Genomic DNA, 203656 nt, shown 5'->3' on the forward strand with positions numbered 1-203656 from the left:
ACAAAAGGAAACACAGCAGAGAAGTAAGTAACGATGAGTCCTTTAGGGTACCCCACCACAGCATAAAGAAGTCTCAGACTGACGTTGTATGGACTTAATTTTCTGCATCCTTCCACTGTGGCCAGGTTGCTGTAAAAAGCACACAAATGTGACTAATTTATTTTTCCCTCTACAAATTAAGCATAAAGGAAATTACTTACAGTTCTGTGATACTACACACCAGTAAATTCCTGTTCCTTACTGGCAGGCAGGACTCTGCAGGTGAAGCATTTTCAGGCACTCAAATCTCTAGGGAAAGATTCGTAATCCTCCACTCAAGCCACTTTAAGCACCCCTAAGGACCACCTTTCCCAGCTCTAAAATAAATCCATTCCAAACTCAAATAAACAATCACTCCAGGTGCATTACCCTGCAGTCCTAAACCTTTCATAGTCTTAGGAGAAAGAAAAATGCAGCCTGTGAAGCGTAGCAGCAATACCACCCAGCTGCTCTCCATCACTGCTTGTCAGTGATTTGGCTTTCCACAGGGGTCAGCCCTGTTATCAGCACGTAGGAATGGGATTGCTGTAGCACACAGCAAGGTTCTCTGCAGTCTCCCTGCTGAGCCACAGCAAAACTAGAAACAGATCACAGGCCTCCTGCTTGCTAGTCAAAAGCTCCATCCGTTTCTCCATATTACCAGTTATACGTGAGGAAAAGGCGATAGTTTTCATTATAAAATGGAACGTTATGCACACTTGAGGTCCAGCTCTGCTTGTGCTTCTCTCTCCCTCTCAGGAATACTACAGCACAACAGCATCCTGCCAAAGTGCATTCCACTAGCCCAGCGAGTGACAGCAGGCCAATCCTGGCTTAAAGGGACATCTGCTTTGAGCACAAGTAAAAGCTACCATCGGTCCTCCACAGCACAACCAGCCCACGTTAATTACAAGTCTGCAAGAGAGGGGAGCTGGATAGGAAGATGGCAGATGCCATCCAAGACAATGAGCAAACTCCAACCAGGCATGGCACACTGGAAAACAAGCTTGTTTATGACATCTTTGCAGCCTCAGGCTCTAACGCTAGAGGTGTCAAGCTGCAGACCTGAGCCATTCCCACTCCCTGCTGTGACAAACGAAAGACAAATGAAAACAGCACAAGAACCCACTCTGAACAGAGTGCATCAAATTGGCAACGTTTTTTCAAGCCATCATCCAAGACAATAGAGCAATTGCGGGAGGTGAGGGCATATACAGTGCAACTTAAATACCATAATCTTTCTTAATAAATATACTTATGTCTTAAAAACACATGAAAAGCCTAGCATATGTTGCAGGAGTATTCTTGACAGAATCACAGAACATCCTGAGTTGGAAGGGACCCACAAGGATCACCAAAGTCAAATCTAGGCTCTGGCAGGACCTCGCAAAACCAGCCTGCCTCTTGTGCTGCTTTCAGTATCAATGTGTAAATAATCTGTCCTGGTTAAAAGAGTTACAAAAAGCATGGAAATTCACCACTAACTTTACAGTATCTTTTCCTACTGCATATTGGATTGTATTGAAACACATCTTCTGAGATCACCCAGATAAAATTAACTGCAACAGCAAGAGCTTACCTGCTGGCCATGAGCAGACAGCCTCACCTCACTCAAGTGGGCTGCAAAACTCTCACTTCCTTTCAAACTAAGGACAGTTTTCCTCCTGCTTCTTCAGGCAGGAAAAGTATTCACCTCCTCAAGCAGTACTAAGTGACTTACCACGTACCTACAGCATTTCGAGGGGTTTCAAAGCACAAAGCTCCCATTCTATGACAGACCAGGCAGCCCCTGCCTACCACAGTGGTTCACCAGCATGACCTGTGGGGACAGAACTGCAGCCACCACCTGGGCTCAGAGCAGCCTGCACCCAAGCAGGCAGTGCTACCCTGGCACCTGCAGGGCAGGAATGGGCAAATTATGGCAGCACGTGGCACTAGCAGGGATAGAGCAGCACTTGGCTGCTCTTGCACGAACAGCTTGAGCAGCATGAGGCTGGAAACTAAAGGGAAAGGACAAAGTAAAAGGAAAAGGAATAGGCCTGAGAGGAGCAAAACCAGCAGCTGACACCCAAACTACTTCTGCTCTGCAAACCCTGGAGCAGGTGGTTCTGGAAGAGGCCAGGTCTGGGCTAGAAGACTAACAGACCTAGGGGCTGCCAAGCAGCCTGCGTTAGGTACATCTACATCAGGCAAACCCAAAGGTGAGACATTTCTCCCACAAAAAGGGAAATACTGGTGAGGAAAACATGAACCAAGAAGAAGGTAACAGCACAGCTAGGCTAGGCTATCAGGATCACAAACAGCACTTCCCTATCATTCCTTGGCCCATCAGGGAAGTGCCATAAAGTTCATTTTCACAGGTTGTCCTGGCCCTTTGTTTTAATTAATGCCACTACTTTTTTTTTTTCTTTCAGTTACAGTGTCACTTACCTTTTTCTTTTTAAATGCAATGGCTTCTAATCACATTATTTACTGACAATACAAAATAACTTTATGGAATGATTTTTACCCCAGAAGTCCCATGGTTTAAACAAAGAATGTGACACTCAAAAACTGGGCACTGTTTAAATGTTATTTTATTAAATATCTTCAGTTCAAGGTTTCATTGTAACAAAGCTATGAAGGTTCTACCAACATTCAGACCAAACAAACAAACACTAGCTAACTTTAGTTATTTCTATATCATGCAAAAATTCTGCATCAAATGCCTTCCATTTCCTGTTTAAAATGTGATATTTATAATATATATTATATAGATGCTTATATTAGCCCCATAAGAGAACATTAAGAATGCTAAAGGTGTACAGCTGTGTTTGATAATGGCCATACCAAGCCAGGGTTCTCATTAACTTAAAAGGAAACAAAACAAACAAAAAGAAAACAAAAGAGAGTTTGTCTCCAAGACTGTGCAAAACCAAAAAACCCAAGAGTTCTTTTCTTCTTAAATTTTCTCTGAAAGATGCAGATACTTAATACAGAGGGTTTTCTTTTTCTTATTAATAATCATCAGGTAAAGAGACAAGGAAGATCAGACCTAAAGAAGGCATGCATAATGTTTTGTATTTATCCTTTTAAATGGCATAATTGTAATCTCCTGTTTGCTTTCTCATGACTTAAAAAAAAATCTGAATAAAATATCAAGGTTTTTCCATTTTCCACTTCACTCACTGACTTAGTGCTGTCTTTAAAATGCTTTGAAATAGTAACACCTAGTGTTTGCTCCCTATGTGTTCAAGCCCCACAGTCCTCCCTGGGGTGGTAGAGGGAGGAAGAGAAGAGTATTTACTCAGACAAACCTGAGAGACGTGCATGGTCTTTTCCTTCCTATCAGGTTTGCTGATCCAATCCTGGTGTGGGATAGCACCTCTCTGAAACATGGAGCAGACAGCTATCCAGGGAAGACAGCCCCACTTTGTGCAACAGCTTTTATTTTCCACATTCTATTAAATAAGGATTAAAGTTCCAAATGAGCTTTCTTCTGTCCCGTAGCCTGTGCAGAGGTTGCCTCACATTTCATAATCTGTCAATGCAATCATGTTAGTTACCTTCAGGGATCCGGAAAATGATTAGCAGTAGACAGAAATTCAGGTAAAGGCCCATCTCAGATTCTGTAAATAATGAGTAAGCCTGTCCTTCACCTTGGTCAAGACAAACTCTGTTACTGAAAGGGTCCACCAGAAAGGTAGTTTTCTTCTTGGGGCTAGGATCAGTTCTTGGTAAGATCAACAAAACTATTCCACATTCCCTATGCAATGAATAAAGGAACGGACTCCCTTTCCAGCTAAGAAAAGAAAGGAAGATGACTTGGCCCAAAGGACAAACATCAGATCACATGTGCTAAATTCCCTTTCCCCTCTGCTTCATGAGGTATCCTCTAACACCCAGAGGCAGCATCAAGAGGTGGCCCAGAGTCCTACAGCTACGGTTTGAGGTTCTGATCTGATAGTTTTCTGTGTTACAACATCACTGTAAAAAATAGAAAAATTATCCAAATAAACACTAGGAAACATGACACTTACAAACATCAGATGGGTTATAGAGGTGGGGAGAAGCACCTGGCTGGGGCTGCTGGCTCCCACTGCTATTTTCATCGGAGATCAAACAAATCAAACAGGAGGCCAGGTAACCCCTTTAATTCTATGGGTGCATATATTTCAGTATAAAAAACACACGCTATTTATGCCTCATATAGGAGTGTATGTGCAAGTCTTCATGAAGAACGTAACACTAAGTTTCTTGTCTGCTTCCTAAGGAACACGTGTTCTGCAGCACTGTGGATCCCAACTATGCTACTAGAAAGGAAAAAATAAAATAAAATAGAAAATGCCAGACATATACCCTCTTTACTGTGAAATCTCTGCTCTTAATGCAATGCATTTTTTTTCCTTTTTTTTATTGTTGTTAAATTAAATAAGCTGGCTTCAAACCTTCATGTCTAGCCAGGTAGTGGCTGTTCCTAAAACTTGCATCTCTGAAGAGCAAGCTTCTATCTAAGTTATATTCCTTTAAATCCTTTTTCTTTAATCCCTACTTCCACCGTTAGTCTTAAATCAACATCCCATTTTGTTTATTTCTTTAAAATAAAAGTCTGTTTTGGGATCCAGCAGCCGAGCCACCAGCTTTCCACGGCGTTCTTGCTGTGCAGAAATGTAAGAAGAAGCTCAGGCTGAAGTCAGTCTGCTGGGCAATACGAAGAGAAGCACCTCCTCGCCCACGAGCCCCAGTCTTCACACTGGCTCCTCTGGGGTCTCCACACCACACCGCTCACTGACTGAAGTCACAGTTCAGCCTGAATGCGATGTTGACTTCCACCGGGCTTCGCAGAGCACAGTTCAGCCATCCGCTGCTCAAGCCGCCTTCTTTTTTTCTCTCCCCCTCTCTCTCTCTCCTTCACTTTTGCTTTCCCCCTCACTTCATTTCAGAAAGATGTTCCAGCTGCTGCCATTTTCTCGGCCCTGGGGGAGGGGGCACGTTGGATAATCTGTCATTTAATTAGCATTACTCCTGTCTTTTGATTATTTTATACAAACAACATGTCTTTTTTTTTTCTTTTTTTAAGATTTAAAAACACCTTCGTACAGCAGAAACAGACACGATGGATCCATGGAAAACAACAGAAAGGCAGCGCCTGGAGCATCAGATGCATGCAGGGTTTCGTGCATTTGGCTGCTGCCTGATTGTAATTTTTATTTATTTATTTATTAATGTCAAAACAGACATGACCATTGCTGTCACTCAGGCACTCCAGAGCTGCTTGCTAAGAAGATATTGCCCTCCAGCTGAGTATCTCCACAAGTTGCTGCAGTCATGAAGAGGTAGCATCCACCCAGAAAGGAAAGGGGAGAACAGGACAGAAGATGAAAGGAAAGAAAGCCAAACGTTAGCTGCACACAATTAATAAAACAAGTTTTTCTACAGGCTAACTACTTGGTGCAAAGAGAAACCCTTCCTAAAACAGACTGGGGCTCATCAGGAGAGCTAAGAAGACAAGAGGGAACACATTTTCCTTTCCAGGTGACTGAGTATGCTAACAAAAAAGAGATGCTTGCTACAATGAACTGCTTGACTGGAGCAGACCTGGGTCTACTATCTCACAGTGACGTGTGACAGAGTTGAAGAAGTTTCCCCAAAGGAGAGATCAGAGTAATGTCCTAAGGAACAGTTTCTGCCTCATTTCCAACTGGCTTTTGCCTTGAACAGATCTGTAGTAATTATTATTTTCAAATCTTCAATATTTACATCCTTGGATGTTCTTAATGTCTACAGTGTAATGTCTTTTATTTCCTAATTTGTTCTGCATCTTTTTTGATACTTCACAGTAGACTAAGTCTATAATAGAAAACTTCCTCAACAGCTCTCTGATGAAAAGTGATGCAAATAAGTTATTTTTTGCTCCCTCCAAAGATTTTAGTCTTCTAGTGGTCTCACTCCATGAAAATTCAGCTGATCGTCCAGCTCTCTTGAAAGCTTCCCTGCTTATAATGCATCCAAACTGGATGTTACTTTCTAAATTCCATCTGTGATCTCTGTAACTTGCCTGTGATAGTTCATATTCTTTCCATTGCCATCAGTACGGTTCAATCCTTCACAACACATAAGAATAAAAACCGCTCTCAGCTTAGTTCTAAGCAGTACACAAGAAGCACTAACTATACAAGAGTGGCTCATTCTCAAAGGATCACACTTAAAAAAGCTTCCTTACCAACTACGGGAGTTGTTAGGGTTTTTTTTTTTTCCTTTTTTTTTTTTTTTTTTTTGTTTCTGTTTTTCTTTTAAATAGAAAATCATTAGTAAGAAGTTGCTAAGATTAGGATACTTAGGTCTTTAAAAATGAATGCGATATATACTTCAGCATACAATGAAAGGAGGCAGAAAGATTACATACATCTAAATAAGAGAGAAACCACTACAGCAACGAACACCATAATGCCTAAAAAGCCTTCTTCAAAAGTAAATGGAACCATACTGCTGTCCTCTAAGAGCAAAGAACAAATTGCTGCTTCAATTCAAATTTTATAACCAAAGTTTCTGCCCGTGCTAAACTGTGGCAGGCAAACTGGGGGCTGTTTTAAATCCTGTGATATTTTAACTTGTTTATATTTCTTTTCCTCTGTGAGTTTTTTTTTCCAGCATCAAAACCTTCTGTTAATCAGAAAATCAGTAGTAGTATTTACGTAAATAGATATTTATTATTTATATAAATAGATCTCCGTTCTTATGGCATTGTCTAACAGATATAACAGTATGCTCTCTAGAGTACAACATTCTCATGAAAAAAAGCTGTCTGAAATTACCAGCATGCAATTCATATTCTTCAAACTGCCAACTTGCTCTGTCCATCCCCTGTCACAGACAAGGTATTAAAACACTCTGTGAAACCTGGTATTCCACTACTGTTTAGTAGTACATCATATGAACGTGATCTTTTGCTTCCATTTCCTTCCACCCCCCCCCAATCTTGCCTTCTTCTCGTTGTATACCAACACTTACAGCTTGTGCTCAATGCTGGAGCTCATCCCTCAGTCTGATAGCCTATCCCTTCCATTGCTCATAACTTTAGTCATCTGTGCTGTTGGCATTACCAAAGGAGGTGTGTTAGAACTAGGCATTATTCAGCACCTGCTAACTGACCTCTCTGCTTTTGTCAAAGCTCAAGATTTTATTAGCTTTGTTCAGCTATGATACAGCAACCAAACAAGAGCCCTCTCTGCAGTATGGAAAGCAAATCCCTGAGATCTCACAAACAGCAAACCTGTGTACACCATGAGATACTCTTCCTCTCTGTTCTGCAGGGCAGACTGTGTCAACTGTGGTCTATGCACAGAACTGAGGAAGCACTACAGATACAATGGTAGCTATGCTCAGAAGTGACCATCTGGCACATGACTCCAGTTTGTTAGGAGTGGCAGATAATCCTCCTCAGTACAGAGGATCCCACAGAGCAGTGTAAGTTTTTAGCCTACAGACTGAAAATGGTTCCCTCTCAGTCAGCTAAATGCCACTGAATAGCGTAGGTGTACGATACTGAATTTCCCCACACAGCATCCTTTCAAGAATGGATGATAGCTCTCTCCCTGATAGTTCATACCTGTGTGTGATCCTCACTGGAGAGGTGCTGCAGGGGCTCCAGAGCAGTGGTAGTGGACATTCAGCCACTTGCCATCTCGGCGGTGCCACACGCGGGTCTCCTCGGACTGCGTGGTGCGGGGCCGGCCTTGGCCGTCAATGTACTGTGTCAGGCGGATATATGCAATGCAAGCAGCATCTTCACCGATGACGTGGACGTGGGGGTTCAGGATGGTGGTGTGTATTGGCTTGCTGTTCTTCGACAGTACTGGCAGAACACGCAAAACCATCAGCTTGATGTTACCACTGAGAGAGAAACCACTTCCCTCCCATCCACCATTTTTTGTAGTCTACTCACCTCCAGCTTGGTTTGGGGATACAATAAAAAATTGCTCTTGTCATTTTCCAGGCAAAAATCCAAGCCTTTCCAATTCTTTTTCCTAGCATCAATCCTTCTGCTTTGGAACTGAGCCCTTACTATTGCCTAGAATCCCCTGCTCTCCTTGCTATCATTTCTGTAAAGGATACTTGTTACTCTCAATATCATTGCTGCTGTTCCTTCACTTACAGGAAATGACGTTTTAATTATGAGAACGTTGTTTCAAGAGAGTAAATAATCAGGAAATCTAAAAGCTAGGTCTGCAGTAACTATGAACAGGTCTCAGAGAAGTGTAAAACTCACTCCAGAACAGGCTTCTGAGAGAGACAAAGTCTTTGCATACTTGGAGCACTTGGAATTTCATATACTAAAGGCCTTGATTCATCACTCAAAACAAATTACAGTTCAGTTTTCATCTTGTGGAGACACACAGGAAGGGAGGTAAATCCACTCTTTCTGTCCCAGGCTGACAAGGTCACCCTTATATCCACTCAAGGGGTTCATTAGGTATTAGAGATCAGAAACTGCCCAGGGAAAACTCCAAGTTAACACATCAGTAATTTGTGCACAATTATTTTTCATGTTTGACTATTCAGTATACCTATCTCTATTTTTTTTCCATTGAAAATATATTCATTCTTTTCCATTGCAGATCAGTAGCAAATCTAGTGCCTCAAACTTTTAAAGCTCCAGTTGTCCACACTTATAAATAATTTGCACCAGGAAAATCATATGCCTACAGTGAAAGGATTTGGGAGTTAGCATAGCAATTGCTGCTGAAGGGCTTTGAGGGAAAGCATGCTGTCTCATATAAATGCATCACAGTCCATGCACAACCAAGTGCTTGCCAGTTCTGATAGTCAGAATAAACAAGAGTAATTTTTCTCCCAGAAAGTGAAATGAAGGAAGATTAGAGAGAAGGCTGGTAGCGTTACCAAATCTACCCACTCACAATTCTCAAAGTAAAACTTATGGAAATCCATTCCTTCAACCAGGTTCCCCAGTGCTTCAGGTTCAAATGAGGTCAAACCAGGATCACAGATTTTTCTGCAAAGAAAAGTAGCACAGCCTTACAGCCTCCATTTGCGCCCGAAGGCTGCATACACAATGAAGTATTAGCATGGTATGTGACTTGAACCCTGTGTGCACATCACAATTTCACTACTCTGAGGAGTTAGTGCCTGGACCATGGGTACTACTGTAGCAATATAGGGCTGGTGCTAGTTAGCACTTCACATAGAACAAGCATCTATGTTTCTGGTATACAAACTTGTATGTTATTCTCAGATAACTCTATTATATCCTAACTACAAATGATGAGGAGCTATGATTTAGAACACTTTTTACTGTCCTTGACTGTGCGGGTCCGTACTCATACCCAGGAGCCAAAACATAACTCACACACAACCTGACAGAAAAGCATGAACGCACTAACCATTAAATACTTACGTATAAGCATCAAAGTCTCCATTGTTGATAGCTTCTATCAGCTGCTCTGTTATCTTAATAATTTCTTGTTTACGCACTGTGAACAAGAAGAAAGAGCAATTTAACTGCACATAAGACTTAAATGGGAATGTGAGGCTAGTGGGTGCTTCCTACAAGCTATTTGCAGAGCACCATTAGTCTACATCTCATAGGTCATAGCCTGCTCCCTGCATTCTGGAGTTATGCAGTAACAAGAGCTACCCATATGAGAGTAGGGGGGTGGTGGTATGATAGGGGAATGGTGATCCCATAATGCAGGGAGAAAAAAAAAATAAGGATGTAATGTTCAAATTCTTCTAGAAAGGCCTATCACGTGCACCAGAGGTGCCTCCTGAATGACAGCTCTATGCGCTTCCAGGGATTTTGACTAGTAAACCTGCCAGTGTGAACCATCTGTCTGGCAGCTTAAGAAGTAGAAACCCATCACCATAGCAGCCATACACAAACAGCCACCAAGCAAATCAGACCAATTGGAACAAGTCTCCCAGCAACTTGCCCATCACCATCACCAATAACTCAGCTACTATGAATGCTGCAAACAAGCAATTGGGACATGTAGGGATGATTTCCACAAGCTCAAAAGACAATCGCAGCAGGATGGATGGGTTGGACAAACAGATCCTAGGTAGATATATACTAATATGCACTCTGCTCCTCAGGCAATTCTTTTCAGTGCTAGGACAGCACTGTCATTAACCCACCTCAGCATACTGGGCAAGTGAAGAAGCCTTCTGCCGATTCAAGCTCTCTCTGGTCAGCACCTCTGCACTCTCTACTCTTGGTCTCCTAACAGCTGATTACCCAGGCCCCATGCCTCTGATGTTTTCCATCACCTCCCCGATACCACAAGTCCCTAACACTGACAAAGTTTGCCTTGGCTCTGTTAAATAACAGAACTTGAGTTCTATGACTGTATGCATACCCAATAGCTCTTCAGCCTTCCCCACAGTTTCCCACAAGGTAGTATATACTGCACACTGTACAAGCATTACAAAAAATGCTCTATCATCATGTATACTGTTACCAAATAATATATAATTCCTTCTATCGAAAGTGAAATGCCCTTAGGCATCTAAAATGCAGGTGTCTGACATGGAACTAGTCACTTGACTTCTATCCTTCCGGCCCTTAAAGAAGGTAGCACGTTTGGAAGTCTCACCTGAGGTACCTGAGGTGCCTACAAGTAGGAACATGGTGTTTGAGTCCAACCTGCCATCTTTGGATGTCCAAGTCAGGAAAGCTGAATTTCATTCTAGTTGTTTGATGCTAGGCTGAATTCCCCCCACCCTGAAACTTTACCCATGTGTGCTTTATCAGTCCAACACTGAGAGAGAAATGGAAGAGCAGCGGAAGAGCAACAAGTCTGTAATCATGTTGGCTATGAAAAGTGTCTGCATCCACTCTGGAAATCCACTAAGAGGACTATGCTATTGAGTTAGGTGCAGAAACACCCCAGTTAGAGACAGTTGGTTCATGATGCTAAGGAGACAGTTTTTCTACTCAGACTGAATACATTTCCAAACAACAAATGACACACAAGGAATGGATTAAAAGGATAGCAGGCTATGTCTATTGGGAAAAACATTTTTACAAAGCCTATCATCTGGAACTGTTTCCCTATGAAGCAGGCCTGTGCACCACTGCCCGTCCCATGCAGAGCACACCTAGATGTGCACAGGGCCCATGGGAAAGGTTCCACATGGGACAAGTGACAAAACCTACAGGCCACAGCCTTGGTGTGCTCCTCATCCCAAAGAGAACAGCGCCCGCTTCCCAAAAGTTGCCACGCAGCTGTATTGGCCCAACCAGTCCATGGCTGGTTCTGGTACTGGTTCAACCACTGGCTCTCCAACCAGTCCATGCCATCACACTGTGCTCGTCTGCTTGCTTTCACTACATGTCCCAAACCAGAGCTGACACACACAGGGCGAGCCACGCTTTCCGAGGAACACAACCCCAAGATTTCAGGCGGGAAGGTATTCACACCTGCCGCTTGCAATGAGTCCTGGGGCCTCCTAACTCGCACAACAGCAGAGCACAAAGGGAGGCAAGCACACACCAGTAGGAAAGAGTGCCAGGAGGCGGCCCCCTGCTCCCCTGGAGAGCCGCGCAGCGGGCGCCCGCCGCTGCCGGGGCAGCTCTCGTGGAGGCACAAGGGGCGGCGGAAGAGCCCCTTCCCGCCCGGCCCCGCGGCGCCCCCTTGCGGCCGCCGTCGCTCCCTACAACCTCGGCTGCGGCGGAACGGGAGCGCCGCCTGCGGGCGGCCGTGCGCGGAACGGGCCCCGCCGCCGCCCCGGCCCCGCCCGGCCCCGCCCGCAGCGAGAAGCCGTGCCTCCCGCCGGCCCCCAGCAGCCACGTGCCCCGAGGGGCCGCCCCGCGCACCGAGGCGGGAGAGAGAAGGGGGACTTCGCGACGGGGGTGACTAGCATTAGTTGCACTACTCCACTACTGCTACCCGGCTGCTAACTTACACGGTGCACTGTTAAGTACAAAGGGAACTACTGGAGTTAGCAAGGGCTCCGACCGAGCACGCTCTAACTCCAGTGTCTGCCCTGGGCTGTCCCAGGCATGAAGCTTCTCTTCACATGACTGTGTAGCTGCAAAACAAATGTAAGCATTACAATAATAAACAAACAAACGTAAACCAGAAAGCAAAACCAACAGAGAAGTACAAACGCACACACAGCCCCAGCCCGAGGGCACGCAGACACGCACAGCCCAGCGAGCTCCTCTATCTCAGCCGCGGGTACTGCTCGCAGAGACCTCGGGCCCCGGAGCACAGCGGGCACCACGGTGCTGTCGGCGGTGGCCTGAGGTGAGCGGGAACACCGGGTGGGACAGAGCAGCACGAGGGTGAGTAGGAGGTGCAAGCAAAGGGAAAGGCAGCAGAGTGCCCCATCACTGCAAATCTCACTCGGGGAGGGGGGAGAGCAGGGAGACGCGGTGCTCCCCAGGGCACTGAGCAGGGCCTGCAGATAGGAGGAGTGAAGAAACAGCAAGGGGCACTTCACAGCAGAAAAAAAAAAACTTGAGATCATTTCCCTTCCATTCCGGCTGGGCAAAACACCTTTCCTTCCCACCGTGCCTTGCAAACTAGCAGTGTGACATTCTTACAGCTACTTCAACAGAGGCTCTAACTGACTTCAACTAAATTCAACTGGCTCTAACTGTGCGCTGGAAACCATGGAAGGATGGCAGGAGGAAACAGATGATAGCACACCTGGTTCTCCCTCCCCAGGCTGACATGAGCAGCACCAAACACTCGCCGTGTTCCTGACTCACAGCAAGGCTCCTCCCACCACAGCGTTAAACAGGCAACCAGTGAGGTGTAGGAGGGAGGCTGGGAACACCACCTGCATCCTTCTCCAAACTACCAGCTTGTGCACACCCTGTGTGCAGAGCTTTTTCAGCCACAGGCTCCTCCCAAGGGCAGCCAGTTCAGGAGGGCACCACAGCTGACAGACCAACCGTGGTACCAGCAACTGAGCATCACAGTGCAACATATAGCACCGCAGAGAGATATCCCCCAGAGCCAACACTATCAACAGATCTTCATTCTGAGCACCTGATGGTGGATGCTGGGGGGTCTTCCAGCAGCTACATCCCTTCAAAAACACCACTGATCCAGGCATCAACAATTGCTATTAATTCACTCTGTGCTTCCGGAGCATCACTCCTGTCCAGGGGGCTCCCAAGCTCATGCCAAGGGAGACTGAACTTAGCCTTGTGCACCCCGCAGCAGAACTGCTCTGCTGGCCCGCCTACAGAACAGAAAACAGATGTGCAGGGACTCCCCCAAGGAGACCCCGAGAGGCAGCGTATCTCCCAAGAAGTCCACATCTCACCTAGATGGAAGCAAGGGAATGGAATTGGCCAAGATGAGGTTCTGTCTTTTCAAAGGGGGAGAGAAAGGTTTGGAATTTTTCAGAGTGTGAAGAGGGTATTTTGCAGGAAGGGAGATGATTTCTTTTTATTTTAGAGTACTGGAAATGAAAAAAAAAATCAACATTCTGGAAGGAAGTCAAGGAAGGGAAAATTCTTAGGGAAGGAGAAACGGGAAAGGTAGAGGAAGGGGTGGGAAAAAGATGCTGTGGAGCACTGCACCCCTGGACTTACTGGCTGAGAAACAGAGAGAAAGCTGGGACTGCATGGACTCAGTCTGTGTTTTGCTCTCACTGTGCCTCCGTCCTTCAAGCACTGAGCTGCCGTCCCCGGTGGAGAGAGGGGGAGCTAGCATGGCAGGGAATTAAAACACAAACACAAACAAAACACGCAAGTTCAGTAAACAAAAAAAAGAGAAAGGAAATAGGAGAACATTAAAAGAAACCACAATGCTGGCACAAAACATGCAGGAGTATCCTTCAGGGCAAAGCCAAGAAGACAGCTTTACAACATGGAACTGCTGTGCAATTTAAATAGACACGGGGGGCTGCTCCCCTCAGCCCCACCACAGTGGAAACAACACAGCCCTGAGGCAACTGTCACTGGTGTAGCACAGTGTCTCCTACAACACAGAACAGATCTGCATAACCTGTGTCTATTGAAAATAAGAGGTCAGAAGCAGAATTGCATGAACTCTTCCCTGTTCCTAGAGTCATGGCTACACAGAACGCTGAGTTCCACCACCTCAAAGATTTTGGTATATTTAATCTTGCTTGAGTGCTTGCTTTGCTTAAAACGAGGAAGGGCAGGAGTGGAAAAGGAATACCACTATAAAGTGAAGCACTAAAGTTACCAGATAGAGCTGGCCATAGCACAAAGCATTACTGTGCAAGTTCATTCCCACCCAACTGCCTTTCAAATATTCCCTTCTACTAAGATCATAATATAGTCTAACCTGTGCCAAATCTGTTTTGATTTGCAGCAATGCAGTCCTACATAATTCTTTGTAGATTGAGTCCTGGCCAGCTGCCCTTGCTCCCCCACCTAGACTCCCCTCTATTCACAGCATTCGTATTCCTGTCTAGCAGGACTCCATTGGCTCAGATGGCTCCAATATGGAACCACTCCTGAACACAGGCTGCCAAAGGAGAGGAGGTTCTGGACAAGTATCTATTCTGGGCAGATATGCAGCAGAGATTAGGTAAACCAGTTTCATTACCATGCTACGAAAAAACATCCAGTTCTCTTCCCTCAAAGCTAGGTTCGTAAATCACAGGCTACTCTTCGCAAAAAGGTGTGAGGCAGGACACTGCGCTATTACAAAGTTGGGTTTCATTTGAAACAACTGGTATTGTACAGCTCATTCAGCCACCAGCACACATTTCTGCTCCCTGTGACTCCCCAGAACAGAAGACAGCAGCTTGTGACAAGCTGCAGGAAAAGCAGCAGGAACTAGCCCAGCTGACTGAGGTGACATTGCTGCTACACCACAGGGCCAGCATTGATTTTTCCCTGGATATGCAACTCTGATTGACTACAGGGAGAACGAGGATGCCTCTGCCTCAAAATGCAAACTAATACCATATCTGCCAACTGCATCCACCCAAACGGAACCTGCTCATTCAGGAAAACCTTCCTCTCTTCCCTCTTCACAGAGGTCAGGAAAAGTACAGGCTGCTAGAACAACAGTAGCAGATAAGGGACCCAGAGCTCCTTCACCTAGAGAGCTTTACAAGCACAGAATATTTATGACGTGGTCACTGAAAGGCATGAAATCTCTTCTTAGTCTCTCCTTCTGCCAGGGACATGAGAAATCACTTCAGTTCAGACAACAGGCTATCATCTTTGTCTTTGAAGCAAAAATAGACAGACTCGAAGAGGAGGGAAAGGTGTGTGCACACCACTAAAAAGATTCCCAGAAGGAGGAAAGAAGGGAGGCTGCTTCTTTCACAAGTGAGCAACAGAGAGGTTTCAACTCCCTGTAACCTGCAGGGAATCATAAAAAGCACAGACTCCAAACCTTGAGAGACTAGCAGAGATTTAACATGCCTAGAAATGGACTGGAGATGAACAGATTATGAAATTTGCAAGCAAAGACCTCTAAATCTGAGACAAAAACAAATTAGCTCAGGACAAAAAGCGTTTGTATATCACAGAGGCCAAGTCAACCGGTTCCCCAGCATACTGTCCCTCTGTGACAGGAACGGCAATATCATTGCAAGTTTATGAACTGAGTCACAAAGAAATACAGAAAGATAGTTCAATGCAATGAACAAATCTCCAGGAACCCCTGCCTGCATTTAACTGTATTAGATGTTACAGGCAGAACACCTACCTTTCAGATCCTCATCTTCAGTTGTGGTGTTACAGCTCTCTGTAGAACCCTGCATGGCAGAACAGAGCATTACCAGGCATTAGCAGTCAGGAGGTAGTAAATAATTTGATTTTTACTTATTTTGTAAAGGAAGGTAGGGAAAGCATAAACACATAGGCAAAGGTGGCAGGGCCAGGATGACATAGCAAAGATTTGGATGAAAGCAGGCCAAATATTAAGCAAAACTTGATAGCATCGCTGCTAAATTTTTGCATGTAGAAGCAAGTTCAAGCCATCCACACAGAATTTTTATAAGAACAGAAGTAGCCAAACTCCGTCAAGTGAGATCAAACGGGAGTTGCTTCTTTTTGGAAGAAGAATAGCCACAAGAGCATAGGAGCCCTTCCTTAGCCTTTCTCAAAGGAACAGGTCTCCCTTTTCAGAAGAAATGAATGCATGAGCACCTGTACCTTCTCATCCACCCCACCTAAACGTGGTTGTTACGCACCACTGTGGAAAAGAGATGATGATATTTGAACTGCTGCCCCTACTCAGGCTCTTCTAAAGAGATCTACATCCACGTGACACAACCCTCCCAGTCTTCTGCCAGCTGTATTCAGGAACACGCTACAAACTGAACACCAGAAAGGCAGAAACTGAACTCAGACACACAAAGGTGGGAATGTCAGAGAGAAGTTTCTCTGGCAACACTCCCATCCCTTACCTTTATGCCATCTGTAGCATTATGGACAACAGTTGTTTGAGGCTCCTAGGAAAGGATGGAAGAATCATTAAACTCCGGCTCCCACACATTCTCTCATTTGCTTTCACTCCCCAGCAAGTGGAGAAAAGGTGACTGACATAAAAATCAAACCACAAACTCCAAACAGCACACATGTGCTTGCGTGCACGCGCAAACACTTCTGGAAACCTTCTGTGCAGGAAGAGAGACACTGTACTAAAAGCTACAGTCACAAGGAGACAAAGCCCCCAGCACTCCCTGCCATTACCCCTAAACCCCAATTTGCCTCCAGAGAAGAAGGCTGGGACAACTGCCAGAGCACAGCACAACAGCCAGCCTATGGCTGTTCATCAGGTAATGACTCCTCAGCAGTGTCCCCACTGGAAAATGATTCAGAGGGCAGATGAAGGTAGAAAAAGGTAATACTGGGCTGGGGCCTTTGTCTCCTAGGTTTTGGGAAAGCATGTCAGGTGTCCTATCCTTAAAAAGGGACATTCATAATTTCCTTATTAAAAAAGAATAAGCCAGACCACACCAATGCCTTTCCTCAGGAACTGCTAAGGGAACTGGGCTGCAAAAAAAGGCTTGTTTATGTACAAGTCTCTAAGGTGGGATCCAATTTCAATAATCATTATAATAAATAATTTAGAAAGGTTCCTTCAGTATCAAAACCATAACGAACAGAGCCAGTGAAGGGAGAGCAGAAAATTATGAAGTGTCCCAAGAACTCTTTGCCCTTTAACAAATAAGGAGAACATCAAATTTCACCATTTCACCCTCCAAAAAATTGCCAAATCCAACTTTCCAGTGACACACAACAAAGAGCAGCTACAGGCCTATAGTTGCTAACTAGCTCCGTTCATCCCTTCATTACCAGGACATGGCTTTAGGATCCTGCACCATTTCCTCCAGCTGCCATCACTCTGGCAGGGTGGCTCAGCAAAGGACTGTGTCAGTGCAGCGATGTACACTCACCACACATCTACCACTCATTTCACTGCTGTTTGATCTCCCAGTGTGCTGAGGAGAGCACACAGTGCTGTGCCATTAACTGCACAAAGGGCGCCCTGTGAAGTCTGCTGTACACAGCCTGTCAAACAGAAAATGCCAGCTCAGCAAGCCAGCTAGCTGCAGAGGATCAAGCACACAACTGAGTAGGCCAAACAGGCCACCTGAGGCCTCCTCTGAAGACCCTTTTTTTTTCCTGTGGTATCCTGAAGTCTGTCTTCAATCCTCTAGATGTTGATAAGTGAATAAAGCTGCCCACTCTTCTTCCAAACCAGCCTCCCCAAAGCTAGCAGGACCAGCTGAACGGGACACAGAACTACACAGGGATGGCACAAGAGGAAGTTCAGGCAAGCTGCAACCCCCACGTCTCTCACCATAGCTCTGCTCAGCCCCCCCACCCCAAAGCCTGTGAGGCTGTGACCAGTACCCACAGCAGCACAGGGATGCAGACAGAACAAAGCCAAAACACAAGCTGAAACAGCAGCACAAGCAGCACTCGGGGTGGGGGAAGGAGAGAAGGAGAGAGGACAGAGTCAAAAATAAACCAAACAGGAAAAAAAAGCGGTTGGGGAAGATACCATGGACGTCTGCACTGGGGGTGTTTCTTTTGCAGTGCTTACTATACTGGTTTTGTTGTTGCTCTGTGGCTGAGACAGAAAAACATGTTTTTAGTTCTCCTGCTGGGCAAGGACAGCAAGAAAAAAAACAGCATTGCTTCAACTCCAACCATGTCCTCAGACCCACCCCACCCCACCATCTCAGTCAAGAAGAGGAAGGAAGAAAGAGTGCTGCCCAGGCTGCTGGACATCATCCTTACCTCACAGGCAACTGATGCTGCAAGGGAAGTACCAAACCCCAAAAGTGCATGGCTGCTAGAGCTATAAGGAAGGAAAATGTAAGGGGAAAAGGCAGTGGCCTTAAAGGGATGGGGAGGATCTTGGATGAAGCACTGAAAAAATTACTTAGCCAAGAAGAATGGGAAATGACAGCAGTCCCAAGAGAAAAACTACAGAAGTGACAGAGGCACAACTGCCAAGGTGCCACCTCAAACAAGGGACATACGGGAGTTGTGACTGAGAAGTCCCAAAGTGCCCAGAACAGTCATATGTGATGATGCTGAAACTCCTGGAGAATCTACCGATGAAAGAGAACACATGGTCAGCCCTCCAGAGAAGGTAGAGAAAAGGTGAGGTAGGGTGTGTTGTGTCCCTGCTGTATCCTGAATTATAACAACTTATAGGGCCAAAATACAGAAAAGAGAAGGGGAATGTCCACAAGGAAAAGTCTTTGCAGTTCCCCAAGCAGTAAGTTCTCTGGATGCTGCCCAGGTTTTCCATCTTTTCCCTCTTCTGTTTCTCGTAGCTGTGGCTAAGAACAGGGTTTCTGTTCCCTGCATTCATACCACACAACAGTGAGGCAGTCACCAGCTTGCTGAAATGTCCCACTACCATGTATGTCAGTACAGCTGGGAATGAACAAAGTCTGCTTTAAGGAAGGCATGTGCCCACTACTACACATTTCCTAGCCCACATATCCAGCCATTTTAAGGGGATGTAAGTCCACGTTTATGCTGCTGCATAACCCGCACACCAGGTGTATAGCACTCTTGCGGTCAGAACCAGCAACAATGTCAAAATAAGTACTACAAGAGCCTCGCTAAAACTTGTTGGCCAACAAGTGAGGATGACTGGAGCTGAGCAAGGTGACATCACTGTAATTGCTCTTTATTCCACCATTCTTGAGGAGTGCAAACACACACTGTGAAACAGGCCACCATCACCCAGCATCCAGCAAAAAGAATGCACAAGTCAAATGCTGAGTTGAAAAACATCTGCCTAAAGTTCAATTAAGTCAACCAGAGAAAGAGCCTTTGAGGTTGAAACTTCACACAGACCCACTAATACTTCATTTTTCCTTTGGAAACAGCATGCTTTGGCTTAGCTATCCCTTCAGGAGAGGGAGAAAGGGCAAATAAGAGGATGATTGGGCAGGTGGAAAGAGGGGAAAGTGAGAGGGAGAGACAGTAATGAATGCTTCAAGAGTCAATGGGAAAAAAAAGAACATGTGACACACTCATTCCCCAAAACTAAGAAAGGGGAAACACTTCGCAAATTATTTATTGCCTCTTTGTTTACAACCTCATGTTATCCTAAGACTTTATCCTTCCAAGAGCTTTGCTTCCTGCATGTTATTTCCAGCCTGATGCAGAAGAGATGACAGGCTGATGTGGTATAAGAAAAGAGGAAACGGATCTGGAAAAATGAATTCCAAGCTATTTTATGGCAATGTTTGGGTCCACCCATTCACATAGCACTAAGGTTCCCATATGTCTTCAAAACCAGTGACACTAACACAGACATCTATCTTCCAAACCTCATGCAGTAAACAAAGTACAACTCATTTTTCTTAGTTCACTGGGATGAGAAGATTAAGTTAGTGTGAAAGAAGGTATGTAAAAATGCTTTCTATTTTTTTGAAGGCTTTATACATGAAACCATACAGATAAAACATCCAGAAAGCCACTGTTCTGGAAAAAAAAGTTAATAGCAGCTTTGTAAATGTGGGATGTCACCTTACAAAGCATAAACCCAAACGCACCCAGAACACGCAGCTTGCCCTCCAAGTTGCACTGAGCACTCAATTCATCCATCATACTCCTCCCTGTCCAGTGATGGATCATCATATTTGCCAGTCAAGGTTCACATAGTATTCTACTCCACAACAGAGTCCCAAGAGAATAAGAGGCAAAAGACTTAGGCTAAACACACTTCCTAGTTCTTTCTCTGATAGAGGTATGTGATGTAGTGTTTCCCACATATACTTGTGTCTTTTGGCTGTCTAGCCAACCACCCTTCAGTTGAAAAAACTGGTATGCCCAAGCCCAAGGTAAACAGCCAGCTCTTACCCCTCCTGCTCCCAGCCAACACCAGCGCCACTGGGCAGGCTGTGATCCTTGGTGATTCACAGCAGCACAGCTCAAGTTTAAAGAGGCCAATTCACCTAAAAAGGTGCCAGGTCCTTCTGAAGATCCATGTAACACTATTAGTTTTGGCACAGCATTTGGCAATGTTTCCTGAGCTAGACAAGAGACAGACAGGCACAAACAACATAGGGTGCAAGAGAAAGAAAACAGACCAGTGATCATATCGCTAGGGGGACACACTGCAGGCAACTAAAGAAATTAGGTACCAACACATGGGCTGCCTCTGGTTATTTAGCCACCTTCACTGCTTCTAAGTTTTCTAAGGCTGACACTTATAAGGTTTATATATCTCAACTGCTTTAAAACAACATGCAGAGGGAATTTAAGTCCTGTTGGCAGTGGGCAGGATAGGCAAGGCTAGAAAAGCACCAAGAACTCCTGCCCTGGTAATTCATAAAGGCAAGGCTGGTGAAAAGTGCAACTCAAGCATCAGATTTTCCAAGCAGTACTTAGGGATTACTTTTTATGTTTACACAGTCTTAAGCTATCGCTGAAGAAGGAAGAGGGGAAAAATCTTCCAGACAGGAAATCACTCTGCCTTCTCAGTACTACAATGTTCCTGTTGCCACCTTCAGTAGGGGGAAATATTTTCTGTTCTTTTTCTGTCTAAAGGAGACAATGCCATCACTAATTTTGTACTTGACTTACTGTTCATACCTCAGTGTCAGGGACATAGGCGTTATCTAGCAGGCTGTAAAGGAGCCCTTACAATATGGCACTGGCCAATTTTCTCTTTGCTCCCCTCAGTGTAGATTTGACTACTTTTGAAACAAATTCCATAGATGTCAAACATCTGGATGGATGAAAAACAAAATGAATAAGACAGGGGAGGTAGTTATTGGGTATTTGGTCATGCTGAGACACATAAACGAGATCAAAACAAAAGGAAGTTCTGAATTATAAAAGCTCTGGCAGACCTTTCCCATAAGAACATTAAAAAAAAAAAAGTGACCAGCAGTGCTGAGCCTACAAACTGCATCTGAACAGTGGAGCTCCATCAGTCTCTGCCACATTTGGAGCGACTCCCAGTTTGTTCTACACTGCAGGGCTCCCAACAAGGATGACTGTACCAACACCAGGCAAAGCACCTGCTCCTCCTTTTTGGCATCTATGCAACAGAATGACAAAGCCCCATGTCCAGGCCAGGCACACACCTGCCCAGATGAGCCCAGGAGAACAACTGCCTTTTTTATTTCACACTCCAATCAGACACTGACAGCAGGCAAGGTCAAACTGCATTTCCAGCAGCAGATTTTCCACACAAAATGGGAACTGTGTGACTGGCCAGGGGCCAGACGATCACAGGGCCCTTTTAGTGAGGACATGGACCTTTCAGTGCACAATGATTCCCCACCACCACCCCCCTGCACAGACATGCTATGTAGGGTGATGAGCACAAGCCGAGCGTGCATGGCATGAGAATGGCGGACGCACGAATCGCAGGCAGCTTACGGGAGGTGCTCACCATCAAATGCACACTGGAGCTCGACTTCCTTTTCTGGACACACCATTGAGAGAGGGAAAGAGAAGGGAAGAAAGGAGTTGAGAAGAAAAGCACAGAAACTATTCACACATTAGTGTGCCAGTGAGGGCCCCCCTGCCAATAATGCTCCCCTAGGGCAGGTATAAGCAGCAGCAGAAAGGCACAGACACACATGAAAGTGCAGTCAGAAGTTGAAGAGTGCTACACACCAGAGGAAAGGGCAGGGTCTAAGACTCCCATCCATTCATACACTGAAGTCAAAGCACAGGTGCCCCATACAGGGATAAAAGGAAAGAAGAGAGAAATATCTATGTACAGTACATGGGATGCAAGGGGTGTCTATATGTGCCTTCCCACTCCAGAAAACTGTGCAGCTTGCCAAGCAACACCTGAAGAAGTGAGCAGTAAACCTCCAGTCATTCACATCACTGAAGAAGCAAGGGTATGTCTGCAACTAGACACAGGGTGGGAAGGAGATCACAATGGGAGAGGTGCCCCCAAGAGCTTTGGGAAAAAGGGGAAACTTGTGCACAGCAGCAGAAATGATCCCTCGCAAAGAAATCAGGGCTGACTGGAGAGGCAAGACGCACCCAATGCTCAGACACAGAGGAAAAGCAAGAAAGGCAAAAAGGCACTCAACAGCCAGAACACCTTGCACTCTCAGATACTGGGAGAACAGTGTGCAACAGTCAAACACTACCCAGCTTTCCAATAATTTATTCTTGCTCCAACAACATCTTCAGTCATCTTCAAAGACTCCTCCTCTGCACCAAACATCACTTTCCAGTAAACCACGCTCAGCGTGCATTTCTCTGCTCTTTCATGACAGTGTCTCACTCTGTCCACACTGCATCTCTCAGCATCACAGTTCCCCCCCCCCCCCCCCCATGAACTCTGCACAAACTTTCCATCTGCTGCTCTCCTTTGGTGCTATGTAAACTCTGAAGCTCACTGATTTGTTGATTGATCTTCTGTTTCATGGAGGCAACACAGGGCTTGCCATTCATTACCTGCCCTACAGTCTTGTGATTGCTTCCATCTCCTTTTAAGACATTTTAACTTCTCCACAAGCGTTCCTTCAAGCTAGAGCTAAGATGGGATGTACCACAAGCACATGCGTACAAATCTCAGACTACCCCCAACTCAGAGGAGTCCTTGTTTCCAGACACAACAGGGAAGATGAATCATATCAGCTGAGAAATTGGTTCAAAACTTGAGTTATTTTTAATGTACCATGTAAGTTGTAGCAGACAAAGAGAGATACGGCAGAGAAACTTTTCTGTAAGGAAGACAGCATCATTTGACATTTTAATAGATTTCCAGTGAGTTACAGAAACAAGGAAAGGAGTTGAAAATGCCGAGAGAACCTAAAGTTCTTCATAAAGGGAAAATCAACCAATCCATACAGAAAAAAAATCGCCTTCCTATTTCTCTCCTTTGGAACTAAAGGGAAAAATAACACTGACACAGCTTGAAACAGAAACCTCTGCAGAGCAGAATTTAATTAAAGTATAACCTAAATTTAAAACAGTGTTGGACTATTAACATGATATGGTAGTTTGCAGAAAACGCATCCTTTCTGCCTAAGTTGTGAGTGAGGAGACCAGACCATGCAAGTGCTATTACAGCTCAGGACAGGCTGGACAATGCCAACACCCGGCACCGACATTAAGTGCTAAAGCATCAAAACATAGATAAAATAAACAAATGAAAGTTTCTAACAGTAAACCACTCACTCAATTCCCACTACAAGAGCTGTAAGCTGTTACAGCTCTGTAAGAGTTAGCTGTGTCATCTTTCCAAGATCAGATGAGTAACACTTAACTTTTCTTCTTGCAATGTGACTGTAACTTGTGAAGAATATAAGATAACAGAAGCTTGCTTACTAATAGGTCTCTCTCTCTCCATGATGGCTACATCTTTAAGTATTTTTAGGCAATACAGCTACATCATAAGGAGTAGAAAAAAATTGTTAAAGAAAGAGATCTATCTTACAGTAAAGTACCTGACTGATCACTTGAAGGATTCCCCTGAATCTAAGCGACAAAATGTTCTCCCAGATCAGTATGGGCAATATTTTCCTCTCAAAACCAGGTATCAATTTTTTATTTGTGTTAAATTCAGGTGGTCACCTCATAAAAGAGGAACAGATTCTCTACAGTTAAATTTAAAGAATCTCACTTCAGGTAACAATAAGCTCAAGTCAGCAGATGACAGAACACACCCTGAAAAATCACTGTCTCTTCAGCATAGCTGCAGTACTAGAAAGAAGTGTAAACTCTTCTGAGTACCTACAGAAAACACAATGCTTACTAGAATATGCTAAGGAAAGTAGAGTGATTCCAGTCAAGATTCCACTCAGTTCTAGGCACTTAACAAGGATATATTTCTACAATAGCTTTTTGCATTTCTGTTATTTTCATGCAGTTCTCCACTCTGAAACAGATTGTGTGTATGTTAAAATATCACACTTGTTCTAATATTCCCACAAAAAGTAATTTCAGAACTTAGGGTAGGAAAAAAGTAAGTTAAACTCAAAGTGGATCAGTGAGAGGCAGCCTGAACTAGCAGATTAGGTGACTATTGACTAGTCACTAGGGGACTATTTCCACCTTTGCTTTTGTCGTTCTGTGTGATGCTGAGTGAATCATTTTGTCTCTGTGAATCCACTTTTTCTCCTGTCATCTTGTCTATTTAATTTGTAAACTAAGGGGCAGGGATTTTCTGCTTAGGCATCACTACAGTGCTAAGCACACTGGACCCTTGATCTCAGCTGGAGTTTATAGGCATTACAACAATATAGTGCAAAGAGTGAATGCATCAAAGGTGCATAAAATGCCTTATTGGATTGTCAGCACTGAAACAAGACCTGAAGTGCTCACTCTGAGCATTTGTGTAATGCTATTCAGCATAAAACTGGTGTTCAGATGAACTTGGGTTCCCCTCATTTAGCTTCAGCATAACAATCTAATCTAAACAGTATGGCTTCAAGATCACAAACAGTACACAGACAGAAATAGGAGTGTTAACTTGTGTTGATCTCTGCATGGATGTTACTTGACTCTTACAGATTTCACGACAGATCATTTTTGAGGATTCCCTGCTGGTTCACCATACTGCTGTGCCTTTCGTCCAAGGCATGTTATCACTAACTGTTTTCTAGAAGCAAAGACAGCTTATGGAGCTGTTTTTATTGGGCACAGTGCAGGGAAGTACCCACTAGGCATACTTACTGCAATATTCCTTACAAACAGCAAAAGAAATGGTACATTATGCCTCTCTGCAGTTACACAAGACTAAGAGAAGGCTTTACAATACTAAAAAATTAACCTTGTTACACTACAATCTAGGTTTTCACTGTTCCAGTTGAGTTCTCCTTTCAGCTATGTTAGTCAGCATTTCCTGTGAAAGAAGACCATGCATGCAGTAGAAAGACAAGGTAAAAAGTAAGCAATTTTTGCAGAGCATTGCAAGTGAATGCTGTTGGAACCTTTTTACATCCCACAGAATTCTACATAAGTTTCTATTAATATAAAACAGGGCCTGAAAAACATTGTCAGTATCATTTTGTATTCTCAGACCTAACTGTTCAGTGAAAAAGAAAAAGCCATGAAAAGAAGATGAAACTGACAAAGAGCTTAGAGAAGATCTAATTTTAAAATAATCACGATTATACCCCGAACTAAAAATAGCAACTTATGCATTAGCATGTTCTGATTACAAAGATGGCTCTGACAGAGCCTCTAAGGACTGGAAACAAACACACTCTCTCACACTAGAAGGAAGGGAAATACCCCTTCAGGAGAAAAAAAAAAAAGAACATGGTTGTTTGAAGTGCTGCCCAGAGACAAAATCAAGAGCAGGACTATGACACTAATGACAGGAAGCCCAGACCCTGACCAGGTCAGAGAACAGACATTCAACAGAAAGTGCCCTTAATCTTCATCCAGGTCTGCCTCTGCTCATTCCTTAACCCCTTCCTCACCTTCACTGGATAGTAAATCCAGATTACAGGCAGAAAGAGGAACAAGATAGGAAGTAGATTTGATATGAAGCAATGTCAAATAAAGTTTAAAATGGCAGCTGCACAATGATGCTCATAAATGTAGAATCTTAAAAATAAAAATAAAAAATACCTGGAACCTACAGTGCTGGCCCACAAGTTATCTGGTATGTTACATGGCTCATCACTCAGTATCTTCTATAGCCTCACTTTCAGGGTTTGAAAGCAGAAAAGCGTGTTCCTTTAGTATCAAACCTGGGCCTTCCTTGTTGCTACTCCATCAGCTTGGATCCAAATTATGCCTGAAGAAAGTAAGGGCAGCACTACCAACAAAGGTTTGATGAGCAGGGACAATTTAAGATTCAGGGCAGTTTAAATCATTCATTATTTAAGATAACGGAAAAGTTCTCAAGTGCCAAGCTGATGAAATATCTGCCAATTAGCAGAATTAGTACTTTAAATAGAAGCAGCAGTGCAAAACGAAAACCAGGAAAGCTTGAAATAGACACACTAACTTGCTAGACAAGAGTCCATAAAGAGACTAATCAAAATAAAATTGTCCAATTTCATCAAGTGCAGACACACTTAGAATGGAAAAAAAATGTTTCCTTTCTGTCCTCTCCTACTGATTTAAGCTCTTTTTTCCCCCCATCCAAAAATGTCTGGTATGAGTAAAACATATGCATCCTCACTGATCCAGCACATTAGGCTTGCTTCAGCTAACTATTAATAAAGTCAGTTTTACAGAAACAAATAAAAGTTGTGTTTGTTTCTTACAGCTAGCATATAATATGAGCACCATGCCCTTGTCATGACATATGGCTGTAGTGCATCTCTCTTATCATTTACGCTAGATCAGCAGCAACCTTCTTCACTTTCCATCATGTATTCTCTAACAGACATATGCAAGGAACTCTTGGGAATAATGCACAAAAAAAGATAAGTAGGTTTCACTTTAACTTGCCTAATACCATGTAGTATGAATTTCAACTCTATTTGTGAACTAACGTAGGACTCTAGCATAAATACCTCTGAATATCAGATTAAGACAGGAAAAAACGCTACGAATGGAAAGCAAATTAAGACAAACCAATCATGCTTTCCTCTCAAAAGTTTTCAAGCCATTAATTTTAACAGTAGTATAATAGTCAGTTCATTTCATCTTCTGTGTGGACATCCAACAGTGCTTTTGTGGAGCACAGGAGCGCTGCCACAGGAGTTTTTCCCTTACCAAGAAAATTCAAGGGAGAAACTGAAACACTTTCTTACAAATCTCTACAATGAATGATTTTTTTAAGAAGATATTTAAAAAATAATTAAAGAAAAACAAGGAAAAAAGCAGAATTCTCCATATCCAGTGGGAACGTGGGAGACAGCCTAGCCACGTGATATAAAGCCAGCAGAAGACTACAGCTGAATATTCAGCATGCAATACTTGTTCTAAATCTAAATCTGATGTAAAATCTTGTATACAGGAAGTGGGAGTAATAAAGATACAACGTTGAAAGCGTATTCGGTGCCCAAGTCATTCTGTCTGAATTCTTCACTGCTGCAAACTGGGAAAAAAATAAAATAGTTCACTACAGGTGATGCAAGGGCAGATGCTCTCTAACTGAACCCATCACCAGGCACGAGTTTTTGGTTAGAACTGACTAGGATGAGAAAAATGTGGCTAAGATTACCTGTTACCTGCATGTGGAACAACGCACAAAAAACTGACTGGTCACAACAGTGAGACCACCAACCAAACTGACTGGCACAGAGATTACTTCATAGCAGTCAAGCATACGAGTGCCACTCAGAAAAGTAAATAAAAATGGGAAAAGGCTAAATTTCCATGAGATGACTGTTGGGAAATAAGAGCTTACACATGGAAAGCAAAGCAGAGGAAGAAGATATTCCTGTGATTACATGTGTCCTTCAGTCAAAGTATACAGTGTACTACATGCTCTCTGCCCTGTCCAACATCAGCATGGCAGAGAAGTGACCTGTACTTCATTTTTAAGCAAGAGGGTTCTAAAGCACACATTTTAGAAAGAAATATACAACTTTTGTCTGTGTTACAAAACTCACAGAAATGAGGACTCAAAAGCCCCACCTGAAATTAGATGCTATGAGGGGAAAAGTGGAAGCTTAACTCTTCTCTGCCAAGGCTGAAAACATGGCACCAGGTGATGTCTCTCTTGGGCGCCACTCAGATTCATATTGCAGAATAGGATTTCTCTAACACTTAAGAGTGAGGAAATCACTTGCAAACACATGACCGCAAGTCTCCCACCAACATGCAGAAGAAAACAACCCAATTCAGCGTGTATGGAAAATGCTATGCTCTTTAATCCACCTTCCACTTTATCACTACTGTAATATGACCACATGCCCTGTGAAGAGTTGGAGAACACTTGAAATCAACTGGAAAAGTAAAACCAGTTTTACTCCATTCAACAGAGGAAGATGTTGTGTTCTAAGCAAACAGTGCAACACACACTTTTTATGAACTGAAAGCATCTTCCAATTGTAAAGGTCTCCTTGTGACTACATGACCAGCAAGCTGTGTCTCAATGCCAACGTGAACATCATCTGTCTGCCTCCAGAAGTTCTTCACAAAAGTGAAACTCAGAGACCACTGTAAATAAAAAATTCTGAGAAGAAAGCCTTTTTTTTTTTCTAGATAGGTGACAAAACTAAGATGTGTTATTTGCTGGATTTCCAGTTGCTTCTCCCCTGTCATGTTGGGATTTTGAAACACATATCTGTTGGTTCACACTCCACAACATTTGGGATCATCCATTCTTATTCTGCTGAGATTTTATACTGTAATGTTTTCCATATCTACAGATGTGACAGCTTAAACATACTTGCTGTATTATTGTGCATGTGTTTGATGTACATCCGTACAAAGGAGAAAGGCATGTGCAAACACACAAGAACCCATCCTTGTGGACACATTTCAAAAGATGAGTATATGTTAAGGCAAAATCCACATTGGTTTTTGGGCAAAAAATCCCAATGGCTCGGGCAAAGTTGTTGGGACAGACCATAGCAGAACTGCAAGAATGAAGGTTTTGCTAGATCAGTCCTCAAAATAAACATCACTCCTCTGAAATCATTTTTCCTGCAATCTCCTTATAATTGCGAGTCCTCTGGAATGGAGCCTCATTAAAGTGGAAAATGGCTAAGAGAACAGAAGATAAGTGTGCTGGTCCTGCAGTGTGCATGTCAATCCCCAAAGTAGGGGCAGAATGAAGACTGTCCACAGCACAAAACCAGATGAGGTATTCTGCTTAACAGTTGTGATGAAAGCTTCCAGCTTCAAATGGAATCACAAGCAAGGGAAAAATACTTTCATGGGAAGAAGATTTTCATGGGATCTGGTGGGTATCATCAGCAACTGACAATTGCTCTGTGTAATTTCTATAACCAGAAGCATTCTGCACTGAGTCAGAGGCACGTGTCACACTTGAGCAGGTCTTCGGTCTTTTCAAACCGTAACAGTGACAAGTTCTCCACACTTCAGAGAGAGGGGAAAAGAAATCTTGTACCTAGCTTGTTGTGTGACATATACGGTGCATGGAAGGAACATCCCACCCGGGCTCCATAACTATACAATGATCTTAACAACCCAAGCCACAAGACAGGGCTGTGTGGTTTTACCCTGTATGGAAGTGGAGAAAGTGGCTGCCTTCTGCTCAGATGGCGGGAGAGACAATGAAATGGGAAAGCAAGAACTTACCTTCACTCCATCCGATTTCTTGTTCAGAAGGCTTTTGGCAGCTGTGGAGAGAAGCAGAAGTAGGTCAGTTTTTGATTTTATGACTCTTCTCTCTTCTCATTTCCCTCAAAACTGCATGAGACTTCAGAAGTATAGTCATTCCGTTAACCTTCCTATAACAGCAAGAGCACTGGAAGTCAGGCCCAGTCAGCCATGAAAATCATCCTGGTAGCAGAGGGACACCCATTCCATTCATTGTGCATCTTAATTGGGTAAAAATGCTTCTGCTATCAGAATTTCAGCAAGACCAACTCTCAAAAGAGACTCAAGAGCTCCTCTGTTTCAATCCTCTATTGTGACCCCATTTCCAGGAGTACCAGCAGCTACAGGGGGAAAAGCTAGAGAAATCTGCCAGATCTCTGTGAGAGGGATAAACCTTACCCTCTAATACACCTATTTACATGGCAGACTTTACTAAAAAACTGGGGCACTGATAATGCAGAGGCCTCCTAATCACCACCATAAACAATAACACTGTAGGAACATCTGGGATATCAGAATTGGTAAGATTGTAGAAGTGGAAAAGACAGAGTCTGACAGCCATTAATAAGAAAAGAGACGGGAACTATGCTGAAGTTCTTCACTGTAAGATAAATATGCTCTGCTGTGCTCAACCCAAACAACTGGCAATAGCCATGAAGCGAGAGAATGATAAGCATAGACAGGGAACTCGAAGCAATTGCTTGGCAGAGGGCATAGTTGGGACTGATGAAGGAACTACTCCATCTATTACATGAAAGTGAGATGCTGACAATGACTGCCAGCAGTGAGATCCCATCTATAACCTCAGCTATTAAAAAAAATAATTTGCCTACTTTTGAAGATCATGTAGTTGTTTTAACTCCTACTGTAAACACCATGCTAGAGACCTGCTGGACCAACATACTGACACATCTACTAAGCAACTGCTGGGAAGTAAATGCATTCAGGAACTTGACCTGTTTTTTTTGCCCATGTGATGCTAACAACATTGGGAAAAACTGCTTTTGCAGTATTCAAGCAACTGACAAATTTTTCTGTCAAAGTACTTCCCACCCTGCCTTTCCTGCCACATGACCCTACACATCTGGATCAGCTACACAATATCAACAGGGCCAATGCCAGTTATCCTCCTCTTAAGTTCTACTCCATAATGCAGATACAAACTCAGGAATCTGTCTTCAACCCTGCCCTCAAACCATCCCAGAGCACTGGAAAAAAAAAACCTCAGGTAGTGCCGAGAAATGCAGACCGTGGTGTATTTAGTTTGCGTCTCTCTGGGGTTTATAAGAACCACTGGCTATACATTTAAATGCACTCACACACAAAGATGATGACAGACACTTCACACAGAATGGATTTACCCATGGGTCAACCTGTACATGTTATAAGAGAGAGATTAAAGAGGATGCAAGTGGAATTTCTGCAGCATGCAACAGACAAGACTTGAAGTAAAAAGAAGCATTTCAGAATATAGGCAGCACTACCTAACAGTCAACTTTGCAAAAAGACAACAAGTAGGGAAAAATCCAAAGACACATGAAGGCAAATTCTTTACTGTTCAGGAAATATTATTTTATCGTGCTTTGCAGTTTTCCAAGAATAAGATACTAATATTTATTGCACCATTCTTCCCATATCCTCTACCCATAAAGGGATTAAATTCCCTTTCCAGAGTAGAGTAAAGAATTCCTCTATAAGGAAGGAATACAAAGGCAAGCACTTAATCCAGTAGATGTAAAGCACAGTTCTACTCCTGGTTTAACAAGATACTCTTCGGTTTATCTCTGGAGAAAAACACAAAAGATCTTACTCATACATACTCCACACACCTCATTTTGTGCTTCTGTATGAAACAATCTGGGCTCTGAACTGTGTTCCTGGCAGAAACACAAATCTCTAATGCTGAACTCACAGGCACCAAACTCTAGGCATTCCAGATGTACCACAGTCTAGGGGTGCGTTTGGGGCGGAAGAGGGAATTTCCAGGAAGGACTGAAATATCCACCCTGCACAAATGCATGGAAGGCATGCCCCAGTCAGCCCCAGAGGAAGAAGCAAAAAAAAATTCGTACTTACAAGCACAAGAGTTCTTACTTTTATACACAAGCATTTGCAACGTGAAAAGTTCTGGATTTTGCTAAGATCTGATTATTAAAATAAATTTGTGTCATACCAATACAGAGTTCTCAATGAAAAAGTGAAATCGACTAATTCTGAACTTTATGGCACTTCCAGAGCTCACCACATACTGATCAAGACTCAGGTCTGATAGCGTACTGAAGAAGCACCTCTAATTACAGCCACAAACAACACCTGAATCCAGTGCAACTTCAAGAACACCAGCTAAGGACAATGTAAAGCAAGGAGCAAAGCTCCCCCTCCCACAATTAGTGAAGGAGCTTCTGTTCCATCTTTCTGTCCACACAGGCACATCAGCTCCCACATGGAAACAGCACTTAGTTACATGCTGCTATAAAACTAAGAGAGGCAAAGTAGTCTTGGAAATTTTAAATTTGAAGACCACTTTTCAGCACCAAAATGATTAATCTACTCTAAGTTTTGACATTAAACAAGACCACTTACCATGAGACAAGGGTGCTGCACAACCTATCAAATCCAAACCTATTTTGATTCTAGGACAGGAGTTAAGGAAAGGATCTCAGCTGAAACAGGTACTGCACTATCCCTTTTACAAGCAAAGCACAACAACGATGAGAAAAGTAGAGAAAATGCTGCATAACTTTTGAATATATAACGCAGGAAAGGGAAAGAATATAGGAGGAAGTTTTCACACCAGTGCTGTATATTGTATATCTCAATCATCCATAAGATATTTAAGTAAATACACAGATTCAACTCTGCTTTCCTGGGCTTTTCTGGTACAGAAAGCGACAACAGAGAGCAAGTAAAAGAAATGAACTGCTCCAGACTAAGTAGCCATTATATCCTTCTATCAAGGAGTAGAGATTACCCATAAAGAAGCTGTTGATCATTTTTAAGAAAGTGTTACAATGAAAGGCATTATTTAGCAACCATTGTCTGTATCTAAATATCATCAGAAAGCCATTCAAACCACGTTTCTCTAAATTGATTATGCTTTTACAGGAAGAAACTCAACTCTGCCAGCTAGTATCATCACTAAAGGAGAGGTATGAAACTATCCAATAGAGGCTACAGCTTCCATCAGCAAAACAACCAGCTCAACCCTTTGCCACGATGGCTTTTCAGGTGCGAGTTACCAGTGTCCATTTAAACGCAGCAGGAGAGAGTTGTTGCCCTATGTCCTCTATCCCCATTTTGGTTTCTTGGCAATCCTATTCCTCTTAGATTCTCCACTGAGTTGTTAAAGGGATTTGCTGGAACAGCAGTGGTCCCTGGCAATTGCAGGGGAACATTATGCTCTGGCATTTATTCCTCAATTAGACTAGAGTCATTCTGTAATGACTCTACAATAAGATAAAGGAAGTTTTGTAAAGACCAGTCACTCCAAAACACTTTTTTAAAGAAGAAAAAAGTACAACCAGATAGAAAGGCAGATAAAACCTCCCAAACAATTAGGCAACAAGACTTTATGTGGTCTGGACCCACAGGATCTCTGGACATAGCACAAAGCTTCCTTCCTATCCAGTTCCAATCATCAAGCACTGTCAATATCTAGCACAGGGAATATACTTGCAATGCTTCGGGAATGTCTTGAAGGTCTGAAGGAGCACTTTGATCTCCCATAAAAACCTAAATGGTTCTCAAAGAAAGATTAAAAGAGGTAACAAGCATTCATTAACATTAAAGCCTGCAATACACAACCCAGTGGTATCCTCCTGGCAGGGGTTGTAGAGCTCCCAGTTCTCCAGCTAATGAATAACTGAGAAATTGTATGTGGCACACAATTGATTTCCTTCTGGTTTTCTCTTTCTACCAGCCTCAGAAAACAAAAGCGTACTCCAAAACCATGATCTACACACAGCCACAACCCAGCCTTACAGCTTGTGACATTTTCATTTATGTTTTCAAACACCTACCCACCTATTGCAGAAATTTCACATCCTGAATAATGGCCAGTATGCAGGCGTCTGCGTGTACAGAGAGTGAGTGCAGAGCCTGAAGAGGTCAAGACTGTCAGAACATTGATCTTGGACCTTGGAGACTGATGCTCTGGTCTGTCCAAAATTCAAAAGCCGATAAAAAGAACACCACCCTTGCAGTATTACAGAAACTCAATTTCCTCACAAGCCAATGAAGGGACAAAGGGCAAACAATGCAAGAAAAGGCATTCACAGAGTTCTCCTGAACTTCAGGAATAGAAGGATAAAAGCAGAGGGAATCCCTTACAATTATACAATACACTCTCAGGCCATAAACGATTAACACTGACATTCAGTCATAAAATCCACCCAATTCTAGGAAACTGCAAGATGGAAGTTTCATTACTGAAGTACATGACATCAGCAGGTCTACACTGTTGTAGCTGCGCATCACTTCCTGAAATTCCTGATCTTAAGCAAATTAACAGAGAGAAAGAAATCACTTAAAATAACTTTTCCTTAAATATCACCTCATTTTCTGCTTGGGAAATGTAGTTCCCACTGCTCTCATTTATTCAAAGTTCTGAAGGAACTTCTTGAAAATCTGCTCCTCCGTATTTTCACCCTTTGAATTCACATCAAGAGGTTAGGATCTGCATCAGCCCAGTGATATCAATTTCCATTCCTGAAAGCAGACCTACATAACTAACACAACGCAGCAGAAATTTCAAATATATTACTTGCTCAGTTTTAACTATACTTTGGCCCCCTGTACAAGAAAGATGGAACTGTTGGAGCTGATCCAGAGGAGGGTCACAAAGTTGATTCAAGGGCTGGAGAACTTCTAAGAAGAAGGCTAAGGGAGCCAGGCTTGTTTAGCCTGGAGAAGAGAAGGCTCCAGGAAGATCTCACTGCAGTCTTCCAGTACTTGAATGGAGCTCATAAACAGGAAGAAGATGGACTTTCCACGTGGGCAGACAGCACAAGAGGGAATGGCATTTAAATAAAAGAGGGGAAATTTAGTTTAGACTTTGGGAAGAAATTCTTTACACAAAGGGTACTGAGACACTGGAACAGGCTGCCCAGGAAAGTTGTGGATGCTCCACATGCCTGGAAACATTGAAGCACTGGTTGGATGGAACCCTGGGCAGTCTGATCTGGTGGATGGCAACCGTGCCCATGGCAGGGGGTTGGAACTAGGTGATCTTTAAGGTCCCTTCCAATCCAAGCCACTCTGTGATAAAGAGATCAAACTCTAATGTGAGTATAAATACTTATGCGTACACATATACACAAAAGAGTGAAAAACTTAGCCTTACAAGCAATTTTGGTGTAACAGTATAGTGAAATATTTCAGTGTCACTTCATTATTTGTATTATTTCCTTCAACTTTAATCAGTTCAAAAACATCAGTGTGCAGGCAACACTGAACAGGCACAAATATAACCAGCTTTTCTTGCCTTAGTTAGAAAGCACTCAGTTCCCTAAATTTATTTCTAGCCACTCTCAACCTCACCTAACTAGTTAAAAAAACAAAACTTTACATCAGAGGGTCAGTAAGGATCTGCAGGCACCAGTAATGAATCCCAGTTATTGTCACAAGCTGTTATAGCAACTCCCTCACAAAACTGTCTTGAGCAAGCAGTGACTACCCCCCCAAAAAAAAAAATCTCAGCATCATTTAGAGGTTTGAGGCATAAGGCCTCATTGCCTTTAATATCTGCCTTAGGATTTATTTTGAACACAACATGGCTCGTGCTGGTACACATGACAGAAGCACATTTCAGAGTGTGAAAGTTTACACAACTCTTCCCTCAATTAGTAGTTCCAGTACAGAGTTTGGGAAAGAGTGCTGAGAATTTCAAGCAGTCTGCCTGTAAGTCTCATGGAGAAAAGCCACTTTGTGAAGATATGTGTTTCTAAGATGAAAAGCAAATTTGTCCAACCCTGTCCAGTTTGTAGCAGGCTCTTAAAGAATTTTAGCTATGTGAATGAGTCCAGGCACCCCAAAGTCTGCAAGTATTAGGAACCTCTGACAACCTTGCCAGCTTTCTCTTAGTAATAAATTTACATTTAATTCTCAGGAAGTGATTTAGGAGTTTCTAGCATACAATCTAATCAACTGATCTATCTGATTGCCCTTTTGTATTCTGTAAGCAAATGCTTCAGGTTGTATCAGGTCACATCAGCACATGCTTCAATTGCCTGAACATCAAAGTCACAAGCGATCACCTACATCACCACGGGTGTACCCCGGTGTGACCCCAAAGATCCATAATCAATGTTTATACAACAATGTTCTCCCTCAGCGAAGCCAACACCTACCATGGAGCCCACAGAAATTACAATCCTTATTAGAACCAGATCTCAATTTCCTGACTTAGATTGAAAGCAATGAAACTCGACTGTATCTCATGTCAGCAGATACAATCATTTGAAAAGAACCACAAATAGCCAATATTAATTGCTGAATATGCCATAAGTGGGGAAAGGAAGCAGATCACTTTTTTTTTTTTTTTTTTTTTAATCTTTAGGACTTGACAACAGGAATCTAGCAAGCAACAGATTACTCACAAAGCCTTTTTTTTTTTTTGTTTGATATGTAAAAAAAAGATTTTGGCAGAAAAAAAAAAGTATAGCTACAGATCCTTTAATCATAACATTTATCACAAGTTAAAACCACACAGTCAAATAAACTCTATGGTATAAAATGTTTGACAGAGGCAACAGTAATGACAATAGCATTAAAGAGGGTTTCTCATATTTCCTGGAGATAGTACTCTCTCAACTAATTAATTGATACCAGGGTCATATGAGCCCTCGTTTTCCTTTTAGTTCACAATATCTGTGAAGAATGCTTTAGAAGATCTCATTCCCAGACAGGAAGAAGCTTCTCTCCTCATAAATCTAGATCCCTGAGTGCTGGGAATGTAGCTTTCAAAGGCCCACAAAACAGTGTCACCCAATTGTACAAGTCAAAAAACCCCAATGCCTTTAAGGGAAAGAATCAATTACTATTTCAGGACTTTTCTGTCATGATTGGAGAAGCCTGAGATCTACCCAAAGCTCCCACATGGACTTTCTACCTTTTCCCTTTGGGTTTGTGACATTATTTTTCAGATCAATCAGATTTATGAATTTCAACTGCACCAACTAAGAATTCTGAGCAAATTAAAAATAACTTAAAAACAATAATCAAGCTCATGTTAACACACAGTCATGCAGAGAAAACAAGAGTAGCTGATCTCTTCACTTTCAAAAGGCATCAAGATATTAAGAATAGCTACTACCCACAGGAGCTTTGAATGCCTTGCATCTCAATTCACAGCATTTCCTTCTGGACAGCTTTTCAGGGCATATCATTACCTGAGATCAGAGTTTATATTCAAAGCAGAACTCTGATACTGAGAACTCTGAACTCACTACAGGCCACCTAGGATTTTCTTCTCTTCAACTGTTAAATGAAATGGACCCAGCAGCTTCATACCTTGAGATAGAAGAATGAGCAGAGCAAGCATTTTCCTCCTTTATATTAGTTCAGGGAATAAGTGGATGCATAGGTCACACACCATTAAGGAGAACCCTTCTCTAAGGCATTCCACTTAATCAAAATCTGGGCCACTGGAGATTTTATTACCCAACTACTTCTGCAGCTTCATTAGAAGCAACAACTTTTATAGACCAAAAAAGAATCTAAAACTGCTGTTTAAAAAATGAACTAATACAGAATCATCAAGTGAAATAAAAACTAGGAGTCTGAATATATCAAAGACGGATCATACCAACAAGAAAACCCAAAAGAATGTTTTTTGCAATTCTGCTGAAGCCCTGTAGTATCACTTTTCCAGTGGTTATTTAAAAATGGCTCTCTGAAAACATCTTACAAGTATCAAGTCCTGCCATAACACAATCTGAGACAAGTGAGCGGAGTCATTCTGTCCCTGTAAGGCCAAATAAGCAGAAATTCAAGGGAAATTGCTGTAGTCACACTGTTAGCATGGTCCTAATATACTGGCACAGGTTCACTTTAAAGCGAGAACCAAGGAAAAACAATTCTGAAGTTGCTAAAGGCTGTTTCTTAATCAGGGCTTGATTTCACACTTTTTTACTTCATTTGAGAAGCACCACTGAAATTATCTGAATCCATACAGGATGTTAAAAATGCTGCCTTGATTTCAGTGTATAAATGTGCACTTTGAATGCTGGGATGATCATTTCTCAGAGGTTTTCATTCTACTTAGACGCTTAGTGCAACATCACACAGAGTGTACGTATTGGTTTCCACCATTAGTAAATGGCCAGATGAAATCAGCTCACTTCATTTTCATTCTTCATCACTTATAAAGCATATAGCAGACTTTTGCTTGAAAGTAACTGGAGTCAGTTAAAATAAAAATCTGACTCATGAATTCAATGACCACTCTTATTAAAAGAGAAGAAATGGCAATGAAGGCAAAGAAAGCAAATGATTCTACAAACCAAAAGCACTTGCAGATAGATGTTTTCCACTCAAATGGAAATGAACACATAAGACAAGAGTACGCCACATAAATGTGCTGAGCCAAGACAATCATCTTGCAAAAAGTACTGATTTGCATGCTGAGATTTGCGTCTCCACTAAGTGCACTACGTAATGCCGTTGAGTGGGAGCCAGACTACCAGTTATTAAGCTTGAAAGGATGAAAACCACTTCTGAGTCTCCAAAAAGGACAGCTCTAATAGTTAGATGCTTCAGACTCCTTTTTGTTGAGTCAAAGTAATACAATACTCAAATAGCTCCATTCTCACCAATAATATTATTTGCTTTGTGTCCTTGCCACAAATCTAAAAGAATCTCTGCTAATGAGTAAGTCTTCCTGACTCTTATTGGTTTCAGACAATAAAACTGATAAATGCCAGCTAAAATTTCCCCAGAATAACAGAATAGCATTAGGGGATTATCACAGCTGACTTCTGTCTTGTACCACACTACAGCTTCAAGAGCTCCTGCTCAAACAAATCATTCCTTTTCTCACACCGGTCACTACACCAGCCAAGGCAACATGGCCACTCTTACATCAGGATGAATTTTGAGCATGTTTCCTCCTCTCCTACTCAACCCCAGACAGGCTTAAACATCCCAATCACACAAATCAAAATGAGAGAAGGAACGGAAACGTTGAAAGTGTACCTGAAAAATTCCGAGACACAAGCATCGTTGTGAGGATTGCGCCCTGTGAAGGAGAAAAAGCAGGGATAACACACAGCGTCACTCACTTCAGTAAGGGGCTGACCCACAGAGAACAGAGTAAACTAGGTATCAAAGCAGAGGCATCCTAATGTTATTCTGGAAAGCCCTAGGATCTCCAGCACGCGGCTACTGAGCGTGGCATGAGGCTGCTTAGTCCTGCCTTTCTAGGGCAGCTGTTAGAGGTTGAGCAGGATATAGCCTAGGAGATCTAAAATGGTACCAAGTGTGGTGTTTAGACACATAGTCGCCTCCTACGTTGCAAATTCTGTTCTGTACAAGCTTCAGAGGCTTTCCTTCGCTACAGGCACCTGATACAGAATTACTAAGAGGTAGAGAGTGATCACAACTAAAAATCTCAGCATTTAAAAATTAGCTGTTCTACTCTCTTGCAGGGAAGTAGAAGACATGATTATACAGCACAAGAACAAGGGAAGCTTGCAGTTGTGGAGAAAGAAATTACCCAGCTCCCTGAATACAACTTTTTAGCTCTTTGTACTGAAGTCAAGGTACTTCACTAATATTACTGAGCTAATCATAAAAAAATATTTTCCCAGGAAAGCATTAACCTCAAGTTCAGGAGGTTAAAAACAACAAAAAGCACCCATCAATTATGAAATACTTACCTTCAGCTTCCTTCTAGCATTGAACTTTCTCAAGCATTCCACAGTCTCCTGCCTGTGCATCATTGAAGCAACAGTAGACCGTTGCTGAAAAACAGGAACAGAAAAACAGATCAGCAACTTAGCCAAACTAAATTATCTGTGGGAGTTCTCCCCACTAGCACATAATCATAATATGGAAATCAACGTGGCTGAATCTGTCATCACTGCATGGCTGTAAAACATCGTGGCTGATTCATAGCCTACAAACTTCCCAAACTAGCAGAAAATGTCTTGTCAGGATGACCATCACAGGACTGTGCCTAAGAAACAAGTACAGTCGAGTATCAGTACTCCATGTCTTCCACACACATTATGGGTCAAAATACTAATAAGGCAAAGTCAAACTAACAAGCATAGCCACGAAGGCCTGACTTGGAGACACTACAGAAAATACACAGATTGCATTAGGAACAGCTTCCAATGGAAAATTCCAAGAAGTAAATATTAGTGAGGGGCAGCCATCCAGGTAACTCCTGGAATCTAAGTGCCTGACTAACAGAGACCTCAGCATCTTTGCATCAGTTCTGCAAGAATAGGTTTTCAGTGTCTAAGAGGACACAGATAATACAGATATACTGCAAATACTAGAACATAATCTCAAGCCAGTGATGCACACCTGTCATCCACAGTGGACTGGGATCCCATCAGCTGCAAAAAGAGAACTTCCCAGAACTGTTGACAGTCATTTAGAGCACATGAGGAAACCAGAGACTGATGCTGCCAGGCATTTAGAGCACATGAGGAAACCAGAGACTAATGCCAAAGTAGCTGCTGCTCATGCACAGAACTGCAAGCCTGTATTCCCTTTACAAGGACAGTGGGAGAATGACTAACTTGGCAGATCAGACTGTACAAGCCAGCTATTACCTTTCTTCTGCTTGGAAGAAAATCTGCAGTGCCCAAGAGAACTATAAACCACAGTCAGATTCAGTTTGTTCCATAGGAAATCTCTGCTTTCACCCTGGCTTTGAAGCTAATCACCTGCTGCACTATACAACACGGTGTAGAGGAAGAAGGTAAATAAACTGTATTCCACAACAACTGAGATAGTCACTACTTATCCAGCCTGCTTTGAAGTGACATTGATGGCCACTTGTTCACCTCTGCCATAAGAGAATCAGGATGTTCTTCTGAAGTTCAGAGATGCTAAAACTTAGTAACTTGGATAAAACATTAAGACTTGTTCTCACATCTACTTCAGAGCAATAAATCTCCAGTATGAACACCTATGTTGTGTGTATGTAGACCACAAATGGAAAGATTGGGTAAGAGACTGAAATGGTTATAAAGTGAAATGAAACTCCCCATAACTCAGGAATGAAAGCCTTTCTTACACCATTTTATATTATGTTGTCATAGGGAGTGAGCTATAGCGCATACAGCTTCGGTTACAGGCACTGGAACAAACATTAAATATACAGGAACTACTATTGGTAACAAACATGCACAGAGTGGGAAAAAAACATCCTCAGAGATGCATGAAGTTTCATCTAGTGTAAAGTTTTGACTTACAAGCAACCCATTACTTGTCAGCTCAAATGACACTTCTGTTACACAGATGTTCACATAAATAAGGTTAAAAAGAATTTGTTGCTTGTAGAGGAAGGAAAAATTACAACAATTTCTGAAGAACAAATGAGTTAAGGAACTCATTAGACAACTAGAAAGTAGAAATACGTTATGGCATTACAACAGCATCTGGTTAGATTCATGGGGAAATATTTAATCTGCAAATATAGAAAAGTTTGCCACTGCTGTCCTCTCCCATGCCCACTCAAAGCTACATTCTGGGATTTCCTTGCCAACTTTGCAAAAGATGAAAAATATCCACATGTGGAGTCTGGCAGTGCAAAAAACCAACATAGGAAGAACAAAAGATCCTTCACTGTTTTCAAACTTAAAACCAGTTAAGCTGAAACACAGCAGAATTGTTCCAACATTGCAAAGATGCACTGCGATAAAGTGAAGTAGGAGATGAAGAATAAAATAATCCTAAAATATTTTGTCTGATGCTAAATTCCATCTGACATTTTAGGAGGATATGTATTGGAATTGGAGACGTGGAGAAAAACAGAAACTATGGACATTCACAAGTCTTCACAAGAAAGAGGCATTCATTTTTTCCTACAATAGCAATAAAAGCTCCACAGGATGACAAACTTGGTCTGTTGAAGGTCAGCCTCCTAAAATCACAATCTGACAGATTTATAATATTGTGGGCTCCTTTGCAGCGACGTCCTCTTGACGTGTCAGTTCAGGGTAAACCACAAATCAAACCGTAACAGAGAAAAACACTTACGCAGACCCATGGATGTTTGAGAGCCTGGTCAGCTGTGATGCGCTTGGCTGGGTTTATTGTCAGCATCTGGTTGATCAGATTCTTTGCTTCAGGAGTCACAGTGTCCCACTCAGGTGATGGGAACTGAAAGAGGAAGAAGGAAGAGATGATGAACTGAAAATATTCTCTCCTACTAGCAGAAGAGATTCTCTCTTCTACACATGTGAACTCCAGCTTTTGCACTTTAAGACCAGAGCTATATATTTGCAGAAAATCATACATTTAGGGAAAAACTCATGCTGAATGAATCCAGCAAATGAATTGCACCAGGCAGTAGGACATACCTGTACCATTCATCAGACACAGGCAGGTGTCTCATCACTCGTACCTCAGAACTTCTTTCAAACTCAACAGTCAAAGTAAAGTCATACAGAGTTCTGACATAAGGACAAGCACTATGTTCTTTTATCCTACCTTGCTCTTTCTCCAACATGCAAAGAAGCTGTAATAGCATATACAAAAGTCACAAACATGACTGTACCAAAGCTTTGTGAAAGCAATAACCTCTGACACAAAAATCCCATCACGTATATCTTCCCTACCATAAAGCACAGTATACTGGAACAATACCAGTCATTTAGGCATAGCAATGCATTGGCAAGTTGTTTGCAAGCATCTATCGTACCAAAAAACATTAGTTAGGGAGCAAGAGAAATTCTATAGGGGAGGGGAACACAGAAGCACAGAAACAAAGAAAATAATCCCAAATAGTTTTAGCTGCTGGTCATTGAGGAAGGGGTTACTCCTCTCTCCTATGATTCCAGGAACGAGATGTTTACACTATCCCCCAGATTCCTGCATGTGGTACAGTTGACAGCATGCTAATACAAAGCGTAGTAAGTCTCACTCTTATGAATCTACTGTCCAAACACAGGTGAACTTGAGACTTTAAAGATAACTGCTGTTGGGCAGTCCCTGCCTTTAAAGAGGAAGCAAGGAGGGGAAGACCGCTCTATCCTGAGACAACTTATTTACAGCACTACAACATAAAGAAAAAGTGTATCCCATTTCTTTTCTCCTGCATTTTGTACTTCGCTCAGTTGAATCATGAAAATGCGCTCATTATATTTGATTTGTTTATCAGCTTACTTCTGCACTCTCAGACATCAGCAAAATATTATACAATTTGCTCTGAAAACATTGAGGGAGGCTACTCAAAAACGATAACAGCTCTCAATCAGGACACTTCCCACACACTCTAACCCTGAAACATTCATAACAATGCCCTGCAAAACCCCTCTCCAACAGCACAAGACCCAATTTACAATTGTCACTGCCTTCATAGGTAAGAGATAAAATCCAGGGCTGGGGTAAGGACATCAGGGAGTACACGCTAGTAAAACTTGAGCTGTTTTCAGCCACACAGATAAGGGGAAGAATCTACTGCAATCTCTTCATTCTAGATAAGAATTCAAAAACAACAAGTAGATGAACTATTGGAGGCACAGGGATCAGGCAATTCGCTCCTCATGACTTACAGAAAGTGTTGGCTATTTAATCCCTGAAGTGCTTTGAAAATCCCCATCTACATAATTAGTGTAAAATCACTTCAAATGAGAACAATCAACACAGAAAGAACACAGCAACAAAAGGGGCAGGAAGGCAAGAGACAAACACACATCCATTTAAGGCTATCAAATATGAAGACATCACTTGCTTCTCTCTCAGGAAGCCACTGAGCCAGCACACAGGGTAAGACAGATCTTTGTTCTCACCAGTATAGCAGCTCTTGTGGTCTCAGGCCCGGAATGTGGGAGGTAGCTGAGGTCCAGCAGAACCTCAACTCCTTCCCCCCATCTAAGCCCCAAGACAGCCCAACATTATGAACTCCCCGACTGCCTCTTAATACTCACATCTGCAGGCTTCAAGCTAAGATTTCTAGGAATTCATTTTCTCCTCCCAAGCCTCTCTTCATGTTCATTGGTTCATAGGTTCATTAGGTTGGAAAGGACCTACAAGATCATCTAGTCCAACCATCCTCCTATCACTATCCCTACCCAACTACTAAATCAAATCCCTAATGTGGAAGAACTTTCATCAAACATTCAAACTGTTATGTCTAGACCATATCCTACATAATCTTTGCTCCCCAATGCTACTCTTTTTCCTGCTCCTCTCCTTAAGGCACCTCATACACCTCAGCTTTGCCGTTCTCTGAGAACTATTCCAGAAGTGCCAGATTTTCACTACAGCCTCCAACCCAACACACTGATCCCTCCACAAAAACACTCCCTTCAAAGACTCTTGCCATTCAAGTCTTCTCACTGGACTCCACATACTCCACTGGACTAAATTCCACTGCACCACAGAGAAGACGGGAGGCCCTAATGTAAGCTATTATTCTACAGAACAGTTCCCAACACTTTTAACGGGCCTTGATAAAGACAGTCTTCTTCATCCTAGCTTCCTTCTGTCCCCCTTAAAACATTAACATTGCCTACATTTTCAGCACTCTGTGGCAAACACAGTAGAAAACACCATTGCCCACCATCTCCACACTTTCAGCTCTGCATTTCCCTAATGACCAACAATGTCTCGATGCCCTCTGCGATGCTGTCCACATATCCTCTCAGAAGCCCCAAAAAGGACTGTATCCCAGGCAGAGAAGGTGAGATGTATGAACACGCCAAACATCATTTTGCAGAGTAGCTTGGGGCCTGCTGCTGGACGCCAAGATAATGCCATGTTTTGGATGGCTTCTACACCCATGCAGGTACTCAGCAAGAAAGTGCCCTTACGTCATAGGCTCCGGCTTTGATCTGCTGATAGAGTTTGTGCTGATCTTCATCCCAAAAGGGAGGGTACCCCACTAGTAATATGTACAGAATCACTCCTGGGAGGGAGAGACACAGATACACTCTGGTTAGGCTAATATGCCAATTACTCCTTCAGCCCATCTACCTTCCCTCTTGACAGTCCCCAGGGTAATGACTTCACTAGACCTTGTCATCACATTTAGTTCTCCAAGGTACTAAAAGACAGTACAAACTTCTCCTGTTCTGAATATCATCGTGGCACTCCATATTCAGTTCTTAACCCCAGGCATCAGGAGCTAGAACAGTTGCATGGTGTTCTTTACCCTCCTCCCCCATTATCATGGCTGGTGAGCCACGACTCTCAGCTGCTTTCATGATAAATGAAGTCACATCCCCCTGGGGTTGCTGTGCAGCAGGGGACTTCTTAGGAAGGAATCAGTTCTTAGGAAGGAAACAGATGCTTGCTGTTCACGGTCTCGGGACAAAAATGTCATTGATAAAACTATCACTCCTCGCCTGCAGAGAACCATACAGTCCATGTCAGGCAACACAGATATCACCTGTCTCTAAACTTATCAGTCTCACATACATTTACACCTCTATTCAGTATTTTCTACACAGTTAGAGTGTGATAGGAAATTTCTGCAGTGGCCTAAAAACAACTGACTCTGCAAAGCACAGAACAGTCTCATACATCTGATGGATGGCCCGAGGAAAGAATTAGGAGCCAGAATCAAAGGAGTTTAGGCTCAAGCAGTAACTTCATCTACACAAGGTGCTTATTCTCAAGTATCTTCATCTCTCCACCCAACAAGGAGCACTGCACACCCTCCCAGCAATAGGCTGTAAGGAATTGCTCCTATATATGAAAAGGTTGTGTAAGTATAAAATATTTGGACAGAATCTTACCACATGCCCATATATCGACTGGTTTTCCATAAGGATCTTTCCTTAAGACTTCAGGAGAGAGGTAGCCTGGAGTGCCAGCAAACCCTGCCAAGGAATGGATGACATAAAGTATAGTCCTCAAGCAGAATAGGTACCTTACCACATCATAAAACCCACTATCAGTAATTTTCAAAACCTATAATCCCCAACCCCATATTTGCCAAAGTTACCTCTAGGTAGACCAGCAGAAAGGGACAAGAAAGAAAAAAAATAAGAAAAAAAAAGAAAGAGAGAAAGAAAGAAAACCATATGAGGCTGAGCATCTATGTATTGCAGGAAGAACAGAAAAACAGAAAAGAGGGAGGGAGCATGGCAACCAGCTGGGCACAAACTCATACATCGTATATCTCATACGCTTCACATCATAGTTACATGTAATGGCTTTGAGTTTGAGAATGCTAGACACAGATGGGACATATCCCATTACCAAATGGTGTGGGTAGATCAGGAGAAGTAGCTGTCTCTCCAGAATCTCCACAGCACTGCAGAATCTCAGAGCTGATGTTAAGCCTGAGAAGGTCTCATTTCTAATTATGTTTTACCTAAACAAAGATACAGTAAAGATCCAAATGTGCCTGAGAAGGCCAGTTCAAGTGCATTTCTGTAAAATGACCAAACAAAATTCCAGATCTCTTCACTCCTAAGTCATAGGAAAGTTTGGATCAGGGTCTAAACTTAGCAGTTGTACTCATCTCTGACGCTAGCATCTACTAAACAATAACAAGAAAAATGGAGGAATACATAGACATTTTTTTCTGTCATTATGTCTTTCCTCTTTTGCACAGAGGCTCACGCCTGAGGACCTAGAGGCTGGGATGCTGGGAACAGCTATGCCAAACACATGCAAGCATACTAGAAGAGCTGAGAGAGAATACTCAGGGAGGGTGCAACTCAGTCAGTAAGGGGCTGAGCTAAAGTGGGAAACCTCAATCGTTCTTACCAAACCAGGCCTGCTGCTCTCCCTGCACCTCAATAGCCAGTCCGAAGTCAGCCAGTTTGACAGCAGCACCTTTACATTTGCTTGCCAGTAGCAAATTCTCAGGCTGGGGAGAAAAAAGGAAAAAAAAATGGTGGGGGTAAGAATGAAAGATTGATATCCTCATTAAAACCCTCCTATCTTTGTATTCACATCATTAAATTCAATCTGCTGACAGCAGGCACACATTTAAGCTGTTCAGATGAAGGCAGAGCAAGAGCAACAAATGGTCTTGACCGAGAGTGGCAGAAAATCTTCAAATCTAATATAAATTCTCTACAGGAGTTGGAGCCTCTCCCAGTCCAGCCCATACGTTACATGCTGACACCAGAGGGCACTGATAGCACAGTTCCTGAAGCACAGAACCCAAAATTTGTTTTTGTCACCCCTGCAGAAAGTAATGTGGAGCAAGGGAGGAGAATGGGATGCAGCAGATACAATCTACAGTGATGTTTCTCCCCATTAACATTATAGAGTCCTCAAGGCACTGGAAAAGTAAATACAATGCTAATAGGGTCTGCCAAATACAGAGCTATAATGTGGGGTGGCATCATCTAGATAGGCAGTAGATTTCATCCCTTACAGAAAAAGCCTCGACCTCAAACTGGCAACAGCTATGAGTGCTCTTGTATGCTGTTGTTTTCACACTATAAATCCTTATACACAGTAGTGTTGAATATGCTGCCTTGCTACTACCACTGCCACCTGCACTATGTGGAACCACGTCACTTGCCCCGGGTGGCAACAACGGGAAACAGACTTCTTCCCCTCCATCATGTGAATCTCACTTGAATCATAATTCTGTTGTGTTCCAGTAGAAGATTTCAGCAGAAGTCTCACTACAGCTCCAAGAATTATACTGAGATGAGACAGTCAGCAGCTTCCTCTGAAGCACCAGAGCAGCTAGTTACAGCAGACTACAACAAACCTCAAAGCCTTGAAGGTAGTGGCTATTACAAATCAGCAGGAAACCCAACTTAGAGACAAGGAATGACAAATGTCATTTAGTATCTTAATCCCTTCTGATCAATTGTGCAACTCACATCAATTTGAGTTTTTAACCTAGACAGATGGAAGCCTGGAAATACAGAAATGAGACTTTATCTTAGTTTCACAAATCTAGTGAAGCTGTTTTTTGCATCCTGTTCATCATTTTAATCCCTTTGTAACACTCCATCCTTGTTTTGCCTGACAGGAAAAAGATGCTATGCTCATTCACCTGCCTTAAAAGTACTGGGCATGTCCCTTGCTTTTGCTTTGAAAGAAAGGAGGAAAGCTTTGCCCATCACAGTCCTTGCCATAAATGACATGAAAAGGAGGGGAATTGGTTCTCAATAAACTTTGATGGCACCAGTTTTTCACTACGTGGAAAAGCCTGTGTTAATTAAGGTATGAAAATTTGCCAGTATAAACAAGTCCTTAAAGCAGTAGACCAGTGAAGTATTCTGAAAATCCCTCCAGCTACAAACACTGCAAGGCTAACAGTGTTTATTGCCCATGCATGTTTGCCAACATACGTATCGCCTCAGGCTCCATACGCTTCATAAGGAATTGAATGCATTCCTCAATTTCTTACTGTCTTGTCCCAATGGGCAGTTTGATATTTAAAGTTCTTTGAGAGAACAAGAGCCAGAAGACCAGTTTACAGAAGGTGCAAGAGACAACTTCACGTGAAGCAAGTTCTGCAGTTATTATACACTGATCCTGAAAGGCCAAGCTTTTGGCAAAGAGCTGTAACATTAAATAAGGAGCACAGGATCATTTATTGTTAAAAGGAATGGATAGTCCTCAGGCCTGGATAGCTTCAGTGAATTGGAGGAAGCAACAGAAGAAACATATTAAGTACTATGGGGAGTGTCTAGCTTTAAAGAAGTTAACAACTAACACAAACAAAACTTGGGAAGCAAAATAGGTGAGTACCAGAAGTGCCTCCTGGAAGTTGCCCTTCTCATGGGCAGATATCAGTTCTAAATTCAGAGCAGTCATTCCACAGAAGACTACTTTTCACAGTGCACTGAATCAGAAAGTCAAGAGTGTTCCATGGGAGAGTGCCAGAAATACTAAGAGCTAGTATCTAGATGAAAACACTGGTTTCTGTTGAAAGATCTACTTCCAACCTCACCAATTTAGGCAGGAACGCCTTCCACTTAGATCAGACTCTGGCAGAACACTGCCACTGAGTTTGCAACGTGTTTTTTACCTCTCTCTTTGCAGCGTGCTCTAGGTGACCCTGCTTGAAGCAGAGGAGTTGGACTAGATGATCCCAAGTAGTGCCTTCCAACCTCAACTATTCTGTGACTGTCGAATTATTTCTATACCTGTTATGTGCTGTATAACAATCCAAAACCAACATTAGTAGCAGGTGCCATCCAGAATTAATTTCACTGTATCACCAGTGGCCATCACCATCCCCGCTTTAGACAGAGAAAGTTGCAGGGCAGGTAGGCCTACCTGCACAAGCCTCTTTGTTCTGAAGCCTGCCCAGCTCTCAGGTACAGCTAGCACTGCGTGTGAAGGCAGTTTTAACTAACTCCACTGTGGGGGTTCTGGGTCTATAAACGTGCCAGAATGTGGCAGAAGGCCGATTTACTCGTTGTTCTACTAGCCAGCAGTTTTGTTTTTTGATTAAAAGCTTCTACCGATGAGAAAAGAAATAAATGACATGAAAAATTCTTCTTGTGCATCTCTGTCCTAGCCCAATGGCATGTGTTTGGCAACAGTGAAGAATAAAAATATACATGTTCTATGTAGACAAACTCATCCTGGCAGACTGAATTGAGAGTGCCCCAGGTCTCCATAGAGATCTCTTCAACAGCAGACTAGAAAGCGTCCTTCATTACAATGAATCCTTCCCAAAGTTCTCTGAAAGTCCACTTCTGTCTGACATCACAACTACCCCATCCTGGAGCTGCCTCAAAGATGCTGTGAGCTGACAATGTTCCTGAAGAAAGAAAACTTCCCTGGGAACTCAGTACACCCTCTAGAAAAATCTGAAGGAGTGAACTTGTGCTTCAGGAACATCTGCACCCAGCTATGGTGAAGGGAAACAAAATGAAAACAAACAAATAAAAAATATAAAAGACAAGGCCCTGCCAGCTGGCAACATAATTCCTGTCTTGCCTCTTCCAACGATGCCCTGGCTGCTCCTCAGCCTCTGTGGCACAGAGGAAATATTACCTTCAAATCCCTGTGCACGATATCATGCTGGTGAATGTGATTCACACTCTCCAGTATCTGATGAATACAGTGGCTGCAAGATAAAGAGAGAGACACACAGAGTTACGCACATGTACACATACACTTGGCACCTCACCCCAGAATATTTCTCTAGCTTTTATATTTGTACTATGGAAAGCTGAGGACTCGAGGCTGAATCCCTTCATTGTGCCCACGGGATGCCACAGCTCAGTGCTGCCACCATTCAACACTCCCACCCACTCAGCAATAGGATGCTAGACATCCTAGCTACAGCAGGACCACAGAGCCTCTTGCCTATCTCCCATTGCCTCCTTCCTTTCCTTTCCACTGCACTGAAGTATCTCACTTGTTCCCATAGCCAGTAATGCCCACCCTGCACAGGGAACTGAGACACCCAGTAGCTGTGAACAGCAGCTGAGACTGGACATGCGTGGTCCAGCACTCCAGGAAACACTGAACAGGGCTACTCCAAGCACAGAATAAACTTTAGAAAGCAGCAAACTCCTTCAGCAAGTTCAGGACGAAGACTCCTGGGTGTCTGCCAGTTTGCAAAGCTTTAAAAGCAGCATCTAAAGCACTTCACATACACAATGTGTGCACACACCCGCTCACTGGGTGCCTTTTAAGTACAGATCCCACTTAAGAGGTTAGCAATCTGAAAAGCAGGCTCGGTCTCTGTTGAGCACAGCGTGCCACACTGCCCCAGCTCACAGAAAACCGATGCCTCTGCCACTGTCTTTGCTGTAATCACAGAGAAAAACAACAACCCCACTTTACACCTGTCACATCAGAACGGTGCAACGCATCCATGGAAGAAATTTCTGGCTGCAATGATCTATTCTGCCACAAATTTACTCAGCTCCTAGAGCGACTGCAGAAAGAGGTGGGCATTCTGGCAGCCTGCATGGCTGGGCAGTAAGCACTCAGATGGGTTACGTTTGTGAGCTCACTGTCCCCTTGCCAAATTCCACTCATCTCAGGGGAACGAATTATAAATGCTAAAGTGAAGGGAAATTGTCTACTGGAAAAGATGGGAAGAGACTGAGGGAAGGAAGAGGAGAAGAGATGCAGCCCGGTGTATGTTACCCCTGCCTCCTCAGAGCTGGCAGCACAAGCCTCAGGGTTGGAGTCCATGAATATCTCCTTGCTCCCAAAACAAAAATGTATAATTAGAACAGAGCTGAGTCTGAGTGAGAGAGATTTTCTGGCCAAAAATGGCAAAAGTGTGAGGTGTCCCAGGCGAGCCAAGCGCGGCAGATTGGCACAGACCTCACTCCCTCGCTCTCCCAGCCTACTCTGGAATTCAGCTCAGCATGGGGGGAGAAAGGGAGGAGTTTCATTCTGTCATCTTATGGGCACTCTGAGTCTTGCCCAGCTTAAAGTCAGAGGGCTGAGCACCCCCAGAAAGGCTCACACAGCTTCTCCCTCTCCCACAGCACAGCCAATATTTTCCTGAGCAGTGTTGGTCACAGCCAGCTCTTCATCACTTCAGAGAACAGGCACTGGCAAGAAGGGCAGAGGGAAGGCTGATGATAAATGCCAAACATCCCAAGTTCAAGGTGGAACAAGTCAAGTAACTGTCCACCTGTTTGAGATGCCGTGCCTACAGTCCACATGTACACCCCAACAAAGACCTCTACAGAGCTTTCAGAGTCTCCAGGAGCTCCACTAGCGACGAGCCTGTTGGCCTTGCCAATCAGCAGACAGCTCACCAGTGGAGTGCATGCTGCAGCACCTCATTTGAAAGCACCATGCAATGCTCAGAAGAAAGTGGCTGTAAGTATACCACATGGAAAGCAAATAAGCACCCAGAGACTGTGCAAGCATACATATACAAACATGCCATGCTCCTTCCTTCCTTGCATTCTAGAAAGGTATGCTCCCTGTAGCACTGCTTCCATACAACCTGGTGTACCTATCACTTCAGAACGAGCTTCCTCAAAACACTGCCTGTTAAACTCACTCTGCAGCAACATTCGCTGCTCCCTTCTTACCCTTCTCCTCTCATGGCTCTCTTAATTCATGCTCCAGCAAGGGGTAGTATGGGATGTGGACAGCAATACAGAATAAGTAATGATGAAATACACAAATCATCAGGCCATTCTTAAGGCCTGCTACAGCAGAACAGGAGCTGCCTGAACCAGGCTGTGTTTCCAGATGCTCCCCGACCAACTGACAGACAGCTCAGAGGCATCCTCAGCTATTGCTGCACAAATTACTCTGCATTAACAGCAAAGGGACAAGCACAGTCCATTTCAGGAAGCTCACACATGGAAGAAAGAGGGAACACACAGAAGAAAGAAGGGCACAGCTACTAATCTTTTTAATATTAAAATAGAAAGGCACGTTATGCCTGTTTTTTTCCACTGCAACAATCAGCTTACCATCAGAGAGCTTTCACAGAATCATAGCCTTTAAAGCCCCTCTTTCCTTCCCACTCCATAAGACCAATTACCTAAACAAAGGCAACTTGAACAGGCCTGCCCAAAAGCAGCAGCATGTCACTGGAAGCCTTGCTATGGGAAGGCAGAGGCCAAGCAGGCAGAGCTCTCACACAGCCAGAGGACAGCTCTCCCCTGTGTTACTCACTAAGGACACCCTGTCACCAGTCACCAGGAAGGTCAGGCAGACAAAGCTGCTAGCAACAGAGCTCCCAGCAAAGAGCACATCACCACAGCAGCATCTGCAGGCAGCAAGAGCTAGAGCTGCGGTGAGTCAGGCTGGTCCGTGACAATAGTTTATGCTAACGGCAGAAAGAGGAATTGCTTTTTCCAGATAGGGAGCAAGAGTTGCAGAACAAAGCCATGCACAGAACATCAGTCAGGAAATTCATCCCGCTTGCCAACACGCATGGCACACACAGAAGGGTCTGGAAACAGTCTTACCTGGCATCTGCTTCACTGTAGTACTCTCTGGCAACAATATCTTCAAATAGCTCCCCACCAGTAACCCTGGAGTACAAACAAGAGGTGGTTACAGAGCCTGTCCAAGCCCAGCTGACCAAGCCTAGCCAGAAGGCTGTATGGGACCTGCACTGCCTCTATGCTCTCATCCTTTCCCCACAGCCCTGCTGTAGCCTGTGCTGAGCAGCCTCCAAAGTGATCTGTGGTATGGAAGGACAAGGGCAGCTCTGCAGTCACAGCACCAGCACTGGTGCAAAACAGCCCACGCATTTCCACAGGACTCAGTAAATACTATGTTTGGGCAGACAAGCCTTCGATCCCTGCAGACTGCCTCGGGGACAGAAGTCACAAGTAGCCACTGTTTGCCATCCCACACTTGCACCTGCTGCCAAAAGCTTTCCTGTTCTATCCCCTACCACACAGTCAATGAACTTTTTGTGAATTGAATTAGTTTTGTACAAGTCTTGGAAGAGAAAGAGAGAACTGTACTAATTCAGGTGTTTCTTATTCTGCTCTTACTCAACCATCCACGTGTCTGTATCACTGATGAAGCATCAAAGCCAAAGAAAGACACTTACAGATCAAAGACGAGGTAATGGAAGCCTTCTTCTGAAATACTGTCATGGAGCCGCACTGCAAAAACACAATCAAGAAATGGAGATTTACAGAGCATGTAGCAAATATGACACTTCACAAATCAAGTCTAGCCACATAGACAAGCACTCCCTCAACCGAATCCATTAATTCCCCATGCCCTTCACTTTGTGTGCTGTGAGTGACCTATTTTCTTTTCTTATCTCAAAGGAGCAGATGGGTGTCCTTCACATACACCCACCTCACCCCAGTGCCAAAACAAAGTCTGAATGTCTTTGACCATTCATTCTCCTCTTCTAAAACTTCAGTACTCTCCTTTCACATCTACCCACTCTTTCTTCCATGATCACGTTTTGCAGTCTTTCCCCACTCGTTCTTGTTTTCCCCAAGCCCCTTTGAGATTCTCCAACCAAAAATAATACGAATAAAAAATGCCAAAATCCACTTGCAAGCCCACCTGCATGTTGGTGCCATCCATCTCCCTTCTTTCATCTGTAAAGCTCAGTGAAGCCAATTCCTTCCATTAATTCCATTTCCTGACTTCATTCCAACTTACACCCTCAACCATTACCTAAAATTCAGACTCACTTTTGTTTCAGTTTTTCTAATCTATTTGTTCCTAAAGACATAAATGACTACAACTGTCCTCAAAATTTAATCCTCCCTCAACTACCTCACATATCCTCTCCCGTTGCCTAAATTAACTTCCATCTTTTCCCTTTTCTTGTCCTCTTCATTACCAGAGCTGAGGTTGCACCCACGATGGGCTGCCCTGGATACTCTGTGAGCTCTCTGGGGCCCTGTTGTCCTTACCCTCCATTACAAGCAGGAAATAGTGATAATGATTGCATCCATACAGACATGAGAAACGAATTTCTCTTCCAGTGCCATTTCCTCCTTTTCTGAAATGAAGCCTCACTTCTACATTTCTTAGATTAATTATAACCTAAGAGCAATATGAAATTAAGAGCTCAGTTTCTCATTTCTCCCCCTTCTCCTTGTAGCTTTTCTTTCCCGCTGAAAAACTTCACTCTTTTTCTTGCCAATCAGAGCCACTAACTAGCAATCCTACTTGACTCAGTCCTTAAACTGTTGCACCCAGACTAGGACAGGTTGTCTAATTTACACAATTCCATTGATGAGATTTCCCTATTGATTCACACAACTAGATGAGCCTACACTGAGTCTCAGCCACTGCAACACCTTGTAATTGAGTATTGACTGAAGTAATGTTACTGTTCTCATCCCTACAAAAACAAGATAGTTATCTTGCTCTGTCACTTCAGCAGTACCTTTGCATCCCTTCTCTGTCTTCCATTCTTTTCCATGTAAAACATAAGTGACCAGTTTTGGCTTTTCCCAACACAATGGCTATCTCTCTGCCAGCAACAAGAGGTCAGTTTGCACCTCTTATTGGCTCATGACGTCAGTTACCATCACTGTCCTGGAAAAGTTTCAAACCAGCATTTGGCACATGCTCCCATCTCATAGGAAACAACTGCAAATTTTCTCAATGCTCTCTTCTTATTGTTCTTGCAACACATGCATGCAAACACCCACAAACACAAAAGTAAGAGAACCATAGAAGTGCAGAGACCACTTTCTATACCTTCCCTAAAAAAATGCTATTCTTCCTTCCTGTATGCTCCAGCATTATTTCCCTGCCATAATTTGCAAGCTATCCGGGCTTGTCCTTTGACCAACTTCCTCTCCTCAGCATTTCTTTTTCATGGTAGGGGTTTGGGAGCAGCACTCCACAAAGCATAAGGCTGCAAACCAGCAAGTATGGTTAGGGGAACAATACTGCAGGTATTTGGCACAAAACTGTTTCCTCAGCTGAAAACAGAGATGTAGCACCTTTAAGAACTAAATATCTCAATTAATACTCGGTAGAATAAGTAACTAAAATAAAAATATCTTCCCAGTTTTAATCAGCTTTGTAGTAACTTCACTGCAATACAGCTTTGTGTTTATATAAGAACATGCCCCCTAAGCACTTGGCAGAATCCAACAGAGGTGGCATTAAAAAAATACAGAGTAGAAAGGTATCTCCTAGGAGAAAACATTTCCATTCAAGACTGGGAACAAGACATATAGTGACTGAAACAAACATTTGGATTCCCAGTGTAGGGTAGATTTTCACTCCGATGTCGTGAGATTTTCACTGCAATGCACAAGCCTGTTTGATATATATGCAAAAGGCAAATACGTAAATGAGAGCTAATGCCCAGGACACAGGCAAAAGCCTTTGCAGAAACCTTATAAAAAGGGAAGAAGGAACAGATGGTGAAACTTCAAGGAAAGCTGAATGTGCTAATAAGGTCATGTCAGGTAACACTCAGTGTGCCAGAAAGCATTCTCCATCCTCTGGCACCTGAAAGGTCAGCAAAGTGCTGCCAGAAGCAGCAAATCAGATGGAGGCAGCACAAATGAAATCCCCACAGTGGAGGGGGACAGTAAGCAGTGGGCCGACCTGCAGCCAGGAGCAGGAAACATGCCTGCAAGTAGAATGAAACCGTGAACTCTGAACTATGACACAAAGATGCAGACAGCAAACTGCAACTGAATATAAAACATAAAGTAGGTTTTTTTAGCAATACTTTGTTCTGAGGAAAGTGATTTTGTCAGATACATTTTGAAAGAGGAAGGAAGCACGAATTCAGCTGGCAAAGACTGGCAGAGGCAGCAGAAAGAGCCTTCAAGGACAGTAAAACACTGTTTGTGTACTTAGGTGTGGAACCACGACAGGAGAACAGAGAATTGTATTTATTGGCTCATAAATACCGATGCCATATATCACTCTAGGGCTGCACAGCAAAAGAATAGAGCAGACCATGGAGGCAGGATGCAAGCCATTAACTTAACAAGGGAGCTGCTTCCTTGCAACCACCCAGAACAATGCTGAATAAAACTTGCACAGGATTTAATCTGCCTAGGTAACAAAGATCACAGGTAACGCTGCAACAGCACAGAAGCAATGGGAAAGGAGAGCATTGGGCACTACCACCCTGCAGAGAAATAATGAGCAACAGCTCAAAACATCAGGCTTTAAGTGTGGAAGAGAGTGACAACGAGGTGAGCTGAGATTGAGACAAGTCTGAATACGCCAAAACTCTCACGGCTTTCAATTCTAGCCCCCAGCTGGCCTTCCTGCCCTGCAAGGACACAGAAGTCACACCTTGTGCCAGGAGCTGCACTGCTGGCATGCATGTTGAAGCACTCTGCTCTCAAAGGCTTTGTGAACTATCTGCTTACAACAACACAGCCTTTTCCAAAACCATTCAGGAAATAGCATATAGTCAGAAGCAACTCCACCACCTTTACCTCATGTCAAGGATGAATGCACTTAAAATGGTTCTTCGCCCACCCTCCAATTTGGCTCAGACAGAAGATCCACACTGTTTTGACATTCATCACGGAGATACAAAACCATCAGACACCATCTGACACCTCCAACTCACAGGCAGCACTGGGCCCACTGCTTCAGCCCTGGCTGTGAGGGCCCTCCACACCATGGCAGGAAGTGGGCTCTCACAGAGCAGCTTCCAAGGGGGGGTTCACAAGGGCCTGAGCACTGAGTGCTCTCCATTTCACATATATTTTTCCAGTCAAAGTAGATCCTACTTGCTCCACAGGCTGCTGCTCCTGAAGCACCATCTAATGTCTTCATTACTAGCCACAAGTTCAGCATACTGAGTAGAGTCCGCATGGACTGCTCATACCTATGTACTGACACAACAGGGTGAAAACATAATCGTATGAAGATGCTAGAAGAGGATAAAAAGGTAAAATTGATCATCTATAACAAGGAAAACAAAGAATAAACAAAATAACTAATCCAGGTATTCTTTTCCTCCAAAATGTCACAGACCCCTTTTTCTTGCTTCCACCATGGGAGCAGTGACGTCCATGCCTGGTACAGCAGGCTAGATGGATGTGGACACCACAGAAAGCTGCAAGTCACAGCTACAAGGAAATTGCACAATAGAAACACAAGGTCTCCCAAAAGATGAACAAACTATACAGGAGCCCAGTACTTGCCAAAGGAACCTGACCTTGCTCTATTCACCAGAATACAACGTAGAGAATTTCCATTAGCTGATTTTGTCACCCAGAAGCAGCAATTCAAACCATATTTTCTTCTTAGCCAAACACTCTTACCGCAGGAATTCTTGCAGATGCAAAAAATCAGTCCCTGCCAACACCATGTACACTCACGGTCACCTTATGACTATTCCCACGTCAAAGGTCTTTGATGGATGAAAGAACACTTACTGTGAAGGTTAGCAAGCACAGACAAGGCGAAGGGAGTAAGAAAGAAAACAGAAGCAAGTCAAAAAACAAGGCACTAAGTCAGTTACAGGATATGGTGAAAGACTTTGCCCAAGATTTCAGTCAGAGCACGGAAAAAAAGTCCCATTCACATCGAGCAAAAGGCTCATACAGTTCACAAGCACATCAGCTTTACAAGACATATAACACACATATAACTCAAAAGTAGTAGTATAACTTTAAATCGGGACACAAAAATAACATAGCTTTCTTCATATAAAGACCTTAAGCTGGTACCACAGTAGTACTTCACCCAGTGTAAGGAGATTGCTACCACAAACTGTCCCTTCAATTTTAAATGCACACCTGTAACACTGTACCGTTGAAGAACTGCCATTAGCCACTACCTACAAACAAACCTCGTTTACTGGTTGAAGCATCCTTCTCTTTCTTGTTTCCTCTCAAGTCTCAACCCAACAAACTACAGCTCTCATCCTATGTAAACTGGCATTATCAGTACAGGAAGCACCATCCACAAAGTTGGCCTCTTTGAAAAACAACAACACAAAAGCAGTGACAGCAAACTACTTCTCTTCCCCAAAAACTCATGTCTTCATCCCCCCTGCATTCTCTTCCTGAATTACGTGACCCTGTAGAGGCAGCTGCAGCTCCCTGAGACCTAAGCACAGCAGAAAGCAACTGATCATCGGAGGAAAATCTCAAACAAAACAGACTGTATCAGCCTAACAACCAATGGCACTTGCTGCTGAATCATGCAAAGCAAGAATAAGAACACAGAAGTTGAAGTGAATCACAAGAGAATCAGAAGAACCTTTCAGTTTTATAAAACTTCACCTATAACAACAGAAATATAAAAAGACAAGGAAGGGCAACAGACATTTTATTTTTAAAGGATCATACTTAGAAAGCAAACTGATACCTGAGTCACAAGCACAGATGATAGCTAGCTGACTTGACCCACATCTTCCCTTTGCTCTGCCCAGTGTGCCCAATTTTATCATTGTTTTACTCCACTTTCAATCCTCAGAGCACTCATGCCTGCCACACAAGCCCAGGATGAGCCTCCTTGACAAGGGTGGTCTCCAGCAAACTGCTCTGCAAACAGCACAGTTAACCAAGTCACAGCACAAGATAATTCATCTCTGCTTTGGAAAATTTAACATGGGCTGAAATATGCTTGCTCCTATACACCAATGGTCCCTGCCTGTCCTTAGTGACAGTGCTCAGCTAGAGGAAAGGGTACACTTGTATGATAAACCTAGGCTCACTGATGAACCTACGGTTTAAAACTTTTGGATTTAATGGGTAAATATAACACACTATTGGCCCCTCTGCACCAACATGTATCGTGTACTGTGATTATATAACACTTGGATTTCTCAAATTGAGTTGCCTTTGTTGCAGTACATGCAGCAGAGCCGACACAAGGCAACCAAGACTTCTGGTTGTCTCCTGGGTCACAGTAATAGCAACGCTCAACTCTTTCATGCAGTCTTAGCATTGCAAACTCAGAAGTACTCCAGGATCTTCTGGAGTGAATGATGCTATTAGAAGGTCAGCCACTCATTAGAAGCAACCAACCTTCACTTTTCAGTATTTCCCAGCCAAACATTTTCCTGTATCACACAGAAGGGGAGGAGGAAAGAGACACCACAAGGGGCATATTTCAGAAGAAGCAAAATAAAACCAGAGGCTAAAACCTGCCTGATGCCCTCTTCCAAAGATGCCTTGCCTGATGCCCTCTCCAATTTGCCAGTAGATGCCGGAACTACAGTTACAAATACACATGGCCCGGCAGACTGCAAACTGAGCACCATCGTCTGCGGCAGCACAAGCGACAAGTGAGCTGTTGCAGTTGCAGATGGCTCCCACCCACAGCCCACTTCCCCAGCTGCTCACCAGCCTGAAAGCCTGGTCGGTAAGCATCCCAGTGCCTCCCAGCCTGGCTGCATTCCAGGACGCTCCCTGCACAGTTCACAGCTCCCAGGACGCCTGTCCCATGAGGAGCCACCACAAGCCTGCAACTGCCTGGGAGCTGGGTGCTCAGCTCCCACCCCAGCTGTTTCTCTAATTACATTAAACACGCAGAATTCAGCTGCAGCTGCTCAGGCTGCTTCCAAAAGGACTCTCCTTTTAATTAAAAATTTGCTATTAAAGAGCATTAAATTGTGTAATGCAAATAATCCTCTAGAAATCATCTGTTCCAGCAGCTAATGACCAGCTTTGTTAGAGCGGTAACTAACAGCAGCAGGACAGTTAGCTAACAGGACATTGCGTGCTGGTGTTAACCAGTCCGTCACGATCAGGGATTCTTTCCTTCCTTCTGCCTCCAAATCTGTCACAGAGAGGTTACAGGATACTGGATATATACCAGCTTTCCAACTCCCCAGGCCCACAGAATTTCACACCAGTTGCAGTTTTAAAGCTTTGGAAAATAGAAGAGAAGAAGGGCTTGTTAACACAGCTCCGTTCAGGTAGCAGCAGGCTGCTACAAGCTCTGCAAGGAAAGACAAGGGACAGCCTTGATGAGCATAAGATACCACATGTCATTTACTTTTAATTCCCCATTGTTCTCAAAGAAACCTTCCAAACACTCAAACCCTAAGAAGTAAGGTCAGGACAGTGCTCTTCCTGTGAGTGCACAGCAATTCACAGGCTAGGAAGCTGTATGGAGAATAGCATCTTTACTGTTGAGAAACTGGTCCTTCTACAGAGGTAAAATATAAAAGGAATAATGGAAATCATTTGTATATACGAAGTATTTTTTTTAACATCTCAGTGCCAAGTAGATGTTATTTTTTTCTTTCATTTTGCAATGTCTGTAGTGAAAAGCTGAAGTTCACTGCACAATACATAACATTTACTACGTCTTACTCAACATTATGTGAGCCAAAAGAGTTCATTAGCAGGAATGTTTCCTACTCTCCTGATAACAGTGCAATCACAACCATCCAGAACTGTTATCCCACATGGAAACCACTGTGCTTCTATAGGGGAGCAGCCTGGATGTCTGCAGCCAAATGAAAACAGGAAAATCTGCTGTTTACACCAAAACACAGCCTACAGCTTTTTCTTGTTCACTAAGGAAGCAATTCAAATCTCCTGTTAAGAAAAAGTGCTAGGCACGCATTCCAAGTGGCAGGGGATGGCAGAATCAAGGGCCTGGTCAGCAAGAGTAGTGGAGGTTCACCTGGAGGTGAAGCACCAGTGAACCCTCGTGGGGGCTGAGACAACTCCAACACTGGGTCTGCAGTCATGACCACGCACCCCATTTCCTATTCCAGTTAGCTATGAGCTAACTATGATAGAACTATGATATCCTGCAATGGACTGCACAAAGAAGCACCTCACACCTTGTTCATCACCCTTACTTAAGCGCAGACAAGCTGTGTGCTGTTAAATAAACATCCTTGAAAATCACTCCCACAAGACAGAGGTACTAGAAGAGATCATTTTCAAAGGAAATAAAACTGAACTGGATCAAAACAAATACAGCTAATCCACAGGAGATTTCTGTGCCATTTTCTCTATATGTTAAATAAGGAATTGTTAAAAAACATGATTTATTCTTAAAAAAGCCAGAACATAGAAGTGAAAATTTAAAGAACTGAACTGCAAGTATATTTTGGAGGAAAAAATCCGAAGTAGGAAAAACCTGAAAAAGCAGTAATTCCAGCAGATGCTGAGGACAGCATTTCACCACTGCTATAAATTCCTTCAAAGAAATTAACTCTGAAGCAGTGCAGAAAAGGATACAGAGGCGAAAATCAGAAAAAGAATTTGGCTTTGTCATTTGGCTACTATCAGCCTCTCTTAAAATACGTATTTTTGTTATTCCAGACCTAAGTGCATGCAATTCTTCACAGCAAAGGCTGCCATGAGCTAGGACACAATAACTGACACGAAGAAGGTAAAAATAACAAAGTGCTCAGTTTGAGCTATAAACAAAAGATACTCAAGAACTACTTCTGTACGGTTGGTTTAAAAACATCTAAGAAAGAGTACAGCTCACCCAGTGACAGGTCCAAAGAGGAGAGATGTATTTAGGCTGGCATAACTAAGAAAATTTAAAAGGAGAAGGGGAACATTTAATAACAGAATGGACAAACACAGGAATGCTGTGTGACAACGGTTTTCAGACCTACGAATGAGACACGTCAAATTCTGCATCACTGCTTTGAGAGTTCTAGAGCAGGAACAGTCACGTACAGAACTGAGCACTTCCCATCTATGCAGACCAAGACAGCCAGAAGACACTGGGGTTCCCAACTCTGTCACTGCTCTGGTTGGTAGTTGCTGCATAGCAAGGCAAAAACCTGAATTATCCACAAGAAAATCCACAGATAGTGGCTGAATCAGAGGACTTAATCAAATACACAGGCTGAACAAAATTGCATTTAGAACTAAGAGAAGACCAAAAGAGCTGCTTCAAAAAGAAAAGTGGTGACATTCAAAACACCACAAGCTTATTCTAGAGCAAAAAGAAAGCAATGGTGAAGCCTATTTTATCTCAGTTGCATAAGTTTTGGAGGCACAATCAGGAAAACACCTGCAAAAGAAGGGGCAGAGCTGCGAGTGTGCCTGGAGATCCTCTTTCTTTCCTGTAAAGCAGGGACCAAGGGAAGAGAGCACCAGATCATTCACTTACTCTTCTACACGTTCCCAAATACATTTCTGTCAAATGCCCAAAGATTTATAGATATGTGAATCACTGAAACAGTATGTTGTTTAAGGAGAAGTGGAATTCCCCACGGAGCCATGACTCTTGCCAACTTCCACAAGGATTTTATCTGCTTACAGTGAGCAAGGTTTTAACAGTGCTGCCTTCTGCCTCTTTCTGACACTCTCATATCCTCAGTAATGGATACATGCATTTTTCTATTATAACAGAATGTTGATTGATGTCTGTCCAGTTTTGCTGTATTTGGTGAGCGTGGCTGGTACAGGGTTTCTCTGGACACTAAATACTCTAGAACGTTGTCAGGAGAATCAAAAACACAAAGTTGAAAGCTAAGGAGGTAAGTCCTTCCTCTTCTGAAATAGTCTGACATGACCATTTGTAATGGCGATTTCAAATGTACGGCACCCAGTGAGAACATGGTATGTACAACAAACATGGCTTTGGAAATCAGAAGATTGCCTCAGGACAGCTTTCTTCTGTCTATAGACAGAAACGCTTTCTGGATCAAGGAATAACTGCTCTGCAACACTAAGCTCTTTGAAGGATTACTCCTCTGTGATTACCGTGGCTGTAATACGCATCTAAAGACAAGAAAACAACCAGCTACAGAGCAAGAGCCTATAATTAGGGCTGAAGTTAGATGAAGGCATGTGAGGGTAACTCAGAAAGCGGTCACTTCACAAAGAGTAACAACAAACAGAAATACCAGCATTACTTCATGCCCAGATAAACATTTATTTTATCAGAGTAAGAGTGTTACAGTCAGTGTGTTACAGTCAGGAACCATCACAACACAATCAACTATCTGGCAGCACATAAATTTAACTGGCCTGCTTCATGCTCTGTATGCAGGCAGGAGAGAAAAGCACCCCACCTCACAGGGCTGTGACTCACAGTCCTCTGCTCTGGACTCACTAGAGGCTTGTGTCACAGCAAAACAGCAGAGCATGCTGCAAGTCAGCTTCCAACAGAAACGATAACACAACTTCATCTGCCCACCAAGGCAAGCACAAAATCCGTTAAGTTCTTCTGGATTGGTGCCGTATTGTTAAGCTTAGCTCACACTGAGGAGACACAGTAACTATTCATCCAGAAGAGGTTACAACAGGGAAGCTAGTAAACAGGTGACTACTAACTGCCAACATGTGTCAAGAAAAATCTACCACTAAGTCAGGACAACACAATTTCCTCCTATGACACCATAACAAGTCCAAGGAATATAGAAGCAACAATGCAAGTAGTATCTGGACTTCAGAAATGCTTCAGACAGCACCTTACATGCTATTTCCATAAACAATTAAAAAAAGTCTTTCCAGGACTAGTTTATAATGCATATACAAGTCACTGAGAAGACACACTCAGAATTGCTCCTGTCAAATCAGACAAACATGTGAACACCTTCAAGAGTTTGTTCAGAGCCCAACAGTATTCAATAGTTTTATTAATTATCTACATCATGCAATAGATGGCGTTTTTATTACATGCATTACTGTATGAATTATAAACATATATTAGTACCAGAAAGTAAATCAAAACGGTTGTGACAAACCTGAAGAGAACCCACACAGTAGATTTCTTAGTATTTATTTTAATTAGAATAAATGAAATGGCCACTTCGATAGGAATCCCTATTTATACAAGATGGAAAAAATTATTTGCTTGCCAGATCTGCAAGAAAGAAGTCTGATGCAGCAACGTGTCAGGAAACAAATGTCCATCAACACGCTTAAATTTCCATCAACCAGTGAAATTTGCCAAAAGAAGAATAATTTTGGAGTGACAGGTAAAGCAAATCTCCCCCCAGTAGTCAATACTGACATGGCCTCAGTTAGGTTCTGATGTCTAGTTTCAGGCAACACATTTCAAGATAGATATGAAGAGTCCATGGGAGAGAGGGAAAATAAAAGGAAAAAAAAGACTAGAGGTCTAGAAAACATGACGTATGAGAGAAGACTGAAAGAACTGGGTTTGTTTAGTCTGAAGAAAAAGAAGGCTAAAAAGAGACATGATAACAGTCTTCAAATATGTAAGATAGTTAGACGAAAGAAAAACTACTTTCTACATATACACTGGATAGAAATAGAAACAACAGTAGCAAAGTATGTTTTTTCTAAAGTCTGATAGAAGAATTAAATATATGAAAGATTACCAACTAGAGGCTGTGGAATTATTCGAGCTTTTCAAGAGCAAACAAGCCTAGCATTGGTTAATAATGCTAAATAAAAAGGTAAATAAAGAGGTAAATAAAGGTAAATAAAAAGGTAAATAATGCTAAATAAAAAGGTAAGGCTTTCAAATAACTGCTGAATGGACAGTAAAACTTTCTGAGGACTTTTTCAACACACTTCAACTCTTTACTGTAGGCATAAAATAATTCCTTCATACCTTATTTTTATTTCCTTAATTCCTTTATTTCTACTTGGAACCACCAACTAAGCTCAGAATGACTAGACTCTTTTACACTAAAAAAAATAAAAAAATAAAAAACTTCAAATGAAAACTGTCCTTTCTAGGAAGACAAAACAAAAAAACAAAAACAAAAACCAAACCACTGTGCAGAAAATGCAAGAACTAATGACATTCCCCCCAAACTCTTTTCCAAACCACAACAGAGCAGTCACATTGTTACTCATTACAAATGGAGAACCAGCTGCCGAACCAAAGTAGGAAAGTGACATGTTTCTGTTTTCAGTGGGGGTTTACTTATAAAAGTGGATATCCTCTTGGGTATGACATTTAATTCGTGAGAGGCCTGACAAGAAAATCTAAGAACAGATAAAAATAAAGCCAATGAAAGTGGAAATAAGGCCAAAATAAAAATTGACATCACCTACCAAACTAAGTGCAACAAACTTTACAGGGCAAATGAATCCCAGTAACTAGGTTAACAGCACAATTTTCAGTTATCCTGAATATTCTCAAGCAATACATTTACTGGCTAGTATATTTATCACTGGGAATTACTGCAGAACGTGGTTACTCCTCCTCCTCATGCCCTAACTCTACAATTACACTCAGATTCAACAAAGTTCTCTCTGCTGAAAAGCTGCTGCTACAGTACTACTTTGCATTTTGTGACATCCTGAGCTAGCGGAAATTGCTTCTTCATCACGCACAGAATAGCCCACAGATACTGGTGCATGGGGTTTATTTGGATGCTTACCAATATTTGGATGCTTTAAAAGTCGACAGATTCGAGCTTCACGTTCCAGTTTCTGGTGATCTGAAAGAGAGAAAGAAACAAGATATTCAGCTCCACAACTCTGAACTAGGCTCTTTCTCATATTCAACCAAGAAAGGAATACTGTGACCCAGCTGACTTCCAGAAGCCTGGATAAGACTGGGAATTGCTGGAACACAACCATCACCCAGAATCTCACAGCTGTAACACAGAGCCATGCAGGTGCCTGTAGAAGAGGCTGCAGAGGATCTCTGCTTCCAGTAAAGAATTAGGGCTGAAGAGATATTCCCTGCTTGGATTCCAAGTGAGGAGTATCAGCAAAGACAACACTCTTCCATCAGATGTGCAAACATGTGAAGCCACTTCCAGGGCTTCTGAGACTTATCCCCTTCTCCAAAACTGGAGAACAGCCTCTGAAGGAAGAGCCCACAGAAAAAGGAAAGCCCAGAGAAATACCACAGTAGAAAAGATGAACAAGAGGGAGAAATACACAGGTACTGCTGCACACAGCCAACACGTGATGTAGGGAAAGCTGCCGGCTCCAATGAACCATAAAGGTAACTGTACTTCAGTACCCATGGATGGAGTCGCTGAAAAAATGCTGATCAAGCACTTCCAGATCTCCAGGCAAGAAGTCCTGCCCAAATGCTAAGTATGCTTATTCCAGCCCAAGGGCAACATCAATTTCAGCAGGACCGTCATCTGGATTAAAGTATAACATATCAAAGAGAGCAGAAAATGGTTTCTCCTCCCCAGAAACGTAACATGCGTGACTGCAAGGAAAGGAGAGCGAGCTATGGCAACTCTGCTCATCTTAGCCAAGAAGCAGGGAATCTTCAGCTGCTGAGGCGTAGATAGATTTTTCATTATAGCCATGATTGAGTCCTGGCTTCCAGTACAAACTGCTATCCTTGCAAGCAAAACACATGTCAGATGAGCACAGTTCACTGAAAGGAGCTGAGGGAGGCAAATCTCCAGAGCAGCCCCAGAAGTTACTAAGCTCTAGATCTTTGGGGATGCAGATATGCAGAAAAAGAAAGAGGAGAGGACTGACTGCCCTTCCCCTTATCCAGACAGCAAAAGAGCAAGGGGAAGCAGCCATCCCTGCCCTCTCTTGACATTTCTCCTCCAGCAGGTCCTCAGCAGACAGAGTTGAAAGCACACCTTCTCTGCATTCCCTGTGGGGCACAAGTTTTTCCGCAGGAGTAAGCAAGACACTTGGCTGGTTAGGCTGCTCAGCAGATGACTGCTACAAATGCAGCATCCACTGATTTACAGGAATTGCACTACAGATCCACATAAACGAAGACCCATCGCACTGCTCTGAGAACAGCCCACACAGCTCCACAGTCTCTGCATGGTCCTCCCTTTCCTTTGTAAGAAAAGCTTTGGGCAACTGTTCTCCCCCCCATGAGCAGAAGAGGGAGACCAAGGCAGATAGCTCAGAACACCTCTCTCCCAGGCTGGGGATAGCAGCTCAGGGCACTGCAGGATTTCTATCTTCTTTCCCACTGCTGAACTGTAGAAAATGTCCCAATTAATATTTTATATGGGCTGAGATGTGCTTACATCCTCAGCTGCTACTGTTCTGGGAGGGGGGAAGGTAAATGACTCTTTTCATCTCTCCCTCCTTCTCAGTCCTGGAAATTATTGTTGTTGTTGCATATATTTCACAGCTCCATGCCAGAACCACTCCAATAAAGTAGCAGGCAGCAGGAAAGCCTGGAGAGAATCCACGCTCCCGAGGCCCTGGTGCAGTGCAAGCGCTTTCTCGCCTGCATTGCTGGGGGTGCCTTGGCTCCTCTTTTTTCAGTAACTCACAAATGAAGTTCTACAAAATAGTTGCAAGGTAACAGACTGTGTTGCACACTCCGCACCCAGGCCAGGTTCTCGCAGTAGGACTGCAGTTTAAGACAAACTATCCATAACCCCCTTGCATGCCTGGGTCTTGCAAATCCCCTGCTTACCTTCCCAGCTCTACTTGGAACCCCTACAGAAGGGGATCCTTCACTCACCCAGATCACGTTGCCCTCGTGTGCAATTACACTTGCTGGGAATCTGTTCCTGAGCACAAGGACACAGGGAAGCAGACAGCAAAAACAGCTGAGCAAAGGGGAAGGAGAGGTAAGACCTACCACGTGCTGCTCAGCCACTGGGCCGTGACAGCCAGGACAGACAGCTGACAGGAGCGAGGCTCAAACAGAATGACATAACCATCAAAATGCCATGGGAGATGTAAATCAAGAGCAATTGCTCCCCTGCAATCCTACACCCTCTCGCAGAGGGAGGGGAGCGGGCAGGGCAGCAGACACAGCAGAACTTGTGACAAGAGGTCATCACCCCAGAGCCCATCCCTCCAGCACCGCGCAGCCTGGCCAGAGACCAGAGGAGGAGTACAGCACTCCGGTCACAAGGTACAGCAAACTATTTCTGGTCAGGGTGAAGCATACTGCACTGTTCTGTCTCCAGGGCAACAAAACAGGCAAACTCACTGCACAGCTAGTGGATAGAAAGCGCTCTCCCTGTGCGGCTGCTCCAGGCGGCAACCCCAGCCCTGCAGCCCCAGTGTGGAGCAGCAAAAGGTCAGCCTGGGCTGGGCTGAGCTCCTCTGCGTGCTCTGCAGGAGCTCCCATCCCACCCTGGGCGGCATCGGATCACAGCCCAGCTTGTGGCCTGAAAAATGAGCTTCAACCCTGCAAAGATCCCCTTTTTGGTCTTCACTGCTTGGTAGTCTTTGGCACAGCACGGGAACTCCACTCCTGTTCCAGGCATCAGTGGCACAGTCAATTCAACCGGGGCAAACAACTCAGTATCTAAAAATTTCCACAGTAGACACAGAGTTGCAATTTTTGTTTCTATCTCTCTGATCTAACAGTTATTCCCAGTAGGAAACAGCAAAAACAAAACGCTGTATGCCCATTAGAGCAGGTGAAGTTTGGGCCTGAAGACATCACAGAACCGTAAAAATCCCAAGGACCTTAAGTGCATTAGGAGAACGATGAAAAGAAATCCAGGCTTCAATCTCTGCTTTACCAAGAGCTTGTAAAGAAAATCATTCCCCCTCCCTTCCCCCGGAAGATCACCCTGACTTCTGCAGGCCATGTGCAGAGGAGGGGTGGAAGCCCAGCCCACCGCCAGATTCATCCCATGGTGTTGGGCCCATCTCCCACCATTCCCAAATTGCACAACTTCCACCAGCAATTTCTGTACCTTGTCTAAAACACCATGTATTCTTTGGGAAACATCACAGCTCACGTTTAAGACTTCAAGAGATAAATAAAGCCATATACCCAGAGAAGTTGCTCCAAATGTTAGTTACCCTTCCTGTCAAAACTTTACGTGGCTGTTCCAAGTCTGAATTCATCTATCTTGTGTTTCCAAATATTGGATTTCATTAAGTTCCCTTCCTGCTAAATAACAGAGCTGTCTAGCCCTGAACAATAGCTGATGCTTAAAACTTAAGTACAGGATATTACACTCATCTAATATTCATTTCGTGTTTTCCAGCCAAAAAAAAAAAGAGACTTTTGCTATTTGGACAGTACTTCTATCTACACTCTGAAGCAGTGTCTATCTACATAGACACAAAAGTACAATTTATGTAGACTACCTGTAGCAAAATTTAAAAGTAAACACTTAGGGGTACGGTGCTTAAAAGCAGCAGGACAAAACCTTCTCACACCTGACATAAACTAAGGAGTCATTATTTATTTCTAGTTACCAGGCCTTTATATAGATAAGATTTCTGCATTTGAGTTCAACAACTGGGCCTACATTTTGCCAAAATATCTTTTGCATCATTGCTCTGCAAACACTGCTCTAGTAATGTTTAGTTCTTCTAGTATGTTCCAGTAATGCTAATATCACATTTCTTCAGAACACACCTGATAAGAAACAAGCTGTTTGGAGAACTGGGCTTGCTTTGGGTTTTCATTTGTCCGGGGATTTGCTTTAACAGAAAATGAGAATAACTGGGTCAGCATTCTTTGTGAAAGTTAAGGACCTGCAGAAGTGAAACCACAGCTCTTCACACAAACACGCAGCCCCTTCACTGAACACGTCTGCTTGTGCACAATGGATGGACAGAAGTGGCAGTGCACAATTCATAATGTCATAGCTGTTACAGCTGCTGAGCTGGCTAAACCAGAACAACTCAGCCTGAATATAGAAGACAACTGACCAAACCCACAACAGTTCACCTTGTACATTGTAAATTCACCTGACTTCATCAGGAAAACAGGACAATGTGATGTATGATAAGTGCACCAAATGGCAATAAAAAGTAAAATGCAGCTTTCCTTCGTGACAACATGAAAACCTCCTGCAGGTCAGGGAATATGACCAGTTTATAACAAAGCACGTTTCTCACTCTTATGTAAGAAAATCTTTTCCGTAAACGACCACCTCTGCCTCTTTCCTCAAATACACAGTGGCAGAGATAGATGGAGAAGGACAGACCCACCTTCTGGGCTTCGTTCTCCTTGACAGAACCAGTTCCCAGTGTCCTGTTCTGGCCACTACAAGCACTGCCACTTTGCAGGCTTAATCTTTGCTGGTTCTTTCTCCTCCCAGGGTACCAGAGCCCTGAAGAAGCACAATTTGAGACACACAAGGCACAGGACAGCTATGAATTGCAGCAGTCTAGAGATGCCAACTGAGAACATTTACATAACGCTACCAAAAAAAAGATGAAGAAAAAGGTTGCAGCACTCCATCAGCCCGTTCAGAAGCAGGGTGGAAGGACTGCCAGACAGAGACCTGTCTGTGTGGAGCTGCAAGGTGTTTGCAAATGGCAGAGTTGGAGAAAGATACCTGCAACAAAGCTGAGACGGAATCAGCCCCAAGCAGGTGGGGTGAGTGCTGAGCTCAAGCCAAGGAAGACAGTGATGTAACAGCATCCCAGCTCCAGTGCCTGCACTGCAGCTCCCAGGTGGTGTAGAACAGGGCTGTGTTTCAGCTACAGGCAGCTGCCCACAGGGCCTTGCCATAAGCTGCCACAGAAGCCATGAGGAGGAAAACTAAAGGAGCTGTGCCCTTGGCACCCTGGTCACCTCACCTGTCCCAGAAGCATCGAACTCACTGTTCCAGAAAGAAACATCACCAAAACCATGCCTGCCTGATAGCTCCTTCTGAAGAGCAGAAGACAGCATTGAAAAGAAAATTAAAGAGTGGACAAGACAGGTGTTTAAATAAAGCAAAAGAACATTTACCAGAGAAAGCGATTAGCCTCACACCTACCAGAAAACAAGGTGGAAAGAGTTCTGCCACACTACCTTCAGCCCGCAAAACAAAAGAAAAGCAGCACGGCTTTGAACCGATTCCACACACAGAGCAGCACACCCACTGCTGCATTTGTTTGCTCACTTTACCAAACTGCAGCTGTACCGAGGTTGCGTGGCTAAAGCTCACACTTTATTTCGTGCACTTGCCTCTAAAAAAGAGAAGAAAGAAAAAGGGGTTTTCTGTAGCTGCCTACAAGTTTAATCACCCCAACAGGAGGGGAGATTCTTTCCTAAGCACAATAAAAAGAAACACAACTCGCACTTAGTTGTGAATCATTTCTGTTTGATAAAAGCCTGTGCCATGAAGAAAAAACCTTCTCTCTCTACCACTATACAACCTTGCTGCTCTCAGCTGGTGTATATGTTACTTGGGCTGCTTGGTAACACAGTCCACCTATCTACTCCATCCTGCACTAGGACCACGCTTTATCACTGCTGCTAAAGGAGGCTTGAAGGCATCATTCCTGTGGGAACACAATCTAGATTACATTTCTGAGAATGGGAAGAGTCCGGAAGAGGAATCAAACCCAAAGCAATAAATTCAGTTTGATTGCTGTCATCATGCCAATTCCGGGAGACAGTCAATTGATGCCAGCTGCTAAGATATCTTTTGAGTCACTTCAAGACAGAAATTGAATTTGCATCAAATAGCACAAGGCTAGTCTTTGCCTTCAGGTTCCTTCATGCTTTTTGGTGCTTGTTGCAATTTAAACTTTCTCCCTGAGACATTCCCAGCAGAACGAGTGAGCTCCCTCTTCCTGGACCCCAAGCTGCAAACTTCCCCCCATATTCTCCTATTTTCCCAGTAAGCACAGATCGCTCAGCTTTTGAGGTAAGCTGGCAAAAGTCAGCATGCTACAAAGATCAGTAAGTCTCAAATCACCACCATTTGCCGTTCTGCAGAAGTTAAGAAAATTGAGATGATGGGCCTCTGGTCATTGTTAAGGGCTAGCATGTAGATTCAATATATTCTTTCTGACAATTGCTAACAGTAGATGCCTAAAGAAAAACATCAAGAAAGAGAGCATAGAAGAATCCTCCTCAAACACTCAGCCTCCCTCCAGCTCTTTGCAGCTCAGGACTTGCACTTTTCTTTCTTGGTACTGCTACGTTCCCATCTCAAAGATCAGCTATTGCTAATACCTCCATAATGGCAATGGCGCACTGTCCTGTATCCAGATGACATTCCTGAAAGCCAAATTCTGTTCTTAAGCCTCTCAGAACAGCACAACCCCAGCAGCCCCTGAGGGCATGGGGCACCCATCACATCCTCACTGCAACCAGAAACATCTCTGCTGCTGAAACCCCAACAAGTCACAAGTAGAAAGCACTGCTGGGGCCAACGGCAAAGATGGAAGGGGAAGTTGCATTTTCTCACCCAGGGAAAGCTGGAGCAACAAGACGGTGGTGAAATCCTCATCGCCCGCCTTCAGCAGCTGACAAAGCAGGAGGCTTGAGTGCCAATAGGACACAATAAACAAACAAAGGACTTCTTTCACAAAATGCTGGCAGACATGCTTTTGTGACAAAGAGTTTCCTCTAGCAAAACCACGAATATTACTACCTTGTAATAGCATTTTCCCACGCTCTCCCGACCTCCCAGAAATAAACAACTCCACACACAGAAGTGTAACACTAGCCCTAAAAGCACATATGCACATGGACCTTAGAAGGAGTCAGTCCTACATTTTGAAATAAGCTGCATTTCCACACATTAGCAACTGGAAACCCCCTGATCTTACTGCCCCTGGGAAAACAAAACTAAGAAAATGAAGGGAACAAACCGCACAAACCTAGAACTGCATCCTCTTTTTTGTCCAAGATTGTGCAGATTTACCAGTGCCACACAACAGAAGGCAAGAAGGTTCAAGCAATCACATGTGTATCCCAGACAGTGCCCTGAAGAGTGGGCCAGGTGAATGTATTCTCTTCCTTAGCATTTCTTCATGTTGTACTTACTTCACAGAAGGTAGATATGAACATACGTGCAACAGTGGCAAAAGGAAAGATAACAGAAATACCTAAAATAGATATCTATCTTACAAAAAAAACAATAATAATTAAAAAAAAAAAGTCTTTGCCATTGCAATTTCTGTTTGTTGTCAGTCAAAGCTGCCTTCCCTTTTCACACACACCATTAATCACCAAAACTTGTCCCATATGCCAGTGGGTTATCCAGCAGGTGATCTTGGTGGGCAGAGGAGAATCTCTCCCCTCTGGTTTTCAGGATTACTCACCCTGGATATGACCCACAGCACACGTTATAAAGCAAAGGAAAAGCAGCCTGATGGGTGCAGCAAGAGGAAGCGGGGAGCTCAGCTCTTACACACAGCAACTTTCCAGGAACTTCAAGAGGCACAGGAGGTCAGATTACTGAACCACAGATCACAATGCAAGCACACTGAGGTTGTATTCATGCCTACCAGGCTTCTCTCCTTGCTACCAATGCACAGATAAAGCCACTGCAGAAGTGAGCATTTTACCTTTCTGAGCATTTTACCTTTCACGTTACAGAATGATCTATGTAATTTGTCTCTTCCAATGATTTTGTTGGTTGATTCCTCATATGTGCTCTAGCCAAGGGTTTCTGAGCACTCATGGGCAACTCCTGCCCCAGGCCTGCAGAATGTGACCCCAGCTCCTCCAACACAGTATCATAGAGCAGCTTTTCCCAGAAGGACTACAGCTGTTCATACTCATAGGGCATCTGGATTTCATGGCTCAGCAGCACCCATTGTGCAATAGGTACCAGAAACAGCTGCTCCGACAGCCTTCAGGTTTCAGGTGGCAGAGAGGATCTTCACCTGAAACTACCTATGCTTCTCTGTAAATGAGACACACTGAGGAGTGGTAGAAGACAGCAACAGAGGGAAAATTCCTTGATGTGCTCTAATTCTCAAGATTCAGCTAAAGATCTTGTCTGCAGCAGATCCCATGGTGCGATCAAAGCCAGCAACGCAAAGGCATGCACCAGCACACAGAAATGGATGGGGCAAGCACTCACTTTAGGCTTGGCTTTAAGATCACCTCAAAACAAAGCAGCCCATGCAAGGAAGCTCCTCCAAAGCTTGCTATGACACTCTCAGAAGGATTCTGCTTTCAAACATTTCACAGCTGAGGTTACCTTGCTGCATTGTTAACAGTTACAGTCAGATGTCAGTACCTACAGCTTGCTGGTGTAATCAAAAATTCTACCCATTTTATCACTAAAACTCTTCACGTGTTTATCATCTCCACCTGCTCCACTGGCTGCTGCAAAGAGCTGGTTCTTGCTTCTGACAGCCTTCTTTCTTCTCAGGGCAAGAGGAACGCCTGTGCTGCAGAAGGAAGGAGGCTGTGGGAGCCATCCTGCAGCAGTGCTTGCACCACTTCTCTACAGCAAGCACGCAGCTACCTTCCTCTTGACCTGGGGGAGATAGAACAGCAGCCACAGGCATCGATAGGCAGGCAGAAGCACAGCAAAGGGCAGGAATTCTGTTCTCGCTTTATCTGTTGTGGCCAGAAGGCGTCAATGGCAGCAGCCATAGCCACAGCACGGAAGAAGCACAGTGCAACTGTATGATCACTGAGTGCAGCACAACTGCCCTGCTGTCCAGCCTGGCTGGGCCTCTGCTGCAAGAGACAGCAGGTTTTTGAGATAACAGCATTTTATCGAGTGTATTTGATTAGTGCAATTCCAAAAGACGAAGAGATCATGCATCTGAGAAAATCCAAGACCTATGGGCTATGCAACCAGAAAAAGGAAATAAGTTTCCAAACCAGAAGATGCAAAAATTAATGTATTCCTCTGTCATGGTCACCTTTGACCATGTATCCCATAGATGACTTCCCTGCAATTTTCAATTCAGAGAATGTGCCTGGCCCAATCCTCAGAATGTGTTCCCTCCATGCTGCCTGCACCAGAGCCCTCCCCTTCCTCCCCCTGCCCCTCACCCCACTTTACCCTGCTCCCCTCTATTTTGCTTCCTGCCACTCACACTTTCCTCTGCGGCCCCACATCCTGCAGCACACATTCCTCAAACCCACAAGAAGCCCCAGCTTCCCCTAACCAAGGGGGAGGTGTCTCCTCCTGCCCCCAGACTGGCTGCATGCAGGGCAGCCCCAGACAGCTCCTCCCATCCCTGATTCCCCATCTGCAAGGGTACCATTTTTAAGCCGCATTTTACAAGAACATCATGTGGTTCACCTGCTAGTTTGGGGGTAGAGCCAAGAAACACTCCAGTGCATGGGGGAAGGGAGCTGATGCATTTTTTGTTTCACGTGACCACCGTAACAGTGGCTTCACTGAGAGCAAGAGCAGAATCTGCTCCCATACACCTCCTCCAGATGCTCTTGCCTGGCAGTGGGAAAAATTTAAAAATACAGTACTAAAGGAGGAGCAGAGGGGAGGAACGTGTTCTGCTTCCCCACTGATCCAGGAAGCTGGAGATGCCAAGAAATGCAGCAGCTCAAACCACATCTGCCATCCTGCCACAGCCCCACGAGACAACATGGGGCAGCATATCACCATGCCACAGCATCACACTCAGAAGGAGGTAAAGACTGTGGGCCGAGGGATGAAGTGGCAGGAGCCACAGTGCTAACTTGCACACACACTGAACTATATCCTTTCTGATTTGAAAGCAGCGGGAACATGTTTGAAGTCAAACAGGCTGGCTGCAGAATATTCAAGTAAGTAGCAACTCAGACTTTTTTTTTTCTTGCAGAGTTTAAGAAGAGAAAAATGATTTTTTGAATAAGCACAGCATGTGCTTTTAAGGGATTCCATGCATTTTCTGCAATGAGATGGTCACAGATACAGCAGCATCTCAGCTTGCATAGAGCCGTGCAGTGTTTTTCTTGACTGCCCTTTGCAGATCTCTCTTTAATTGTCCCTAGTCCTACAAACCGCAAAGAGAGATTTTGGGAAAACTGAAATTTTTGAAGTTCTACGAGAAATACACTTACATGGGAAAAAATTATCTTAGGAAACTAACAAGCATTTTCCATAGAAGTACAGTTATTTTTTATCAGAGAAGCTCTGGGTACACAACAAACATTTAACGTACGGCCTGACAAGCCCTGAAGCACAAGGTTTTCTCCCCTGTATTTACATGGGATAGAGGAAACAAAGGCATAGAATCACAGAATATCCCAAGTTGGAAGGGACTCCCAGGGATCACACAGTCCAGCTGCTGACTCAACAAATCTGCTGTCCAAATGCTTCCAAACTCCAGCACTCGGATCTGTGCCCACCATCCTCTGGGACAGAACCGTTCCCTAACCCCCAGCTGCCCCTCCCCTGACACAGCTCCGTGCTGTTCCCCTGGGCCCTGTGGCTGTCACAGAGAGCAGAGCTCAACACTACACCTCTGCTCCCTGTGAGTGAGTGCTTTCTGTCCTTTTCACATAGTGACTCCCAGACTCACACTCAGTGCTGGAGGTGAGGCCGCACAGTGCAGAGCAGAGTGGGACACCCCCTCCCATCTCCCGGTGGCAGTGCTGGGCCTGGTGCAGCCCAGGGTGTGGGGTCCTATGGCTGCCAGGGCACGCTGCTGGCTCACATTCAACGTGCTGCCAACAACGGCAGAGGTACAGAAGCCAGAGAGCACGGCAGCAACAAATCTGTGAACAAACTCAGATCTGCGGAGTTCCCGTACCTTCACTACCAGATTTTTACCCTTCCACAGAAAAATGAAGGCAGAAACAACGCACTTCAAGTTTAATGGATTTGTAATGGTTTCTCAGAGGAAGAACATCGAGAAGGGAAAGGAGCAGCATTACCACTGCTGTGACACCTTGTCCTCTCTCCCACCAGGAAGCACAAAATCTTACAGTATTACCACACTAGCACCTAACCACATGTTCTTACAAGGTCCATGTTCAGTAGAGGTGCAAACTAAATAAACAAACCACAACATTTACCCTGTTGGGGTGGAGCTGCCACACAGAGCTGAGCAGCTGCCCTGCCAACGCTGCGCCTGCTTCCACGTTTCCTGGGAAAAAGGTCCTTGACTCATCTCTGTTCCAAAAAAGCAGCTGCTGTGCTCCAGTTTTGATTTATTCTCTGGGTAAGTTCATTTCTTGTTTTGATGAATGTTTAATGCTTCAGGCTAGATCAGTTTAGATCTTGTTTGTCTGGGGCCATTTAGTGCTGCTGCTTTGCTGCAATATTAATTTTAAGGCCACCCACAGTTTTCTGCCTCCCACTTCCCACCACCCCCCCAAAAAAAAAAAGAGAGTTTCTGGCAGTTGTTTCAATCTAAATTACACAGTGCACTTTGGCACTGAATTCCACAGCACCAGATCAACAAGTCTGACACTTGACAAACCTTGAGAGGTGACAGGACAGGTAATACAAGAGATGACATTTCTCTCTGTGACAGGACAAATCCTGTGACAGACAGACCAACCAACCCAGAACAGCAGTGCTTGCTGAGGAAGTCCCACACGCACACTGCCCAGCACACAAAAGCTGGCTGAGATCTGAAAGGCACAACCATAGCTCTTGTGTAATCTCAAAGCATGTGGATCTTAAGTTGCTGTGCATCCCAAGAAAAAAATGAGAGAGGAAAAGGAAGGTGTGTCAGGAAGAAAAAGAAAATACCATGAAGCTATTACTAAAGCACAGACACTGGTACTACAAAGAAACTTCCCCTGTTGAGTCTGTTTTAAAGAGGGGCAAGGGGCAGGAGAGGGAGGAGTTTGAAGTCAGAAGACCAAAACCTCCTCTTCTATAGAACACACATGAGGAAGAGCAGCAGAGAAAGCCGCTCCCACACTACCCACCAGACTGCCTCAACTCCAGTCTAAAGGAATACTTCTGCTGCACTCAGGATGTTATTCTGACACGCACAGGTTGAATTTCAATCCAAAAAAATAAAAGAGAGCATAATCTCCTACAAGTAGAGCCCCAACAGCCTTCCACGACCCCATATATGCTGCACAAAGCTAGGATCCAGACTATAGCACACCCTGTTAAAAAAGGCTCTCCAGCAGCCACCTCTCCCAGCAAGCAGCAACGTATGTGCTTCTGCTCATGCTCCTTTCTACCATCTCTATGTGGACAGCTGGTCCTGCCAGAGACAACTTAGGACCTGCTCATCTCGTCACCAAAGCTATCTCCCCCTTTCAGCTTCTCCTCTTTGGTTCTCTGGCAGCATACCACAACACTACAGCTTTTAGGTAAGGCTAGCAGACAGCTAAAGAAGTCTGACTGCTGCAACCCTAACACAGGGTGTCTCTCGAGCTGCTTACGTTCAGCACAGGGCAGAATCTGATGAGACAGCAGCTGAAGGGCAGGGAGGCCTAGAAAGCATGTCCTCCAGGCACTAGTAAATACCAGCGTGAAATGTGCTTCTCAAGACAAACATAAAGAGCACCCACAGCCAGGAACATGAGCTGGAGATGAGGGCAAATCAGGAAGTATCTAGAGGAAAGCCACAAGAAAAAGAACAGAGCATGAGAAGGAGAGAGCAGTGCAAGGAAAACAGGATTACACATGAGGAGAAAGCCCAGCTCATGCAGGCCTTGGCACAGGGGAGCAACGGATGGCACAGCAGTGCCCAGGGGAGGCTGTTCTCCTGCATGGGCCGTAAACCCCAGCAGCAGCCTGAAGCATTGCTGACCACGTCACCCAGCAGCTCTAAAGAAAGTCAGTCTGGTAGTCGCTGTTGTTGTCAGAAAGGGCAACTGGTTTTCCTTTTTACCTCTATTTAAAGGAATTCCTGTACTTTGTGCTTTCCCCATGCTATGAAACACACCTCTCTCGATTCATCTGGGGCAAAGACATCAGACCACCTGTCATCACGGCCAAGGGGGTGCCTGGAGAGGGCAATCAGGCTTGACACTGTCAGCCAGTACCTAAAGCAGGACTGTTGCATTGGCAAAGAGGAAGTTTCTGCCTCCAGCCCATCTGCTTGTTCTCACCTTCTCATGTGAATCCAGTACAGATCAGCTTCTTGGGTGGCAGCCCTGAGAGCAGAGAGAGGAAAAGGAGGCAGAAAAGGCCAAGTTTTCTCTGAAGTCTGTTGAGCTTCCAAGACAGTTGATAAGATTAACAGCCTTAACAGAAACTGCCCACTGCATACAGCAACCAAATAAAGCTGCTAGTTCCTAAATGGCTGATGACCAAGCCACAGCTGTGACAGGGGGAGGAGGGGGGAGTGCACATGAATCCTTGGGTGAGTCACTCACTCCGTGCATCCCTGCTGGCCTAGATAAACACTGCTGCAAGCCGACAATGGGTGCCGCAAACCAACTCTTAAGCCCACAGCATCCCTGCTGCTTATCTCCTGGTGGGCACACAGCCCACACAGAGCACTGCAATCTCTGCAACTGTGTGAGCATGAGAAGTGGTCATGGCAGCCATGAGGTTCCCTCAAGACTTGTATGTCCCTTCTTGTCCTTTTCCCCGCTTTTACAAGTCCCCCTCAAGGGCTGGGGTCCCTGGCAGCTAAGACAATATAAAGCTTCCTTTTAGAACAGGAGAAGGTTGGAAGAAAGGTAGAAGTGTAATAAAAATATACATAGTGATGAAAACACTGTGTAGGAAGTTGCTGCTCATCCCTGTACTGGCATTTGTTTGTTTTCAGTTCTGGCTATTCGCTTGCACCATCTTAGCAATGAGTTCTGGTGGATCACATCAAAACTGCTGGACAGAGCTTCAAGAAGACAGCAGCACGCCTGCTAACTACCCCAAAGCAGAAAATGCATTGCAATTCAGAGCTAATCATATCAAATCTAAATCAGCATCTCCCTTACAGACACTTCAAGAACAGCAAACTGGTTTGTAACAAACACTCCAGATAGTTAGATGTCTACAACTCAAAAGAAAGTCTCAAATGGCATAAATCCTGCAGTAAAGTTATTTGTCATTTTAAGAATTGAGGGTTTTAAGTGAGTACTTAGTGCAATCCCTATGAGAAAGCTACTAAAGTTTTAACTGTTCTTACCTGTTGAGTAGCTGATAGATTTCTTTCCCCCCATTTTACCAGAGCACCAATACACTACAAGGAGCAGGGGAGAGAAAAGGAAAGGAGCTTTGAAGGAACAGGAAGATTCTCCATTCTCTGCAGCTGGAGCACTGGCACACACACTGCATGCTGAGAGTTTCAGCACAGTCTGCCTGTACTGACACTCACACTAAGAAGGGGTCAAGACGAACCCTAAATTTCAGGCTGCTGATGCTACATGTTGCTGTTTGCAAAGTCTGTCTTCTGCACCACACTCTGAAAACTTCCCGCACTCCTCAGTTCTCTTGGTCCTGAAGCGACAACACGCAGGGTGAAGCATAGTTACACTCACAAATCAGTTACAACTACCTGAAATAGCTCTAACTTCTCCAGACTGTACCACGGGTATTTCAGGGAACGCAAAGAAATAAAACGAAAACAGCCTCTCATTTGCCTCATCTACCAATCCTTCTAGGGCTTTTCTAGCTTGAAGACAGGAAGTAGAAAACACTATAAGGTCTAACAAAAAACAACAAACAAACAAACACCAATACATCATCATCATTTAAGATGCAATCACAAAGCTTCCTGGTCTATGCTTTTTAAGACATAAGACAGGCAGATTGTAATGCTCTGTCATATGGAATATGAGAAGAGAACTGCACGAGGCAGACTAAGGTGCTGCCCAGAGCACCTTTCTCAGCCAAAAGAACAGTAACAGCAAATCCTACCAAGTACACAGACGTGCAACAGAGAGCCACTGGTATACTCAGCATCAAGAATGACCATCAACAGGCAATGCTTGAATGTTTTGATACCAGGTTTCCCTAAGGAAATCACAGCCAAACACAGGTATCTGAATCCATTTACCATCAGCAAACAAAAACATGAGCATTTCCACAGTCTTCAGATCAGCCCAGCTCACATTGTGGAGTAAAGCAAGACAACCTTTTCCCAAAGTCGTCTGTCTAGCAATGCCCACTGACAAAAATGAGGCCAGCCAGGGACATAAGATGCATACGTGAGACCAACACCAACAAGTTAAAACTTTACACAGCCCCGTCCCCTACTCAACACTGGCAAATGTATTGCAAAATGCAGTGAGCCCCTGCTGAGAAATGTGCTCTAGGGACCACAAGAACTATGAAGAACCAGAGGGAAAAAAAGCCCCCAGTTCTACTGTGTACAAAAATACCATGGGGAAATACAGTGACGGACAACTCAACCACTGGACTTAGAGACCTGGGAAAGCTTCTTTATTTCCATTGATCGGTCAATTTGTTCGATCCAGTACCACTCCAGTGTAATCTCTGCTTAAGTTCCCTGAGCATCTGGCTCCTGAGCACAGAACATACGTCATATGCCCCTGTGTTTATACATCTGTGTTAGAAGCAGATTTATATCAACCCGCTCTGGTCCTGCAGGGCAACCAATCACCATTTGTCATATTTCAAAGTGGCATTTCTTTAGCCAAACTCTGGGACCTAAGACAAGGAATTCCTTATTGAGCTATCTGGAAGCCTACAATATGACAACCAGAAAGGCTTCAGGAGGTGAAATCACTGGTTGCTGAGCCTGTAGGGTGCAAAGCACAGGTCTATGCTCTTTGAAGAAAGCAACCTTGATGGTTTGGGTATTTTTTTTGGAGGAACAACTTGATGCTGTTCTGCTAACAACAATTTATGTTAGGTTTTAAAGGGCAAGTATTTCCATTTTGAGATCAGAGTTTGATTTAATGTCCGATTCCAGCACAGATTTCTTGCTGGAACTTTGTTTCCCTTTCACAATCCTCCCGTCTCTACTGATGGAGTTGTTTCTTTCTTCACATTTTGGCTAACAGATACTGCGCTCCTAAATAAAAACAGTTTTTAAGCAGATACAACTAGCTGCAAAACCATACAGAAGAAAATACATATTTTGTCTGTTTATAATAAAAAGTCAGCACGTAACTCCACATACATCTGAATTCAGAAAAAGACAAAAGGCAGCTGAGGGTCACTGCAGATGAGCTGTGGAAGCCAGGCAGACATACAACACTGGGCTAACTCCACTTCTGTGCACCCAAGACTTGAGTGCGATTGCAGGCAGCCACGGGAGCAACAGCTAAGGGCAGCCCTAAGCTGGATATCAGGGGAGGGGGAGGGGAGGCCACAGGGAAGGGCTGATGTCACATCAGGACAGGCAGAGAGCATGACTGAAGGGACCAGGTCACCATGCAGCTGGGAAAAGGGCAGTGTGGAGGGATGCAAAGCAAGAGATACACAGAAGCATGCTTCTGCCGGACAAAGGACCTGGAAAATAAAGAATAATAATAGAACTTCTTGAAAAATGTCTTTTGTAACATCATGACATCATGTAAACTACTGCTACAGCAGCCATAGAAATGCCAGATGGATGAGACAAGGTCAGTTTATGCAGAGAGGGATGGAGGACGACACTCTGGAGAGGACACACAGGCCAAGCACTGCTCTCTCTGCTCCCTTCAGCGGTTCCACACGACAGAGCTGTGAGGACAGCGCCTGACGGCAGTACAATCCTATCTTGTCCTTGTTGTCCTGAGAACAGCGATACATATGTGGGGCAAAACGAACAGATCAAACTAACAAGCAGTATTCCAGATTTCTTTTCAGTAAAAGTCAATGTGACAAGCTCAGACAGGCTTTTAGGGATCTGCTTGCCAGATGCAAGGCAGTACTCAAGAGCAGCCATGCTCAAGCCTGCTATGTATCTGTCTCAAATGATGATTAATCTTTAGGACAAAGGAGGCAATTCACAAAGCAGGGTGCAGAGAACTTCTGTGTTACAATTCCTGTATTTGATACACAATTTTTATCAAGAACTACACTTTTATTTAATTGTGTCAACTCAACTCCTACCTGTTAATTACACCCTTAACAAAGCCAGCAGTATTTCTACACAGGTCTGAGTGAATTCTGTGTCAGGTTCTTTTGGGGAGCCTGCTAACACACTGTGCTTTGGGACGGTCAGCCAGCACAGCCCTAGAAATAAAAAGCTTTCCCCAAGAGCTTTTAAAAGGCCCACAAGCTTCCCCAGCTGCAGGCTGAAAGCCATCTGCTATTGCATGAAGATGAAAACAGGATGCAAAAAGGATGCCCCTTCTGCAATGGCCAGGCACAACCAGGTACGAGCATCCCGAGGACAATCCAAATGAATAAGACTATTAGCATAGTGTCAGAAGTTCTACCCATGTCAGTATCCAATTGAAAAAGTTAAAGTACAGTTTGGTTCTCCTACAGCACCTAGATTTGCAGGAGTAACTTCAGTTCCAGTCTGAGAAAAAAAGGACAACACGTGGAACAGAGACTGCTTCAGGAGTGCATCGAGACCCTAACAAAACAAACACACATTATCATCTAGAATTATGTTTCACATCAGGAAAATGAGCAGTACTATGAGTGAAATAAAACAAGAGGAAAGAGATTCCATCCACAGCCTTGCTCGGAGCACAGCTTATATTTTAGCAAGACAGGAGGGGGGAGGGAAAAAGAGCTTTCATTAGTCACTGATAGGATAAGTTGTATTTACAAAGAGTGCATTAGTCATCCACTGGTTTTGTTCCAGAGGGAGCAGAGCAAGGCCCTGCCTTTCCAGCTTCCACAGGAGACAAGGCCTGCGTGCCCAGAAGCGCAGCCGCCACTCTCGCACGCGCTGTTTCAGAATGTGCCAGGCCAGGACTCAGGCTCCTGCAGCCCTCCGTCCGTGCTGCCCCCCACTCCCCCATGTGCTGACCCAGGGGGGACAGGTGGAGCACAGGGCCCCGCGCTTTGTGTGAGCCTGCACAGCCTCCCAGAGCTGGCCTGCTGACTGCACCAACGCAGCTCTGCAGGAAGGAGGGTGCAGGGAAACACAGGCTGCAGCTTTGCTAGCGGCTGCTACTGCCAACAGGAAAACTCACCCACAGAGGATGGTAGGACTGCAAAGCAAGCAGTTCAGAGGTGCTGCAAAGAGTGCTGCTCCTTTGTCTTCCCTGATGTCATAGCATGCTGCAAGAAAGCCTTTAACACATGGAAACCCTTCCCTAAGCAGAGAGTTTGACGTGTCTGGCCTACACCTTACTTGTGCGCAGTGAAGCTTCTGTGTGTGCTCCAGCTGCACATACCTCACCTTTAGCACACCTTCCCCATGGGCTGGCTACAGCCATCCCCAGAACACAGAATTATTGGGGAGAGCATGGAGAAAACAGCAGCTTCATTTCAGCACCTACAGAGGCTCACATACCAGGGAGGCAAGGAGCAGGCAGGCTGGGGAACACTAGACTTGTCCCATCACAAACGTGCTGTCCCTTTCTATGCTGAGCCCTGTCCTTAAATCAAAGTTCTGTTCTGCCCACCTGGGAAACTCTTGGCAGTCCTTAAATCCCCAAGGGCTGCCAACGTAATGTAAGCTTTACTGCTACCGTCATACAAATCTATTCTGTTTATTCCTGTTAAAAAATAAAATCAAATGAGAGAAAACCTATAAGCACACACACGCTTGCCCTGCCCCCAGTGATACTGCTGCCTCTCCCCACCCCTGCAGCCACTCATTCATCTTCACGCAAAACAGCAAAAGGATTACGCAGATGTTGCCTTGCCATCCCGACCTTCTTAACCTATGCCCACGTGTCTGCCCGTGATGTTGTGCGTTTGCTGTCCCATCATCCATACGTCAGAGGCTAACTCCCTTCTGGCTCAGCTTCATTCAGAAGCCAGGTGGTAATTCTCATCTCCTGCCACACAGCTTCACAGGTGCACACTGAACTGCTACCAGCTTCCCTGCAGGAGACAGGACCAGAGCAGATATCTCAGTTATAAACCCTGACTGGAAAGGAGGACAGCACAGGCAGAAACACCATAAGACGAATGCTCAGAGAGAAGGCCAATAGTGGGAAAAGCAGAGCATCTGTGGATAAATAGCCACGCAGAAGGAGGATCAGGATCCAACAGAAGCAGCAGCTCCAATGGAGCTGACACTATAGCTGGGGTGACTGCAGTTTGCATATAGGCTGCTCTCTGTTGCTGCATGCAAGTCTCTCTAAGCCAGAGAGATAAGCTGCACAAGCCCTACAAAACAGATCAGTGAGGTTTTTCACTATCACCACTCGGCCACACTGGGCACAAGAAAATCACGTCCATAGAGAGGAAAAATGGCTTTTTCCTTGTCCAACCACCTAGCTTGAGTGAACCTAAGAACAGAGATGCTAGAAGCAGCCCAGATAAAGCCATGGGGATGGCCAGAGCAAGGGAACAAACAATCTTATGACTCAGGACAACTCGGCAGCCAACCAGAAGGCAAAGATTCACCAGATCACTGAGGTCAACTGCCAGAATACCTTGGATCTACAGCTGAGGATGCTCTGGGAGAACAGGAGGAAAGAGCCTTGAGAAAGCTGGAGGTGCCAAGGAGGTGGTGGTAGGTGAAAATTTCTGGCAGGGACTTCTGCATGGCCCGTCACTGAAGCCAGCACTGCTAGTGAGTCTGGTATCAAGACCCAAACACCAGCAAAATGCAGCTATCAACACCAGTTCCCTGTCAACCACAGTGTGCTGCAAAGCAGCAAGTCTGTTACTTTGATTTCAAGAAACAAAGATAGCTTGAGGCTCAGCCCTGCTGTCCCCACAGCCCCACAGCCCTTTTCTATCCTCTGCAGTGCCCAGAGCACCAGATCCAAGGAGCAGCAGGGCTGAGCATCTGCAGGGCAGAGCAGCCAACTTCTAAAGAACAGTTTTCTCTGGAGCTCTGTAAAGTCAGGACATCTTCAGGCCCAAATGCCCAGACAAACCACAAACCAGCTGCTGGGACTTGTAAACTAGTTTTGCTAATAGCTCCCAGGGTTTTCTGTGGTGTGAAGCTGTGGTTAGCAACACACCTGCCACATCTTCATTTCCATTCATTTGGCAGCAAATGTGCATGGAGGAGCAACGCATGCTGCAGCACATGTGAGTTGTGCACTTCTATTTTTTTGTCACTTGCACAGATTTTAAATACTTTTTTTCCACGTTGTGAAAGCTGTAAAGTCACAGCAATTCACCATGCTCTACACCACCACAGCTCTGACTTGCTTGACCCCCAGGGGTATTAGGAACACCAGTGTCCCTAATGCGCTGCAAGACAGCAAAGACACGTGCCGTTGAATTCACAGACTTTCCACTGCCCCCTCTTTGCTGCCCTGTGCCAAAGGAACAGATGTGTGGCTCTCACTACATCTTTGGCCCACTTGTCTCTTTGCCCTTACTAAGGGAGGGGACAGAAATCACCCATCCCTGTGGTCCGCTGATGATGCATCCAGCACTGCGGGCAAGCTGCTGCCTGTACCAACTAACTCAAGTGGTCACACAGGTTTCTCTCCATAGGGTTACTGGCTGGAAAAGTTCCAGGAGGTTGGGCTTCAGTGAATAAGACCCTGTGCAAGGGGACACCATAAGCAGCTGTTCCCTGGGAAGCCAAGACCTCCCCTTTGAACGTGCAGCAACAGAGCGAGAGCTGGAGTAAAACTGAAGTGATAAGCAAGCTGCCTAACCATTACCTCTGGAGCTGGCACTTGCAAGCAAGAAACAGACACCCAGCTTCTGGTACTGTTCCTGCTGGGCACCTTCTGTCCTTGCAAAAGAGCCTCAGAGCTTTATGGAGATGTCTGCTCTGCAATCAAAGGTTTAATCACAGCATGAACAGATATATCGATGTTAGCGCTGCGCTCGCTAGCAGGAGTGGTAATAGCAGGACTCCGGAACTTCAACACAAATGGTGGGGACCTGCAGGGGACCTGCATATGTGCCTGAGACACTAGCCCACCCTGGAACCACATCACTGTGACTTCAATGCTATTGTCTCCACAGTACTGAGAATTAAATTAGTGAGGTGAAATCCCTGGTGCTGCCATCACACCTTCTGCTGCACTGTCAGCAGAGACACCAAGCTCTGTGCATCAGCTGTAGGTACTGAGCACTTCCTTGCAGACTTGGAGAAGTGGGGTAAGGGGGTGTGTGAAGAGGGGGAAGAAAAAGACAGATACAACAGAACACTTCTAATGACACTTAGTTTGTCCAGTGCTGTGCATTTCTCCACACAAACAACACATATAAAAAATAGTTCTGCACTCAAAACATAAATAAATGAAAAGATCTACAAAAAGGGAAAACCATATGAAGAGCAGTTTCTGGCACCCACAGCACTGCAGACCTCAACTCCACTGCCTGCACTGCAGAAGCAAGCAGTATCAAGTCCCCACCCCAGCACTGTGAGTGCAGAGAACGTGCACCCAGCATCTCCCATTGCAGCTGGCTCTGGGCACAACAATGGATGCATCCAGGCGTCCTGCTTCCCATAGCTCCTTGCACCAGGAGAGGAAAACAGGAGGCAGCTCAGCATCACAGCTGTAAAGGCACCATGCTGAAGAGCAATTCGGGAAAGCTCAGTCGCAGGCAGAACAGATTGTTCCCAGGGTCCGGCCCCAACCTCCAAATGCTGACAGCCACACTGAGCTGCAGTCACTCTTTCCAGCTGCAGTTTCACCTCTTGCCACCTGGCAGATGGGACAAGGGCAGCAGTTACCTTCTTCAGCTTCTGCCTCAGCCCTCCCCTTCAGTACCCCTAGGCATAGTTGTTCTTTCAGCTCTATCTATCATAAGCCTTTCAAACTATACTAGCAGAGATGGCCAAGAAAAACAGGAGGCCTCACGCATTCAGGACTTTATCTTTTCCCCTCCAAACAGAAGGTATCAGAAAGAAAAGAGGTTTGCAAAAATCCACCTCTGAATTTTCTAAAGATTGAGCCACACTGAAAAACACATGGGAACAAAAATGAGGGCAGAGAATTGAAAAGGGCTTTGAATCAGTATGGTCAGGAGAATTGTCCCCAACTCAGCCATAATCAATGGGACCAAACACCATCCAAGCTAAGCCTGGCTTGCTGTACCTCCAGCATACTGCTAGGAGCATGAGCCCTACCCAGATAATGAGCTACATCTGGCTACCTGAGCCCACAGCCACAAATGGAGAAGCAGAACAGCCCCAGCCTCACGCTGTTACCAGCTTCAGATGCATGGTTTGAGACTTGAGAAACAACAAGTTCTGCAAGGGATTGGGTGTTGTGCTGCTGGAAGAAAAGCAAATCCTGTCACTCCTTTAGGTGATCAGTCTTTCTTTCATTTCTCTTTCACAAAGAAAGCCTTCAAAATAAATACATAATTTTTAAAATAACCTGCGCTGTAATCAAGAACAGCTGAAAACAATCCTTTCTTTGCTTCAAACTCAGATCATGTAAATCTAAGCAGAATTCCTTGTGGAAGTGTAGATACACATGCTAAGAGAAAAAGCACAGACAGCACAAAGAGCTGGATTCCTGGGATCTGCAAATTAGTTTACTCACGGGACATGAGGTAGCTCAAAAGAGGACATGAAGAGGAAGAGAGAGAAGAAAACCTCATGCTTCGTCTGCACCAACACCAGGCCACTGCCAGGCAAAGAAGAGCTTGGTCATACTTCCACGTTCACTCCTTTGCCGTGCCAAGAAAGCAAGTAATAAAGCAAAGGATAAGAACGAATACATAAACTGGTCAGCGATATCATTGAGGGAGGCCAATGACCCTGCCCACGAATGGAAGAGGATATCAGAAGCTCAAAGGGGACAGGCTTTCTTAATTGGTCCAGAAAACAATCCTGTTGTTTTTTTCAGGACCCTTGCTGAGGAAATAAGAGGGGAAAGTAGTGTGGTGCTAAGTCTTGGGAAAGGAATAAATGCTCTCTGAAAAGCCCTGAAGGCAAAGCTGCCAGGGTAGGAAGTAACAGCACGCCCAGCTCTCCCTTGTCACAGGGAAGCATGCTGCCTGTCTGCACATGCAAACCCACGTGCACACAGAGGCTTTCCTCTCAGCTCCAGCCCTCCATAGCAAATAAGTTTGAGTGACATCCTACCAGGGTGCACAGGGGACATCGTCCTGCACAATGGACCGGGGAAAGCTACATCTCGAGGTACACAAAGGCACAGAGGCAGCAGCAGCAGCTGAGGGGGAAGGCCTCAGAGAGATTAACAGGTTTATCTCCTCTCTTAAGTCCCTTACTGGCCAATGGTTTCAGTCCGATGGCAGCAACAGAACTAAAAATAAGAACTTGGGCATTACCAGTGACTCACCGTGTGGGCAATGACACCATGAGGGATCAGGGAGAATCCAGCTCCCACTCCTGGAGCTTAGCTTTGAATGATAAAAAATGACTTCCCAAAGAGACAAAACAAGGGAGACACACCACTGAGATCTCTTCATTCGAGTGGTATTAGGGCTGGGAGACACCTTCTTCAAGCATGCAATGGCATTAAACTGATAATCCAAGCAGACTTAGGTCAGGTTAGGTACCCATGACTCAGGGGCAAACTGAGGCTTGCACGAGGAGGGTTAGACAATGCCATCAGATCAAGTCCAAACTTCCAGAAAAAGAATATTCCCTGCTACAGGTGATGCTAACTGCTACTGGTCCTCATTTCTGTCCATATCATGCTTCTCAGCAAGTACACATCATAGCCACAGTAATTCCTGCATTTTTTTATTACAAGATCTCTCTGAGCAAAGAAACTCACACTAGGGAAGCCAGCACCACAGCAAGATACTATCTGAAGCGAACAACCTTTTGCTTCCTCCAAAAAGCCATTGCACCCTTCATGTGATATTTTAGCAACTTACCCAATACAGAAATGCAATGGAATCTCTTATTCCCTAGCCAGGCTACTGGAAATGAGGATCCCAGCAGTACAGTTGTATGAGCTCAAGATCCTCCTGCAACACTAATTCCTCTCACCCTCTTCCCTGAAGGCCACAGGTAAGATAAAGCCAGATTTTTTTGATATCCCTAGGAATAAAAGAACACTCCTTAGGCACTACAGTGGTGCAGAGTTGTCCAACAGCAGACTCAGGAGGCTTCTGTGCTATAACACTGCCTGTCACTGTGGTCCTATCCTTCCTCTGCCCTTTTTCCTAATGGCCCTGCATCCTCTTTGCTTCTGATGCTGGCGCAAGCATTTGTGCAGCAGTGTACTGAAGTGGAGAGCTGAACTGATCCATCATTAACCTGGTTCACTGTGTAACTATATAAAGAATTTGTGCTAGTGCAAGGATGGAAGAAATGGTCAGGAGAAAGGCGGCCTCCTTCAGCAGCAGAACATGGCTCACACTGGCTGCAAGTGCTCATGCAGTTATTCAGTGTGATTTCACTGTCCTCTGCTTCAATACTCAGAGAGTTAGTGCCCACAGGAGGTTTATGTCAGCCCAAATGATGTTCTTGTCTTCTGACTGAATTAGCCTACCCCTAATTTCTGATCCTGCACAAGAGAGAACTGCTCATCAGACCTCCTTCAGCTTTCTCTCATCACATCTCCTGACACTCATATAAGAAGTAATCATTTTTACAAGAACAGAATAAAGATCAATCTTTACCATCCCCTCATCACATATTGAATAAAAATATTCTGTTTTTCAGATTGAAAGAAGTATGAGAATAAAGTAATTTACTTGAAAATTTCAAGGAGTCAGCAGTACAGCCAGGGCTGCCCAGCCCTAGATTCTGTACCTAAAAGGAATCAAAACCCAATAATGTATTACCAAAAGATCACAGGAGATCTGGATTAGAGTAATGCAAATATGACACTGCTATTGAGACAGCCTTGCTTTAGAGACAGGCTGTTCAGCAGTTAGTGGTACACACCAATTTCCAACAAAGCAATTATGCAGTTAGCTACCGACAAGCGGAACCAAAGACCTCGCCAATGAGAAAAACAGACAGTGTCTGATACCTGTCAGGTCATCAACTCCTCTTTTAACAGACATAGCCAAAACCAGAGTACATAGACAAATTTGTGTGATCTGAAGTTAAAAGTGGAGACTGTGAAAGCCCCCAGATTGCCCTAGAAGGATTGAATGGAGACTATACATCAAGAATTTTTGTGATATAAAAACAACGGCACACTTGAATCCACGACTAGAGAAATGGAGGCTTTCAGGGTAAAACCATACAGCGAGTAGCAGATACAGAAAAACATCACTGCCTGCTTAAGGGGTAAACTTTTATCATTATTTATCTCCACACACAAAGTAAAATAAATTGCAGGGATTGCACCAGAGGAACAAAGAAGGTGAAGAGAGGTCAGGGGAAACCAATGATCAAACTGTCACAGCAGATATGGGACGTGAGAGTTTCAGAAAGGAGAACCAAGAGACAACAGCAAGAAACGAGGCTGACAGGAAGCACTGCATCAGCATCATGCCGAAGGCAATGTGCACTATCATGGACCAAGATAAACCAGTTTTGTCCTCTCTAATCTGTTGCACAGTGAAGACATTGCAAGCATTCAACCCAGAGAAGAACAACTAGATTATCAGGGAAAGTCTGTCAGACAGGGCTCTGAGAGGGCTGTTCTGTTTCATTAAACAACCAAGTTCCTCATGTAGGAGAAGCTGGGAGAGATCTCTCTAAGCAGCCTGAGAAAGCAGAGGGCAGCACATCTCAGAAAACAAAATACCTGCAGCTCTATGGTGCTCTTCCAGTGTTGTCTGCTTTGCTGTCAAGTTTAAATCTGTTTCACTCTGTCCAAGGCAGCTATTCTGAGAGAGAATCTCTTCAGTGACTTGCCTTTATCATACTAAGATGCATCCTTGAGCCTTAGCCACTGGGCAAACTCAGCTTGTAGCTCTGAAGTGACCAGATGTTCTCAGGAATATAATTTGGGCAAAAGAAATTAGTAAGTATAGTCCAGTAAAAATCTCAGTTATTTATTCTACATCTTCCCATGTTCAACAGCATAAGTTAAATCTAGCTTCTTCCCTTTGTTTCTCACACTACTAAAAGAGCAACAAAACCCCCAAAAGGCATCTTTATTATTTCTTCTGATTGCATGCTGAAACATCATATTCCTGACACATTAACTGCCTTCTTCATGTCCAAGTGAATAGGATCCTGCAGTTCAACTCCAATTTGAGAAACATCCTTGTTCTGTGATTCCCACCTTGGGAACACATTTCAGTGGTCCTGTTAGCTAAGTTAGGTAACGTACCTTAAGATATTTCAGCATAAGATCTTATTACATAGATAAAATATTTGCTCCTCTTGTAGTTCATAAGGTTCTGCTTAGAAAAGCTCTGAGGGCATCATTAAACCATTTCTAATCTACCTCAGTAGAGACCAGAATGACCCAAAACATGACAGCTTATTGGCAAATATTTCATGTGTATGTAATAGAAAAGAACCTTCTAGTCAGCAAATAAATTGTTAAAGTCACTATTTATCAAGTAGAAAATGCATGAGAGCATATAGACAAGTCATGACTAAGCATCAAAAAGAACTATTTGAAATGCCCTTCAAATAAAATACAGATCCAGATTCTTAGTACAAGCTCCAAAAGAACACCTCACATTTCCTATGACATCTTGTAGGCTAAATTTAAAGCACTTGAAAATCTAGTGCTAACAGAACCAGTAAGAAGACAAGGAGAGTAGCCTGCTTTGCAGAAATACCATTTTAAACTCAAGATGGTCTGCTCTTAAAGAGATTGAGGCCCAGTTTTACTCTTTGTCTTCTCATAGCTGTTTCCCACCTAACAATCTGATGTGCTTTCGTTAGACCTGAGTTACTTCTGAACAAGGAATGGAGGCAGACAAAATGGGAAAAAAGAGGAAATAAGAAGACAGGGTATTGGGGATTTCTGTCCAAATTTAACACCAAAGGTGAAAAGACACATGAACACATTTACTTGCTTCACATCAACACAGCCAATCAGTGGTGTGAGTAAAAGAACTTTGGGCTGCAGCACTGAATGACCAAGTCAGTGAAGAGGCAAAGGAAAGAAAACACTTCATTAGACCCCATAGGCATAACACACCTAAAATAAAATTTAATAAGCAATAGAACTTATGCCCTGCAAAAAAGTGCTTTACAAAAAACTTAGAAGTTCAAAAACCAGCAGAATTAATGTATACGCAAACTGGCAGTTTGCATCATAGACATGATCACAGAACACATATCTGACTCCAAAGGATACCCACAAACTTGACTTTTCAGCAATACTGTGTATACCGGACAAATTACACTCAGAAGGAGCATGGATGCTCAGTGCATCCACCTCTGAACAGAGGAACTGAAGAGAGCAAGTGGCAATTACCACGTTTGAATTCTAGCACACACATTACCACATTCGGTTCAGCAATTGCTTTTTCCCTCCATTTGTTAATATTATAGCCTAGGGGAGCCTTTGCAATTAGGATTTTTCAGTAAAGAAACCCCAACATTTTCAAATACAGCAGGTGAAGCAAATGGAACACTCCCTGCACTTCTGGATCCAACTCACTTACCTTGACCTTGTGTGGTGTACATTGGTACAGCAGGAAAGCAAGACCTGCAAATTAAAATCCAGCCAAACATGCACAAAAACTGGCATTGTTCAGTGTTTTTTCCCAGCCAGACTACAAAATGTGTCGGAACAACAGCTGATTTCTCCTCTCACCCCACAGCAGCACTGACAGCCCCAGAGGCAGCCCACTCTCTGCTCTACCAAGGATGTGGCTGCTGAGAGGCCCAACCCTAGGTGCACACTCAGCAACAACCAGAGCATTGGCTCAAGACAACTCCCAAGACACTCAGCATAGGCCAGGCAACCCAAAAAGTTTGACACTCACAGTACAGAGCCAAGAAATCGTTTCCTTCCAGCCTTCACCAGCAAACAATGCTTCCTTCAGAAGAGAAAAATCACTGTCTTGATATAAAATGATCTCCTGTCTGCCCTAAAACCGTGCTACACCATGAAAATCCTCCAAGGGCACAGAATCCCTGTAACTCCTGAAGCTCCTATTTCTTAAGAAGAACACAGCACAAACAGGAATACAAGAACAAGCACAGAAATCCTCTTCAGTGAGGATGGGCAAGTTGGTCCCATATCAGGTGAAGCTATTCCAAGCCAGCAGTGTGCCACGGCAGGCTGTCCTATCTCAAAAGAAAATTACTAGTGCAGACGTGTGGGTATAGCACAGAGTAGGAGGATGGCAAGGCTGGGAGATAAAGGGAGCTTCCACTTCTGCACTGCCTCTGTAATGTCTGGCTGTTTATTCACGTGAATAGGCATCATCCATGCAGTCATCTTGTGTCATTCTCCTAAGCAGGAATGTGGTGGGAACATTTCTTCGTATTTTTAATTCAATATAGTCACTGCCAATGATCCCCTTTCCTTAAGCAGAATTATTCATGCACTGAAAAGCAATGCGTATCCTTCCCAACTAAAACAGCACATGATGCGGAGGTGGCAACACACAACACAAACATAGCCAGATGAATAATTATGTGAAAGCGTCACTTTTCTATTCCACACAACTGCTCTGTGCTGCTGAGTCAGAGCTGCTCCTTCTAATAGATATGAAGCTGGGACCTGCCATTGCTCACCTTGCTGAGCCAAAGGCCATCCCCATTGCAGGCTCAGTGGGGGTCAGCCCAGGAAGCTGTGGCACAGGGAGCCCCAGCACCACCAGCTCCCAGCACGAGCTGGACCCTGTGGACACGTCTGTAGGAGAACAGTTCCCTTCATGGCCGAGACCACAGTCCCCTCCCCACTCCAAATTAATTAAGCCAAGAAAAAGTACACAGCCATCCTGTCATTCTGGGACAATCATTTTTCTGACTAGCTCTGCACTTTCAGGCTGCCATTTTTCATTATTGTTAATAGGCTTCATTAATAAAAAGCTCTTAAGCACAAGACCATTCTTAAATGCAGTTTATGTTGCACAAAAGCAATGCTCTCATTGTGGCAAGGGCAGGAGGGAAGGAAACAGAATTTGCCTTTCCATAAACACTGATAATTCACATCCAAGTGCTGTTTGCCCTTCATTTGGGTTCACAGTTATTCCAAATGAATTGACCATTTAAGAGAGGGATGACTTTAAGATCTCCAGTTTGCAATTAAGGTATACTTCATGCCTTGAAAATAAGCAATTCCTTTTAAAACACACCATTAGGAAACTCAAAACTTTCTTTTTCACTTGAGATGAACTATCAGAGCTTTTAGGGGGTCAGCAATCACACCACAGATTTTACAGTTATGTTCAATATGCAATCACATCCTTAAATTACAGGCACACAGGCGACTCCAAGGAGCAAGCAAACAAACATTCCCCCTCCCCCAGGCAGGCAGACTCCAGAGCACAAACTCCCTCCAGCCCACAGCCTGGCACGGTGCATGCTCCTGGAGGTGCCGAAGGCACGGCTGGACATGCCTCTCAATTCTACGAAGCTGCAGTGCCACTGAGAGCAGAAGCTGGCACGCTTCTCCCTGGCACAGTCAGCCTGGACAGCAGCTCAAACCCACTCTTGGAGAAGCCCTTGTCTGATTTGTTCCCGTGTTTCCACAAAAAAAACACAGAATTGCCAGGGCTTTCAGTTATGTACATAGTTCACATTCTTAAGATGTGCACTGAATCGGCTAATAACTTGTAATATCATTTGCCACTGAGAAGGTGTGAAATAACACTCTTCATGTATTCAATTCAAATACTTAAATCAACCTGAACTTCTAGCCCTGTGTAGAAGCCCTGTTCGATCAGAGACAGCCAGCATCTCCAGAGAGAAGTAGAACAATGTTTGGAGCTCCAGTTATTTTTACATCTAGGCAACCCACAGGACTGTGCTTCACAGCATTAATATTCTCTTCCCTACTAATTATGAAAATGAGAAAAACACCCAAACAACACAACCAGAACATACTTTCTAATGTTTTTTTTTTTACAACTGTGCTATGTAGTTTCTAAAATCAGCATCATAGGATGCTACGTTCCTGAAGCCTTCCCTTTACTATCTTCTCTCTACTCCCTTTACTAGAGGGGAAAAAAAAAAGAAAAAACAGCAAAAAAAAAATATTAGAAAACGAAAACAAAACAAAACAAACACCCAAATCCCTACAGTCCCACTGAAATTTTGTGTCTTGGAGGCCAAAAACCGATATGAAATAGAGCTAGCCTAGGTCTGCCTGAAAGCACGAGTTCTCACTAGCATTCTATTTTCATGAAATCCTAGAATGGAAGAGGCTGGAAGGAGCCTCTAGTGATCATCTAGTTCAATCGCCCACTCAACATGCTAAAGACGAAGGAAAAGCTAAAATTAAAGTGAAGACGGACACAGATTCCAAGAGCAAGGAAAGTCAAGCCACAGCGGTCAGTTCTCAGAGCTGTTAAATTAAATACTCCTCATTGCCAGACCACTAATTCATTTTGACTCACATTCCCTAACCAACAGTGGCTGAAACCTGCTAATTCAGGTAGAACAGAATCAATTCAACTCACAACATGCTGGAACATTAGGACAGCCAGATGGCAGAAAAGACCAACTGAAAAAGGCTCCTGACTGGATGTCCTTCCTGTGCTTTTATTTTTTCCCCTATCAAGCCATAGCGGAGATCACTGTCAGTGCTGGAGTCCAACCTCCATCCCTTTCCTCATTTTCCACTTTCCTGCTGTGGTGCTGGGAAAGGGTCTGTCTCCAGAGGGAAGCATGAGGCAGGGGAAATCTTGTATTCTTTCCTGAAATGGAGGACAGAGCAATTGCAAATAAAGGAGACAGCAATCTGTGTTTGTTTCAGGGCTGCCCCAGTCACCTCATATAAAGGAGAAAAGGGATTAATCTCCCAGTGCCAAACATAAATAACCTGAAGAAATAAGACTGTAAGCCTCCACTTTTTCTAAAAAGAATTCCTTTTCACATATGCTGACTTTAATTACACACAAGTTCCTCATCCCTTTTTTCTATCTATGATATGCGTCTCAAGGCAGCAAGTTTGAAATGAATTATTGAAAAGATAAATTTTCAATTTGTTGCATAACCAAATTCGTCTCTTATTACGGAAAGGGCACACAAGAACATCTAACAAGTTTCCGCAGCACACTTTAATTAACCTTTAGCACACTCCACCCCTCCTTAGGATTTTCCTTTTCCCTCAGCTCCCCCTCACACAGATACTCCTTCCCACAGCCCTGCAGCATGCTTTCTAACTGCCCGATAAAGACAGACTGAATCCTGCTGGTTCACACAAGAGCAGTATCCCTTGCACATACATTATTAAGTACAGAATAACTTTATGGTCATTCCCTCCCACTTTTTATTTGCTACTCAGAAACAGCTTTCAACTAATGACAGCTCTTCAGCTCTGTCCCGTAACTTCTAATTATTCCTTCTGACGAGCTAACAGTAATCTTCTTAAACCCATCCACTCCCTGGGTGGCAAAGGATGTTACATTCTTGAAGACTTCATACTAGCTTGACGCTATCACACGATCAGGAGGGCTTGCAGCAGTATACCTTGTGCATCTACAGCTGTTTCTTTCAGAAAGACTTCAAGTGCTTTAGCCATACATTAAGGCAAACGTTTCCAAGTTCTCCAGGAGGTAGGAAGCCATCGTACTAACATGCTGATTAGTTAGCTAGAGACACAGCGAGCAGGGAAAGGGAACTGTTTCCTGACAGCGTCCCATAATTTACTTTTTCACAACTGGCCCAATTACTTAGATCCTTAAATTAACCCATTTTTAGGATTTATCTGAATTTTCATCCTAAGATAGCTCTTATTTTCACTCTCAAGTGAAGTTGCTGATTTTAGTTACAAATTATATTTATTGGCAGTGCAACTCCTTTAGATCCTTGCGATCCAAGTTCTCATTTTTGCCATCTCATTTTCACCCCTTCCAGGGAGCAACCCACTGCAGCTGTTACCACCCCAGTTCCTGCAGCTGTGACCAACACTCACCGCTAACGTTTTCCATCCAGGTGATTTATTTCACTTGTTATGATTAGTCTTAACAAACGCATCCTGTTCACTGCCACCTGTAAAAAAGCCTTCTGTACAAACTGTGTTTACCTCTAGTTTTCAAACTCCCTCTTATTGCTTAGAAAAATAACAGAACAGTAGCAAGTCCAAACTCACAGATACAGCATGCTGAAGACTGTGTATTTCAGCATTGTACTTCATAAGCAATAAGCAAATCAAAGGGAAAAACAGTACAGGGAATATGACAAAATCTTATCCCAATACCCACAGAACTAGAGGACTCTAGTTAATACTGTATGCTTTAGCTCACATTATTTCCTCCAAAATGCCTGCAGTCCTTTCTCTACCAATGCTCTCCACATCACTGTTACAGCAAAGAATAAGACTTGGCAATAATTCTTAACAAGTTAGGAAAAGAGTCCAAGTGTGCTGGTAAGCACCTGAACATTTGCATCTCTCTTGGTTTCTCTAAGTGTAAAACAGTGCTAATGCTTACTTCCCCAATAGCAGGACTGGGAAGACAGAGGATGAATATTGATTCATTAGGTAGATGGTGAGGGGAACAGCATAGCAGGACTGAGAGTATGTGGCTAAGGAAGAAATACAAATAAAGGAATAAAACACTGCTTTCCTAGTGGCCTCAAGGTACACATAGTGGTCTTGTGGTGCAGAGGAGCAAAACATAGCAAAGAGCCTTCTTTTATATAGGGGACAAAAGAATACAGGGAGGACAATGGAGGCAGAAGTGGAAATCAGTCCCTTGGAGAACAGAGCTAAACATCCAATCATTTCCAAAAGCGAGCAAATCCCTAACAAAAACTTGGAAAAACCCAACCTGGAAGGGGACACACATTACAACTCCACCTTTAACAAGACAAGAACTGAATCCATATGGATTCCAGGCAGGAGTAGCTATGCAAGCTCCTTCTCATACAACCTTGACACATTTACATTTAGAAGTCACCATCAGTGCTGTCCAAGCCCACAAAGGTACAGCATCCAGCCCTCAGACTTCCATCACAATGCCTGTGCAGTGCAACTCTTAAATAAAATGCCATACTTATCACTGGTTATCAAACACGTGGACTTCTCTTGAATAAATCAAGGATATGAAGTATGAACCCAAATAATGAAGCTTGGGAAAGAAACAAAAGCACAGAATTTGCATGTACTCCTAACACTGGAATTAAGCAGAAAGCCTTTCTATACTGCATGAGGTGTGGTGGTAGGACCTGTGTCCACACAAGTCAGTATTCACCACTTCTTTTCCAGCTATTCCAACCAGTTAAGAGAAGGAGGAATGCTGGAAATGCTGCCTTGATTCTGGTATCATGTACTCCAGGAGCCAACTAAACGCAGTATCCTCTTGGAATCATAGATGAATGGCTTTGCACCCAAGTGCTGAATGACTCCTCTTTAAGAGATAATACCTGTGAAAATAGGCTCTTCTGACAACAAGATGAAAAACCAAGTTTCAGGGGATTAGAATAATTAAGAAGAAAGAAAAGAAAGTCCAAGCCAACCATTTTAAGAACAAGTTCCCTATGCAATACTAGGACAACTTTAAACTAAGCAGAGAAAGCTGTAAATACATAGCTACCAAGAACCCTCACAGAGAGAGGACTTGAAACACAAATGTGTCCCATCCAACATCACATACAGCAGAAGCACCGAAACGCCTCAATACGGAAGGGCAAAATGCACCACATGTCACTAAGTCCACCCAATGGTCAAGAACATGGAGAAAGGGGAAACAAAAAGACACTGCAGTAGCTTGTAGCCCCAGAGGAGTCTAAAAACTTGATCCTGCATGTGCCACGCACAGGTACTTCAAGCTACTGCCAGGAAACAAAATAGCAAGGTGACTTTAAGAAGTTAGAATTCAGTAAAGCAGCTCTGAAAAGAAGGATGACTTAAAAAAATACACACAGAGTGGTCTGTAAGCTCTGCTAGCCCTGAGGACACCACCAAGCTGAGGGCAGCATTCCCCAGCACTCTCACAGCCACTCCTCCCTTGCAGCAGCTGGCAGGGCCCTGCATGTCCCTGACATGGCATCACTGCTGAGGTGAGGCCACTGTCCTTTACCATGGCCCAGTGGCACTAGGCCTGAAAACCAAGCTACAGCTCCCTGCTGCCTCGATCCAAAGGCGCTCTAGGTTCTGCTCCACACAGGAGTGATGTAGGTCCCGTCCACACAGCGCAGCTCTGACACACTGCATGCATGCACTCTTCTCAGCAGCAACTCCAGCCTCAGGAGCCATACTCAAGCAATCTCTTCCTCTGAAACCCATCTGGAAACCCAGTGCCTTTCCATCCCCAAAACCTCAGTAACTCCATTTAGAAGGGCCCTCCTGAGTTTCATTTCCTGAAGAAAAGGAAAGAAAAGGAATGGACTGGCTGCGATACTGCGAAGTGAACTAGAAAAAGAGGCAGATGCTCCTGAAGTCAGTGCCGGCACCGGGGGACACACATTGCTAGCCCATGGCCTTGTTGAGCTCTGCAGTGCTCCTGTACTGCACTCATGCTGTGCGAGCTGGAGATAGCTGCCATAAAGATCAACTGTTTTCAGGTGCTCAGGCAGCAGATCTGGGGTGGGAGGCAGCAGAGGCATGTAAAAAGAAAAAGCACACACCTCCTGCTCTGGCCTGCTCTAGGCTTTTGGCAGCAACTCAGTGCAATCCAATACATCCAGTACAAGGAGCAAATGGCCTGTTAGGGACAGCTCTGTGTAGTGACAAACAGCTCTGCAGCACTGACACCCCTATGTAGAAAAAAGGATGAGGCAGAAAAACTCCAGTGCACTCAAGATAACCCTTTTTTTCCCTCTCTCCTTTTATTTTTTTTTTCCTTTTCTCTCTTTTCTTTCCCCTCCCAGGCCAATTCAGTTTCAGCACAACACTTAGGGTAGAAGCTCTTGTCCTTTTCACAGGAGTCGCACTGCAGAGTCATTGTGTCTGTCTCCCTAATCACAGGTGATACAGTGGGAAGGGACTCTCGCCTCCCATGAGCACCATTACAACAGAAAGATCAGGCACGCTAGCAATGAGTTGGGAGTCCTTTATACGTCTCAGTGACATTTTCATCACCATAACTGGCCACGGGTAGAATATCCCAGGAAGCAAACCCTAAAAATAACTTCTTACAACAAGTCAGCCAGTCCCCCAGCAAAAGGGGAGGGAACACTGCTTAAACATGGTTCGCACAATTCAGTTATTGCAGGAAGGACAATGAATGCCCAGACAAACAGGAGAGAAGGAAAATAGAGAAGAAAAAGCAGGTGGTAAATTACGCAACTGTTTCTCCTGTATCACCAATGACTTTCTGAAGTGGTAATCAAGAAATTGAGATTGAACTCCATAGAAAAGTCTGCCCAGATCACTTGAACATGCAGCAAGGGAGGCAATCTTGCCTGTTCAGCACCAGCAGAAGCAGCAGGGCTCTCCCACAGCTGCTGTCTTTGCAGAAGGGCACGGGCACTGTTTTCCCAGCTCCAGCCCTGAAGGTCCCCGTGAGGGTCCTGATTCCCAGCTCCCTCAATGCAGAAGCCAGAGGGCTCTTCTCCACCAGAACACCCTCAAAAACACGTGGCCAGGAGCCGCAAGAAATCCCACAAGAGCTCCCAGGCACAAGTGGTCCACACACACCCTTTCCCTGCTCTCCCTACTCCTCCAGTAAGCAAGGCTGTGATGCCAGGCAGCAAGGCACCAAACAGCCATACAGACATGGCTGACGAGGCCTCCGTGCCTCTCTGAGTCATGTGCAGAAGCTCAGTGACTGAACTGCAACAGGACATCCTGTGTAAGAAGTATGTGCTATGAAGGCGTCCTGACAGGAACGGCCCTAAGCAAACACCTGGTGAGACTGTGACAGTGAAGCAAGGAGGGGAAAAGCACGACAGGATTTTCCAGTTCCGAGGCTGCTGCCCATTGTACTTTTCCAGCTGCTGAGCACAGGGTGCAAGCACAGACACGCAAGGCTTGGGGGGGGGAGGTGACCATCTGCACCGTGCTGCTGCCCCTTCCTCCTCCTCCTGCAGAAGCCTTTGTGAGCAAGTCTGCCCAGGCTGTGCTGAAAACCCAGCCACGACTGCAGGCTGGCTCGCACTCACTCCCTCTTGATTTACAGAACTTCCCCACTAACAGCTGCATTGCAGATGAACCCTCTTAAAGTGGACATGAAGTGAGAGAGTCAGGAGGGCACAGAGCTGCTCCGAAGTGGTGTGGCCACACAGACAGCCCCTCCTGCACACAGATTGTGACTGATCCCAGTAAGAGCTCCGGCCTCCCCACCTCAATCCAGCTGCATACAGAGGGTCCTGAAGCACACATGGCTCAGCACATAAGAATCCCAACGAGGGAGCTCAGCCCTGGGCAGCAGCTCCTTCCTTCTCCCCATTGCTGCTCCCAGCAGGTGCTGGTGGGTTTGGATGGAGCAGCTGCTGAGCAGGCGAGGTGAGCGTGCGGCAGGGAGGTCCTAGCAGCGCCAATTCACTGCACTGCAGGATCCAGGAATCCAGAGATGCGGAAGGAAGAACATAAATTCCTCTGGCTTAATGGAGCTGGAGACTTCCTTGTTCCCATTTCATCCCCCACTGCCCCTCCAGATAAGCTAACTTCATAGGTGAGACCTGAGTTGCTTTTTCAACACAAGGAAGGAGTTTTCACTGTTTTTCACATACAAAAAACCTCCACAGTTAACAGTTCATACTTCCATCAGGGAGATGGGCAGGCTGAAAAGCCTGTGAGAGCCAAGGAACTTGCTGACCATTTGTGAGGTGGTGGCAGGGAAAGCTTTTACAGCTCAGCTTCAGAACTGTGAAGATGCAGTGTGTGCACAGCCACAAGGAGTTAACACGGCATAATGCGCTTCCTTAAAGCTGGGTAACCAGCGCTGCAGCAACTGCTAGCAGCGGCCAGAGCCACCTGCACTTGTCAGCAGTATTTGATAATGGTTATCAAGAAGGCAAACCACCTTGCTCCCCTTTTTTCACATCTCTGATGCTGAGCTTCACTGTCTGGAGAAGAGAGACACGCCGTGAGGCGAGGCATCCTGTCTGCTGCTGTCAAAGTGCTTCCACGCTGAGGACAAGCTAACCAGCACTTCGCTCCTCTGCACCATCCACGCTAAGTGCAGGGCTAATTCAGACACAGACAGAGATGACAGCGGATCATTGCACAGCACTGATCAGGCAACGCTGAAAATTTTCAGCTGGACGACTTCCTAACAAGCAGTAGGCACAACACAATATCCTAATCTGCAGAGTTGGCAGATTCTAGCCCAGATGACATTCAAATAAGACCAAAATGGGCAGAGCTGGGAGCCACTTCTCAAGCCTGCAGTCCAAAAATCAGGAATATTTAAAGTAACACGAGATCTATGAATCACTGCTTTGACTTGCACTAAAGAAGCACATCCATCATGCACCAGCTTTGTCCCTGCATTGGCACTGCTCATAAACAAAAGCTGCGCAACTTTAACACTTCTAATCTCTCCAACACAATCTCAACAGAGGACATTTGATATCCAAAGCTTACATGGAGAGGCCCTGAGGCAGGCAAAAGTGAACTTAACAGCATACCGCCTCTCTGGGCACTGCACAGAAGGGAGCCCTGCTTGGCATCAGTGGGCAGCAGACAGCACCAGCCCAGAGCAGCCCTCCTGATGAGCTATAGGAAGTGCTAAACACAACTTACTTCTTCCACATCTATTTTTTTCTTCACCCATCATGGGTGATTTCTTGGCCCATCACCCATGAAATGTTATATGCTCTGATACAAGGGGAGTGGAAAAAAATAAGATACACATTTTCAGAATGACAGCTGCTCTGCTGCAGTAGAAATGCTAAGTGTATTTGGCAAGCACTGGAAACCAAAACAAGAAAAGGTTTAACAAGCTGTTTTCCTTGCAAAAGCTTCCAGGGCACCCATGCTATTTGAAATGTGCATCTAATAAGTGTGGCCCAGAGAAAGCACTGGACTATCCCCCTCTCAAGTCACATCTCAAGGCAGGTGCCTGAAAGTAGGCTCTGGCAGCGAGCACACCTGCAGGCTCAACACACGCTTCCTGGAGCAGCAGGAGCTTCACACACCAGCTATATTCTGCTGCACAGGTAAGGAGGCCCTCACCCAGAAATGAGCCCAGCTGCAAGCCCTTCTGGGACTTAGGGCACATCTGGAGCAAAGCAACAGCTTCAGAAAATAACCTCCTTCAAGAGAAGTCATGATAAAAATCACCCACTGAGCTACCTGATGCTCAAGGAAAGGAAAGGTGCCTTTAAAGATCGCTAGCTCTTCTCCCCCTTTTTCACCTCAGATTTTGGGCTGCAGTGTCAGAACGCTTCTCTCACTGCTTCCTTGGCATTGAGAAGAGCCCCTCCTTACAAGTTCACATCAGTGAGCTGACTGCAACTGACACTGTAGAGCAGAAGATAAAGCACCTCCAGATGCTGCTACTCCAGAAGACAAGTCGCAGCCTACCCCAGCTAATTGCCTACAAGAGAGCTGGAAGTGAGGGGAGAGAAAAGAGTCCTTCCCACAAATTTTCAGGACCTTGTTCTCATTTGCAGCCCTTACTCACAAGAACTTAAAAAGTCCACTGGCAGTTGGGCTGGTGGGAAAAACATATACAGCTAATTTCCATATATATTAATTTCTCATTTCATAAATAAGTGTTCTTATGTAAGTTGAAGAAGCCCTTCTAGAGTGACACTGGTTTTAATTACTATAATTCTATCTTGCTAAGTCCATAGGCAAACATTTTAGGCTAATGTGTGTACTGTTGGCGAGAGTTTTGCTAGGCAAAATGAGGTTTGTCTCTCCTGAAGCAAACTGCAGAATGGCACCCTGCAAGCTCATAGTAATGCCACACGGCACCACCTTCTGAGTGATGGGACACTGAGACATGGGCACTGGGTGCAGACACCCCCATCATCAGCTCCTTGCTCCCCAGCCAGCTGCCAGCCCCTAACACACTCCGGATCGGTCCACAGAGCAGACAACAGCAGCACACAGGGTCAAGACCAGCTCGAGCACTAATGGTACTGATATGGTTCTGCATCAGACTCTGACAATGGCAGCAGCCTTGCACTACCAATACCACCCATGCAGGCCAAATGGGTTCATGTTCAATAGGCTGAAACCTGCAGGCAACAACAAAACTCAATTATTTGCACCAACTCCAATGCAGAAAATCTCCAAGAACAAGGTAGGCTACTGCATCTGTTTGTGGGTACAAGGAACAAAATAAGAGACCGGTGTAAGAAATGGAGACTTTTCCCACTTTTTACTTCTCAGATATCTGGATAATGCAAATCCTACCAGTAAAAGCAGGATGCATTCACCACCCTCTCCAGCACTACCCAGTGCTGGGTCTGGACACTCACAGGCACAAGACAGCAGGAGGAATGTCTGTCCTTGCCCCCCCCACCATTCCAGTGGCTAATGGATAGCGAGCCTGGTGTTTCTCACTAGGATGCTGTCCTTCGTAAATACATCGTCACCCGCCCTCCTCCCTCCCTTCCCACCTATGAGAAAGTTTAATCCTTTGGCTCACATGCATCTGGTAAATTTTTCAGTCCCTGTTTGCCACAGTCATCATGGCAACAGCCCCCAGAGATAAGGCAGCAGCTCTGCCCAGCAGGCACAGCTGCTCCCAAGTTGCACCGCCACCCCATGCAGCCCCACTGGCCTGCAGAGCAGTGCCTGCTCCCAGCCTCATCTCTGTGGGCACCTTCCTTCTGCAGTGAGCTGCTGGCACTGCTTGTGTTTTTCTTTTACATTAACTTGGTCTTCATTCCCACAATGGCTACTCTTCGTCAGCACAGCTCTCAGCTCAGTTTCTGGGACTCTGACAGAAGCACATTAACAGCTCTTTAGAAGGAGATGGTACCTCATCTCCCCCAGAAAAAAGGAGCTTGTGTTTAGCATCTAACCAGCATTGGCTTCCAGTGCCACGGAAAAGCTGGTTAGCACCTTTCTCAGCACCAGGACAGGAGCTCAGCCTTATCCCAGTGTCGCTGCTGAGGAAACTCCAGCCATGGTAACAAGAGGACAGCCCAGAGCATGGTGAGCTCAGAATGGGAAATCTGGATGGACGTACCAGAACAGCAGCTCACTGCTTCCAAGAGATGTGTAACCTGCCCTCAAGAACATAATGCAAAAGTGCTGAGAGTACAGTATCACATCTACATGCACACATGCATTCTCTGAAAGGTCATCATGTTTACCCATCTCAGAGATGGGAAATTCTCCTCTTTGCCTCTGCCAGAATCAGGAGAGTCAGGCTCCAGAGCAGAGCCACGGTTATCTCTTCCTTTCTTGACAGGCAACAAACACTAACCAGCTCTCCGGACATCCCTCAACTATTCCCAGGGTTGTCAGGAATTCACCACTTGCACAATCACCAACTTCCCTCATCCACTCACCTCAAAGAGCAATAAGGATTCTGGAACTCCAGCTGGGAGGGAAGGAGGATAAAGCAGTATCACTAAAGTTACGTTTGCAGTAAAAGCATTACTGACGTCCAGAATTACTGTTAACTGACACACATCAGAAAACTGGACATTCAAAACAAGCTCAAAAATGAAAACAGAAGAAAAAGTGAACTGGACAGAACAAGTAGAAAAAGCTATGTGGAAACAAAACCTTACAACTGAAGACTCAATTTCCCCAGAAGAAGAATTTATGCCCCATTGTTCTTCAGCTGAAACTTCAGCTGAAAGCTGTTCAGTTCTCAGTGCTGAAAAATGGTCATTTCCAAGATGCTGCCAGCCCAGTTCTTCAGAAGTGTTCTACCACTGTTCTCCAGAAGTCACACAGGCAGCCACACCACAATGCTTGGGCAGCCACAAGAGCAGCACACAGCGATACTTAAGTAGATAGTCAGTCTAAGAAAGTAAAAAAGGAACCTGCAGTCAGCCTAACTCACAGGGCCCTAAAGGAAAGGAGGAGCAAAAAGAAAACATGGAGAAAAAGACACCACACTTGAAACTCCAGAACAGGTGTCAGGCAGGAATTAACAAAAGCAGATGACACCTTGGTTTTATCATTACACATGGCAGACCAATGATGTTTAAAGATGGCAAAGTGGAGAGAGATTTCATTTTACATTAGGGTGCTCTCCTCTTAACAACTGTATTCACCCAGTTTACAGGATCAGAAAAACTAAAATCGTTCAGGGGAGTAGAAGGGGACAAAGTTGCCACTGACCTCTCTTGCAAATAGTTGTGTTAATAACCCTACATTTCATGGAGGCTGGCCAGGGAAAAAATATTTATATTATCTCCGTAAATTCTTCACGATCCATGGATGGGTCCGCTTTGGTGCTGATGGTTTTAGTACCATTCAGACAAAGAAAGACACAGTTTTAAGATTGAAGATTCTATGCTGCTCTCCAGAATGAGTAACAGTCACCACCAGCTCTTGCACTGTGCCCTTCTCACAGGGAATTTGGGCAGCTTTGCCCTCTCCAAACATTGGGCTTCAGCATCCCACCCCTCACTTGAGGGACACCTGGAAATATTTCCACTATTTGCTGATCAGGGCAAATGCTGTAGAATTGAGGGCTTCTGGACATGTGCTGGAATTACTCTAATCACTTCTCTGCCCCACACAAATCCAGGATACACTGCATGAATGAGAAACCTGACTCTCACCAAGCCCCTTTCCCCACGCTCACACTGCAGCTCTGGGAGCTCCTGCCCAATCTGGGTGCCCACTGCCCCCCCCCATTGTTAATGCCGGAAATTTAATACTCAATGTGACCACAGAAAAAGCAGACACGAGCTGAAATCCTGTCTGCTCTGTTCCAGATACTTTATAAAATATACAGTGTAAACTGAGAGGCAACCTGGGGTAACCCCAGCCATCACTGAAATCCACAGTGTGAGGAAGCCAGCTCACGGCTGCAGGACGAACTGTGCTCCCGCTCTCACCACCTCCCTCCTTTCTGATGCCACCCCACGTGCTCCATCACACCAAGGCAGGTGAGAAGCCAGGCTGCCTCCTGCATTCCCCCACACCCTGTGCCGCTTCCAGACCCAGCACCCCCCAGGCTAGGGTCTCTCCTCACACACATCCCTCCTCCGGGCAGCTCTCCGAGGGACACGTCCTCCAGTGACATGTGCTGGCTGAGCCCCCTCCCAGGGGTGTTGCAGGCTGCTGGGGGATCTTTGGGCTGCAGCTTATGGTGCAGGCATGCGGCCCCCTCGGCTTCCATTCTGCTACGTATCACTGCAGCTCATCTCTGTGCTCCCTGGGCAGAGCATCTCTCAGCCTGCTGTTGAGCTGGAGAGAGGAGGAGAAGCACGGGACACACAGAAGCACTTTGTGAATGCTTTAAGACCCATGTCAGAAGGGCAGCTCCTCTCCCACTTCAGTGACCAGCACTGATTTGGCTGCTCAGCAAGCACGGCTGGGCAGCCACTGTTTAATCTGCTGTCCTCTGCAAGAAAGGACGTTTGTCCCCAGCCCACCAAAACATGCAGGCAGAGGACACCTATCACAGGATACTCCCATATGAGCTCAGATCTCTGCCTCGGCCGTCTGCGACCAGCACACCAGGCTCCCCGTGCAGCCGCACACACTCACAGCAGGCTGCAGTGCAGCACTGTGTGCACAGCCAAGAACCACCACACCGGATTCCTTGGGGCTGGAGGGCAGCCCCAGAGCCCTGACCCAAGGGCAGGTGGAGAGCAGTTGCAAAGCACATCACAGCAGAGGGAGTTGAGTGACGCTGCTAAACTTCCTTTGTAGCACACAAGCTCAGTGTTTGAGCAGCCAGGGGAACTACTACTGACATCTCCAGAAAGCTGAAATCAACAACCACTCTGGTACTGAAAGCACAGGACAAGAGAGCTGCTTAACAAACAAAACAAACAAAAAACTGAATTAGAACCATCATGAGTGCTTTTTCCTGGTGAGATTTGATACATAGAAGTAATTCCCTGCTCCTCCCACAATCCACATAATCTCCTGCAGGAACAACAACAAAATAACTGGGTAGGCTGCAAATTTTCTTCTAATTTACAAATTTGGAGAGATGGGAAATCGGGAAGAGATTCCACCTCCAAATTCCACAAGCAAAAGCAAAGGCACAGCAGGGAAGAAGCGGCAAAGGGGTCTCACTTTCCAAATAGCTGCTTTGCATTTTATTTCAAAAGCTGCCACTTGGAGGAGTTGAAAGATACAGATTTACAGCAGCAAAGAAATATTACCAGTTGAAGTAATACATACAGAGTATGCCCAAGCACACCAAAAAAGGGACCAACAATGCTGTCCCACTGCAGGTGCTGGTAAGGTCATTACACACTGCGTACAAACAACGTGCTAAGAATTATCGCAGGATAGAGCTCTGCCTACTTCCTTCCAGCACAGGACTATTTCTTTAAATACATTCTGGATGCTTGCTCTGAAAACAAGTGACAACTGGGCTTTCCATTATCAGCCCTAGGAAACTCACTCTTACCCAAGACACCAGTACCAGTTGGTCAGAAACTGGACATTTCCCTGCTGCCACTACAGCCACTGTTTCTCTCTCAATCCTTTTGACCACTGCAAGCAATTTGCTGCCCAGGAACTGAACTTTACTTGCTAGGAATTTTTACACTGAAGCAAGTATTCTGGTGACACCCACAAGACAACTCCCCCCCCCCAAAGAAAATCACAGCTATTACTTCCATCTGCCCATAGCTCTCGTAAGAGCCTGGGTGTTCAGTCCCATAGGAATTTCAGATGTCTGAGGAATTGTATTTCCCCATGAGCAATAACCACTGCTCTTATGTACATCAGTTGAATGCTGACTAAGGTAAAGTCTGCTTCCTCTCCCTTTCCACAAGCATTTGGCCCCTATTTAACACTAAAGTTCTTGGCATACTACTCACCAGGCAGTCTTAAGCATCAACACAATATGAATAATAACAAATACTTCATTACAGCCCAAGTATGAATTTTAATCTAGACCAGCTCTGATTAACATGATTTAATAAAAGAGAGAACAGACATCTGAAAACCACAGACAAAAAAAGAAACGAGACTCTCAGCATCAGACTTTGTATTTTACAGAAGGTGAAGCTTATGAGACCAGAGTTGTTCTCTTCACAGAGAGCAGCACCATTCACCCTCCTTGCCTTCACAGAAGCACCGTTAACAGCACCACATCTCTTCATCTCTTTGAGAGAACAGTTTTACAAACAAGCCAAGTAACAGAGAACCCTTAAAACACACACCATTTACCCCTGAGTATTCCTCTTCCTCCTTTCCAGCTACCTGCATCAAACTATCGAGCATTTCCCAGTCAGCTATCTATTTATTATTCCTTCACCAACACTCTTGAAAATCAAAGCTAACACAAAGCACAGCAAAAGGAGAGAGAGGCTTTGTTACCATTTCTCTGGACATAATCAAGGGAAGCACTGGAGTAGCAAACCTTCCACGAAGCTGCAATGGACTGTACTCCTCGCCAGCAGCACGGTGCTGGCTCTGAAAGCAGCAGCGAGTATGTCAAGGTAATTCAAATTCTGCTGGAGAAGGCACAAGACATCAGACCTAGCTGTGTTTAAGTTGGAAAGGAGCAGGGCAGCACATCCCCACCCAGGGGTCATTCTGTTGCTGTAACCCCCATGCAGGACGCAAGTGTGGAGGCTGGTGGGTCCACCAGAAGGCAGGCACGCAGCCGGGCACACCGCAGAGCGCTGGGTGTGCATCCTGCCAGGCAGAGATGTGGCCTTCCAAGGGAGAAGTGCCAGCCCCAGGAAAGGAAGCATCAGGCAACATATAGCCAGGGCACTGCAGAATTAATGCCATAATTCTCCTCCTGTGCAGACAGCTCTATAAAATGCCTTTCCCCAAGACTTTCATTTTCAGGTTGCTGAATCGAATCTCTCTAATCACTGATTTACAGCTGCAGCGTCCAAACAGCACGCATTTTCCCTCAGTGCTTTAAAGCATGTTCCAAGGTGAACTCACTAAGTTTCTACCAAAGCATTTCACTCCTTCTCGTGTTAACGTCTTGAGCTACCAGCGAACACAGCTGTGTAACTGAGGAAACCATATATTCAGCTGAACTCACCATCCACTTTTTGTGGCAAACACGGATTCCTTAGCCCTCAGCTAAACTTCAAGGAAACACGATCAGTGGCTTCTTGTTTCTGACATTCTTCTACATTAGCAGAAACCCATTTCATTTCTCAGCTCTCCCCACACCTGTGCTCTAACAAACCAGCACCTTCCTAAGGAAACCACTGCCAGCTGCTGCAAGTAGATAGCTGAGGACTAGATTAGTATCCTCAATCTATTTCACTGACAAGAAGGTACGAAAACTAGAAGCTAATTCAAAACATGGCTGTATTCACCCACACATCTCCTACTTGCTGGATCATAAAACTGTCATCGCTATAACACAAAAAAAAAAACAATTAGGACCTATATATTGCTCCCTCCGTAACTCATTAGGTGCCTAAACACTTAAAAAAAATGACTCAATCAGATCTGCTATTTCTGTGCTTTTGCTAGTACGCTTCTGAATTTTGTTTTAATGCTATTATCCTGCAGTTTTTCACCATTCTCTTATCTCCAGCATTAATTCAGTATTACTTCCTCTGCACAGAAACAACTTCTCCTTTGCAATCAGTTTATCAGGCCCCTTCCCTGAGCTGGCTGTGGCCATCCTTCCTGAGAAGATGGCTCTCCTGAACTTTTCCTCCTCACTACAGGGAGCACAGCAAAGAAAGCACAGCATCAGTGGCCATCAGCAAAGCAGTGATACCTTCCAAACCTTTCCCATACGATATTCCAAGCTCAAGAGATTGGATATCCCACCTTCACCAGTAGGCACTGTCATGTGACTCCACAGAGGGGACACCGAATCACTCAGGATCTGCTACCACCATCCCAACAACACACAGCCACACCAGCTGGATCCCAATGTGATTTCGCTCAGGCTAGCTACTGAAGCAACAAATCGTCACATGTACCTCCACAAGGCTCAGGTGTGGGGCAATCAGCCTTCTCACCCTGGCACTCTTGGCTTCTGATGTTACTTCTGTGTGACTTCAGTAAATTAAAATTCTTCTTCAAGCCATCTTATGCTCTTATCATCACAGTTCATATTTTGGCACAAGAGAAAATAGATAACCCTCTTTCCTTTTTTTTTTTTTTTTTTAGGGATCAGGCAAAACAGATTTCTAAAAATGTTTCTAAAAATCCTTGCCTCCTCCTCCTGCCATATTTCCACGCCTCAGTCTATCCCTTGCTAATCCATCTATTCAACTGGCAGGACAGACAAGGACATAACACATCCATTTTGTCAAATCTCAGTGGCTTGTAAAGACTGAGATCTGGAAATATTCTCTTCTGGCCTCTCAACCTGTTGCACTCTGCTTTCACTTCCTCTACTACAATTCAGTTGCTCTTGTTCTTTCCATGAGGCTCTCCTTCTCCAAAAGGACCCTGCAAAGGCTTCCTTATGAGTTAGGAGACGCACACTCCCTACAACACAGAAATACACCACCTTTTGTATGTACACATGCCTCTGGAAATTGGGAAACCAACAGCTTGGGAGAAAAGCTAAGGCTCTTTCTCCTTAAAACTGCAGTCCGATTTCAGGTTTTGGAAACCTCGGAGCTGAAGAATGCAAGCAACACTTGTTCTAATTCATCAAGAAGTCAAATTGATTAGATTGCTCCATGCAGCCTATTTCTGCCTTAGGAGGCAAACCTGTTAGTGCCCAAACCCCCTGTACGTAACTGCCATACAACGGAAGCAAGGTATATAGCATTCATCTTTCAAACAAACAACCACACACCTGCTCTGGTAAGACAGATTTTCGAGACAGAAAGAGCATTCAGCAAAATCAGTCCTTGACGATTCCCTTTACCTACAGGAGTGATCAGAGCATATGGACAGAGTGAAATTCTCTGTAAGCTCAACTCTGGCTGGGCTTGCAGGAGAAAGATCCCCCGATGAAAAGAGACAACATCACAAAGTATCCATTTCCAGATGCAAAAGATGTTCAATCATGCCATGTCAACCTCCTTTTAATCTCCTATTTGCGGCATAACTCAATTACTTTGTAACAGGTACATAGTGACCCAGACAAACAACTCCAGATCTGTTCCGACTGCAGCGAAGTACCTTCTATTCATGAAAGGACCAAGAGTAGATCTGAGACACTAACCTCTGGCTGACAACTTTTTGGTGTTGATGATTTTTGCAGCATATTCCTGTGATGAACTTTTCTTGACACATCTGCGGACCACGGAGAAGGCTCCCCTGGAAGAGAAATGAAGAGGGCAGGCGCTATGAAACAGAAAACAGGAACGTAACAGCAGCAACTTCTATCCCCAGAGTGGACTAGATTGAGGACGGTACAAAAGACACAGAGGAGGGAAACAACACATGGGAATCCAATGGACAGTGCATGCTGCCTGCTGAGCAAATCAAACCTGGTACATACGGCACTCAAGCGCCCGCCTGAAGATGCCTCAAGCCCCCTCACATTCAGAACAGCAACACTGGGGAGGGAGAGCACACAGGGACAGAGCACGCGGGGACTGATGAGTGGAAGACAAGCAGCCCAGAATGATGTGGCAAACAGCAGCCGTGAGCCCATCTCCCAAAGACAGTGGCCCCAGCAGCTACGTCAGACAACCGGGACGCACTCTGCCCACGTTTGAGCGCTCAGTCACAGATCCCTGCACCACCTGGCAGGAAGTACTGGCTCCCTTCCATCTGTCTACCCACCTGAAAAGGGGATAAGCATGTACCTATGAATGGAGTGAGTAGGAAGCTACGAGGCTTCGTACATTTTCTCAAGCTGGAACTATTGATATTATTACAACTACTCCAAAGAGCCACTCGGAGAAGAGGTCTGAGAGAGAGGGAAGAAGGATTTCTGTGAGGAAAAAAGAGATAATACAACAGAGACCAAGGTGAAAAGACAGGGACTCAAAGTCTGCAGGACTACACAGATGAGCTCTCAGTGCTGTCCCTTCTTTAAAAAGAACAAAAAAACAAGGTGGGAAAAGAATAACAACTGGCTTAACAAGAAAGGTTTGGAAAGGAGAAAAGGACAAATAAGAGAAAGCGGGGAGATAATTCCAAGTTCTTTTAGACCAGGAACGTAACCCCACGTTCACGGACAAATGTACATATGTAACTATAAGAAACGGGCTCAGGAGCTGCGCAGCGGCCTCACGCAGCCCTACAGCCGGGCTGACACGGCTCGAATCCTCCCGACACTGCAGTCCTGCCCCTGCCTCCCCTTCCTCAACCTCTACCTACAAAGCAGCGCGCAGCAGTGGGAGCGCGGGGCCCGGTGACACACAGCCGCAGAGGCGCGGGGACAGGGAGAGCCGCAGCAGAGCCCGGCAGCTGGTGCAGGAAGGGAGGGAGCGGGGAGCAGCGGCACCGGGAAGCACCGTCCCCGCGATCCCACCCTGGCTGCCCCCGCGCTGCCTCTCTGCCCCTCCAGGTTCACCGCAAAGCCCCGTGCTAGGGTGCAGCAGCAGGTCTGCCAATGCGGAGGCAAGTGCGGAGGGAGGAGGAAGGGCGAAGCGCCGTGCAGCAGCACCTGGTCCTTTCTCAGGGACAAGGAAGTAGGGACGAAAGCATCGCTGAACGGCGGGGACGGTGCCGCGTCCCGGCGCAGAACGCCTGGAGGGAGCGGCAGCGTGCGGCGGGGAGCAGCGCCGGCAGCCCAGGGCCGGGGAGGGCAAGGGGGGAAGAGAGGAAGTGCCGGGGTGCAACAGGAGCGCGCAGCCCGAGGCAGGCGGCGGGGACCGGCAGCGGGGACACCTTTCCCTCCGGCAGCGGTTCCGCCGGGGGAGAGGGGCTCGGAGAGGAGGATTACGGCGACTAATCTCCCCTCCTCCCGCTCCTCGCGGAGAGCCGAAAAGCTCCGGGCTGCGCCGGCAGCTGCCGTGGCCGGGGCGGGCGGGCGGCGGGGCGCGCGGCGGGCTCCGTACTTGCCAAGCTCCTCGTAGAGCTGGTACTCGTCGGTGAAGCGGGTGCACGTTGCCGTGGTGGCCATGTTCGGGCTGCGGAGGCTCAGCGCCGCTGGGGCATGGGGCAGGCGACCGGGACGGGCCGGGACGCGCGGCAGGGCGGCCTCCCTCCGGGCTCGGCGGGGCGGCGCGGGCTCCCCCCGCGCCCGGCTCGGCGCTCCCCGCTCCGCCGTGCACAGTCACCGCTCGCCGGGGAGGGGAAGGAGGCAGAGCCTGGCCAGCACCGCGAGAACTGGCTCGGAGACACCCCGCGCCGGCCCCCTCCCTCCGCCCCTCCGCCGGCCCCGGCCCGCCGCGGGGTGTGGCCGCCGGGGGCGCTCCCGGGGCCCCGCAGCGGCGACGGCGCCCCGGAGACTGCGGGCGGGGCGCGGCCGCCTCCCCCGGGGAGCGGCGGGCACTGCAGTCGGCGCTCCCGCCCCGCGCCGAGGGCGGGCGGACTGCGGCGGCACCCCCGGCGCTGGGCTGCGCCGCGAGGCCGAGAGAGGAGGGGCCCGGCCCGGCCCTGGCGGCACCGCGCGGGGCTGTCTGCCGGCTCCCGGCCGGGGCGGCTTCCTGCGTGCGGCGGGAGGGGAAGGGAAGGGAGGAGGAAGGCGCCGAGCAGGGGCGGCCGCGTCCCCGGCGAGAGTGGGGAAGCGGAACACCGGGGCGCCGCGTCGGGCCCGGGGAGGCAGCGGCGGGCAGGGGCTGCCCCGGGGGAAGCGGCGGTGCGTGCGGAGCGGGTGCGGGGTGAGGCGGCACTCACACGTGCCGGGCGTAGTGCTGCTGGGACGCGGCCCCGGAAGGCAAACAGAAATCATCAGCCTTCAGCTGCGAGGGAAAACAAAACAGGCTCTGTTCTGTCTCTACTAGCGTGCCATTGGAGAGCGCCGGCTGCAGCGCCTTTATAAGCAAGTTTATTTTCACCTCTTATTTCAGTGAGTCTGTCTCAGGCTGAGCACTTGCCAAATCTGCTTAATATGCACGTTTATATAGGGCAGCCGCTGATCGGGCGGAGGGAAGGGCTGCTCCGGCCTCCTGCACGCCCCGCGGCGCAGCCTCTGTTAGAAACACAGACAGATGAGCGTACCATAAGCCACGAGCAGCATTAAACTCATCTGAAAATGAAAAGTACTGTGTAAGTACCCCGCATTAGCGCTCTATAACTGGACTCGGAAATCGTCATGTTATTCAATCACGTGGAAAGCGGTGACGGCAGCTGGCAGCATCCTCCCCAGCCCCGGGTCAGAGCAGCCAGCACCGTGCTGCAAAGTCTGCGCCCAAGTGATGCAGTGGGGAAAGATTCAACCTGCCTATGCAGAGAGTAGAGAGGAAAAGTAGGACAATACAACAGTAACGTTATAACAAAGCGGTACTTCAAGAAGGTGATTATGAAACAACAGCATTCTGCGCCTTGCACCGTGCCAGCGTTGAAACGTGCTGAGCCAGCAGAATAATTCAGAGAAGGAACATATGATGTAACCAACAGGTGCCGCTCAGCGAGCAGAGCTAGCGCTAAGCTGAAAATGCTTGGGCAGCCCCCTGCAGCCCACCCGTTACTCTAGCAGAATTGCTGTAGGTGATGAGGAAAGCTGCCTGACCCACCCTCGCCTGGAGGGACCAGCAGAGAACATGCACGGAGCCCCAGATGGGAGATCCTCGGGGCGGTGCTAGCCAGCATCGCTGACAAGCAGCCTGCAGCACGCTTCTGCAGTCCAGAATGACATTACCTGCTGGTTGTGCAGAAAGGCAAGCTGTTACACTTGCAGTGTGGCTGTGATGTGGTAAAGAGATGCACAATCCAGTCCCCTATGTAAAAACATAAGGGTGCACCAGAACAGGACCTTGTTCCATCTTGACTGATCCTCAGTGCAAAAATTGGGAGGTGGATGTTTAAGACCAGATTTTAGCACGCTGAGTGGCCAGAGGGAGAGAATGTAAGCTTCTGTGCGTTTGTCCTGTATTCCTACAGACTGAGGTAAGATGATGAAGATGGAAACAGACAGGAGGCACCACAAAGCAGCACCAAGAGAGGCTCACCTAAAGCTATGTGTAATTGTGAGTGAGATTCTGCCGGCCTGAGCGCACGCTCACAGCTGTGCAGGTAATAGGCAGGGAGGAAGAACTTTGCTTCCAGAAAAGGCTGCAGCTTTCCTGTATTACTCATGATGAGAGAAATGCATGTAAGCAGGGAGATGGGTAATTCTTAGGATTTAAGTGGGACTTTGTAAAACGAATAGAGGAGATAGTTACAATGGGAGAGCAGAAAGGATGTGTAACAGAAAAAAAAATAACTGCTCCAAGAGTAGCACACAGAAATACAGTAATATGAAACGGCTGCATGTTTATCTTGCTTCAAAGTGTGTTTTACTGCATACACCCGAGGACTCTAAACAAGTCTGACCAAGTTATTATCTGCGCACTTTACCAGACACTCAAGTAAAGGCAGCTCCTGCCCTAGAGGATTCCTTGGGTAGGATTTTGGTTTTTAAACTGTTGAAAATGGTTCAACTGGACCCAAAGACGTCTCTGGAGAAAAAGCACCCCATGATATTTACGAAACCCCAGATGCAGTGATCTAACATATGAAATATAGAAAGAGGAAGACAGGAGAGGAAGTTTCTTATCTTGAAGTGTTACAAGTAAAAGTGAGGTCTGGAAATAAGAAAGGGAACAGAGAAGCAAGAGTAGAAAGACAAGCTAACCGTGTGTTATGCATAGCAAGAGCTGTAAGAACAGATTGCTAACTGAGAAACTGGTGTGAAACGAGAAGTGGGATATGAATTGAGTGACAGACTTGATTAAACCAAATACTGAGTGGGAGACTAAGTTATGGGAGTTGAGTTTTCAAAAGGAATGTAGACAAAATGAAGCAAGAGGGGGGGTGGCAATATGGATGAGGGAGTATTATGTCAACAGAAAGAAATATTGATGCTCTGGCTGACATAGCAGCCTATTCAAACTGAGAATAAAACTGCAAATGGGTGAATCTTGAATTATGCCTGAGCAGAATTATCTCATAGAGACTGGAAAATATATGTTTGAACAGCAAGAAATGTTCTTGAGACAGCCTCTGCAGCAGTAATGGGAGATTCAGCTAATGAATAGTAAGAGAGATTCTGACCTCAGTTATGCAGGGATGAAATCTGGAAGAACTACCTTGCTTTTAGCAGGCCAGCTTCAGCTTTCACATTAGTGGAACAGTGGTTTTGGTCTCTCTCTTTTGAAGTAGCATTGGTTTGCTTATACGGTACACAGAACTGTCAGGGATCTGTAAGATATTAATCTGATTTTAATAACCAGAGCTGAGCAAGAGGCACTAAAGAAAGTAAGTAAAATACGAAGGATTTAATGCAAAGCCCATGGGCATAAATGGACATTTCCTCTGATGTTAATGGATCTTGGATCAGGACCAGATATCTGTTCATGGAGCCTAAGGTCAGCTTTGGCATGCTGAAGAATGTCTGTGGGAAGGCAACAACACAAAAGCACTGGTCTTTAGGGAAGACTACAAAATGAGTTCACAGAAACTAACTGGAATTCAACCTGCTATGGAAAATGGGAAGTATAGCATTTAACCACTAGAGAAGCTGCACGACAGCTCCTTTCCAGCAAGGTTACATGAGCCAAAGGGTAGCATGTGCTTGTGTGCAGAGCAGAGCAGTGCTGACTGGAGCCTGATATGAAGAGAGGGCGTTAGCAAAAATAAAGGACCTGAGGAGAATGGGTGGAGTTAGAAAGCAGTTTCAGAAGGCAAGAAGTAAAAAAAGAAGAAAAGCAAAAGAATGCAATGAATGGGCATATTTTTTAAATACACTTGCTCTGTTTTCCTCTTGCTAGCAGAGGGTCCTACAAGGAATCACATCGTTTTTCTTCCCTGTGCCTCTGCTGTCCAACCTGTCTGTTCAGAGTGAGCAACTCCAGGGTACTCTTATCTCTCACAGGGCACTTAGAGGACATAAAACTCAACCTGCTCTGCTTCTACATACTAAAGCAACAACTAAACAACCGCCAATGACTACAAAACAAAACACTCATTGAATTTGATGCAATATCATATCACCTTAAAAAAAAGAATATTTTGACAGGCAGAAGGGAGGGAAGTGTTAAAATTCTGAACAACTTCTTTGCTTCTGACTCCAGAGTATGCAATGTTACCTAGATAAAACATTTTATCACGACTGGCAATGTACTCACAGACATGTATGCAGAAAAAAATTAACTTGTTTTCTTAGGTGATTATTCACGTTGGCTCTACTACACAAGATCTTTCAAAAAATAAAAGCATGACTTAACCTTTTGCTGAGTATTTACCAGAAAAATTAAGTTCCTTTAACATGTGTGGTGGTTCTACTCCTTCCTTTAAATGGAGATTCACTTAGTACTTCTAAAAAATCATGATTCGGATGAGCCTAAGTGGATTTGTAGGTGTAGCTGACAAAAATAAAAAGTAACAGCATGCGTAGAAGGAAGGATGCAAAAAGGAACTTTTTGTGAGTTAATATAAAATTTATATTTGAAATAAACAGATTAGTCTAAAGTTCTGGAAAGATACAAACATTGAATTACCCTATTAGCACAGACTATTCAGCCATCCATCTAGTTTAGTGTCTTGTCTTCAGTAGTGACCTATTCCAGATGATAGATGTGAGTGAGGGAGAAGAGGAGGGGATGGGAGGAAGACAGAGAAGAAAGGAAGGGAATCGAAATAAACCAACGCAGAGATCTGTACCACCCACCTGCATACTGCAAACAACTTGATTAGTGGCTTTCCTCCTGACCCCAGGCTGATGATCAAAATACGCCCTGAAGCACAAGGATTGGTAGCCCCTGTGATTTTGATCCTAGCTTGTGTCAGTGCATATGCTATTCTGTTTCATGTCAATGCCTAATCCTTTTTGATTCTTACTAAGCTATTTAAGTCAATAATATCCCATGGTACTGAGTGTCGCATGTTAATTATATGGTTCATAAAACATATAACCTGATATCACTGCAAATTTGTTCTATTTTAGTGTCACAGAGAGCTCTCCACTGTTACAAGGCTGGGTCAGTAGCATGTCCTAAGGACCACGGTGTTCTGTGATCTTCAGTGCCATGGGTCTCTGTGCTGGGGGGCTCAGGCAAAGGAAGGGGCAGCAGTGGCCTGGCAGGGTCTCTGCATCTCAGTGCCCACCAGCAGGCTGCATGTGTATGCTGCTGGCCTACCTCTGCTTCCCCACCTCTGCTGGTGACTCACAGGGACACCTGCCTTTACTTCCCTGGGATATTTGCAAGCCACCGAGACGAGAGGTATTTTACCTCTCAGCTTGGAGTGCTTGAGACTTTGGATTTCGAAAGCACAGCTGAGGTCCCCAGCAATGAAGGGGAAACATTTAGTATACAATCAGCTAATTTAACTGCCATAGGCTCATTCCACTTAGTTTTTCCTTTGGAGCCTTATCCTACCTTTTCTGAGGGATCACTATCAGGTTTATTGACCAGTTTCACAGAGCGTCCTGGATTCCTGCACAGTACTTGGACAAAGCTTTGTGGAAGGGAATACATGCACAGTCTTGAAGACCTGTTGACCCATTCAGAAGGAGCATCAGTAACTTAATTTTACGTTTCTCTCCTCATGAAAGTCTATGTCCATCCAGTACCACCCTGGGCTCTAGATTAAAATATGTGAGCTACACAAGAGAACCCTTTCCAGACTCCTCTTTGCAACTCTATTTGCTAGAGAAACACCATTAAGCAATGTCTGAATGCAGCATCCACTGCCTGCTAATACAATTGATCACTTCCACAATGTATTTATGCTTTTATGATTTCCTTTAACTATCCTTTAAAATGTATGAATAGGACTTCACAGAAAAAAAATCCAGTGAGGATTACAGAAATTAGACCTATGTTTTGAGGAGCACAAACAATGTCCTCTATTTCTGCACCTACAGCAAATTAGTAATACTCCAAGTTTTCATCCCTACTGTCTTTAAAATGGCCAATGTCAGTTGTTATTCATTTGAAGAGCAGGGTTTCCCACTATCTATACAGAAACAAGACCATGTTCTAGAAATCCATCTAATAATTATCCAGTAACAGTAACACTTATCATCACCCTCTGATGGCCTTACACTCAACAAGCTTAATGTCTGCTGTCTCCCTTGGTGAATGGACAACAGAGAAGCAGATTTTCCTGCTGCACCAGAGCAAATGATCTGTATTTCCATTGCTGAGTGCAGTTTATACTGCCTAGAAAGCTCTACTGTCACTGAAGGGTTACTGTGCTGGTATACGATAGTGGGGAAACATCTTGAACATTCATTTGAATATGGCCATTGCCATGGAATGTCCAGGGTCTATTTTAGGATTCACGCTGTTTGTTTAAACAGGATTGCGTGACTGTTACGTAAAGGATGAACACAGATTCTCCCTATATCCCAGATATCTCCTTCAACTTAAAATACCATATGAGATTATCCATATCCTGTACTGAATGGTACTGATTACCGGATGAATGAATACCGGCTACTGCTATGTCCTGAGGTGGGGGTCTCCCTCTTTTTTGTTTTTTGTTTTTTAAATAGGTCTCTGTTCAGGGGAAGACTAATCCTGATGAAAAGATGATGGATTGACAGCCCTGATGAACTGAATGCTGTCTTTTACAGTGCTGAGAAGAATATGCACAAGCAACTCCCTCTTTGCTGTGGGTCACCCATAACCAAAAGGAATGACAAATGAGCAGTGTGGTTTCTGTGGACCAGCCCATCATTGCCATCTATTGCTACTGCTAAAAAGAGTTCATTTTAGTGCCAGCTGCAACAAATATTGTTTCTTTGCTTTTTAAAATGGAGAGCTGATCACTAAGAACATTTCCAATTTAACTCTCACCACCAAAGTTGTCATAACACCTGGTCATTACTATCTAATCAAATTCAACTCAAAGTTAAACTGCATATATCTCATACCACCAATCTTGAAATCCCTTCCTTTTGTCATCTCAGTTATATTTACAGCACAGTCTTTGGGGAGATACTAAACTTCTTCCATGAAATTTTCAGTTAGGTCAGGATATAAATGGCTGTGGATCATCACAGCCTCCTTTACCACTGGGAAATGTGAAGCAGTACACGTCCACATCACAGTCATCTCTGCCAAAATTGGCACAAAGTAGCCCCTCCTGTCAGTCTCAGGAAGTCAAGGTTTACAGTCTGCGCTTTCCTGCCATCACCAGGATCACCATCATCAATTTAGGACTGAAGTGCAAAGGGTGTATTTTCGCAGTAGGACACATGAACAGATGCAGAAGCAGACAGTCTCCTCAGTTTTTCACCATCACCTTCACCAGGACTAAACTCTCAAGTAACACCTTAACGTGAAATACTGGTTGTCACTTTTGTATTATTTCTGAATCCTCTTGCTTCGTCTTCTTACGTGATGCAGTAACTGTTTAAACACAACCTTGACATTTTTAAAGGATCTGTAAAGCCTCTCTGCCATAAAACAGCCAGATTAACATTTATGCATAGTTTAAAAAAAAATAAACACTTTAACCAAAATTGCCTGAATGTTTATTTCAGGGGAGAGATGGCTCACAAGACTCTTCAACGAGCACTGGCAGCAATTTCCTACCCTGAGTAATGTAAATTAATTAACACACACATCCTGTTTAACATCAAAAGAAAATCTGGCTCCAAAGAACAATCCAAAATAGGGGGCCTATGGTGTTTACAAACACAGCCCAAGCCAACAAATGCAGAAAAAAGGGAATTTGGGAACCACAGCAAAGCCTCCACCCAGTGGCTAGACTCTCCACTGTGCGTGAGAAGGCATGTTGTGAGAAAGAGGGCCCAGATAACAGTAAAGCAGTGATTTACATTCTCCATTAATAGCCACAAAACCTGTAGGAACAAGCGAAGTGAATCCCATTTCATAATGACAGAAATGAGGCAGAGAAGGACAGTGCCTCTCTCATAGCCCCACAGGTGAGCAGCAGCTGGGAGGGCAGAACCCACAATGCTCCTCCAGCACAAACTGACACAGGCACTTCCCCATCAATCCTGATTTGGGGTGAAGATAACACAGTGGCACCGCTCTGAATTAGATGTGCAGCTCTCCCCAGATTTCTCCCCAAAACTACACCTTCAGCACGGAATGCCATTTTCAATTAAGCACTCGCTAAACCTCTGTTATGCTCCTGTGACACTTCTAAGTTCAGTGGCTACAAATTTTACTGCTTCTCCTTCTGAGTGTACTTTGCTCTTTGTACCTTGTTAATAAAAGTAACATACAAAAGAAAAAAAGATGGTTCTTGACAGGTTAAAAAAATTACACCCAGGACCTGTCAGTTTGGGTTGGGATCCCCATTAAGAATCCACCACTGTTAGGCTGCAGTGACACGGACTTCCTGCTTTTGAAGGGCAGACAGCAAATACACCTGACTTTGCTGAAACACAAATATCTGCACATTAAAAAGTCCTCAAAAAAATTAAAGGAATTCCTATAGTGTAGAGGAGGGTTGTATTTCCAAGTTTAATGTCCTTACATTATATTCCAAATGCATGAGCAAAAAAATCTATCATGGCAGCAGAATAAGATTCTAGCTCGTGGCTGTTTGTTTCTTGGGCACTTGTAAGTCACAGAATTGCGTGTGAATGTATGAGGCAGAACTGCCTTTCTAGCCATGAAGATGTGGATAACGTGACTCGTGCTTGAGGTATGCACATGTACATGCAGCTGGATGCCACATGGCCTGGGTATACTGATGTATTACAGTCCTTTTGCTGCTACCCCAAGCAAAGAGACACTGGAAACTCTGCAGGAACAGATGAAAGTCATCTTTATATACATATATAATGTGTAAAAGGTAAGGATCCAAAGACTATGGGGAGGAACTGACACAGAGTGAGCTCTCTACCACAAGGATAAGCTAATGGGTGGCTCAAAGGTGTGATGAAGCAACATTTTATGCTCACACGAAAAGGGAATGGCCTGCAGGCACACACAACTGTCTGATAACACTGATCTGCAGCACTGCTGGTAACATCTGTTCCTCCTGCATATGGAACATTGCAGATACAGTCTTGAGATAGGGCTCCTGCACAACTGATTTAGGGATGCAGGCTTCCTATTGATACCACACGCATTTTGTACAGTCAAGCCATCTGTACGTCTTTGTCTCAGTTTATCTGCTAATAGGGCAGACACCACCAGGAGTTATTTGAGTGTCAGAGACGAGGATCCAGCCTTCCTTGTTTCCAGCACCTTCCTCCCAGCCAAAGCTCTGTTAGCTACAAGGTTTGTAGCCGGTACAACGGCAAGCAAGATGAGAAGTGAAAAGGTTCCTTATTCCCCATGGCTTCCTGTTGTCAGGAGTCTAGCATCACACAACATTTTAACCAAATGCTCAGCGTGTAGTTTCTCTGGCCTTAGACAAATGGTCATAACATACAAGCATAGGGCCCGGCAACAACCACATGCAGAATTTGAGTTTTCAGCATAACTTCTTTAAACACCAGCATAGGCTGACAGACAAAGAGGCCCTGCACAGACTGGACTTGTGCTACATCCACCCTGTCCCCACAAGTTGCTTCCAGAACTTTCAGGGCAGGAGTGGAGGACAAGCAGCCTTCAGGGCTCACCTCAGGTTTTCAGCACTACTGGAAGTACACATGTTTGGGAAGGATCCTGGAGGGACCCAGCACACTACCTACAAGTCCAACACAAGTGAGAAGGAAGAAAAGCAAGCAATGCTGAGTACTTAGTCCATGAAGGTCTCTTAGTCTATACAAGAAGTTTTGTAACAGCAATAATTTAAGAAGTAGCCTTAAAATATATACAAGCTACGTACCGTTAAAACTGACTGGTGACATCTGAGTGGGAGATGGAGAAAAGGTGTTCAGTGAGTACAGGAACTGCCCTCTGACCACTAACTCAAAATAAGAGGCTGCTTTTGGAGAAACAGCAATTCACTGCTGACGCAGTTTACCATTTAGAAAATAAGCTCTCAAGTCCTACAGACAGCGGTGAAAACGGATCATCAGATCACAGTACACAAAATCAAGCAAGATGGTTCAAACCACATTGCTTCAGTTCTCTTCCTTGTGTCAAGCTAAAAAAACAAAAACAAACAAACAAACAAAAAAAAAAAAACAGTCAAAAACCTCAGTACAAAGCAGTGCCGCCGCTAAGGCGCTGACAGCGCTTTGATCACCAGCCGAGCACCTGAGAGCTCAGCAGCACTCGAGAGCCGAGAGTCACCTAGCGGCAGCGGCTGTGGCTTCAAAGGGAGCGCCCGGGGCAAGCGCGGCGTGTGACCTTACGCGGCTCGGGCTAGGGCCGGATACCTGCGCTCATAAATCACGCCCAGGTGTACAGGCCCAGCTGCCAGGATCACTAGGCTCCCAGAGGATTCAAACCACAACCGCAAAGACTATTTTAGTGTATGTAACTGGGATTTAAGCTCGTGCTTCCACTTTAAGGGTTTATGAATTACCCACGTTGAAAAGCTGCTTTCCTTTCCAACAGCCTCAACTACATATGTGTTCTACTCCTGACATTAGAAATTCTGCATTTGTCCCCTCTGCTTGTAAAATACCTCTCTGTGCTCATTTGCCCTTGTTAAAATCTTAAAATCTAACCTTGGAAGCGGAGCTTGAAGCAGGTGTCCCTTCTCTACTGTTTTTGTGTCTTCTTTTAGGTCAACAGACCCTATAGAGATGGGCTACTTATTTGAACAGGCCAGCAACAAATTACATACTGATGAATAACAATAACCTGATATCACTGTTTTAAAAGTTTGCAGAGACAACCTTTGTCGAAAGTCCAGTCTCCACTAAGAATTTCTCTCTAGGGTGTCTTCAAATAGCTCTCTATTAGGGTGAGGTAATAAGGGTAAAATAAACGTTCCTATATATGGAGACAAAAAAAAAAAAAAGATTCAGAAGAAATCCAAAGCAGAAGAAAGACAACTCTAAGAACTGGAGGGGTGAGAGAGGCATTGACACAATTGCCTCAAGTAACGGCTCCGCTGTTAATAAGTACAGGAGGTGCAAGGAACCAGATCAGTCCCGACAGCGAGGCAGCTCCTGCATAAAAAGATTTCTTGAAACAGCAAACTCACGGTCCACGATTGAGAAATAAAGCTCGACTTTTTAATTACACAAGCGCACACTGCCCCCAAATGGCAGCATCCCGCACTCTTCCACTCTCACGGTTCCTTTGTTCCACAAGCCTCTTCTGCCTGCACTGTTATTGTGGATAACTAGTGATGCTCATCGAGAAAAACATCCCGTCCTCATATATAAAAGGATGCAGTCTGAGCTGGCCACTGGTGTTTACAAGCAAGAAGAGCAGCAAGGATAGTCAAAGGTAAGGAAAAGAGAAGGCTTAGCAAGCTAGGACTCTTGAGACTAGAAAGGAGACAAGTGAAAGATGATGTGACACCTGCATATAAAATTACAAGTGGACTCAAGGGGAGAAAGAAGAGAAAGTAATTGTAATAAATGCCATAAACGCATACTTTCCATTAAGAAGCTACTCCTAGTGTTTTCCCTCAGAAATCAGCAACCCAGGTCGCTTTACACTCATTAAATGGGTACCAGGCTAACAGGCTTTAGAAGGACAGTGACACTGCAGAGTTCCCAACATCCCTGCTGCCAAACCCTACAGCCTGAGCCTTGGCACATGGGGGTGGTGTGGACAGGGCAGATCCGAGCTGGGCCGTGCTGAGGAGCTGGCTGATGTCAGGGTCACAGCAGGGCTCTGAACGCTGCCTCTGGTTGAGCAGGGCCTGCACAAAGCAGCCCCAGCCCCAGCAGAGCTGTGCAGCCCCTCGGAAACAAAGGGATATGCACCTGGCTGCCGCCTTCACAGCACTTTTCTGCACGACCTTCCCACCTGGCTTATAGTTATCAACATTTTCTTTCCCTCTGAAGCCTGAGAAGATCTTTAAAGCTTTTTCCAACCTTTTATTCCGCAGAACACACACATGACTACACTAACACAACTCCGTTTGCCATTTCCTAACTGGATTAACATTTTACATTCTGGTCCCAAGAGCCACTTTGCCGTAAGCAGATCCCAGCGCTTCCAGAAACCCACAGCTCAGTAACAGCACGCGCGGTGCTGCGGGAAGAGTAAAGGGGAGGCCAGAGGGACGCCGGGCGCATGAGCTGGCTGTGGGACAGAACAGCGCAGAGCCCGAGAAGTCCAACAGCACCCAAATACCGAACGTCTGGAGGAAAACGCCGCGAAACCCACCTGGCAGCAGACAGCAGGCCCAGGCTCGCGAGGGGCGGAACGGCAGCGCCGGCGGGAACGGCTCAGCAGGACCGGGAGGAGCGGAGCCGCGGGGCCGGGCAGCGGCGGCCGCCAGAGGGAGCCCCCGCCGCGCTCCGCTAAGGGCTCTGCCGGGCGCTCGGGGCTGGGCGAAAGAGCGAGGTAAGTCGTTTTCACAGCGAACGGAAGCCAGAGACTTTTTACGAGGGATGCTTTGTGCAGCGCGGGGATGCTCTGAGGTGCGGTGCTGCCGCCGCGCACCGCAGTCCCATTCGCAGAGTGCCAGGTCAGACGTAACACGACTGCTCATCATCCTTGAAAAGTTCACATAAAGAATCTATTTGTGAACAAGAGCTATCATCAATAAAACAAGACCAACATCGGGCAATTTAGATTTGTTAACACAGGTCTGCAGCTGTCAGACAAACGTTTAATTGCTGGCTGGCTTTGCTGCAGCCTCAAATGCTTCTTGCTTCTATCTACTACAAGATGTTGACAGCACTTCTCTCTCCTATAAATCATATACTGAGCTATGATTGACAGCTTTATGAAGAATGAAGACTTGTTAACGGTCCGTGAAGTTATGCCAATTAACATCCCCCACAACCTTGTTCTGATTGCACTGTGGGTGTATTCATTTAGGCAATAAATATCAGTGTGTGGGATTAACCTGACAAACCTGTAGCCAGTGAGAAATGAATGCTATGTAGGGTGTGCATCATTGAGTGCAGTCCATAATTAATAACTGACTGTTAGAGCAGAAACCCCAGTTTGCTCAGGAACCTTCACTTTTCTAACTTCCACACTCCAAGAGTTGTGCCCTCCCCCCGTAGCCCCCTAGGGGACTTGCAAAGGACAAACAAGAAAAAAAATGGGAGAAATTACTTTGCGTTGAACTTAAGTGTTCATCCTCATTGCAAACAGAAGGAGGGGCTGTTGTTTACTCTTTAGAGTCCCCAGGGCAATTTGCTGCAGCCAAGAAAATGTTTGCTGCAGCTGTGATGTGTGACATGCTGTTGACTTTAATTGCTTTTCAAAATGTGAAGACAACTGTGATATTTGGAAGAGTTGGGTCATCTTCACTAATAAGCTCTGCTCTGAAGCAGAGCTCACATTGGGCCACACGGGCTTCTCTGCTAAACCTTGCCAGTTCCCTGGGGAGCCAGGATGGATCTCAGTCAGGCTCTACCCAGACAAAGAAGTAAACTAGACTAACAGTTTATTTGGATAAGTATTAACAAAGGTTTATGCCCTTTCTTATAAGATCCTATAGTAGAAGTAGCTAGCGTTAACTGCAGAGCTATAAAGATACTATATGCATTAGCCTTGTTTTGAGTAAAAGCAACACTGAACATCAGATTTAGCAGAAATTATTTGGTCTAAGTGAGAGCTACCTTGGGAATTAGTGGTTTACTAGTCGCTGCAGAAACTGGGAGCCAGCAACGCATCTGTGTATGCAGAAGACTCAATAGGGCTCCTCAGACCCTTGAGAATGCTCTGTTTCCAGGCTAATGTCCATCCTTAAGCTTTTCCCAACAGGTTTTAGATGCTGGTTCCAGCTGGTGATGTATGAAGCCAGTTCATTACTTCCATCTACTGGGAAATCTACTGGAATTTTGACTCACCTAGATGTGGGCTGAAGGTGCAGTGAGAGTTCTGATTACAGCTGGGTGGTCTTGATTGACGGGAAGTGGTGCAATTTACTTCGTCCATCCCCTGTAGTCCAAGTGCGTAGGCTTCATCCTTGGACTTGCATAGAGTCTCATCCCCAAATATGGTGATTTCTTACTAAAAAGAGATGAGACAAATAAGGATGATTTGTCAGAGGGTCAGAACACATTGCATCCGCAAAGCTGTACTCTTCAGACCCCATGGAAAGCTTTTTTTTTTTTTTTTTTTTTGCAGCTGTGAGCTAACCTAGCAATAAAATCAGACAGGATGTCAGCAAAGGCAACTAGTGGAAACTGGCAGATTCAAACAGAATAGCTGGAGCAAAGCTACTGCTATCATCCTGTCACTCACTTTACAATAAAAGCAGATGTAAATATGATTTTCAATCACTGATCCCAGTTTCTACCTCTCTGCAACAGCTAGGTGTGATTTCTTTGTAAACGAGGTGCTTAGTTCTAAGCACCTGAACTTACATATTTCCTGATAAGTATGAGAGGGCTACAAGTATGGACTGGTTTTCAAAAATTTGAGTTTGTGAAAAACAAAAAGAAAAAGCTTGAGTTGACAGTAATTTCCAAGCAGACTGTGGATCAGTATCTCTGGGAGAAAATATCTAAAAATCAGTCTGCTTTCACGTGCCAAATATTTATTCCTAGATGACTGCCTCACTCACATGTGCTGGCTATCATTTGACCTCTCTGAGACCTGTTTTCCTCCTCTGAATTATGTAAATAATGGTATCTTTCCCTGTAATTTGGCTGAATAATAATATGCAAATACTATATATGATTAATTGCTGTTGTCCTCACACATCAGGATTAGGCAAATCTTTAATTTCTGAAGATTTGGGCTTTTGAACTGCTTTACGGAGAGATTGATTGTACTGAAAACAAACACATGCAGGTACACACCTTGCGATAATTACAGCCAAAGCTACAGTCTTTCTGACATGAACACTGTCTGTTAATAAACAGGCATTTTGGATTCCTTTGCATAAACAGCTACATGCAGCTCTGAGCAAACAGGACAAGTCCATGCCAGCACACTCCACCACCCAGCCCCAGCTGCCTGGGAAGCGAGGGATTGTTGGTGAGCTCTGGCTGCCAGCGCCCTGAGCACCGCCCTGCCCTAGCGTGTAGCTGCCTGTGTGCAAGGCCCGAGCTGATGCAGCTCAGCAGGAACCCAGTTCAGGCTGTCAGGAGAAAGAGCTGAGGAGCCAGGGCCTGCCTGCTTTTGCCCTAAGCCTTGGTACTTGCTCAAGCTGTTGCTGTATCACAGAAAGTCCCAAGTTGGAAGGGAACCACAAGGAAGACCGAGTCCAACTCCTGACCCCACACAAAATGATTCAAAATTCAAACCCTATGTATGAGAGAACTGTCTAAAGTGCTCCAGCACTCAGGGCCATGCCCTGGGCACCCAGTTCTATGCCCACCACCCTCTGGAGCAGAACCATTCCTCAAACACCTTGCCTTTCAAAATCCTCACTGTCTTCGCAGCCCTCCTTTGGACTCTGATTTCTGTCCTTCTCACATAGTGACTCCCAGACTCACACTCAGTGCTGGAGGTGAGGCCGCACAGTGCAGAGCAGAGCGGGACACCCCCTCCCATCTCCCGGTGACAGTGCTGGGCCTGGTGCAGCCCAGGGTGTGGGGTCCTATGGCTGCCAGGGCACGCTGCTGGCTCACATTCAACGTGCTGCCAACAACGGCAGAGGTACAGAAGCCAGAGAGCACGGCAGCAACAAATCTGTGAACAAACTCAGATCTGCGGAGTTCCCGTACCTTCACTACCAGATTTTTACCCTTCCACAGAAAAATGAAGGCAGAAACAACGCACTTCAAGTTTAATGGATTTGTAATGGTTTCTCAGAGGAAGAACATCAAGAAGGGAAAGGAGCAGCATTACCACTGCTGTGACACCTTGTCCTCTCTCATGTTAGGAAGCACAAAATCTTGCGTTATTACCATACTAGCACCTAACCAAGTGTTCTTAAAAAGGTCCATGTTCTGCACAAGTGCAAACTAAATAAACAAAACACGAGTTACCATGTTCAAAGGCAAAATGACCCAGAAGGACCTTCAATTTAGTAAGTAAATGAACTTACAGTTTGTCTTCCTTTAGGGTAAAAATGCAGTAGTCCAGAATCAAAACTTTACAATATGAATGCTGTAACCCTAAGCAAAATTTATGTTATTTCAGGCCCATGTGTACCCATAATAAACTGAAATAATTTCATCTAATGCATGGCTATTTCTTAGATTTTCCATATCATTAGTTTTACTTTGATTTACTCATTTTCTGTATTTATACTTCTTTAACACTCTTTGGTGTTCATGAGACAAATGTTTTATTTCCACTGTTGTCTTCTATCTAGTCATAGTTGAATGATGTGACCAATTAAATATGGATTACACTGCGTGGGGTTATTTCCACTATGTCTTCAGCCTGTGTCTGATAGCACTGTTTTTCTTACTACAAAATATTTTGGTTTCTTTGAAGAAGCTCAGTGACAGAGATGAAAACAAAGATTAAACTAGCCAAACACAGATGCTCAAAAACAAACATATGGGAAGTTCAGTGTAAGGATGCTTGGAAAAAAAAAGTAATCTTTCTATCTGCTGGTGAACAAATATTATCAACTTAAAAGGGCAGTATGCACCTCAGATTTTGTCCATGGCTACTAAAGGAACCTACTTCATAAAGTCCTGTTTCTAAAAATGGTTAATTTCCACTCCTCAAACAGTGATGTGCTTTTTATTTCATCATTTGGAAAGGTGGTCCAGGCCATTAGTATGATTGCCAGAGAATGCTTTTCCCTTCCGGCCCAAACACACTCACAACCAGTTGAAACAGTCTGTACAAGCTGATCTAGGGGTTCTCCTAAGTGACACTTCCTGCATAAATAACACCTACCATGCAAACTTCAATGAACCAGGTACATTTTTTCCATCCAGTCATTTTTGTGACCTAAAATACTTATTCCAATCTCTTCAAGCAGCAATTTACCATCCAATCCTTCAGTGCCCAACACTGTAGAAACTCATCTATGCATACCTTCATTTACTATTTTTATCTCCTAGGATCCTGTAGTCTTATCTCGGCATGTATTTTTATCTTTTTTTCCTGAGAAGGCAGTTGTCCTCCACACAGCATAGGCAGATTTACCAGCTGTGTTCAGTGGAAGAAAGTCTTCTTCCAGCCATTAGATTTGTGTTGGGCCTCCAGCTTCCTCTCCTGCAGAGGAGTCTGCAGACAGCATAGCACATGAACAGAGTTCAGATAGGGAAGAGATTTTCAGCACAACAGACTGACACTTGAGCCTGAGGAAAAGGGGAATTTCATTGCTAACATTTCTGACTACTAACTGAATTTGCATTTACCTGCATTAAAAGGTCCACTTGAAAGATGATTATTTAGCAGTTAATTTGAATAAATTTGTTTGAAACTGAAAATAATGTTTCTGCAAAACACTGCATGTATCTTAAGGATAGGCAAACATTAAATTACTTGGTGAGGCATTTTAAAGAACCTGACAGTAATAGAGGTGCCAACAGTCAGCATGTGAGTTAGGGCAGAGATGGCAGTACAGTTTAGCATTACAACTCATAAATCGAGGGTCTCTCCAAGGGATAAAACTGGCTTCTAAAGAAAAGCAGTTCGTGTGTATTACCGGGGTTAGAGAAGAGATGGGAAACTGTACTGGTCATCTTTCTGATACCAGCCAGGTCAAAAAGCAGGATGCTGAACTGGATGGATCAAATACTATCACTTACAATTATGTTCCTAAAGGGATATGGAATATATAGTTGTCTTAACAGATTCTCAAAGAGGCTAGACCTTTTGTTACCTGATAAACTTGAGTAGTTGTGACATACGTAAAAAATTATCTGTGAATTTCCCAGTTGATCGAAAGCAATTTTTTTATTATCTCCTCAGTGTTCTCCCATTCTTGTCTTAACCTGAAGGAAAGGGAAAGCCCAATGACACATCGAGAGCATGAAAATAGGCACCACAGAAAGCACAGCATTGCTTAATGAATTGGGAAAGGAATGAGAATACTCTGCTTTTTGCAAGGTCCTTCCTGCAGCACTGCTTTGAGATGTGCACTTGCCTTGCTTTTCCAAGTATCAGGCAAAAAATAACCAAGAAGTAAATACAAACAGGAAGCTGATAAGGTAATTTTAATGCTCACTTTTTGTATCTGAATAGGATGTGTCCCCCTGCTTTGTCTGAGTGTAAGTTAGATTCTCACTTATAGATTATGCAAACCAGATTTAAGGTGACTGCATGTGTTTACACTTGAAGTTGCAGCAACTTCAATGAGCAGGCTCAGCATTCAGCTAAACCAGCCATACCTCCCTGCTTCTTACTCATCTCTCCAATAGATATCCTATGATGAAGTAAAACATCATAAAGTAAAATGATGGAATACAGTGAATACGTTCTTTGCATATCCATCTCTGAAAACGCCTTCTGCACTAGGAAAAGAACAAAAGGATTGAAAAATTCCTTCATATTTAATAACATAAAATATTAGTGACTCACTAATTTTAAGGGTATGAGCCACAGGTGGCTGATCAAACAGCACGGTTGCTGGTATTCATTCTCAAAGGTAGAAATGGTAAGAAGAATTGCTTACACTATGGTGGCTTCTGAATGCAGCCCATGACCTTTCATGGGCTCTAAAGGAAGATTCTAATCCTGCCCACAAATACAAGTTCTGAGAACAGGTGTAAAGATAAATTAGTTAAGTAAATAAGATAGTAAGAAGCTGATCAGTTGAGCACAGAGACTGTGGTTTCTCTAGTTACTTACTCAAGCCACTGTTGGTAATGAAACTGGAATGCACTATCACATAGCATGTGAATCAGCTCACACACATTCACCTTCACACTGACAGCACAGAGGTGCTAGCCTGCAGCCAGAGTTTCTTGGTCTCTGCAGAAGAAAAAGAATCATCCACTGGTTTTCCGATAAGAGATAGACTTCCCCTGTAACATTCAGGCCCAAATCTCAAATTCAGATTCAAAGAATGAAGTGTTGATGTGCCTGAGTCCCATTTTCTTACAACTCCATTAGCAACAGCTTTCAGAAATAGATTTGGATGAGATTACTTGTGTCACCAACTTTCTTTCCAGCAGAGTAAGAATGAGAACAGACCTGGTCTTCTGGTTGGTTTCTATTCGAAGAACAAATATAGCTGGCATGTTACCAAGTGTTCAGTAAATTATCATCTAGCACCATCTCTACATTCATGAAGCCCTCCCAAAGATGTACTTGTAATATGCCTGTCTTCCCATCTGCAGCAAATTAGCTCCTTTTGAGGGTTAAATCCTATATAGAAGAGGAAGGAGATAAGTCATCCTATAAAGGAAGCCTTTAATCAGCAATAAAGAAAGAAAGATCGTCCTGCTGAAAACAGTGAGAAAGGAAACATGGAACCATTTCCTCCAAAAACCACACACTCACCATGCTATTCATTCCCAGGGCAAGTACCTAAGCTGCTAGGAGGATACTATCAGTCACATTATAAAGTGAGGTCAGCGTTTTCTAGTGAAATTATGCAAAATTTTCTAGGAACCAAATTAAAGACAAAAGAAGATATATGAAAAGACCAGAAAGAATTTCCAAAGATGCACTTGCATGTTGGTGGGCTGTTTTTTTCCCCTGGCTCATGCCAGAAGTACTTATGCTATAGGCAGCAGAAACATATTCGAGCAAGATATGGCCAGTTCTACCTGTTTTCTTTGTGAGCAGTGCCAGAGAACTGAGTGGGAAACATACTGAGAGCTGGCTGGAGTTCTCAGTATGGAGAACAAGGCCATCTTGCTGTTCAGTGAGAATGCTACCCACCGTAAACTTTTTGTTTAAGAGCCCCATGGCTGCAGTGGTTATCAAGGGAAGGACACCAAGTAACTTAGGGTTTGGCAAATTCACCCCCTGAATGTTGCTGGCTGACAAGAAAATTCATTTTGATTCACGTGCATTTTGACTCACAGGCAGCCCCATGTACTGTTCTATGAAAGGATATGAATGAGTGGCCCCTAAAATCAGCTAAAAAATTCCAGCCGTTATTTCTATCTGGCCTGAAGAATCGTTCCTGTTTGCAGAAGACAACTCCTTCAACTTCTTGAATGCCACTTGACCAAAAAGCTCAGGTGGGTGGCCTGTCCTGCCTGGGAAAAATGCAGCAAAAGCACGGAAATGGAGGTGACCTGGTAATGTGTCAGCAATTGATGAGTGAGTCAAAATGAGTGGCAGGCCTGAAAAAGACAGTGCAGAGCTCAAATGGAATACAGGCATACAATCAAAGGCTAGTCTGATAAATCAGTTCTGCCTTGAGGAACTGTTGTTTTTTTTTTTTTTTTGTAGGAGCATGGAGGAAATACCGCTTGACTTCCTGCTGCTACTGCTCTACAACTGACAATGCTGTTGACAAAATCATTGTGTTACTTCCAGAAATATGGCCCCTTACTTGCTCCCTTAATTGCTAACTTCTGAATTATTTCAGAAAATGGCTGAACTGAAAATCTCCACAGGTGTTGTCAAAAAGATTTATAAAAGGAACGAAAACAAGCCTTAGAAGTGGAGATGTTCAGGCTCTCTTCTCTTAAATCACCATTGGCTCTGCACACCTAAAATATCCTGGGTCTCAGACAGCCACATGCTCTTAACACAGTCATTAGTCAATCTACACAGCACACCCAGGTGATAACTAAGCTTTATTTACTTGTATGCCCGCTAGATGGATATGAGCAATGAGAAAACGAAACTTTCTTGTTCACCTAAAGCAACAAACAAAATGATAGCAAACAATTGGGATCTAGTTTGATAACACTTTCCTATTTTGCTACAGGTGACTCTCTTAGCTTAACTAGCAGAACTCATCAGCTCTGCCTCCAAAACCAAATTCTTTCATTCACATGTGAGTGAAATTCTCATTAGTTCCACGTGCATGGGAACTTCTCATTCTGCACTGGGAAATCACAGATTTTTTGCCCTTAGAAAAACTGAAGTCTGCAATGTTTTAAAACAGCTATCTGCATGTCACAAGTTTCTGTCTCCATTAATTCCATGCTTTGAATAAAATTTAAAAAATCACATCCAGCTAGGATATGTTTCTGGCATTTAATAATTATCCCTTCCCCTGGAGTTCCCACTTTAGCTTCTTGATATCTGTCTACAGAGGAACTCAGGTATGCTGGCTGTATCTAAAAGGGAGAAGGGAGAAATGGCCAAGACACACTGTATCCATTAGGAGACAGGACTTCAGCCTGGAGCCCAAGCTATTATAAAATAGAGGTCAAGAGGTGTCAAATCTGCATTCTCTTAGAAGCCAGATCAGAAAAAAAAAAAAAGATTTAAAGCCTTTCTCTCTTACCAACATGGGTACGAGAAAAAGGACTACTCACATTTGAAGCCCAGAAGCATTATTGCTCTTTAAAAGTGACAGCTCTCAGGCTAATTTTTTTGCTGAGAATTTGCAGCTTGTTTTAATGTCCCCACAGACTATTTGGCAGCTGCACAAAGGTTTCTTCAAACAGCTGTGGGATATTACTGAGCACTTCATACTGCTAGCAGTGCTGTAATTCCCTAACCACTGTATAATTAAGGGCTTTACTGAGGTCCAGTGACATTTCTGTGTATTTGAAGTGGTGCACCTTGTTTCTTAGAACTGACTGAAACAAAATAAGAAAAAAAAAAAAGTGTAAGGTCTAGCCAAACATTGATCTGCAAAGACAAGTTCTTTAACACCTCTTCATACTTCTTGAGGCTGTACTCCATCCATAACCTCTTCCATTTGCCTGCCCCTTGGAACACAACAATTCTCCACATTTGCTTTTAGTCACTATCAGAGCCCCAGCACTCAGTCTCAAGACCTGGCACTCTCAAGAACAGAGCAGCTAAACATAGAGCCTTTTGTTCTCCTCTCCCAGTGAAAAGAGAATGAAATTCCTGAGTGGATGATGTGATCTTATTTGATCATCATTTATAATTTCTTCCTCTGTTTCCTGCCATGGATTTCCCTGGGAAAGAAACAAAGAAGCGTTCCCTGCCTGCTGTGTGATTTCCCTGCTGTTCTGCTGACAAGCCAAATGTTCGGTGCTGACTGATGATAACATTACACTCTACGGAAGAGGCAAAGGGGAAACGATCTGTCAGCACTCAAATAATAAAAATTGCAAGGCCCACATTTCACTGCTGATGATTTCTTTGTACTTCTTATCTTTACAGAGCCATTTTCAACCTCAAAAATCGTGCAGACATTGTAAAATACATAAAGGAATTAAAAGCTGACTCTACCGACTTTCTGTTATGCAGGTACTCCATGAAAATACACAGTAAATGACAGGATGACACGTACAGCTGTCTGCAGAGGCATGCAGAATTCTACTGCTGTAAGTAGTAATTGCATTTAGTGAGTACATTGTATGTATTATATGCAAGATAGGAACCCTTTCCTATAAAACGGGTGTCAAGAGAACTATTATAAATTTTGAACAATTCAAGTGACAAACACAGGTCACCTTCAGATTCCCAACTTTCTGTTGAAGTACCATTGCACACTTCTTGTCCCAGCAGTGTAAAGACACGAAAATTACCTGAGTTTTCATCCCTTTGCAGTTTTTCCCCTTCATCACTATCTGTTCCCTTCACGTATAGATGTTTTCTACAATATATTTTTATATATGCAGACAGAAAGATGAAATATCGTCTAAATGGATTTTACATGAGTCTTCCCAAATTTCCACTTAGATTAAAAAAAAGAAAAAGAAAAGGAAAAACATGCTGTAGTCAGATACTGCCATAAAAAGTAAAACTTGCAATGAAGTATAATATAAAGGCACTATTCTGAACAAGTATGGGCACTAGAACCTGCTGGTAGAGTAGAAACTACAGACCGATTTTACAACAGTGACTAAAACCCCTTGAGGCCTGATGTAATTTAACCTGTTTTCTTGAGGAAGTATATTCAGTGTAGGTTTCGGCAACATGATTTGTTTTTCACACATCATAAACTAACCAGTGAAAGATCCTGCTTTTTCCCACACAGATTAAATAAATTGTGTGATTTTCCACGTGAGATTTTCCCTTCAACAGAAGATTAAAAACAAAGAAACAAACAACAACAACAACAAAAATCAGAGCAAAACCCAATCTAATCTTAGTTGGAAACATGATGTTTGATGGAGTATTCATTCTTATGGGAATTGAAATGAAACAGTAACTTTGACATTTTTGAGTGGGTAGGATTTTCCATAACCGTTGTATCTGCAATTTTGAGGATTACTTAAAAAACTATGCCACTTATTACTCCTTGTCTTTCTGACCTATAAAGGAGGTTGGGTAAGAAAGGCACAGGGCTGAGATTCATGGTGTTCCCAGAAAATACATTACTCTCACAGGTACCCTGCAAAACATCAGGTAAGCCACTGTAACCCACTGCAAAATCTAATTCTAGGCTGGGCTTATGCCTCACCTCTCTGTCCATGAAAATAAGATTTTTTGGAACAGAAAAACCTTCAGAGTAGGGATGATGACTTAATAAGTATGTGTAAATTCTCTGACAGGTTGGAAGCTTGATTTCAGCACTGACTTTTAGTCAAAATCTTGAAGGTAATGCAAGAGATAATAAACTTTGCATAGCTTCCCTGTGAAGTAGGACATGGGTAATATCAGTGATCATTAGCTGACAACTTTGGGTGCTTGATAGCTACTGCACTGCTTGCAAACCATTAAGTTAAATCTAGTGATGGTAGTTCCATACACCCACAGGAAGAAAAGGAAAATATTCTAGATAGCTGAGAGTACAGCAGGTGTCACAGGCTTCTTGTCAGGACCATCTCCAGTGGGACAAGTTATGAAGCTGTTAACAGAATTCTTAAAGATCTGTCCTACAGAACAGAGCAGGAGAGGCAAGAGCTAAATTTTTGTTTCCCTACGAATAAGAACATTTGAGCTTGCTTTAGTACAAAAGAAGGTGCTAAGTACTACAAATAATAAGCATGCTGGCCTTGTATTGTTTATTTTTTCCTTCTACGACTCCTGTCCTCTAAATACATAAATAACTATTTTTCTATGTCATAGTAACCTATGCTTACTGTCTCTTTATTTCTTTCTTGGGTCCAAGTATCATCAAAAAAATCACAGCTCCCAACCTCAATGTTGGCTAGAACTATAGGTGTCTGAAGACTCCTTGATTGTGCCCAGGGATGACTGGCAGACTGTCATTCAAATAGAAGGAGGAGGTCCACAAGAAAGAGACAAATAAATGGCTAGCCCACAGTAACAGCTGTCCTAAAATATAGATTTGTCATACAGAAGTATTTCATTTTATTGTCTTTAACTGTAGCACTGCGTCTTCTAACCAGAATGAGCAGGTAGAGCGATTCTGGTGTAAGACAATGTACATAAAATCCATTGCTGTCCCAGTTAAAAATAAAATCCTTTCAGCATTTAAAGGTGGTTATAAGAAAGAAGCAGACAGACTCTTTAAAGGGGTCTGTTGTGATAGGACAGGGGAAAATAGTTTCAAACTAAAAGAGGGGATATTTAGGCCGGATATACTAAAAATTTTTTTACAGTAAGGGTGGTGAGGCACAGGAACAGGTTGTCCAGAGAGGTGGTGGATGTCCTGTCCTTGGAGACATTGAAGGTCAGGCTGGATAGGGCTCTGAGCAACATGATCGAGCTGCAGGTGTTTCTGTACACTGCGAGGGAGTTGGACCAAATGAACTTTAAAGGTTCCTTTCAACTCAATTCTGTGAATATATGACATTATTTTTAAGTCTATGTATGTAAGGAAAGCCTTCAAATGCTCAGCAATTCACTTTCAAAACAGATAAGGCATATCCTGTTATGTACAAGGAATCAAGAATTGCTAAGCAGATAATGATCTAAACATGAACGTGCTTGTATCAGCAAAATCAATTTCAGCAGGGAGATGGACATTCTGTGGGTGCTGCCTTTGAATATTCTAACATTCACGCAGTCACTAGTATGGGAGCCTCCCACCCTCTGGTAGCACACTGCAAACAGGTATTACGTGACACCCAGATACTTGATTTGTTTTGTTTTGTTGTTTTGTTTTCTTATTTCTAGTTCAAGACATCTCCCCTAGCTCAAGTCTGGACTGAAAGATGATAAAAACCTGAGTCCTTTCAGATTTAGGAGATGAGTATGCAATATGTCTTTCAGTATGGGAGATTCTTTTTGTAACTTGTTTATACAGTTCAGTGATCAGGCACTAGAAATATCAGGCACAAATTAATTGTTAGTCATTTCTGGTGACAGTCACACCTGCAAGCCATGATAGTCATGCCTTTTCTGGGATCATTGACAGAACAAGCCTTTCTGCATGAGTCTTCACTGATGATGAGATATCATACATCTATACATATTTCTATTGCTGACCATTTCTGTTTCTACCCCTAAGTTTTGAAACAATGAGAAGATAAAGTGCTTTGCCATAGTCAAGAGTATGTAAGACCCAAGGAGTTTCCTAAATAGGAAATGATAATGGAGTAAATAGTAGGTAAAGGAAGCACTAGTAGCTCAACTGGATAGATGAGAATCAAGCTGAAGAGAGATTGAAAGTCAGAGCATTAAAGGGGTGCACATGCACAGTGAGAGTTTTAGAGGTAACTTCTCAATGAAAGAGTGTTACCTGTGGGTAGTGTCAAATTCCAAAACACAATTCTACATTCACAACTGAAGGCCAGACCTGAGGCAGGTTAAAATCAGAAAAGACCTGTTTTGTCTGTGACTAACAGATGCTTAATAGAGTAACCACCTCTGGCACTACCTCTGTGCTGCTGATCCTGGCTTATTCCACACAAATATTTTGGCTGGCTAATTCCCTCCAGATGCATTAAATCATATCCCTCGCAAGGGACTATTGCTCCCTTCCTCGAGAACACCCAGCATCTTTCCTCCTCAGGCTCTGGAGAGCTACTGTTGTACTATCACAAAGCATTTGGCCCCATGTGTGTTACAGCATTCTTGCTAGGAGCTGGCTATTCAAATCATTATCCAGCCTAAAGGGAGACAAACAGAATTTCATTTTCTGGACACTTTGATGTATGTTGAGTCCAAGTTATAATCATTCTAGATGCATAATGGAATGCCCTAAGTACTCTGGTATCCCTTGAATCTCTTAGCTTTCAACAACCTGTCTTCCGCATTGGTTTAATTCTTGCATCTTCTTATCATTCTTCCTCTCCACCCCAGCCTCCTACAAATACTGTATATTTGTTACAGTCACAGCCCTGGTGAAGGTGAACCTGACAGCCTTTACAGTTTGCAAGAAGTCAGTGGGAGCCTCTGTCTGCCTTCTCCTGGCATTCTCTGCTGTATTTGCGCCACACCATTACTTCTGTTTCCCAGACTGGCACAGATTGCCTTGCTTTATATTTAGCTACAGCACACCTCATGATGTTTCAGAATGTCCTCAGGTAAACTTACTAACTCCCCTGTCAAACCCATGAGTCAAACCCAAAGACAGCTTCTGCTGTTTCACAGGCACAAAAAAGAATTATGATAATACACATTTAATAACTATGTATTGGATGAGACATCCACATATACCTTAACATACCTGCTTATTTGAGATTTTTCAACCAAGCAGCCAGTAAGATTCCAACCATCAGAGAAGAGGAGCAGATGTTTCCACACAGAGCTGCAGCATTGCATAGACAGAGTGGATCATAAAGTGTTTCCCTTTGCTAAATCTCAGGAGAGCGGACATTGCTCCTAAAACCCATAATTAACTTTGCATTGCTAGGGCCCCTTTCACAGACAGCCAGAGCTGGAAGAAGAGCTGCAATCTCAATAGGTTGTTGAGATAGATCAAGAGAGGAGGAGAAATTTCTGTCTAGTTTCTGTTATGTTACCACTGACTTCTCTCCCCACACCCCTGTAATCTCAGTTCTCTTTAAAGAGATACTGGTAAAAACAGTGAGTAATTTATCTTGGAAGTGCGGCCTTGTCACTGGAGTTTGGATGCTGCCAGGATACAGTATCAGCTTGGTTAAATATACTGAGCAATGTGGAATTCTATGTGAAGTCTACATAAGGGCAGCTGCATTTGGGAAGTATGAAACAAAAACATGAAGAGCAGATGCAAAGCAGTAAGACTTCACAAAGGATTACAGGAAGGTGGACTTCCTCTGTCCTGGATATGGATCCCATCCCACTTGCCTTTTTCCCTTCCAGCAAACCTTATCTGTTTCTGTAACTGAGAAAGAGTGGGTTCACAAAAGGCAGAGTATATGAGGTGCAGTAGAATGGATAAAAGTAGTGAAGCACTTGTGTACCAAAGGTAAGACCATTTCTCTCCTTGGTGGATCAAGACCTCCTGCAACCTATCTCCATATAGTCTACAGAAAATTTTCTGGTGAACCTATACCCAAAGTGAGCTCTGCACAACCCAGATGGAATAGCTTTCTGCAAATCACTGTCTCATTGAACATATGTGTCAATGAGTTCTGCGTTCATCAAAGTCCACTTTTTTCTCTTTCCAAAATGCTCTCAGTCTCTCCCAGTCCCAGTAGCAGATGATGGTTTGCATCCTCCTTTGCTCAGGTTCTGGAGATGCCTCCAGAACTCACACAGAGCCACCAAGGAGCCCTTCCTCAAAGCTCACACTGATTGCCTAATAGTTAACTTCTCTCTCCTGAATGTTGGGCACATCTGCATTAATATGTGTTCATTTTATGTCCTTTCCTGTTTTGCTCATAACTTTCAAAACAGTTTCTAAAAGCTTTAGCATCACCTTTCCCTGTCTACCTTGATGCTGACTGATGTGTGATGCTTAAACAGGCAATAATCCCCTTAAAAGAATATGGCATGCTTTCACAATCACTCTGTCTGTCTGGCAGGGGTGTTGGGAAACATCTCAAGTACAGTGTGTGCAACTGCTCCGTAAGACCTATCTACTCTTCTGTTTTCTCTCACGTGTTAATAGCGCTGCCATAACTGTAAAAGGGAAAAAAACTCAACAGGAAAGGCAGACACAACCAGTTCCTTCCTTAGACAGTCTCATCGACTTCAGCTCTGCTACTCTGAGCCACTAAAGGCAGTGGGAAAATGAACCGAGGGGAAGTAAGTCAGGAGAGTGAGCTGTGTACTCACAACATACTTGTTGCAGAACAAGACATAAGCCCAGGCAAGTCAGAGCATCACTCAAGCCCGTGAACAGCAACAGGGTGTTACCCAATTCCAAAAGCATCAGATCTGTTGTGACCACAGAATCACGTGCACAGAGTGGAGTGAGAAGGTTCTTGATTATTCCCTAGCTCATAAGTTTTACCAAGACAGCGTATGCAGGCTGACATGGACCAACTTCTGTTTCTGTCCATCTTGTTGCTGTTGTTTGGTACCTCCTTTGTCAGTAGCATTTTAACAAATAATCTTTCATGTCTACTTTTCTTTTTTTTCAAACTATAGTATCATGTTTCCAACTGTGGAAGTGCGGTATGTGTTCCTGAGTTATGTGATACAGCTTTGCACGGAAGCATGCTCAGGCTTGCTTAACATCCTCCATCAGGAGTATGGAACTAAGAGACCCTGAGTGTCAGACTTCAGTTTTGTTTCCCCATCTACTATCACACTTCAGCATTTCCTGCATTATCATATCACAAAGAGCTATACTGTGTGCGATGGGACGTCAGTATATGTTATCAAGAGGATGAGGCAAATCCCTACTCACATCCAATTCTAGAGTTTTCAGACTTAGCACTGGTACAACTGACAAAGACAGCATGCCTGCTGTTTACTTGCTCACAGGCATGAAAATATAACTTCAGTTGTATCCATAGTATTCTGAAACCACCTGGTGTTGATCACCAGCAGTTCTACTGGTAGCTCACAGTCAGATTTTCTCTCCATTTCAAAGTCCCTGAACTTCACTGAACAGACCCAAAGACTGAGATTTTAACCTTGCCTTGACACATATATCCAATGCACCTGTAAAAGAAATCAACTAATCAATTTCATTCAGATTTTCAAATCCAGAAGAAAGCATACTCAGTACAGTTGGTAAGGTCCAACCTATCCAAAGGAATTGCCTAGAGGCTCATGCTAGATATTTGCTGGACAAAGCCTGCTTGTGTTCCAGACAAATTTCCAGTATGTTTCCAGTCAAACGCCTGACAAATACTCCATAGGCTGACTTCAGTTTGTAAACTACGTTCTGTCTAAGACGGTTCATCATGAATGTGGGTCTTAGCTGGATTCCCAGCTCTTTGTCAGAGCTGAGAACATCCAGTGCGTAACTGGACTTTCCTTTTCCAAAAGGAATGTGTGTATTTTGGACCAGAAAACCATAATTAAAGGTCACTTTCATGAGCATGACAAAAAATACTTGCACTCTGTATAACTCAGGGTTATATAACAGTTTTGCTGCCTAAAATCATAATAGTGATTTTCTATTTTTGTTGCCACATGACAGATGCCAATCCAGCTGGCCTACTCTCCTTCAGATGTGGCCTCCCCTCCCCCAGTGCCAGCAGGAGGAGATGAGAATGCAGAGGAGCAGAATATTGTAGGTAAACGATCAGCTGGATACTTTGGACCCCTTTGTCTATATAGCACTATGGAGAGGTATCTAGATACTGCCTTTGTGCAAGGGATGTGAGCAACACAAAGCTGCAGAAGTTGCTCTGACCTCTCCTGCACTGGAACCACTTCTTTCTGTATATAAAAAGAAACAGCAAATGAGTCAGAAATGGGGAGAGAGAATATGGGAAAAGGAGAGTCATGTTTCAGAGCAGGAAAAAGACAGGGAAGAAGCACAGTTCTGCAGACACGAACAGTCCAGCTGTCCCCGTCACACTACTATACAAGTAGCACAAGCTGAAATGGTTTCTTGCAGCACACAGCTACCCCAGCCAGCTGAAAGCCAGAAAGGCACCCTGACTTCAATGTAATTGAGTGAACAGTAGAGTGACATTTACAAACTTGTAAAAAGGAGCAAACCCTTAATCACTGCTCGTCAGTTATCCCTGCCTGCCTTGCCCCTCCTTCTTCCATGTGGCCTCACGATTCTGGCATGGAAATTCAAAAAATAAAGATCACATTTCCCGTACTACCAAGTCTTGCAGCACACCAGAATCCCATGTATGACCTTTCACACATTATTCTGTACATAAGAAAATTTCTAAGTGAGAAAATCTGTTTCTACTCACCCCTGGTGAACTTGGAAATGAAATCATTGTCTAAGTGTTTTTCTTCTTCTATACATTCACATCAGCTTATTATTGCAGAATAGCAGGCAAGTGCTGAGCTGTGAACATTGGTTTGACATTGTCTGAATGGTCACGAAGTGCTGAGCTGTACAAGATAGCTTTTTTCTTCAAAGTTTCTCAGAAGAGATCCAGGTTGTTTGCACAGGTTTGCTATTCTGGCATTGCTTACAAGTGCTGAACTGTAGAAGACATGTTTGTTTTATTGAATGAAAGATCTTGCATACTAGAATTCTTTTTTATTTTATTATTTTTTTTGTTGTTGTTTTTTGAAAGGTTCCAAGTATGAATTGTACTGGGGAAAAAAAATTAAAACAAATCCACAGTTCAACAAATTTTCCAAGAAATGAATATCTTAAGTCTTTGTTTCATTTCTCACTTTCAAGAACAGGTAAACAAATGTATTTAAGCTGCTAGACAGAGTAAAAGACTGGAATTATGAATAATAATTAATGTTGTCATTAATGAACTATTTCTTAACCTACCTACAATTAACAGCATAGAAATCTTATCTGATTATCTCTTCTACACATCAAATTACTTTAGTGCAACTTTATTAACATTACTTTAGGAAAAGGATCTCCTCCTAAAAATAAAAAAAAAAAGAAAAGGAAGATTCAGCATCTCTCATACACTGCTGTGTGTATCAACAAGCACAAACTTGGGCTTCTTCTTTCTAACGTCCTCAAGTTAAAATGAGAACTACAATAGGAACATATAGATGACAAGCTGCATTTTGGATCTTACAAATGTAGGAGATATTAATAGAGGCAACAGTTTTTTACAGGAATTAAGTGCTCTGCCATAAGGCATTTGAATGCAATTTGGATTTTTAAATCATCGGTATGCATGTCAAAAACTCACTTTTAAATAAGAAAAAAGCAGCCAAAAATCAGGTGTAGTTACCTCAAGTGCAACTACATTAAGTAATAGTAAGAACTGACAAAAAAGGAACAGAGCATTTCTGAGGGACAGGTCTTACAATTCCTTCAGAAATATTCAAAACATTTTCTTAAAGAGGAGTTGAAATTACTGCTTCATAATGGGCAGATGTATGCTCGTGCAGAAGTCCTGCCTTACCCAAAGACACATACTTTCAAAGAACTATGGATGCTGCGCTAGTCCTGAGAAAAAGACCACAGTTGCCTCATAGCAAAGTCTTTGCAAAAACTAGAACTTTTATTTTTTGTATAGCAGACCTCAATCATTTTGTATTACCCAGAACTAAACAAACCAAGGATTTTCCATTGAAAGGTGATGTTGCATTAATGTTGTCAAGAAGAAATTGCTGCCTCTGTCCTGTTTCCAATTACTGTACAATTGGGACCACTTGTTATGACATCTGGTTGCTCCAATCTGTGTGATTCACTGAGTTCACTGTCTAACAATTTGGTGGTAAAGTTCTGAGCAACGAGTGTGTGAATGGGCACCACATTGTAATTGTTCACCTGTCAGCCATTTTTGCAGCTAAGCTGCCTCTTTTCTACTGTCTCTTCTATCATCTAAGCTTCTTCCTTCTCGTGGATGGACTCATGTCTTTTCACTGCCTCTCGTACAGAAGTGCTATGCAGCTTCTGGTGAACTGTCTGTTCAACGCACATATTTTCACATAGCTCCATGAAAATGTGCAATTCAAAAAAGAACAACATCACAACATTGAGAACATTTGTCTTTCCACAGTGCCTGTGAAACATGATTTATCCAGTTCCTAGTGGGATGCATGCTTGCAGATGGGTAAACAAATGTAAGCAACTCTTCAGGTCAATCTCCTAGTTTACACAAAACTTCTGCTGAGTCCAAACATACTTCTACATAGAGTACAACATTTTTGCATCACTTTAGAAATGTTTACAAGAGGAAATGATAAGTAAAGGGGAAGCAGATCTAGATAAAGATCTTCTTGGATACGTCTGCCATTTAAATAGCTGGCCTAGAATGCTCCCTCCATCATCACACAGCTGGCTCACTTGCAGAAGTAAAACCTGCCTGACAGCCCCATCTGGCTGTGTCAGTAACTGTCCATACCTTGGAAAATGTACAGATAACACTGGTTACTGTCAGTGGTGGTACAGCACTGGTTAGTATAATGGGAAGTATTAAGATTCAGTTTTTCAGGTTCACACGGCATGTCATTTGACTTCAGCCTGTGGAGCAGATTGCAAGGACAGGCTGCGCATTCCTACCACTACCCACCATCCAGGGCCACATCCCTCATTTTGGTGTAGTGAAGCTCATGGCCAAAGCTTATCCTCTCCCTGTGTACTGGCAGAGGAAAACCTGGTCCTGCTTTTACAGACCCATGCACTGCAACTATGTCAGTGAATCACACTGGTGACTCATAGTGGTGTCTGCTGACTGAAAGCACTTTGCTGGATGCCCACCCTTCAGAAATATCTCTGTAGAGGCCAAGACTTAGGAAACCTGTTCATGCAAATGTTGAGGGGTTCAAAATTGAATTTGGGTTTACAAAAAAATTAACCTAAAATCTGTGGAAAAGCAGCTTTATCTCTGCCAACTCATTCTCTGTCTCTACTGACTAATGCCTAAGAGAGAAAGGCAAATTAAGAGTGCAAGGTTGCAATCTTCAGCTGGCTAGAGATTGCATCATGGTATGGCATCACCCTGCTGTAACGTATCACAAGCTGCAACAATCAGGAGGCTCCACAATGACCACAGGGAGCAGAGTTCCCACCTTGAATGCTTCAGAAAAGATCTTGTTTAATGATGTTTAAAAACACAATATTCCATGAGTCCTATGATTTCCTACCTGAACACTTCAAGCATTTTCCAATAATCAGTAAAGTAAGAAAAATATAACTGAGATATTCCCTGGTCCTAAACACCAAAAAACTTTGAAGTAATATATCAACCTCAAACTCTTTCCATCAGGTTCTGACATTTGGCAATAGTGACAAACTGAAGGGTGGCTTTCCCCACCATCATAGTTAGCTCATAGCAATATCCAGCCCAGAGAGGTTCAGTTACTACACAGACTACTTTGGGCCCATGCTATCCACGTGTCAATCCAGTTCTTTTTTTCCATGGCTTTATTAAACATGATCAGACTTCAGGCCTTTGAGCAAGCATGACCTCAAGGTTCTTGTTCTTTTTTCCTCCTCTCTTTATTTTAATTTTCATAATTTCTGAAATTATATTTTTCTCCTTTCTGCTCCCCAGCTCAGTGCTGCTGGGATGGGGTGGGGGTAGCACTGCTTGGCAGTTAATTTGGGGAATTCTTACAATGCTGTGCTCTCAGCCCCTGGAGAAATGAGTGGCTTGCATGACATGATTATGATAGATTTAATTGCAACAGAATCTCTCCCAGGAGTACAGTGCCTCGTAACAGGGTTTGGAAGCAGAAAGTGAAAGATTTCTTTCAGGCTTCATTCTAGGGCCACAAAGAAAGACATCTGCATCTTCAGAAAAAGCAAGCTCAAATTTGTGCTCAAATGGTGCATCAGGGAGCCCCTTCACCTCTTACATTCTTATCTAAGACCTGTAACATGTTCAGAAGGTAAAGGACAGAAAAGGCAATCTATGAGCAACCTGGTGGTTAGAAACCAAATTTTGCCAGGAAGAACTCATCTCATCTGCCAGCTGCAGTCCTGACTGCCACCCTCAGACTCCACTAAGTCAAACTTGTGACGGACACATCACTTCCTTTGCAGACCACTTCCACTTATTAACAACAGGAAATTGACTCTGAAGGACATGTGTGGGGGAAGCTTGGTAAGCCAACTTTGTCAGACTGAAGGAAGAAACACTGTAAGAGCTCTTGCTCTTAGTGTTCTGTTTTGACTAATATATCTCCCTCTCACTGCAGATAACTAAGCATTAGACAGGTCCATCACTGTGACATTTACTCGTAGAAAGAACAGGAAGATCTTCAAACAATTAAAACATGACCTGTATCTCTATGCTCCTTTGGAGCTACATGGAACTTAGCTGCACTAGCCAGTAGCAGGTTCTCATTGTGTGTCCTCTGCTGCACTGATACTAAGGAGCCTGTGCATCATTACAACATCTTAGCAACAGTTCTGCAGAACGTGGATATGTCACAGTCACACACAGATGTCAGAGCTAATGTCCAGTAATGTGTAGATGATGCTTTTGATGACAAAACTTAAGTCAAGCAATTGGACACATCCTCTTGGTAAATATAACAGACTTATATATGGGAGGAAACATGAGTCCCTTAAAGAGTGCGTTATCTGAACCTTAGCCCGAAGCTATTTACTAGCAGTGAAATAATAAAGCAATTACTTAGAAGTCCAGCCACCACCTACAGTACAACTCATGGTCTAACATCACATCTGACAGCTGCATTTCTATTACAATAGCTTACTGGCTGGGTAATCTTAGCCAAGGTCTGATTCAAGCCATACAGAAGAATTGTAAAAACTCTACAACGTTGCCAGCTTTCTCCTTATAAAGTTCTCAGGGGACGGGGAGGAGGCTCAAATGTAAATTGCTTCTTCCACTCATTTCCACCCATAGAAAGCAATGGAAGTCAGTGACTAAATAGATCAATCACCCCTGGTAATAGCAAGAAATAGAGAACTGCCATTGCGAAAAGATGTAGGGGTAATGGAAAACAGGTCAGCAATGACCCAGTGTCTGCTCTCAGAAGGAAGAATGGCTGAAAAGCAACAGGCAGGTATAGGTTCATAGGTACATTAGGTTGGAAAGGACCTACAAGATCATCTAGTCCAACCATCCTCCTAACACCATCCCCACCCACTAAACCACTAAATCAAATCCCTTAGCACCTCATCTAAACGCTTCTTGAACAGCGCTAGGGATGGTGCCTCAACCACCTCCCTAGGCAGGCCATTCCAGTGCCTGACCACTCTTGCAGAGAAAAAATGTTTCCTCAAATCTAATCTAAATCTTCCCTGGCGCAACTTGTGGCTGTTCCCTCTCATCCTGTCATTATTTATCAGGGAGAAGAGGCCCACCCCCTCCTCACCACAACCCCCCTTCAGGAAGTGGTAGAGTGCTATAAGGTCTCCTCTGAGCCTCCTCTTCTCCAGACTGAACAATCCCAGCTCCCTCAGCCGCTCCTCGTAAAACTTGTGCTCCAGACCCCTCACCAGTTTTGTTGCCCTTCTCTGAACAAGCTCCAGGGCCTCAATGTCCTTCTTGTAGTGAGGGGCCCAAAACTGAACACAGTACTCGAGGTGCGGCCGCACCAGAGCTGAGTACAGGGGGATGATCACCTCCCTGCTCCTGCTGGCTACACTATTTCTAATACAGGCCAGGATGCTGTTGGCCTTCTTGGCCACCTGGGCACACTGCCGGCTCATGTTAAGCCGAGCATCAACCAACACCCCCAGGTCCTTTTCCTCTCTACATTCTTCAAGCCATTCTGCCCCAAGCCTATAGCATTGCATGGGGTTATTGTGGCCAAAGTGCAGGACCCGGCACTTGGTCTCATTGAGCCTCATCCCATTGAGCTCAGGCCAGCTATTCAGCCTATCCAGATCCCTCTGAAGGGCCTCCCTACCCTCAGGCAGTTTGACACATCCTCCCAACTTGGTATCATCTGCAAACTTACTGAGGGTACACTCAATCCCCTCGTCTAGGTCATCAATAAAGATATTAAACAAGATGGGCCCCAATACCGACCCTTGGGGGACACCACTCGCATTTGAACAGCAGTTATGAATTAAAAAGAAAACAGATATGAATATAAGACTGACTTAAATCTTATCCATCCCTCAGTAGGCTGCGTTATTGTCTCACTTCCTGTTTCTGGTTAGCTGCCATGGCTGAGAGCAAATATGGAGGAAGGGAACAGAAATTTCCCTAACTTCAAATGCTCTGCATTACATATGTTGCTTGCTATGTAGGCAAGTTGCTAAAAATGAACAAATTGCTAATACCTTAACAAGTTCAGGAAATGATAAACAAGAATTTGAGGAGAAATTGCTAAAACTACCATGGCTTCACGGTACCACAGTGAAGTATAATCACTGTTGTTTTCAGTTCTTTTTTTTACAATCACAATAAATTAAATGTTTTGAACACTTTGTCAAGCAGGTTCTTCACTTTCAACACACGTGGCAGTTTCCCTAAATTTCAGGCAGGTCTGAAATTGTGTGATTACTTGAGCAAGGACTATTTGCAGTTTAATTACTCAGAGCATTAATACTATACTGGCAATTATAAGGCAATCCAAAATTATGGTGATGTTTAATTTTGCAAGAGCAGAAACAAACAAAAAAATCAAGAACCACACAGAATTGTCAAGACCAAATTGCATGAAATCATGTATACTCCCTGGTGCAAGCGAGCTATCAGCCTCAAAAAGGAGAGGGAATAGATTTGCTTCTGGCACATTCCCACATGGCATTTTTCTGGGGAAAGTAGTGGAATACAGTTGAGATGGAACAGCAGGTAGTTGTACTAAATGAGAAAGCATACATACAGTAGTCATCTGTGTTTTGCTTGGCAAATGCAGAACCCTTTTAAGTCAGTTCCCACAGGCCTGGAACTAGCCAATGTTTTAGTTAACAATTTGGATCAAACAGTGGATGTTTTAGTTAACAATTTGGATCAAACAGTTGTAATATCTGTGACAGTGCAAAACTGGGAGGAACTGCAATCACTCAGCGGAGAACAAAATTTTAATAGGATTTTGATTAGGTGGAGAAAAGGTTCAAAGCAGAAAGATTAAATTCAAGGAGAAGAACAAACCAGCACCCTTGAGAACAAAAACACACAAATTCAAAATGAAGAATAGTTGCTTACTAGCAAAAGGACAGAGGAGCATTAGGGTGCTGCACACCAAATTAGCAATGTGATGGCTTCAGAAAAAGTAAATCAGTTTGTGCTAAATTATCAGTTTTGTTGTGGCTTGGAGAAAAGCAGTGAAAATCCAGTGCTTCTGGGTGCTGACAAAGTGGAGTACGGTGCTGCTTTAAAGAAACATATACAGCAAGCTGAAGAGAGCCCAGAGAAGGGTGAGGCTTCCTAGAAAAGAAAAGGTTGAAGGAATGGGAATGATACAGTCCAGAAGAGAGCTTTGACAGAACATGAGGAAGTATGTGAGGAAGTAAAAGGCTCCTACTGTACAAAAGGATGGTACTGAGAGGATAAAAAGGTTGAATACATAAGTGTCTCTGGAATTTATAACTGTTTATATTTGTGTATAATTAATGCTACCTCTGTAGAGTGCACGACCTCTCAAATTCCCTTTCATTTTCACATTTCTGGGATCTTTTCAGTCACACAGTAAAATATAAGCACTTAAATATCAACACAGTAAAATATTATGACTTGCTTCAACTGAGGCAAGAAGGATAGAAAGAAGCAGGAGAGAACACAGTTTGAGACATCAAATGCTCTGCTTTAAGGAGCTTTCCTTCTTCCCTCGGTGTACACAGCCCTGTGCACCAGCCAAACTGATATCCACTCCTGAGACTCTCTGGAAAATTCTCAGCTTCTTTGTCCTCTTTATACACGGTACATTAAATGTTAAGACTAGTAACTTAGTATTACTGAACATCAGCTGAGCCATGGGACAGTTATGACAGCAGTTCTAAATAGCCTCACATTGTTGAAGGGATTATGGGAATGTGAGGCTGCCTTTGTCTGCACAAGACACTGATGTCTTTGTGGTAGTGGGTGGCATTTTGAAACTGTTCCATATTTCCAAAACAACAGGAACAGTGGAATAGAAATTACCATTATTTAACATTCAGGACTCCAGTACTGGTGAAGATTTAAGTTAAGAACTCCAGGCAGTTTTGGCAAACTAAAAACCAATCCAATAAAAATGCAAATCTTCTGGTAAATTTAAGAAAATGAGATTAAATGAGAAAATGGTGCTGGCTACAGTACTACTATCCAGGCTGCAGTTTCATAAGAATGCTTAAAATTGTTCATAGGAAAGCTTACAATTGTTCACAGGCTGAAGATGACTCAACAACGTGAGCTGCTGTGAAAAATGCTGAAGGTACTGAAGGGTCTGTGTCAGAGTAAGGCCTATCAACACACACAATCCTTCTCTATCTACTTAAAGACTGGTAAAGTTTCAGTTGAAACATCAGATGCAGCTGTAAGTGCCAAGGACACGGGCCACTGGAAGACACAAGAGGACACCACCCCAAGCATTGAGAGGTTTAGGGGGCACTGCCTGTAAACAGGAATCAGACAAACTGCTTCCATCACAGAAACGGGCAAGATAAGGGATGCAATAGCAGTCCAAGTACATGAGGAGGGTAGAAATAAAACACCTAAATCCCTTCAAAGAGGACAAGCACTAATGGACTTCAGCTGCAGCATTTGCAGTGTAAGTTATAATTGGAATGAACTGATGGGAAGCACACACTCTCCATCATCAATATTGGTCTTTGTTTTTGTTTGTTTTGTGTGTGTCTTTTTTTTTTTCTTTAAGCAGATGAAACCATCAGTTACAATGATCTTGCTTTTAGACAAATGGAGGAATCTACAGCTCCTTTGGGTATGATTTGTTTTATATTTTACTGAAAGAGCAACCAAGGGCACTACATTTTAGATGGATCAGCCTTGAATTCAAGAAGACCATAAAAGACAAAAAAATCTGTGAGTGTTATACAGCCCTCTGCCTCTCAAGCAACTTCCTTCTCACAAGAGCATGCGGATGTGAATGTTGTCAATTTCTGTTATGATACACAGAAACATAAACATATTAACAAAGAAAAAGAAACCTCAAACAAATCACCTCCTTCCTTTTTTTTTTTCATCTTTGACACATGCTCCTCCTGTCTACCAACAAAACCACTCTCTGCTTTTTGCCTTTTATAGAAACATAGAAATGTTTGGTGCATTAACTGCAGATCTTTCTAAGAAATATGATTCCTTCCAGAAATAAAATCTTTGCCTAGAATTCTAATCCACTATGCAGCATGTAGGTTCTACAAGGCACATCGCCTGCAGAAATAGTTCATCTTTTTAATTTGCTGTGACTGCACATATTTATCTAATTTCCCCATGCCTCACTCCTGGGAATACTGTGAGGTTAAAGTCATGACTGCCAAAGAAAAGTATATTCAAAGCATTTTTTTCCTTAACGATAAATCAAAAAGCAGGGAATGAGCTAACTGGTGTATAGGTCTGAACACATGGCAGCTACTCTTATTACACACAGCTTTTTAAACTAGAAATACCATGGCAGCATTTTATTTTTACTTTTTTTTTTTTTTTTTTGGAAAACAGTTCCACTAGTCATGTAATCCCACAAAAGGGACTGAAAACCAGGACAAGTACCACTACTCACTTTTGCTCTTTTAGTATAAATAGGTGCTATCGTTGCTAAAACATTGACTTGGGTAAAGTGAAAAAGATATTCAGGTTCTATAAATACACCACAGCAGCATATCTGAAACTGCACAATCATTTCCAGCCCTGGAAGTATTACTGTTATGAGGATGCCTTCTAGACTGTCTTTATCCTGACTTAGTATTCAAAATTAAAAAAAAAAAATCAGAAAAATTTCAACCAGACTTAGGATTTAGGATGGAGAGGCTGAACTCATACTGGTTCTAGTTCTGCAAAGAGCAGCTTGCTGAATAAAAGGAAGCAGAGACACACTGTCTGCTAAGCAGCCAGCTGCACGCAGGCTGGGCACTGCAAAGAATGGGAGAACTGGGATTCAGAGAGGGAGAATGGGCTGGAATCCTACAGCCATGGAGCTCTCAGGTGCATGGGGCTGTGTGACAGAGGCTTCCAGCATAGATAGATTTCCTACCACCTAGAAACATCTGTCTGAAAAGACAGTTATCCTTCATTGAATTGGACAAAGACAGATGGAAGGTGGGAAATGCTGATACAGTAACATAACAACTTATACACATCTGAAATAAGCACTCTGAACAAACTTTCCTATTTGCCTCTTCAGTTTAACTGAAGCTTGTGAATCTACAAGAAATTTCAAATATACGCTATGCTCATAGACATGAAGACATTGCAAAAACAATTGCTACACAGGAATGGCTTTCTAAACATGGTCTCCAAAGTAATAAAACACAGAAAAATAGAGATGGTTGTACAGGATGGGCCCAGTAACCTCAGTTCTGAAAATGGTGCCAAGAACAGCACTGGGGACTCTGACTCACAGAGAGCTCCTTAAATTGCAGAGTAAACTACTGCACATCTGTATTATGTCCTGGAGAAAAGCCAGACCCAGAGATTTTTCTCTTCTTTTATGAAACTCATTTAACTTACTCTTGGGCTATCTTAGACAAAACCTGAACAGAGTTTAGGAAACAGAAGACCCCATTGGTTAACCTACATGGAATAAACTAAAGGCAGGACACAGTTCATAAGCTTGCCAGCATCAGCACTGTAGATTTTTTAGCATTTTGTGCCTCTAGAGACTCACTCTAACCCAAGTTCATTTGACAAAGGCAAGAAGTCTATTGCTGCTCAGTTAAAGAGGGACTGTGCTTAAACTTGGTCTTGCTGTAATGATCGCACTGAAGGCTTTTTTGGTTTGCATATATTTTGTGAGTCAATTCTGATTTCTTTAAATGTCGTCACTCATCGTATGATGTATCACATTATTTTCAGAAATATCTCAACATAACTTTGCAACTGATTGTGCTTTCATGTTTTAAAGCTCTTGCAGTGTCTGTCACCCTTCAACAAATTTGATTTGTCCTCCTCAAAACATTTTTCTCTACTTGTCCCAGTCATAAATTTACATTAACCAGTATCAGGACCACTCTCAACATGATTCTAATTATCACTTAATACATGGAAGAGAAAGAGCTGTATAATCAGTACTGACTTTTCAAAACCAATGGAGAAGAAAACTTGACAGCCTTCACCATATACTCATAATTTATGGAAGAATTATTTCCTTTACTAGGTTAGGTCATCACTGAAAATGACCATAAAACATGCTGCTTTGCCATGAATTCCCTAAACAATTAAAAGAAAATACAACTGTAGCCAGATCTGATTTGAAGTCTATTTCAATGACAGAATAACCAGTACCACATTTAGTTCCACATCAGTGCCTGTAAAACTGCCAGCATGGAGGAAGACTGACAGGGAATCCAAGTAGCCACTAATGTCTTTGATTCCAGATGTATCTTGGCTCTTACCCCATGATTATTTTGGTTCTTCAGGACATATTAATCAAAATTGTAACAAATTAAACTTCATCACATGGATCATATTCACCTCTCATTCTAATGACACATTCAAGGAATTCAGCTAAGAAAGATTTTCTCTTGCAAAAAAAGCCCTGTATTCTTTGATGTGCTCAGAGCTCCATCTTCCAGTCTTCTGTCTTACCAGTTCTTCTAAAGCTCAAAACAACTGTTGGGAATGGAGGTAAGGCTTCTTTTGTCATACAGCACTTTGTGTTAACATTAGAATATTATTCAATACAGGAACAACAATTATTAATTCTGATCCCCTTTACCAGCAGCAATTTCATTTGAGAAACAACATTGGTTTTAACATTTCTGTACTTCACACTGAATTTTATCCTGAAGTCTCAGATGCTGCTCACCTTCAAACAGCCCCCTTTCTTTCTGAACAGTTTGTTCCAACATCAGCCTATTTGGTATTTCATTTTTCATATGTATTACAGGGAGAAATTGCATCCAAGATAGGTCTCTCTTCAAAATTATTACAAAAGATTGATAAAGAGGGTTCGTTTGCAATCATGGCAGTTATCTAACCTCCCTGTTTTCCAATGTCTGATGGTCCAATAGGCTAACCAAGTCTGTCACAGACTAGCCTTTTCCAATAAGCCTAAGATGGCACAAGATTCTGTTGCTGGATTTTACAGCATTGCTAATTCAACTGAATCATCTGTAAGTGATTACTTTCATTTCAATATGAGTAGTAAATTTATATTCCATTTAAATGATTTTATTTATCAAAGAATTATTTCTAGCTCCAGTGGTTTTTCAAGCCTTGCCACATAACCATAATTATTCTCTGGAACAGCTTGGGACAAATGTTCTTGAAACTTCAGTAGAATTTTTTAAACTATCAACCCAATTCCTCTCAAAAGAACCTAATTGAAATTGAGGAAGTATTGATACAGGATCAAAAACCCCCATTCATACCAAAACAACAGCTCTTTGAAACAGTGCAGGTATAAAATAAATCAAGCTTCAATGCCATAGATGTAAGCAACTAAAAAAGCAGTCAGATTTGAAGAAAATGAAAAAAGAAACCCACAAAAAAACTGAAGTTCATGAAAGAGTATGGAAATGTAAGACAAAATCTGAAGTGTAAATTCAAAGAAAAGACAAAATGCAATTAGTTAGCAGTGTTAATAGTCATTACTGGACTGCAAATAAGAGAGGGAGACCTATGACATAGAGTATGCAGTATCTGTGCAGAGGAAATGAATAAAGATGACCCTACAAGGTTGACAGTCACACTTAGTCTCGAAAGCTTCTTAAGTCACATCTGACTTCATTTGGAAATGCAGCCCGCAGTTATGTAAAGCAAAGAGACTTAGCGTCAAGTCGCAATTGCGTAAACTTATTTACAATAGAGTAAATAAAGGAAGCAGTGTGAAAAAAAGCCATTGTAAATCTGACTGAGGTTAGGCAGTCCTCTAACTCACACTATTGCAATCATTCATCGGCCGCGGCAATCAGCAAATGTGCTCAGAGACACAGATGTCTAAAAATTGTCCCTTGTAATCAAAAATACTGATTATGCAAACAAGTGTTTTCTATGTTAGATTAGAGGAATGAGTCATACAAGTAATGAAGCAACTAATATGGTTGCAAGCATCCTAACTATGCACTCCTGTAGATCCAAGCTAAGATAAGGTGACACCTGAGAAGAGGCAATATGGTATGCTCTTCTAAGGAGGTACACCAGCATGCTTCAGGAAAGCTGGGCTTTTTCCAATGTATTTGAAATGTCTACAAGAATGATGAAGGGGAATCTTACTCTTCGGATCCTGAGTCTGGCACAACCAAATCAACTAACGTTTCACTCAATAACATTTAATGCACGTAAAACACTGATTTTGTGAATTCTTTGAGAATTAGACTGAAAACTGCCAGTCACTCCTTTCTCTGACACCAGTACTATCAAAAGAGACACGCCTCAATGCACCTTGACTATTTTTTATTGTCACTGGGCCCAGGAGCAAGAGGCAGGATTACTTATTAAGCTGTAATTACATGATATTACATCCAATTTTCTTATCCATATATGGCATGTCATGAAGACTATTTGTAAATTAGTTGCACTTTAAGATCCAACACATATATCTCTTAACATCAGTAGAAACACTGGTACTAAAAGATACTATACAACAAATCTTCACTATACAATCATCTGTGAATAATTAAATGAAATTCATGCAAGCATATCACTACTTTTCTGCCCCTCATTCATGTCACTTAACTGCAGAACTTAACTCTGCACCTTCTCTATAATTATATTTATTTTATTAAAATTCCATTGAAGATCCAAAAAGATGAACGTAAGAAAAAACATCTGCTCCTTGAAAGTTTCTGAGTAGTAAACCTCACATAGCTGAGTGACTATGTGTCAGAACCTATTTGTGCATGTCAGCAACAAAATAATCTTACAGATTAGCACCTGACAAGGACAGTGAAGCATGCAGTCTTTCAATATTGTTAAAGAGAAGAGAGGTCTGTTGCATGGGCTGAACACAGAGCTCTAAACAAGAGGGATACATGATGATTAACTGCCAGTAAGAGCCTTCCTGGGGTGTCAAGGAAGCATTGTTAGTTTAATTAGCCTGTGATTCTCAGAAAAAAGAGTTTTAGTATATAAATCCTTTGTAGTTCCCAGGGAAGGAAAGCTGATGAAATACCAGTTTAATAGCAGCTACATCACTATGAGCTATAAGAGAATCAGTATCATCTGCAACCCAAGAAATGTATCTCTACAGTGTGCAGATTTTAAGTTTTCAAAATTTAAATGAAAAAATTGTTCAGTTCACGATGAGAAGTCGTAGGAATATACTCAGCAACTAGGAATTTCTAATGACATTTCTACTGTAGTATAAGTCTTCGTGTTGGTACTACAATGCTAGAATGGAAGAGAGTTAAGAAGAAAGAGATCTTTTATTCTGCTGACAGAACTATCATTTGTTTCATCGAGTCCCAAGTCAAAATTAGGACAGAGGCAAAAATTTCTTAAGAAACAAGAAAATTGTATGAAAAATCTCCCTGAATTTCAGTGAGCTCACATGACATACTCATAAAAGATCAGTGCATGAAGTGTGACAACTTTATCTTCTGAACTACAAGCTATATAATTGGCATAAATGTTCAACAGTCTTTTGCTTGAAATACGTGGAATCTGAAATATCTGATGGAAAAAATATAAAATTATGAGCACTGACTGATCCTATTTCAAAGAGCATTTAGTCCAGCTTCTCATCTGGTAGAGATATTAATCATAAGAAGGAAATCCTTATCACTTTTAGAAGCAGTATCTGTATCAGCAAAACAAACAGCAAACAATATCCAATTCTTTTATCTTTCTTATTAAAATTAACATCTCCAGAGAACTGGAAGTCTGATTCAGAATTTATATTGGGAACAGTGATACAAGAAGTATCATTTCTACTTTTCATCTTCATAGAGATGAATGTAAGTCTCCATGTGAGCAAGCTGGGTACTTCATTACAGAACAACGTATACGAGGTGTGTCAGCACACTGCTTCTATTCCTGCTGACCCCTCACTAAAAACAGGTAGAAAATACAGAACCATGTGGGAACACGGTTCCAAAGAAATCCTGGTGGAAAGGGAGGAAGCACTATTTTCATTAGAGAAAAAAGTAACGGCTTTCAAATTACTCAGTCTCATTCTGCAAAATAAAAAATTATAAGTTAGCACTCAACTTCCATGGTCCAAAATGTCTGCTTATTCAGACCTCAGCATTATGGTGTTGTTCTGTTGTTTTTTTTCTTTTTAAATCAAAATACACCTGCTCTTCTTCCTAACAGGCCCAAGATATAGCTCTTTAGCCTTTCTAGCGTGAACTAGAAATGCACATCCCTGCTGTACAGTCACTTGAATCAGCAGGACACATCTGCCTGCCTCCAACATGCCCCTTTTACTTCCTGCTGATTTGAGAATTCTTCGTGCTTGTGGAGCAGAGGAAAACTTGCTTGATATCTCCTAAACCATCTCTGGACTATCCTTTTTAGGTACCTGTCTTTCTCTTTCCTCAAAACAAAGCTGGAGATCTTTCTATATTCCTTACTAGCACTCTAACTTTGTCCCTAAGGCCTGAAAAAACAGTCTTTAGCCAACTGAAGTGAAGTGAGCTTTCATCAAAGTGTACGCTTTGAGGGTAATAGAAAGATAGCAAATTCATGGCTTTTTCACTCCCTGCTGCAAGAAATAACAAAATGAAAAGGAATGGCTGATGGCAGAATTGTTGAATCCCTTCCACCTTTTTGGATACTTTGAGTGTGAGATGTTTTTGCTACATAAATTTTGTAAAGGTTTAAGGGTGCCCTGATAGGGATTCCTGTCTGTGCAGGAAGAAGTCCTTTACCCATTTTTCAGCTCAAGAACATCAATTCCTGAAGAGGCATTTGTTCTCTTTTTCTTCGGTGAATCACATCTACCATCAACGTGAACCAGAATTTGTCTTAGTTACTACAACTTCTGTTTTCTTTGGCAGTCTTTATTGTGAACAGTTAATTACAGATTGCATTCATTGTTTCACAGTAATTAGATGCACTGTTACATTATCAGCTGCTGAACTCTGCCTTCCATACAAAAAGCTGGTTTTTCCTGCACCACCTGTAATATGCTCAAGGTAATTCCATACACATCCCAGGCTTGAATCAACTGTTGATATGACCCATAAAAGTCATTGTCTTCTTTACTCTAAAATATAGATCACAGATATTGAGGTCCCTTATATAATCTTAAAAATCATATTCCACATTCAAACTAAACTAATCTGTGAATGACCCAGAACTCCGTCCACTCCATTAGAGACCGCAGGCATGCAAGAGAATGAAATGTCCCCAGAGCTGCAGGAGAACTGTATACTTTGGACTGGCAAGCCACTTTAAAATAAAGTTCATGAAATAAACAAACATTTTGCTAACTAGTAAGTATTAAGCATTCCTGTAGCAGCTTGTATTTACAAAATGAACACAAACACAGTGTAAGAATATAAAGTATGCAACAACAAAAACATGAGTACTTATCATTTCCATTAAATCACAAGCCTGAAGTTCCCAAGATAAGGCTGATATGGAATTCAGAGAAAAACAACCATCCAAAAAGGTCATTTCAAGAGTTCAATGTACCTTGTATTTTTTTTCCAAAACCACTATGTAGTACGTAGCACAGGAAGCTATTGTTCTTCCTATTCTCTGAAAGAAACTAATAGTTGAGAACACTTATCCCTACGTGGCCATTAAAAACAGAAATGAATAAACCAAACAGGTTTAATGTGACATGAATAGTAACAGGCACTGCCCTCTGGGCATTTTAATGCTCTCATGATTTCATTGAAGGTGCCTGTAAGAAAAGCACTGGAACAGAACTCAGAATACTTGCAATTTATATCCTGTTTTCCCACTGACCTGCAAGCAATAATAACTGAAACTTTTGGTGCCTCCTGCTGCAGTAAAGTTAATCATTCATACCACTCGTACATATAGAATGCAGGCAGCACGGCTTACAAAGATGGTGAGAACTGCAAGGGAGTACCAGCCTGGAGCTTCCTGAGCTGCTCACTGCCTCACACGCCTACCCCCACTGTCTAAATCACAGCGGTGCCATGCAGACGTTCAAATCAGTACACATATAAGATAGCAACATCATGCAACGTTTCATACATTGAATCATTGCTAAAGCGACAAAACAATATTCATCAGGTATCACACACCAAGTTCAACATGTCTATTCTGACGTTTTAGTCTAGATTATGTGTAAGAATCTTATTTTAAGACTAAGGAGAACTTCTAAGACTTCGCCAGGAGACCTTTGTTACAACTCTCAGCGAGGTCAGTTGTGACAGTAAGTAGGTACCTAGAGCAGCTGATTTCTTGGAACAGCTGGAAATGAGTCAGTGCCAGAGCTGCAGATAATCAGATACAAGTGCTTTTGTGGCTGCCTCAGAAGGAAGGATCGGGGTGTGCAAGATGACATCTACAGCTGGCAGAAAGGGAAAGATATCCCTTAAGCTACATGAGTGCCTTCTGTCGGCTTTCCTTCCATCCCACACATACACCTAGGAGCACTGAAATCAGCAAGTTGGTTTCTCCCTCAGTTTTGACTGTACATGCCAGTTTTATAGACATGGGTTTCATTTTGTGTCTTGTCTTCAGAACAGCAAAACAAGACCTGATGTGCTAGCTAGGAACCATTTAAACAATTTGTGCCTAAGGAGAAAGACCAAAAATACCACTTGAAGGTTGACTGGAAATCAAGATGTCCTTTCCAGTAAATCTCAAGAGATTGAAAATCTTCAGCCATCTTCACTACTGAAAAAAATAAATGAAGCCTGTTGACCAAAGCCAAAACAGAAACCTAATTACAGCTTGGCAAGATGTTACTGCTGCTTCTTCCTTCTAATTGTATTCATCTAATCAGGGCCCTTACTAGTATGGCTAATGATTCTTTGAGGCATACAGTACCACCATCTTTACAGTTCCTACTTGCCTCACTTGTAGCTATAAATATGGGTGTTTGAAGGTCACAAATTGTGACGTCAGTCGATCTATGCGGGTGTAGCGAGGGACAAATTTTGACTCACTATTTGTAATGACCAGATTGAACGACCAGTCAGATTCTGAGCTACCTCATAACAGTAGCAAGTGTTTATCATTTTTCTAGAAATTCTTCAAATTATTTCAATATTATTCATACATTAGTAACAGAAAGGAAATGCTGGCCTCTTTCTATAACACACTCAATAGTTTACTTATAAAACGCAGTGCAACAAGTACAATATCTGGCAATGCTGTAGTTTGTCTCCAAGTTAATGGTAGCTGTTAAGATTGCAGAGCCCTGGGTTATGTCTTCTGCCCACGGGAAACGATAAACAGGAATTTGCAGCCATAGCTGCTTGAGTTGTTTTTGAAATACCTGAAAGCTAAACAGGTAAACAGAGATTGATTTTATTTGTTAATTCAAGAATGAATGATACGACAGTTTCTTCAGCATATCAGTGCATACTGGTTTATGAGATGAAGCACGCTGCTCGAGCACTGGGGCAAAATCAGTGGTGTCCCTTAGTTTTCAGCCCAGATGGCAATGTGAGCCATTTCTGCCACTCCTGAGCTATTCAATTGTTATAAAACAGCAGTAAGAATCCCTACTATACCTATTTTGCAGAACTACACTGTTTGGCTGCAGAATTTTTATCAGATAAAAGTGCTCACGTAGATGGAAATAAAGATCAGACCAGAAAAGTATACGAACAATCACATGATTGCAACAACTAGCCAAATATCCTTGAAAGAAGAGGGGAGCAGGCAAAATAAACCATGAAAGGTGGGGGCATTGATGAAAGGGAAGTCAATGGGTTAACAGTCTTTGCCAGGTGTGCCTCTGACAGTACAAAGATATTTTGAGGGCAAATATTGTAGGCTGCTCAGAAATATCAATCATAATGAGACAGCTGAGAAAAATCATAAGACAACTGTCCATAGGATAGGAGAAGGGAGGAAATGAGCAAGTCATCAGCACCTTTCACACAGTTTACAGAACAGCACCCACAGACACCTATGCTAGGAATAAGTACTATTGTAAATATGACATGCTATAGTAAATATGACTAATTCATAGTCCTCCATCAGCCAGCTACTTTTTTATACTCTCTGCTTTTCCAAGTGACTGATTCAATGAACAGCTTCCTGCAATACAAAGTCAACAGGTGATGCTATTACATACCTCCCCAGCAGTGCCACATGCACCTCAGCACACAGGATGGCAAAGGCAGCGACTAATTGACTAATTTCAGGACTGAGATACGAAACTTATATAGGACAAAGCAACACAAGTGCTTTAGGTGATCACTTGGCTCATTCAACTACCTTTATGCCTGGGTGCTGGATTAGTGCATCACTGGGCAGGCACTGCACTAGGCAGTAGGGTAGCACTGCTTAGAGCATGCGTTTGCCAGTCCTGAGATAAGAAATGTGCTAGAGAATCAAAGATCAGGACCTGTTCTACAGATTTGAGATAGTGGTGCTGGTCACAGAAATAACACTTGAAAATGGTTTTAATTTGGATGCCTATAAACCCCACCCGGAACTCTGCTCCATGCTTTTGAATCAGTTCACAGGGCAATTCAGAGGTAGAACTGCGTGTGTGTAGACATATCCCAAGAAGTTTTAAGTGTGGCTCTTCAGCAGTGTGAGGAACAAGCAAAAACAGCTGTGGCAGCTTTAGCTTCACCTGCCAAAAGGGACTCCAGGACCACCAGCAAAAGCCAAATGCTACCGCACTTCTATCCCAGCTATGCCACCCATCCACATTACAATAAAGCTTCAGATCTAGTTTACATGGAGACATGTATACACGTAAATCAGTGACACCTTGTGAAATTAGCTTTGACTGCTAGCTAGTGAGCTCTTCTTTTCAGGTTCTGTCCTAAGTAGCCATGTTTCCTAACATAAGCCAAATCCAGAAAGAACTGAATATGGTACATGAGAGCCACATGTCTTTCCTTCTAAGCCTGCTTATCTTTACACTGTTAACACAAATGTAGAAGTGCCCTACTTCGGTATTCCTGTATTTGAACTATCACTTCACTTATATAGATATACAAATAATTATAATTGTTTTCTACCATTTTGAAAAACATAAGCCAGATCAAACCTTATTCTTTTGTTTTTAAACTAAGATGTCTTAATTAATTTCAGCTGTGTTTACATTTGAATTGTTTGTTGCAGCTTTGCACCACAAGATACGCCAACAATGACTTTGAGCTCCACGGGGAATTCTTCCCAACTTGCTGGAGAATTCTTATCATAACTTAAAAATCTTTAAAAGCTAAACAAAACTTAACAGCCTTCTGCCTCCATGTTTACACAGAGAGGGAACAAATTTGATGCAACCAAATGCCTGTACATGTCATGCAGCAGGATGCACTGTCATTTCTGAGATGATACAGAGTAGCAGTGAGAACACACAGGCTATTTTATTGATAGATCATACTGTTACAACTCCATGAAAGCTATCCCTTCACAAGTTTCAGGTCATTTCAAAGAGCTAATAGAATAATAAAATATCTTCTGGACTTTCCTTTTTTTAACAGAATACCATTTAATAAGAATACCTTCTTTATTAAAAAAAAAAAAATCCTATTATTGTAGAGTACTTCCAATACCCTCCCCCCCTTTTTTTTTAATAGAAACACTTTTTTCCACATATTTCTTGAGTAATCTTTCTTCCACATGAGGATATGGTGTCATTTCAACTTATGACCCTTGCATATCAGATAATTTCTTGAAAGAATAAGGGAAAGATAAATTTCATTTATATTTGCCTGATTGGCAATACCCAGCCATACCCTTTTTCAAGTGAGAGTTATTAAACTCTCTGCAGTTTAAAGAACAGCACTTTCTTCCAGCAGATTGCTCTGGCAGTAGGTTTAGTTCCCACTGTTCCAATGCAACAGAGAGAAAAGGCCTAACCTACCTTAATGGATCTGCTCCTCATTACATTTTTCCCAAATATGGTAGAATAACACTTTTGGGAACATTCTACCACTTTTCAAGGCAATCAGCTGCACAGAAATCACTGTGTTTCTTAGAAGGCTGTCTTGAAATTCTTTTTGTGAAAGGAATAGTTTTCTACTTGAATAAAATCAAAGGTACTTCTTGTGTAGGGATATCATTTTACTTTACTAGTAGAAAGAACTGAACTAAAATCTTGCAGTGTGGAAGCTCACATCTGCCTGTCCACCTCTAAAACCAAACAGAATTGATGATGTCTGGCACATTCTGTTACTTTTAAGTTCAAAAATACAAACATTTTCAATTCATGTTTTTAATCTGGATGTTCATAAACATCAGAAATGGAACCTGAAAACAGAGCCCAATTCTGCAAAGCTGAAGAAAGAGTCAAAACATTTTATTTTGAATCAAGGACAAAGAAAAGGAAATAAATATATATTATATACCTAATATATTTAAGTTCTACTAAGAGGCAATGAACTTCTCATATCTTTTAATATAATCTCTTCTAAATTATCTGACTTTTTGTATCAGACAATCAAAGCATTACAACATTTCTTTCAGAAATGTTCTGATTATTTGAATCTCACTTCAGCAGGGAGCTCACCTTACCCTTCCCTTCTTTTCTAGCTGCTATCATTTGCCTACTTCTCACTCACATTCAAGACCTCCCTAGCAACCTACAGCAAAAACAGAGTTGGCAAGTGCAGTATATTATGTGAACGTCTGTACTGCTACAGATATGGTTCTTTTCATCAGCTTCTAGAAAGTTAATGTTTCTAGGGAGATGGCTGAGCTCTTCTATTTTGTTTTATCTGTCCTACATACTTTCACACTGGTAGGTCCCAAAAGATTTGAGTCTGAGGCAGCTGGAACTAACAGAATGAGGACCCTGCACTACATTAATACCCAGACCTCTCCAGGCAGCAGTTTGGGAAACTACTGTTTGAAAACTCAAGCACTGGAGTAAGAATCAGGTCTCTGTCCTGCTCTCCATCCTGACAACTTTTCTTCTTGTAAAACTTAACTTATCTGCAGATGCAGTGGGAAATTAAGGCGAATTCATGAAGCAGTCAGGTGAAATGCTCTTGTATGAGCATCTTTAGCTAGATGACAGGTACTATGGATGGCAGATCTACATCAGGTGTTGATAGATAAATCCGTCATAAAAATATTAAAAAAGGGGCTGCAAAGATATGTTATCCTGTGCCTACAAACAACCTTAACTAACTGATTTCAGAGAATGAGCTGAAAATCATATCTCACAGGGATATTGTCATTGGGCAAGAATCTGCTAACAAAGCTTTGTTTGCAACAGAAAAGAAATAATGAACAAAAAGTACTTTTCTCAAGAAGTGAAAGAAACAAACTTCCTAAGAAACAAACTTGCTTCCACTAAGTTCTTGCTTATATATATATAAAGGAAATAGGGAAATTGTCTTGAAATACCTAAAAATCCCTCTTGATAAATGTTGCTCCTCAATACTTAAGTCTCCCAGTCTGTACAGCTGCTAAAACTCTTCCAGTTAGGTGAAATAGCACCTACTTTTTGCATGCTCTATTGGATGTTGTATGCAGATTAAGAGAAATGTAAGCAGATATCAAGGAGTGGTCCCATTGCAGAACTCAGAGAATGCTCACAAGCTATAGCACTGCCACTTACCGATTCTCAAACAGTAAGAAAAAAAAAAAGTTTTACACTCTTTATGTTCAACCTGCACTCCCAAAGAGATGGGGAAATAAGCCTATAAGCCTGCCCTGAGAATTCTTAGCCAGAGACACAACAGTTTTGCCTGTCTATTATCCTGTGAGGTTCAGAAATGTGCAGCAAGCATTGACAAATCCTAGTCATAAACCAGAATTAATACAGGAAGAGGCAATGCTCTTTACCCTGTAAAAAAGGAAACAAAACAAAACCGATTCCCTTTAACAAATCTTCCTGAAACTAAAATTAAAAGAGATTTTAACTGCCTCGTCATTTGAAAACATAACACCTTTCTGCTAGATCTTCAAATGCTCTCTCACATCTTGAAATGAATAACTGTTTCAGCACGTTATCTGTATATGTAATGTTCTTCAAAGTCTACGAAAGCTATAGCTGACCTTAAAAGTCTATGAACAAAAACATTGGTGTTGTTTTTTGTTTTTTTCCTTCTTTCTTCTCCCAGCTCTCAAGAGCAGAATTTATCAGGAAGCCAGAGTGCTACGTAGAGGCCTATACTACTTCTTGCCAGCCTTTTCCAGCTTGCTCAACATGAACCCTGTGACATAAGATGCTATGGTAATAAGTGTATAAAATATTAGCATTCTGACTGAACAAATTTTGAAGTAGTTGACTTTTTGCACTGAGTCCTTTCAGCATTAAAAATGGAGAGCAGTATACTAAAACGCTCACAAACAGACTGTATGGCTTCTACAGTTGCTCACAGAACTACAGGCAGTAGCTGTAAAATATCCCAAAAGCAGTAATTAGAAGAAGCAAAATTTAAAAAATTGAATGAAAATCTGCCCAACTTAAGATGGGGTAAAACAGAATGCTCAATACAAAGACCAACAGTGACTTTTTTTTTTTTGTTTGACTGTTCTACAGATAAAATGTATACTAATATAGTAAGTGGATGTGACCCAATCCACTTCTTCATTTGTTGTGGGGTTTTTTTTGATTAAAATGTAAGATAGCATAAATCATCTTATCTGAGGAAGAGAGAAAAGCCACAAGAAATGTGCTGCAATAGCCAGGATATGACAGATGAAGGCATCAGTAAGGATTCAGATCAACATGGAGTTACAGTCAACCAGTAAGCCCCCACAGGTGGGCTGCAGGGAGAAGATATACAATTAATTTCAGAATGGCTCAGTACAGAGAGAGAACTAATGCTCTACATTATGATGGTGGTAGTTAGTCTCACACGGGGCATGGACTTTGAAAGCTATTACTAATTACATCTGATTAAATTGCTTTGCCTATATTATTTCCTTTCCTCATTTCTTTACATGTCTTTCAACCTATTTTTAGCCCAAGGTCCTGTGTTTAGAACCTTATTTTTCAATGACCATTTCCTTCTCCTCCCTCTTGCTTGACTAAGTGACCCAGCCCTTCCTCTAGTTTTCTCTCCTGAGGTAACATCCAGGCTCCCTCACTTCCTTCATGACTGGGGGAAAACTTTGTCTTGGAGGGTGGAGAAAAGATAAAGGAAGGAGAAGATGAGAGACCAGGATGAACTGGTGTGCTGCACATGATCAGTACATTCTTTGATACCATGAGAACTTCTAGATCACGAGGATCACATTTCACAGTGAAACCTTGCCACTGTTCCTCATATTGAGTAATATCCTATTCCTCATTCTGATGGAATGATTTACTACTTGAACAACAAAGGGGCTTGAATGTGCAAGCCCAGTTCCAGCAGATGTTCAGTCAGTGCTTTTGTGCCCAGGGAACTCAACTTGGCACTTTATGCCCCCTTCTCCACAACAGATGGCATCTCCCCTACAAACTGTCTAGCTAAGATAATACATTTAATGTGTAAAGATCTTCTTAACTAACATTAATAAAGAAACTCAGTTGACAAACTCCACCTCTGTCCACCTCTAATTGAGCTACCTGAAGCACTACATTCTGTAACTCCAGAAGTCAGTTAGGCATTACATACAGATTACAGTGGTTAATTAAATGATCCAAAACACATCTTCCTTTTAGAAAATTCAAACCAATTATCTGCGATTGTAACAAGAATGTCAGGTCTAACACGACCTTTACCAATAGTCTTAATAAAATTTCTCCTAAGTTAAACGCAGGCAGATATTTCAGAATTACAGAAAATGAAAATCAGGAGAAAAATACAAGGATTTCTGCAAACACTAAAACATGAAAGATTCCAAATTCTAAGCACTACCTCAATTACACTTGCAGCATTTGTTGGACAACTTAGAATTTGAAGTTGTGACCTTTCACAGTACCTTCTAGCATTGTGTTATATGTCCAGGTGCCAAAACCTGCTGCCAAAAACCTTAGCATCAACTATTGTTTAGATGAAAGACAGAAGATATCTGTTCCGAGGACTTGTTTGAATTGTAAAGTTGAAAGTTTTTTTATATATATAATGATGAAATTTAAAAAACAAAACCTACTGTGTAGAGAACATTCTGTACTAAACAACTGGCAACAAAGCCAGTAGGAAATATCATACACGGAGAGCATCTTCAGCGTAACCTTTGCTGAGGTTTGTTCGAAGTCCTATCCATTAACAAAAACTTTGTTTAGAAAAAGCATTCTGAGTCATTCTGCACATCTACCGGTTACGAGTTCTGACAGGAAATGTACTACAAATGCCTCAGCACATCCCTTCCATTGCTAACTTGAACCAGTTAAAAAGCTCAGGCAGGTTATGGTGATAGCTTCTCTCAGGTTATGGTGATAGCTTCTCTCTAAAGCCAGTATCCAAGTGGGATAGGTCACAGGACTGCAAAACTGCAGGTGGAAAGCCTGGCACTTCCAGCATTCCTCATAGAAAGTGCTGTGGCACTCACCCTTCTGTTTTGACTGAGATTGTGATGCCTTCTATCACACCTGGAGAATGGTGCCTGGCTAAATGTGGGGAAAACGTACAAGCTCAGAGGGATGGAGAAAATAATTCTCCCAGTGAAGTAACTGAGGGAAAGTTGCAATTATCCCTGTCTGGAATCTGGGATGTTGTGGTTAATATCCCTGTTCTCGTCAATAGTTTAATGAGTTTCCCAATGGCTACACGTGGCCAAGACTTGAATTTTACACTCAACACCCTTAGCAACACTTTTGGACATTGGCTCAACTCTGACTCAGTGGGCAAGGTGCTACTCACTGAATCACAAATACCACTTCCTGCTGTGCTGTTTCTGCTTGTAGTAGTTTGAAGCTCTAGGTTGGTTAGCTGAGAATCAACCACACAACTTAGCTGACAAAACTTCAGAGCATACAAAGTTTTCACAGATGTAGGAAAATTGTTTGATTAAAATACACTGTTCCATCACAAAGACTTCGAATGAGATAATGCAAATGCAGCAACGCTTCATGTGTTATATTCATTTTTCTCAGGAAGGTAAATGAGGTTTTATCAAATGAAAAAACAGAAAGCATGCCCATCTTCACACCTCTCTAACACAGTCCTTCAATGGCATCATAAAGAATCTCTTTAAAACAGAATGAATACCTTTTTGAATAGAATGATTTTTGCCATATCAGGAAGTAAAGCTAGTTAAAACTTTGAGAGTTGGATTTTCTCTGTGTCTAAAGCTGCAGAACACTTTCAGAAACAGACAAAAACAAAACAAACAACTCTTAGATCACTGCAATATTACACATTTTGAAAACAAAGTACTGATGGGGGAATTTTACCCAATACTAGTTTAAGAAATTACACAAGTAATTTAATATGCACACACATGATGACCATTCCAGCTTATAAATTTATTGCTAAGTCTCTGGTCAATAGTGCTGGTAAATGTACTTGTCTTAGGTAAAAGAAAAACACCAGTTTCTTCCTCTCGGTGATGGACTGTTGACTGCGAGCAGTTGAGATGGTTAATTCCTAGTGAGAATCAGAGTTTATCAAGAGGTCGTGCTCGAATGCTGTCCCATTTCAGCTGTAAGTGGAACATCAGAGCTGTTTCTCTAACCCAGAAGTCTCCTACTGTTTTGTGACACTCTTGTTATTATTTTCATCAGCAAACATTCTGACAAGCTACGCTTATAAAAAGATTTGCTGAGTATTAGGAACATGCATTCATAAGCTGCAAACAGAGGTAATGGATGATTTAATTTCTATTTCTCATTGCTAGTCCAGATGTAACTATTCTCATTTGAGAGATCGTTTACAATGTTTGACCACTTGCCCATCTTCCAAGAAGCCAATGTTTCATATGAATTAGCTACTTTAACTGGCAGTACTGAGTCACTTTTCATTCTAAGAGTGACCAAAGATTTCATTAGTCTACAAGGCTCAACCAACCAGATTCCTGAGGAACATAGTTCAAAAGGAGAACAGCGGTATGCGTGGACAACACTACAGGCCTATCCTTTGGCTGCTAATACATTCAAATTTCCTTCTTAAATTTAGTGCATAAGGAACTGGAACATGGTTTTATGGCAGACTAAGACCACTGGCAAGTCAGACAAGAATCACTGGCAAGCTTCAAAATTAAAATCAGAATTTGGCAGGTGAAAGACAAGGCAGGCTTTCTCTTTGTCAGGCAGAAAGATAAGATCTGGATTGCACCTTTTGGATGCAGTCCAAGTACATCCACAGAATTCACAACACTGCTATAAACCCCAAAACTTCAGCTTTTAATGAGGTTATCATGGAACTTCCCACATCTACAGTGTTGTCGTGCAAGAATCTTAACCACACACCACAGAGCAACAGAAGATTACCTTTCTGTAGAGTACAAGTTCTAGTAGAGGTGAGCCAGCAATAGCACTAAAAAGAACAATCACTTGGAAGCTTCCTGATACCTTGGGTCACTGCATAAAAAAGGTCCTGTTACTCTTCTGAGCAAGTCATACTAGTCACCATAAGACATTTGCTATGCCTTCATATTCTCCTCTGATCTATCCTCCCAAGGATACAGGATGAAGTGTCAGATAAGGACACCTCCTTTTAGCAGTGCCTATAAGCAATACTCTTGCTATGTCAATAAGAAAAAAGAAAATATGATGTGGAACCCAAACCATACATCTTTTCTACTCCTTTTCTTCCAAGAATGATTTCAAAATCAATGTTGCTATTGCTTCACAAAGTAAATCTCCTGTCAGGGTTCACAGAACCACCTGTCACACCAAAGGTGCCTCACAGCTCCTGAGAAATCGTAGCTCTCAGGACAGTCCTGGCCTTAATAGAACTGTTCCATCGAACATCAGAAGAAATCCTCTCATAGCACCAAAGTTGCAACAGGCATTCAGGTACCTATTCTTATTTTCACTTCTATTAAGTTGCTGGAAAATGTCCATGTCACTTAGTAATAACCAAAGCATCTTGTAACATATCTTTTGCTTTTTGAAGTGTCTGTACTACATTGATATGTAGCAGTTAGAGCTTCACAGAACCCCTATATTTTTGACAGTTTTTTTGAAGATGACCAAGTTAGCTTGTTTATCTAGTTTAAAGTTAGCACAGTTTCAGTTGTAATACTTCATGTATGCTCACACAGATTTGAATGTCACATGCCAGAACTGCGGTTTCCTTATGTTCCTTAAATGATTTTATCTTTCCCCTTTTTACATTTCCTCTCTCATTTTTTGAGGAATCAAGTCTTCCCCGAGCCTAGCGTAGCTGGGGAAAAAAGCGTCAGACATGCCTATGGAAGGCAGTGCAGCAGAACAGAAGTCTCAGCATGCCAGATCTTGATCTTGGTCTAGAGTTGAGAGCTGCGTGAACCCATAACCGTACAGCACTGTGTCACAGTGCACCTTGCTTTCAGTAATTTTCACGTTAATGCAGTGACACGTTTGAGAGCTAAAACAAACACCTCTTCCTGGCGCTGAATAGCACTGGGGAACTGCCAGACTGCAAAAGATAAGAGAAATTCATTTTTTAGTATGAATCACACAATGGGAAGAACAAAAGAGATAGAGCATTAATCACCTAAAAATATCTGAAGCAAGTGACACAGTAGCCTACACTGCGCTAATTGGAATTTAGCTTGAAAATCATAATTCGTGAGCTTAATTTCAAGAAGTATCAAATTTAGACTCAAAATATATTCTAAGAGCAGGAGTTTGACAGAAGAGGCAGCAGAAGCAGCAACCACTTTCTGACATAACCCTAGAAGAAAAGACTGGCATTCCAGGCACTTCTAGGCCTAAGAGATCAGTTTATAGCTTTCACAGTGAAGTGGGAGGCATAGGGCAGGAATCATTCTCTCTCTTTTCCTGTTAAAGGTCTTGCAGAGAGAGACATGGAAGATCTCTAAGGCCCAAGAGACAATGAATAACCAGGCAGCTTTCCAGGAAAAGCCACTTCGTAGGAACACGCATTCTACCATGGTCTTTTTAATACAATTTTGGGTATATGTACAAAAGAAAACAGACCAGTGATGAACCAGCTGCCAATCTGTTACAACAGTATGAACACATTATGGTGTAACTGAGCTTATAGGTGTGTGTTGTAGAAGACTGAGTCTGGATCTCTGATTTAGCTGATGCTTTAGTACCCAGGCTTATTCAATTGAAACGAACAGAAGGCAAGAATATTCCTAAGCCAGTTGTCTTTTAAGTAAGTCAGTGCATAAAACTGCACCCTAGGATCTGTCCTGGCATTCCTTACTACCACTGAGTAATGCTTATTCATGGAAGTAGTTCCATTTAAGGAATTAAGCCACACTGGATATACTACAAATTTCCATTTATCTCAAGGGGATTTACATAGGCTGGCACAAGCTTTCCTACTGGACTACAGACAAATGTTCATCACCAGGTGTGGAGAGGGAAAATCCAATTATTTTCTGCAGTCTTTTCTACCTTAACAATATCCCACTCTCTAACAGGACTTGCAACTACCTCAAAAATAGGTCGCTCCTGAATTCAACAAATACAAACTTGAAAGTATAGTTCTACTCCAACTCCAGTTTAGGATTTTATCCAGTCTTTCTCTGGCTTGTGCATGGAATGGAAACTCTCCTCACCAGGACAGTTCAGAGCCAGTACTCTGTTCTCTTTCTCCTCGACTTGGGGATTCACTTTACACATAACCAACCATGATCTCCATCTTTCCTCACTGCTGATTCTTGGTATCCTTCCAACACAATGAAACTTGCCTTGAAATAGCTTTATTACAGTTCCTCCTTTTCCTTCCTGCTGTCAAGGTCTGCTCTCTCATATCCACTCTTTGGATGTTAACTTCTATTCCTGAATAACTTGTGGAGTCATCCTCTACAACCCACTTAATATTTTTCCAGATATGAAGTCCGTGGCTTTCAATCTCTGTCAGTGCAGACATTATTTGCTACTGCATTCTCTTTCCATTTCAGACAACTACTTAACATTTCAATCTCTTATCTTCACTAAACCTCAGTAGTATTGGAAATACAATTGTTGCCAAGTATTGCCTTTTTCCATTCCTGCAGCTTCCATTCTGCCTCTCTGACCACTACTACAACAATACCAGCACACAGCTCACTCTGCTGAGCCTCACAGATGAATTAGCATGAACTTGCTTTCAACACCTTGCCTCCTCCATTACCCCTGTAAATTTCTACCACTGCTTGGTCTGAAAAGACAAGGGAGCAATACTCCTGACACCTCTTGGTACATAAGGAGAAGATGCACTCCAATTCAATTGACAATCGACTCAAATCTACCATATGGTCAGGGTGAGTTTGCTCAAAAAATACATACATTGCAGAATAAATAGTTAACATCTTCAGCAGTTCTAACCAAAATCAAAGAATGGCACAGCAATCAGTAATGCCATGAAAAGGTCATGGGAAGAGGAGACAAAGCAAGCATTCCCCTTACTGGCAGGAATACCCTTGATGGTACTGATGATAAATCACAGTTCTCCAGAATTGCCCCTAGAACTCTATGGAAAACAAGAAAAATGCCCATTTTGCAAACAACTGTGGTTTTGAAAGGTTTTCTCTGGTGTGTTTATCATACACAGAAAGGCTCTGCAATCTCTCTTATTTTGTCCTTCGTGTCCATCAATGAAAGCTGATACTGTTCTATGCAAGATAGGTGCTACATTCTTGCAGGACAGCAAGCAAAGCTTTCTTTAAAAATGTATTCATTTTAACCCTATAAACCTGAAACAATCGGCAAATAGAGATTAGCAAAAGCTGCAGAGTAGCCATACTAGAAATAAGTTGCAGGAAGCTTATCTTGAAGAAGATGGAAGACTGCAGCCAAAACATCTGAAGGAGTGGGAGGCAAGAAGAGATATGCAACTATAATTAGAATGCCCAACTGGTATTAGAGTATCCCAGTTAATTGTTTCCCTTCTCAGCACAATGCCTTTAGGAGCTTATGCAGGCAGAACGCTTGAATGCTGTTTTTCAACAGTACCCAGAAAATAATTTTCTCCTTAAAACCCTTTCCTCTGAGTTATTCAACAGCTGCTCACTTGCAAGTAGGTTGAGACCCTGCCTGGAACACTGGGCAGCACTGCCCTATGGGCTCTGCACTGCCATTTTTCTGCATTTGGTATCCCTTTTTTCCTTCAACTCAAAATTTTAAGACCGTCTTTTTTCCTTCAAAGCTTTCTCTGTGTTTCACAGAACGATCCATTACTTATGTCATTAATATTACAATTACAGAGTTGTCTTTCTATAGCTTGAGGCTTAAATATTAAATGCTTTTGAAATTTATGCTGTAATCCACCATTATGGTACCTGAACATTTACAATCAAAATAATCCTGCTTTAAATACTGTAGTACAATTATCTGCCATGGCTGCATGTAATCTGCATCTTAAGCAAGAAGGAGCACATACATCCAACCCCACTGCCAAGCTCTGGGCATTCAGGCATCACAGCAGCTGATCCTGTACCCCTGGAATCTATCTAAGAAGTGTGGGACCTACACAATATGCATTTCTTTTTTCCCCTTAGAAGGCCAAACTAATAAGGGTAGGAGTGTTATACCCTACTGAGAACAGGAACAATTGTCTCTTATCTATGCCACCTGTTAAGGTTTTAGAGTTGCTTGACAGAACAGCTTTCAACACCACAGCTTCTTCCCCAGGAGATAGGGACGTGTATATATAAGGTATTTAATTTCCTTCATTAGCAGGAATGCCTAAGACAGAAAAGGAGGGAGTATAATCTCAGATGAGCTTCCCAGGCAAGACTCTTGCTGAGATGAACAGTGCCAAGTTTCTCACATGGGCTGCTTTACACAAAATTTGCTTTCTTGCCAGTTTTTAGCAAGCTTTGTTTCCAGAATTCTGCTAACTGGCTTGCACTCAGTTTGTTGTCCTCTGGAATGTGACTCTGATTGACTAATGCACTTCATAAATAATAGTCCAAGCCAGCTGTTTCCGTAATTTGCAGTGTTAAATTTTAGTGTGTCATTCTAAATCAGTATTTGGGAAGCAGATGTAGCATTCCTTTAAAAAAATATATCCTATTCCAGAACGTAAAATGACCACGGAAAACACAGCTCAATCCCTAAAATACTCCACATTTACTTTCTGCCTTCTAGGTTCAGACTCAAAAACCTTCTCCTTTGGGTTTTCCCCGGTGCTACCAGACAACTAACACTAAAAGCTGGCCTAGACCTGAATACAAACATAACATGAAGCTATTAGGATCCAACATCAGTAATTGAGACTAATTTTTGCTTTAGATAATAGCAGTCTCAGCTGAGCAATTTTAACAAGTCTCAAAGCTCAGCACTATCCATGATTTTTACACTGCTAAGTGAGATGCAATCTACACTAAACCTAGACTAAGCAGGTGCACTTTGCTGATGAAGAAATCATCAGACAGGAGCATTCCTGTTCAGAAAAGTACCAGTATCTGCACATCTCACCAAACAGCGAAAGATTGTGTACAACAAAGACTATTCATCCAATAGTTATTTTCTACTCTTCCCATGAGCAATGTGGCCTCAGTGTCAGGGGATTTCACAGGTGCTCCGTCTGTATGTTACTTAGAAGTCAAACTGGAAAATGCAGATGTAGTATCCAACAAAACTATGCTTGAGAAAGGCTTTATTGCTTTAAAGCCTCAACCACATTCTCTCCTGGAGTAACAAAATAGCTGAGCTAACAGCAGTTGGTTCTTGTGACCGAAGCAACCTTTTTTTTTATTACACTGGCTTAGTTCAGAGATAAGGCTGACTACTCCTGCCACAAGCAGAGCAACAAGGAATACAAGCACCCGCAGAGAGCCTGGTGCCCTTCAACTGATAAGCACTGCTACTTCTACCCACACAGAAAACAAAGATAAAAAATACGGTAGGCAGCAAGGAAAAGGAACAAAACCTTAAATAAACAAAGAAACCTGAGTCGCCAAATTATACCTAAAGGAAATGAGATCACCATTTGCTTCCAACCACAAACAACTGACAAGTAATCAAGAGTCACTGAAGTACAAGAATCTTTATGAATCACATTTGACTTTAAAATCAGCTAATCTGGAAATTCCTGGGACTCATGCAAGCTCTAATTTAAGAAAATAAGATTAAAGAAAGAACTCATTCTTGATGTTTTGTATTTTGTCCTTTTAAATGTTATTATTATTTCTTTACACTTGAAATTTATGGGTTTGTTTAATCAAACCCGTAATTATCTCAAGAGTTAAAAGTAAACTGGTTGTAAAAATGAACTTTCTGTTTTGTTGGAAAAGAGCTCAATTTTTGGAAGCTGAAACTCAAATATTTGAAAACAGATTTATATTAGAAAAATATCCCTTAAGCTCATAAAACAATTTACCACTGCCTTGAAATTCTTTCTGCCATAATCCAAAAGTTTACTGTAACCCAGTAATGTTTAACTTTGAAGCACCATTCTAGTACACAGAGCAGATGTAAAGATAACTGTATTCTTTATATCCCTATACACATAGCAGGAGGCAAGATACCTACTTCTAAAAAATCATGACCATTACAGAGATGATAAATCATCTCGAAAGGATCTAGGTGTTTTATTGGCTTATGCATTCTTTAGCATGAATACTGAATGTGAGGTTTAACCCTGCTCTTTTATGTGAGGTGACAAAGGTTCAGGTACACATAACTGCTTATTTACAAATTTAGACCTCTCCATTCCTGATGTACCAATAGCAGAGAGGACACACAAAGGACTTTTCATGGGAAATTGTATGTCAAGGGAGGAAATTACTAGACATAGGACTAACTGTGTTACTTGTATGTGATACAAACCAGAATGTACGCCTCATAACAGATTGAAGGTGACAGAAGGTCACAGACAGAGTCCTGATTCAAAGAGTACCTTGAATGGGGGACCACTACCCTTGCAATGAGTCCCATTACCTTTAGCAGGAGCTCAGAATATGTTCTGCTCCCAGTGCCAAGTATTCAGGATTAGGGCAGATATCAAAATATAGGCTGTAATTCTAAAGCACACAAAAATTCCAATTAAGCCAAAGAGTGTCTGTGAACATCAGGGTACCACAGTGAGGGATTTTTTTTCCCTTATAGAATGGTTCTATGGCCTTTCTTTTCGCTAATAGTTAAATGATTATTTCAACTCTTGTGTAGTTTACTAATGGACTATCAGAAAACGCATGGTGGATGGTATTTTGCCCTAGTTTTAATATTTCATTACCAGCTGTGAAAAGGAATACTGGAACTAATAATACCTCTAGCCCAGCAATAGCCACAAAAAAACCCAAAAAAACAAGAAAACAAAAAAAAAAACAACCTCACAATCCCTTTCAAATCCCCACTGTAAGATAAGAAAATCTGTGTTTAATTAGAAGGGTCAGTGTCCTCATCTAGTTGGAATGAAATGTTTTCCTTTCAATATTTGCTAGGTCAGACTGGCAGACTAATCTGAAACATTGAAGTTATTTCAACTATATATTACAAGAATCAGCAAGATTTTTATCTGCAACTGAATTGCAGGAAAACAAGGATTGTCTGGCTATGCTCCTAATCCTAGTAGCTCTTCAGGATTTGATCCACTGCATTTGAACGCTATTGGAAACAGGAACTATATGAACCCAAGGGGTTCACACTTGGATCAAATGAGCAGCATAATTGGCATTCATATATATTTTCTTTACTAAGTGCTATAATCCATGTACAGACAAAAGAAAAAAAACTTATTATTAACAGTTCTGAGCATGGAAGTGAGAGAAAGAATTCAAACAGTGTTCTTTCGATCAGATGTTATATTCCTGTATAGAAAGGTAAATTACCTTCTGCAAGATCAATCTTGCCACACCTTGTAGTACCTTTGTTTTCTTCAGATGTCTTCCCCTACCATCTTGCCCACACTTCTCCTAAATTCAGATAAATAGACTGAAGTGTTGAAACTACAGTCATGAAAACAGAGAAAGAATTAACAGTGGAAGGCAGAAGCAACTGGCAAAGTATAAAACTTTATCAGGGGTCTGTAAAATAGTTTCTCTCTTAAGCCATATAGTTTGTCATCAGTTGATATTTACAAGTTTTATTAAGAGACTTTCGGAAAGCATTTCATTTCATTAACTTTTCTTCCCAAAAACCTTCAATTTTGAGTTAGATATCTTTCACTTCTTATGTCCTGTCATGATCAAACCAAGACTTGCAACAAGGCTCTTCTAGCCTCTTGAGGCACACAACAATGAAAAAAACCTGCCCCTGAAGCTATCAAAAAATCTCTGTATAGCAGAACTAGTCCTGTTTCACCACTCCTACTCATTGGGTAGGTGCATTTCCCATCTGTGCAGGTAGATCCAGCTATGAGATCTTGCTGAGGTCTTGCCAGAACTGCCAAACTACAGATTTTCCAAGGCCTCTGCCAGAAGGCAGGACATTAATGAGCCCAAGCGTTTATTTCAGTTGCAGCCTCACCTCAGATCTTGTTGTAACAGATATCAGCCAGTTACCTCTGGGAAATCAAGCACTGCAAATTATCTCAGCTGTTTCTGGTTCCCTAACAGTCACTGAAGTCTTACAGAGATCGCGTGGCCTTGTTTGCTCTGAGATGGCCTGCAGTACCAAAGCAACTCACTTACAGCATGCTTGGGTACCTCTCTGCTAAACCGTACTTTCAGTTCACAATGGTTTAGTTATCACGCATTAACCCCCTTAGGTGCAAATATTCATTACAAAGGAAATGACACCAAAGAGTTGATGCAAGCCCAGCAGACTGTTTCTGATCAGTAACTTACCCATGTGATTGAAACAAAGCAACACCACAGTCCAGGCCATTTATCATTGAGGTTGAAGTAACACAGAATTTCAGTAAAACCTATGTTCTAACCAGTAGAAAAAGGAAATTTTTACTCTTGTCAAATCTTGTGTCAGAGTGAAAACATGAATTTTTTTTGGCTCTTCAGCCACTGAAACAAGAATAAATCTTCACATTTTAGGGGAAAGAAGAGGAACAGGTGACAGGTCAGGAGTTCAGGGAGAAGGTCATTACTCACTTCTACAGTACTCCTCAGGGAACAAGCATGAAAGAGGAAATCCTGATACTCTAGCCTTGACTCTTTTTCCAGAAAGTTTGAGGAAACTGACAAGGCCTGGCATCTCTTTCCCTGGGAGGGGTGGAGGAGGAAGGAGAGGAGCTGTCCAGACCTAGAGGAGCCCCTTCTCTTCCTGGCAGCTTCTTCCTTCCCCTCTCTCCCTGTCGAATCAAAATATAACTCATTCTTTACTTACTTTGTAAGACCAGTGTAGTAAAACTCATTCATAGAGTAAAAGCTCCAGTCTGCTTTTTAAATCTATATTATTTTTCACTGAATTTATTCCCTAAAATAATATCCTCTAGACTAAAGAAAGATAAATGGTGATCCTATTTTCACATTAACTTCCCTATTTCTTAGGGGATCCATTTGCTTGTAATATTCAGACAACACAGAAAGATAGGAAAAATTACTCTCCTAAAATGTAGAAAGATTTCTTCCTTACCTATATTCATTTACAGACTTGCATCTTGATCCATTTCTCTTGACTGAATTCCTGCTATCCAGTGAACATGAACTCAATATGCTTTCTGTGGAGAAGTCTGTTCCAACATAAGCCTGAGGAGCTGAAACACAACAATGGGTAAGTTGTTCCTCAGTAAGGGTGTGTTTACAACAAAGACTCAACACAAAGAGAAGATGGGGAGGAAAGAGGAAAGCTAAGCTGTTCTCTTACCAGTGAAGATAGATGTCAAACACAGAAGGGTGGTCTCTAGGTAGCCCAATTATAAAAACATTCCTCCCAAATGAAATTCACATCAGTCCCTGCTCTGAAGCAGCACCTGAAGAAACTGCCTTTCATCAGCTACCCAGCTGCTTGAGACCTGCCTCAGATTAGTCACCCCAGTACCTGAGGCTGAACACTACTGCTGTGCCTGCAAATACCATGTGGGGGTTTTGTTATTCACCGCATTGCTGCAGTATCACAGTGCAATGTGAGAAATCACACTTGACTGGGAGTAGGAGAGACTGTTTTCCAGGGCCTACAGTACAAGACAGAACGCCGCCATCATGACATGGTGGCACTTCAAATACTTCTTTGGAAGACAGAAACTATCACGGCAAAGGCACGGTGCCTCCTGGGAGAGCACCCCAGGCTACAAGCGCTGCAGCTCAGTGCTCACTGAGCAACGGCGGTGAGCTGGAGGAGCCCCTTAGGCCCAGAGCTTCAGGACAGGTGTGCTCAGCCCTCACCCACACCTGAGTGGAGCTAATCCTCTTAACCCTGAAGGCATTTGGGCTTCATTCTTCACGGACGGCGCCACAAGTATGAATATTAACTACGCCACGCTTGTTTGTGCCTCTAAGCGCGCTTCAACACAAGCCGTTCCTTTCATAGCTGCCTCTCACGTTTCTCTTTGGCTTTAACACGCTTAATTACACACTGCTGGCCGCCCCGTGGGGGCCGGGAAGCAACCCCGCGCCCCCTTCAGGCTGCTCGCACTCCCCCGCCCCGACACCGGCCGCAATTCCCCGAGTCACGGAGCCGACCACAGCGCGCACAGGGGAAGCGGCGGGGAGCCGCAGCCGGGGGGCAGCGCATCCCGGCCCGGGGGGGGCGGCGGGGCTCTGCCCGGAGGCGGTGCTGCGGCACGCCCCGGGGCGGGCGGGCAGCGGCTGGGGATCCGCCCCGGCCGGGCCTTTATAGCGCCCGTCCCGCGCCGCTGCTGCAAGCTGCATCGCTCCTGGCTCCGCCGATCTAGTCGGTAAGTACTGCGTCTTCGGACGGCGTTCCGACACGCTTTAGAGACTGCTCTTGAAATTAGAGAGATGAAAATACAGGCTGCGCGTCGCGTCGGTAATAGGCGAGCCCTGCTCGGCGTGCCTGGCAGTGGGATGCGAACAGACATCGGCAGTGCTGCTGCTGGATGCTGTGGGGTGGGCCTGAGAACATAATGAATAGCAAATGACTTGCACAGCTGCTGGAGGGATTAAAAATTGATGCTTTAACGTGAATAACACTCAAGGGAACGTATATCTGCTGCAGCCTCAACTGAATCTGAGAAGCGTGTCTGAGCACTGGGGTACAGTCTGCTTCCCTGCAAGACCAAGCCTCCTTCTGAGCAAAGGCTGCTGCTGCATTAGCAGTTCAGTCTAGGCCATGCCTGCAGTCTTTTTTTAAATGAACTCACTGTTTTTCTTATGAACCTGGGTCTGCACCACAGCATCGTCTTGAAGTCTGAGCACTGTATGTCCCTATCATTAAAACTAAGATACACATTCCCATTGTCTGTGGGCATTCAGTTTGTGGGACCAGTCTAAAATTGTCCTGATGTAAAACCCCTGAAAGCACAGAGCAGCACTTCAGCACCTGTTCTGCTATGCACTGCTCACTGAAGTCATGCAAGCCCAGTTCCTAGGGCTTCCTTTAATTTTTCCTCATTGTTTTTTTAGAACTGAAGATGCTTTTTTTGTTTCAAAAATAATAATCATAAACCTGTATTTATTCCCCTGACTTTTACTGCAAGTTTTTGTTTTGGTTTTTTTTTTTCCCACAAGTGAATTGGTATATGGTAGCTTTTTCCCCCTACCCCTTTTATGGTCTGGTTTTTAATGCTCACCATTAGGATGATTGCCTTGTGTGCTTGGCTGCAGGAGGCAGCTGCATGCACGAAATCAGGGCAGAAGAGGTTTAAGCCTCTCTAATACCATCATATGTGCAGTAACCGCAGGACCAGACTTTCAGGACTTTGCCGTGCTCAGCGAGGTGCTCAGGCTTACGCAAGTGCTCAGCAGCAAGAGCCAGCCAGCAGCTTGAGAGGCACTGAAAGCTGAGTGTTCCTTCCCACACTTAAATGTGCATGTTCAGACTGTTTAGAAGTCTTGCTGCAAGGTAGTAATAATCAGTTAATCAAGAACAAAGAGCTGGACTGCAGTTAAATCTGCTGCTTTCTGACTGCTGTTCTACAGTGCAGTAATTCTAAGAGTATGGATTTCTCCAGCTTCCCTCTCTCTGCTTCATTTGAACTCTGCAAAATCTGGCTGTTTCTAAATGCACAAAAAAGCTTCAGGTGATAAAATCATAACCTCACAGCTAATTTATGGAAATAGCATGCAGACATTCCACAGTCAGTCAGTCCTTAATTCTTCTGCCTATTGTTTTGTGACTCAAACCCCATAAGACAACAGCAACAATAAAGCCGATGCTGCAAGCTACAACGTGCCACTAAATTCCTCTTTTATTTTCAGAATCAAAAGAAAACTTAGGAGAGGAACAAAGTGAGAATTTAACTATCAACATGAAGTTACTCATCTTTCTCACAATAACTCTCAGCACACTTGTCACAGGACTACATTCTGTAAGTTTTGAAACAAAAATGAGGGGCTTTTTACTTCAAACCACTTCCTTTTTTTTTTAATTATACTTCTGTTTTGGACAGGGTGCTGGGCTTTTGACTTGAATTCTTCTTTCTGCTGCCTATGCATTTACATGTACTGCACATATACATCCAGAAAATGCATATTTGAACCCTTCATTTTTTTTCTGTTTCTGCTCCGCCTTGAGATGCCTTCTAGAGTTTAAATAGTGAGGACATAATACAGCAACCAAAAAAATCTAGCATTTATCTTTTCATAAAGCAACTCAGAGCTGGACACCAAGTACCAAGAACTCTGTGGTGTTTTTACGTAGGGGAACATTAAGCCTTCAATACATTTGTCTTCCCCTGCTTGACTACAAGGAGAGATAGACCTGATTTTGAATATTTTGACTATATACACAAGCATGAAGCACCAAGGTCAGCAGTGACAGACAGCTGGAGCATGTTCCACTGCACTGCTCAGTACCTGAGAGGTGGGGAGGGAGACTATGTTGTCTTCTCACCTCTGAGAGCTGCACAGACTCTCACAGCAGAAATAACTGCAATATTGGTGCAGTGGGACCAGGCTAGCAGAGTTCTTCGGAGGGTTTTTCTGGTGTGATGTGTTCATCTGCTTTGTTCAGAGCTCCACTCACATGTAGACTCAGTAGAGCAAGTTCAGCTGGTAACTACATGCAAACACTTAAAACTGTTAGAGAAGGCATGCAGTCAAAAACAGAGCATGGTCCTGCAATGGGTAATAACAACCTGTAAAAGGAACTGTCTTCAATTTTTTCCTTTTTGTCTGCTTAGGTTTACCTCAGGCAGTACTACAAGCAATCACATAAGTACAGATCAGAAAATAGAGGTAAGTATCTATCTGTTCTACAGGAACAGAAAAAGAGCTTGTTAGTCTGCAATTACATCTTTATCAAAGAGAGTCTTTTAATGATATACAGCTAAGACAAAGTTCGCAACTGCATTTCAATTGACCATTCAAGTGTTTTACCTCTTCCTAATGATGTCTTTTACTTGCAGAATGCCACTGTCTCAATGGTGGAACTTGCATTACCTATCACTTCTTCCGCCATATTAAGCGTTGCCTGTGCCCAGAAGGATATGGTGGGCTTCACTGTGAAATAGGTAGAGTACCCATCTTCTTTAATAGTAACTAAATTAACTGGAAAAATAAGCAAATCATGAATATGTATTCTCAAGTGAAAGTACTACCTATAAGTACAACTCAATGTTCTTCAGCAGTTTCTACTAATAATCAAGGTGAGGAGAAACACCCAAATATTGAAGAAAATTGGGATCTCTAATTTTCTTGTCCCTGCTTCCTCACAAGTGTTCTTTCATTCCTCGTGAATGTAGTAGTCCATAAAATGAAGTGAACTTTTCTAGGAGTGCCCAGAAACAAAATAATTATACTGTGAAGTACAATGAAATTGCTAGAAAATTCACATGGATTGAAGTATAAGGTACTTCACACACACAATTCAGAAAACAAACTCACTAAGAATACATAATCCAGATTTTGTACATTCTTTCTTGTGTAACCCGTGCTTCCTTTATCACTAAGAAGTAATCTGTATGAACCACTTATCTCAGAACAATTATAAACAGAACATACTGCTAATGAATGCTTATTTTCTCAGACACTGACAGCACATGCTACAGTGAGAATGGGGAGAACTACAGAGGAATGGCAGCAGATCCAGGTTGCCTATATTGGGACCTTCCTTCAGTAATCATGAGGGGTTATTACCATGCCGATTTGAAGAATGCTCTGCAGCTTGGACTGGGCAAACACAACTACTGCAGGTAAGATGATGCATCTCCATTCTTCCTGTGATGACATTGCCAGAAGTGACTTGAGTGATGGTATATGTTTAAAGGAATAATTAAATATTTCAGAGATCAATTTGAGTTTAAAAATATTTGGAATGGGACTCTCTGGAGCACCTAGAATTTTCCTACTGCTTACTGAAGCTGATGGCTCCATGAAATTCCGAGCACATCACATTAACTCTAAGGGGAAGTTTTGGCTATGACAAAACAAGCTGCCAGTTCTGTGTTCTAACAATTAGTTGCTTTCTCTAATGTATCTTTCAAGAAACACCTTTGTGCTTTTCCAGGACGTTCAGAATTCTAAGATTATTTTCTTAAAAATTAGGTTTATGAAAATAACACTTGCTTTATCTTCCAGAAACCCAAATGGAAGGAGCAGGCCCTGGTGCTACACCAAGAGGGGATTCTCCCTTCGAGAAACACCCTGCAAAACCATAGAGAAGTGTGGTAAGTAACACTGGTTTCAAGACAGAAGATTTCTAGCACGAAGTTGATGCTTGCCCGTCATGTGAATGTTCAAACAAAACTTTCTTTCATAGAGCGTTCATGCGGCCAAAGAAGCTTCAGCAAGTACTTCAAGATTGTTGGTGGAAGCCAGGCTGAGGTTGAGACTCAGCCTTGGATAGCTGGCATCTTCCAAAACATAAAGGGCACTGATCAGTTTCTGTGTGGTGGCAGCCTCATTGACCCTTGCTGGGTGCTTACAGCAGCACACTGTTTCTATGATCCGTAAGTGTAAAAGTTCTGAATTTCTGCATCCTTCTTATCTGCAACTTCCTTCAACAGATTTCTTCTGTTATTTATTTTCCCCTCACTGCTGACTAAGCAAACCTTAAAATCTGCTGTAGTTATGACGCTCTTAAGCAGAAGAGGAGCAGCCACAAACTTTAAGCCTTTGGAAGTCCACACCTAGCAAAATACAAACTTGTGGTTTAACATTGTTAATCTTGGTGGATTATTGTAGCCAAAATAATTTCATCTTAAATTGGAACCAGGATTACACTTTAACATAGCTGTCTCTAAAACCTAAAAAGTGTCGTGATGTACATTTAGTACCTTTTTTTGACCTGTGGAAAGCTGATCCTCCTCTCATCCTGCCAGGGAGTCTCATTGCTGATACCAGACATTAGTAGTAGTCAGCCAGGTGTGCCTGAACATCTAGCTTATTCACTTCAAGCAGTGAATCAGCAGACCTTCCTGTAAAATAGTCAATCAACTTTCTTGTTGCTTTTTCTTGTCTGCATTTAAGTAAACATTAAACAGAACTGGGACTCGATTTAAGTTGTTAACCTTACTCTCAGAAACAGTAGCCTTCATGAATCTTTTTACTTGAATACAGGACAAAAAAGCAACCAAACAAGTCAGCCTACAAAGTGTTCCTTGGAAAGTCCGTACTGAATGCTACTGATGAACATGAACAAGTATTCATGGTGGATGAAATAATCTCTCATCCTGACTTCACAGACTACACAGGAGGCAATGATAATGATATTGGTAAGTCATCTTCATATGAGCCTTTAAAACACTAAGGATAGCTGAAAACTGTGTAATTATGGGGTATGTCAAATAAAAGAAGTAGAACTCAAGAAGAGGTGAAAGGAAACAGGAGCTAGGTAGTTCTGAAAAGTAGGTCTGGGGGGAGTGAGATCACTCCAAGTACATCCATCTGACTTGTGGAATATCACAGATGCAAAATTCCCTGCACATAGTGAAATACTGTAGACTACAACAGTGCATGCATGGTAGGTTACATTACGTGGTAAGGGAATGCCATATCAGCTACATTAGTTGGTGGTTTTCCCCAAAAAAAGTCATACTTCCTGGAGTCTCTCACCCTTTTACAAACCTCTCCCTAAATGAATGAATTCAGATAGGTTTTTGTAACTTGCACAGAACAGCCTCAGTACCCTTGCACTTGACACTGAACCCTTGCCTACAACCTTCTGAATTCTGTCATTCAATGCTGAAAACTAATTGTTGTCAGTAAATAATAATCCTCATGATTCTGAAAGCAAAGAGAGGAGCCACATATAATGAGAACAAAATGAAAATATTCCCATTAACTGTACTGGACACTGATTTTCAAGGAACTTGCTTTATAAAATGTGGTTTTTTTTTATAGCTTTGATCAGAATAAGAACAGCTTCTGGTCAGTGTGCAGTGGAATCCAACTATGTCAGAACGGTCTGCTTGCCAGAGAAGAACCTTAACCTGTATGACGATACCCGCTGTGAAATAGCTGGCTATGGAAAACAGAATTCTTGTAAGTGAACAACTTCTTTCCAAACTGTTACCTTAACTCTGGCTTTTTTTATACCATGATCTTCAAAAGACTCAAAGACTCACTGCTACTACTCTGTGTACCTCATATTCATCTCTCAAAGATCACCCTTTTTCTTTTTTTCTCCCCCAGATGATATTTACTATGCTCAAAGACTAATGTCAGCCACTGTGAACTTAATATCACAGGACACTTGCAAAAATAAATATTATGACAATACCAGAGTTACTGACAACATGGTCTGTGCTGGAGACCCAGCGTGGGAAACAGATGCATGCAAGGTAAAGCTGGTTTTTGTGTTCTTCCTGTAAATGATTTTAAATGCAAGTACACAATGGATCAACTGTAGCATGGCAACATCCTCTAATTCTGCTACCCACGAGTCTTTGCATAGAGGGAACTCAGTGTAGCTCGTACAGTTGACTTTTAGGGTTGCTGAAGAAAAGGAAGCAGGAAAAGATGTATAGTTCGCTGTTAACCCCTCCAGGTCAGCCTTTCAAGGAGCAGCAGTTGCAATACTTTAATCATTGCTGCTCCCGGAGATATTATTTACAATTTGATCTGGTAGTGGCTGGTAAATAAACACATCAGAGGAACACAGTATTTATGCCAGTCTCAGCTATGCTTGCTTAACTTTAACTACAGTTCTGCAGAGGGTATAAAGATAGATACCAGGAAGACTGAGCCCTTATGCAGACTTCTCAAAACTGGATTTGCTTCCCTGCACCATCACTGGGCAGCCTGGCCAGTGAGCCACTAAAAAACACAAGAGTTACCCTTAACAGTACAAATATTTTGTGGGCACGGAGACAGTTAATTATGTAATGCAGAAAAAGCATATTTGCTTTGACCTCATAAAGCCTAACAGCTGTTACTGTGAACTCTGTGTGTTGTGTCCAAAGCTCAGATGGAACACTTACAACTTGAGAACTCTTGACCTACTCTACTGTGCTGTATTTTCAACAGACACTGAGCATTCTTTCATTTATCCAGTATTTTCAAAAATCAGAACTTCAGCTTGTATGTATCTACTGTTTCTTTCAATTCAGAAAACAGTAATCACAGGCTCCCTGTTATCAAAGTTCAATCTGCAGAAAACATCCTAATATGTTCTTTTTCCATTGTTAGGGAGATTCTGGCGGCCCCATGGTGTGCGAGCACAATGGCAGGATGACGCTTTATGGGATTGTCAGCTGGGGAGATGGCTGTGCAAAGAAAAACAAGCCTGGAGTTTACACCAGAGTTACTCGCTATCTTAACTGGATCGACACTAATATGAATGCAGTGCTTACCAAAAGTCGCTCTTTCCCTGAACCAAAGTGATCACCTGCATACTTCTGGACTTGAATGACAATAAGTGGAGCTGCCAGGGCACCAAAGCCTGAATGTCAGAGTCATTGCTTTTAACTGATCATGTAGTTTGCCACTACAGTGTTTCTGATGCAAACGTTGATATACTATCTCACTACTCTTAATTACTGAAAACCACTCAATGGGAATCTAAAATATTTAACATTTAAATGAGCATTCCCATGCACAATACTGTACATATCAAGACAACTGTACACTTTATGAACTGGCATTTGTTTTGGAAGTATTAGTGAAGCTTTAAGTTAAATTTAATTTTTGCATTTTGTATCTCTGATATCTTCCCCCATCGCCCCCAGACAATGTGGAATGAGAGAAACCTAACCTGTGAAGACCAGTACTGGGAATGTGAACACACTTTGCATCAGAATGTGCAAGAAACTGCATCAGCACTGATTATTATTAATGTATGAGGTACTGAAGTTCACTCTGACCGAAGCAGCACTTGGTATACAGCACTCATTCCTGTAGACCCAATGAATACTAAAATCTTAAGGATGGCAAGTACAGCTGTGTTAGCGTTAAAAACTCTTGAGGTATTCCTCTGAAGAACTATGCTAAAGAGGGAAAATTAGATAATGTGACTGCACTTCCAGGTCCCTTCTGAAGGAGCCTGGGTTCCCTTAGAAGTCTGACGGTACCACTTTATTACCTATGCAACCCAAAGAAGAGCTAAGGATTCAACACGCGTGGGGTGCACTACAGATGTTGAAAGGCAGAACAAAAGCCAGGATTTCATTTTCATTCATTTAACTGATATGATATGAAAACTGCTTTTTTTCCCCTCCCTCAAGACTTCTGATTTTATTTTTAAACTTGTTTTTGTTTTATAGATGGAATTATTTGCATGAGGGCTGGAACCTCATTTTATTTAATTATTTTTACTACGTTTAACTTATTTGTATTATAATATGTAAACTGTCAATAAAACTATTATTCTTATGTAGGTGTTCCTCACTCTTTTGGAAAGGAAAGGGTATGATTTGAAATCCTAATGTCAATCACTGTTTCCTTTGGTAAAATGGAGATGTCTGAACTTTGTTTCATCCATCTTCCACGAGAAATTAATGCCTTCATCTCTGGCCTACAGTACTATAGTGAGTGTGTACAGTAGCTAGTGATGCAGCACACAACGAATAATATCCAAGACAGGTACTATATATGCTGCAGGGTTTTGTGAAGACTAAACACTCCAAGTAACTGCAGCACATTTGGATTGAACTCCTAAAGCAAACGTTGGTTTGGTTTCACCTTGAAGAAATACAGTTAGCATACTCCTAGACTGTTCTGCATTGGGTTCCCAACCACTTGGTGGAGGAAGGTGAGAAATCAGGAACTTGGCTTTAAAAATGCATTCCTTATCTTTAAGAAGGTGTGAGTGCAGGTATAAGAGCATAGTATGCTCCTTTTGCCAAACCAATGCAGCAGTTTCATAGCATAAGTGATAAAAGGAAAGTGATAGTTTCAGCTTTTCTCAGTAGTTTGTCATGAATAGGAATTTTAGAAAGGAAACACATTCAACCTTGACACTAAGCACTTTTAAGTAAAACCTTCATTAATATAAAATACGTGACAAGTATAAGTTTCACTTATTCTTCAGTTCACTTTTTTCCTCCAAGAAAGAAGTTCAGCCAGAACTCGTAACAGAGTACTAAGAACAACCCAATACTTAAAGCAAACTGAACTGCCAGCTGCAGACAAAATGTCATGATTATTAACACAAAAGTAAACCCTTACTGAAAGTACATTCTGTTATTTGGGCAAACATCAAAGGCAGAAAAATATGTACAAAGTCTTCTCTTTTGAGGGGAACCTAGTTTGATTCTAGCATCACTTCAGCATCTGAAGTGCTTTCCTGTGGCTTTGTTTCTTTGACAGTAACTAATAGAAATGGATACATTGGAGGCACTGCTACAAGCAGTGTTTATAGCAAGTTTACAGATGTAACACCATAACACAAGGGAAAGCCCAGCAATAACAGCAGGGTAGCAAAGTTCTAAGCCACAGCAAGTGAAGATAAGCCCAAATAAGCAGCTGTGGGATGCAAAAACAAAAGAAAGAATTAGCTTACGCTTGGGGGGGTGTCTCAGGGATCATGCAGGGATCTCCAGCAAGATACCCTTGCCTCTACTGCAACCCTTAAATGAGGTCTGGGAAAGGGTGGATCCTGGCTCCACACCCTTCCCAGTCACTCAGGTGCACTGCATGTACCTGAGCTCCCCTGGGTTGGTCCTGGCTTCCCAACAGGTACTCAATCACTGCCTCAGGCCATGACTCAGCATTTCCACTCCCACAGGTAAGAGTCTATCACAGCATCACACATACATGTATACACCATGTATGATAGTTATAAACGTTAAAACAAAAGGCTTGCATGTAGCAACATAATATCCTGTCAAGCATTTAAGAACATGAAAAATTGACTTCCCATGTTGAAATGACCACTATGAAACAAATTAGCAGGCTAATTAGCAAGCTAATTTCTGAAATTATCAATCCTATCCATCCTAAAAAATGACACAGCAAGCCAGCAAGACTCCAGTAGTTGCTGGTGAAAAGATCATAAGCCAGCAGTTTGTTTTGCTATTTTTGGCCTATTTTCAAATACAGTTCCAACTCAAATACTTTGTTCTGGGTACTAACTATGAATTAATCTCCTCTTGCAAATGCAAAATTTGGGTCTCAGTGAGGTCAAAATTGTAATCACTAACAACATTTACTGATTTTTATATATCAGTTGGTAACATTTACTTGCTTGCTATAGTTATTTAAGAAAAAAACTCAACTGTTTATGTACAATCATTTCCTGTGGGGCTCTCATAGAAATGTTTTGGTCTCAGTCACTAGCTTGCTTAAAGATTAATTACTCCAGATTTCAGAAATAGTTTGGAAAAAAAATTAATCAAGCAACAAAATGAGATCCAAAACCAGTGCTTTGACTGGAGATGAACATTAGGGTTGATGGGAAACATGGGAAAGAATGGACTCTCTCTAAAAAGCACTCAATATTAATTTGATCAAATTCTGTCACATCATAGACATGGAAATGTAAAAATATCTTTTTGATCAAACAAAGATGAGGTAGATAAACTCAACTTGGTAGACTGATCAATATCTTCATTTCATTACAAAAATGAAATTCAGAATTGCTCAGGTACAAACTCAACCATAACAGTCTTTTAAAACATCAATAGAAATAGCACCAGCTGAACTCCAACCATCCAATAAACACACTGGGATTTGTGGGAAGCATACTACATCTTGTAGCTTATTTTAGTTTGGGTACATGAAGTTTGCATATTTGTGATGGAACTATGGGAATAGGAATCTTAATGAAGCCTTGTCCTTTAGAGTCAAGCCTGAAGGCATGTGACATCTGGACTACTTCCAGCTCTGCTATTGTTAGGTCACAATGTCTTTATACTTTGGTTTCTTATCTATAAATCATGTGGGCCAGTATTTCCTTTCTCCCACAGATCTGTTTTGGTGTGATTTCTACAGTGGAGGGAGAACAAGCCTTGCAAGTGATTTACTAGCACTTTTTATTATTATTGTTGTTGCACATACAGCTGTCACGTGCTGTCACTCACTGTGACCTGCCACCTTGCTGTTCTACTGTTCTGTTCCATTTTCTATTGTTACATCCTTTCAAAATCATATACATGATGTTGGCCCCACAACTGCACTGTCAGTTGGCTGGTTAATGATCAGAGCCCAGGAAGAAGAAGGGCAGAAGTTTGTTTCCAGGGTTCTTTGTTGCAGGAAGAGACTTTCTTTCCCTTTCTACAGAGAGGGAGAAGATGATGCAGGTTATGGCACTGGGGAGGAGCAATAGAAACAGACTTAGGAGCTGTATCTGGAGCGTGACAAACACCAGCGCAGAATGGCAACAGAAATACTAAAGAGACAATCTTGTTGGAAGATATTGGATATCTTCTGCATACTAACATACATGCAGGACAAAACCTGATACTGTAAATGTGCTTTTAAGCATATGATTCTCTGACTTAAGTTATGTGACAGGCAGTGGAAAGAACAGAAGACAGATAAGCATTAAGAAACTGCTCTGGGATGAGCGCTAGCCAAAGAGATCAAACTCAGAAACCTTTCAAGCATGAATGGTAAGAACTCAAATCTGTTTATCTTCAAAATTTTCGCAAAAGAAATATGTTAAGATATGGAGATAAAGTTGCACCTAGTGTGTCAGGAGATGGAAACATAGTTTAACTTGTCAGCTCTTCAAAGGAAGTGATGCCTTCTGAATGGACAGAACACTTAACCTTATATGGCTGAAGATTTTTCAATGGAAGTAGGAACTAAAATGTGACCCAAACCACTTAGAAAGTAAAATGCATTTTGAATAAACTAAGTTACAATGAAACATGATACATAGTCACCTATTTGTTGCATATGGAATTATATATGGGGAGAATTGGCCATACTGAACCCTGAACTAATACAGAGCAGCAGGACTATTTTGTCATCAAGCCTTGGTCACATATCTGACACTTAACCACACTACTTGCTTTGGAGCAAATGAGTAAAGAAAATCAACCATTTCTGCATGCATCAGACTAGTAGAGTGCAGTTCTAAGTACCTTCACCTCTAAGGCAAAGAGGGAAGTACTTGAAACCATATATACTCATTAACGAGCACAAATGGGTTCAGACTTGACATGCCACCTTCCAACTTCATTGCACCACATGCAGTTACACAAACGGGCAATCCGAGCAGAACTGCAATGTTTAACTTTTTGGCCAGTGGAACTAGAAGCAGTGAAAACACAAGCAACTTACAGGACATGTTTAACGTACATCTTCAACAGAGAAATGAAAAGTACATCCAAAGCAAGTGTGAATATACAGACAGTTATACAAGCAGCATGCCCCACTCCTGCATCAGCCAACACAGTCAGACCTAGGCTGCCTCTCTCTGGTAGCAAACAACCACTGCTGTTTGAAGCTTGGAAGGATGCAAGTATGCCAGTACCTAAAACTTCACACTGAGTTCTGTTTATCAGATTTATCAGAAGCAAACAAGATGAAGTTGGTGGAGATAGGTGGGAGTAATCAAACATGCAGGTGAGAGATGACCGATACAAAAGCAGATCCAGAAGGCACAGCAAAACACAAAGAGGATTTACATCAGTAGTACTGAGTTAAAAACCATAAACATACCAACACATTCACCTGCACATAGTCTGAAAGTCTGTGGACTGCAATAACAGTCAGTTGTGTCCTGCTATGGCCATCATTCTTCCTGATGACAACACAGCAAATAAAATCCATGGTCTCGAAAGTGACAAGAAGATTGAAAATAACTGATTGCTTTTAACTAAAAAAGTAAAACCTGAAAGGGAGATTGTCATCAAGAGGGAAAAGCCTTTGCACAGAAGGCAAAAATCTGTTCTCTGTGTCTATGAGAAACAGGCTGAGAAGCAATAAGCCTGACTGCAGGCGTTATTACAAAAACTTTTCTAGCAGTAAGTGGAACACTAAAATAAGTGGCACTGAGTGGTGTTAAACCTCTTCCACTTCAATTTTTCAGAATTTAGAGAGACAAATGAGTGATAAGTCTGATACTGGCTTAGGGTCCTGTCATGAACTTGGAAGAGACTGGAAATCATCTCATCTCAGATTCCATGCTCTATTATGAAACAAACAATGCTCATGGATGACTCCATAAAAACACAGACACCACAGAGTTTAGAAATAGCATTATGCAATGGAGAATTGAAATGCCTTGTTAAAAAGTGGCTATAGGATGTAGCTCCTGTGATGCACAATAGTGTGGATTTCTGAATTAATCATTGAAGAGAAATCTCTCAATGCTAGACTAATGAAGATACCGAGAAAATGTTTCTGTGATTCTTATAATATTCTAGACAAAATTAGAATCAAATTAATTGCTTACACATCCCACTGGCAATGTATTTGCAAAGAATTACATGTGTAAATGGCAAGAGTAAACTGAATATCCCCCATTGGATAGTAGAAATGTCATTTCCTCCACTGAATAGCTGGAAAGTATCTTGTATGTAATGTTATGATGTGGCATCATAAGCATGCATTACCTCAGCAAGTTCCAAGCCAAAGGCCTCTATGTGTGATGGAAACCTTGCAAAGCACAGTATTATCATAAGGAGGCAACTAGAAAACAATTCAAAAATCACAAGCAGCCACCAGACACATGGATTTTAAGATCAAACACCTCTTTGGTGACATGCTATAATTCCAGAAAAACAGATGGACGTATTTACGAATAAATACCTCTGCAGACAAAGTATCTCATCTGGTCACAGCATTGATTTCCTAAATGTAGTATATTAATGATTTTAGCAGCAGTAATTAAGAGACACCACTTATTAATTCTTCCTTAAATTCTCATGTTTTGGCACAAAACGTTAGCCAAAATTAAAACAAAACATCCCCAAATGACATAAATTTGAACATCACTGCAGCTGTTGAGAATCACTACAGCCATTGGGAACGCAGCTGTTCCACAAAGTTAGCAGGGTGTACTTGGAATTACCACAGCACATCAGGACATATGTTGCAAGATCTTAACAACTGCTCCAATTCTGTCACCTTCAAATGCACCTGCAAAGTTTGTCACAGTGCAAATTGGTGTGATTGTTTGACATCTTGACTACAAAACACTCTCATGCTATGGCAACAGCAGTACAGCCACATAGAAACTGCCTTCACAGATAGCTGTCTGTTCCTGTTGTTCTCAGTCTAGAATGTGCCCCCAGAACCTGAGCCACCACTGCAGGGCAACCAGCAGCCTTAAGGAACTGATATTCAATATGAAGCCACTTGTTCAAAAGGTGACTGTGGCCAGTAATCTTTCAGAAAAGAAAAAAAAGGAAAAGGAGAAAAGCTATCAGACTTAAAGCTATCAGACTTAAATCAGCAAAATATTTCAAGTTACACCATTCAAGAGGCAAGAAGTCCTTTTCAGCTTCTAAGCTAGGTGACAGCTTCTGACTCCTGCAGGAACCCTAGCTATCTTCAGACAGTAATTTTTGGCTGGCTATGAAACCCTTCCTGTTAAACGAACTTCAATCAATGTGTGAACAAAAAAATATTTTGTAAACGTGGAAATATGCACAGATTATATAGAGCTGTGGTTGTGTGAGAAGGGAGAGATGACTTGCTTCACAGTAACAGCTGCCATGCTCAAAAGTGAAACTAATGTAGCCAGGTTATTCCTGCAGGTATTTTTGTATGCAACAGCATTCAACTGTTCCATTTGTTGTAGAAGATTCCATTAAAAGCCCAGGCTGGAAATCCCCATTCAGTCTAATATCAAATTTGCGCATGTTAGGAATGTTTTTAAGTTCCCAGCTTTATAGAAGATCACTGGAGGGACTGAATCTAGGCTGCGGTGTTCCATTTCACTGGGAATCACAGACAAGGCACGATTTATAATCCATAAGATGAAATGACAGCTAATTTCGTGACAAACTGCATGTAAACGTGCAGATTTTGAAATCTTTTTCCAGAACAACCTAAAATAAACGCATAGGGTTTATTTCACAAGCGTACGTTGGCATTTTAAAGGCATTTCTGCCTTACGCTGTCGGCATCCTTTATTGGCCGGCTTCTCGCTTCAACCCAGCCGAGAGGGACCACTTCCAGGCTGCGAGGCAGGCGGCGGCTGACGGGCTGCACGGCCGCCGCCAGGGGGCGCCGGCACGGAGGCGACGCTGAACGCAGTGCCCGCAGCCCCCGCCAGGTGGCGCCCGATCCGCACCAGCGGCCACGGGGGCAGCGCGCCCCGCTTCCGGGAACCGCTATCATTCGTGGCCTGGGAATTAGGACGCTGTTAAAGCACTGATGACTGGAAAGAGTCAGTGCGAAGGTCAAGAGGGTTTTTTTTTTTTCCCCAAGATCTAATGTATCATGTTTCCTGCGTTCTCCCGAATATACTAAGTTCAAAGATCCCACATGACAGTTAGCACAGCCCCACACCTTACTGATAGAGCCACCAAACACTTCCCAAAGGGAAACAGTGATAAACATACAATATATTGGCATAAAATTACTTGAGCTTTTAAAAAACACCTTTTCTTCAAAATGACAAGTCTGGCATTTTTTCAAATCCACTGAAAATCAGAAAAGGCGACTTTAGAATCCATTTCTGACATAAATGACTGCTGTCAATGCAATTGTTTTAACAGTTGCTTGCAATATTTGCATTACGTCAGGAAATCTCATTACTGAGATGTCAAGGGACAAGGATGCATTTCCTGTGCTCTGGATGTATTTCAGCTTCTTCCACAACAAATCTAAAAATCTAAGGCACGGGTCTGACCTCTCCTTCTGCATTTGTCCAGCTCTAAGAATAGGTTTATCAGTTGCACCATTTCACTACACAGTGGTTAAGGATTCTGCCTTCACACTCAAAAGGTATGTCATGCAAACACATAGATTTCCTTATTCTAAGTGTCACTGGAACAAAAGGTGCTACAGTGCTGTGAAGTTCAGCCACTGTCAGTCTCATTTTAGCTGTTGTAAAAAGGGGTTAAACTCTGCTAAAGAGGAAAAGAATGGTTCAGCAAACGAAGCTGATTTTCTTTCCCACCAATACAAACTGTTGCATATATTTTCCCCTCTAGCAATCTCATTTTCATTGTTTCACACTACCACTCTGAATAGTAATTTGGCTTTGAATAATTGCCCTCATCATAATGCAAATGTCAACACCGAGTGATACAGACACAGGCTACAGTGTGTGCAGTGGCTGTAGCTCAAAATGCCGCCTTCTGTACACAGAGCCAGCGAAGCATGTGGTTTTCATTTTTTCACTGATTCCCACAGCTAGAAAATTCCACAGGCTACAAGGTTTTGAATAATTAAGAATGCTGATTGTAATATTTCTTAGATAGAAAAAGAATAAAAGGTTGAAAATGTACTTCAGTTTGCTTTACTGGATAGATTTGATCCCTCAATCAGCAGAATCTCTTAGAACATATAGGAGGCATGAGACAAAACACCAGTTTGGAAGAGCAGATTGATTTGTTATATAGAGGCTCAAAAGCCATTTCATCACTGAACAGACGACAAGCAGGGCTATTTCCCTGTCTTTGTGAAAGGAGAGGGATCAAACAGAGCTGTAGGACCTGCTTGACTGCTCAGGACAGGCAAAACTCAGGTGGGTGTAGCACAGCACAGATTTGCCTGCTATTGCTTCAAGGGCAGGGTGTTGGGGGAACAGACACCATGACGCCTGTTTCTCAGAAATAAGTGGCTAAATGTATTTATTCAAACACTGGTGACATCTGGGGTGGCTTAAGTCAAAAGTTTATTTTTTTTAATCCTTTACTTGGAGGGGGGTCTCTCAAGGAGTGTGCATCCAGCAAGGGAGTTAAGGTCAGTGCCCTCACTGCACATTTTTTCCATCTCCTCTGCATATATCTGCCCTCAGCTGGAGCCAAATCCAAAAGTGGTATTTTACCAATTATAAAATACACAGTAGATTTGTCTGGATTATGGTATCCTAATGAATGAAACAGCTAAAACTGTTTTTCAGAATCAATCTCAAATGCTCAGTCCTGCCAGGCACCACATCCACTTTCCAGAGGCAGAATCTGGCAGCTTTATCACCACAAAGTCTAGATTGTCACCAAACAGAAGCATACTTCAATGAGGTGCAATGGCAACTTTCATTCAAGACTCTACAAAATGCACGAGGATGAGCTTCCTGTGTAGGTTACATTGTTCAAACATTTACACGTCATAGTTTCAGTGCCGGGCTGCAGCTCTCACAGGAGGCTGAGGGTGAACTGAGCTACTCTGGCAACAGCACTTTGTCTCTGAAGAGCCCCTCTGGGGCTTTCCTCACACGCCTGTCAAGTCTCATTGCTCAGTGCTTACAACTCACTCAGACCTCAGCTCATGCACATTTCCACTTCTGCCAGTTTGCCTTCCATGTATTTGTAGTGCCATAGTTCTCCCCTGGCTCTTTGCTACACTTTGTACATGAGAAGCAGATGCAGCAGCAGTGCATGCTCTGGGCCACTGCCTGGCAGCTTGGCACTTCCCCAGGCATGAATTCTTGACACAACCTTGACTGTAGCAGGTGCACAGCTCTCTGCCTCATCAGCTGCAGCCACATGAATAAGCATTAATACCCATTAAAAGATTCAAGCTGTGAACGTACACTTAGTGAGCAAATTCAACTGATGTCTCCACATCTGATTTCTGCTTGCAAACCAGGGAAACCTGCAAGAAGCAGACAGCCAACACCTGTATATGGACTATCAACTAGTCACCAAACCAAGTGCAGCTTCCCTCTGTTACTAGTGGGTACCCCAGGGTGCAGTGCCCACAGCACCAGCTGTGCTTTTGAAATACATGAGCTCTGACAGTGCAAGCACATCCTGCCAAGCCAAACTTGACTTCAGCACTTCTTTCCTGCATAATGCTTAGCAGGAGGTAATATTAGATGCCCAGACCACTACATTCTTTCTTTAGCATTTGGATAAATTAAAATGACATGTGAAAACCCCAAAGTATATATTCTATTACACAGAAAATTTATCAGCGACACAATGTAAAGCTGATGCCTCAATTGAATTTGCTGCAAAAGCAGTGGTACCAAGCCAGGGAGACAACACTGCAACATATTCTGCACCGTAATGTTTGCTCATATGTCTTAAAGGAAAATAAGCTTATAGCAGTGTATGAAGACAAAGTCTTCAGGCACTGAGGCCAATTAAAACAAGTAATGCCAGGACACAGGAAATGGATACAGATGAGCCTCTGTTTTGCATCAGTAGAGGTAATTAAGAATAAAAATGGCATATTAGTAATGACAACAGATGTTCATATGAAGATTTGAACACTGAGTTAGTAATTAGCTTGTTTAATTTTGAAAAATACAGGTAAAAGCTAATAAACTAAAAGGAATGAGGAATTAAATCTTAAGCGTTTGTTCCCATGTGGGACTACAACCTTTTAGTACACTGCTTGATGATTATTTGCAAATATCAAGAAACAAAACAGTCCCCTACTGTGAGAGCTATCTTCAGCTCTTCTCAGGTAACACTGATGTCAGTGGACTTAGAAAGAAGATAACAGCCTTGAGAAGCAGCTATGATATGAGCCTGCATTCTTACAGAACAGGTAAGCATTGATGTTAGAAAATGATATATGGCAATAAGATTTTCTTTTATTATCTATATATGAAGAATTCATAAAGCGATTCTGCTTAATTCATACTGACAAATAATCACAGAAAGTTTCCTAAGAGAACTTTATCTCACACCAAACAGCTAAACATTTATTACAGAACTGGGACATTTATTACAGAACTGAGAAAGATCATGGCACAGAAGTCAAAATGTCTGCCATCTTGTTTCCTCAGCTGAGGCTGTTGTGTCAAGCATAGAAAATAACTTGGAATTTAGCATCCTATTTCACTTCCATTGGGCAAAGATAGGAGCCTTCAGCCTACAATGCTCATCTTCCTTCACCTCAGCATCTCTCATATTTGCAGGTAAACCTTAGTATAAACCTAGTAGCCTAGTCAACAAGAACCCTGTAGTGCAAAAAAAAAAGCAAATTTACTTCCTTTGAGCTTCCAGCAACAAAGGAATCAATAACTACTAGTATTAACAGTGCTTGTAGTTTAAGAAGTGTCATTCATGCTTAAGCAGGATTAAAGAAGCTACAAGAACTTATAGCTGTTGAGATAACTGGTGTTGTGCTTAGAAGCTCTGCCTCAAAAGTGAGGGGATTTAAGCTTTTATTCACAAGAAAAAATGGTATCCCTCATGGTTGAGAGAGGAAAGTAAATAATGACTCAGATGTTTCCTCACACAAAAGAATGGGAGTAATGAGTTTTTTCACCTCTAAGTCCATGCTTTTACAGGAGGATGGGAGAAGAGTTGGGATATAGAAGTCTATGAAATATTCATACACTTGGACTTTGTATAACCACATTTATGATGTAAAGATAATCCTCAGGGAATACTAAGCAAACAAAACAAACCTGAGTGGTTGTAATACAGCAAAAATTTGCATTTCACTCTCACATGCTACAATCATAAGAACACAACTAGGATGGCATATCTCAGTTCAGTGCTGCAGAATCTTTCAAGCCTCTGAAGCTTGTGGTATTCTTCCTTTGCAAACAAAGCCTTTCAATATTTTTTAACAACTGCAGTGTTCTGGTTGATCTGATACAAATTCCTGCTCTGATATATGAATATGGGTTACAGATATTCACAATGGATTTTCATCCCACACGCCACATTCAGGCAGAGCATGGTTACAACACTGGTTGCAATACCTATCACCAGAAATTAGACATAGGCAGAATAATTAATCAAAACTCAAAAGAGTAGTGTTCTTTTTTTGGTCAGGCAACATTTCACTCCATTGATACTCCATTTAGCATGACCAATATGAAGCTGAGAATTTTGGTATATAGAGCCACTGTGCACTGTTTACCCTGTACCCATACTAAACTGCTCAGACTTGGTGGGCTACCTTCATGATGCATTGCTCAGTCTCTACCAGTGTAGAGGGAAGAAAAACACTTAAATTATGCCCTTGATACAAGTTCACTTGCTCAGAGAAAGTGACTGAAATAGCCTTTCAAGTTAGATGTGGCAAGATGCATGACTTCGGTGGTTTTAGGCTTGTATTCAAAGTGTGCTGAAAAATGTAATAAACATGAAAGGTTACCTTGAAAACAAACAGAAGAAGCCATCTACTACTAAGCCTCAAAAGCAGTCATTAAGTTTCTTATGTCTTCAGGGAAATGTACTAAGTGCCAGATCAATGAAGTGATAATTTTGGATCACTGGTTTTTAATAAGAATGCAGCAAAGATACTCTTGTGTTTTAAGAAACAAACTGACACACAGAAGTAGAAAACACGGACTGTTTGCTGCTTGAATCAAGATGCCACTTTTAAAGTGGACTGTAGCATCACAGCAGAGAATTTCACAGTTCTATAATAGAAATGAAGGAGAAGGTGAAAGCACGGAAAATATATATAACTGCATGTCACAGTATGGAAATTTACAGTCTCCTTCCTAATCTTGCTGAAGAAAGCAAGAACACTAGACCATCACTAGCATCCTAAAGCTTCCCCCAGACATGAGAACCCCAACAGATTTCACAGAACCATCATCAGCCTTTGCACTTTTCAAGCCAGAAAACAGTTTTCAGCCAAGGAACAAGCAAACCAGGCCCTCCGGCTCAACTGGAATGAATGAGGGACAGATCTCTGTTGTTTCCTGAGCTAAGTCCTGGTTTTCTCATCATCAGATGGAACAATACATCCAGGGTTATTCTGACTGGCATTATTTAATGAAGTCCCAGATGGTTTCCACAGCTTCCAGATAAGCTCTTTGCCTTACACTGGCACAGCCATTGCACCAGTATCTGGGAAAGCTGTGATGCAGAGCTGACTGTTGTTTTTGCAGCAACATTTGAAAATATTTAGTCAAGAAAGAGGATTGGCAGATGGTTACAGACGAGTCACTGGTAAATAATGCAAGAGAATTCTTTAGCTAACCCTGATGCAACCTCCTGAGGTTGCTGACAATCCCCAGCAGACATATGAAATGGATGCCCTGGACTTAAATTTTAGGAGAGTCTAGTTAGAAACCCAGAGGCAGAATGCTGTATTGAAATATACTTTATAGCTCTCCTTTGTCTCATCTCCATTTATGCTTACCAGCCATATTTATTATAATAGCAAATGTCTGTATTCCTTAAAGTCAGAGGACACTTCCAAAAGCTCAGATAAGGCCTCACGGCATCACTAGCTTAATAAATCATTTCCTTTACAGAAGGAAATGTAATTTTTGCCCCCTAAATTAGCCTCTGCAACAGATTCATACTCAATCAGATATAATAGCACCTGAACTGCTGAAATCAACAGATAACTTGTGCCAGTGTGGTGAGACTCATCCTTTAAATAAGAAAATTATCTTAATTTTGAGTAGTAAGCGGTCAACATTTTTAACTACTGAAGTAGATTTTTTGCCCTTTCCTCCTGTGCTGTTGTGTAGCTATTGCTCATGGATCCAGTCTTAAAACAGCATGAGTCATCAATAACAGTTAAAAAAAGATACTTGAGCTAACATTTAGGGAGTGGACTTTACTGGGAATCTCCACTGTAACAGAGAGTTCAAACTGAAGGCAAGATTAGACAAATTAAATCTCAAATACGATCGTGCCCTGGAAACATATCTCCTGGACACTCATTGTATTTCCTTCAGCAGATTAATCAATATTGAACTCCTTGACAGGGGAAACCCATCCAGAACGGTCTCAGCAGCACACTATATTTGTAAAGTCAAAACCACCCAGTACTGTTTTTAACCACAGCATACAACTAGCCACAATATGGCTTAGTCATTTCCTCACAACTTCATGCCTCACCAACAGTATAGAGCCACAGAAAGAAGCTCATGTGGAAATGCTCAGAACAAATGTAAACAATTATAATTAATAGACCATATAAGGAAACAGTAAAAGTATCCGAGAAGCTGAATTACTTTCCCTCTCAGA

The 203656-nt window shown here is 43.0% G+C and overlaps 2 protein-coding genes across 14 annotated transcripts; one reads left to right on the forward strand and one right to left on the reverse strand.

Annotated features, from left to right (window-relative positions):
- Positions 1-2576: 2576 nt before the first annotated feature.
- CAMK2G (calcium/calmodulin dependent protein kinase II gamma) lies at positions 2577-114661 on the reverse strand. Of its 13 annotated transcripts, XM_065746516.1 has the most exons (23): positions 114355-114661; positions 112566-112660; positions 65382-65441; positions 53229-53283; positions 52633-52698; positions 49727-49799; positions 46514-46616; positions 45535-45618; positions 44608-44702; positions 41831-41953; positions 39493-39576; positions 38810-38852; positions 29597-29637; positions 21846-21878; positions 17976-18044; positions 16372-16416; positions 15669-15717; positions 13568-13681; positions 11923-12048; positions 9413-9488; positions 8916-9010; positions 7607-7852; positions 2577-5317 (listed from the first exon to the last, which is right to left on the reverse strand). In XM_065746516.1, the coding sequence occupies exons 1-22, from the start codon at positions 114417-114419 to the stop codon at positions 7620-7622; spliced, it is 1827 nt and encodes a 608-aa protein (XP_065602588.1). In that variant the 5' UTR covers positions 114420-114661; the 3' UTR covers positions 2577-5317; positions 7607-7619. The 13 variants fall into 13 exon arrangements, with proteins under 13 accessions (XP_065602588.1, XP_065602578.1, XP_065602577.1 ...); XM_065746506.1 differs by lacking the exon at positions 17976-18044; XM_065746505.1 differs by lacking the exon at positions 21846-21878 and having other exon boundaries at positions 2577-4973; positions 114355-114660.
- Positions 114662-183490: 68829 nt separating this feature from the next.
- PLAU (plasminogen activator, urokinase) lies at positions 183491-189344 on the forward strand. Its single transcript, XM_065746348.1, has 10 exons — positions 183491-183619; positions 184433-184487; positions 184658-184762; positions 185278-185443; positions 185829-185917; positions 186010-186199; positions 186810-186964; positions 187593-187733; positions 187884-188032; positions 188880-189344. Exons 1-10 carry the CDS (start codon positions 183560-183562, stop codon positions 189072-189074), a joined length of 1305 nt encoding a protein of 434 aa, XP_065602420.1. The 5' UTR covers positions 183491-183559; the 3' UTR covers positions 189075-189344.
- Positions 189345-203656: the final 14312 nt, after the last annotated feature.

Source organism: Cyrtonyx montezumae, unplaced genomic scaffold (assembly GCF_038088225.1).
Source record: "Cyrtonyx montezumae isolate F1298 unplaced genomic scaffold, pur_monq_1.0 scaffold_4, whole genome shotgun sequence".
Lineage (NCBI taxonomy): Eukaryota > Metazoa > Chordata > Aves > Galliformes > Odontophoridae > Cyrtonyx > Cyrtonyx montezumae.

Bases quoted from the DNA above. Each gene is read 5' to 3' on its own strand.
- PLAU (XM_065746348.1), top strand. From the start codon at position 183,560: ATGAAGTTACTCATCTTTCTCACAATAACTCTCAGCACACTTGTCACA. The intron at 184,763-185,277 runs GTAGAGTACCCA...TTATTTTCTCAG, and splicing joins TGGGCTTCACTGTGAAATAG to ACACTGACAGCACATGCTAC. The intron at 187,734-187,883 runs GTAAGTGAACAA...TTTCTCCCCCAG, and splicing joins CTATGGAAAACAGAATTCTT to ATGATATTTACTATGCTCAA.
- CAMK2G (XM_065746516.1), bottom strand. From the start codon at position 114,419: ATGGCCACCACGGCAACGTGCACCCGCTTCACCGACGAGTACCAGCTC. The intron at 16,417-17,975 runs GTATCTTCCCCA...ATCCTTTCCTAG, and splicing joins CCCCAGTGCAGACGTCCATG to GAGCCTCAAACAACTGTTGT. The intron at 9,011-9,412 runs GTAAGTATTTAA...TTTTCTTTGCAG, and splicing joins GGAGACTTTGATGCTTATAC to AAAAATCTGTGATCCTGGTT.